This window comes from Balaenoptera ricei, chromosome 1, assembly GCF_028023285.1.
Source record: "Balaenoptera ricei isolate mBalRic1 chromosome 1, mBalRic1.hap2, whole genome shotgun sequence".
NCBI lineage: Eukaryota > Metazoa > Chordata > Mammalia > Artiodactyla > Balaenopteridae > Balaenoptera > Balaenoptera ricei.
The window spans coordinates 111,679,140-111,919,510 of NC_082639.1; the positions used below are offsets into that span (position 1 = coordinate 111,679,140).

Consider the following 240,371-nt stretch of genomic DNA (forward strand, 5'->3'; position numbering starts at 1 on the left):
AGAGCTAATCAATGAATTTGGTAAAGTAGCAGGATACAAAATTAATGCACAGAAATCTCTTGCATTCCTATACACTAATGATGAAAAATCTGAAAGTGAAATTAAGAAAACACTCCCATTTACCATTGCAACAAAAAGAATAAAATATCTAGGAATAAACCTACCTAAGGAGACAAAAGACCTGTATGCAGAAAATTATAACACACTGAAGAAAGAAATTAAAGATGATCCAAATAGATGGAGAGATATACCATGTTCTTGGATTGGAAGAATCAACATTGTGAAAATGACTCTACTACCCAAAGCAATCTACAGATTCAATGCAATCCCTATCAAACTACCACTGGCATTTTTCACAGAACTAGAACAAGAAATTTCACAATTTGTATGGAAACACAAAAGACCCCAAATAGCCAAAGCAATCTTGAGAAAGAAAGAAGGAGCTGGAGGAATCGGATGCCCTGACTTCAGACAATATTACAAAGCTACAGTAATCAAGACAGTATGGTACTGGCACAAGAACAGAAATATAGATCAATGTAACAAGATAGAAAGCCCAGAGATATACCCACACGCATAGGGTCACCTTATCTTTGATAAAGGAAGCAAGAATATACAGTGGAGAAAAGACAGCCTCTTCAATAAGTGGTGCTGGGAAAACTGGACAGCTACATGTAAAAGAATGAAATTAGAACACTCCCTAACACCATACACAAAAATAAACTCAAAATGGATTAAAGACCTAAATATAAGGCCAGAGACCATCAAACTCTCAGAGGAAAACATAGGCAGAACACTCTATGACATAAATCACAGCAAGATCCTTTTTGACCCACCTCCTAGGGAAATGGAAATAAAAACAAAAATAAACAAATGGGACCTAATGAAACTTAAAAGCTTTTGCACAGCAAAGGAAACCATAAACAAGACCAAAAGACAACCCTCAGAATGGGAGAAAATATTTGCAAATGAAGCAACTGACAAAGGATTAATCTCCAAAACATACAAGCAACTCATGCAGCTCAATATCAAAAAAACAAACAACCCAATCCAAAAATGGGCAGAAGACCTAAATAGACATTTCTCCAAAGAAGATATACCGATTGCCAACAAACACATGAAAAGGTGCTCAACATCATTAATCATTAGAGAAATGCAAATCAAAACTACAATGAGATATCATCTCACACCAGTCAGAATGGCCATCATCAAAAACTCTACAAACAATAAATGCTGGAGAGGGTGTGGAGAAAAGGGAACCCTCTTGCACTGTTGGTGGGAATGTAAATTGATACAGCCACTATGGAGAACAGTATTAAGGTTCCTTAAAAAACTAAAAATAGAACTACCATACGACCCAGCAATCCCACTATGGGACATATACCCTGAGAAAACCATAATTCAAAAAGAGTCATGTACCAAAATGTTCATTGCAGCTCTATTTGCAATAGTCAGGACATGGAAGCAACCTAAGTGTCCATCAACAGATGAATGGATAAAGAAGATGTGGCACACATATACAATGGAATATTACTCAGCCATAAAAAGGAACGAAACTGAGTTATTTGTAGTGAGGGGGATGCACCTAGAGACTGTCATACAGAGTGAAGTAAGTCAGAAAGAGAAAAACAAATACCGTATGCTAACACACATATATGGAATCTTAAAAAAAAAATAATAATTGGTCAGAAGAACCTAGGGGCAAGACAGGAATAAAGATGCAGACCTACTAGAGAATGGACTTGAGTATATGGGGAGGGGGAAGGGTAAGCTGGGACAAAATGCAAGACTGGCATGGACATATATACACTACCAAACGTAAAATAGATAGCTAGTGGGAAGCAGCCGCATAGCACAGGGAGATCAGCTCGGTGCTTTGTGACCACCTAGAGGGGTGGGATAGGGAGGGTGGGAGGGAAGGAGGTTCAAGAGGGAAGAGATATGGGGACATTTGTAGATGTATAACTGATTCACTTTGTTATAAAGCAGAAAGTAACACACCATTGTAAAGCAATTATACTCCAATAAAGATGTTTAAAATATATATATATATTCAAAAAATTTTTTTTAAAAAGATGTGGTACACATATATGATGGAATATCACTCAGCCATAAAAAAGAATGAAATAGTACCATTCGCATCAACATGGAGGGACCAAAAGATTATCATACTAGTGAAGTGAGCCAGACAAAGACAAATGTCATATGATATTGTTTATATGTGGAATCTAAAGAAAAAATGATACAAATGAATTTATTTATAAAACAGAAACAGACCCACAGACAGAAAACAAACTTTTGGTTTACCAAAGGGGAAATGGGGGAGAGGGATAAGTTGGAGGTTTAGGATTAACATATACACACTACTACATATGGAGTAGATGATTAACGAGGGCCTAGTGTATAGAACAGGGAACTATGCACAATATTTTGTAATAACCTATGGGGGAAAGGAATCTGAAAAAGAATCGATATATATATGTATGTATAACTGATCACTGTGCTGTACACCTGGAACTAACACAACATTGTAAATCAACTATACTTCAAAAAAAAAAGATAAATTTCTCCATTAAGTATGACATTTATGATTGGGTCTTAATAGATACACATTATCATGGAGGGTTCTAGGACCAAAGCAGGAAAGAAATCCAGAACATCCTATCTGGGTTAGATATTTTGCTCTAGAAAGCACAGGGGGGAAAAAATGTGCCGTAGCAAAACAAGATGCTGAGCAAGCTGAACTGGATGGAGCCCTTGCTGGGCTAGGTTGATGAAGAGCCTCCCTCTGGCTTTGGCTGCAAGATAGTCCCATGCTTTCTGCTGCTAATGAGGCCTATTCAGGAGGAAGAAGAGGAGGTTTCTGTCCAAAGAAAGAGGAATGGTTACAGATCATTTGAATGGGTACAGATCATAAATGTCTATGCCCTGATCTTAGCAGCCAGTTCAGACCGTGATTTTGCAACTGAGAATTATTCACATGGGAATTTCCACCACTCCTAAGACTGGAAGGAAGCTCCCCAACCCAGAAGGAGGCACAAACCCTAAGAGCTTACAGACCTCAAAATGTCAATCCTCTATTCTACAGTCATTGTCTGGAGGACTGCTCATACCAGGAAAAAAAAAAAAAAAAACCACAGTAATTCAGCCCCAAGGCAGGGTGAGGTCCTGGGCAGAAGAAAGAGGCCCAAGAGAGAAGTTCATTCTGGCACCTGCTGGCCCTGCTCTTCACCCCTGGAAGGCAGAGATCCTGCAGGGGGTCCTCACCCTTCTGGTCCTCACAGAGACCAGAAAGGCCAGCAGAGGAAGGGCGGGCCCTCTGCACTCACAGGATTGAAATCAGCTAAAAGAAAGCGCTTTCATGTCTGAACCAGGGTTTCTCACCTGGAGACAACCACAGATCTAATCCTAGCTCTGACATTTGCCAGATTAATAATTTGGTCAAGTTTCTTAACTTCTCGGAATCTCCTCATATGCAAAATGGAAATAGTAATTACGTGTCTTATAAGGTTGTTACAGGATAAGCTATCACAAAGTCTAGTGCTTAAAAGCAAAATTATCAACAAATATAGTGTGCCCATGTCAAAATTCTTGTTTGAATTCATTAATGAGAGAAACAGCAAAGAAGGTTTTTAAAGCTGGTTTGAAGAATATTTGAGAATACATAAAGACATTCAGGAAAGGAACGCTTAAGTAAGATTCTTAATTTAAATATGACTCTTTTAACTTTCAATAGGGTGATAAAAATTAAAACAGGGGTTTAACATCTCTACCAGGCTATAAAATCATATTACCCCATCAAGCAGATATATAAACTGCCTACTTCTTTATCCACTGTGACTTGTTAATCAAATATACTGTGCCGACCATGTTACATTCCCCAAGAGTGCCAGACGATAGAAGGTTAACAAGTAGCAAGGACTTGCTTCCATTCAGGCAGACTCTAGCATGAGATCAAAGATTTAAGCAATCACCAGTTTGTCTTTCTCTAGGTTTGAGATGATTTTTTTCCTTTCACACCAACAACTAGAAGGAGCCCAGTAAGTGTTAGCAGCTTTCCCTCCCCTCCTCAGCCCATATGAAATTAGGGTGAATTCCCTAGGTCAGGAGGCCAGAAGGTAGGCTGGTATCTGGACCCGACCAGAATCATTCTGGCTCCCAAGTGGAGGGATGTACGGGGAAGTCTTTTCCACTGGAATAAGCTCTGTGTTCAGCTGCTAGACACCAGTTGCCCAATTCCAGATACTCCCCATGCTCTTTAAGACTTTTGTCACAACTGTGAGACACTTGGCTGAAGTCAGGAGTCTTGGGTGGAGAAGTGGGATTTCAGACAGGTCATACTCTAAGGTCCCAGAAGTCTCAGTGGCCAGATCTGCCGCAATTGGTGAGCCAAGGTCTACTTTGTGGGCTCAAACATTGCATGAGGTTTCCTGCTAAACCACTTATTTCTCAACTTCCCACCGCCTTGTTCTTCTTTTGTAGCTGGGGAAACAGGAAACCAAAACATCTTGCTCTGTGCTACAAGCTCTGTCTGATTCTGCCCAGTAGGTCCTGTAATGGCACAGCCTTGCTTGTAAATTACCATCTGCAAGCCTGGCTACTCCACGGACCTTCCAAGGATGGCCTCCCTCACCTCCATCTCGTTCTCCAGGTGGCCAGTGCCAGCTGGGCCACGTCCCATGTCCAGCCATGAGCCCAGGTATCAACCATTTGATAGCTCCAGGTCAATGCAATTCTTCACAACCAGTGGCCCATCACTTATGGTGAAACTCCAAAGGGCACTCTGGGCTACCTTCTGCATGGTCCTCTGAGAGGACTCAGAGAAAGCAGACTCATTGGACTTTCAAATAAAGGCAAACAATTAATAATGGTAAATCTCCCCCAAAGGATCCATTAACAGCAAGTCTAACAACGCATTTTCAAGGAGAGAGAAAGGCACTGTGATATGTTGCCCCTCACACACACACACACACACACACACACATACATACACACCACCACCACCACCATCAATGTGGATAACTGAGGGGCAGAATCAGGTTGCTCCCTCCTTTTGAGCATTCACCCATTATATTCCCTAAATATTGAGTGAAGCCTGGGATGCTGCTTGGTGAACCCTGCCAACCCTTCCTGTCTTTTTTTGTCTGGGCCATATTTGCGCCAGCAGTTCAACTTTAAAGGTGCCTCTGAGAGCTGCATGAGAGTTTCCTCAATGCAGAGAGTGTGTTCACACTCCTGAATTAGGTGGAAGCACTTGCTTTGGGAAATAGATAAAGTGATCCTTCAGGAAAGCTGAAAAGGAAGTAATTTTGTCCCTAGCCTTCCCAGGCTTGCCCAGAGGAGCCCATCTCCATATCTGATAACTAGACCCCCCCTATCCCATTTTATGTCCCAATCTTAGTTCTCTGCTGGCTGCCAAACATTTTCACTGGTACGTTAACTGATAATAAAACTGGTTGGTAATTAAAGCCTTGGTCAGTGAATAAGGGTTTAAGCTGTTACCTTTCCCTGTTCATTTGCATTTCTATATAAGTAAAGTCTACTACAAAGGAAAAACCCTGTGATCTGGGGTGAGTAATCTTCAGCATTGTGATCCAGTTCATCTGAGTGGCATTTTGTTGGGTGGGGGAGGGACTTGCTCCTCCTGGGTACAAAGCACTTCTGTCTTCTCCAAAGATGCCCTCCTTCCCCCACCCCCACCCCTCAGGGTTGGGTTCCTCTTCAGCCCAGGCTCCTGGGGTCAGAGGCACACAATCATCCCAGAGAGGGTTGAAGGGCCCCTACTGTTTATGCAGAGGCTCAGTGCCTCATGCACACAGTGGGACCCCAAGCCAGCGTCCATCTCCCAGGACATAGTGCACCCCGAGCTTCACAGAGCAGGAGCGTTGTGAAGGGGTAGGGATGGCAGCAGAGAAACTGATTTAGGCCTTAGCAGCACACGTCCCCACCAAGTCCGGCCACACACAGAACAACAGTAGAAATACTCCACCTTTCATTACTAAAATCCAGCAGCCATGACAAGTGTTCTTAACCTTTTAGGGGCCTTTGGACCCTTTTTTAATAGTGAAAGAGGGGTTTCCCTGGTGGCGCAGTGGTTAAGAATCCGCCTACCAATGCAGGGGACACGGGTTCGAGCACTGGTCTGGGAAGATCCCACATGCAGCAGAGCAACTAAGCCCGTGCGCTACAACTGCTGAGCCTGTGCTCTAGAGCCCGCAAGCCACAACTACAGAGCCCACGTGCCACAACTACTGAAACCCACTCGCCTAGAGCCCGTGTTCTGCAACAAAAGAAGCCACGACAAAGAGAAACCTGCGCACCGCAACGAAGAGTAGTCCCCCTCACCACAACTAGAGAAAGCCTGCGCATAGCAACGAAGACCCAATGCAGCCATAAATAAATAAATAAATACATATTTTTAAAAAATAGTGAAAGACTCAGAGGAATGAGCTTCTACATATACACTCAAAATGATGCATTCAACTTTGATTCCATTCCAGAGATATACCGTAGACCAAGGTAAAACCCCTGGTGTAGAGATTCTGGTGACAGCTCCCAACCCCCTTCCCCAATACTAACACCACCGCCCCATCACCTAAGTGGGGACAATAGAAAATGTCCCAAGGCACAGCATGGAAACTCAACTTGGGAGTTGGGTTCTGGTGAGAGGTGCCCATTCATCTTCTGGCCCTCCCATTTCCCCAGACCCTTGGAAATCCAGAGTAATGATGGGGAGATTATTTTAGATAAATCACTGATTACCAAAGCATTCACCCCACAGGGAAGCATTTGAGTACCCTATTCTTTGAGTTGATCTTTATTAATGTATTAGCCTATCTGCCCATTCCTTTATTATTTAATCACGTTAGGAGGTTGGGAATGGAGAGAGAAGGAAAGCTTCCAAAATCTCTTAAGGAGAAATTACAAGTGTAGAGCCAGGGGGCTTATTAGTGTTACTTAGTGTAGAACTCTAAGCATCCACTTAAAGTCACACCACACATAGAATCAATCTCTCTCTTTCTCTCATACACACACAGACACACTTCTACATAGTTATCTCCCTAATTTCCTAAAAGTTACATCTAAGATAATTAGCTGGAAATTACAACTTAGAGAACACTATGAGCTTTCCTTGCGTCACCCTGTTCTCATATCACCCATTTGAGAACAAGTAGGAAAATCAACAGCTATAGTGTGTTGGACTTTGTAGAATCCTTAAGTCAATGGAACCCATGACTCAGGACCGTGGGGCTGGAAGAGCCTTGGGAATCATTTAGGGAGAACACGGGGAAGAAAGCAGACAGGACTCGTGAGAGATGGAGAGTGGGGGCAACAGAGGTTTGTTTTTCTTCCTTGGGTTTTCCAACCCTCCCTCCAACCCCCAGGACCCTCATTCCACAAGAGAAAAGCAAGAGACCAAGAGAGGCCTGAGGTATCAATTACTTTATTACTCTGAAGGGACAAGTCCAGGGGACCAGCCCCAGGGCTCTATAGCTCTGCTATTTGTGAATGTCTTCGTGGGCTGCCAGGCCCACCTTTATCACCAGTGAGAGGAACTCCCGGAAGTTAAGTGCGTCATCCTCATTGACGTCCAACTCTTTGAACCAGGTGTCTGCATCCTTTTTCTGTGAAGATTGGAGAGAAAGAAGCCAGAGTGTAAAGATCTCAGGGAAGCTGAGGCATGGCTGGCTGCACAGGGCAACGCCAGGGACCAGTGACCCAGGGTGTCATCAGAGCCGGGCAGAGACCCCCGACCACACCCAGCCCCTCGTCACCTCCAAAAACTTGGGACACTCCGTCTGTAACAATTTCTTCAAGTCATCCCTATAGATGGAGTGGTAATTCCCTTTCACCAGGGAGTACTTGTGGTAGACGTCAACGAGGCAGTTCATGGCACTCTCCAGGTCCGTCAGCATGGTGCCCAAGGATTTGTCCTACCTGGAAGACAGAGCACACGGGCAACCCTGGCATGGGGATGGTGCCTAAGGGGACACTCTGAAGGCTCATACTCCAAGGGATGGCTCTGTCCTGGATGGCACCATCCAGATAACTAAACCCAGCATAGGCTATGGCTATGATGGGAAGTGGGGGACGATGTGGATGAGGGTGTGGAAGGAAGCAGGGTACACACACACACACAGTTACTGCCAGCTCTCCCCATGCCCCCAGCCGCTGCCCAGGAAGGGCCCAGCTTGGGAATCAAACGTGCCCTCACCCAAAAAATACTAGAGCACTCGGCTCCTTCTTCAGCCCCGGCTCACGCTTCTCTTCCGGGAGCCCTGGACTCAGTCCAGACCTCCCCGAGCTTTCTCTCCCCTCCTCAGAGAAGGCTGCTGCACTCCTCAGCCCTCCCCAGGGGAAGCCCAAAGTGTGGGACAGACTGGGGCAGTTCCACTTACCAGGTCTCCCCAAAACAGAGTTGACAAAAGACATGCAGGGCTGAGTGTCGGCTCCCTTTTATAGCAATGAGGCTTGGCCGGCTGCCCAGGGCCTCAGGCCACTCAGAGGCAGCTGCTCCCTTCGAGGATTGCTACAGCCTCTGGTTTCCCAACAAGGTGAATGGGGCAATAACTGCACAGAATGAAAAGTTCTGATGCGGAGCTTGGAGCGGGGTGGGGGGAGCACAGGAAAGGTAGAAGGAGGAAAGCTTTTGCCGGGCAGTGATGCCCAGCAGGAGAAATCAGGAAGACGGCATGGTGAGGCCTCCTCTTGTAAGCTGCTAGCAACCCCTGGCTTGGTCAACCAGGATGCCCACTCCTGAGTCCTTCCCACGGTTGCTGTGGCTATTCCCGTGGCTAGTGGCCAGTCTGTGCATCTCTGAAATGGAACTGAAGTTGAGTGCATCATTTTGAGTGCATGAGTATAAGCTCATTCCTCCATAGCTTTCATCACATTCTCAAAAGGGTCCAAAGGCCCCTAAAAGGTTAAGAACACTTGTCATGGCTGCTGGATTTTAGTAATGAAAGGTGGAGTATTTCTACTGTTGTTCTGTGTGTGGCCGGACTTGGTGGGGACGTGTGCTGCTAAGGCCTAAATCAGTTTCTCTGCTGCCATCCCTACCCCTTCACAACGCTCCTGCTCTGTGAAGCTGGGGGTGCACTGTGCCCCAGGAGACGGATGCTGGCTTGGAGTCCCTCAGTATGCATGAGGCACTGAGCCTCTGCATAAACAGCAGGGACCCTTCAACCCTCTCTGGGATGATTGTGTGCCTCTGACCCCAGGAGCCTGGGCTGAAGAGGAACCCGACGATGAGCGGTGGGGGTGGGGGAAGGAGGGCATCTTTGGAGAAGACAGAAGTGCTTCGTGCCCAGGAGGAGAAGAGGAGGTGGCCAATTCCCCCCGGATTTCAGGAGGACCAAGTCCCTCTCCCACCCAACAAAATGCCACTCAGATGAACTGGTTTCCAACACTGAAGATTTGTGGTGCATTTCTCTTGCTACAAAGCCCTTCGGACTCACATAGCCTATTAAGATACTGAGAACATGCCTATCAGGAAGGCGGGGCAGAGCCCACTCAGTCTACACACACAGAAGTCAAGCCCCCAGGAAGGTGAAGTGATTCCTCCAGAGTTTCCCAGTGCAGATGTGTCAGAGCCCAGACCGGATCCCAGAGCATCAGGCTCCCAGAGTGTGATCTGACAAGAACATGACTCTGCTGAGAAAACTCCTCCCCTCTCTCCCTCCTTCATGCAGTCAACAAATATTTACTCTGTGCTCCTCCAAGGCCTAGGCCATCACGGCCTCCTAGGGGAAGTAGATAGGATTAGCCTCTCTCTCCTTCATGTTTCTACAGCCCTTTGGGCTCCACTTTGTCATTAACTTTATAGCTGTGTGACCTAGGGCTAATTACTTACCCTCTCTATGCTTTAGTTACATCAATTATTAAGTAGAGATTAAAAATAGAGTCTACCCTCAGCCTACAGAATAGGAGAGAATATTTGCAAATCATATATCTGAGAAGGGATTAATATCCAGAATATGGAAAGCCTACAACTCAACTCCAAAAAAAACAAACAACCCAACTGAAAACTGGGCAAATGTCTGAATAGACATTTCTCCAAAGAAGACATACAAATGACCCATAATCACAGGAAAAGATGCTCCACCACACTAATCATTAGGGAAGGCAAATCAAAACCACAATGAGATACCACCTCACACCCATTAGAATGTCTGCTGTCAACAAAGACAGAAAATAACAAGTGCTGAAAAGGATGTGGAGAAATTGGAACCCTTGTGTACTGCTGGTGGGAATGTAAAATAGTGCAGCCACTGTGGAAAATTATGGTGGTTCCTCAAAAAATTAAAAACAGAATTACCATATGATCCAGCAATTCTACTTCTGGGTATATACCCAAAATAATTGAAAGCAGTCTCAAAAAGATATTTGTACACCCATGTTCACAGAAGCATTATTCACAATAGCCAAAATGTGGAAGCAACCCAAGTGTCCATCCACAGATGAATGGATAAATAAGTGTGGTATATACATGCAATGGAATATTATTCAGCCTTTAAAAAGGAAGGAGATCCTGACACATGATACAACATGGGTGAACCTTGAGGACGTTAAGCTAAGTGAAATAAGACAGACACAAAAAGACAAATACTGTATAATTCCACTTATATGAGGTACCTGGATTAGTCAAACTCACAGAGACGGAAAGTAGAATGGTGATTGCCAGGGTCTAGGAGGAGGCGGAGGTGGGGAGTTATTGTTTATTGGGTGCAGAGTTTCAGTTGCGAGATGATGAGAGTTCTGGAGATTGGATGCACGACAACGTGAATACACTTAACAAAACTGAACCGGACGCTTAGAAATGGTTGCAGTGGTAAATTTTATGTTATTTGTATATTATCACAATTTAAAATATTTTAAAATTCGAAAGCCTTCCACATAAAAATAATAAAATCTACCTGATAGTGTTGTTGTGAGGATTAATAATAGATGAAAAATATTTATGATTTGTGGGCTTTATTAATTTGCATTATATTTTAATTAAAGTTTACACACACACACAAAAATGTGTGAAGTGCTTAAAGCAGCGCATAGTAAGCAAGCACTGTGTGAGTGTACAGCGTGATTACTGCTCTGTAAATGTGCCTGATTCCCCAGCTGGGCTGTGAACCTTCGAGGACCCTGACTGGCTCATCCATCTCTGCCTCCCTGGGACCCAGCACAGTGCCTGGCATATACTATAACAGCAACAACAATCAATAAGAACAAACAATAGCAAAATAATAGCTAGTATTTACTGGGTTCTTACCATACACCAGGAATCATTGCAAGTGCTTTACTTACATCAGTCCATTTAATCCTCACAGTAATCCTATGAGTTATGGTCTATCATAATTCCCACTTTACAGAAGAGGAAGCTGAGGCCCACAGAGATACAACATTTGGTACATCAAAGGACTTAGGCGACTTATGACCCACTGTGACAGCATCTACTTTCTGCACCTGCCTGGAATGTCTCTTTGCCAGTAAAGGCCTCCTCATCCTTCCTGCCCCAGCCCAGGCACCATCTGCTCTCGTCCACCCCTGACTCTCCTTCCCCCACCCTTATCAACACTGAGTTCATTCTTCTCTCCTCCATGCTACCAAACCCTTCTGCATCACAGCATTTGCCCTACTATATTAGAGTTCATCTGTTTATTGCCTGTCTTTTCTTTGGGTCTGGGAGCCCCTTTAGAGCAGAAATCACATCACATCCCGGGGCCTGGTGCATACTAGGGGCTCAGTTAATACTTACTGAGGGGATAAGTGAATGCCAAATTGAACGCTTGATCTAGCCCTTACCCAATGTGAAAATTCCCTTTATCATACCCAGCCACTTTAAGTGGTTTTTGGAACAAGACAGGATATAGATCCATCAACCAAATGCAGTCTACCTTCCTTGGCTAGTCAACCTCTTGACAGGAAAATAGGGCTGTTTCTGACATCTAATATGACAAGTTTTCAGCCAATGATCAAGCACTTGGTGCACACCTATTATTTGCCAGGCCCCTTCTATATGACCTGGCACAATACCATCTTACCCCAAATAGCGCATCATATTATCAAAGTGTTTTTACATCCACTAACTCTTTTGATAACCCTGTGAAATGGACATCACAGGTACAATTATTCCTACGTGACAGATGAGAAAACTGAGGCACGGGGAGTCACCTAAGGTCCTCTGGGCATACATTCTGCTTTGTGTTGGTGCTTAGGTGCCAAAAAGCACACTTTAGAACAACAGGGTCGTTTTTTCTGAGATTCTATTTCGCGTTTGTTCACTAGCCCGGCATGGAGCTCACACTGACCTCTTTCAAGGGGGGTGATGGTGAGGTTGATGAAGATGATGTTTTTCCCAGACCCTGGACCCCTCGGGAGATGCCTGCCTTGAAGCCACTCCCCTGAGAATGTCCCTGTGGAGACAGCTTTCTTCATCCAGAAAGGAAGGAAAACAAAGCCCCAGGTCCAGCAAGGGAGACATGAGCCATGACCCCCTCCAGCCTCATGCGCTTGTCCATGGAGCCTGCCGACCAGCGAGGCCGTGAAATGCTGCCCCCAGAGATGCTCCCCCTGGACAGGCAGCCTTGGGGGCCTCCAGGAGGGCAGGACCAGGCTGAGCTGACCTGGCAGAAGAGGGTGTCAGGAATTGGGTAAGCACATGGGGGAAAAGGCAGCTCCTGTAATCAGACTGACAGATGTGGAGCAACCATGGGGAGCGGAACCTAGTCCTGTTTACAAGAAACAGCTCAGTCCCAGCACACACAGTCCCTGGTGAGTCCCAATACCAGGCTTTTGCCTGCAGCTAAGGAAATGCGGACAGAGCCCGCAGGGTCGGTGGAGAAACCCCCCAGGAAGGGGCAGGAGGACTGGGCTGAGCCGCCCCTTCATACTCCAAGCCTGTAGAACTCAACACATTTCAGGTGAGACAGGCAGGGAAGACCCACCTGGGCCTGGGGCAAGGTGTCCTGAGTCACCCGGCCAACTGTCTCCAAGTCTCTGGACGTGACTAAGCGACCTGCAGGAGGCAACACAGACCTGGGTCATGGGATTCCAATCAGCAGGCGCCATCCCTGCATCACCCCCTCCCTGAGCACGCTCTGTGTGACAATGCCGGGCCCTGCGCGGGACATGGAGATGACAGGACGTGGTGCCTGTCTTGGCGGAGGACACAGACAGCAACACAGCTCCATGCAGCAGGACAGGCACCTCCACAGGGGAAGTCCAGACGGAAGTGGGGGTGGGCGGCTGCTGACTTTTAAAAGGCGAGCACTGGGGACTGGCAGGCGTGGACGGGCATCTATGGCAGGCCTGCTTCCAAGCTCCACTGATCAGGAACAAAGGTCCCTGGCTCGGCCTGCAGGGCACTGCTCCCCATGTTTGGTTCACAGACCCAGCTGGCAAAGGGAACCAAACCAAGTCCCTTAAATGACACCCACAATCATCTGCACAGGGGAGCAACACAGATGATTACCCATTATTCTTTTGAAACTCATCGTTTCTATCACAATGCGCTCAGGACGTGGGTCCTCAGACCATCCTCAGAGAAGAAACCCTCCAGGAAGGACCCAGCAGGGCCTAAAGGCAGAGGCGACCACCCCAAGAGATTCTGCATCCGATTCGTGGGCTCCCAGGGAGAGACAAAAACAAACAACGCAGAAACAGGGCAGGGGCAGGTCTCACCAGGGAGGGATCAGGGCGTCACAAATAGCCCAGAGTCAGAAAAACGCCCGCATGCCTCATCATTTTTTTCTTAGTAAAAACCAGACCAAACCCTCCTCTTCTCCAGGAAGCCTTCCCTGATTGACAGTCACCCAGGTCCCACTCATCACTCTTCCCTTTGACAGGCTGCATTGCCGGCTTTGCCCTTGACTCCATCTCTGACTCATAGTGGGAAAAACCCACCTCACAATCTTCCCTCCCAGACTGGCCCGGACCTGCCACCCGATGTCAATTACCAGTGTCACCTTCCCCTCCCTGTCCTGGCCCCTTCCCAGGCCCAGGCTGCACCGCCTTTGTTGGGACTCTCTTTTGAAGTTGGAAGAACTTCTGCCCTCCTAACTCGTGTTCAGTCCTGTATGTGTAGTGAACGACTGATCAGAACATCTCTGGTGTCACCTTCCCCTCCCCGTCCTCGCCCCTTCCCAGGCCCAGGCTGCTCCACCTTTGTTGGGACTCTCTTTTGAAGTTGGAAGAACTTCTGCCCTCCTAACTCGTGTTCAGTCCTGTATGTGTAGTGAACGACTGATCAGAACATCTCTGGTGTCACCTTCCCCTCCCTGTCCTGGCCCCTTCCCAGGCCCAGGCTGCTCCACCTTTGTTGGGACTCTCTTTTGAAGTTGGAAGAACTTCTGCCCTCCTAACTCGTGTTCAGTCCTGTATGTGTAGTGAACGACTGATCAGAACATCTCTGGTGTCACCTTCCCCTCCCCGTCCTCGCCCCTTCCCAGGCCCAGGCTGCTCCACCTTTGTTGGGACTCTCTTTTGAAGCTGGAAGATCTTCTGCCCTCCTAACTCGTGTTCAGTCCTGTATGTGTAGTGAACGACTGATCAGAACATCTCTGGTGAGCCCCGGCTTCCTTGTCAAGGAGCCAGCTCCCCAGGAGAAGAGACTCCTCGCTCTCAGACTGAAAGCTGAGGGCAGGGGCTCTGTCTACCCCCCTCAGACAGGGGCTCCTGGGGGCAGGGGCTGTCTCTCACCCAAAATAGCTGATCCTCAAAGTAGGACCAAACCTCCTCTTTCTGGACCCGGAGCAGAGGCCCAGAACCAGGAACTGAACAACATCCAGAAATGTTTACGAGGTTGCTTTATTCTCTTCCTTCACAGCTGTCCTTACCGCAGACACACAAGGCAGAGCTGTACCTTCAGCTGCCCGTAGCCAGGTCGCACCTGCCCCCCAGCCGGCCCCTGTGGGGAGGCTGCCTGTGCTCCCCCTGATAGAGTCTGTGGTGGGCGCTGCGCTGGGCACACAGCTGCCGGTGCTACTGCGGGAGGCAGTCCTTCACCAGCTTGCCCAAGCGGTAGAGGGCCTCCTCAAAGCAGATCTGCTTGTCCTTGCTCTTGTCTGCCACCCGGAACAACTCCGTGATGGAGTATGGCTCCTTCTGGCCCTGAGGGGTGGGCAGAGGGTCAACCACGCCCCCAGGCATCGCCCCCACCCGCTGCCTGCCGGTGGGAGGGCGGGGCGGGGGACTGTGGCCTGGCCCTGCCTGGATGGGGCTTGCAGGACGCAGATCCTCACTCACACAGTCAGTGGCCAGGACAGCCTATGCGGCAGAATCCGGCCAAAGAGGCAGTGGCATGGTGGGCACCTCAGCTAACTGGACCTGGGGCTGCATGGGAGACAGAGTGCAGGCAGGGCTCCATTTGCTGGCTGACTGCACACCCCACAACACAATCCACATTCGTCCACCATCGGAGGCTGTTTAAGCCCGTCTCCCCTGCAGGGACAGCCCAGCCCAGGGGCTTCGGGGTGGAGAGCTGTGCCTAGCTCCTCCACACTGGGAGCTCCCAGGGCAGAGCCCACCGCCCCACGTTTCTGCGTCTCCAGCACTGCTGCAGGGCCAGCACCAGCTGGGGTCACATGTCTGCATGCCCTGGCACCGGCCCAGGAACTGTTTATGACACTGGGCCCATGTCACCTATGGGAGGGGCAGATCAAGGGAAAGGCCAGAGCCGTGGGCCCCGGAGCTGGCCAGGATGTCCCAGAGGAGGTGGCCCTCAGGGCTGAGAACTGGGGATGGTGTAGGGAGGAAAGGAGCATCTGAAGTGGAAGGGACAGCAGGGAGAAAGTCAGGGGTCAGAGGGCAGGTGAGGACAAGTTGGCGCACTGGGCAGTGTGGGTGAAGCAGGTTTCAGCAGGATTTGGCTGATGGGCATGGGGAAGCCGGCATGAAGTTCTCAGAAAGCTTCCAGGAAGGACGTTGCTGCAGCCATAAGCAGCTGTGGGCCTGGGGGCGACCCTCATCCTCATGGCAGGTCTCCCCCTCCAGCTCCCCCACTGCTCCACCATCTACTTCTTATAATCTTATCTCCTCTGCAAAGCTGGTTGAGCCGGGAAACTGGAGGCCTACGGCCTTGGGCAGGCTCACCCCGGCTTCCCTCATCTCAGCCCCCTGCGCACGCTGCTATGTCTGCCCTGTGACCCCCCGAGTGCAGGGTCTGAGGGTCCTTGCCCGGCCCCACGACATAAGCAACTGGCCCTGGAAAGAAAAAAGTCTCCCTAGAAACAAGGACTAAAAAGTCACCCTAGCCCCCGCCTTAGTGATCCTCGTGGCTACACTCCAATAAACTGAGGGCAAGTCTGTCTCCTCTGACGTGTCCCAAAGGCAGTCAGGGGACACAAGAAGTGACCAGAGGAGGTGCCCCTCCTGGAATGCAGGGCCTTGAGTCGGGCACGACCTGAAGTCCTCTAGACATAACAGTCCAGAGACCCCGCCGGGGCTGGGCACCAAGGGCCGAGGGCAGCGCCCCACAGACACTCCTGCCGGCCTTGCAGTCCCCAAGGAGCCCAGTAATCATGGGGCTGGGCCTGATGACAGAGGAGATGCACCGGCCTGCAGAGGGTGATTGAGCCCAGCCTGGGTTCCGGTGGGGGGGTGGGTAGTGGCTTGTGCAGACCCCAGGAGAAGGGGCTGGGGTTCAAAGGGCAGTCCTGGGGCCAGGCGCTGATTGAACTGGCCTGTGGGCAGAGGGAAGATTTAGGACCCGTTCTCGCCAGAAGCAGGTCAGGCAGAAGAATAAACAGGTTTGGGGTTAGGACTAAGTTTCAGGCAGGAAATTTCAGGACAGGGAAGGACAGAAAATAAGGCTGGGCTGGGCCATGTTCCCCCCACCGCAGATCCTGCCCTCCACCCTCCCTCAAGGCCCCTCCCCTAGGTGAAAATGCTCTTGGGAGACAGCTGTACCTGCACTCTCACCACTCACTTCCACCCCCACAACCAACCCCATACTTCATCCCCACCCGACCTCAGACCCCACACACCGTGGTCCCCACGAAGCGGGGCACGTTGTCCACGAGTAGGGCCTTCAACTCCTCCAGGGACAGGGTCTCCAAGTCCCCTTCCCGGGCCGCATACTGGTGGTAGCAGTGGATGATTTGGAAGAGGGATTCTTCCACTGGCATGTCTGTCATGGTGGCTGGGCCTGGGCCCAGGACAGGGGCAGCTCTGGAGATGCAGGGGGCGAGCAGCAGGGGACAGTGGAGAATCTGGGGGAGAGCACAGCACAGCAGGCCACACTGAGGCCAGGCCACAGCAGGTGGGCACTTCCTCCAAGAATCCTCTGCCCAACCTGTCTCAGGCCCCCTCCCTGCCCTCCATCTGACCCCTTGCAAACCTGGCTCAGAGTCCCCGCCCTGCAGGAAACTTTGCCGTGAACTCTTAGGACAGGGCTCTGTCCCTTCCCTGAGACAGGAGCCTTGCAGGAGACAGGAGCTGTGTTCTCCACGCCCCAACCCTGCCCTCGGCTTAGGAGTCCCCGAAATCAAGAATGAGAAAAAACTAGACTCTTCAAAGCAAGATGGTGTTTTCCAATGGAAATATTTTTAAACCCCTTGAGAAGGCCAGATCCCCACTACCATAGACTATTTTGTACCACAAACAGAATATTGAAATAATTACACCACCCCAAAGCCCAGGCCTGCTCAAATATCATTTTCCTTTCTTGGTTGAATACAGACTGCACAGGGATCCCCATCTTTCTCCCACCCCTGCCCTGACCCTCTCTGAAGGAGTCTGCATGCCATCTGCATGGCCCCGTGGCCTCCCATAGCTTCTGTGTGCTGAGGCTGTTCAGTGCCCAAGTGGTGGGGGCAGGCAGGGGCGCCGCAGCCTCTCCCATCCCCCTGCAGCCCCATCCCGGTGCTCTGCACAGGTGAGGGACAGATGCCCTCAACCCCCCGCTCCCCACTTCTTTCGGAGATGAGATCCCTGTTTTCGGGAGGCAGGGCTGTCCTGTCGGGTCAGCTGTCCTCCTTGGATTCTGGGCAGATAAGACTCAGGACAACTGGTCCCAACTCTTACAGAGCCAGCCAGGCACTGGGAGAAGCCCCTTATACACAGCATCCCATGTAATCCTCACAACGACCTTGTAAGGGAGACATCATTCCCTCATTTTCCTGAGGAGGAAATGAAATTCAGAGAGGTTAAGTAAATTTCCCAAAATCACACAAATGACCACCTGCAGCTAGATTCAATCAATGCCTTTGGGAACAACCCCAAAGACTTATAATTTTGGGCCCTTAGCCCCTTCGGGGCCACAGTTATGCTGTTGGGACATCCATCTACACGGCACACATCCTCCAGAATGGGTAAGCAGCCCCCCTCTGCTTTCCTGGACCTGTGCAGACCCAACACAGCCCAGCCCACCCCTACAGCTCTCTTGGACGGGGTGCTGACCTCAATCACTGCTGGGCTGAGGCTGCTGTGAATCCACCGTCCCGATCTGTGTTTTATCCTAGAGATTCCCCTGTGCTCAGGCAGGAGGCAGTTGTGGGAGCACAGGCTCCGCCGCCCAGTCCTGCATCCTGCCCATCCATGGTGCCTCCAATTATGGCAGCCAGTGCTGTGATTCTTCGCAGGTTCCTAGCAGCATGACTGAGTCTTAATTGCATCCCTGAGATGCCATCACGTGACACTTGCCTCCCACAATTAACTCAGCCAGTTTCAGGGACCCACCTGCCCTTAGCGCCTGGTCTGAAACATCTCAGAACCACAGAAGATCATGTTATCCATCTTCCTGCCTCAGAGTTCATCATCCCAGCTCCAGGGCTTGGGTGGGGTCAGACACACAACTTAAATACATCTTCCTGGGATGTCCTCCCCCAATTAACGAACCCCCAGACTCCACAGTCGTGAAGCACATTCACTCATCCAACAAATATTTCTCGAGCACCTGGCCCTTTCTAGGCAATAAGAGTAAGACATGGGGCCGGCTCACAGGATGGGGATGCGTGGAGGGGACAGAGTCACACACCGGCAAGAAGCACTGTGAACATCATTAATTTAGTGGCATGAACAGGGTACCCTGGGCACCCAAGGAGCACCTTCTGCCTGGAAAGGTGAGAAAGATTTCCTTAGGGTGATGCTATTTGTGATGGCACTTGAAAATTTGGTTGCAAGGAGGCGCATGGAGGACCAAGCACTCCAGACAGAGGAAACAGCATGGACAAAGGCTCAGGGGCATGAGAGAGAGTGGCCTGCTTAGGGAATGAAGCCCACAGGGTACATCATGACAAGCTGGAAGAAACAGGGCTGGAGAGGTGGGATGGAGACAAAATGTGAAGGGCCCTGTGTGCCAAACTAGAGCTGCAACTTTATCCTGCGCATAGAAAGTAGCTGATAGAGGATTTTTAAATGGGTTGAGTGATGGGTGAGAGGTGAGAGAGAAGTAGTAGGAATACCTTTACTATAAGGAAATAACCAACTGCAAAGTGGAAGTGATCTGCTCAAAGAGGGCCCAGATGTGTAGGCTTGGCCTCCATACAGGTGCCATCTGGGTGACAGGTCCTTGAGCGACAGAGGAACTGCCTTCCCCCATCTCAAGCCTTCTCTCAGCCACCCTCTTCTACCGCCATCTCACCCATGCATCTCCCCTGGGAGGAGCCACGCAGGCTGATGAGTGAACCTCCCAGAAGGGGGCGCCAAAGGACAGGTAATTGAACCAGAGATTAAGTCGCCGCATCCCTGAAGGTTTGAGAGAAAAATAGGTAAACACTGAAGGCAAAACATTTTCCAGGGTGATCCTTCATTCATCTACCCAACATAATGATTTCTTCAGCAAAAAAGTGGTTCATCAGTACACTTTTATGTTTTGAAAATAAAAACAGGGCTCAAATTGCTAAATGGTAAAACAATTTGGCAATGCCAAGCTGCAGTTGCAGAGAATGTTATTGAATACGTTTGATTCAGCCATCATTCCCCTGGGAATTTATTCCAGGAAAGTAATCAAACAGACATTTAAAAGCAATAAATAGGGATTTCCCTGGTGACACAGTGGTTAAGGATCCTCCTGCCAATGAAGGGCACACGGGTTCGATCCCTGGTCCAGGAAGATCCCACATGCCACGGAGCAACTAAGCCCGTGTGCCACAACTACTGAGCCTGCGCTCTAGAGCCCAGGAGCCACAACTACGGAAGCCCACTCGCCTAGAGCGTGTGCTCCGCAACAAGAGAAGCCACCGCGATGAGAATCCCAGGCACTGCAACAGAGTAGCCCCCGCTTGCCGCAACTAGAGAAAGCTCACGCACAGCAACGAAGACCCAACACCGCCAAAAAAATAAATAATTGTTTAAAAAGCAATAAATAGGAAAATGTTCACAACTACAATATCTATAGCCAAGGGACAAAATAGAAATAAAAACCTTGAAAACAACAAATTAACAAATTTCATATGGCAATACATCCTTGGACAATCTCTGCATGATAATTTGTCACTCAAAAGGAGCTCCATTTTTGGCCCATAGCTTGAAGGGGGGTGGGAGGTCATAGTGCACGCCTCTTCACCCTGCCTTTGTTCAATCTGGGAAAAAATTACTCTCCATACCATCCCAGTACATAATGATGACCTCCTTCCACAACTGTGATGTAACTACTGTTTTCAATTATTGTTATGCTGCGGACATGTTCTCACACTATTAATCAATGTGAGCCTGATTTTTAGTAACTGCATAGTGATCATTTGTTTGCATGTATCTAAATTTGTTTTATTAATCCATTATTGGTAGACATTTAAATTACTTTAAGTCTATACATTTTAATCAACTCTTCCTTAATGTTGATGTTTCTTCAGAATTTTGCCCTGTGTTCTAGGTGCTGGGAGAAGGGGAACAGAAATGAATTGATATCCCCTTCCCCTGCCAGAGCCACCACCCACCTCTCATTACCACAAGCAAGTGCCTGAACCAAGCCAACCCCCACACACCCACACCTGGACAAGGGCATCACCGCTGCAGTGAGAGCTCCCATATACCAAACCCAAGAGGGATCCCCCCAGCCATGACTTCCTTCTGCGGGAGAAAAGGAGTATCCCAGCAGCCTTCCCCATCCTAACATGAAAGTCCATAGACACCTTTACAGTGTTACATTAGACTGTATGTGTCCAGATATTTACCTTTACCTGGGAGATTTATGCTTTCACATTGCTGTTTAGTGAGTTTTCATTTCAATTTGAAGAACTCTTTTAAGCATTTCTTGTGAGACAGGTCTAGTGACGACAAAATCCCTCAGTTTTGTTTGTCTGGTAAAAGAAAAAAGAAAAGGCCAGGATCTAATCGTTTCATGGGAGAATTCTACCAAACATTCAAAAAAGAATACCACTGCTTCTTAAACTCTTTCAAAAAATAGAAGAAGGAGCAACATTTCCAAACTCAGTTCTTGAGTCCAGCATCACCCTGATACCAAAACCAGACAAAAATTATACAAGGAAATAAAACTACAGGCCAATACCCCTGATGAACATAGATGCAAAAATCCTAAATAAAATCCTAGCAAACTGAATTCAACAGTACATTAAAAGGATCATGCACCATAACTAAATGGGGTTTATCTCAGGGATGTGAGGATGGTTCATATGCAAATCAATCAAGGTGATATAACACGTTAACAAAATTAAAGGAAAAAAACACATGATTATCTCAATAAATGCAGAAAAGGCATTTGACAAAGTTCAACACCCATTTATGATTAAAACTCTCAACAAAATAGGTACAGAAGCACCTTATCTCAACACAATAATGGCCATATATGAGAAGCCCACAGTAACTTCATAGTTCATGGGAAAAAAACCTGAAAGCTTTCCCTCTAAGATGTTGGCATAAGGCAAGGATGCCTACTCTTGCCACTTCTTATCAACATAATAATGGAAGTTCTAGCTAGAGAAATTAGACAAGAAAAAGAAGTAAAAGGCATCCAAACAGGAAAAGAAGAAATAAAAGTATCTCTGTTTGCAGATGACATGATTATATACATAGAAAACCCTAAAGACTAAACGAAAACAACAAAAATCCTGTTATAAATACAAAACCAATTTAGTAAAGTTGCAGGATACAAAGTAAACCTATGAAATCAATTGTGTTTCTATACACAAACAACAAACTATCCAAAAGGGAAATTAAGAAAAAATTCTCATTCACAATAGCAACGAAAAGAATAAAATCCTTAGGAAATAACAAGACAGGTGAAAGACTTGTACTCTGAAAAATTATAAAAACATTTATGAAGGAAATTTTAAAAGACACAGACAAAGGGAAAGACATCCTATGTTCATGGATTGGAAGAATTAATATTGTTAAAATGTCCATACTACCCAAAATGATCTACAGATTCAATGCAATCCCTATCAAAATCCCAGTGGCATTATTTATAGAAATAGGAAAACGATTCTAAAATTTGTATGGAACTGCAAAAGACCCTGATAGCCAAAGCAATCTTGAGCAATATGAACAAAGTTAAAGACTTCACATTTTATGATTTCAAAATTCATTACAAAACTACAGTAATCAAAAAACTACAGTAATCAAAACAGTGTGGTACTGGCATAAGAACAGACATATAGACCAATGGAACAGAATAGAGAGCCCAGAAATAAATCCACACCTTAAGGTCAACTGATCTTCAACAAAGGTGCCAAGAACACAAAATGAGGAAAAGTCAGCCTCTTCAATAAATGGTGCTGGGAGGGCTTCCCTGGTGGTGCAGTGGTTAAGAATCTGCCTGCCAATGCAGGGGACACGGGTTCGAGCCCTGGTCCGGGAAGATCCCACATGCCACGGAGCAACTAAGCCCGTGCGCCACAACTACTGAAGCCCACACGCCTAGAGCCCATGCTCTTCAACAAGAGAAGCCACTGCAATGAAAAGCCCGCGCACCGCAATGAAGAGTAACCCCCGCTCACAACTAGAGAAAGCCCGTGCACAGCAACGAAGACCCAACACAGCCAAAAATAAATAAATTAAATAAATAAATTTTTTTTAATAAAATAAAATAAATGGTACTGGGAAAACTGAATATCCACATGCAGGAAAAGGAAATAGAACCCTGATCTCATGATATACAAAAATCAACTAAAAAAGGATTAAAGACTTAAATATAAGTCCTGAAACTGTGAAACTCCTAAAAGAAAACATAGGGGAAAAGCTTCTTGATATTGGTCTGGGCAATAATTTTTTTTAAATAGACAGGCATCACGGAAAATAATGGAGGTGTCCTCAAAAACTCAAAAACTTAAAAATAGAATTACCTTATGATCCAGCAATCCTACTTCTGGATATACATTCAAAGGAAATGAAACCAGGATCTCGAAGAGATATCTGCATTCCTGTGTTCATTTCAGCATTATTCATGTAACCAAGATATAGAAAAAACCTAAATGTCTATAGATGAATGAACGGTTAAAGAAAATGTGATATGTGTATATAGTGAAACATTATTCAGCCATCAAAAAAGAAAAAGATCCTGCCACTTTCAGCAACATGGATGAGCCTGGAGAACATTATGCTAAATGACATAAACCAGACACAGAAAGACAAATCCTGCATGATCACACTATATATGAATCTAAAAAGGTTGAACTCATAGAAACAGGGTAGAAAGGTGGTTACCAGGGGATGGGGGGAGAGGGAAATGGGAAGATGTTGGTCAAGGGATGCAAAGTTTCAGTAAAGCAAAACGAATAAATGCTAAAGAGCTAATGTACAGCAATGTGGCTATAGTTAACAATACTTTATTGTATACTTGAAATTTGCCAAGAAGGTAGATGATAAGTGTTCACACTGCTGGAAAAAATAAATATATATATGTGTGTGTATAAATAAATATACATATATATACATATATTTCAGGGTGATTAATATGTTAATTAGCTTGCTTGCAGTGATTATTTTACAATGTATTGTGTATATCAAATCATCAAATTGCACACCTTAAATATATATCATTTTGGTCAAATATTCCTCAATAAAAAATAAATTGTTTAACATTCTGCCTTCTAGAAGCTCATAGTCTGGAGGTAGAGACAGACCCCTAGACAAATCTTCAAGGTAGTGTACTTAGAATAGAACCACAGCTTGGTGCCAAACATGCATCCCTACCACCACTGCCAGGACACAATCCCAACCTTCACAAACATCCCAGCCTTCAACATCTTTCCAATTGTGAAGACCAGTCATTGAAAGCGACACCATGTGGCAACCAGCAGTCACTGCAGCAAAGGACTCTGGTTAACTTGAGAAAGAAGATTCACCCCCATTGGCCTCAAAGCCCCCAGGGTTTAGACAACTCAAAGATAGGTAAAGACCTCAAGAGAGTAATATTAGATTTCTGGTTGGGTGGAGAGGGGAATTCAAACAATTACTTTAAAAAGTAAAGAATGGGCCTTCCCTGGTGGCACAGTGGTTAAGACTCCACGCTCCCAAGGCAGGGGGCCAGAGTTCGATCCCTGGTCAGGGAACTAGATCCCACATGCATGCTGCACCTAAGAGTTCGCCTGCTGCAACTAAGCTGGGGCCTAAATAAATAAAAATTTTTTTTGTAAAAAAGTAAAGAATTATGGCCACTTTGGTACACAAGATGATGAATCAGATTATACTGGTTAAATATCGAGGCTCCATTTGGGATTTTTGCCAGTTCTCATTATACCTACTTTCTATTTTACAGGCCAATTTTGTCTTTATGATTAGAGCAAACTGATATCATAGTCAATGACTTCACCGGTATCTGAAACATGGGATGGCCTATGCTTGAAGGGGGATTACTAGATACTTTAGAATCCTTAGGGGGGAATGTTTAGGATGAAAGAGAACAGAAGTGTGATATTATTACATTTTCTCAGCAACTTAATTTCTTTACCATGTAGAAAATAAGAAGAGTATCAGAGTATGGGGAGTGCCTTCTGTAAGATCGAGAGATTTCTGGAGACTGAGAAAATAACTAAAAGTATAAAAATAACTTTAGAAGTGCTTCTTCTGTACTGAGTACTTCCCCATGGACTTTGCATATATCCATTCATCTCATCTTATAACAGTTGCTGATCAGGAACCCAAGGAACAACAAGGTAAAGGAACATGCTCAAGGTGACTCAGCTAGTAAATGCAGAGGCATAATTCAAACCTGGCTCCACGTCTGACTCCACGGAGCCTGTTCTTTTTTTAAAAAAAAACAGCTTTATTGATATATCATTGACATATAAAAATTGTATATATTTAAGTTATACAACTTGATGTTTTGATATACATATACATATACATTGTGAAGTGATCACCACAATCAAGCAACACCTCACATAGTTACCATTGTGTGTGTGTATGTGTTGAGCAGACTTAAGATTGGTCCTCTTAGTAGACTACAAGTATACAGTACAGTATTGTTTTGGGGTTTTTCAAAATTATTTATTTATTTATTTGGTTGCACCAAGTCTTCATTGCAGCAGGCAGGCTCCTTAGTTGCAGCTCGCAGGCTCCTTAGTTGCGGCATGCAAACTCTTACCTGCAGCATGCATGAGGGATCTAGTTCCCTGAACAGGGATTGAACACGGGTCCCCTGCATTGGGAGGCCCCCTGTGCCACCAGGAATGTCCCTACAGTACAGTATTGTTAACTATTATCACCATGTTGTACATTAACTACTATATTACCTTGCCTCTAAATAACAGTAGATCCAGCCAGGGGAAGAGTCCTGCCGTTAGAGAAGAGAGCACACTCAGATGGGAGCCAGCCTGATGTGTTCAAGGGACAAAAAGAAGAGCCAGAAGGATGTAAAAGAAAAGCAGAGAGAGAAATGGGAGGTAAGGTCTGAGAGGTGGGCAGAGGCCAGACCAAGAAGGACTTTGCAAATTGGGAGTTTACTCGAAATGGGATAGGAAGCCACAGAAGGATATGCCATGTTCATGGACTAGAAAACTCTGCTATTGTAAAGCTCTCAGTTCTCCCAAAAGTGATCTATAGATTCAGGGCAATCTCTATCAAAACTCTAGCCAGAATTTTTGTACAAATTGACAAGCTTATTTTAAGAAAAAAATGCATAGAATTGCAAAAGGCTAAGAATAGCCAAAGCAATTATGAAAATGAAGAGTTGGAGGATTTATAATACTAGACGTTAATTAAGGTTTATTATAGTAGCTAACATAACTAAGACACTGTGGAACTGGTTCAAGGATAGTCAAATAGACCAAGAGAACTGTAAAAAGTTAATAAACAGAAACCTCGAATAGAGTTGGGAGACCAGCAGGAGGCGCTCTCACACTGAGACAATAGCAGAATCCAGCAGGAAGACTCTTCTTTCCTGTCAAGGACTTGGTCAATGGAAAGACCTGGTGTCTTTGTTTGCTATAGCCCTCCCAACTTCTTTTTCTTCCCTATAAAAGTATTCTTCTTCCCTTGTTTTCAGGGACTCGCACGTGGCTCTCCATGGTTGCAGACTGAACTGCAATTCTCTACTGATCCCAAATAAACCCATCTTTGCTAGAGAAATATCTGGCGGTCTATTTGTTTCAAGTCAACAGAAATGAATGGAGAACTGAGATAAAGACATATTCATACAGTATACTTGTTCTATGACAGAAGCAACACTGCTGAGCAGTAGGAAAAGGAGAAGTTTTTCAACACATTGTACTGGATCAACTGGATATTCACGTGAAAAAAAATGAAACTTGACCTCACAAGTAGACAAAAATCAATTCCAAATGGAACGTAGGTCTAAATGTGAAAAGTAAAGGAATAAAGCTCCTGTAACATAAGAAAATATCAAGACCTCGGTCTAGGTAGGCAAAGATTTCTTAAACAAGACAAAAGGAACACTAATCCATTTTGCAACAGAAAGAGGATGGAAAGTGGGGCTCAGGAGCAGCTAGGCAGGTGTCCAACCCCAGGGTCCCTAAGTGAGCCCAGGTTCTCCAAGGGCCACACCCATGCCCCCAGGGTCTCCCCGCTCTGGGGGGGTCTCTCCCTGCTCCAGATCCAACCATACCACTGGTAAAGATAACCAGGTAGTCAAGAAAATGGTCTTTCTTCAGACTTTTCCTCTCGGACCGATTTGGGCTTCTCTTCGATGCATCTGTGAAATAGGGTGACCAGGTCCCTGGTGGCCTCCTCGGACACATTGCCACTCATTTTTGCTGTCAACAGGCTGTGACTGACAAAGCAACAACATAGGTGTATTTTCCAAACTGAGAGTCTGTAGGAAAGAAGAATGAGAGATGAGGGCTGTGGAGGGGATGAAAATGGAGCCAAAAAGAAAAACGATGGCCTTGCTTTTCCTTTGATCCAGATGACTTGGTAGGAAGCTCCCTAAGTAGGAGCAGGGGGTGGGGTGCGGGGTGAGGGCTTAGACTGTGAGCCCAGGAGAAGATGCCATGGAAGAGAAGGGGTCAGGGGTGGGGAGATGGGGCTGAGCTGTGGGGTTAGGAATCGCAGGTTCTGCTTATGGAGTGCAGGGGACACGGGGCTGAGGAGAGGTCATAGAGACAAGAACAACAACCCCGGGGGCCAGAACCTGCCAATCAGTACCCACCTTCCTCTACTGCCACCCCACCTTGGCATCCCTTCACCCACTAACCCAGGGCACTCAAGGCTGGGGTCCCCAAGGAATGATCCAAGTTCTGGTCAGAACAGAACCAGGATCCTGGGGGACCTCACCTGCCCACTCAGGGACTTATATCAAGGGAAGGGTCACGTCTATAATGAAAGGGACAGGCTTTCATATCAGGGACCTGACCTACCCAGACCTCCATATGACAAAGTCACTGAAGGGCACTGGTTTTAAGAGAAAGTGAGTGGAGGCAGAGACATCTTCTGTACACTCCTATCCCTGTACACAAAGCCTCAAGATGGAAGAGAGAGAAAGAATGATTCATTAGAGAGCAAAGTCTCCAGTTGCTGCAGAAGCATTTGCATCTGGATTCTGTCAGTAGATGAGCTAAAAGCAAAAGGATGTTGGCAGAGAATTTTATAATCAGCCTAAAGGACAAACACCTAAACGACAAGAGAGCTGGCCTTTGGTTTGGGGCTTAAATCAAAAGACAGAATCAATCAGTTTTTACTCTATCCCATGTCTCCCCATCCCTGTCCCCCAGAGTGAATGATTCAGAGGTCTATGCTCATTGGAGCTGAGAGATAATAGAAAGTCCATATTGGCCTCTTCCCCCAGTTTCTGGCACAGAGTTCCTGAAACCCTTGCACTAGAAGCATCTTTTGTTCTAATACTTGGTCTTTGACCCTGGTTCCTGACACAGGGCTCTTGAAACCCTTGTAATTTCCTGGGTGATAGGAGTGTCTTTTGCTTTAACGAGGCAACTCGGGGCGGGCTCCTGGTTGAGGGCTGGTCACCAGAAATACCAAGCCATAATTAGAAGCTTGGAATTTTCAGTCCTGCCCCTCATTCTCTTGAGAAGGGACAAGGGTTGAAAATGGAGTTAATGATCCATCATCCTAAATGATGAAGCCTCCATAAAATCCCAGAAGTATAAGGTTCAGAGGGCTTCCAGGAGGTACGGGAGAGTGGTACACCCAGAGGGGGCATGGAAGCTCCACTTCTCTTCCTACATACCTTGCCCTGTGCATCTCCTCCATCTGGATGTTCATCTGTATCCTTTATTGTATTCTTCAATGAACTGGTAACTGCAAATAAATGTTTCCCTGAGTTCTCTGAGCCACTATAGCAAATTAATCGAATCCAAAGTGTGGGAGAAGGCATGGGAACCTCCGATTTTTAGCCAAGTCGGACAGAAGTTGTGGGTAACCAGGAGACCTACTTGCGATTGGCATCTGAATGGGGGGGCAGTCTTGTGGGACTGAGCCCTTAACCTGTGGGATCTGACTCTATCTCCAGGTAGATAGTGTCAGAATTGAGTTAAATTATAGGACACCCGGCTGGTGTTGCAGAGAATTGCCTGTTGGCGGGCTGGGGGGTTGGGAGCAGGGAGGTGGGAAACCCACACACTTGGTGACCAGAAGCGTCGGAGGTGAAATTTTTTTGTCTGAGCGTAAAGGAGACACACAGGAAAGAAACTCACAGTAGGGAAGAAGTGGGTTTTTCCCTACTCAGGAGGGAGTAATGTGCGTTTTTTACCAATCTAGGCTCGCCTGAGGAGGATGAGATGAATGGTCAGAAAGATGGCTGTCCACAACTGATGATGCAATGGCGACATCTCACTCAGAGGCGTTCACCCCCTCCCGCGGAGCCACCCGACTCATCCCCGGGATTTGTTAATTACCCACATCTGTGGGCCCCAGGGCTAGGTTTACTCAACACCACAGTCAGCCCAGAAATACCTAAACCAGCTGAACAGAAGAGCCTTCTAAGTGACCACCTGCACTCGCTAGCCTGTGACTCAGCCCAGCGAGAGGGGACCCTTGAGCTGTGATGGAAACCAGCACTAGTGAGGGGCAGAGGATAGAGGTCCCTTTATTTAAAAGATACAACAGCTTTATTTAATTCACATACCACATAATTTACCCATTTAAAGGGTACAATCATTTTTAGAATATTCACAGAGTCGTGCAACTATCACCACAATTAATTTCAAACATTTCCGTCACTCACAAAGAACCCCTTACCAATTAGCAACCATCCTTATTTCCCCCAACCCTCCCCCTTTAACCTTAGGCAACAACTAATCTACTTTCTGTCTTCATAGGTTTACCTACTCTGAACATTCCATATAGATGGAATCCTACAGTATGTGGTCTTTTGTGGCTGCCTTCTTTCACTTGGCATGATATTGGTGATAATTAGACATTAACGATGCTTTTCTCTATTAATTGTCACTTTCCCATTCTTTGAAAATCATACAATGCCTCTTCTTGTTTTGATTTTTGGTTGGACTTGGATTGAAATGCTTCTTTGATATTGTAGCAGAGATAAATATTTTTATTCTCCAATTTATATTATCGTTTTCCTTAAACATCAAGAATAATGAATAAAACACATTTTGACTTTAAAATAAAAATAAATAAAATTTAAATGTGATAAAAATAAATAAAATTTTCCTGCTTCTATTTTCATTAACAACTGCATCCCCAAAACATGATTTTATGCAAAGCTCTGTGGTAGGCATTGGGGAAAGAATAGAATACAAATAAATAAGAAAATCCCTCAGTCCTTCAGAAGCTTTCATTGAAGACCAGAAGGCACGCACCTGCAAAAAAAAAAAAAAAAAAAAAAGGTGCAAGATTGATGCCCCATGTGGCAACAAGCAAAGACAGCCCAGCAGCCCTGGAGAAACCTCATGTGACAACTATGTGTGACAAGTGCTCAGTGGCACCACCAAGTGGAAGCTAGAGAAACAGAAAATCAGATCTCCAGGCTTAGGGCAGGAGTCTCCCACTGGGCCTATGATTGGGACCGCCAGGAGAGGAACACTGCTGCCTGGAACCAGACTCCCAGGGAGCCTTCCTGGCATGCCCCCACCACTTCCTCCCACTTACCAGCTTCAGCCTAGATGCACCAGACTTAGCTTGATGAGATTGGGTGAGAGATCAGGAGTAATCTTTGCAAATTTGAGTGGATTCTCCACAATGTCCCAAATTTGAGCAGAGGAGTGCCTAGGGAACTCCTGGGTCACCTCTCAAAACTGCCACTGTATGTGGCCTCAGAGAAATCAATTCCTTTGGTTATAAAGGTCACAGAATTAATACCAGTAAATCCTCCCTACAAACCCATTGCAGACAGGATCTGGAAAGCTTTCCAGGAAGGGACAACAGGCTCTGGGCTGCATTTGAGTCTTCCCACCCTCCAGGGTGATAGCTGAGAGGCAGAATTGTGTCCTAATACCCTCCACTGAGTGCCCACCCACCACTCCCTCACCTCCTGGCACTCCCCTAGCTGCTGCTGGAAGCCTGGGGTGCCTGGCCAGCACAGCCCTGCGTGACCACAGACACAGCAATCCCTAGCTCTGATCATCGACTCACTGCCGCCTGCCCACTGTGTGTCAGCTGCTGGCAATGCTCCAAGGCCTACTCAAAGGATGCCCCCCAACCACTCTTTCCCTGATTCCCCCACCTGAAAAGTCATTTCACCCTCCTCAGAATTCCCACACGCTTCCCCCAAACCTCTCTGACGATACCTCATTTGCTAGTTCAGCCAGTGTCCATGGAGTTCTCACCCAGCACTGGGCACTGGGGCCAGTGTGAGTGAGACGTGGTCCAGATCTCAGTGAGCACAGCCAGGGGACAGCACGGGAAACGAACCAACATGCACAAGGACATGGGGACTGTGGCCCTGCCTGGAGGTGTCACACAGGAAGTGACCTCTGAACTGCAGGAGGGCTGGGGTCTGTGTGCCACGGCCTTCCACCCTCTCCACTGCTACCGCCACCTGGCCTGGGTGCCCCCGCACCCCGGGTCGACTGGGTTACTGGCATGCCCCCCAGAGTTGGAGCGATGCTCAAGAACCGTCCACACCTGCAACATCTCTCTCTCCTCCCCACGTGCACATCCAGATCAGAGTCGGCTCTCAAAACGTAAATTATATATAAATATAAACAATCTAATAAACAAACTACAAAAAGAACAAGTTGTTCCCTGTTTTCTTCCGCCACCAAATTGGGATCTCCTAGAAAGCCGGGACTGTGGCGCCTCTTTGGAGAAGCCCTCAAGAGGTCCCAGGATGGGGAAGACATCGACCACCAGTCTGGGTCTCCACCCCGCTTCTGTGAGCTATCCTATTGTCAGCCAGGCCCCCAGTTGGTGGATAGCTACTTGGGTGAATAAGGTGGTTCCAGAAAATAGGCCCTGTCCAAGGGAGACGTCAGACCAGCTCAGAAGAGCCCAGGGAGCCTGAGGACGGCACACCAGGTGAACCAGGGATGCTCTCGTATCAGACAGGGAAATTCAGGGCGGAGGTGCAGGAAAATGTTCAGTATCAGCGATTCATCAGCCCCTTTCCTCACCAAGCCTCGGCAGGCTCCCCTGACTCCCCCATCTTGTTTCCCAAGCCTGGACCAGCCTTTCCACTGCAGGTTGGAACACAGCAGAGCCCAGGGTCTGGCTGCCAAGCCCCAAGCAGACTGTTTTGCATGGAGGAAGGAGGAAGTTCATGAAGACTTATGGGAAGTCTGCGTCAAGGGGCCGGGAGGGAACTTGGCCCAAGCCCCTGACTGCAGGCTCATTCCATGGCCGACGTCACCACCACTAGACCTAGACAGTGGGGTCCCAGTGGCTTTGGCACCCTTGGGGCTGTGAAGGAAATTCAAGAGTGAGGAGGTGAGGTCAAGACTCAGGGTTCTGACCCCCAGTGTCCCCTCAGCAACAAGTGACAGGGCTGAGCCCACTGCCCTCTCTGGCTTCCCTCGTCTGTCACTGTGGGTCGTGAAACCCGTCTCCCTCCCAGGATCCACTGAGGGCCTGGTGTGAAGATGGCAGTGAAGTGACCTGCTTCACTCCTCTGGACTTTGAGTCCCAGAAGGCTGGTCCTGATATGACCCAAGAAGTTTCATTGAGAGATTAAGGGTAAGGATGTGAACCAGGCTTTCCTGGGATCGATCCTGACTGCTGTTTCCTAGCTGTGTAGTCTTAGTTCACTTCAAATCCTGATGCACGTATTTTCCACTCCTACGTGGAGACAACAGATCTCCCTCGTAGGTGGGGAGGGCTAAAGAGACAGCAGCAGCAGCAGGTATCTTGGTGCCTGGCACATCCTAAGCTCTCAGTAAGTGGCGGTGGTGGTGATTATTGCTCTAAGGCCATGTCCGTAGAAGGACTGAGTGAACGAAAGTGGAGACCATGCTGCCTTCAGCATCCAAAATTCCATCCTCTTCAGGTCCAGAAACCCAGTTTTCTCAACCCGGTTCCCTGTCCTGTTGCGACACACCGCGCGGGCCGCCCAGCCCCAGATCAAGCTGGGGACAGCAGAAGGCTCTAGGGAAGGTTCCTTGGAAGGTGCAAGACCCAGTGTCCTGGGATTTGGCCGGGAACGGCTGAGCACACCCTCCTGGGTGGGGCCCACCCGGGTGGGGCCCACCCAGCTGCATGGGGCAATGTTCCAGGAGACAAACAGCAAACATGGTCTCAGGGCTCCCAGCCCCTGGGAAGAGCCCGGCTGAGCCTTCTAAAGGGACCGGTCCCTGCCCAGGTGCACATCTCACTCATCCTTCTCGGTGACATCTCCTCAGCTCAGGTGAGTCTGCACCTGCCTCTCTGCCTTTTCTAGGAGGAGTGCACAGGGCCCAGCGTGGAGGAGGGGAGAAGCAGCTCTGGGAGGGGATGCAGGAGCCTGTGGTCCAGTCCCAGCTCTGCCACCAGCAAGGCTGTCTGCTTTCACCCCTGCTGAGGGCCTCATCTGTGTGGCAAGATGACTGACCAGATACTCCCTGTTCCTCCCGTGGGCTCCTCTGTGACAACTCTTGTGGAAACCGCCCCACTGGGGCCCGAGGACCACCCTCAACCTCCTTGTCTTCTTTCTTCTCTGGATCCACCTGCCTGTCGGGCCCCAGGCTGGTGAAACTCACCCCACCCCACCCTTGGGGAGAGTGGGCGCCCCTGACAAAGCCTTGACGGCTCCCTAAGCCCAGGCCTGGGACCCCCACTCACCATTAGTCCGCTGAGACATCCTGCCCCCACGCAGGTAAGAGACTGATCCACCAAAGCTCCCCATCTGCTCCCCAGCAGGGAAATGCTCAGGGACCGTCTGGACACGGGGCTCAGCTCTGGTCTTGGCCAAGTTGACAGAAGGCCTTGCGTGGCTCCTCTTACTGACAGAACAGCGGGGATCTTTCTCCTACATCAGAAGGCCACGGGGTTTATCTGAGATGCCCACACGTGTGAAACGGGGTCATTTCCTGGGTGCTTTGGAAAGTCTGGGAAGCGAGGGCTGCTCTGTCCAATTTCTCTGGTTGGGGTCCAGGGCAGCCCAGACCTCTGACTGTTGGGGGAAGAACCTGCTTAGGGAAGTCAGACCTTCTCTTTATTTAAATGAGGTCAAGCCTCGGAGATGCAGAGAGCAGAGAAGTACAAAGGGTTGATACGGCCCAATAGTCAGCAATTCTAATGAGCCCCATCTCCCACATTCCACCCAATAGCCTAGAACTGGGGCAGGTATTTCTGTTCACTTCAATCCCGGGCTGACTCTGGTCCCCAGTGCCTCCTTCTCACTCTCAGGCATGGTCCAGGAAGAGCCCCACCAGGGCTCAGGACAGGGCTGCGTTTCTCTGCTCACACTCATGCCCGGGACCCTCCGCAGTCCATTTCATGCAGAGCTTGCCTTATGGTCATGCTGGGCCTCCAGGGGGGTCTTCCTGAAGCAGCCCAGGAGGGTCAGAGCAGATCAGAGATGACCCTGCTCGGCCCCCGTGACTCTAACCCTGATGCTGAAGTTGAACCGGGAGGAGATGGATTTGCTGCTGTTTGAAGTGTGGGGTCATTCAAATGCTCTGGTTGCTGGGTCCCATCTCAGGCTCAGTCCTTCTCACTGCTGCTGACCCCTACATCTCTGCTTCCACATTCTGTGGCTCTACCCACAGTGGACATCTGCTGACCTCCTTCATCTTCTTAGACCCTGCCCTGTGGGGACCCAGGCCCCACGCTTGGTCCCACCCTCCTCCTTTTCAGCAACTCCTCCCACCACATAGAGAAGCACACTTGCTTCTGTTCCATCTGAGCCTCCCTTCACTGGCTGCTCAGTCCCCATCCCGTTATCCTAACTTGGAGACCCTCCCCTGGGGAAGGATACAAAAGCTCACTGTCTCTCTTTCTGGCAGCTGTGCTCAAAGTCAAGATGAGCAGCACTGAGGCTGAGAAGACCACGATAGGCACGAGTGACCTGTCTCACAAATACTCGGGACCCGAAGACACCATCGAGAAGGGGGACCCACCGAAGCTGTTGAAGGAGAATTCCCCCAACTTTCTCAGTGCCCGTGTGAGTCGGGATCTGGCTTCCCAATGTTGCTCGGGCCCTGGCACGGCTGAAGACGCTTTGCTCTGGGACCTTGGACAAGTCACTCTCTTTCTCTGATCCTCAACTTTCTCAACTGCAAAATGACATAGTAGGACTTCCTATCCTGGCTTATTATCAGGGTAAAAAGAGGTGATGGATGTGGCAAAGTAGGAAAATGTGTGGATATAAATGGTTGATATTAGGTTGTCAAAAAGGGCTACAACTGGAGGGCAGTGAATGTGTCCCCTCGCCTCTGCCACCCCCCCTGCATGAGACTCAAGCTCTTCTGCTCAGGCGCTGAGAGGCTCGAGAGGCTCCCACAGGATCCTTGAGATAAGAGGGAGGGTGATAGAAATTCCATCACCGACAGAATTGTCTTTTAGAATAGGAACAAAATTTTAATTTATTTATTTTGAAGTATAGTTGATTTACAATGTTATATTAATTCCAAGTGTATAACCTAGTGGTTTGATATTTCTATAGATTATACCCCATCAAAGTTATTATCAAATAGTAGTCATGTTTCCTGTGCTGTACATTACATCCTTGTATCTTATTTATTTTATACCTAGTAGTGTGTACCTCTTAATCCCCTTCCCCTCTCTTGCCTCTCCCCTCTGGTAACCACTCAGTTGTTCTCTGTATGTATGCATTACCGACAGAATTTAACACCCCTTATTACAATGAAGAACTCATTTGCAGACCTGTTTTAACCTGACAGTTAGAATGTTCTGAACTGATTACAAAAAGAAGGCGTTACCAGGTAACAAGGAAACTGGGTAAGCAAGAAGAGGGACCTCAGAGCAGGTAAGATCCTGGAGGCCAAAAAGCAAACAGGAGAGCAGGGTTAGGTTGGAGAGGACAAGGATGGGGCTTATTTCTTTATTTACTGGTTTACTTGAAGTATAGTTGATTTATAATATTGTGTTAGACTTAGGTGTACAGCAAAATGATTTAGTCACGTATATATGAATAGGACTGATTGTGAGCCCCTGAGGAGAACTTAGGTAGGTGGTAGCCTTGAAGCGGGGTCGGGGAGCGGGTCTGGGGCTGGAGACCACCCACCAGCACACTGGGCAGCGCAGCTCTGGGCAGAGCCTGCTCACCATGTGGGGTCTCTTGTCCAAGTTCACATTTGGGACAAGGACTCTCCCTCAATGAACTGCAGGGCAATGGCAATGTCCCCACCCCATCCCACACTTGCCCTCAGTCAATGCCACACCAGCCACATCTGTGCTGCTCTGGGTCTCGTTTCTCTGTCTCTGCCTCTCCCTCTTCTCCCAGCTCATAACTCCTGTGGGACTGAATTTGCCTTGTTTTGTGTCTTTTCCCGCAGACCAAAATGGGCACAGATTACTTGTCCACTGTCTTTGAGAAAAAGGACAAGAATAAGGACAAGAGATCATGACTCTGAAGGGAGCAGGTTATCTTTTTCGGGGGACTTGACAGCCGTCAGTCTAGAGAAAGATAAGTTTAACACGTATAATTGAAATTCACATATAATCCTAACTCCTCATTGTTGGTGGTGGTAACTACAGCCTCTCTCCTCTAGCAAGCAGGCAGTAAATCAGATTATCATCATCCTCAGGAAGGAGAGCAATCTGGAATGTTAATTTTCCAGCTGAGATTACTGGAAGTTTCCTTTCGGTTTTTTTTTTTTAAGGGAGAGAATAAAAAAGGAAGAAAGCCAAAGCCGTGTGACTGACCGGGTCTTGGTGCTCTGGCCAGGTGTCAGGCCTGAGCCTCTGAGGCGGGAGAGCCGAGTTCAGGACATTGGACCACCAGAGACCTTCCAGCCCCACACAGTATCAATTGGCGAGAGCTCTCCCAGAGATCTCTGTCTCAATGCTAAGACCCAGCTCCACCCAGCGACCAGCAAGCTCCAGCGCTGGACACCCCATGTCAAATAACTAGCAAGACAGGAACACAACCCCACCCATTAGCAGAGAGGCTGTGTAAAATCACAATAAGTTCAAAGAATAAGGACGAGAAGGTTGACTCGTCTGAGCTCCTCTCCTTGCTGGGGGATATAGCCACAGATTACCACAATCAGGGCCACGGAGCGCCACCCTGTTCTGGGGGAAATTAGTGAGCCCAGCGGCCTCCAGACAACCCAAGAAACAAAGTGTCATCCCCCCCAGATTCTGGTCTATTTCCTTGTTTTTGTTTTTTTTTTGGCTGCCTACTCTTTCAAAACTACCATTTTTTGGTGAATATTATGTGGAATCTCCTCCTGGTGGATGGATCGAGAATGTGTCCGCAGTGCGCCCTCCAGTGGCCTCCAGTATAAATGACCGTTTCTCTCAGCAGGGCCTTGCGTCCACCTCTGTCTCTGCTCCCTAAATGCAGCTAATATTTGGGGTCCCAGAGGCGGAGGCCAGGACAAAGCATTCCACCAGGCCCCAGCCATGCTTTTCCTCCTGATGGCATGGATCAGCTTCTGGTGATCCAGAAACTACAGTGGGCAGGAGCCAGTGTCTCCACACTGTGCCTCATGTCCCAGCATTTCCCTGAGGGCATAGGGGAGACTGGCAGCACTTAAAAACGGCTTGCTTGGGAGGTACTGGGCACACAGGGCCACATGTTGCTGTGAACAGGAGGCTCAGCAGTACCCAGAGGGTTGGCTCTCTTGTCCTGTGACCTGGGCTCCCTGGGCTGTGTCCTGGTCCCTGTGCACTGTGTGATTGTTCCTGTGGAAGTGAGAGAGAGTCACCCTGTCTGCTGAGCTGATCCTCAATAATGGTTTGATACATGCCGGGAGCTGGGCATCTAGGGAAACTACGTGGTAATGGATGCTCCAGGTATGAGAAGCTCAAGCTAGTCCAGGGGTCCAGGCAACCTACAGGAGCCAAGTGAGGAGACAGGACTGCAGAGGGAACAGAGGAGAGTCCGCTCAGGGATGAGAAGGAGCGCTCGTGCCGAATGTGTATGTTACCACTCCTTTTATCTGCCACGGGCAGGGGCATGTCGTTACCCATTGGCCCTTCAAGGCCAGGCAAGGTGCTAGGGACTGAGGATTTAGAAACAAGCACTCCCCAGAGATACAGGTGTTTCCAGGGGGCCATGATGCAGAGTCAGCCCTCACCTCCCTCCCCAGTGCCACTTCTAGACCGTGTACCCTGCAGATTCAGCCAGCACTCTCTCCTTGAGGTCACACCCTCTGGTCCTATCACTCCCTACCCTCCTACTCACAGCCTCCCACTAACCTCTTAATCAGGCAAACATTCTTCTTGGATGAATTAGGCAACTGTCTCCACATTCTCCTTCTACCCCTCCAGCAGGTGACATGTAGGGTGAGTTATTTGTCCATGTGGGTGACTGTTCTTCTCCCTACTACACCTTTCCTTGGGCACCTCCATTCCCAGACCATCATCTACTGTCCACTTCAGGAACATCCTTTCCAGACTATTTTGCCAACATTCATGATCAACGAGAAAGAAGAAAAATAACACCAACAACCAGAGCAAAGGAGGCGACAGTTTACTGACTCCCAGGAGGTCTCTGTGGAGACTTCCGGGCTGGGCTGGGCCTGCTAATCTCTGACCCTCAGAACAGGGCTTCTGGCCATGGGACTGAGTGTGTAAAGCTATGGCAACTGCAGCCACACTGGAGAGAAACTCAGGAAAACTGATCTTCTCATCCCGATTCATGTCTTCCTTCTTAAAGAACTCTTCTAAGAAATCTGGCTCTTTCTTTCCTGTGGGGAGAAGATATCAAACAAAGGAAAACTAGATTACAACCCTGGCCTGGACTAGGAGGGAGAGGAGAGGATGGCAGAGGCTGAGGGAAAATAAGCATGGGTGAGTGTGGGGCTAAAGGAGGGTGGGCACGGGCGGCCGTAATGGACGGGGCGGGAGCCCTGGTCCTGGGCTTTCCAGCTGATGGCTCTTTAGCTGTAATGAGAGCATACACTGGACACCAGGAAGTTCTGAGGTAGAGCCTGCCTCTGCCCCTTGGATGCTCAGTATTCATTCTCCCTAGTCTGACATCCTTTTGACTGCAGTCTCAAAACTACCCATACTCGGGCTTCCCTGGTGGCGCAGTGGTTGAGAATCTGCCTGCCAATGCAGGGGACACGGGTTCGAGCCCTGGTCTGGGAAGATCCCACATGCCGCGGAGCAACTAGGCCCCTTGAGCCACAGTTACTGAGCCTGCGCGTCTGGAGCCTGCGCTCCGCAACAAGAGAGGCCGCGATAGTGAGAGGCCCGCGCACCGCAATGAAGAGTGGCCCCCACTTGCCACAACTAGAGAAAGCCCTCGCACAGAAACGAAGACCCAACACAGCCATAAATAAATAAATTTTTTTAAAAAAAGAAATACAACCAAATTAATTAAAAAAAAAAAAATACCCACACTCATCATTATTCCCATAAAAATGCATTAATTCCGAATCCCCTGCTCTTTGAATCCCACTCTCAGTGATTTAATTTATTGAATTATTTGTGCTAGTGAGTTCAGTGTGTGCTAATGGTTTAATGGTGAAGTTAGATAATAGAGTCAGTGAGAATCAAAAACTTCTAGAGTTTTAGGGCTGCAATGCTTCACTTGACATTATGACTTCTATTGTGTGACTTCTACTTCTAGGGGTATATGAAGGGAAGCTACCAGAAGCGACAGCTGACCCTAAAGACATCAGTCTAAAACAGAAGATTTTTGTTGCAGACAGAAGAGACATTTTAGGCCAAGAGACCGTTCCTTGAGCCACAAATCACCATGGATTGTTGATTATCTAATAACAATAATTAGCATCTCTATCCCTCTTTGCATTTTACAAAGCATTTTCACATACATCACCCCATTTAAATGTTCATGATGACCCTGGGACATAGGTGCTATTGTCCGCATTTTACACCTGAGGTAACTAAGGCTCAATGAGTAGGTGATTTAGCATATTTGTAACACCATTATATGTAAAAGTAAAGTAAAGTCATTGTAGATCAACTATACTCCAATAAAAAATAAATTTTAAAAAAACAAAGTAAAAAAATAGATTAAAATGACGATCCATTTTTCTGATCCAGCAATAAAAGTTACGTATGTAGCTGAAAAAAAAATAAGTAAATGTCATGGCTGTGCAGGAACCTGGGTCATCTAACCCCCATCCTGATGCTGTGCACCCCTTGGAGGCAGGACGTGGGCCCTGCAGAAGTCTGGGGAGAAGTGAGAGATGCTTGCCCCTCCCCCAACCATATGGGAGCCTCCCAGTGAGCTGGAATCCTCAGGCAAACAGGACCGTGGGTCCCGCCCCCCCCCCCCACCGCTCCACTCCCCACTCAGCCCCCGTTAGGTCCCTACTCACACATGCCAACAGGAAGGTGGAGAAATTCTTTTTTTTTTTTTTTAAACATCTTTATTGAAGTATAATTGCCTTACAATGGTGTGTTAGCTTCTGCTTTATAACAAAGTGAATCAGTTATACATATACAATATGTTCCCATTTCTCTTCCCTCTTGCATCTCCCTCCCTCCCACCCTCCCCATCCCACCCCTCTAGGTGGTCACAAAGCACCGAGCTGATCTCCCTGTGCTATGCGGCTGCTTCCCACTAGCTATCTATTTTACATTTGGTAGTGTATATATGTCCATGACACTCTCTTACCCTTTCACATCTCACCCCACCCCCTCCCCATATCCTCAAGTCCATTCTCTAGTAGGTCTGTGTCTTTATTCCCGTCTTGCCACTAGGTTCTTCATGGCCTTTTTTTTTTTTTTTTTTTTTTCTTAGATTCCGTATATATGTGTTAGCATACTGTGTTTGTTTTTCTCTTTCTGACTTACTTCACTCTGTATGATAGACTCTAACTCCATCCACCTCATTACAAATACCTCCATTTCATTTCTTTTTATGGCTGAGTAATATTCCATTGTATATATGTGCCACATCTTCTTTATCCATTCATCTGTCGATGGACATTTAGGTTGCTTCCATGTCCTGGCTATTGTAAATAGAGCTGCAATGAACATTTTGGTACATGACTCTTTTTGACCTATGGTTTTCTCAGGGTATATGCCCAGTAGTGGGATTGCTGGGTCATATTGTAGTTCTATTTGTAGTTTTTTAAGGAACCTCCATACTGTTCTCCATAGTGGCTGCAGAAATACAAAAGATCATGAGAGATTACTACAAGCAACTCTATGCCAATAAAATGGACAACCTGGAAGAAATGGACAGATTCTTAGAAATGCACAAACTGCCGAGACTGAACCAGGAAGAAATAGAAAATATGAACAGACCAATCACAAGCACTGAAATTGAAACTGTGATTAAAAACCTTCCAACAAACAAAAGCCCAGGACCAGATGGCTTCACAGGCGAATTCTATCAAACATTTAGAGAAGAGCTAACACCTATCCTTCTCAAACTCTTCCAAAATATTGCAGAGGGAGGAACATTCCCAAACTCATTCTACAAGGCCACCATCACCCTGATACCAAAACCAGACAAAGATGTCACAAAGAAAGAAAACTACAGGCCAATATCACTGATGAACATAGATGCAAAAATCCTCAACAAAATACTAGCAAACAGAATCCAACAGCACATTAAAAGGATCATACACCATGATCAAGTGGGGTTTATCCCAGGAATGCAAGGATTCTTCAACATACGCAAATCAATCAATGTGATACACCATATTAACAAATTGAAGGAGAAAAACCATACGATCATCTCAATAGATGCAGAGAAAGCTTTCGACAAAATTCAACACCCATTTATGATAAAAGCCCTGCAGAAAGTAGGCATAGAGGGAACTTTCCTCAACATAATAAACGCCATATATGACAAACCCACAGCCAACATTGTCCTCAATGGTGAAAAACTGAAACCATTTCCACTAAGATCAGGAAAAAGACAAGGTTGCCCACTCTCACCACTATTATTCAACATAGTTTTGGAAGTGTTAGCCACAGCAATCAGAGAAGACAAAGAAATAAAAGGAATCCAAATCGGAAAAGAAGAAGTAAAGCTGTCACTATTTGCAGATGATATGATACTATACATAGAGAATCCTAAAGATGCTACCAGAAAACTCCTAGAGCTAATCAATGAATTTGGTAAAGTAGCAGGATACAAAATTAATGCACAGAAATCTCTTGCATTTCTATACACTAATGACGAGAAATTCTTTTTCATCTTCTTCTCCAAGCCAGATTTGTCTGTGGTCTCTGAATCTCGGGTGTATTTGTGATACAGCTTGAGCGAGCCCATCGGCATCTTCTCAGCTTCACTGTTAATCACCTTTGTTTTCCAATAAGCTGCAGGAAAGAAAGTCACCTGGCTTTGCCTTCTAATGTGTAAGACTATGGGGAATGGGGATGCGGGAATGGGCTAGGCTGGGAATAGTGGAGGGACAGGGGCCGTGGACAGAGTGAGAGAGCAGGGCTGAGATGCAGCAGGATGAATTGGGTATTTCTTTGCCAGGTGAAGTTCCGAGGAGGGAATAAAGGTTTGAAGAGAGGGTGGGGAAAGGTCTGGGGATTGTGAGGCCTAGGAGAGGATGTGTGGGCAGAGGGTAGAGGAAGTGGGCTGTGAAGAGTAGAAGTATGAAGCGGTAGAGTCTGATAGACCCTGGATTCTAGATTCTGGGAAAGATGAGAGTCAGCCTTTAGATCTGTCAGCCCTGAAATCAGGGATGAGACTCCCTGGCAAAACATTACCAAGGAGAAAGGCATGAAAACCCCCTCATTTCCCAGAGCTTTGTGTTCTCAAATATAATATTAAGGAATCCCAGTATTGCCCTGTCAGTGTGGAGCTGCCACAAACCAACAATCACCTCCTAAGGGGAAAAGACTTCACCGACCTTATTCCCTGGATCTCCCAGATCTGTGGGCTTAGGTCTGCTCGCAGGACTCCCAGGAAGGCGCTGAAGAGCTCAGTCAATCCTGCATGTTTATAATATCCCCTTGCTCCTGGTCCTAGGACCCCCCTTATTCTGGATGCGTTCTATGGCCCAATGAGAGGAGCCCCCCAGAGCCCTGTTGGAGTTGAGGTTGGTTGTCACCAAGGTCATGGGATGCAAGTGCAGCCCAGAGGGTAATGGGGCATTTGCTCTCAGAACTTGTGGGCTGGACCATCCTTTTCCCAGATCTCAACAGGCTGAGGCCAGAATAATGGTGAATATGGGTCCCGGGAATGGAAGAAGGGGGATATTACAAACATGCAGGCATGGGCTGTGAGTCCCCCTGGTGCCTCTCTGAGCACCTTGAGGAGACCCGAGCCCAAAAAGCCAGGTGATGCCACAAACCAAGGAGTAAGCAGAACTAAGGGCGGCAGCGGGTAGAGATGGCTCTGGAAATCCTAGACTTGGGTCTGTTCTCAGTTACCTACAAAGACATTCTCCCCAGGAGTTCTTCTGTGAATCTCTCTGGATGTCACAGAGCCACCCAAAGTCCAGGCAAAAAGGACATGGGAGGTTATCTAGTCCAGCTCCTTGGTGCCCAGAAGATGCGGAGGCCTGGAGGGAGAAGAGGAATGACTCTCCCTGATTCCTCCATGACTCCGGGCCCAGGGGTGCTCCCCTGGGGTGAGCAGGAAGCAAAGCTGGTGCATCGTGCCTTCAACCTGGAAGAAGCAAAGAGGCACAGAGGAGGAGACAAGTGAGTGCTGAGGTGAAGGGTGGTCCCTTTTACAGTCCTCAGATCTAGACTTGTTCCATCAGCTGCCCACGTGACACTGCTCTGGGTGGGGACTCACACCCAGGACTCTGCCCAACCCAGGCCCCACTTGGAGCCCCGCGGGGCTGGCCTGGCAGGTGGTGACAGAGGGAAGATGAGAGGGCTACTGAGCCTCAGGAAATAGGGCATTTAGGGATTTGCAGGTAGAACCAGAGTGTCTGATTATGTATCCAGTGGGTCATTGGACTAACTTTCATTAACTATCAATCATGTTAGAGCTGCCAGCATCAGTGACAGGTTACTGCGTGCCAGGTGGCGCGGTAAGAGCTTTGAAAGCATAGTCTCATTTAATCCTCAGAAAAACCCTGTGCCATGGGTATCAGTATCCCAGTTTGCAGACATGGGACTGAGGGCTTAGGTAAATCTCCCAAGAGTGCTTCCTGGTAAATGGCAAAGCCAGGATTCAAACCTGAGACCTGCTGACTCCGAAGGCCAGCTTCTAGCACTGCAGAAATCCAGTCTCTGTTCATCTCTGGGCTGAGCGAGCAGGGTCTCCACTCGGGGTCTGCCCCACCGGAGCCCACCATCCAGGGCAGGTGCTGGGCGCACAGACATGTGATCCGGAAAGTGACAGCAAAACAGCCAGGGCGCTGACATGGACAAGGCCTCGGGAACCTCCATCCTAGGTGCTCTGCAGACTCCAGGGCCCAGGCAGTGGGGAGGGGCCTCTGTGGTCTCCAGAGCCCTGGTTCTCACACTCCTGTTGATCACAGGCCACGCCACAAGGGTCTGGTACAAAGGGAACACTTGTGCTTTCTGAGGAAAACCACTTTTACTGGAAACATCTTGCCTAGCCAGAGGCCCAGAAAGGCAACTGGGATATATCTCATTTTACAGCTGAAGGAACAAAAGTGCAGAAGGCAGGTTGGCTTGGCCAAAGTCACAGAGCTGGGGAGGGGCAGACTCAGGATCAGGCCCAGGGGTCCCACCTCCCGATGAGCATCCCAGTTGCTCGGGATCATAGCCCTGAGGTTCTGGATCCTGCCAGTAGGATGTTGTCATCTCCAGCCACCAACGGGAACTGCAGGGGCCAGGACAGCGGCCTGCTGACTCACTGGGTTTACTCTGCCTGCTCTGTGCTACAAATCATCACCCATGGAGTGAGGGGAGCTTGGGATATTCCATGAGCACCCACCCAGGCACCCTCATGCTCCTCGGGGCTGCTTCTCATTCCTCTCTGGAGCCCTTCCTATTCCCCTGAAACTGCTCCCCCCAGCTCTCAAGGTCTCTCAGGAGCACCAGGGGTCTCCCTAATGTCAGGCTTTCTGGCTCTGCTCTTTCCCCAACACACACACACACACACACACACACACACACACACACACCATGCACTCACGTGCACACATATACATGCATCCACTGAATAAATCTGCGCTCTCTTCCTTCGAAATATCTCTGCGTCCTCAGCATGGCCTCCCATCAAGCCTCCTCCAGGCAGGCCCTCCTCCACAAGATTTTCAGATGATCTTATTCCAAGATCTCTTCTGCAATCAAAATTGTATGCCGTAGCCAGAGATATCAAACTGTAAAAAGCAGAAGTGTTTTGGGAAGGGGTGGAAATGGGACCAGCAGCAGCCATCCCCGAAGCACCTCCAAAGCATCCTAGTTCAAATCATAGATTCCACCCGCAGGCTGCCATGAGACCTACCATCTCTGCACCTCAGTGTCCTCATCAGTAAAAGGGGGTGACAGTAATAGTATGTGCCTCGGGCTTCCCTGGTGGTGCAGTGGTTAAGAATCCGCCTACCAGAAAGAAACCAGTGTTCCATCTCTGAAGAAAATGCCTGTGTAGTAGAATTACCACCGTAGGGTGATGTCAGCCAGCTTAAAGATAGCAGATGCTGATGAAGGATATTGAGGTTTATACATCTTATGAGTCAGAAAGAGTGAATGCCTTATACTAAAATTGGTTATAACAGGTTTATTAATTTAACTCTGGTGAATTATTATCAATTGATAAAAAACGGATAAACTTTTTGATATTTGTTTTCATTTGATTCTGGACTGAAGGGAAATAGCAGCAAGCCACTTCATATTAAAAATAGTAAAAGTTACTTATAAAAAAAAAAAAAAAGGATCCGCCTGCCAAATCAGGGGACACGGGTTCAAGCCCTGGTCTGGGAAGATCCCACATGCCGTGGTGCAACTAAGCCCATGCGCCACAACTACTGAGCCTGTGATCTAAAGCCCGCGAGCCACCACTACTGAGCCTGTGTGCCTAGAGCCTGTGCTCCACAACAAGAGAAGCCACTGCAATGAGAAGCCCACACACCACAACAAAGAGTAGCCCCCGCTCACCACAACTAGAGAAAGCCCATGCGCAGCAACAAAGACCCAACGCAGCCAAAAATAAATAAATAAAATAAATAAATTTACTTTAAATAATAATAATAATAGTATGTGCCTCCTAGATTGTTATGAAGATTAAATGAGTTAACTTAGATAAAGCACTTTGGAGAGTTATGGGCAGGTGGTATCCGCTATATGAGTTTGCTATTATTATTCTGTTTGTATTCAAGAAAGTAGACTGAACGATGTTACTTGTACTACCTTTCCCCAGTACAGGGCGGGTAGGGGGTACCTGAAGCATGGTTTCATCCCTAAGAGACAAGGTGTAACCCCTTGCCTGTCTCAGGAATGCAGGGTCTCCTGACATCACCTGGGAGTCCCAGAATGAAGCCAAGTGGTAGCTGGCTGCCAGATGAAGCTCCCACCCTGAAGAGGGACTTGAGGATTATCTTCTCTCATGTCCCGTACTTTCACCAGAACCTTCTTTGTCATAAACATTTTTGGTGCAAATATTTTTGCTGCATACCTAACTGGCCGTAAGATTGAAAGATAAATAACCAGTTGAAAGCTTTGGGTTTGACAGTTTGATTTCAACTAGTCGAAATGCATTAGCATTTCTCCCAGTTATTGACGTCATTAGTGGTTTTATCCAAAAAACCAATGACAATGATTTGCCCCAAGAGCTGGTTTCTGATTTTGAAACACACACTGGAGGAGAAAGAGGCCAAGGGCCTCGAAGGCGTAGAGTTGAATCCACCTTTCCCATAGAACTTTGGAACGTCTATCAACAGATATGTGATAAAATGCTAAGAACAAGCAACAGTGTAGAGGTTTTCACAGCACAATACATGGCTCAGGTACAAATACGAATCCTAGTATTTGGCAACTGATACCTCGTTTAATAAAGGAAGACATTTTAGCAAAAAAGAAAAAAGTGTGGGACTTCCCTGGTGGTGCAGTGGTTAAGAATCCACCTGCCAATGCAGGGGACATGGGTTCGAGCCCTGGTCCGGGAAGATCCCACATGCCGTGGTGCAACTCAGCCTGTGCACCACAACTACTGAGCCTGTGCTCTAGAGCCCACGAGCCACAACTACTGAGCCCGCGTGCCACAACTACTGAAGCCCACACGCCTAGAGCCCGTGCTCCTCAACAAGAGAAGCCACTGCAATGAGAAGCCTGCGCACTGCAACAAAGAGTAGCCCCCGCTCGCCGCAACTAGAGAAAGCCTGCACACAGCAACAAAGACCCAATGCAGTCAAAAAAAATAAAATAAATTTTAAAAATTAAAAAAAAAGAAAAAAGTGTGATGCTGAACAAGGGGATGAATCAACAAGCAAAAAAAAAAAATTGTAAAATAGTATGAACAAAAGACTTGGAGGACAAGTGCTTAGGTGCAACCCACAAAATAAAATCAGTTATTTGGGCAGGATTGTTGCGCATCTACACATTTTCTTTTTTTTTTTTCTTTTTTTGGCCGCTCCACGCACATACGCAGCATGCAGGGATCCTAGTTCCCCAACGAGGGATGGAACCCATGCCCCCTGCCATGGAAGTGCAGAGCCTTAACCACTGGAAGGGAAGGCCAGGGAAGTCCCCACACATTTTAAATGTATTCAAATATTTTCTATTTTGCAATAAAGACCTTTTAATTTTATTTATTTTTTTATAAATTAATGTTTTATTGGAATATAGTTGATTTGCAGTGTTGTGTTAGTTTCTGCTGTACAGGAAAGTGAATCAGCCATACATATACATATATCCACTCTCTTCTAGACTCCATTCCCATATAGGTCATTACAGAGCACCGAATAGAGTTCCTGTGCTATAAATTAGGATCTTATTAGTTTTCTTTTATATATAGTAGTGTGTATATGTCAATTCCAATCTCCCAATTTACACCCCCCCTTCCCCTTGGTAACCATAAGTTTGTTTTCTACATCCGTGACTCAGTTTCTGTTTTGTAAAGAGGTTCATTTGTACCAATTTTTTTAGATTCCAAATATAAGCAATATCATATTTGTCTTTCTCGGTCTCATTATGTCCTTTTTATAGTCCCTGTTTTATTTTTCATTATTATGTCTTTTATGGTAAAAATTGCCTTAAAGCCACTTAGTTATGCAGTGAAATGTTTGCAGCAAAGATGCTTACAGTGAAAGTACCTAGAACCATCTTCTCTACTGTGCCACCCAGGCTGTGGCTCCCTTTAACTACTCAGAAGAGCTGAGGCCACTTGGGAAGAATCAGCTGGCCCCAACCAAGACCTAATCATTGAAAGTCTTTAAGCGTGAGGCCCGGGAACCTACATTTTAACAACATCCATAGGAGAATGTATGCAGGGGAGAAAAAACAGTCTGAGAACCAGTGGTTTGGGTGGTGAGCTCCCTGAAGGAAGGACCAGCCTCATGAGGGCCCTACACCAGATGCTGTAGAGACTGCAACAGGAAGAGAAGTGTCGGTTTTCTCTTCAAGGAGAAAGCCCCACACTGCACACTCTCCTGATCACACGTGTGCACATTCGAGCCAGTTCTCAGACCCACAAGCCACCAACTGAAACAGAGACTTGGTCCCATAAAGAAAACCATGCAACAACACAGCAAGTGTATATAGTAGTGCTTTCCCCAGATTTTTCCCAAAGGAACCTATGAGCATTTGCTTCTTCCTGGCCACCAAGGACTCCCTGTGCCTGGACTCCAGCGGGCAAAAAGGGAATAACTCTGGTGCCATGAGGCCTCGGGCTTACCTGCTGCGAACCGTGAGCTAGCTGTCGGCGCGCGGGCGGCCTGGCCGGGGCTCCGACTGCAGCTGTGCCAGCGTGTTATGACGCCGTCTCATACCAACCTGGCTACTGGAATCCCCAGTAGTAAAGTGAAATGCTCAAGGCTCTCCAGTACAGACGATGGCTACATTGACCTTCAGTTTAAGAAAAGCTCTCCTGGGGGCTTCGCTTCCCTGGTGGTGCAGTGGTTGAGAATCTGCCTGCCAATGCAGGGGACACGGGTTGGAGCCCTGGTCTGGGAAGATCCCACATGCCGCGGAGCAACTAAGCCCGTGCGCCACAACTACTGAGCCTGCGCGTCTGGAGCCTGTGCTCCGCAACAAGAGAGGCCGCAATAGTGAGAGGCCCGCGCACCGCGATGAAGAGCAGCCCCCGCTCGCCACAGCCAGAGAAAGCCCTCGCACAGAAACAAAGACCCAACACAGCCAAAAATAAATAAATAAATAAATAAATAATAAAATTCCTAACAGTGAAACAATAATTACCCCCAAAGGAAAGAACATTTAAAAAAAAAAAAAGAAAAGAAAAGAAAAGAAAAGCCCTCCTAAGATTTCATATAAGGCCATTGCGCTTCCTACGGTGCTGTTTTTGATTGGCACTTTTCTCATTATCATAGGCTCCCTCCTGCTGGCAGGCTATATCAGCAAAGGGGAGGCAGACCGGGCCGTTCCCGTCCTGATCATTGGCAACCTGGTGTTCCTGCCAGGATTTGACCACCTGTGCATCGCCTACTATGCATCCAAAGGCTACCGGGGATACTCCTACGATGACATTCCAGACTTTGATGACTAGCACACACCTCAGCCCTGAAGAAAAGAGTCACAGATGGGACTGAGCCCAGCTTTAAGACATTGAGCAGATACTATGGCTGAGGGCTAAGGAGTTCTGTGATTTGCAGATGTTTATCAAAACAGTGGCCAGATTTTATGAGTCCATCCTAAAGATGTTAACTGAGCTTACAACTATCCATGTCATTAGCACAGTCTCTATTTTTCATCTCCTGGCCCTGGCAAGAGCTCCTGACAAGTTTTTCCGCATGAATATGTATCATGAAAAGTAGCAATGTTAACTGGGAAAGTGGGAGTTTATTCTGTAGTGGAATGTGTTGCTGCCACCACCCTTTTTAGAGCTGAGCATTGTTTTAAATAGTCCTCATTGTCAATATGTTCTTGTGGCAAATGGAAGAATGCAGTACGTCAGATTTCTTATTACTAAGTAATTTATTTTGAAAATATCTGTGTCTTATCCCCATACTCTAAATGTGTGTTCTAGTGGAAAACCTTGGCAAAATCAAATATCAGTGTGGTGCATCTATAATATTTTTTACTTGCTTTCTTAATAACAGCAACTAGGAATTTTTTAAACCTCAGAGCAAATTTTCAAACTGTAAACACATTCTCTATTCACCAGTCCTTGGCCAGCTCTGATCTGGTTCACTGACAGGTTGGCCAGCGTATAATTTGGATCATTCTGTCCTCTGTAGATCTAGGTGTTCTGTATATCATGCCTTTAAGCACTGGACTTTTGGCTGTTTCCTAAGGAAAAAATGTAGATAAGTGGTTATTATTTATAGTTTTTAACCCTGTTATTAGCACCTCATATTACGATGTCATTCTGCTGAAGATTGTAAGAACTGGCCTGGATCTCTAGAGGACAAGACTGCCTTAGTTTGATTTTGTTTCCTAGCTTGCAAAAAGTGACTTGTATTCAAAAGAAATTAAAATGTCAAAATCTAAAAACAAAAAAAAGGGAATAACTTTTTTAAGGTTTGGAAGGAGAATTGATCCTGATCACCACAGGGGAGTACAGCTACATAACGGGGGCAGGAAGGAATATTTCGAGCACTCAGGTGACCTACTGGGCATCCACTTGTACGTCCAGCTTTAACTGTAAATGGGTAAATACAGCACCCAAAGCTTGATAAGGGCATGGGAACCAGGAGCCCACCCCCTTCAGGAGTGATGGTGTGGGTCACCCCACCAGGCAAGCTACCTAGTCCAGCAGAAGGAGAGAAATCTCGAAAGGGCGGTAGAGGAGGAAGATGAAGAGTGTGGGTTGTGACTTTAATAACATGTGCAGCTGTGAGGACTCTAGTAGTCCCCGAACCCTCCTCTCATAAGTTGCCCAGAAATCATAGCTGACCCGACCTGGAGAAGCTGTTCCTGGAGGGAAGGAACTTGACATGAGAACCAAGGGGTTCTGAGTGGGTCCAAGAGGTGGACTGTAGTAGGTACTGTGATGTGCCACCCAGATCCCTGTTACCTGGTAAGAGTGCCCATCACCCAGCTCCTCTCAGTGTCGGCCGCTAATAGGTCGCAACGGTACCCTTCTCCTAAGAATCGCTCTTGCCCCAAAGGAACCTGCAGGCCCAGGAAAGCCAGGCTCTGCCTCCACCTGGGGATGGCTGGCAGTCAGGGACTACTTGACAAAGGGGAACAAAAGGTGGGCCTCTTTGCCTCAAAGTGGGACAACCCTCTGATTGCATTCATGCTCCGGAGCCCCACGTGGAATCAGGCTGAAGCTAAACTGAAGCTAACATCTTGGTCTAGCTTCTTCCCCTGTCCTGTGCTGTTCCCCTCACTTCCTGTCAAGCTTCACTTGAGAGCACTCCCCCAATAACCCACTTACACAAGGATCCACATCTTATCTCTCCTTCTAGGAAATCTGGCCTAAGACGGTGGACTTACTCCAGGTATTCTGTCCTGGTGAGACAGAAAGGGTGAATGTAAGTTCAGTGTCTAACCCCTCTATGCACCAGAAGTGTGCGCGACTCAAACAAGAAAGGAAGATAACTCTTATGGCAGCATGACGTGAGCCTCAAGGATGGGGGAAGGTTGTAGAAGCGTGAGGAATAGTGGGGAAATGGTCTGAGAATGGTGCTGGCAATGGAGACAAATGCTGACTGTGTCCCTTGGCCTGAAGGGTTTGAAGGGCTTCAAACTGGGGAGAATGAGCAACCCCCAGCAGAAAGGACACAGAAAATGGGCATTTTGGGGGCCAGGGGCAGCCATCACATCATTTTTATTCCTGCATCTTCATTTCCTAGCAGAATACCTGGCTCAGCAATGAAGATCACACACTGTCTGCTCCCAGCCAGCCCCTGCATCAGGTGCATGAATGTTAGCATTGATCCAAAATGACCACCCAGAACTATTGACCGGAACCAACTCAACTTGTTACCGGTTTCATGTGTGTTGAAAGGACTCCTCCCACTCGACCAGGGACTGACTCATTTGCCTTTGTCTCCCTAGTGCCCAGTGGCATGCGTAGCCTTAGCAAACCGTATTTGAGAGAAAGATGACAGAGTCTGCTCGTTGCCCTCATGACAGTTGTCTAGAGAGCAAGTGCCCATCTGGCCCCTACAAGGCCCTGAGTGAGAGTTCTGGTTTATACCCTGCCCAAGGCCCACCTAGTTGCTGGGTATAATACTGGGTTCCAGATGCAAGGAGCACAGGTGAATCTCCAGGTCCAACAGGCAAGAGGGACCCAACCAGGGCTCAGGGCCGTGGATGGAGCACTCTGGGAGTGGACATTTGCTAGGAAGGAATTGCTGTTCATCTAGTGGAGAATCTACAAAGCAGGTAGCCAACACTTGTGTATTCTGTCTGAGACACACACATCAAAGAAATGGAGGAAGTAACGCAAGCTGCTGGTAAGAAAAGACACTTTATTGTTTCTTGAGTTGTCTGGAGGCCTCTGGGCTCACTAATATCTCCCATAATAGAGTGGCACTCCGTGGCCTTGATTGTGGTAGTCTGTGACTATATCCCCCAGCAAGGAGAGGAACTAGGAAAAGTCAGTCTTCTCGTCCTTATTCTTGTCCTTTTTCTCAAAGTCAGTGGACAAGTAAACTGTGCCCATTTTGGTCTGCAGGAAAAGACACAAAACAAGGCAAATTCAGTCCCACAGGAGTTATGAGCTGGGAGAAGAGGGAGAGGCAGAGACAGAGAAACGAGACCCAGAGCAGCACAGATGTGGCTGGTGTGGCATTGACTGAGGGCAAGTGTGGGATGGGGTGGGGACATTGCCATTGCCCTGCAGTTCATTGAGGGAGAGTCCTTGCCCCAGATGTGAACTTGGACAAGAGACCCCACATGGTGAGCAGGCTCTGCCCAGAGCTGCGCTGCCCAGTGTGCTGGTGGGTGGTCTCCAGCCCCAGACCCGCTGCCCCACCCCCTTCAAGGCTACCACCTACCTAAGTTCTCCTCAGGGGCTCACAATCAGTCCTATTCATATATACGTGACTAAATCATTTTGCTGTACACCTGAGTCTAACACAATATTATAAATCAACTATACTTCAAGTAAATCAGTAAGTAAGTAAATAAGTAAAGAAATAAGCCCCATCCTTGTCCTCTCCAACCTAACCCTCCTCTCCTGTTTGCTTTTCGGCCTCCAGGATCTTACCTGCTCTGAGGTCCCTCTTCTTGCTCACCCAATCTCCTTGTTACCTGGTAACCCCCTCATTTTGTAATCAGTTCAGAACATTCTGTCAGGTTAAAACAGGTCTGCAAATGAGTTCTTCATTGTAGTAAGGGGTGTTAAATTCTGACAGTAATGAATACATACAGAGAACAACTGAGTGGTTACCAGAGGGGAGAGGCAAGAGAGGGGAAGGGGATAAAGAGGTACACACTACTAGGTATAAAATAAATAAGATACAAGGAGGTAATGTATGGCACAGGAGACATGACCAATATTTTATAATAACTTTGATGGGGAATAATCTATAGAAATATCAAATCAGTAGGTTATACACTTGGAACTAATATAACATTGTAGATCAACTATACTTCAAAATAAATAAATTAAAATTTTGTTCCTATTCTAAAAGACAATTCTGTCAGTGATGGAATTTCTATCACCCTCCCTCTTATCTCAAGGACCCTGTGGGAGCCTCTCGAGCCTCTCAGCGCCTGAGCAGAAGAGCTTGAGTCTCATGCAGGGTGGGTGACAGAGGCGAGGGGACACATCACTGCCCTCCAGTTGTAGCCCTTTTTGACAACCTAATATCAACCATTTATATCCACATATTTTCCTACTTTGCCACAAACATCACCTCTTTTTACCCTGATAATAAGCCAGGATAGGAAGTCCTACTATGTCATTTTGCAGTTGAGAAAGTTGAGGATCAGAGAAAGAGAGTGACTTGTCCAAGGTCCCAGAGCAAAGCGTCTTCAGCCGTGCCAGGGCCCGAGCAACATTGGGAAGCCAGATCCCGACTCACACGGGCACTGAGGAAGTTGGGGGAATTCTCCTTCAACAGCTTCGGTGGGTCCCCCTTCTCGATGGTGTCTTCGGGTCCCGAGTATTTGTGAGACAGGTCACTCGTGCCTATCGTGGTCTTCTCAGCCTCAGTGCTGCTCATCTTGACTTTGAGCACAGCTGCCAGAAAGAGAGACAGTGAACCTTTGTATCCTTTCCCCAGGGGAGGGTCTCCAAGTTAGGATAACGGGATGGGGACTGAGCAGCCAGTGAAGGGAGGCTCAGATGGAACAGAAGCAAGTGTGCTTCTCTATGTGGTGGGAGGAGTTGCTGAAAAGGAGGAGGGTGGGACCAAGCATGGGGCCTGGGTCCCCACAGGGCAGGGTCTAAGAAGATGAAGGAGGTCAGCAGACGTCCACTGTGGGTAGAGCCACAGAATGTGGAAGCAGAGATGTAGGGGTCAGCAGCAGTGAGAAGGACTGAGCCTGAGATGGGACCCAGCAACCAGAGCATTTTGAATGACCCCACACTTCAAACAGCAGCAAATCCATCTCCTCCCGGTTCAACTTCAGCATCAGGGTTAGAGTCACGGGGGCCGAGCAGGGTCATCTCTGATCTGCTCTGACCCTCCTGGGCTGCTTCAGGAAGACCCCCCTGGAGGCCCAGCATGACCATAAGGCAAGCTCTGCATGAAATGGACTGCGGAGGGTCCCGGGCATGAGTGTGAGCAGAGAAACGCAGCCCTGTCCTGAGCCCTGGTGGGGCTCTTCCTGGACCATGCCTGAGAGTGAGAAGGAGGCACTGGGGACCAGAGTCAGCCCGGGATTGAAGTGAACAGAAATACCTGCCCCAGTTCTAGGCTATTGGGTGGAATGTGGGAGATGGGGCTCATTAGAATTGCTGACTATTGGGCCGTATCAACCCTTTGTACTTCTCTGCTCTCTGCATCTCCAAGGCTTGACCTCATTTAAATAAAGAGAAGGTCTGACTTCCCTAAGCAGGTTCTTCCCCCAACAGTCAGAGGTCTGGGCTGCCCTGGACCCCAACCAGAGAAATTGGACAGAGCAGCCCTCGCTTCCCAGACTTTCCAAAGCACCCAGGAAATGACCCCGTTTCACACGTGTGGGCATCTCAGATAAACCCCGTGGCCTTCTGATGTAGGAGAAAGATCCCCGCTGTTTTGTCAGTAAGAGGAGCCACGCAAGGCCTTCTGTCAACTTGGCCAAGACCAGAGCTGAGCCCCGTGTCCAGACGGTCCCTGAGCATTTCCCTGCTGGGGAGCAGATGGGGAGCTTTGGTGGATCAGTCTCTTACCTGCGTGGGGGCAGGATGTCTCAGCGGACTAATGGTGAGTGGGGGTCCCAGGCCTGGGCTTAGGGAGCCGTCAAGGCTTTGTCAGGGGCGCCCACTCTCCCCAAGGGTGGGGTGGGGTGGGTTTCACCAGCCTGGGCCCTGACAGGCAGGTGGATCCAGAGAAGAAAGAAGACAAGGAGGTTGAGGATGGTCCTCGGGCCCCAGTGGGGCGGTTTCCACAAGAGTTGTCACAGAGGAGCCCACGGGAGGAACAGGGAGTATCTGGTCAGTCATCTTGCCACACAGATGAGGCCCTCAGGAGGGGTGAAAGCAGACAGCCTTGCTGGTGGCAGAGCTGGGACTGGACCACAGGCTCCTGCATCCCCTCCCAGAGCTGCTTCTCCCCTCCTCCACGCTGGGCCCTGTGCACTCCTCCTAGAAAAGGCAGAGAGGCAGGTGCAGACTCACCTGAGCTGAGGAGACGTCACCGAGGAGAAGGATGAGTGAGATGTGCACCTGGGCAGGGACCGGTCCCTTTAGAAGGCTCAGCCGGGCTCTTCCCAGGGGCTGGGAGCCCTGAGACCATGTTTGCTGTTTGTCTCCTGGAACATTGTCCCATGCAGCTGGGTGGACCCCACCCAGGAGGGTGTGCTCAGCCGTTCCCGGCCGAATCCCAGGACACTGGGTCTTGCACCTTTCAAGGAACCTCCCCTAGAGCCTTCTGCTGTCCCCAGCTTGATCTGGGGCCGGGCAGCCAGTGCGGTGTGTCGCAACAGGACAGGGAACCGGGTTGAGAAAACTGGGTTTCTGGACCTGAAGAGGATGGAATTTTGGACCCTGAAGGCAGCATGGTCTCCACTTTCATTCACTCAATCCTTCTACGGAGGTGGCCTGAGAGCAATAATCACCACCAGCACCGCTTACTGAGAGCTTAGGATGTGCCAGGCGCCAAGATACCTGCTGCTGCTGCTGCCTCTTTAGCCTTCCCCACCTACGAGGGGGATCTGTTGTCTCCACGTAGGAGTGGAAAATCAGGTTTATAAAGATTTTAAGTAAAGTAAGATTATACAGCTAGTAGACAGCAGTCAGTATACACTCCCAGAAACATCTAATTCAAAACCTTCTGTTAGGGACTTCCCTGGTTGTCCAGTGGCTAAGACTCCACCCTCCCAATGCAGGGGGCCCGGGTTCGATCCCAGTTCAGGGAACTAAGAGCCTGCATACCGCTACTAAAGATCCCAAGTACCGCAACTAAGACCTGTCGCAGCCAAATAAAAAAATAAATGATTTTTTTTTAAAAAAAAAAACCTGTTAATGCTTCAACTAAACCTCAGGGCCTGCCCTCTGGGAACTCACAGTCCAGAGGAAAGAAACAGGGTCCTTCACTGCCATCTTCACACCAGGTCCTCAGTGGATCCTGGGAGGGAGACGAGTTTCACGACCCACAGTGACAGACGAGGGAAGCCAGAGAGGGCAGTGGGCTCAGCCCTGTCACTTGTTGCTGAGGGGACACTGGGGGTCGGAACCCTGAGTCCTGACCTCACTTCCTCACTCTTGAATTCCCTTTACAGCCCCCCAGGTGCCTGACTGTCTAGGTCCAGTGGTGGTGACGTCGGCCATGGAATGAGCCTGCAGGCAGGGGCTTGGGCCAAGTTCCCTCCCGGCCCCTTGACGCTGACTTCCCATAAGTCTTCATGACCTTCCTCCTTCCTCCGTGCAACACAATCTGCTCGGGGCTTGGCTGCCAGACCCTGGGTTCTGCTGTGTCCCAACCTGCAGCGGAAAGGCTGGTCCAAGTGCAGGAAACAAGAGCCTGGATTCAGGCTGAGGCCTGTGGGCTTCTGGGCAACTGCTCTGCTGACTCACTGGGGACTCTCATCTCAGCTCCTGCTCCCCTTAAGACTTCCTCCCTTAGAGTGTGGGAGCTCAATTCAGGCATTGGCGTCCCTGGCCCGGCCCCACCATGAACCCTGGTCGGGCCCTCTCAGCACACTGACGTCCCTGTCCCCATTATGTCCACCTTCCCAGCACCACTCCTCCCTGGTTCACTCGTTTAACCCATTCTCATCCCTGCTGAAAAGACTCCCAGGCAGAATACACAGGACACTTTGAGCAGGGAACTGAGACTTCGTTCCCACTTAAGCCCAATTGTAGCTTAAAATTTTGAACTATGTCGAAATACTTAAAATTAGTTTTTAATGTTTATAATTAATGCTCCTTTTGTTCAATTCTCAGCCTTGGTTTCAGAGGCTGGGCTATTTATAATCTTCAGCTCCTGGAATATAAACACCTCTGATCCTTTGCAAGGTCCTGCTCTTCTTTTATTTATTTTCCTCTAATCTCCATTCCCATTCCATTCCCCCCAAAAGCATCCATTTTTCCTGTATATGTATACATTCTCACAAACATGAATAGTTATTTTGGTCCATGTGCTATTAAAGTTTTTTTATTTTATATAGATCAAACTTACAGAAATGTACGGCAAACCAAAATATACCATGCAGCCCAATGACTTCTCGCTAACACCCATAACCATTGCTTAGATCAAAAAAGAGAACATTGGGGCTTCCCTGGTGGTGCAGTGGTTGAGAATCTGCCTGCCAATGCAGGAGACGTGGGTTCGAGCCCTGGTCCGGGAAGATCCCACATGCCGCGGAGCAACTAAGCCCGTGTGCCACAACTACTGAGCCTGCGCTCTAGAGCCCGCAAGCCACAACTACTGAAGCCCACGTGCCTAGAGCCCGTGCTCCCAACGAGAAGCCACCACAATGAGAAACATGTGCACCACAATGAAGAGTAGCCCCCACTCGTCACAACCAGAGAAAAGCCCGCACACAGCAACAAAGACCCAAAGCAGCCAAAAATAAAATAAATAAAATAAAATAAATAAATTTATTAAAAAAAAAAGAGAGAGAGAGAACATTGGTGGCACTCGCCTGCAGTCACTGTCCCCTCTTCTCTCTTCCCAAGAAAACCACCATCTGGACTTTTATGATAAAGCTCTGTCTTTATTTTCTTTATATTTTACCACTTAAGCATATATCCACATACACTGTAGTGTCTGGCTAATTTCTGAATTTTACATGAATGGAAAAACATTCTTCTGTGCCTGCCTTCTTTAACTCAGTAGTAAATTTATAAGTTTTATCATGTTAGGGTGCATACTGTGGTTTTTCATTGTTGTGTCATATTCCTTTGTGTGAATGGGACCATGATTGCCAATAATTCTGTGTCAGATACCACATGCTGTTCACTTTCTTATCTTCCTTTCAGAGTGGTATCCTGCCCAGGTGACCAGAGATTTTGACCTGTGACCTCATGTTCCCCTGATGCAGCAGCCTCCCTGTCTAGTGACCTGTATGGCAAAGGGCCCAGGGCAGGCCATGGTTGTGCCTGTGCTGGGTGTTTAAGGAATAAGGAATGGATGAGTCTCAGGACACAGAGCCCAGGTCTTGGGGAACAACTTTGGATCAGTCCTGTTTGCTGTCAAAGAGATCAGTGTTTCAGACCTACTAGAGAACGGACTTGAGGATATGGGGGGGGGGGGGAGGGGTGAGATGTGACAGGGTGAGAGAGTGTCATGGACATATATACACTACCAAATGTAAAATAGATAGCTAGTGGGAAGCAGCCGCATAGCACAGGGAGATCAGCTCGGTGCTTTGTGACCACCTAGAGGGGTGGGATAGGGAGGGTGGGAGGGAGGGAGATGCAAGAGGGAAGAGATATGGGAACATATGTATATGTATAACTGATTCACTTTGTTATAAAGCAGAAACTAACACACCATTGTAAAGCAATTATACTTCAATAAAGATGTTTTTAAAAAAAAAAGTGTAGGCAGCAAATGTAAAAAAAAAAAGAAAGAGATCAGTGTTTGCAATCATTCTCAGCAGCCCAGTCACACCCCCAGCCTCTCCAATTATCACTCACCACAACCAGAAGGGCTATAGGGAATCCTCCAACACCTTAGCCAAAAAGGCCTTTGGTACCCATGAGCTGCTCATCCAGGTCAAATCTGGCTTGAATCATCTGTAAGGCTTTGGGTCCCTGGAAAGGAAGATTGTTCTGTTCACCCATCCAGGCATCGAGGAATAATAGCTACTTATAAAAGAACCACCATTTATGACCAAACACTGTGCTAGTGATTTAGTCTCCTAAGGTGGAAGCTTAGATTATTGTTCCCCTGTGTGAGTGGGCAGCAGAGAAGGCTGGAGCATTGAACATTGGAAGCCAAGGGGCAGACCTAAGTCACTAGCCTGACACAGAGCCACAGAGGAAGAAGACCCATGGAAAGTATGGATCTAGGCAACAGAACAGGATCTTCTGTGAGGATCAGAGCTTGCCTGGTGCCTCCAGCCAGGAACACTGGCTGTGTTCTACCAACCTCCCAGAGCATGGCAGCTCTGCCCAGAATTTCCCATCAGAACCCTAAGACCTACCAGTGCACACTCCACCCAGGCTGACTCCTGAACCTTTGCCCCATCGCAAGTCCCGTGGGGCTAGGGTAAAAGTGATGGGAGACTGTGGGTTAGAACAGAGATGAAGGGCTTGCTGAGCTCTAGGAACTGTGGCTTTGGGTGTCTGGAAAGGAAGATTGTTTTTGTGCACCCATCGGGGCATTAGCAGAAATAATAGCTAATAGTAAAAGAACTCCCATTTATGAACAATCTGTACTAAGTATTATGCTAGTGATTAAATTTCCTAAAATGGAAACATTATTAATTTTAGACCCTCCTTCTTTTCTGATACATGTATTCAACACTAAAAATTACCCTCAAAGCACTGCTTTTGCTGCATTCCAAAATGAAAGGTTTTGATAAGCTGCATTTTCATTTTTATTTAGTTCAAAATATTTTTTACTTTCTCTTGATATATCTTTTTTGACCCACATGTTATTTAGAAGTGTTTTATTTGATCTGTGAAAATGTTGGGATTTTCCAGCTATCTTTCTATTACTGGTTTCTATTTTTTTTCCATTGTGGTCTGAGAGCATACATTGTATGATTTCTATTCTTTTAAATTGGTTAAGATGTGTTTTATGACCCAGAATATAGTCTATCTTGATGAATGCACCGTATGAGCTTAAGAAGAATGTGTTTTCTACTGTCGTTGGATAAAGTAGCCTGTAAAAGTCAACTAGATCCAATTGCTTGATGATGCTGTTCAATTCAACTATGCCCTGATTGATTTTCTGCCCACGGTATCTGTCCATTTCTGATAGAGAGGTATTGAAGTCTCCAACTTTAATAGTGGACTCATCTATTTCTCCTTGCAGTTCTATCAGTTTTTGCCTCATGTATTGTGATGCTCTATTATTGGGTGCACACACATTAAGGGTTGTTACGTCTTCTTGAAGAACTGGCCCCTTTCCATTACATAATGCCCCTCCTTGTCTCTGATCATTTTTCTTGCTCCGAAGTCTGTTTTATCTGAAATTAATAATTAATTAGTTAATTAATGAAAACCTCTAGCTTTCTTTTCATTTGTGTTAGCATGGTATACCGTTCTCCATCTCTTTACTTTTTATCTACCTGTGTCTTTGTATTTAAAAGGTGGTTTCTTCAAACAGGTATTTGCGGGGTTGGGGGATGAAAGGGAAAAAAATCGTAATTATTTGAGGTAATGAATGCTAATCAGCTTGACTGAGGTGATCATTTCATAATGTATATTTATATGAGACCATCACATTGTACATCTTAAATATACACTATTTTTGTCAATTATACCTCAGTAAAGCTGAAAAAAAGATTTTTTTAAATAAAAATGGAATAAAAGCAAGTTTTTGTAAACAGCTTACAGATGCGTCTCGTTTTTTAATTCACTCAGACAATCTCTGTCTTTTAATTGGTATATTTAGACCATTCACGTTAAAAGTGATTATTAATAGAGTTGGATTAATATCAACCATATTCATAGCTGTTTTCTATTCATTGGCCTTTTTGTGGGTTTTTTTCATCTTTCACTCTTCTTTCTGCCTTCTCTTGTTTTAATAGAAAATTTTGCATAGCTCAATTTTCTCTCTTATCTTAACATATCAATTATACTTATTTTGTTAAATTTCTTCAGTGGTTGCCCTAGAGCTTATAATATACATTTACTAATCTAAGTCCACTTTCACATAGAACTATACCACTTCACAGGTCTTGCAGGTACCTTATAACGGAGTACTCCCAATTCCCTCTTCTCTCTAATTACATTGTTATTATTTATTTCTCTTATCCATAATCACCTAATACATTATAGCAATAATTATTTTGAACAAACTGTAATCTGTTAGATCAATTCAAAATAAGAAAAATATGTTGTCAATTACACCTTGATCAAAAAAAATAAATTTCTAAAAAACGAATAAAAGAATAAGAAAAATAAGAGATTTATTTTATCTTCATTTATTCCTTCTCTAACACTGCTTTGTTCTTTATGTAGGTCTAAGTTTCCGACCTACATCATTTTCCTTCTCTCTGAAGAACTTCTTGTGACATTTCTTCCAAAACAGGTCTAACCAGCAACAAATTCCCTCAGCTTTTGTTTGTCCTTATTTCTCCTTCACTTTTGCAGAATAATTTCACTGAATACAGAATTCTAGTTTTGGTGGGTTTTTTCTTTAAACATTTTAAACACTCCACTCTATTCTTGCTTGCATGGTCTCTGAAGAGAAATCCAGTATAATCCTTATCCTTGTTCCTTTACAGGTAAGGTGAGGAGGTTTTCTCTACCTCTGGCTTCTTTCAAGATTTTCTCTTTGTGTTTGAATTTCTGAAATCTGAATATGATATGCCTAGGTGTGGGGGTTTTTTTGACATTTGTCCTGCTTGGTGTTCTCTGGTATTTCTGGATCTGTGGTTTATTGTCTGTCGTTAATTTTGGAAAATTCTCGGCAATTATTTCTTCAAGTATTTCTTCTGTTTCTTTCTCTCTTTCTTCTCCTTCTGATATTCCCATTATATGTATGTTATACCTTTTGTAATTGTTTTGTATATTCTGTTCTTTTTTTTTCTCTTTGCTTTTCTGTTCAGAAAGTTTCTGTTGACATATCTTCAAGATCACTGATTCTTTTTCCTCAATTGTATCCAATCTACTAAAGAGCCCATCAAAGACATTCATTTCTATTACAATGTTTTTTATTTCTACTATTTTCTTAGAGTTTCCATCTTTCCAGTTACATTACCCATCTAATCTTACATGTTACCCACTTTTCCACTATAGCCCTTAGCATATTAATCATAGTTATTTTAAATTCCCAGTTCGATCACTCCAAAAGAAGTATGCCAATGTGCACCCACTGTGTCCAGGTCTGCCCCATAGCAGTTGTGTCCTTGGACAAACTGCTTCTCTTCTCTGAGTCTTGGATTCTTCCACTGAAAATGGAGTTAAATTACACTTAGGTTGGTTTTTCTTTCACTGGACTGTCACAAAATTTTGCTTCCTTGCTCCTGAAAATATTTGAGTTTGACCCTTGGTCTTGACTATAACTTCCCCAACAACAGGGCCCAGACTCCATCAAATATTCAGTGTCCTGGAAACGGAGCACCATCTGTATGCCACAGAAAACAGGTCTCTAAGAAGGCCACCTCTCCTGCCCAGCACTGGCCTCTCCCCTCCTTTCTCGTTGAACCCCTTTGGGTTTCCTGAATTCTTCATGCCTTTGTTCTCACCAAGCCCTTTACCTAGCATCCCCTTCCACCCTCTGTTTTCCTAGAAAACACATCCATTCTTCAGATGTAGGTTAGCAATTACCTCTGTTGTGGAGCTTTCCCTGACTTCCTCAAATAGAGGTTTTGCCAGGACCCCAGGTTCCAGTGGCACTTCCTCATCTCTTGGTTTGTCCTCCTTGGACGGGTCAGGAACAAGGAGTGCTAGTCCTACCCGACAAGTCGTCCTTCATGTGGCCGGCCGGGGGTGGCACTTCCATCTCTGCACCATAGTCTACTTATCTATCAATGGGAACACTAATAGCTACTTCACAGATTTCTGAGGATCACAAGAGGCAATCGCTGAAAAAGCACTTGGTGAGGTCGAGAAATAGGAAGAGGTGACGTTACTGTCGAAAAAGATACTGACGTGTTGAGTGACATCCGTGACTCAGAGTTTGAAAGCTGTCCTCTCCAGGGTGCAGCTAGTGTACAGAAGTGAAGGTGGTGCTGTGCTTACAGCTTCCCCGCGTATAACAGTGGCTTGGTTGAAAGACATCAATTAGTTATGGGGAAGGAGGAGCAGTTATTCCTAAGGGCAGAGCTTCCTTCAGGGAAACGACACCCGCTCCCTCACCCACCCCACGGAGCTGCTCCCAGAGCCTGGCCCTCACGTAAACCTCAAGTAAAACCTCCTAAATCGCCCTCAGCCAAGGCAACATCCAGCACAGACTCCTTCTCCCCACACCTGAGTGCCTGCTTTGGAGCCCCATCCACACGTAACCAGTAAAGGCAGGACGGCTGTGATAAAGGAGAGAAAAGGAGCCGGCAGTTGTAGGAGGCCTGGACACTGGGCAGGAGTCCCTGAGCCATCTCAGAGAACAGAGGTGAAAAGGGAATAGGAGAGTCCCTCCCACCCTGCAGTCCCACACATCTCTGGTCCTTCACAGTGGTAATTAATCATTTATATACAAGAAACCTTGCCTGAGGTTCCAGGGCTTTTAATTTTTATTTATTTATTTTTGGCTACATTGGGTCTTCGTTGCTGCGCGCGGGCTTTCTCTAGTTGCAGTGAGCGTGGGCTACTCTTCCTTGTAGTGCGCGGGCTTCTCATTGCGGTGGCTTCTCTTGTTGCAGAGCACGGGCTCTAGGCGCACGGGTTTCAGTAGTTGTGGCACGCGGGCTTCAGTAGTTGTGGCACACGGGCTTAGCTGCTCCGCGGCATATGGGATCCTCCCAGACCAGGGCTCAAACCCATGTCCCCTTCATTGGCAGGCGGACTCTTAATCACTACGCCACCAGGGAAGTCCCTCCAGGGCTTTTAATAACTTCAAAAGGACAAGTGGAGAGCCCAGGTCCTGGCTTCCCCCAGAGGCTGTGCCCAGGGAAGTGTCTGGAGAGGCAATGGAGGCTGCAAGAAGGACAGGAAAGGTGAGCATCCCTGCTTTTGCCTACAGCTCCTGTCACCCAAGCCTCACAGGATGAGGCAGTGACCCAAGCAGCAGCCAGAGGAAATAAAGAATATTTTCTGCTCCAAAGATAGTTAAGGAAACTCTGGAAGATTGCTCTGCCTTTATGTTACTCCTTCCCTGATCAAGAGCAGCTGCATTACCTGAGCTGCTGACTTAACACAAATGCTTGTCTCATTGTCAAGATCTGGCTCAGCTCGGTAACATCACCACCTCTGCCTAGATCGGCAATCCGCAGTGTGTGCTCTGGGGACCACCTGGGTCAGAATCTCCCAGCTACTGTGAAATTGCAGATCCTGTGTCCCATTCTTGGCTTTCTGACTCCAATTATCTGAGGCGAAATCCAAGAATCTACATTTAAACGTGTCCCAGGTTCTTCTGGTTTGCTTTGGCTTCATTTGCGGTTTTTTGGGTTTGAATCCTGGAGAGAGTCTGAGAACCACTGATTAGAGTATAAGCTCCCCAGGGGCAGGGATCAGGCTCTTTGTGGCATAGTCAGCACAGGCACGTCCACAACTCACCCACTTCAGGGACGTGCAAAGGAACCAGAGACAAAGGCTGTCTCTTCAAGGGAGCTACTCTCCACAGGGAACAGAACCCTCAGGAGGAGCCCGGGTCAGGCTGCAGGCTCACCTCCCTCCACCCCCAACTACACTGAGCCCCTGGGGTCCCTGTACACACCAGCCCATCTAAGACTCCTTGCCTCTGTCCACACTTTCAGCACTGCCCGCGGTTCCCTTCCCCCAGTTCTCCAACTGCTCTGTGAACCTTCCGGCTTCACCCGACAGAGTCTTCATTCCTGCCAGACTCCCCAGCACCTGCATCCCTATTTCTCAAACCCCCTATTGCACTGAATGTCAGGGTTTACATTTCTCTCACCAACACAGCATTGCAGTGAGCTCCCTGAAGGCCAGTCAGGTATCATTCCTCTTTGAACAACTAGACACAGTTCCCAACACAGAGAAGGCACGCCCCCCCCCCGAAAAAAAAATAATGAATCACAGGGTGAAATAATCTTAGTGAAAGAACTGACCCAAGAGTCAAGAGTACTAGGTCCTCTGGTCCCAGCTCCACTGGCAAATATCTGTGAGATCCAGGACAGCCAAGTCTCAGGTCCATGAACAGCAAGAACTGAACACATTGTATTCAATACACGTAGGAGGACTTCCCTGGTGGTGCCATGGTTAAGAATCCGCCTGCCAATGCAGGGGACATGGGTTTGATCCCTGGTCCGGGAAGATCCCACATGCCACGGAGCAACTAAGCCCGTGCGCCACAACTACTGAGCCTGCGCTCTAGAGCCCGCGAGCCACAACTACTGAGCCCACGTGCCACAACTACTAAGCCCACATGCCTAGAGCCCGTGCTCCACAACAAGAGAAGCCACCACAATGAGAAGCCCGTGCACCGCAACGAAGAGTAGCCCCCACTCACCGCAACTAGAGAAAGCCCGTGCTCAGCAACAAAGACCCAACACAGCCAAAAAAAAAAATGAATATATTTATTTAAAAAAAAAAATCAGATGAACCAAGTGCCAGGCTCGTGATGCAAGGTCTTTCTTTGTGTGGTAGAAAAACATGAGAGACGCTGTCCTTGAGCTAAAGAAATTGAGGAGGTTGATGTGTGCAATCTCGTGGTGAACAGTACTAGTCTTGGGGTCAAAAAAACAGGTTTGAACCCTGGTTCCTTTACTTTCTAGCTGTGTGAGTCTGCCAAGTTATTTCTCTGAACTTCAGTTTCCTCGCCTGTAAAATGGGGATAATAATATGCACTTCACAGGGTTGTTAAGGGTTAAATAATACAGTACTTACAAAGTGGTCAGCATGGTGCCTGTCATCGAGGGAGCCTTCCATAGATGGTTTGAAGGTTGGTAGAAGTAGTATTAGCAACAAGAGCAGCAGAATGGTGTGATGCCATCAGACTGGCAGTCAATTCCACCCACATTTAATCAGCAGAGGAGAGACAATTACAATGGTCCTAGAGAGTCTGTCCAGGTGTGAAATGGGAAAGAAGAAACCACAGCTCCTTGGGCTGTCTTGGTTCCCATGCGGGATCATCTCAATGAACTGAGGATGACATTAGTGATAAAGAAACACCTTCATCATACAACATGGCACCTCAACCCAAGCCAAGTGCCTTATCTGGGGCTTATCTGAGGAAACAGCCACCCTCCCCAACAACTGAACTGTGTTAAACTTGTTGAGAAACACTAAGCCAGTCTCCAGTGGAAGAGTATCCTGGAGGATTTTCAAACATAAAAATAGTTAATACTTATATCAGGTTTACCTTGTGCCAGGCACTGTTCTAAAGCCTTTACATATCTGAATTCATTTAATCCTCGCAACAAATTTAAGAGATAGGAACCATTACTGTCAACCCCACTTAACAGATATGGAAACAGAGTCACAGTAAGGTTAAGTAATTTGCCCAAGATCTTGCAGGTAGTAAATGGCAGAGGCTGGATTTGAACTTGGGCAGCCTAGCTCTAGAGTCCATGTTCTTAAATGCTGGACTCTGCTATCCATTTTTAATGTGCTTATTTTTATGGGTAGTCTTATGCTACCCATTTTATGAGCTGTGGCAGTGGGTGGCAGTGGTTGTAGCAGTAGGGTTGGGGAGGGGGGCGGCAATAGCGTAAATCATAATCAGAGAGTTCAAGAGTATGAATGGGAACATTCAACCACTGGAGTGAAATGGAAAAACTTGATGGCTCTACAACTGACCATTGGAATTCATTAAAGTTCTGCCTTAATCCTAAAAGTAGAGCTGTGCTTTTCCTTCTGGGCCCAGAGGTGCGGAGGTACAGAAAGAAACCTGTGGCACAAGTGCAGTTGGGTTGAGAGCACAGCTATAAGAGGGGCCAACAGGTGCCACTCCTGGGCATATATCTGGACAAAACTCTAATTCAAAAAGATGCCTGCACTCCAATGTTCATAGCAGCACGATTTACAATAGCCAAGACATGGAAGCAACCTAAATGCCCATCGACAGATCAATGAATAAAGAAGATGTGGTACATATATACAATGGAATATTACTCAGCCATAAAAAGAATGAAATAATGCCATTTACAGCAACGTGGATGGACCTAAAGATTATCATACTAAGTGAAGTGAGCCAGACAAAGACAAATATCATATGATGTCACTTATATGTGGAATCTAAAATATGACACAAATGAACTTATTTACAAAACAGAAACGGGCTCACAGACATAGAAAACAAACTTCTGGTTACCAAAGGGGAAGAGCAGGGAGGGATAAATTAGGAGTCTGGGATTAACAGATACACACTACTATCTATAAAATAAACAATGAGGTCCTACTGTATAGCACAGGGAACTATATTCAATACCCTGTAATAAACCATAATGAAAAAGAATATGAAAAATAATATATATATGTATATAACTGAATCACTTTGCTGTATGGCAGAAACTAACACAACATTGTAAATCAACTATACTTCAATAAAAACAAATAAATAAATGAAAGAGGGGCTGAAAGCTGCTCCCCCCTTTTCCTCACCCATTGACATTCCTCCTGCACCTCAACCAGGAAGGGGAGCTAATCAAACACTGAGCCTTCCCCTGCCTTTTTGGGAACCCCAGAGAAATGCTGATTCCTTCTCCTGGAAGAAATGCCCTCCTAGGTCTACCTGGTCCTGGACCTGGACAGGGCCCGGCCAGGGCCTCCACCCGGAGGTCTGGGGACCATGTGGGAGGCCCCTCACCCACCTGTCGCCATGTCTGAAAACCCACCACTCAGTCCTGGGGACTAATTCCTTATATCTGTCCTGGTCGCCCTTCACAGGGTACAAAACTGACTTCATCCCATTTAGTTCTCGCCATAGTCAGGATGGCGACTTGACTCTGGGTCCCAGCCAGCCCCACAGTCTAGCTTTAATCCCTCTTAATGACTAATAAGCTGTGACCCATTTTGCTTTGGTGCTTCACTGTTGCTGCCGCTGTTCTTTACCCTGTCCTGGCAGGAGTTAGCACACGATGCATAATAGGGCCTCCCTGCATCCGGAGGTGAAAGGCTGAAAACTTGGAACAAAAAGAAAAACTCAGGAACCAAAGAGGGGAAGTTAACATTCACTGAGTGCCAATGAGGTGCCAGGCACAGCTTTAACTCTCTAAACAATCCATTGTCCATCTCTGAGTGAGGAAACCAGGGATTGAAAGAGGTTAGCCTGTGTGAAGTCACACAGCGCACAGAAGCTGAGCTGTGGATCCCACTGGAACCCGTCTAGCCCAGCCCCCTGGACAGTGCCGCTGGTTTACAGACAACAAGACCCAGGCTGGGAGAGGTCAAGTGGCTCGCCCAAGGCCACACTGCTGGTGAGGCCTTAACTCAGAGCTCCTGAACCTTAACCCAGGCACTCATGCCTTCTTTGGGGGTTTTGGGAGCGGGGGGGATTCTATTTACTCCCAAGGGGAGCAACACCTACGCAATTTGCCGACCACTTAGTTGGCAAGCCAAGGAGTTTGCTGACGCACAAGTTGGGAGGGGGAAGCCTCCTCAGTTCTCTTGGGGTGGGAGGTCCTGGTATATGGGGGTTGGGTGCTGGGGGAAAGCCCACCATCACCCCTCAGCATGTTTAGAGAGCCCCAACTTAAACCTAGGGTGAGTCAGCTCACCTACATCCACTCTGTGCCCAACCCAGGCCTTGGGGCACAACCCCGCCCAGAACAGTGTTCTGGGTACTGAATAAGGACAAGGCCAACACTCACACCTGCTGGCCCTACAAGGGCTCTGGAAACTCCTGAGGAGGCAAGATGGGCTGACTTCCGGAGGCTTCTATTTTGCTGCCTAAACTCTCACTCTAGCCCTTTGGGTCAATTCCTTCCATCCCCCTCCCTGGTCTTTCACCTGCTGAGCACTCCTGATCCCACCCCTCCTTCTAGCACCCCCATCCAGATCTACATCCCCCCAAAGGCTCTCCACAGTGAGGCCTCCCAACTTCCACTCCAGGTCTTATCAGAGCCCTGGGTCTTATCAGAGCCCTGGGCCCCATCGGCCCTTACAGAGCTGGGAATTGCCCAAGGGCCGGGCTGTTTCTTCCCCATCAGACAGGCATCTGCTATTTGGTCTATCTGCACCGCTGTCCTCCTACTGCTAAGGGCAAGCTGTTTGGACCAGGAAATTCAAGAGAAAGAGATGTGTTCTGGCCCCAGTTCTTCATTTCCACTCATGTCCAAGAGTTTCTGGCTGCCAGGAAGTTTTTCCCAATAGAGGAAGAAGGAATTCTATTGCCAGCGATGCAACGCCAGCCTCCACCCTGTGGGCTCAAGGCAAGTAAGTCATCGTGGTTGAAACTGGCAGGAGGGAAAACAGAGACTGAGGCAACTCTGATGTGAGATTTAAGTACACCCCAGCCCTGGTGTGGGTGAAGTACCCCTCATATCAGATGCACAACCCACAGTTATGCATTGGACCCCAACACGCAGGCCATCTTTAACCCCAAGAACTCTCCTCCTCTTCCTCCTGCAAGCCCGCAGGGCTTGGTCTTCTTGCATCTCCTCTGCAGCAATTCCACACCCACCTTCATCCTCTGGGTTTGCGGCAGTCACTGTTGATCACCACCCATCTACCAGTCCCCTCCCTGTCCTTCCTTCTTGTTGGCGGACCCCACATTCCATGACGAAAGCTGAAAATGCCAAAGACATTTCAAAGCTTCCTTTGCACCTAGAAGTGGCCAGTGGGACCTGGCTCTGACCAGTGCTATGAAGGAGAAGTCTTGGAGAGCTTAGGAGAAAGATTTTCTGCCTTGGTAAGAAAAAGATTTGGAAAAAAGTGTCCCCTGCTCTCTCTTCTTACTTTAATTGCTGTTATTGAGGGAGCTATACTTATTGCTGCTGGAGCATCTTTCTTGAGGGGAGCAAAAAGAATTGCAGAGAAATTGGCATGGTCGAGCTGCAGAATTAACCAAACCAGGAACCCCTGACATCCAGGTTTCTTGTTATGAGATAAGCAGCTTCTATTTATAATCCACTTTAAATCAATTACTCTGTTTTTTTGCAACCTAAAGGATCCCAACTGGTACAAAGTTCCTCTTCCTAAGACTAATTACACAGGGACACTCAATCTCCAGCTCCCCTCCTTGTAGCCACCCAGAAATCAGACTTCAGAAATCAGAAGTCCCAACTAGACACTGTCCAGCCACGGGGCCCACTTGGGCTGAACTCCTGCCTCCTGTTTATATCACTAAGGGAAGAAGAGGTTGAGCAAATACATGGAAACCTGAGCCTGGCACCAGATCATTCTACTCTCATCTAAATGTGACCTTCCTCCTTCTTACTAGATCACTGTTTCTCGCCGTATCAGTTCCAACCCCTCCTACCCGTGCACTCGAGGCCTTCCACAGCCCACGGCTCTGCTCTGGAGGGACGGGTCTCACAGTCCCCCCCCACACCATCCTTCAGGCTGTACCCCCCGCCGAAAATGCCCTCCTTCTCTCACCCACCCGTGGGCCTCCACCTGCGAAGCTCAGATCAAGTCCCACTTGCTCCATGAAGCCTCCCCAACTACAGCAACCCCGCTGACCTCTTCCTTCAAAGGCTTGAGATTTTACTTCCTCCAGCACATCATTCAGCCTGTAATTTCACAGGCATCATCATTTAACTGCCATGAACATTACTGCCTGTGGCAAGAACCAAGACCCTACTCCCTAAGTCCTGGCCCCAGAGGACAGGGAACATAAAGGCCACCCTGGCTTGTAAATTCTCCAGCCCGGTGGGAGCAGGCTCTACCTCCCTCAGTTCTGACTCCAAGAAGGACAGGTTCACAGTGGTTTTGTGAACAACATATTCTCCAGAACCATCCCAACACAGGCCCAACCTGCCATCGTCCAAAGAGTATCAACAAAGAGGGGCAGCTTCTGGTGTTTGCAGTTCACAGGTCTTACAATGTCATCCAAAACACCACAAATACCAACTCTGACCATTTCAAATTTTTCCAGCACCTACCTCCAAAATATTTTAGGCCTTTATATATTCATCTCAACCAGAATCTGTAAATTAAAATATCTGGGACTTCCCTGGCGGTCCAGTGGTTAAGACTCCACTCTTCCACTGCAGGGGGCGCGGGTTCAATCCCTGGTCGGGGAATTAAGGTCCCATATGCCATGCAGCATGGCCAAAAAATAAAATTGAATTTAAAAAAAAAAAAAAAAGGAAAGATGTGCATTTAAAATAAATAAATAAATAAAATAAAACATCTAAGTTGCATTTGTTGCCTGAATGTCAACAGGGGTCTCCCTGTCCATTGCTACCACCACCCCTGCCGTGACTCCATACCCCCCATGTATGTCCAAAGCCCTCCCCAAGATGCCTACAAATTACAGGAGACTTTCCATTCTCGTGCTCTTCTCTGCCCTGGAGCCTGTTTTCTGAAATATCTGTCCTATGTCATGAGTTACATGTGAAATTCAACCTTTTCCTCAGTTTCCACCCAAAACAAAACACAACAAATGAAAGACATACAAAGTGCTCGTGAAAGTAAATGACTTTGCAAACTATTTGGAAGGGAGAGTCTCAGAGAAGGGTCTTATTAAGAAAGAAAAGCCAACAGACTTTCCTGAGATTAGAGAAAACTCAGAATATGCTAGAAGAGGGTATTTTTTCGTCAAAACTAGGTGTTACTAGAAGTGGGTGGAGGCGGAGAAAAAGTCAACCTCCCTCACCCAGAATCAGATAAAACAGACGCTGCGAACTTCTCGTGATCAGAGCCCTTCCATGGGCAGCCCAGAAGGACATGCAAACCTCCCCTCCCAAGGCCAAGATGTGAAGTAGGATGGGCCCCTTCCTAGCTCCCCGAACCTCTGCGCCCACCAGCTCCCAGCAAACCACTCCCCACCCTCTTTCTGAGAGCCCCCTAAATAGGAACCAGCTTCCCTTTTTCCCTCGCCGCCCCCCCCCCGGTTCCCTCCCTCCCTCCCTCTTACTAAAGTAACACTGCTGCCCCCTCCTGGCCTATCTTGGTAATGGCCCTGGGCGGTTCTGCAGCCTGCTCCTGTTGTCCTGCCTGCTTCTCTGAATTGAGAGGACTGATGTCCCAGCCCTCACATATACCCCACCCCACAGCTACTCCTCCCAGGACACAAGGACACATCCTGACCTTCTGGGCATCAGACTGGAGGGGCGAGGGAGGGATTGATGGGCCTGCTCTGACCCACACAGAGAGAAGCCTTATCCTTACCATTAGACCAGCAACTCCAGTGGGAAGGGGCTGTCTCCCCCTCAGAACAGGACTTGGGCCTCACCCCCTTAAACTGGGAGCTTCCTGGGGGTCACTCTATGGTTAGGGCATAGCCCCTCCTTCTCCTGGCTTCCTCAGGCAGCTGAGGACAAGATAAAGGAACAGAGTGGCAGCAGGCCAGGCCTCCAGCTACAAGCCAGGGTAAACATGGCAGGTGAACTCCCAGCTGGTGAGGACAGGCCGGGGTCACCCCTGCTCTGAGCTTTGCTGAGACAAAGAAGATCCACTCCCAAGGTGTGTGGATTTTTTTTCTCAGACATTAATGCCATTATTATAGTGCAGAACACGTAAGCTCCTCCCTGACCGCTGGTGTGGCTCTCCCACCCGCCTCCCATGAGAGCAAGCAATGAGCTCACCTTTCCTCAGGGCCCAGGGCCTTTATTGCCCCCATGGCCGGTGCTTCACCCCTATCTGCCTTCCATCACCTCCTCCTGTATCCTTCTGGGCTCCCCAGACAACATCATGGACCAGCCACACAGGCCATGGCAGACACAGATACTGGGGATCTTAGAGGGGAAGAGCCAACATTCCAAATCCAGCTCGGAGGATGCAGAGACCTCAGAGTGGTGTGGGATGAATAGGTTCTGAGAGGCCAGTAGGGAAAGGCCTAAGTCTCCAGAAAACGCAGATCAGAGTTGAGACGCATCACTGCCTCCCTTCTCTCCCAAATGCCTCCTCTCCCAGGTCTGTCTTCCTGCATTCAATTCACTTAGCACGTGCTGGGGGCCAGGCTGCCCTGGGCTCTGGAGAAACAATCAAGACAGGCAGGATCCTTGCCCTCCCAGAGTTCAAAGTCTGAGATTCAAGCAGTCATTCTTTATTTTTCCTGTCTTTTCTCTTTTATTAATTATAAAAAGTAATCCATCCTCATTACAGAAAACTTGGACTATACAAAAGCACATAAAACAGAAAATAAGAACCATTCATGTTACAAGTTAGTTTTACTTTTTTATTTTCTAGTGCTTCCTCCTTTTTTATATATTCATCCAATTAATGCATGCGCCTAGCTTTTTAAAAGTTAAATAGTTCAGAAAAGCTTATAATAATTTTTTTAAAAATGAACATTCCCTGCCCCTCCTGCAGCTCCTCTCCTCAAATGCAATCATTTTAACCATTTCTCTTTCACTTATTCTGTGCTCATTCTGTTTACCACCATCATTTTAATAGTGTGGCTTATGCTTCTATTACTCCAGGCACTGACTTTAGACATTATCTACTGAATGCCTACAATGAACAATAAAGATTAACTTGCCTGGTTTTTTTGTTGTTTTTTTTTTTTTTTTTGGTTTTTTTCGCAGCAACGCACGGCATGTGGGATCTTAGTTCCCCAACCAGGGACCTAACCCGTGCCCCCTGCAGTGGAAGCACGGAGTCTTAACCACTGCACCGCCAGGGAAGTCCCTAACTTGCCTTTTTTCTACTTCCCAACTCCTCTCCCTATCTTCCTCCCCAGTTTTGATAGTTATATTATTATTCCAGCTCTTCTCCTGACTACCTGTGTGACTTCTAATAAGAAACTGAAGGCTCCCTTTGTTTCCTTTCAGCCGGTGCCTCGGACCGCCCCCTCCCTTTTCCTCCCACCTTCTGTCTTTTACATTGTTGTGCAAAACATTCACATTCCATTCTGGGATCATAATTAAATCTTCAGGCTTTGTTTATAGGTTTAGTATAAATAACTGAAACCAAACCCAGGGCTTACATTGTTATGGCAACATAATTATTGTTTACTCCATAGCCAGAAGTTGCTAAGATGACTCTGCTTTATCTAATGGTCCAGAGTCACACTCCTGGTTTCTTACAGGACAGACCTAGCATCAAAGTCAAAGTCTTTTCTTTCACCCTGTCCATTGCTCAAAATCATGCGACATTTTAGGATGCTTTGTTTCTGGACCATGACTTTCTTACTGTTTTCTATTTTATCTCAAGTCTCTAATTGCTTTGGATTTGTTTTTTGTGGGGTTTTTTTTTTTCCACTTGTTAAGAGAAGGAACCTATGCTTATTACATTATATCACTACTGTTGTCTAGCTTCTATTACATGAAATTTTTCCACTAAAGTCATTTTTCTGGAAATCCACTTTGTGAATCTTTCTGAGGATGCAGTTTTCTTCTGGCTTTTGTATTTTTTCAGCATCTTCTTCTAGGGCCATGGGTTATTCTGCTTGATATTTTATCCTTTCTCCTTCGTGCTGCCAGTATTCTTCACAATTTGGCGATTTTATATTCTTAGGAATGAAAGAGTAAATTAGTTATTCCAAGTAGCTTATAGCTGATGCAGGCTTTCCTCACAATTAGGAACATTTATCTATTTCCCCAACTGGTTTGTCTCCTGCATAGGAAGGTCACTTAGCAGTACTGTTTATGTAGCACAGCAGGCTGCACTTGAGTGAACTGACAGGCAACCCACCACATATGCCAGAAGCAGGAAGGCTTTATTCTGGGATGCCAGGAAAGAAGTTCCAGAGAGTTTGTTCATTTTCTTTAGGGGAGAGCTGGGTCCAGGCAGCTATTACTCTGCAAGCAGATATGGGAAGAGGGGAGAGGGGTGGGGCTGCCCTAGCTGGTCCACAGGCAGACTTTCAGCCAACCCTAACAATGCTATCCCCTCTTCTCATTCCCATCCTCCACAGCCAACTCATCCTGAAGTCTCTCTGGGACTCCAAAATGTACATCAGTTCCCGCCTTCACTCCATTCCTTTCCGGACATCATATTCTGTCTGAGTCTTCCTTCACTCTGTTTCATCTACTGAGACACCTCCTTCAATTTTCCATCTTCTATAAATGTTTGAATCTCTTACTCACTGTCTGATCCATCTCATATCACCTTTGCTGCTATGAGCTTCTATCCCCTTTTTAATGGGATCTCTGAAGGGAGACACAAGCACAAATCCTCAACCCATTATTCGGAGCCAAATATCCATTATGAGTCATTTGCTATGTTTTCTTCCAGATTTTTTTTCTGGCCGTAAGTTTCCAGTTTATGTTCCACAGCATATTAATTTCACAGGAGATTAAGTTTTCTGAAAAGAAGCTTTGGAAAAATTTTCCCTCTTAGAAATTTATAGTCACACATTAACATAATGTATCAGTCAGTATTCAGAAATGCAAGCAACAGGAACTGCCTCAAACTGATTTGAATAGGAAAACATCTTAGTTGAATGATATTAGATATTTGACAGATTCACCAAGAAGACTAGAGAATGAGGGCTTAGAAAATGGGCGAGAAGAAACAAAAGATACACAAACAGAAGCACAGCAGTCTGGCAGGGACCCTATGTGGTCACCCTGGGCACTGGCCAGCATGGGCACTGGCAAAGCTGCTGCCCACTGTCAGGAAACATTCTCCACCACCTCTGCTTCTTGGGGAAACCAGCCCAGATCCAAACTTCCAGGCAGGTGCCTCTCTCTGGTTGGTGCAGCTGCCAAGGAAGAGAGGAATAAAGTACATAACTAGAATTTTCAGCTTCTGCAATGGGCGATGGAGTCTGCTTCACGAGATGAGATAGTCCCCACATATAGGATGGGAATCCAGGAACTGGGCAGCCAAAATGAAAAAATATCCACTTCCCATATCCAACAAGACTCTGAGAAGACTCGCAAAAATAGATCCTGTCTGGTAAGATTTCACTTAGGCTTTCCCCGTCTTATTTTACCACAGCCCTTTTTCTAGAACAATTATTAACATCTCACAAAAAGTAGTGCTCTACAGAAAGCAATATGTGAGATGCTGTTACATATACTAGAGTAATATCATTGTTACGCAAAACTGGAATCATACTGTACATATAATTTTGTATTGCTTAATGTGCAACAGTATATAACAGTATATAAGTTAACAGGGCATAATTAATATGCTTTCCTTGTTTCTGCTTTCTTAATGCTTTCCTTTTTTATACCTCCTTGCTCTTTCCTTTGTTTTCTACTTTTGTTATAAGGATTATGTTTATTTCAACATATCTTCTCCAGTTACTTGCAAAACATGTACTTCACTCTTCATTTTTCCTGTGGGTACTTTAAAGATTTTCAAAAAACTTTTTACAAATATTATTCTAATCTTGAAAGTCAAGAATAAAGTTATATCCTTTCATTTTCCTCATATGAAATAAAGAAATGAATACACTTTTACTCTTTCCAAACCCACTTCCTACTTACTGTCAATGATTTGCAATTTAAATTCCCATTGTTGCCAATAAATTATTGTGTTTACATTGCATTTTTTCTTGAAACAGTTTTGGGGGTTTTTTTTAATTTTCTTTATTTTTTTGGCTGCGTTGGGTCTTAGTTGAGGCATGCGGGATCTTTCATTGTGGCATGGGCTTCTCTCTAGTTGTGGCGTATAGGTTTTCTCTCTCTAGTTGTGGTGCACGGGCTCCAGAGTGAGTGGACTCTGTAGTTTGTGGCACACAGGCTCTCTCATTGAGGTGCTCGGGCTCAGTAGTAGTGGCATGTGGGATCTTAGTTCCCGACCAGGAATCGAACCTGGGTCCCCTGCACTGGAAGGCGGATTCTTTACCACTGGACCACCAGGGAAGTCCCTGAAAGAGGTATTTTTAAAACTTACTTTTAAAGTTTAGTATAATAGTAAATTAATAATATATTTTATTATTATGTTTTGGTAATTTGAACTGACTATAATTTAAGTGGTTTTATTGGTTTATTATCAAGAATTCTAAGTCACCATGCTCGAGTTCTTAATTTTGATTCATCTTTCTTTTTTTTTTTTTTTAAATGTTTTTATTTTTTTATCTATTTATTTATTTTTTAGAAATTCACGTTCTTATTGATTGATTGATTGATTGATTGCTGTGTTGGGTCTTCGTTTCTGTGCGAGGGCTTTCTCTAGTTGTGGCAAGTGGGGACCACTCTTCATCGCGGTGCGCGGGCCTCCCACCATCGCGGCCTCTCTTGTTGCGGAGCACAGGCTCCAGACGCGCAGGCTCAGTAATTTGTGGCTCACGGGCCCAGTTGCTCCGCGGCATGTGGGATCTTCCCAGACCAGGGCTCGAACCCGTGTCCCCTGCATCAGCAGGCAGACTCTCAACCACTGCGCCACCAGGGAAGCCCTTGATTCATCTTTCGATCAGGGGTAGTACTTCCAGTAATTTACTGCAAGAAGAAAATATAATCAGTATATTTACTTCCAGAAGAGAATATAATTAGAACATTTTATGGACCTTGGCATATCTGAGAATATTTTTCTGGTGTCTTTACAGATAGCCAACAACTTAGTTATAAAATTCTGAGTCACAAACTTTTTTTTCCCCACAAAACTGAAGATTTTGTTCACTTGTGATCCTTACGAGTAAATTCTAAGAAATATCAGATACTTGAGTTGTTCCTTTCTAGATAACCGTTTTCCCCCTTATAATCCAATACTTTTTCCAGAGCGTGTCTAGGCATCTCTGTCTTTATAAATTTTACATGGCTTGCAGTAAGCCCTCCTCCTACACATTCTTGTATCTTTTTTCATCTCAGGAAGGTTTTCTTTCTTTGTATTGTAAATAATTACTTCTGCTCTATTTATTCTGCCCTCTTTCTCAGGAACAACCATAACCACACAGGACGGTGCTGAGATTAAATGTCCAGGTGCGGAAACAGGCCCACCTGGGGTCACACTCCAGTTCCCATCCAACAAGCTCTGTGATCTTGGGCATGTTTATTAATCTTCCTAAAGCTGTTTCCTCATGTGTGAAAACAGGGTAATAATACTTTGCAAGGAGTAAGTATGATGCTTATAAATGGATTAGCATAGTGACTTGTACCTGAGAACATCAGGTTGCAAGGTACCTGAAGTTTTATCTTCTTGTTGAAAATCAAGTAGAAAGAAAGGAAGAACAAGGAAAAAAACTTCTTTATGATTACAATTTCAGATTTGCTTCATCTTAATTTGTGCTTGACACTTAATCCACAATGCTTGGAATAACTGTGTTTTTAATTTTTCCCTCTGTTAAGAGTGTTAAGATGTTGTAACCCTTTTTTTTTTAATTTTTTTTTTATTGGGGTATAGTTGTTTTACAATGTTGTATTCATTTCTACCGTACAGCAAAGTGAAGTAGAATTGTTGTAACCCTTTTATATAACCCAATAATTTTTTTGTAATGTGAATGATTTCACCCTTTAATTTATCTGTGTGCAATGAAGATAGTCAAGCATTAATATGAATTATTACATTTAATAATATAAAAAGCTAATCCATGTGGGGAATGCTACAGCTCTAGAGAAAGTTTGGGATTTGTTGTTGCTGTTGATTTGCTATACTGACCTCACCTGTGTTGATGGCCCAGGCCTTCCATGAGTGACAACCTGCACTTCTATTGGACACTCTTAGCAGCTACCATTATTGTTATAATGTCACAGACCACTTTCGGTCTCCTCTTTCTTCTCTCTTACACCTTCTTCCTGCCCTATGGTTCTTATGAGGTATTGAAAGATTGGGAAGATCAAGAAGGATTTCAGGGCTCTGGCTGCCTCCGATGGGTAGAGAGAAAGATAGGATTGCAAACACACGCATAAAGTAAAGTAAACCCTGCAAGAGACTCGTCTGTTGATGATAACCCTGTGTAACCAGGAACTTCCCTCCTTGCCGATGTGGTGGGGGGGGGGGGGGGGGGGATCCCCTACCCTTTCTAAGCACCACCATTCTTCTAGGTATCCAGGCCCCCACCATCCATGTGGGTCATTGGAGGGTGAGATGGGAGGTTCAGCCAAAGTCTCCAGGCCCAGGGTCACCTTCCTGCTGACCCAGGAGGTGCTGGCCCTGATCAGCTCCAAGAGGCACCATCTCAGGGCCAGAGCTTGTTCTGTAAGTTCAGTGATCTCTCTCTGCTCCTCCACCCCACTTCGTCATTGCCCTGGCTCCTTGGGGGGGAGCGGGGAAGGGGTCTTAGGGAAGGATTACATACACATCCAAATCTTTATTATCTTGCAACTCTCCCCCAGCTTTTTAAAATGCAAGCACCAAAAATGTGACGCCTATGTTTTGTCAGGTTCTGCGCTAACCACATCCTTAAAGCCACAGTGACTCTGGTCCAGCAGCCTAAGTAGTGGGAGGGCTCAGGGGTATCACTCAGTGAAGCCAGAGGAGGGAAGAACACAAAGGGCCCCCAACCCCATCTCTGAGCCCTTGCAGAGCAGACCCTTGAGGACAGTGGTTCTCAAAGTGCAGTCCACGGAAGAGCAGCACCAGCAGCACTTGGGAACTTGCTAGAAATGCAAATTCTCAGCCCCAGCCGACCTGCTGTGTTAGAAACTCAGAAGGTCCTGCGATCTGTGTATTAACAAGCACCTCGGGTGACTCTGATGCATGCTGGAGTTTGGGAACCATGGCTCAGATACCAAATGTCTTCCCACGTTTTCACAGGCGGAAGAAACTCTCCCGAGAGAAGACAGAAGAGAGAGTGCTGCCAGATTTTCTCAGTCCTCGTACTTCCATGGATTTGGTGTCTGTGGGGCTGGCTAATGTAGAGATTTTTGTCTCTCTCGCGACCTTCGTGAATCATTCCATGAGAACATGGCGGTGTCAGGGACTGCAGCCTAGACCCCTTTTCAACCGGAAGCTCTCTTTGCAATCTCATGGCAGCTTTGTGGGATGGGTCATGTTATCCCCACTTTCCAGCTGAAGAAACTAAGTTTCAAAGAAGTTAGCTGCCTTTTTCTAAGTCTGAGCTCAACGCCCTCCCTTCTGCAATGCCGTCCGGCACCAGAATACCTGAGTGTGTGTCTCAGCCCTGCCACCAGCCCTGAGCCACGGGCACAGAACTTCACTTGTCTGAGCCTCGGTCTCCTCACCTATAAGGTAGGGGTACACCTGACCTGCCCGGCCCACCTGCCTCACAGAGTCATTTAGAGAGCCAGGTGGGAGAAGAGGACATCAATACAGTTGTAATCTCTTAATTATCCCCCGTTGTATGTGTATGTGGGGGAGGGGAGGCGGGCAAAGGACAATGTCCCAAGGAGTGTGCGGGGAGGGTAGAGGAGTCACCAAGGATGTAAGCTGCTGTGACAGAGTGTGAATGCGGGGGCTCCTGAAGGAACATCTTAGGCAGGCCTCTTTTGGCTGAAAAGAACAAAACTAAAAGTAGCATCAGGAAAAAAGAAAAAATCACATCACTGGAGAACACGGGTAAATGGCAAGACTCAAATGATATCACCTGGTTTCTAGATGGATGGATCCACTGATGCCCTGTCTCTCTCTTAAGAGATCGCGTTCTCCCCTGCCTTAGGGGGCCTTCATCCATGAGGAGACAGACAGCTCCCGGCTTTCATCATCCACATATGGCAATCACAAGGCAAAGGGAGCTTTCTTCCTCTAGCATCCTTCCCCCAGGAAAGGACCCCGATTGGCCCAGTTTAGGTCACACGACCACCCCTTCAACAATCCCTGTGGCCAGACTGACATCATCCACAAGAGCTGGATTTGAGGCTTGGAGAAAAGAGCGTTCTGACACTTCATTTATGTAGTTTGTGTTTATTGCCAAAGACCCAGGAAATTCCATCCCACAGGACATTCCACAGGATGTCAGGCTGCAAGGTGTTCTCTGAACAGTTTTCTAATTCCCCCTCATGCTCTCAAACTTGTCATACTGAAACTCCAGCCTGACATGGTTTCAAAACTGGCCTTCAGGAAACCACAGCACCTAGATCCAACCTCCAGCCTCCAGGCACAATTTCTTCTTGGCTACGAGCCCCATCTTGCTGTATCGCCCATGTATGCAGAGCCACATTGCAGCCAGGTCGGGATGGCTGGTTGACCACCATCCACCAGGTGCCTCCGCTCTTCCAGGTCCCGGAGGGACTGAGCACAGCAGGCTGGCCAGGACCCACAACGTCAGCGGACGGGGCTGTGAGACCAGCCTGCCTGCAGCCACACGCCCACACTGGGACACGCAGGAGTAAGGCGGTGTAATTGGGAACACCACCAGAATGAAATGAAAGTGAGGAAGGAAAGTTCCTCAAAAGGGGAAGAGATAGTGGTCAGACCTGTGTGCATGAAAACGAAAGCAGCAAGGACACCAAAGGCTGACTGGCCTCCACGGGCCTTCGCAGGGCATCTGACCTTACTGAGCCCTTTCTCACCAGTCATCTGGTCCAGTTTGACTCGCCAGCTCTGTGCAGCTGGTTTCCTTCACTGGCTCCATGAAGAAGAGTTTCCATTTCCAAGACCAGGGAGGAGAGGCTGTGGAATTTTTTGCCAGAGAACTGGGAGAACTTATGAGTCAGCTGTCCGGGCCAAGGCCCAGGTCCTGGGGCAGGTCAGCCAGGGAGGAGGGGCTGACCCTGCAGAGAGGAGCAGGGAGGGGAGAACCTGGACTGGAGCTCAGAGGGCACAGGACCCTCTCTCCTGCCCACCAGGGCTACTCTCCAGGGACCAGGCTCAGGACTGAGCTGGTCCTCCCCGCAGAGCGAGCGAGAAGGCTGACAGGGCAGGTTGCCAGCAACTCAGCTGTGGGGCTGGGGGACGGCAGGGGACGGGGGTGGGGGGTGCCTGGGGAGGGGGATCGTCTCTGGCTTTCTCCTCCAACAGCTGCCCAACCCAGGAGTCAGAAACTGGCTTCCACTCTGCACTGAATTCCTCACTCCCTGTCTCCCACCTCCCTCCCATTCTCCTCCTGCTGCTTCCAGCCAAGCCTGAGGTCAGACCCTACCCCACCCTGCTGGTACAGCTGCCCCTTGTCTCTGAGGAACGATAACCCCCAAAGCGATATTACTACCAGAGTGAAGGCTCTCCTGCAGCCAAACGCGAGTCTACATCATCTCATTCATCCTAACCCTGTATATGGTGGATTCTATAATGATCCCTATTTTAGGGACGAGCCAATTGTGGAGAGAATACGTAGCTTTCCCAACAACACACAACCAAGAAATGAGAGAGCCAGCGTTCAAGTCCAAGTCTGTTCTGGGGATCCCGAGCTGGGCCCCCCTGGCTGCTCTCCTACCGCTTCATGTCTTACCCAGCAAGCCTCCTGGCCACCCTTTATTCACCCCACAAACCCTGGAGTCGGTGTTGCTAAGAGAGCTCCCTAAAATGGAGCCGGGAGGCCATTGAGGAAGTGAGACATATTCGTGTCTCAGCCCACATAGAAGCTGACCTTTTGACCACTCACTGTCTTCACAAAGACATCTAGAACATCTGCCCAATGTTCCAGAACCTCAAGATACTTATCAGACCCTTACCCTAAAATAACTCATGCCAGCCTATCCCTTAATGACAAATATTTCCTTCCTTGTGTCAGAGGACAGCCTTGTGGCTTTCGTCCTTGTGAGCCCCTGACCGTCTCTTCCTCAGAACACTGTTTCTGGTTGACCTAAATCTGTGTCTCCCAAACTGCAATTCTTAAGAGCCCAAATAATGTTCTTTGTTCTTTCAGGCCTTGATACTGATTGTCGTCTGACAGCCCCAACGTAACAGGATGTTCAAAAAAGAATGTTTTCAACTGAATCCTTTTTTACTGTGGCCCCAATGCTGAGGACAAAGGGTTAAGTTTCTACGCATTCTAAAGAGAGGCTGTTGACCAGCTATGGAGGACTTTCTAGGAAGGAGGTGAAGCAGAAACACAATGTCTTTACCTATCCCTCCCCTCAGGGGAAGGAGAGGCCAGGGTTGGTCAGAGGCAGGAGGGAAGCAGGGTGTTGGCGGGGCTGCTATCGGTTCCCCACCACATCCCCCAAAGAGGTAGAGAGCAAGGCGCTTCCCCTTCACCTTAACCCGAGTGAGAACCACTCAGGGCATGGGCCATGTCCTGTGGACACTTAAACTCTCAAGGGAAGAGGCTGGCTGCCCCAAAGCAGGTGTGAAAAGACGCCTGTGAAGGGGTGAGGTTACCCTTCCCCCAATGGCGGGGCAATTGGCAGGGTCCTGTGGCTAGACGTGGACCCCACCAAAGGGGGCCGGCCTCCAGGACAGAGGGACCCCAGTGGAGAGTCTGCGTGGAGACTTCTGCTGGGAGTCAGGGCAGAGTGGAGGTGGGATGATGTAGAGGATCAGCTGAAGGGGGGCGCTCTGACGAACCCACAAAATTACCCCCCCCCGAGAGAGTCAACATTTGAACCCCCGCCTGTGAGGACTCCAAGACCAGATGATGACCCTATGTCTCTCCTGTCTCTGCCCCTGAGAAGGGCCAGGGGAGACATGGTGAGCAGGGAAGGAGGGTGAAAGGGCCGGTGGGACCAGTAAAGAGGCAGCCCCCACTTCCAGGCCCCCAAGGGGCAGGCCGGGCACTTTCACTGGGATAAGAGACTTCAGACTGAACTTTTCATTTCCTGGAAATCAAGAGCTGAGTGACTAGAAAGGCTGTAGCACCTGCAAGATTTCATCCAAGGATAGAGAAGAGTAATGGTAGAAAGCAGGTCTATTGGAGAGCATTTGGGGAGAATAGAGATCTGTTTCCGTCTGCACTTCACTGAGTGCAGTGCATTCTCTAAGCTGGTTGTGTTTCGTAAAGCACCTGCTCTATGCCCCGCAAGGTGCTGGGAATGAGAGACACAGCAATGAACACATCCAGGGTTCCTCGTGCCCTGCCGGAGTTCACGTGAGAGTGGAATTCTGGGTCTGTGTCCACCCACAGCTGTGTCTCCCCACCACCCCCTGTTTTGCAGAGAGACTTACTCTCGGGTTTAAGTTCAAAGGATTCATCAGCAAAATAACCACTCTACACTTAATTAAGTAAGAGATAAGAAAGTTTATTAGGTTAATTATAAATTGTAGCACAAAGATAAGCAAAATGGTAAGAAATAAATGTATATACAATCACCAAATTGGGGAAACAGCTACATCCAGATTCGAGCAGCGCTGGGAAGTCCCTGGAACAGCAATCTGGAGTCCCAGTTGGAAGTAGTAAGTTACAGCATACGGACAAGCAACACAGCAAGAAATAAATGTACATACATCACCAAATTGGGGAAGCACCTACATCCAGATCCAAGCAGCGCTGGCAAGTCCCTGAATCAGCAGTCTGGAGTCCCAGTTGGAAGGTCCCAAGCGGTGTGTCCACCCCACAGGTGAGACTTCAGAGTACTGCTCAAAGGAGTCCTGCTTTTAACACCAAGCCGCACGCTGATAATCACCAGCTTACGCGCAAATATGCAGCTCTGGCTATTATCAGAAATGCTTTGCTCTCTAGTTGTATGTCTCCGAATGTTCGCTGATCCTGGGAAGCGGCCAGATTCCCAAGGCCCAGGAAACTTCGTGACTTACTCCCTTCCTTATCTGTTGGTTCTCAGGCTTGCTAGCACCGTTTCTACTGACCTACACATAGTCCAGCAGTTTAGCACCTTCAGGGTCTTTGTTTGATCAAAGGTCTATTATTGCCTCTGAAGCCTGAACAAGACTACTAACTTCCCCAACACCCCCGAGTAGCAGGACTGAGCCCTTGCTGTATTCCTGAGCAGGTGACTCACGGATACCTTCTGCTTGGCATGTACAGACTCGGGACCCACACGTTGGGCTTGATCTCAAATAATCAATTCATCCCTCCCCCTGCCTCAGAGCTGAACTTGTCCTCCAGCTCCAGGATTTGTGTGGATCCTAGTCCTACATAAAAATTCTTCTGCAGGTCCCCACCCCTAGCCCTTTATCCCACAACCTTCCACAGTGTGGAAGTGTGTTCATCCATTCAACAAAGATTTATGGGACACCTATTATGTGGCAGGCCCTGTGCTAAATAAAGATGAGGGGACTTCCCTGGTGGCGCAGTGGTGAATCTGCCTGCCAATGAAGAGGACATGGGTTCGAGCCCTGGTCTGGGAAGATCCCACATGCCGCAGAGCAACTAACCCGGGAGCCACAACTACTGAGCCCGCGAGCCACAACTACTGAGCCCGCATACCACAACTACTGAAGCCTGCATGTCTAGAGCCCATGCTCCACAACAAGAGAAGCCACCACAATGAGAAGCCCACGCACAACAATGAAGAGTAGCCTCTGCTCACCACAACTAGAGAGAGCCCGTGCGCAGCAATGAAGACCCAATGCAGCCAAAAATAAATAAGTAAATAAATAAACAAATTTTTAAAAATAAAAAATAAAATAAAGATGAGGATGACACGGTCCCTCACTCTGAGTAGCCCCCAGTGTGAGTATCAGGAGAGGGGATAGAAGGAAGGAGAAGCAGAGAGGGACAGGCTTGTAAACAGATGTTCATATCAATACTACTATGTAATAGAGGGGTGTAGGGGCTTCTGTGGGAGATAACAGTAGGCACCTGAGATATCACAAAGGAGGTGACATTTGAACCTCGAGTGGGTTTCCCAGGAGACAGAAGAAATAGCATGAACAAATCATAGAATGGACGTGGCAAGATCAGACCAAGGCAAGTGTCCAGCATGTGTGCAGTGCTCCTTTCTACCAGCAGAGGGTGTCCTTACAAGGGCACCAATCCCATCCTGAGGGCTCAGCTCCCATGACTTCATCCAAACCCAGTTATTACCCAAAGGTCCCAACCTCCAAATATCAATACCATCACATTGGGGACTAACATATGAATTTGGGGGAAACAAACCTTCAGTCCATAGCAGAGGTCAATATAGGATTTTAAGCTACTGAACCAGCTTTATTGGCCAGAAAGACAAATTTGACAGCAATGTGGAAGACAAACTGGGTCTAACTCAATTTTTCCTTGCATGTGGGGCTGCGCATTAGCAGGGCTGTGTGACTCAAACCTAAAGAGGAGCAGAAGGGTCTGGCTTCTGGTCCAAACATCTGGCCATCAGATTTTCCCAGGCAATCCCTTGGCAAAATCTCACCAGCCCAGGCTCTCAGGCATCTCTCCTAGGCAGGACCACACTGAGTGGGAACTGAATGGTCAGCAGGGGGCACCAAAGGACTGGTGATTGGACAGTCACACGGCTGGTCGGAGCCTTCCTGCCACGTGGTGAAAAGGGAAGCCTTCCAGGTTCCAGACCCTGGCACAGCCTGATCCCCTGGGCTCCATCATTCCCAGCCTCCTCCTCCCCTCACCCCCCGCCCCCCCGTCCATACTCTGACCTCAAATAGGAAGTCAGAAAAGGAAGGAGGTGGATTTTTTCCCCCAAATTCAGGGCAAACACACACACATACTTTTTTTTAAGGCTCTTCCCAGTTTCTTAGAGAAGTTTTTACTCACCAAACTCAGCAATTTCCTGATCAAGTTTTGGATCATACTTTTGTGTATTCCTAAACTAACACCGTGGCTCTGAGCTATGAACAAGGATGCTTCTCAGAACATAAAATCACAAGCCAGAGCTGGGCGAGAGCCCCAGAACTGATTCTGATTTGGTAATAATTCCGCACTCTGGAGAGTAACTCACAAGCTAAAAACTGTATTTAGTAATATATTTACCACAGGTGATCTGCAGCTGGGAAGAGGAAAGGACACCCAGAAACCATCTAAATGTCCAAAATTAAGGGACATTACCAAATGCTGAACATCAGCAGGAAGGAATAGTGTGTCATCATTAAAATGGAAATTATACACTTGTAGGAAAATTCGGTACGAAAGTAGAAATGGGGACTTCCCCAGTGGTCAGTGGCTAAGACTCCGCGCTCCCAATGCAGGGGGCCTGGGTTCAATCCTGGTCAGGGAACTAGATCCCACATCCCACATCCCACATCCCACATCCCGCATGCTGTAACTAAGACCCAGAGCAGCTGAAATAAATAAATAAAATTTTTTTTAAGAAAAGAAAGTAGAAATGCTTGTCTCTTTTTTTTGCGGGGGAAGGGGGATGCATTAAAAAGAGTTTTGACTCATTCCTGGAGGCAAACCTAGTCCTCCTTCCCCCTGAGAGAGTGAGGGCAGGCAGAGGAGCTTCCTGCTAGGTTGGGAATTTGATTGCTTGCTCACTTGTTTTAAAGAATAAGTGATTACAATGCCTGTTTTCTATATTTCCGTATTCTAGTATATTGTGCAATTTTTAGGTACCAAAATATTAGCATTTTTGTCCATATAGCAACATTAATTCAGTATTTTTAAAAACCTGAAAACTTAACCATTTATGTATTGAGATGTACCTAAGAATTTGAGATGTACATAATGTAACCTATAGGTTACATTAAAATTTCAAATCAAACAAATGTTATCGCTATTAGAAAGCATTCTTCTATACCTCCATAATCTGCAAAAGGTGACAGAAGATGGCAATCAACAAAGTAAAAAATAATTCTTATTATCCCTGAGCAAAGGAGGTTGGACGTTTCAGTACTGAAATTGATACCAATTCCTCTGCGTCGTCATCCCTGTTCATAAACGAAGTAATTAAGGAAGGCAAAGCAAATTGAACATACGTTCTTTAAAATAGAAACTGGCTTACAATGAACAACAAAGACCGCAGGCCCTGAAAAATATTCAAAAGCATCTCAAAGTTACTAAACAAGAAATGAGTTTGTTAGAAGATGGAAGCAGCTGCCCCTCACCCCTATCAATCTAGATGAAGATGACAGTGCTTTCAATAACTGGCAAACTGTCCACAAAATTACATTCACAGCTCAAGGACGGCACCACTGATGATGATTGCTTTTTAAAATTGTGCTATTTTTTAACTGAAGTATAATTGGCTTATTATATTAGTTTCAGGTGTACAACATAGTGACTCAATTTTTCTATACATTACAAAATGACCACCACAACTAGTCTAATTACCATCCGTCACCATACAAAGTTATTACAATATTATTGACTATATTCCCTATGCTGTACGTTACATCCCCATGACATTTATTTTATAACTGGAAGTTTGTGCCTCTTAATCTCCCTCACCTATTTCATTCATTCTCCCCCCATCTCCCTCCCCTAGCAATCACTAGTTTATTCTGTCAGAGAGGAAGAAATTTTCCTCTGCCCTTCTAGGTTCTTCTGGCTGATCTAAGAAATTAAACTGACATGAGACAGATTAACAGGAAAAAATCAAACAAAAGGTTAATAACATATATACATAGGAGAAACCCAAGAAAACTGAGGAACTCACCAAAATAGGTGAATCTTGCACCTTTAAATACCATCTTCAGCTAAAGACAAAAGAGGAATTGGGGGTAGTGATTTGGGACTTCAGGGAGGAGGAAGGCATTTCACAAGGAGATGGAAAAGCAGATGTTTGGTAAACAAATGTTTGCTGGGCCTTGCAGACAAAGCGACAGAGTAGACTCTGATATCCAGGCCCAGTGGAGCTTCCCCCACCACACCTAGCCCATATTCTTTGCACAAATCTCTGGTGATAGCTCTATTCTAGATTCTTTAGGCAGCTAAGGAGGAGGTAAAAAGAAAGACTTCCTGAGTCTTCTGTTTCTTAAAAATGATCATCCTAATCTAATCCTCATGCCAAAGAGATACTTTTTAGGGGGCAAATCTTGCTCCCCTCCAGTCCCACCTTTGACTCTCTTTTAAGAAGTTTCATAGACCAGAAGTTGAGTTGATCAGTGCCTTATATCTCATTGAACCGGTCTCTTAGTGCTGACAGTAGGTCAGTTCAGTTACTCATTTCAGGAGGCGGTAATGCAGGTTGGCTTTCAAGGTTAGGGCTTTAGAGTCCAAGCAATCAGGTATTTAATAAGAGGCATTTCTATGGAGAAAAAGAAAAACAAAGGTTAATGATTGGAGCAAATTTTCTGAGTCCTGAGAGTTGCCAGTCGAAGATTCCTAGATGTCAGGGCTGAAGCATCTTTTGCAGTTTAAAACGTCTCTGGTGATGTCATCAGGTATTCAGGTAAACTTTCTGAGTGGCTTACACAGCAGCAGGCACAAAGATTGTCTAAACATGGGCTATTGCGGGGGTCTCCCTTAAGTTTATATCAAGTTCTTCAGTTTCCATTTGCAGGACTTCAGGAAAAGGGCCACTTTAGTTCTCAATGATTCCAAGTCAAAGTGGGAGAAAAAGGGGAAACATTAGTTTGGAGAGCTGGAGCCAAATATTTGAGGAAGCTAGAAGAATTCAGAATCCAGTCTAGTTTACAGAAAAATAAAACCTCAAAGACGATTAACAGAACTAGAATCTAAAATCCACGGACTTCCCCAGTGGTCCAGTGGTTAGGATGTGGCGCTTTCACTGTAGAGGGGAACTAAGATCCTGCGAACCCCGTGGCGTGGCCAAAAAAATTAATTAATTAAATAAAATAAAATCCACAATTGTGTACTATAGTTTCTACTGAAACACTTTTTTTTTCTAAAATTACCTTCATTTCTAACCAAGATAGCCAAATTAAGACTAATGTATTTGCAAAATAAGTTTAGTTTCATTAAACTTGGTCTGATTAGGGACTTCCTTGGTGGTCCAGGGGTTAAGACTCTGTGCTTCCAATGCATAAGGCACAGGTTCAATCCCTGGTCAGCAAACTAAGATCCCACAGGCCAAGCAACGCAACCAAAAAATTTTTAATTTTTAAATTTAAAAATTTTTTTTAATTTTAAAAAAACAACTTGGTCTGATTATTTATATAAACCCAGCAAGAATAGCAATTGACCATATAGGCTCTTTTAAGTCAGCTTTTTGGGAACTTTTCATAAGGAATCTCCAGATTGAACTTTAAAATGCCTCCGAGGCCAGGAAACCATGCCAATAACTTGCCATCACACTTACCTGTAATGCCTATAGATTTGGGGTAATTCCTCTCTTCCTGAGGTCCCCAAAATATCCTGAGGTTCTTGTAACCTTCCTTACTCACCTGGTAAGGCTACTGGGAACCCTGTAAGCAAGGTACTAGACTATTTTTCCAAGGAGCTTTTTTTTTTAAAAATATTTATTTATTTATTTTATTTATTTTGGCTGCACTGGGTCTTAGTTGCAGCACGTGGGATCTTTAGTTGCGGCATGCAGACTTCTTAGTTGCTGCATGCGGGCTTCTTAATTGCGGCATGCGTGCAGGATCTAGTTCCCTGATCAGGGATCGAACCTGGGTCCCCTGGATTGGGAGCGCAGAGCCTTACCCACTGGACCACCAGGGAAGTCCCTCCAAGGGGCTTTAAGTCTCCGTAAAGTCAATCTTAATTCCTTAAAGCTGTCTGGTCACATCTGATTCTATGCATGTCTCTCTCAAACATGACATTTCAGTCAAAGCTTTCATAATATAACCAATGTTTCCAATTGTGAATGTTACAAGGAGAAGAGATTCTCAGTGAATATATGTAAATAACTATATTGCCATGAAAATAAGAACATTCACTAAGAGTTTCCAACTTCTGGAGGGACCAGGTAGGGAGAAAAAGATAAATGTCTCAATTCTGCTTACAAAGGTATGATTTACCAAATTGATGTAAGTCATAATTAGAGGAAAGGTTTCCTTATATCTGGAAAACAAAGATTAAAAAGTCAGTAATATTCCAGACAAAAAGTTAGGAAAACTATAATCTTACTCATCAGTTCATTTAGGCCCATGTAATTAGTTCTTGTTGATCTTGATCTTTTGTTAGTATTTTTATGAAGCCATCAGCTTCTTCATTAGAGTTCTGTAATTTCTTACCCAGTTCAGTGGTATTATCTAAAAGTTATCAGAAGGACTTCTCTGGTGGCACAGTGGTTAAGAATCTGCCTGCAAATGCAGGGGACTTTATTACCCACTTTGTTGGGGTTTTATCATAAATAGATGTTGAATTCTGTCAAAAGCTTTTTCTACATCTATTAAGATGATCATATAATTTTTATTCTTCCATTTATTAATATGGTGAATCATGTTGATTGATTTGTGGATATTGAACCACCCTTGCATCCCTGGGATAAATCTCACTTGATCATGGTGTATGATCTTTTAACATATTGTTGAATTCAGTTTGCTAATATTTTGTTGAGGATTTTTGCACCTATGTTGTTCATCAGTGATATTGGCCTATAATTTTCTTTTTCTTATGGTGCCTTTATCTGGTTTTTGTATCAGCAATGCTGGCCTTATAGAATGAGTTCAGAAGTGTTCCATATTCTTCAATTTTTTTGGAATAGCTTGAGAAGAATAAGTGTTGATTCTTCTTTAAATGTTTGGTAGAATTCACCTGTGAAGCCATCCAGTCCTACACTTTTGCTTGTTGGGAGTTTTTAAATTACTGATTGAATTTAATTACTGGAAATAAGTCTGTTCACATTTTCTATTTCTTCCTGATTCAGTCTTGGGAAATTGTACATTTCAAGAAATTTATCCACTTTTTCTCAGTTGTCCATTTTATTCACATATAATTGTTCATAGTAATAAGATTGTGTTTTTTTAAAGATATCATTTCATCTTCCTTTTTTCAAAGTTAAGTTTTCTTTATATTTATATAGCGTTTGGTTTACTTTTTGAATAATATTTTATTAATTTTACCTACTAATTTAGATTAGAAGAATAATGCATCTTTATGTTTATGTTTATATTTGAAGTTTTTGCTTTTATTTGACACTTTGTCATGTGTTTCTAATTTTTTGAAATATTTTAATACATAATTCCAGTGTTTTTAATGTTATAAATTCTGAAAACTTTTACATAGAATACAAGTATTCAACTCCATATTTTGTTTGTTTGTTTGTTTTTGGCTGCGTTGGGTTTTTCGTTGCTGCACGCGGGCTTTCTCTAGTTGCGGTGAGCAGGGGCTACTCTTCGTTGCGGTGCGCGGGCTCCTCATTGCGGTGGCTTCTCTTGTTGTGGAGCACGGGCTCTAGGCACGCGAGCATCAGTAGTTGCGGCATGCGGGCTCAGTAGTTGTGGCTCGCGGGCTCTAGAGAGCAGGCTCAGTAGTTGTGGCGCACGGGCTTAGTTGCTCCGTGGCATGTGGGATCTTCCCGGACCAGGGCTCGAACCCGTGTCCCCTGCATTGGCAGGCAGATTCTTAACCACTGAGCGACCAGGGAAGCCCTCAACTCCATATTTTAATAATGTGCACAATAAAAACCAAAATACAGGTATTGATATTTTGCTCTCATATAACAATCACTAAGAATGAGCTTTCCTGGCTCAACTGGTTTTTCTGTTGCTATGAATTTAAGGTACAGTTAGAACAGAGTTTCTGGTGTAAAGGAATGAAAATGGTGGGAGGGAGCTTGGCGGAGCCAGGAAAAAATGAGAGAAGGAAAGTGGAGTCTGCAGTGTGGGTACCTGGGGAGAGCAGAACTGAAAGAATTGTCAGGGAGTCAGCCATTCATTGTCCAGGGGGTGCTGGGTAACAGGGCTGAGGGAAGGAACCATGCAAAGGGCCTTCCATGAGATGGGGTGGAACCTAGCCCCTGCTGGCTAACCCTTCAGTATTCACACCATCAGCACCCAAGGTTCAAGTCTTCCTGTGAGTGAAAACTTCCTTCTCTGCACCAAGCACCCTACCAGCTGACCACCCAGTGAGGAATGCCTGGCCAGTGGCAGTCATCACTCTGCCACAGCTGTACACACACACACACACACACACTCAAACACACCCACACACTCAAACACACTCACACACTAGGAGAACAGATTTCCACAGCACCTCTAGGACAACTGTACAACCAAAGAGCACCCCAGGACACCTAGTGGGGTGGTGGAGAGGAGCTCCCTCTGCTGCACCTGGAAGAATAAAGAATTGAAAGCAGAGTCCCAAAGGGATATATGTACACCCATGTTCATAGCAGCATTATTCACAATTGCTAAAATGTAGTAGCAACCCAAGTGTCCAGCAACAAAGGAATAGATAAGCAAAATGTGGTATATTCAAATAATGGAATATTACTCAGCCTTAAAAAGGAAGGAAATTCTGACAAATGCTACCGCATGGATGAAATCTGAGGACATTATGCTAAGTGAAATAAAGCCAGTCCTAAAAATACAAATACTGCATGATTCCACTTGTACAAAACACTTAGTCAAATTCATAGAGACAGAAAGCAGAGCTGGGGAAAGAGGGGGGGATAGAGAATTACTCTTTAATAGATACAGAGTTTCGATTTTACAAGATGAAGAGAACTATGGAGACGGATGGTAGAGATGGCTGTGCAACAATGTGAATGTATTTAATACCACAGAATGTACACTTTTTAAAGGTTCATTTTATGTTCATTTTATGTTATGTGTACAGCATACCTCATTTTATTGGGCTTCACTTTATTGCACTTCACAGATATTGTGGTTATTACAAACTGAAGACTTGTGGCCACGCTGTGTCAAGCAAGTCTATAGGCCCAATTTTTCCAAGAGCATTTGCTCACATCATGTCTCTGTGTCACATTTTGGTATTTCTCACAATATTTCAAACTTTTTCATTATTATTATATTTGTTACGGTGGTCTGTGGTCAGTGATCTTTGATGTTAAGCTTGCAAAAAGATTATGACTCGCCAAAGACTCAGATGATGGTTAGCATTTTTTAGCAATAAAGTATTTTTAAATTAAGGTATGTACATTTTTTAGGCATAATACTATACTAATAGACTAATAGTGCAAATGTAACTTTTACATGCACTGGAAAACCAAAAAATTTGTGTGACTCACTTTATTGTGATATTCGCTTTTTTGCGATGGTCTGGAACCAAACCTGCCTTATCTCCAAGGTATGCCCGTATTTTGCTAAACTTTTTTTCAACTGGGAAAAAAAAGTGAGGTCAGGAGAGATTTGACACAGAGGAGGCAGTGTGACCACAGAGGCAAAGACTGCAGTGGTGCAGACACAAGTCAAGCAACGCCAGCAGCCACCAGATGCCCAAAGGGACAATGAACCAATTTTCCCCCAGAGCCTTTGGAGGGAGTGTGGCCCTACCGACAACCCCTTGATTTCAGACGTCTGGCCTACAGGACTGTGAAAGAATAAATTTCTGTCATTTTAACCCCCCTCCAAATCCCCACTGGATTGTACACTTTAAGAGTGTCAATTTGGGCTTCCCTGGTGGCGCAGTGGTTGAGAATCTGCCTGCCAATGCAGGGGACACGGGTTCGAGCCCTGGTCTGGGAAGATCCCACGTGCCGCGGAGCAACTAGGCCCGTGAGCCACAGCTACTGAGCCTGCACATCTGGAGCCTGTGCTCCGCAACAAGAGAGGCCTGCACACCACGATGAAGAGTGGCCCCCGCTTGCCACAACTAGAGAAAGCCCTCGCACAAAAACGAAGACCCAACACAGCCAAAATTAAATTAATTAATTAAAAATAAATAAATAAATAAAAGGGTCAATTTTATGGTACATGAATTATATCTCAATAAAGCTTTTGTCTGTGTGTGTGTTTTGGCTTTGCTTTGTTTGGTTTGGTTTTTTCCCCAGCTTTATAAGACATAATTGACTCATAACATTGTGTAAGTTCAAGGTGTACAAAGTGTTGATTTGATAAATGTATATATGGCAAAATGATGACCACCATAGCACAGCTACCACCTGCATGCCATCACATAGTCACCCTTTCTTTTTTGTGGTGAGAGCATTTAAGATCTACTTTCTTAGAACATTCAAGTACTTAATAATACAGTATTGTTAGCTATAATCATCATGCTAGACATTAGATCCCCAGAACTTAAGCTTACAACTCTAAGTTTAGACCCTTTTGACCCTTTGCCTAACATCTCCCCATTTCCCCCAACCCCCAACCCCTGGTAACCACCACTCTATTCTCTGTTTCTCTGAATTCGACTTTGCTAGATTCTACATATGAGTAAGAACATACTGGGTTTGTCTTTCTGTCTGACATCTCACTTAACATAATGCCCTCAAGGTCCATCCACGTTGTCACAAATGGCAGGGTTTCCTTTTCTCTCATGAAGGAATAATACTCCATTGAGCATATATCCATTGAACGTCCCTTAGATTGTTTCCAGATCTTGGCTATTGTGCGTAATGATGCAATGAACATGGGAGGCCAGATGTCTCTGTGAGATCCCAATTTCTCACAGGGAAACACCTCAATAAAGCTATTTAAGAGAGAGAGAGAGAGAGAGGAGAGAGAGAGAGACAAGTCTATTTTTTCTTGGGCTTTTTGTTTTTCTGGTTTTTTACCCATGTCTTTCGTCATGCGGGGATCTTAGTTCCCCAATCAGGGATTGAATCAGTGCCCCCTGCATTGGGAGAGCAGAGTTTTAACCACTGGACCACCAGGGAAGTCCCTAGGCTATTTTTTTCTTGTAATGAAAATACTCTCTGGGTGAGATGCTGGCTTCTGGGTGCGGGGCACCCATTATACACAGAAGGCACTGTGCCCAGGGCACCGAAAACATTTTCATTTTCATTTTGTTTAAAAGTACAAGAAACCTGGATATACTAATAATGAATATATAATAATGAATCCATCTTGGTTCACATTTATCTTTATACCAACACAGTCATAAAATACAGTTTTTAATATTTTCCTATGGAGGAAAAATTCCACAGAGGCAAAAGTACCTAGAGCCCATGGAAGTCAAAAGCAGCCTTGCTCCTAGGTAATTTGTGAGGAAATCGGTCACAGCTGTCACACGCTGCAGAGAAAGAACCGGAATTGGGACACCGATCAGCGTCCCCACTCCTAGGTCTAGAACTGCCCCCCCAACCCAGACCCCCCCAGAGCAGGCAGAGCCTGGCATAGGAAAGCTCCATTAGCTTCCAATGCGCCAAGGGCCTAAACGCTGGGACATCCTTATATAAGAAGAGCAGTGGGGTGTCCTGAGGGATGGGTGTGGCAACTTAGCGTTTGGAGGCTTGAAAAACTGTGGGTGGGGGAGACCTCTGCGGAGGGAGCACCCTGCAGGTCTCCCCACCTGAAAGCCCTACGCTGACCTGGAAGCAGGAGAACCTTCTGATGCTATGAGTGTAGCCTTCTTGAAGAGAGGTGTAAGGGGGTGCCTCAGGACCCTCCCCACCTTTCCCCTTCCCTCTGGACAGAGGGCTGGGTTGCTCTCCCCTAGATTCTGGGAGGACACAGGCAGGGCACTCAGAGGACAGGGAAAAGGGTCTGCTTGGGCATCCCACTGAGCAATGGCCAGTGGCTGACCCTACACACACCCCACTTCCCTTTACCCGTCTCCCTTTTCAGGCTTCTCTGGGTCTGTCCCTGCTCACCACCTGGACTAGGTCTGCAGGTTAAGTCCCAAAGTGCCAGGAAGACTGGGGTGCTCGCTCCAGGAGTGCCATCACAGGCCTCCTGGCCACCCACCCAGGTGCCAACCTGGGGCCTCCTAGCCTCTCTACCACTCCACCCCCGCCACACATCCAGCAGACGCTATGTGTTCATCTTTGGGCACCTGCCTGCCCTCTTCCTGCCACCCCACTGCACTCCAGGTCAGATCCTCGTTGTCCCACCTGCAGTGGCCACCAGCTTCCTGGCCTCTTCCCCAGGGTCCAGATCTCTTTGAAGTCCAGGCCTTTAACAAATCACCACTCTATTCAAAACCTTCAATACCCACCGCACACCCATAGCTTACAGGCAGGGCTTTTAAACATTCCCTGGAACCCTTTCTTAAAAGAAAACATAATGGAGGAGGCTGGTCTATGAAAAATACAGAGCTCTGGCTAAAATAGGGTAAGTGGCCAGAAGCTGCCCTATCTGAGCCATCACCCCACCATGGGCAACCCCTAAGCTACCTCTGAGAACCCACTAGAGCTCTTGTAGTTCAAAATCCACTAGATCCTATCAGACTGGCTAAAACGTTTTAAAATGATACTGCCTAAGGCTGTCCAGGATGCTGGATCATTTACCACTAATGGGAAGTGTGAATTGTTGCTGCTGTTTTGGAAAGTAATATAGCAATTGCTATTTAAATTAAGTATGTATATGCCCTTCAAGCCAGCAGTTTCACTCCTGGGATTCTGTACTAAATGAATAAAACCATCAGTCCTTAAGAATGTGTATACAGAGATGTTTATTCAGCAATATTATTATTGCTTGTAGTGAAAAAATTGGGGGTAGGAGATGCCCACCACTAGGGAAATAGGAAATGATCAGATAAATTATGGTGCTTCTGTACTGTGGAATAACCTACAGCCATTAAAAAGAAGGATTTAGACCTCTACCAGTTGACTTGAAGGGATTTTCGTGATATATTGTTAAATGGAGAAAACATAAAATGAGAGAAATATATATATATATATAATGATTCCATTTTTATAACACAATTACATCATACAAAACATGTCTTATATGTGGAACTATATTTATACAGTTTTTTAGAAAGCTATGGAATAAGGCATCCTAGTTTATTAACACTGGTTATTTGAGTGCAAGAAAATAAAACTTGTCAGTGAATTTCTCAGTGCCCCAGTACAAACCCTAGCCTCCTGGGACTCTTCACATACCATGAGGATTAGACTCATAGCCATTTGTGTCATTAATTGCTTGATCCAAAAGGATAATAAAACTTCTCTTGTTGCCCAAAGAGAGAGAGTCAAATGCTTACCACCTGCAGTAGGTCCCAAGGTTAAGCCCCAAGGAGCTCAGGAGACCGGAAAGCTCCTCTCTAGGTATTTATACTTCAAAAGAGATGAAGACTCAGAATTTAGAGATCCCTAGGACCTAAAAACTGGAGGCTCCTGGAGCTATCTGGTTCCTAGAGAAATTTTCTTTACATTCCAGAGAGTGGTGTTAGGATTTAGGCCCGCAACATTCCCAAGGAGACCCTTTCAGAAGGAGAGGAGAACCGGTTCCCTTTCCCTCTTTATAAGTAGTGAAAAACCATCTTTCCTTGTCACTTGCCTTTGAATGTCTGGTCCTTGAATGGGACCTAGCCCAAGATAGGACCCAGGCCAAGGCAGCCCTGACTCACTGATTATTTCTATAAGTCATTTTGTACACTCTCAATATGTGATTAAAACATTTAAGAGAAAAACATGAAGAAGAAATGGCCAAAATACGTCAGGATGTGATAAGCCCTAATGAACTGGCAAAGGGAATGGAGAGGGCCCAGTTCTGAATTTACAGTTTGCCCTGGGTGGAAGCACTTAGTCCTCTATTGGTCTTTTCACTTGTTCAACAGGGTTAATAATACGTACTACACATAACTCTTCTGAGCATCACAAAAGAATGGATATGAAAGTGCCTTGTAAAAATAAAAGTGCTATACAAACGTACAGTGGCTTTATTCCCGACAGTATCAGATATGCTTGGCAGAGAACAAAGAGCTACATACTGTGACTCAGTCCAAAACCCCTCCCACTGGGGCCCGCCCCAGCTTACAGACATGGGCTGCGGTGCTGCTGTTTCAGCTTCCTGGGTGTCAGGCTGACTACGATGTAGGATTAATGCCCATTTATGCACAGCGAGGGAAAAGGAGCCTCAGCGAGGGGCATGGGGGCACGCAGAGCCACTTCCACCAGTGGCCTGGATCAGCCTCAGCAAAGGGACAGGGTGTGAAGCCCCCAGCTCACATCTGAACGTCTCCCTCTGCCCTAAGCCCAGGCCCCTGTTCCACAGAGTGAACTAAAGGCTTCATTTCCATTACATCCGTTGGAGGCAAATGCAATAAAAAGTGACCAGTCTGTGCCCCCTCCACACACAGTCCCACCCTTTGAGTACCCACCAGGTTCCATTGTAAATGCTGCTTCCTCCCACCATCCCTCAAAAAAGCCTTAAAGACCACACCCTCAAAGCAAACAAAAGATTTGCTATATGTGTGGGGTTTTATTTTTTAAATCCTGTTCCTGTTCCCCTCCACTACTATGGAAAGGCAGCCGCTAAAGGACACGCCTGTTTATTTAGCAGGTGAACTGTGCATGTTCACCGAGTCTCCTAAACCTCTCGGCCTGCCCACCCACCAGAGCTCCCTGCAGATGCATGACCGAAGGCCTTGTCTGAGCAGCCCCTCCCTGGGCAGGGCAGTAGGTCTTCACCCACTGAAATGACCCCTCCTCCCTCTTTGTACGAAGGTCTTCTCGGCCCTGAAAGCGGGAGGGGCGGGGGACAGGTTTCAGATTCTGTTTGTCCTTGCAAACCGCCTTCCTTTCATGGACTTGCTCGTGGTACATGTGTCTTAGGTAAAGCCTGAGTTGCGAGTTGCTTTATTGGGGGGTTAATTGCTGGGAGCCAAAAGAGCCAAAAGTGGTGTTTCCCTCTTCACTGGAAGGGCTCCACCGTCGTTGTTCCCTCCGCCACTGGCTCCTCCCCAGGGCTTCGAGAAAACCAACCACAACGGCCCCGCGGCGTCCTGCTCTCTGCCCACACGAGGGCGCTCGCTCCACGCCCCACTATGCTGGCCGCCGCGGCGCCGGGCCGGGAATGTATCTTTGCGGGGCGGAGGGTCGGATAGAGCCATGGTTTGGACGCGGCTGTGCAGACCGGGAGCTCAACCTGGGTCCCTTCCTGGTTCCCAACTGTGCCAGTCCCTACTCCCTGCGGGGAAAGAGAGGCCACTAGAGAAGGAGGGACGCCAAGAGGTGAGGCTTCCAGCCCTCTTGGGACTGTTGGCTCATCCCCACCCCCTGGAGGAAGAAGACTCAATTCCGCAGAGTTGGGCCCCCCGGGAAGTGGGGAGGTGAGTAAGAGGGGAAGGAGGATATGTTCTCCCTCTGGGGTCCCCAGAGCCTATAGAGGAACTTGCCTGGCATACGCTAGGCCTGGAGGGGACAGAACTGCCCCATGGCCCTGAAACACAATTTACCCCCTTCCCCTACCCCACTGCCTGAAAACGCTAATGCAGTGAACTCAGAAAATAATTCAGACAATTAGTCATCTTTCCTGATGGGGGCTGAGAGCCAGGCTTGGCTCCGGTGGAATAACTGGGGTGATTCATTCTGCTGAGACTGTAGGGATGGGCTGGCTCAATATTGACAGAAAGGCTTGAAGGCACAGTTGCCCAGCCCCGGAGACCCCCCACTCCACCCCGAGGACCCTCAGCCCACCCCCCCACCCCACCCCTTTCATGAACACCCCTTGATTCATGTATTCGCACAGCTGCCAGCTTCTCAGACCACCACCCCTGGCACAAAGGACCCTGTCCCTGAATGCAGGGACAGACTCCTAAAGCGTGCCTCCCACCATTGACCAACCAGGGCATAGACAGCAGAATCGAACTCAACCATACAGCGTCTGTCCGCAATGGTCTCCGACAGAATAGCAGAACACTCCCTGGCCAGGCTTTGGGCATGCCAGATATGCCTTCTCTGCCCCCATTTCACTGTGGTGAGAAAGTGGACCGGCCCCGCCCCAAGGCCCTTCTGGCCCCTCCCCTCTCAACACGCCCAGAGGAAAAACACGTCTTCGTCTTCAGAGACCCTGCTAGGACTATCTCTGCCACACTCTGGACTCATCACAAACTGGCTCAAGCACCATTTCCTTCTCCAAGCCCATCCCAGAACCCCTTCCACGGGGGACCACTTGAGCCTTTCCTTAAGATGGCTTCACCCAGAGAGGGCATCTTTTTCTAATTCACATAAAGGCAACTTAATGAGCTCACAACCGCTTTGTTAGGGTGCATCCACCATTTTGTGGACCCTCCCACCAGCTCCCCTGGCCTGGTGAGTCACTGAGTCACTCCCAGAGGTAACGGTGAGAAAACCCTCTGGAGGCTGATGCAGCACCAAGCAGAGGAGGAAACGGAAATCATTGGGAAGCCAGGACACAGGGATAGATTTAACCAAAAAAAAAAATTTATTGTACAATTACCCACCACTAGACAGGCCAGCTAGAGGGTGTCTCCACCTTCCCAATTTATTTTCAGCCCCGGAGGATGTCATTGTAGATCATGGCCAAGGCCCCCAGGAAGGTGACATATTCTTGGAAGTTCACCACCTGGTCCTTGTTCCGGTCCAGGTCGTCCATCAGTTTTGCAATTTCAGCATCCTGCAGCTTCTAACGTGTTAGAATGGGAAATCCAGACTCAATGGTTGTGAGACCTTGGGTTCTCTGCCTTTCCCCCTCCCAGGCAGCCCTCTCTCATACAAATGGCTCTGTGCTCACTTGTCACCAAAGATCCAAGCCCACTTTGGGTTCACTTGGCTTTACTTCTCCTCTGTTCCTCACTCAGGAGGAGTGAATACCAGGCTACGAGTTTCCCCAGCTCCTCGGGGGTGTGGACCAATGGTCCAGTAAGGCACATGGTCTAGGGCCCCAGAATGTGGGTAAGCCTGAGTCATGCACCTGGCACCTCACCCTCTCCGGATCCTGCTTCTAAAGGGCAAGAGGTGGGGAGAGGGGGCCTGGGGAGGTTCACTCACCGCCCCAATGGTGAGCTCCTTCTGGATCAGCTCCTTCAGTTCACTCTTGCTCAGGGTGTTCTTGTCGCCCTCCTGACAGGAGTACTTGTGGAAGATGGTCACCAGGAGGCCAATAGCCTGATCCAGAGGGCACGCCATGGCTGAAGGCTGGGCTCAGAGCTGAGGGCAGAAAGGCTGGTCAACGCCCTGGGCAGCAGGGCCTTCTCACTCACCCATACCCCCCCAACTCCCTTTGACTACCCGTGCCAAACCACTAAGTGTCAGATGACATCAGGAGACAGCCCAGGGCTTGTAGGGGAGGGAGAGGGCAGAGTCTAGGGCCAAGAGGTGAGTGCCCTACAGAGGACCAGAGCAGAGGTGGTTCAAGAATTCTAAGGGACAAATAGGACCACAGCTGAGAACTCTCTTCCAGGGGTTCCAAGAAAAGTTGGGGAGTATGCTGTGAGTGAGGGTGGAGGCTGCACACCCAGCCCTACACACACACAGCCTCACAGGGACACACTCTGTGGCACGGACACACCCCGCGACACACTCTCCCAGCCCCAGAAGGGCCACTGCGGGGAGCCGCCCCACCGGATGCCTTAGCCCGGGGCCAGCCCGGCCGCTCCCGCCTCTCCCTGCCGGCCCCAGTCTGGATGCAGGCGGACTAACCCGGGGCGGGCCGGCCCCGAAGGACGGGGGCTGCCCTGCCTAGCGAGCACTCACCGCGGCTGCAGCGACGCGAGAAGGAGCGGCCGAGGGGGATGGCTGTGTGGCCAGCCCGCCAGCCTTATAGCGGCGCTTCCGGGAGGCCGGCCGCCCGCTGCCCGCCAGCGCCCCACCCTGCCCGCCCTTTACACAACGTCCCAGCCCCAAAACTTTCCACGCCTCCTGCCCCGGGGCTGTTCGGGGCTCCGCGGGGCGGGGGCGCCGAGGGGAGACGGCGGCCAGCCCGGTGACCTCGAGCTCCCTCCGAATCTCCAAAACTCAGTTTGCCCCCCATCGCGATGTGACAAGGCAAGGGTAGGAGGCGGAGAGCCGGGCAGTGTCAGAGTGTGTGTGTCTGTGTGTGTAGGGGGAAGGGGGTGGAGAAGGGTGCCCCTCCCCGGCGCCGGGGGGAACGGGGGCGAGCCCTAGATGAAGGACGGGGAGCAGCCAGTGGTCTACAGGATACGATTTAAAGGACGTCTAGGACACACATCCCCCCAGGGAAAATAAATTCCTACCACCACCCTCGATCCCTTCCCCCATCCCCCCACCTGAATTCCACCCGCAGCCTCTTGCCCATTAAAGTGCACACACACACCAGAGTCGAGCCCTGTAAGCGTCATTAGTTATTTACCCTCCAATGCAAAGTCTGTCAGATCCTCTCCTAAGAAAGGATTTTGATACCGGGAGGGAGGTGGGGAGAGCAGAAAGCCCTGGATCCCAGAGATGACGGTAGGGCTTGTTGCTGAGGGGGAAACAGAGGAGAGGGAAAGGGGGCCGGCATGGAGATCAAGGCCAGACTCCCCCTTCTTACCAGTGTCGTCAGGGGGGCCTCCTGTGAGCTGGTGACAAGTCAGAGTGGCCTGTCCACCACTGCCCTCGGGGACCGCATCCCAGCCACCCCCAGTGTCCTCACTCTCAAAGCACTTTCCCCCTTAGCTTTCTCTGCGCATTTGCAGCATTCGCTGGAGGCAAGCAAAAGCCTGGCCCCACTTCCTCATTTTACTGGAGGGCAAAACTAAGCCTGGATAAGATTAGTCACGTCCGCACTGAAGAACAGGAAGTGGGGTGGAAACCCAGAACCCGAACACCCAGAGGCTGCCCACCCACTTAAGGAGAAGCTCTGCCTGGTCCCACCCCACCCCCAGCCAAGGTGGACAAGAATGTTCCAAACCAGCCCTGGACACCTGGAATCAAAAATCTTTATTTCCTCTGCTGGAAGGGAAGGCTGAAGCAGGGTCCATCTGGGAGGGAGGGGAAGGCAAGGGGCCACGGAGGGTCTGTGAGAGGAGCTGCAGGGGCCAGGAGCCAGGGCCCAGTCATTGGTTGTCCGCCAGGAAGAAGTCGTTGTAGGCCACGCACAGCGTGGTCAGGAACACCGAGTACTCCTTTTTTTGTTGTTTTTTTGGGTTTTTTTTTTTTATAAATTTATTTATTCATTTATTTTTGGCTGCGTTGGGTCTTCATTGCTGTGCGCGGGCGTTCTCTAGTTGCGGTGAGCGGGGGCTACTCTTCGTTGTGGTGCGCGGGCTTCTTATTGCAGTGGCTCCTCTTGTTGCGGAGCACGGGCTCTAGGCGCGCAGGCTTCAGTAGTTGTGGCACATGGGCTCAGTAGTTGTGGCTCGCGGGCTCTAGAGTGCAGGCTCAATAGTTGTGGCGCCCAGGCTTAGTTGCTCCGTGGCATGTGGGATCTTCCCGGACCAGGATTCAAACCCGTGTCCCCTGCATTGGCAGGAGGATTCTTAACCACTGCGCCACCAGGGAAGTCTCCGAATACTGCTTGAAGTCCATCTCCTGGTCGCTGTGCTTGTCCAAGCTCTTCATCAGGTCATCGATGCTGCTCTCCTTCATCTTCTTCGAGGGCCCAGGTAGAGAGACAGGTCAGCCACCCCTCCCAGCCCTGCCCTGACCCCTGGGAAGGCAGCCTCAGGCTGATCCCCATCTGAGTCAGCAATGGAGCATCTCAACCCCCAGAGTCTCCCCCCAGGCCACACCCAGCACAGGGCGCCACCAAGCAGAGCTCAGTGACCTGACTCCTGAATCGGAATAAATTACAAGAGGAAGGCTAATGCAGCCCCCCTTCCCCTCGACACTTTCTACCACCCAAAGAAATAATAAGCTAGATTTCATACAACACCTAACAGAAACGGCTTGGTGACTATGTGGCACTAAGCGAGATCCAAGCCTTATTCCGTCCCTGCAGGACAGCTGTATGGAGCAAGTGCCTGGCACCCAGTCCTCTTCCTTGTCTGGTCCCCTGCCCAACCAGCCCAGCTCCACCAAGAGGATGGAGACAGCGCCCTCAGAGGGAACAGGAAGAAAATACAGACACATCCTGCCCTCTCCCCTTCACTGCCCTCACCTCCAGCTTTGCCACAGGAGACAGGACTTCGGGACATACAGAGATGGAAACAGACTCTCTGTGACGCCACCCTTGTCCCCAGTCTGGGCTCCTGTTATAGCCAGGCCCTCCCCAGGGCCTCTGTCCCCATGTAGTTAACCCTGCTGGACCCATGGCCCCTCCCTCTGCCCTCATTAACTCCAGAATGCAGAGAGCTTGGCAGGAAGGCCAGAGGGGAGGCCTGGTGACACCCACGGCTGCTTTGGTCCCCTGTCCACAGGGACGCACTAGGTAGAGCTTCTCTCTGGGGAGCCCCACTAGGGTTCAAGATGCGACAGGAGAGGTCCCCAGGCTGATTTTAAAGGAACGAAGGAGGTTGATACATGGGCCTGGGCTGGAATTCCAGCCTCTCACTAGCTGGGTGTCCACAGACAAGTCATATAACATATCTGAGCCTCAATTTTTTTTAACTGTAATAATAACATAATGACTACCTCAAAGGCCTTTCCCTTTGTCAGTTGCCTCCCTCCCACCATCTCCATCTGGTAAGAATCAGTTCTTCCCCCTTCCAAACTGTGTTCACAAACTAGTAGAATGATCCTTTTGGTTCCTGTGTCAGCACCAGCTGAGAGCCCCAGACGTGCCAGGCACGTGGAGGAGAACCAGGCGGGGGCCCTGCCCTTGAGCTGTGCACAGCTGACCTGGACCCCTGAATCACCTCACCCACCCCCACTCCATCCCTCGCACAGTCTCCACAGCTGTGAGAGCCCTGCCTCAACATGGAAGTTTCCTTGATCTCCTTCTCTAAACCTTCGTGCAGGCTGAGGTCCACCCTCCAGACACTGCCCTTCTCCGTTCCCAGTGAGACCTGACTCATCCCCAGGCGTGGCCCAAGATGGTCACCCTCTTCCTTGGGTCTCTGTCTGTACCCTTTGGCCATCCTGTCCTTGCTGAGACTAGTTGTACCCTGCGGGTAGGTGTGTATCGCCTCACGCTGGGCCTCCCACCTCATGCTGGGAAGCCCCCGGGGGTGGCATCAGTGCTTCCTCTTTTTTTCCCTCCCCTCCCCCACGGTGCCCACGGAGCCCTGGGACTCTGGGGTGCAGGGGAGGGACCGACTCCTACCTCACCAAGACACAGGTCTTTCTTGATCAGCTCCTTCAGCTGCTTCCTACTCAGAGTCAGTTTGCTGCCCTCTCTCCCTGAATATTTATGGAAAGTGGTGACCATAGTGGTCAGAGCCTTCTCCAAAGAAGTCTCCAACATGTGTGTGCAGTTCTGGAGGCCGAAGGGAGAGGAAAAGATCCCATTGCTCAGGAAGCTGGACCTTCTGCTTCCCCCCATCACTAGCCCACCTCCAAGCCTCTCCCTCAAGGACCAGCTACTGGAACCCACGATGAGATCAAAATCTACCAAGTGGACCCCAGTGTCTCAGGACAGGTTGTAGTGAGAACCAAGGCAAACTTGGAACAGCCGGAGCAGTGAGACTGACCAGGCTGGAAGGAGGCTGCACGCTTTTCTGCTTAGGAGATGTTGAAAAAGGGGTCTAGGGACAGAGGGGTGACAAGATGGCCTCCCCAAAAGAAGAACTGGTGACGGATGGTGGAGCCAATGAAGGGTCAGGATTTTCTCCCTGCCCGATCCATCTTGGGCACTCATTTTCCAGAGGCTGCCCACACCCAAGTCACCCTCCTTGGCCCGGGTCCCTGAATCACCTAATATAAGGGAGTGTCCCATTATAGAAGTGGGGCACAGGGCAAAGAGAGAGTCCAGGGGTTGGAGGAGGCTGGGGCTAGAACTGGAAGATAAGATCTCAACAGGAAGTCGGGGAGGGGTGCCAGGACTTGTCCAGCTGGTCACCAGCCTCTGGCCCAGAGAACTGTACATACAGACCAGCCACGAGGCAGTGAAGGGGGTGGGCCTATTGAAACCTCCAGAGTCATTCTGAGAGCTGGATCCAGAGGTTGGGTCTGAATGCGGCCCTCCAGTCCATCAGCACAGCCACACCCACCCAAGAGAAGAAGCAGCTGGAGCTCCTGTGACTCAGACTTGGAAACCACTTCCCCCTTAGGCAGGAAGGAGCCAACACCCAAGAACCTGGGGGCTACAGGTAAATCTGTGTTGAGTCCTGAGCAAGGAAAGGAGGAAGAAGCTGCTGCCTCTTACCTACAGACCAAAGCCCACCTGACGATTCTTGAACTGGACCTGAAATTCATCTCTTACCACCCCAAACCCTCAGCCTCTCCCCACTGTCAGGAGACTCAACCAGGACCACAGTGGAAGGCGAGGCCTCTGGGCATCTGCAGCAGCATCCTGGCTGGTTCTGATCCCCACCTCCACCCCCAGGGCCACTTCTCAGGAAATCCCCATAGCCACGATTCCAAATACTCTGCTCTCTTCTCCCCAAACACATGCCCACTCATCGGGCCCGGCCTTCCTTGGCGGAGGTCACCAGAGCTAGTCACCCTCTGGCCTCATCGCCCAGCTTGCCCCACCATATAAATGAGCGGGGAGATGAGAAGGAAAGACTCACCAAGGAAGGAGAGAGCCAGAGAACTCACACAGCAGAAGCAGGCTCCCTCCCGCTGCTCTCTGACTTTAATTCCCTTGCTCCAGTCCCCAGGAAACCAGGGGAGAGAGAAGGCCAATAAGAAGGGGCCGGAGACAAGGAGGCCCAGGTCAGAGCCTCCTGGGACACAGATGGGGAGAAACCCCCTCTGCCAATCTCACCTTCCTTTTTTCCAAACAGATGGGACGGGGGGCACACTGAGTTTACCATGGCACACACATCTTCAGTCCTGGAAGCTTTGTCTTCCCAACCAAAAATCAGAACTCACAATCTGGTGGGTCAGCAGCCAGGGTCCCTGGAAAGAAGATTCAGGAGGTACGGGACAAATGCAGAGTGTCCACCCATACCCTAGGCCACTCTCCACATTGGGGCCCTCCCACCCACTCCAAAAGCAGGACAGACATCTCAAGATGGGAATCAGTAGGGGAAGATGTTTCCTGCCAAAGGCATAGTCAAGGTCGTTAGGAAGTATGGAGCCTAAGATTTTTTAAAGGCTTTTCAATGAATGATTTCTTCTAAGCCTCACTCATCACCACGGGAAAGAATTGTCAGAGGCTCTTGGAATGGAGAACTGAGAATCGGGGACTGAGGCGGAGATCAGGGAAGGCTAGGGCTGGATGATGGGGTAGAGGCTGTGGACTGTGGGGAACAGGTTCAGGGTGCAGAAATGACCAGGGTGGGGATCAGGGAGAGTTGCCTGTATCCCAGGAGAGACTCAGACGTTGTTCTACCACCAACCAGTCCAAGTATGAGAACAGAATGGAGTTAGGGGCTTAGCACCTATTGCTGCTGCAGCCCCACCCTAGCCTGCCTGGATGCTCCCCGCTGGCCCCCACTCCACTCCCACCCCCAGCTGCCAAGGTAGAGAGGCAGCAGGGACTGGTCGCTAAGCAACAGGAGTTTCCGAAGTTGGGAGTGATGCAGGAGGAGGCCCAGGGGAGGGCACTCCATGGAAGATGGGCAGACTGGGGCTGGGGGGAGGGAGAAGGGGGAAGTGGCAAACTCTTTCCTGGATCAAAATTCTACCCAAGTCTCTGTAGTCACACTCTGAGGGAACATCTGAGTCACCTACCCCACTCCTCTGAAACTTGAGACAAAAACACAACGTGATGAGAAGGAAACGGGAAAGCTAGAAAAGTCAAGGGAACAAGACCTTCCCTGCCTCTGGACCTGCCCTCTACTCACCTCTTCCTTGAAGGTCCCTGTACCACCCAGGCATGACCTGGAAACTAACCACAGTCCCACCCATTGCAGGCTAGAACTGCTGGCCTTCAACCTAAGGAGAACTAATACCATGCCTGATATTTTCTGGGGGGGAAAAAAAATCTCAACTTCATTTATCAGATCCCTATGCCTGGAATTTTGTCTCCAAAACTATGGTCACCTCCCACCACCTCCCTCCCTCCCACCCCAGCCACTATCCTCCCCTCATCCCTCCCAAGATCCTTTGTCCTCCTCTGTTGGAGCATGACTGCTAACTGGTAATGAATCCCATCCTAGGGCCCCTGGGACAGAGATGGGAGTTAGGGAAGGAGGATTTTCTCATGCTGCGGCCAACAGCCTGCTCTTCCTCCACATCACCTCCCTGATCTGACTGTGGAATGGTAGGATTCATCCATCCCTGGGCTTTGAAGCCAGGGCACTGGAAGGGGTGGCAGGCAGGACCTGGGCCGTAAATGTCAGGACTGAGCCTTCCTCCCCATCCCACTCTGGCCTCACTACTTCCTCCCCATGACTCAGCCCTTTCCCCACCACCCCCAGGGCACCCACACTCCATTCCAGACCCCAACCAGGAGCAGATGTGATCTTCAATCCCATCCCAGCCTCAGTCAGAGGTCCTGCCAAGAGGCAAGGTTGGGGAGGTGGGATGGGTGAGTGCACTGGCTAAGATCCTACCGTTCCAAGCCTCTGGGGGTCCCTTTCCCTGCCTTCAGCTCCATCCAGAGTCAACTCTGTCCCCCACACATGTGCACAGTCACCCACATCCGTCTCCCACCTTCTCTGGTCTGCTCTCCACTTGCCACAAAACCGCAGCTCAACTCCCAGTGCCCCCAGAGTCTCAGACCATCAGCCTCATAGCTTTCAAGAATCTTTATTGAACTTGTTTAGTATCGTGCTCACATCTGGAGGAGCCAGTGCGAGGCGCTGTGCCCACCGCCAACAGGGAAGACCCCAGCTGGCAGGCCCCGGCCCCACATCTGAGGAGACTTCATTTCTTCCGGGGTTGCTTATCGGGGAAGCCTTCGAAGAACTCGTTGCACATCATGGCGATGCAGGACAAGAAGACGCAGTACTCCTGGAAGTCCACCTCGTTGTCCTTGTTGCTGTCCAGGTTGCTCATCAGCTTCTGGAATGCAGCTTCATCTGTCCTTTTCTGCGGGAAGAAGAGGCTGCGGGTAGAAACCAGAAGTCGGGGGGGCAGGGCGGGCGTGCGGGTGGCCAGAGCTAGGACTAGACCAGGTTTGCACCTCCAGATGGGAGCCCAGGAAGGCTTAGCCACTCCTTGGGGGGCCCAGCTTTGGACCTCTAGCCCTGGGGGCTAGGCTAGGGCTGGAGGAAGGCCACCCCTCAGACAAAGAAGTCTTGAGTACCTGGGTACAACTGGATAAAGGGGACCACAGCATCTTCTGCCAAGGTCATTTTAAGAATCCAGTTAGACAATGGTCATGAAAGCACTGTATAAACTGCATAAAGGTTGATACAGATGGCATCTGTGATTGCTCGGGGGAAGTCTGTAGGTGTATGAGGGTCTCCATAACTGTGTCTTCACATCCACAAGCCAAATGGAAAGTCAAAAATGGTTTGGGGTTGGGGGGATAAATTAGTAATATGGGATTAACAGATACACACTACTATATATAAAATAGATAAGCAACAAGGATTTACTGTATAACATAGGGAACTATATTCAAAATATTGTAATAACCTGTAATGGAAAAGAATCTGAAAAAATATATATGTGTATATATAACTGAATCACTTTGCTGTACACCTGAAACTAACACAACATTGTAAATTAACTACACTTCAATTTAAAAAAAAAAAAAAGAAGACACAATTTTCATACAATCGTAAAAAAAAAAATGGTTCATTGCTGTAGTGATGGCAAGTGTCGGAACGTCCTGGCTCACGGATCTCGGCTTTATACACTGACTACCTTGAGAAGTTACTTAGCCTCTCTGAGCTTCAGTTTACCTCCAGTTAAGTTGTGCAAAGCACCTGGCAGAGTCTGAGCCGTAGCCTACCGGCTCGTTCTCAGCCATCTTTCTGCAGAGAGCCAGGACGTGAGCAGCGGGTGCTCGCTGTGCTTGCACCCCACGCAGACAGAGCCAGCTCTCTGCCCCCACTTCCCCGTCTCAGCAAGATGGCTGATCGACTGCTATAGATGCCAGCTGTAGCCAATGCTTCGCAGAAAACAGGTGCTTCCCAAGCAGTATCACTCACCCCCAAGAAGCTGGGCAGCTCCCGGGTCAACAGCTCCTTTAGCTCAGACTTGTTGAGCTTGAACTTGTCACCCTCCTTGCCTGAGTACTTGTGGAAGGTGGACACCATCACATCGAGGGCCTTCTCCAGGGGGCACGCCATGGCGGCAGTCAGGATCTGGAGGCAGGGTCACAGAGACACCCAAATTTTCCCCATCCCACCCCCGGCTATGTATTCAGAATGCCCACCCTAATCCCATCCCTCGGGGAGCACTTGGTGAGACTCTGCTCCCACCATAGAGGCAGCCCAAAAAGTGGGGTTCGGCTCCTGGCAGGTGGGTGTGCACAATGGGAAATCCATGCTTGAGGCAGCGAACCCCTGCAGGGCCCGGGGCACAGGCTCTGGGTTTCAGGCAGCCAATTCCACAAGAGTGCTTTCTTCACCCCTCATTCGGTCCATTCACTCCCACGCTCAGTCCACAGCAGCCCCACCCCAGCCCATTCTTCTCCCTCCCAGCGTTGGGCTGGGCGAGGCTGCTGGAAGCCTGCCCAGGGCCCTGTAGCGGAAAAAAACAGTGGCCTAGCGCCTAGCTTGGGGAGGGGCAGGGTGAGGTGGCAGAGGCACAGATGCAGGAGGGATGGGGAGGCCACCCTCCCTTGGGCCAGGCTGCTGCGTGCAGGGCAGAGCCTCCTAGGACACAACCAGACAAAAGCCCGCAGTCGCCTTCTGCCTTCACTGTGCTTCCTACACCCTGTGAGTGTGCACGCACAGGCTAGGGCAACCCAGCAAACACAAGCCAACATGCATACCCACCAGTCACACGCACCCCAAAACATACTACAGCAACAACGCGTGCTAGCCCCAGCATCACAGGACGGCTCAGATAGCTCCCACCCAGCCACCTGCACACTTTTTGTTTTTTCTCTCTCTTGCATGCACACACACGTGCACGTGCACACACACACATCCCGCCCCAGAGCCTCCACATAGGAATCTCACATCTGGACCCCCTTAGCACATCTGGCCCCCACCAGCCTCCCCTTCTCCTGCCCCAGCCTCGGCCTGACACCCCTTGCACACCCCTTGCGTGCCAGTCAGGCGACCACAACTCACCAGGCCAAGAGAGGAGAAGTGCTGAGGAGAGAGGGTTGGAGAGAGAGGAAGAGTGGGGGAAGCCCAGCAGTCTGACCTATTTATACCCCTGGCCAGGCCCTGCCCATGGCAGGGGATGGGGGAGAGCGGGAGACAGCCCTCCTATCATGGGCCAATGTGGTAAACACTACGGGCCCCCTCCACCAGCCCAGCCTGGAAACCCAGCTTGACCTGCTGTGGGCAGGCACAGATGGACAATGGGAGAGCCCCAGTGGGCACAGGCAGGGGCCTCAGTGGGTGGGTGTGCGCAGCTCAGCTTGAGTTTTAAGGAGCTGGGGGAAGGGCAGGCTGTGCCCAGGGCATGAGGGACAGGGAGGGAGTGGTCCCACTGGGCAGCCGGCATAGAGGAAAGGGGATTCAGGGGTGGTGGGTGACAGGTGGGAGGTTGTCCTGGAAAGGGGTTGCCCAGGGACACAGGGAGGGGACCCCAGGTTCAGTGCTGGGGACAGCTCACACTACCCTTCTCCCCTCCTAAGGGGGCTTTCTACCATGCTGAGTGAGGCCCAGGACAGGAGCTGGGGGGTCTGGGGGGGAGGAACAGGCTAACACCCAAAGGAGGCGTTGGGACCCCCACAGACACATCCGTGGAGAAGGGACCACTCCTGAGGGAGTGATGGAATGGGGAGGGGGTGTCAGGCCTCGGGTCTCAGAGATGGACTGAAGGGACGAAGAGCACATGGGAAAGAGGAGGGTGTCAGGAGAGGGATTTAGGGGGCGTCAGGAATGAAGAGGGCAGGTTGCGGTGGAAAGTTAGCCGTGATACGGCACAGAATGGGGGAGGCAGGGGTCAGGAGAACCTCTCAGGGTAGGGTATGGACTCAGGGATTGAGGGAGGGTCAGGAGAGGGGGTGTGAAGCCCCTCGGGTGGCTGTGGCTTCAGGGAGGGGGTCGGCCTGCAGGTCTCCCCTTCCCCCTCCAATGTAGGGCATTCCCTACATCAGGGAGAAACACCCTAGTCGGACCTCAGAAACCCTAATCCTATTAGCACTGCACTCTGGGCTCCCACAGCCCCAGGCAGGGAACAGACCCACCCCCTCCACTACGGCCCTCCCCTCCCCTCAGAACATCCTGTCCAGTGGACTGAGTTCTGTCCCTTCTCACCCTCCTTGACAGCCCAAGGGAGCTTCTTTTTTTAAAAAACAATATTTATTTACTTATTTATTTATTTAGGCTGCGCCGGGTCTTAGTTGCGGCACGCAGGATCTAGTTTCCCGACCAGGGATCAAACCTAGGGCCCCTGCATTGGGGGTGCAGAGTCTTAACCATTGGACCACCAAGGAAGTCCCCAAGGGAGCTTCTCCTTCAGAGACCCCCCAGAGAGAGAGAGAGACCCCCACACACACCAGCCTCCCATGGACATTGTCCCCGTGTTGATCCCCCCGCCTCCTGCAGGACGTTAAGACCATTTCATTTCCGCGAGGTCTGAAACTGCCCTCAGCCTCCTGTCCTCCAGTGGAAAAGGCCAGAGGGGAGTGAAGCCTCAGTGGGACTCTGTTCCCAGGCCCCAGCTGTCCTCTCAGAAGAACCAAACCGAGCCAAGTGATGCCAGTTCTTTATTAGGAGCAAAATAGGCCCTTTCCCACTGTGGTCTCCTTCCCGCACACGCTCTGCTGGGCCTTGACGGCCTTCGTCCATCATGGGCCACAGTGGGGAGGCAGCGGCTGGCTGTCCTACAGGTCACTAGCTGTGATCCCGGGGAAGGTCCCCTCACGTCTCCTGGACTCATGGGTAAAAGGGGTTAACATACCAGGGGCAAACCTGGGAGATTCTAGATGGAGGGGACAAGGGAGGGGGGAGGGGGGAGAGCTGACATGCCCAGGATGACCTCAGGGCAGAGATGGAGCAGGTCCGGAGCAGACCCAGACCCCTACCCTCCGATGGCAGCCCTGCCCATCACTGGGAGCAGTGGGGGTCCAGGGCGCCGTCCTTGAAGTACCCATGGCAGTAGGTGCAGAGGCAGGCAAGCAGGCACCTGTACTCCACAAAGTCCACCTCGCAATCCTTGATGGCGTCCAGGACACCCATGAACTTATTGTGGTCACGCTCCCGAAGCTCTGTCTGTGCAGGGCGGGGATGGCAGGGTGAGGAGGGCAGAACAGCCTGGTGCTCACAGCCCGCTTCCCTCCCTCCCCTCCTGGGGGTGTCCCAGCCATCCCAACCCACACCCCTCTGGGGGCCAGCCTCAGCCTCCCTGTTCTGATCATTCACCGGTGTCAATCCCCCTCCCAAATCCTCTTTCCCAGATCATTTATGGAGCACCTACTACTTGCTACTGAGTGCCAACCCTGTGTCAGGGGTTCTTCACAGAGCTCTCACTCAGTCCTCCCGACAGCTGGGCCAGGCAGCCCTTGAGATGATCATCCTCCCACTTTACAGATGAGGAAACTGAGATTCCTGCTGTGCCCGTCCCCCTCCCAGCATCCCCTCCCCGCAGTCTAGCTTCCACCCCCTTGCTGTCCGACGCTCAGAGCTCGTCTCCAGGTGTCTCTTTGCAGAATCCGAGCAGTGCTTCCCATGTGGGCTCACCCCAGGTGCTCACGGGGGTCCAGGTGGGCAGCTCCTTCTCTAGTAGTTCCTTGAGCTCTGCCTGGCAGAGCTTTACTTGTCTCCACAGGGCCCTGGAAATTCCCGGAAGGTGCACACAATAGCAACCACCGCCTGCTCCAGAGGCGCCATCCTCACTGTCACAGAAGAGCAAGGGTGTGACTCACGGCAGAGGCCGAGTCAGACCCCCTGCTCAACTCTGCCCTCCGTGCGTCCCAGGGAATGCACCCAGACCTGACTTAATCCCCTGCAGCCTTCCCACCCCACAATCTCCCCCTCCTCTGAGCAGCCCTCCCTGACTACACCAGCCCCTCCTCATTTATTTCCCGACTGCCTCCCTATTTCTGGACAGAGACCTCATTTGCCCAACATCACTGCAAACTCCTCAGGGAGAGGTGCCCACCCTTTACCTGCACCCTGTACACTGGGGGTCCCTGAGGACTCCCTGATTCTCTCCACCTTTTCTCATCTGACGCCCAGTCCAGCTCTGTAGCACCCTCTGAGACACAGCCCCCCTGGCCCTAGAAGCCTCCTCCCCCTCAGGACCCCAGAGCTCCTGCACAAGGGAGCACCCTTGCGCCATGCTCCCGGCCTCAGGCCCTTGGCGGAGCTGGACCTTCTCAGGGAGAGTCAGGTCTCAGAAGAACCTGCACCGCCTCACCACCACCCCATCACCACCCCTCCTGCGCTGAACTCAGGGAAGCTGCAACCAAAGGAAAATCTTCCGCGATGCTCTATGCCTCTGACTAGCTGTGCAGTGGAAGATGAGCCATTTACCCTGTCTGGTCTCAGGTGCCTTATCTGTAAAATAGGGTTAATCCCACCTCACAGGCCTAGTCAGGGACCTGAACCAGTTGGTCTCTGGAGACAGCGAGCTCAGGTATGTACCAAACTGTAATCTGCTCTCCCTGAGGCCATCCCCCTGACCTCTGGGGCTCTTGAGACAGAAGGCTCTGCAGAGGGGTACCCCATTCTGTTAGAGGGGAAGCCCTTCCCAGAATTGCTCACCCACTCCCATTCCACGGGCCCCTCCCACCGCCCTTCTGAGAGATGCCTCCAGCCTGGAAAAATCCTAAGGCAGCCAGGAAGGCATGTGTTGTTTCCATGTGAGCCCAGTGACTCAATTCTGGTTCCCCCAGGGGACAGGAGTCCTGCAGCACGAGGCAGCCTGGGCCAAGGCTCTCTCCCTAATGATTTGCTCTCTGCCAGGCCCTGTAGATGGTCAGGGTTGTGGGGGAAGAAGAATGGGGTTAAGTGCTGCCTGGGGTCTAACACTTTGTGACAGCCCAGGATTGGAGTAGGGTTCCGGGTTCCCAGGAGAGGAAAGGGCCATGATCGCAGGGAATAGGGAACCTCAGAGGGGCCGAGCTGCCCTTCTGGGTTCCTGCCAGCCCGCCTGGCGCCACCACTGTTGCTTTGTCAGAAGCTCGGTGCCTGGAGACTGGAGGGAATCCTCTCTTCCCCACAGCCCTGGCCCATCTCAACCCGTTGGCAGGAATGAAGGCTGTGGGAGAAGGGGGAGCTAACTGAGGGCCACAGCAGCACTTTAACCCCATCGCCCCGACCCCTCCGCCAGACCTCAGCTCTGCACACGCCCTAAACCCAGGTTCCCCAACAGCCCCTCACTGCACAAGGGACCCCCTGAACCCATCATATCTGACTTCCTTCACCTCATCAGTCCCTGCTGTGGTCATCCCTCTGCCCCCAAGCCCAGACCCTGGGCCAGGAGACAGACCTGGAGCTGCCGGACACCCAACCCAGGGCAGGACCTAAGCAGCCGGCACTCACCACAGGTGTTGGCGTTTCTGCTGGAGGAGCCTAGAGACAGGGCATCCCTATTTGTAGCCTCCCAAGGAAGGAAGGGAGCAATTATGGGGGGCCCAAGTAGGTCAAGCTGACGATACCCCCAGGGGCTCCCTTGCCTCCTTCCCTGGCAACCCCTATTACAGGCCCCACCGGCCCACCTTGCCATGCACCCATCAAAGGCCCCGTCGGGGCTGCAGACACCACCACCTCGTCATTTTCCCTCTGCCCTCCCCCAGAGCTGGGATCCGGGCACAGCCTCCTACCCATCTCCTTCCAGGTGGTTAGAGAAGACAGGTCATTCATCACAGCCATCCCCTATCTCTTCACTCTGAAAAGGCACCCCGGAAGAAGACAAAGTGGGGACACGCTTTCGCCTCACCCCCAGAGAATCCCTCTGCCAGAGGGGATCTTGGCGTGCCCCTGGTTAAGCCCCCTCATTTACAGTGAGAGCACTGAGCCTGTGAGACACCCTCGCTGCCTGATCTCCAGATCGATGGTCCTTGGATGCTTTGGGCTGAGAACGGCTTGCTTCCCTGGGTAGATCACCAGTAGGATGTCTTTGAGACCTGGGAGGAAGGTGTGCTGCTCCTAGGGGCGCTTCCAGAAGTCTAGGCTGTGTTCTCCTGGTGCCCCCTCCTCCTCCCCTAGTTCAGACTCACACCAGGGTGGCCTGGAGCTTGAGCTCCTAAGGCCTGTTTCCTGTCCTCCCTGGCTCCATTCAGCACCAAGGCCAAGTTCCTTGCACTCCCGTGGGGTGGGGGTAGATTTCCTCTGGTTTCTGGCTTAAGCGTGTAGCCCTTTGGGGTCCCAGCGTTATGTGGGGTGTCCCCCTTGCCTCCCCTCCTCAAGCGAGCCCTTCCTCGCTCCACACTCTGTCAAAGCCAAAGGTCACTTTGGCTCAGTTTGGCCGATGCCCTCAGGGCGTGAGGGGCCCCAGTGCCCCACTCACTTCCTGGAGTCTGCTTTCGCTAAAATTCTGATCCCATTCCTTAAAGCCTTGTGAACTCTTCAACGCTTTGAAAAAGATGTTTTTATTCTATCCAGCACTTTTTGTTTTTTTTTTTAGCCGGAGCTGGCACAGGCCACCATGTTGCCAGAAATGGAAATCTCTTCATATCACTCCTCCCTCCCTCATCCCTGGGCCTGAGAGACCCCTCCCCATTTCACAGAAAGAGATCCCAAGACCCAGAAGAGTGTGGGAAGGGGAAGAGGAGTCAACCCCCAGGCCTCTGAAGAAGCCCTAGTACTTGTGGGGCAGCCAGAGAGCTCATGACACCTTGGCCTCATCCCAGGCCCCCTGCACCCGAACCTCAACTGTGCCATCAGTTCCGCGAAGACTCAGCCCCTGTGGGGGAGGGGAGCGAGCAGTGAGGAGGGCAGGGAAGGGAGGGCTGTGATTAACCCTGTTTTACAGGCAAGGAATTTTGGGGAGTAGGGGACAGAAGCAGGGGCCAGAGTGGACCAGCAATTAATTCAGTTCTAGGTCAAGCTCTTGTTCCCACCTGTGACATCCCATCTCTGCCAACAGCCACCTCCCTTAAGCAGGTCGCCTCACCTCTCTGGGCCTCATTTTCCTCATCTGCCAATGACCAAGGAGAATAATGGTCATCACTTCATAGGACTGCTGTGAGGCTTAAAGGACTTTCTATGTACCAAGCTCATAGATAAATAGTGCCGGCACATGGTAAGGGCATAAATGTTAACTGAGAGGTAGGTAACTTGCCCAAGTCACACAACTAATTTGTGGCAGGGTGAGAGCCATTCATTTTTCATGTGAATATTTAGAGGCACCTGTCCTAAGCATTGGAGGTACAGCCATAAACAAAACAGACAAAAGCCCAGCTCTGGGGAGAGGACCATCTAATGCACAAAACAGACAGTAACAAATAAATAAATGTATGATAGACCAGCGACATAAATGCTAGGAAGAACAAGAAAGCAGGGCTAAGGGGAAAAACTGGTGGTGGGGCCTGGGGTAGTTTACATGGATGGTCAGGGAAGAGCTGGGCAGCCTGCTTCCAGCCTGAGTCCTTATCCCCCAGCCTTTCATGTTTCCAAGCCTGGCCACGCCTCTCTGGGATGCCTCACCTTTGTTTGCCCACTGGGAGAGGCTCCGACTGAGGTGGGGGGCAGGGAAGGCAGGAGCTCACCCAGGGAGGCAACAGCTGAGGGGCGGGTGGGTGGACGGAGAGGTCTGGGTGCAGGCGCTTTGGGGCTGGAGGACCATCGTGGGAAGAACCCTTACTGGACCCTCACTCCAAGATCCACCACCCTCTTGCCCCCACCTCGAGCATGTCCTTTACCTTGTTTGGGCCTTAATTTTTTGCCTCCAAAATGGATTTGGAAGATTCCTACCCTGAGACTCCAATGTGAAAGTGCTTTGTATCACCTGCTGGTCCGGTGGACGGTGTCAGGGCAGAGGTCTCGGAGTCTAACTCAACAACCACACGCTAAGTTCCCTCGATGGGGGCAGCAGGGAGAGAACCAAGCCTTCCCCCCGCCCGCCCCGCCCCCAGGTCATTTTGTCCAGCCTTCTGCATCCCCACAGGCTAGGGGCAGAGCTGCAGCCTTTCTTATCTTGCTTTCCCAAGTTGTTCTTACAGGGATTGGAATCTTCCTGCCCTGCTGGGGGTTCTTCCCCAGCATCTACCCTGAATCCCCCAAATGCACGTGACACTAGCCGCCCCTCCGAGGCCCAGACAGGAAGCGTCCTCCTCCTTTCCCACCCTCTGCTGTCCACACTGTCCACTTGATTCTCTACCTGGGAGTGGAGCCCAACACCCTTGGCCTCTCACCCGAGCTGCCCCGCTGCAGATGTGGAGCTGACCACAGAGAAGTGTGCCCCAAGTGGAAGGTAAGGGTCTCTCCCCCACGGGAGCAGCTTGAGGGAGGGAGGGTGGGAGCAGATGCTCTCTGACCCGGCAGGACTGTCCCTCTCTCTCTCGTCCTCTCTCCCTGCCTCTGTCCCCCACTATCACCACCATCACCTTACAAAAGCCTCTGGGAAACCACCTTGCACCATGAAAGTCAGTGTCTGGTTCTGCACCTCAGGGAGAAATAAGATGAAGTGTCCTAGAGCGCCTGGACATTCATGTGCTTGTGCCAAAAGGACCTGGGCTCGAGGGACAGGGTGACACCACCCCAATCTCATAGCCCCATGGGGGTCAATGAACCTCGTCACACTGATTCATCTCCTTTCTCATCATCCGAGCCCAAGGTAGGGAGAGTGTGGGAGCGGGTATTTGATTACTGAGGCTGGAGCCAGGGAGGCCTTTGCTACAGAATTAGGGGATGGGGGTGGGGAGAGGATCTGAATTGGGATCAAGGAGAGCCTGTGGGGCTTAGACCTACAGGCTCTCCTTGGTCTTTTGAGGACCAAGTCAATGCCTGACTGCCCATTTCCATGATGGGAGCACTGAGTTAGACGGGAGCCCCAGTGACCTAAAGATGGCAGCATGGGGAGCCCTATTTCAGTCATTCCCCTGCCCCAGATCCACCTTTGCCTTCAGTCTCTCTTTTCTTGGAGGGTCAATAGATTGCAGGGATAGACCCAAAAGAACAGAGAGCAAAGTGACAGTAGGACACTATGGGAGGTGACATATGGGTCCCTGAGGCTCTCCTCCCTGCCGCAATTCCAGGAGGAAGTGAGAGAGAATCTGGCCAGCGGGCCTTTGAACAGCACCATTTTCTGGACCCTCCTCGTCTCTGCCCCAGCAGGGAGATTTGCAGGAAGGGGCAGGATGAGGGAAGATTATTGAGACCAGCTAAGAAAGTCACGTGTTTGTTAGTCTGTCAAATATACAGAACAAAATTAGTCCCATCCGGTGCCTAGCCAGCCGGGGAAAGCTCCAGAGGCAGCCAGCTGAGGCCAGTATCCACCAGCCAGAACAGCCCCAGAACCTGGAACTGAGCCCCAGCAGAAGCCGGGTTCCACTGTGAGCAAACAGACTCCAGTCGTGCAATCACCAGCAAGTGGACCCACTTCCCCGTGGATTCAGGATTGAGACACCAAGAGCGTCTAGACTCTGCCCAGCCAGGTCCCCTTCATCTCCAAGGCTTTGGAGGAAGGGGAGGAAGGCCCAGGCTGCCACCCTGTGTCCCATAGGGGTGAGGTCCTTTCTTACAACCTGGGTCAAGTCCCAACACTACTCATTTAACCTCTCCCAGCCCCTATTTCCTCCTCTGTGAAATGCAGAAACTAATAACACATCCCTCATCCAAGTGCTATGAGGATTCAATGAGATGATGCTAGAACAGGCCTAGCAGAGAGCCTGGCCGGAGGGCATGCTCCGTGAATGGCAGATGCTGCTTCCTCTCGGTTTCCTTATCTGTAAAAAGGACCTAATGATAGCTCTTTTGAGGGTTACCATGAGGCTGAAGTGACAGTGAGCATGAAAGAAGCTTTGGGAACTGCTGTGGAAATGTTAATTACCATTATGATGAGTCCCTGACCTATATTCACCGGCTCCTTTTCCTATAGGATATTAGGAAAGTGGGCTTCTCTCTTTTCATTGCTAGGGCCTGCCCAGCCTTGCCTCATCAGCCCCAGACGTGCAGTTAGAACAGTGAGAATAAGCAGTGTGTCCCAGAACCTTCTCACTCCTTTCTGTCTTTGGGGAGCTCTTTTCTGAGCTACTCTGTAAGCAGTTCCCAAGTATCAGAGCTTCCCAGGGAAGTAAGAAAAGTAAGAAAACAATTCAGAAAAATATTGTCTATTGCTTGTCTGCTATCCATCCCCCGCTTCCTTATTATTAAAACCCTTCTTCTTTTCTTTCAAAGTGTCAACATGCCCAGCTAAAAATACTTGGTCACAGCTAGGACTAGCCATATTACATAGTTAAGGCCAAAGAGATGTAAGTAGAAATCTTTGGAAACAGTATTTCTTGCATAATAAGAAGGCAAAGTCTCTTGAGGGAAAGCTTTCTGCACCCTACACTTCCTCTGTCTCTTAACCTGGAACATGGACAGTGAGACCTGGAGGTAGAGCAGCCATCTTGTGATCATGAAGCAACATGCATAAGGGAAAAAGCATACATGCTGTAGATTACAGAGCAAAAAAAATCGGTGTCATATGACATCTCTGAGCCCCTGAACCAACCTTGAACTAACCCTGAACTGCCTGTCTCAGATGTCTTGTTATGTAAGACAATTAAAGCCACTGTTAGGTGATCTGCAACTCAAAACTTAATAAATTCATAAAGCGGAGTCTTCAAACAAAAGAATCTAAAATGTGGAATTGACCAAGTGGAGGAGGGAAGACAGTGAGATATGAGGACCCAATATGTGCAGGCTGAAAGTCAAGGACATTTGTTATGAAATGACAAAATATTTAGTCAAATTGTCCCCTGATGTATCTTGGGATGCAGACCAAATGGAAACCTAGGTGTAGTGATAGAGGAAGTGGTAGGAAAAGCTTAGAAAATCAGCATGAGTTGGCTCCATGAATCTTTCATCAAAGACCTGAAAGACAAAGAGGCTTCTATTACAAAAACCTAAAGCAGGTGTTACTGGCTTTGGGACAAAGCCATGGGTGAAAGCTAGAAGGATCTCAAGAAGATTGCTAGTAATAATTTGAAGGGCAGTGAGGAAATTGTTACTGGAGACTGAAGAAAAGGCAACCCCTATTATGTAGTGGTGGAATGTCTGGAAACACTATTATCCATGGTAACGTGGAAAATAGAAAGATTACATAATGAACTCATGGATTGGCTAAGGAGATTTTTGGACAGAATACTGAAAATGCCAATTGGCTTCTTCTGGCTGCCTATGGTAAAATATTAGAAGAAAGAGATGAACTAAAGAAGGACCTCTTCAATTCTGAGTAGAATTTAGAGGAAATATAGAGGGCCCAGGACACTCTTTCCAGGCAGCAAATGGCTCTCAAAGTAATAAATGGCCTCAGGGCAAAGACCAAATCCATGGCCCTGCCAACAAAAAGGGCCTCAGGGGTAAGATAAAGTCAAAGATGAGATCTTTCATGGAAACTTCAAAAAAATTAAAGGGCAATTCTCAGATCTCAGATAAACAACACGGCTTCTAGGGACTTCCCTGGTGGCGCAGTGGTTAAGAATCTGCTTGCCAGTGCAGGGGCACACAGGTTCAATCCCTGGTCTGGATTGCTCCACATGCCGCGGAGCAACTAAGCCTGTGCACTACAACTACTGAGCCCGCACGCCCTACAGCTCATGCGTCGGAACTACTGAGCCCGTGTGCTGCAATTACTGAAGCCCGCATGCCTAGAGCCCGTGCTCCACAACAAGGGAAGCCACTGCAAAGAGAAGCCCGTGCACCGCAACGAAGAGTAGCCCGCACTAGCCACAACTAGAGAAAGCCCATGCACAGCAACGAAGACCCAACGCAGCCAAAAACAAAAACAAACAAAAAACACCAATAAGGCTTCTAATAATTTTAGCAGTGTGTCTCTTTCAGGCAAGAGGGCCTTTAAGAATCATAAGGGAATTTTCTAACAGTTCTCTAACTCTAAGGTACAGAGGGCCAGTCTCAAAGAAATTTGTAAATATGTTTTTTTGTCTAATTAAGTGAATTATAAGTTGGTACACAGGAAGCCCACAACATTTTTAAAGGCATTATATCATCTTGGACTGAAAGGGATAGAGACAGTTCAAAACAAAAGAAGCTTTGAGTCTTTAACTGAGCCAAGCCAGGTGACAGGGCATCACTGAGCAATTAAAATATTGCTTTTAAATTAAAAGCAATTAAAATTTTTTGTCAACAAGCAAAAAATGTTTACTGAGTATAAAACTAAAAAAGGCAGAGAGTCCTCCTGGGCCCAAGAGACCCACGGTGGGAAACCACGAGCTGTACATCAGGACCGGGCTGGGGAGCCCTGGAAGAAGTCGTTGCACATGATAGTGACGAGGGCCAGGGAGAGAGCGTACTCCTGGAAGTCCACCTCCTGGTTCCTGTTCTTATCCAGATCACCGGTCATCCTCTTCAGGCCCTCCTCATCCACCTTCTTCTGAAAGTGAGAGACAGTAGGGTTATCACCAGGCTGCTCTCCCGGGTCAGAGCCCAGCTCTCCCTCCACACCGGGCAGCCAGCTATGTGGTGGGCAGGGAGGCCCTGGGAGCCACTAGGAGGCCGGGTGAGTGAGGACAGAGAGAAGTGCATCAGTGGGCATCTCCGGCGCCCCCTGCTGGGAGTGGGGAGCACGTCAGGCATTCCCTAAGCACAGGATCTGCTGTACTCCCCACAGGAGCCCAGCAAGGTGGGCACTACCCCCAGCTTGCTGAGGAGGAAACTAAAGCTTTCTGAAGCCACCACCACTCCCTATGACCAGAAAAGTGAATTCAAAAAAGGCGAACTCTTTTTCATACCAGACAAAATGAAACCAAATTAGAAAAGTGTGACCAAAACAATTTTTTTAAAGAGAGAAGGACATGCCTCATATGTTCAAAGCCTGAGACCTGACTTTGGGATTATCCAGGAGTCGGCAAGGGAAGGGTGAGGGGCAAGTTGAGAGTTGACGGCATTCCTCTGCAAAATATCTCAGGGTGCGTGTCTTAGCTGGGCTTTTCTCTCCCTACACACCTTCTTAGTTTGGCATATAAATATGGAAAACAAAAGAGAGAGAGAGAGAGATCACACATGAGAGCTGTGTAATCTTGAGCCGGTCTCTTCCCCTCTCTGGGCTCTGACAGCACACCCATTCTCTGGGAAGCTGCGGGGAAAGCCAGCAATAGAGCATTCACACACACATTCACACACGGGCCTCACTCTCACTCCAGTGAGGCCATGGAGGGCTCAATCCCACCCTGGTGTCTGCGTCAGCAGGCACCCTCAAGGAAGGGAGAAGAGATTCAGCCTGTGCCCCTGCATGCACACACCAGGACCCTCCCCGTCCCAGGCCGGCCCCACTCACCCCCACAAAGCTGGGCAGCTCCTTGTGCACAAGTTTCTTCATCTCCCCCTTACTCAGCTTGAACTTGTCACCCTCTTGGCCAGAGTATTTGTGGAAGGTGGTGACCATCACAGCCAGCGCCTACTCCAGAGGACTGGACATCTTAGATCTGGGGCTGCAGGGCTGGCAAGTAATGGAGACGCCTCAGCCCAGCCTGCAGGACCCACTTCTGCCCCAAACTGCCTCTCCAAGCCCCTCTCTGAATGGGCAAGCAGGGCTGCATCTCCCGCTCGGCCTAAGGCTCCCTGGGCAGGGGCCATACCTTCACCTCACGCTGCGGGCAGATGCTAGACCTTCGTCTGTATTTGGAAGGGCCTCATGTCTCCTCCCATCACACTTGGGGCCCACCCCTGAGTGCAGGGCTCCCCTCTTTGCGCATCTGTGGAAAGGAAATGACAGGGTGGCCAGAGTCCCATTTGGGATCCTCTGTGTACAGCTCCTTCCACAGGCCAGTGGGCTCTGCGCCAGCGCTGCAGAGATGGGTATCTCCATGGGCTAGTCACTGGGGCTCGCTGGGCTCTGGCAGTGGCCATGGCTACGGCCCAAGGGTACGAGGTTCCCCGAGGAGTCAATTCCTTCCTCTGCCAGAGGGTGTCGCTCTCCCATCTAACTGGAAGCTCCCTTGGGCGGGCTCATATCCTCCCTCAGACGAGGGGCTCTCACCGGGTAGGGAATGTGTGTCCCCTCATACTGGAGGCCCCTGAGCAGGGGTGCTGGCTCTATGCAGACAGGGCATGGGTAGGGTGGAGGCAACCGAACACCGCCCCCCCACCAGGAAGCGTCCTATTGGGACTGGAATTAAAGAAACTAAAAGCCCAGTGCCCTGGGATCAGGGCAGAATCTAAGACCGAGGACAGACCTCGGAGGTCATCTTTTCCAAGGCTCTGCCTCTGAGAATGGTCACACCACCCCTGGAGGGTTAAGCAGGTCCCTGGGTGAGGCCAGAGGAGCTGGCACCAGAAGCGAGAAGAGCCCCCGGCCCATCCTGCCAGCCCTGCCTTCGGGAGGTAGGAGAAGACAGGAAGAAGCAGTGGGCAGGAACCCAGGCGGGCCCGCGTGCTCGAGATCCCTGGCTCTTGTTCCTCAGTCCTGCTGGAATCCAGGACTTTGCAAAACAACAAAAACAAAATCCAAACAAACCCAGGATCCTCCTTAAAGCACCCACCCTACCCCCACCCACCCCATGCATGCTTCATACTCCTGGGCTTAAAGCCCCAAGAAGTGCCTCTAGACTGACAGCCGGACTGCAAGACCCAAGAGAGAGCCTCAGAGTAACCCCTAAACACCACAGAGGAACCTGGAAAAGGCCTCAGTCTGACACTTCACAGGAGGTCCCCCCAGATGCAGAGACCCACAGAGGCCCCAGGCCTCTTCCACCAAGGGAGCCAGAAGGAGACAGAGATCAAGACAAAGGGACAGACGGCACAAAGTAGCACAACACTGTAAATCAACTATGCTCCAATAAAAATTAAAAAAAAAAAAAGACAAAGGGACAAAGGTAGAGACCCATGGGGGTCGGCCCCACCCAGCCCTCAGCAGGACAGAGGTACTCACCAGACCTGATAGCAGAGAGACACCCTGGAAGGAAAACCAAGGGCCAGGTGCCCAGAGTGGGGACTTATATGCCAGCCCCACTGGCCCCCAACATTGTATTTTAAGGAAACCAAACCTGCCCTAACCTGATCCTGCCAAAGCCTGGTCTCCTGCCACTCCCAGCCCCATCCGTCCCAGAGACTGCCAGCTGCACTGCCAGCTGCCTAGCTCAACTCGGGGAGAGCTCTAGGCCAGCCAAGGGCAGCCCCCTCCCCCAGGCCCACCCAGGCCACAGAGGGGAGTGGGAGGTGTCATGGGGAAGGGGTAGCCTGGGCCCAGGGCAGGGGAGACAGCCCCTGTTTGCAGGGCCTGGTGACTCAGGCCAGGCTTTGTTCTCATGACACACGCCTGCGAGCCACAGCTCACTGGTGCGTCAGTGGCTGCAGGTGCCCGCTGGGACTGCACAGGCCTGTGTATGTGTGCTGGAGAAGCCAGAAGGCAACTGGGGGGGCATCAGGAAGAAGAGGGCAGGGGTCACCTCAGGGAACGAGGGAGACAAAGTCACTTTTTTGGTTTAATATTTATTTATTTATTTGGCTGCACTGGGTCTTAGTTGTGGCATGCGGGATCTAGTTCCCTGACCAGGGATCGGTCGTGGGCCCCCTGCATTAGGAGCGCGGAGTCTTAGCCACTGGACCACCAGGGAAGTCCCCAAAGTTACTTTTAATAGCCGGAACCAGAATACCTTTCAATAATGTAACAAGGAAAGTGGGTATGTTTAAACATACCCAGAAAGGCCCCTTTGGGTAGGAGGGGGTCTGGCAGGAAGCAGGAAGGCAGTGAGAGGTGGAGATGGCTCTGTTATAGTCAGCTGGGGTGAGCAGCGGTCTGTGGTGTGTAAGGAAGCCCCGGGAGGGCTGAAGGGAGAGAAGAAAACTCGGGCCTCCTTCAGGTTGGGAGGTGGACAGGTGACGAGGGGCCAGACAGCTCCCCAAGCCCGGTGGCCAGGCCTGGGTGAGGCCACAGCCTCCCTCACCCCACTCCTCCAGGCCCCTCCCCAGAGAAAGGCAAACATTGAGGCCTTTCAGGACCCAGCCCAGGGAAGGGGCTTTCAGAGAAGAGCAGGCTTCACGCTGCCCCTTCCCAGGCCCCCCTCCCCTACTGCCCCAATCCCGTCCGGCACCGCACTTCCTGTGGGCCCAGCTCCCCTCCCCCCTCCAGATGTCCACCAGCTTCTTTCCCCTCCCCCAACACCCCTAGTCCTAGGTGACTCACCCGTGGTTCCAGGCCCAGATGCCCAGGCAGTGACTCAGCGGCACCGCCCTCCTCTCCCAGGGCCAGGGCAGCCGCAGTCCCAGGGCAGTAGGCGGAAATCCCAACCCAGCTTGGGAGGAGAGAGCACTGGCACAGACACCCATCATCAGGCCCACCCGGGGAGCTTTGGCTCATGATACCACAGAGAAGCTCAGACTGAGTACCCACAGAGGATCAGACATCAAGCCAGGCTGCTGTCCTCCTGCGGGCCACCGTGGGACGTGGAGGCAACCTGAGCGGCGTAGATGAAGTCAGGCCTTAGGGTCCCCAGCATCCTCTCCTACGCCTTTGCAAACCACCCAGTGTCCCTCCTCCCCAAGGCACTTGGACCCCTCGTGCTACTGCTCTTCCCCCATCAAAACCTACTTCAGGCCGAGCCTGGAATAAAAGTCGTTCACCCTGAGGTTAAAGACCACTGGGGTGCAATGCATTGCTTTTTACAGCACTTCTTCCATTTTAACTGAGGACTTCAGCAGACGCCACTTCTGCTCAGAAACTGCAGTGGTGTCCCCATGGCTCTTGCTGGCAGTGAAGTGCTTCAGGCTTTGGCCCCCCACCTGCATTCCAACCTCCCCTGCCTATCCCCTAACTGCCTGCTCACTGTGCCTGAGCACATGGGGCTACGTGCACCTGGCGGGGGGGGGGGGCCAAGACTCTGTTCAAGTTCATCCTTCTGTTCAGAATGTGCCCACTCACCACATCCCTTCCTGCTGAAATCCCACCTATCCTTCCAAGGCCGGTTTAATGCCCCCGACCTCACGGAGCCCGCCGCAGGGCCAACCAGATTCTGTCGTTACCTGCTCTGTCCCATACCAAGCACTCCCTTTGTCCTGTGTGCTCAGAGCATTCTGCTCTCCACTGAATCACTCGTGTACTCGTCTTCTCTCGCCCTCACTCCCACATGGTGAGCTCACAGGGCAGGGACTGCAGGAGCAAAGGGTCTTGCCCACACCAGGTGCTAACCGGGAGTTTACGGTTACCGAATGGGGGGTGGCGTGCTGGGGGCAGTATTTAGGAGCCAGGGGGCCTTCCCACCTCCCCAAATCACATCACTGATTATGCTACCAAATCATAACTTCTCTGGATCCCAGGAGTGGAACTGAGACACTGGGTTGGAAAACGGAGCTTCGGAGAGCGATGAGTCCCTGAGAAGTGACTGCAGGAAACATCACTCTCCCTCCCGGGACCCAGTGAGGGAAGGAGCAGAGCAAACTCCCCAGCGGACAGGGATGGAGATGGGAGGCAGACAGACGGAAACTGGGAGAAAAGGTCTGAGAAAAATAAAGTCACAGAAACAAAGGGACTGTGAGGGAAAAGAGAAGAAGACCAGAAAGATGAGAGAGAGAGAGGGCAAGAGTGCCACTGATTGCTAGGGGCACTACCTGGACACCTGTCCTTAAATAGGAACTGAGGCCAGGTCAGTGCCCATCAAGGGGCCATATTCCTGAGACTGATGAAAATCACATAATTTGCCACTAACTTGCTGTGTGATCTAGAGCAATTCCCTCCCCCTCCTGGCAGAACAGGAGGGTTGGATAGACCGACCCCTAGAGTCCAATCCCGCTCTACATTCTCCACTTCTCCACGAAGGCAGAGAAGCCAGGACACAGGCAGGCAGTGGGCACATCCTGGCAGTGACTGTGCCCATGCCCAGACTGGGAAGCTGGGTGTCTGCTTTCCGTCCATCCCTTCGCCCCAGCTCCAGGTGCCAGAGGTTTCCCACCAGTGGCTCCTGGGCTTTGCCTGTCTTGTTTATGCCTCCTGGTGGTTGCGACATGTCATTGCAGGCTGGTCTCTGGGCTCTCCTTTCCCTCCCTCCTGTCGGGGTCTGCCAGTTCTTGCCCTGCCCTGCTCCTGACTCAGGCAGGAGAAGGCAGTGCTGATTCTTCTCCAGCGAGCCTTCCCACACCCACACCTCTCACACCTGCCTGATGTATGAAGTTTTTCCAGGCCAGGTGGACTTCTGTAAACTGTTTAAAAGCCACAGGGAGTGGGCAGGAGGGAACTAGGTGGCAGAAGTGAGGTGCTGAACACTGTCAAGCTCTGCCAACCCGCCCACTGTCCCGGGGGCAGCTTGGCAGGAAGGGAAATAGTCTTGCTGTTGGGGCCCCAGGTTTAAGCCCTGGCTTTCTCCTGACTTACTGTGCGACTTTGGGGGAGTTGCACCGACCTCTGAGCTTAAACTTTTTCACTACAAGGATCCCTTTTATTCTACTTCTCCCCCCCACACCCCCGCAAATCTACTTTGAGATATTTTCTCTTAACAAACTGAATGAAATAATTTATCTACTATCCCCTGACAGCCTGCTCAGCATGAGAGAACCTGCGTTATCACACTGGGTGTGGGTCATTCTGGATCTGCTGTGTGTAATGCATTTGTCATTCCCTTTGCTGGAGGGGTGCGGACTGACATTATGGGGCACCTACTGTGTGCAGGGTAACTGTCCGTATATCATCCCATTTAATTTACACAACAATCCCAGGAAATTGGTACAGTCTTACCCCACATTACAAAGGAGAAAATTGAGGCTCAGGGAAGTTTTCCCAAGCTCACACAATGAATGAGGCATGACTTAAACACAGGTGGTCACAATGGTAAACCTCCCCTATAACGTCCAATCATCAAGAATCCTCAAGAGGGGCTTCCCTGTTGGCACAGTGGTTAAGAATCCGCCTGTCAATGCAGGGGACACGGGTTCGAACCCAGGTCTAGGAAGATCCCACATGCCGCGGAGCAACTAAGCCCGTGCACCACAGCTACTGAGCCTGCGCTCTAGAGCCCGCGAGCCACAACTTCTGAAGCCCAGGTGCCTAGAGCCTGTGCTCCGCCGCAACAAGAGAAGCCACTGCAATGAGAAGCCCGCGCACCGCAACAAAGAATAGCCCCCACTCGCCGCAACTAGAGAAAGCCCGCGCAGCAATGAAGACCCAATGCAGCCAAAAATTAATTAATTGATTGATTTTTTTAAAAAATAAAGAGAGACGTTCTAAGAGATCAATGTATAATACTAGGAAATCGTTGTAGCAGAGAAGTTAAGACGTTAGATTCTGAGTTTGAATCTTGACTCCACCATATTCTAGCTCTATTGATCAAGATCTTTCAGCTGTAAGAGACAGGAGTTCAAGGCAAGCTCACTGAAGATAAAAGGGGATGTATTCTGTCACATAACTGGTAAGAATCACTGTGATAATTCACAGGATCAATGAACCACAGCCTTGGGGGCTAGAACAGGGAACTCAACACCACCCATCCATCCATCCAGCCTTCTCTCATCACTGTTTGTCTCTCTTTGCATGTTGGCTTCACTCTTACTATAGCAGGGTCTTTCTGTATAACAAGGAACGTGGCCACAGACTATTCCAGCTTTGTAGACCCAGTGTCCGTATATCTCAGGAAGAGCCCTGATTGGCCCTGCCTGGTTCATGTACTCAGCTGTGGACCAATCCCTGTTTCCAGGGAGTCAGGGTTTTATAAATGGCCAGCGTGGTCAGGTACCCAGCCTACAGTCAAGGATCTCTTTCCAAAAGAAGGAAGCAAACTACCGCAGTCACTAGACTAGCCATGTGACCTTACAAACATGACTTAACCTCCCTCTAGGAATCAGTTTCCTCTCCTGTAACATGAGGATACTATCACCCACCTCACAGATCAAACGAGATAACGCATGTAAAGTACCTAGTGAGCACTCAGTGAATGTTATTAGATACAACAGAAGAAGAAACCACGACATACAGTTAGAATCAACGTCATTGCTGAGATGGGGTCATCTGACATGTCAGCAACATAAAACCATGATCAAAACTCTCACATCCACTGAAACACAAGGATGATACTCTACTCCCAGTTTCCCTGTCAACATTTATAAGTTTTTTGAGCCCTCATTTTGTCATCTGCTAGTATCAGATGTTAACAGTTTAATACAAACTAATAAAGAAAATCTTAAAATTGAGGAAAATCTGCTCATTTGCTTCATTCATTCTCCTAGCTTGGAAATGATCTTGTTTTCCCCAGTATAATTGGCAAAACATCTAGGACCCACTTCAAATATAGCAGAGTTTGGTGACAACCTCGGCTGACCTAGTTCAATGCCTCCCCATACCCCATCTCATGGATAAGGAAATTGACTCCCTACATGGGGGTAGATACACACATCATCCATCCCAACTTACTCAGGATGTTAAGATCATCCACCTCCAGTTATCCTGGCTCTTTATTCACCAACCAGCCTCTGGTTTGTATTTGGATTCTCACAGAAACTTTCCTTCTGGGAAGAAATTGAGCTCATTTCTAGAATGTTTGTGTTTAACCACACAGTCGTAAGAATGCACAAGAATTAGTCTCTCAGAACAAGATCATCCCTAAGTGAAGTAATAAAGAAAGACTTTCTGAACCTGCCCAGCTTCTGGCTAGATAAACATCTGATTCTAAGATGGAAAGAGGGCAGCAGTCAGGTAGAGGGGAAGAAACTCAAGTGTACTGAGTATTTACTCTGTGTAGACATTGTTTCAAGTACTACACATACATTACCTAATTTAATCCTCCCAACCACCCTATGATGTGGGGCATGTCTGTGATTAAGACATCAGGAAACAGAAGGTAAGGGGATTAAGTGTAGAGCCAGGACTGGAACTCAGGTTGGCCTGGGTGCAGAGCACTACTCCTCAGTCACCCAGACTGCCTGCCTCTCCTCCGTCCAAAGTTGCTTTTCTGGTCACTTCCCTGGTCCCTCTTCTCCCTACCCCTGCTGGTAGGGCTGACATTAGTCTCATACCCTTTTCTCTCTTGCTTGCTTCCCTCTGTCTCTTTTCTCTCTCTCCCTCTTTCTCACAACATCATCACCCTCCCAGTTTAGACAACTCCTAAAATGAAAGGGTGTGAATCTGCATTCAGGCAGCTCCACCCTCCCAGTCCCAGGCTCTCACTGCTCCCCTGGTCATCCAAGCCCCAACATGGGCATCATCCTGCCTTATTCTGTAGAACCCCAGATCCAGCCAAGCAGCCTCTCCAGCTCAGGTCCTCACTGAACACACACCAAGGGCTGCTGGGTTTTCCTCGGAACCTCACCTGGCCGACCCTTCCTCTCTGTGCCTGTAGCTAGAGGCTCACCGCAGCTGTCCTGGCAGAGCAACTTCCTGACCGATCTCTTCTGGGACCCCGCTCTCTCCCTTCATCCATTCTGATCGTAGCTATCTAGCTATCCATTCTATCCCCTACTTGCTCAAAAAACTTCTGGGTCTCTCCATTGACCATCACATCATTTAAACTCTTCAGTGTGTATGCGTAATCTAGAAAGAAATGATACAAATGAACTTATTTACAAAACAGAAACAGACTCACAGACTTAGAGAACGGAATTTATGGTTACCAGGGGGGAAGGGTGGAGGGAAGGGACAGTTGGGGAGTTTGGGACTGACATGTACACACTGCTATATTTAAAATGGATAACCAACAAGGACCTACTGTGTAGCACACGGAACTCTGCTTAAAGTTATGTGGCAGCCTGGACGGGAGGGGAGTTTGGGGAAGATGGATACATGCACATGTATGGGTGAGTCACTTTGCTGTGCACCTGAAACTATCACAACCTTGTTAATTGGCTATACTCCTATATAAAATTAAAAGTTTTAAAAATAAATAAATAAACAAACTCCAGTGTGGCTCTCAAGGGTACAACTCTCTGATTCATTATTTATTCATGCACACAACAAAGGTTAATTATGTAGTGACACTGCACTAGGCCCTGGGGGTACATTGGTGGAAAAAAACTGACACATCCCTTGCCCTGGTGGGGCATGTAATCAAGTGAGGAAGACAGGAAATAAATGTAAATTATAAGTTGTAGTAAGAGCTATGAATGAAAACCAGTGTGTGCAATGATAGAGGATCATCACCTGGGTAGGGTGGTCAGGAAACGGCCTGCTAAGGAGGAAACCTTTCATCTGAGACCTGAGGGATGAGGAGTTCCCCACACAGGGCAGAGAGGATGAGCATTCCAGGCACTGGACCAGAGATGGGAGGGAGTTTGGGGTGTGAAAGAAGCAAAAGAAGACCAGTGTGGGTGGGGCATGAATGGCGAGGGAGAGAATGGCATAAGATGGAATTGCAGAGGTCAGGAGGGGTCAAGTCATGCAGAGCCTTGTAGGCCAATGTAAGGAGTTTGGGTTTTATTTTAAGTACAATAGGAAACCATGGAAGGATTTTAAGTAATAGAATGGCATAACCTAATTTAGGTTTTAAACATGACTCTGGGGTACTTTCAATGAAAAATGGCAGAGTAGGGACTTCCTTGGTGGTCCGGTGGTTAAGACTCCACATTTCTACTGCAGGGGGCACAGGTTCAATCCCTGGTTGGGGAAATAAGATCCCGCATGTAGTGCAGCACAGCCAAATAATAATAATAATAATATAAAATAAAATATATGATTAAAAAAAAAGAAAAATGGCAGAGTAGAGATATTTTTTTGTTTCTCCACTTTGGAAGTTCCCTAAGTATAATCAAACAAAACAAAATGTAGAGGAGGGAAAGACCATGCTTAATGAAACTGGTATAACTCCAAACCACAAATCATGAAGGGCACCTGCCAAATACAGTTATGTGTGGATCTGAGCAAGGGCCCTACATGAAAGCAGAAACATGCTGCTCAAACCCCTGGGTTTGAGAACACCCCCTTAAAAGGATAACCAATGTCCCTTTGATTGAAGCAATGGTATTTGAGGCTGAGAACAAGCTGAAAAGAGGTCTCGCTGAGGAGAGATCTTCCTGCGCAGACCTAGTTTGACACCTCAGGACAACAGGGAAGGGATAGCTTAAGAAGATACCATGCTGGCATGACATTCCTATTGCCTTGTGACATGGCCTCCTAGTCTAGAATGCCACCAGAATGAACTGGGGTAAAGCAGGAAAGGAGGCAGAGAATGTCAGACCGTACACCACCAAGTTTGACTGTGATGCAACCCTACCTCACAAATGCCAAAAATTGAAAGGAGATATGTGCCTCCACACACCACCAGGTACCATCCCAGCCCACTACACTCCCACCCCACTCTACAGCACACCATCCTTCAGGCAATAGCTAGCTCCATTCAAAGTAAACAATAATCAGAGAAGACAATGTTTAAGAAAATTTCATGCAACATGACCTCTTTTTTAAAAACAACTTTTTTTAAAAGATACAAAGATTCTAAGAAAAGATTATACAGCAAAAGAAAGAAAAGGGAAAATTAGAAGACTTCAGAAAAGAAATAAAAGGAAAAAATTAAATCATTACATAGATGAAGACCATATTTTTAAATAGAATAAACACAGTGGAAAACAAAATCAGGAACATAATAATAGGTTTAAGAAAATCATAAAAAAGAAATGGAAAAGCACAACAATGAAAATATCATTATGGTAAGAAGGAGAAATGTGGAAAACAGAAAAATCCAACCAATATATAATTGGTATTCCTGAAGAAGAGAACAAAACAAATAGAATAAATTAATCTAAAATAAATACTTGACTGTTCAAATCTAATGCACACAGCATATTCCAAGGAAAAAAATGATCCAGAACTACCAAAACCAAGACATATTCTGATGAAGTCATTGTGTTAAAAAAGAAAGAATTATGGCATATATATATATATATATATATATATATATATATATATATATATAATGGACTATTACTCAGCCATAAAAAAGAATGAAATAATGTTATTTGCAGCAACGTGGATGGACCTAGAGATTATCAAACTAAGTGAAGTCAGACAAATATATGATATCACTTATATGTGGAATCTAAAAAAATGGTATAAATGAACTTATTTACAAAACAGAAATAGACTCACAGACATAGAAAACAAACTTATGGCTACCAAAGGGGATGGGGGGGGATAAACTAAGACTTTGGGATTAACATACACACACTGCTTATAGGACATTCCATCCGAAAGCAGCAGAATACACTTTCTTCTCAAGTGCACATGGAACATTCTCTAAGCTAGATCACATCTTGGGCCACAAATCAAGCCTCAGTAAATTTATGAAAATTGAAATGATATCAAGCATCTTTTCCAAGCACAAAGCTATGAGATTAGAAATCAATTACAGGGGGAAAAAAACTGTAAAAAACACAAATACATGGAGGCTAAACAATATGTTACCAAACAACCAATGGATCACTGAAGAAATCAAAGAGGAAATCAAAAAATGCCTAAAGGCAAATGAAAACACAACGATCCAAAACCTATGGGACGCAGCAAAACCAGTTCTAAGAGGGAAGTTTATAGCAATATAATCTTACATCAGGAAACAAGAATAATCTCAAATAAACATACACACACTACTATATATAAAATAGGTAAACAAGGACCTATACTCAATATCTTATAATAACCTATAATGGAAAAGAATCTGAAAAAGAATATATGTGTGTGTGTATGTATAACTGAATCACTTTGCTGTACACTTGAAACTAACACAACGTTGTAAATTAACTATACTTCAATTTTTTAAAAAATAGAAAGAAAAAAGAATTAGACTTCCATTTCCATCTGATTAAAATGTAATAGTCATACTTTTTCTAATTCACAGCTAAGCTCAAAAGAAAGTAAAGGAAATCCCCGGAGACCCAAAGCAAAGGAAGAACTAAAAACCAAGTAGTAAGCATGAGTTAATGCTGCAGCTGTCCTTGGGAAGGGGTGGTTTCTAGTCTCAGGAAACAAAGGGTTTCAGTTTTTAGGGACCAATGGAAAAGAAATGAGTCTAAATCTGCAAGTAGCTGGGAAATGAGAAGCCCCCTACATGAAGCAAAGACCCTCAAAGGACTGCTCCCTTAATGAAAGAATGGCCTGAAAGAAAAATCTCTCACCAGCAGAATGAGATTACAAGGGAGCTTGTATAGTGGCATGGTTCAGAAAATCTCAAAATAAGAAATTAGCATAAAAAGTGGTGCTAAACTGGTAATGGCCTGAGGTACTTGATAAAAACAAAATGACTTTGAAGGCCCAAACTCTTAAAACAGATTAACCAGGATTCCCCCAGATAAAACTGAGAGTGAGGACTTCCCTGGTGGTACAGTGGTTAAGAACCCGCCTGCCAATGCAGGGCACATGGGTTCCAGCCCTAGTCCGGGAAGATCCCACATGCCGAGGAGCAACTAAACCCGTGCACCACAACTACTGAGCCTGCGCTCTAGAGCCTGCTACTGAGCCCAGGTGCCACGACTACTGAAGCCTGCGCGCCTAGAGCCCATGCTCTGCAACAAGAGAAGCCACGACAATAAGCCAGGGCACCGCAACGAAGAGTAGCCCCCACTCACCACAACTAGAGAAAGCCCATGAGCAGCAACAAAGACCCAGCACAGCCAAAAATAATAAATAAATTTATTTTTTTAAAAAAACAACACTCTTAGAGAAGGTACTCAAATAAGAAGAGAGACAAATGAGGATGATGCCTGAGATATGGAGAGTAAAATTGGTTAAATAATATAATAAAACTGATTATTTTAAAAAGCCAAAGGGCAAGGGAGAGAGAGAGAGAATGAAATGGCTGGTTGGAGAGCAAAGTCTCCAGTTGCTGCAGGTTATATTTGCAAAAAAAATACTTGGCACAAAATTTTATTATCGGCTTGAGGAAAAGTACTTGAGGGACAAGACAGCTAGCCTTTGGTTGGGGAATTACACAAAGGAAGAATCAACCTGAATTTTAAGCACTGTCAAGATGATGAGAGGAGAGAGAGGAAAGGGCAAGACTAAAAGGATATGAGGGTGTGAAAAAGTACTTTTGCTATTAAGGGAAATATAAAATGAATGATACATTTAGAAATTATTCTAAGGAGGAACATGGAGTTAAATTAAAGCAATCACAACATTGTAAAAATATAGAATGTATAACTTTTAAAATATAAGAAGAAAGTTGGCTCCATCTGTTGGAAAGCAAGAAAGAAAAAAACAACAAAAAAGGCACAGTATATGGAAAATTAAAATGTCAGAATAAGTCCTAATATTATAAAGGAATCTGTAATAAAGAACAAAATAAACATACTTGTTAAAAGACAAAGATTCCCAAGTTGGGTTTAAAAATTTTTTCAGCAGTATGTTGCATACAAGAGAAACATTTAAAAGAAAAATGTATTAAATGTTTAAATTTTAAATATTTTAAATAAAAGAACAGGAGAAAATACACCAGGCAAATATAAAGCATAAGAAATATCAGCGGGGCTTCCCTGGTGGCGCAGTGGTTGAGAATCTGCCTGCCAATGCAGGGGACACGGGTTCGAGCCTTGATCTGGGAAGATCCCACATGCCGCGGAGCAACTAGGCCCGTGAGCCACAATTTACTGAGCCTGCACGTCTGGAGCCTGCGCTCCGCAACAAGAGAGGCCGCGATAGTGAGAGGCCCGCACACCACGATGAAGAGTGGCCCCACTTGCCGCAACTAGAGAAAGCCCTCGCACGAAACGAAGACCCAACACAGCCAAAAATAAATAAATAAATAAATAAATAAATAAATAAATAATCCTTCCCTCTACTTAAAAAAAAAAAAAAGTCAAGTTTAGAAATATCAGGGAAGTAATTTTGATATTTGATAAAAGAGAACTCAAGATGAAAAAATATGAGACAAGAGGAACATAATACAAGAAAATACAAACATCATGAACATTAAAACACCAATAATATAGCCTCACAATATATAAAGCAACAGCTAACAAAACTACTGGAAGAAATAAATAAATTATGGTTAGAAATTGTAATGTACTCTTCTCAGAAACTGATCAAGGAGACAAAACAAAAGCAGAAACATAAAATAGCTGAATAATGTTATTGGTAAATTCAAACTATTTGGTATATATATATAGAATCCTATACCCAACAAAGAGAACATAATCATTTTTTTCTAGCACATGTGGATCATGCAATATTGAATAAGCTCTAGGACACAAAAGAAGTCTCAATAAATTTCAAAGAATCATTATTACACAGATTCTGTTTTCTTACTATAATACAATAAGAATTTTAATTAATAGATAATAAAATAGTTTTAAAAGAAACAGAAAAAAAATGAAAACAGCCCTAATGTTCATCAACAGTATAGAGAAATAAATTAGAGCATATTTAAACAATGAAATATGACACAGTAAGGTAAATGAATGAACTTCATCAATATGGATAAAACAAGAGAGGAAGTTGCAGAAGAATCCATGCATTATGGTACTATTTATGTAAAGTGCAAAAACATGCAATACTAAATAACATATTGCTTAGGAATATGTACACATGTGATCAAAATTATTTTTTTAATCAAGGGAATCATAAACTCACAATTCAGGATGGTGGTAAAAAACTATAAACTCATAATTCAGGAGCAAAATGTGCCACCCCAAAATGTGTCTCTTTGGCTTGAAGATTAATTTAATTTTAAGAAACATAAGACTCAGGAAGTCTTTCTTTTTACCTCCCCCTTAGCTGCCTAAAGAATTTGGATAAAAGCCAGAACAAAGCTATCACCAGAGCTATCTGCAAAGAATATAGGCTAGGTGTGGTAGGGAGAGATCAGAGCCCACTAGTGTCCGATTGTCTCTGCATGGCCCAGCAAACATATATTTACAAAATATTTGCTTCTCTATCTCCAACTGAATTGCCTTCCTCTCCTTTGAAGTTCCAAACAACTACCCCCAAATTCCTCTTTTGTCTTTAGCTGAAGATGGTATTTAAGGTGAGGGTTTTGACCATTTTGGTGAGTTACTTAGTTTTCCTAGGTCTTGCCCATGTATACATCTTATTAACCTTTTGTTTGATTTTCTCCTGTTAATCTGTCTCATGTCAATTTAATTCTTAGACTAGCCAGAAGAACCTAGAAGGGCAGAGGAAAATTTCCTCCTCCCAATAGTGGCTACAGCTGTGGAGAGGGCCAGTGCAATATAGGATTGCACATGGAGGCCTTCACCTAGATCTGTAAGTTTTGTTTGTTTTAAGGGATCTAAAGCAAATATTTTTTAAATGTTCAAATTCAACAAAGCTTATGACTGGATAATGTGCTATTTTCTATACTCTTCTGTATGCTTGAAATATTTCATCATTAAAATAGTAGGAAAAGAAAAAGAAAGAAAAGAAGAGAGAGCATCCATGGAAGGAAAGCCAGCTACAGGCAAGGTAGGAAAATCCAGTTAGCCCGAGATTTTCCCATGGAACTCACAATGGCAGCAAACAGGAGCCATGTCTACAGGGCACAGAGAGAAAGAATGTATGACCCGAGAATTTTATGCCCTGCCAAGCAGCAACAGTCTCAAGCTGAAAGAACTCAGGGCATACAGAAGCCAAGAGCCCTTTGAAATCCAACCAACCAAATAATGACTCAAATAAAGGATGCCGGAATGAAGAAGCCAGGCTAAAAGGTCTGTTTGTGAGAGCTGAATTCATAGAACTAAGACTAAACTTGCATTGGAAATCATGGTTACAAAACAGAATGTGAATACTGTATACGTCGACATTTTTAAATTAACTAATGTAACTATCAGAAATGGGTAGATTGGGGCAGGGGAAATGGGAATAAGTGTAAATATACTGTTTTCCTCATCTTTCTGGTAGGTGGTGAGGAGTTGTTTTTTATCTCTGACTCTTTTACAAGCTAATATTTCTCATGATGAAAAATAATTTATTTTTCCCACGAGATTTATTTTATTTCATAAAATTTAGTAATTTGTTCATTTTCCATTTGCCATTTTTCCCTTTTGTTATCTACAAGTAAAACTTAAATAGTACTTTTATAAATAACATGTATTGTGGTCCCATTTTTGTAACTTTTTTTTCTGTAAGTCTATCTATCAGTCTCTCTAGCTGTCTATACTGATAGAGAGCCAAATGGTATTCAACAAATGTTAATGCTTATTTCTGGGTGGTGGGATAGTGATTAATTTTTTTCTTTCTTCTCTGTATTTTGCTGCTTAATTTGTTGTTGTTGCTGCTGCTGCTAATGGATACGGGTCATGGGCATTCTTTTAGAAGAAACAGAAAAGATGACCTTGGCAGTAATTTCAAGAATGGATCGAGGCAGGACTTGTGGGAAGCAGAGAAGATTGGCCCTTGCAGTGGGGGGAGATGGTGATGGTTTTGAAATGATGGGAAGGGCATTAGAGAGGGAAAGAAGTGAACAGATTTGAGATTTATTTTTGAGGTAGAACCAATAGAACTTGCTGATCAATTAGGTATGGGAAGTGAGAAGTAAGGAAGACCCCAAGAAAACTTCTGGATTTGACTTATACGGCTGAGGAGATGGTAGCACCGTTAATATGGGAAGGTGGGATTGGGGATGTGGATTTAGAGGGAAAACCAGGAGTTTGTTTTTGGACTTGGTCAGTTTCATATACTGTGAGACATCCATGTGGAAGTTCATTTATTCAACAAATATTGAGTACTTACTGTTAGGTGAGCCAACACGGGCTGTGAAAGAATTCACAGAAGTGTGAACAAGGGAAAAAAGAAAGTTTTTATTCACTTTCTGAGGGAGGAAAGAGGCCAGACGCATAGAGTGGCATTAGCCCCAAAGGCTGGGGGTTTGAGTCTTTCACTGGGCTTCAAAGGGCAAGGTGCAGGAAAGAGGGGGTGGGTTCATATCTATTTTGGTCCAGAGTTGTATCAAAGCTGGATGTGCTTCTACAGGATGTGTTTTTTCCGAGAATCTGTAACTTTTTGTCTTCAGAAATTTTCCAGTCCTTGGGTGTCTGAAAGAGACTTGATAGTGGCCCTTGACAGGGGTTACTCTATTTTGAACATTGTTAGATGGGTTTACACTTACTATGTGCTAGGCACTGGGGGAAGCTCAGTGAACAAGAGAGACAATGAAATCTTCCCTCGTGGTGCTTGCAATAAACAATAAGTAGGGACTTACCTGGTGGCGCAGTGGTTAAGAATCCGCCTGCCAATGCAGGGGACATGGGTTCGAGCCCTGGTCTGGGAAGATCCCACATGCTGCAGAACGACTAAGCCTGTGTGCCACAACTACTGAGCCTGCCTTCTAGAGCCCACGAGCCACAACTACTGAGCCTGCATGCCACAACTACTGAAGCCCACACGCCTAGAGCCTGTGCTCCACAACAAAAGAAGCCACCACGATGAGAAGCCCGCGCACCGCAACGAAGAGTAGCCCCCGCTCGCCGCAACTAAAGAAATCCCACGCGCAGCAACGAAGACCAAGCGCAGCCAAAAATAAATAAAATAAAATACATTTTTTTAATAATAAAATTTTTTTTAAAATAAAAATTAAAAAAAATAAACAATAAGTAAAACACAGTATTTTAGAGGTCACAAGTGCCATGAGGAAAAATAAAGCAGGAAGTGGGAATAGGGTATACCAGCCTGTGGAGAGGTTCAATTTTTTTTTTTAATATTTATTTTATTTATTTATTTATTTGGCTGCACCAGGTCTTAGCTTTGGCACGCAAGCTCTTAGTTGCAGCATGCGGCATCTAGTTCCCTGACCAGGGATGGAACCCGGGTCCCCTGCATTGGGAGCGTGTGGTCTTAACCACTGGACCACCAGGGAAGTCCCAAGAGGTTCAATTTTAAATAAAGTGGTCAAGGAAGTTTCCACTGAGAGAGAGACATTTGATCAAAGACTTGAAGTAGATGAGGGAGAGGCCATGTGACTATCTGGGGAAGAGAGTTCTTCTCTAGCACCCAAAGAGGGGATAGTGGGAACCTCTGATTTATAGGCAGAAGTTCAATTGGTATCTGAAGTGGGGTGGGGGGGGAATTTGGGGGGACGTTTTGTAGGACTGAGCCCTTAACCTGTAGATCTGATGCTATCTCCAGGTAGATAGTTTCAGAATTGAGCTGAATTATAAGAGACCCAGCTGGTGTCAGAGAATTGCTTGGTGGCATGGGGAAAAATCTCACACATTGAATTGGAATTGGTGTCAGAATTGCAGATGCTTTTTATTTTATTTTTTTATTTTTTTATTTTTTTATTTTTATTTATGGCTGTGTTGGGTCTTCGTTTCTCTGCGAGGGCTTTCTCTAGTTGCGGCAAGCAGGGGCCACTCTTCATCGCGGTGCGCGGGCCTCTCACTATCACGGCCTCTCTTATTGCGGAGCACAGGATCCAGACGCGCAGGCTCAGTAGCTGTGGCTCACGGGCCCAGTTGCTCCGCGGCATGTGGGATCTTCCCAGACCAGGGCTTGAACCCGTGTCCCCTGCATTGGCAGGCAGATTCTCAACCACTGCGCCACCAGGGAAGCCCGCAGATGCTTTTTAGACACAACCTCTTCTCTTCTCACTCCATGCTCTATCCCTTGGCATGCTCATCCATGCCCAATGCTTAGGTTTCCATCTATGTTTCTGCCTCCCAAACTGCCAATCCAGCCCTCCTCTCTGGACTTTGGATGTGTATATCCAACTACTTCTTTGACATTACCATGTGACTATCACAAGAAGATGTCTAAAACTAAAATTGCAATATCCACACACCTACTGCCCCAAATCTGGGCCTCCTCCAGTTTTCCCTGGGGCAATAAATGGCACCACCATTTATCTGGTTTCACAAGCCAGAAATATGGGAGTCACATGCACACCTGCCTCTCCCTGGTCCATCATGTCCAGCCCATCAAGACCTGACTATTTTACCCCCTAAATCTCTCACGAATGCATCCACTTCTCACATTTCCCCACCACACCACTCCCCAGAACTCACTGTTCTTCATCTCCGCTTTATTTTTCTTTACACATCATATGATTTCTTTGTTTGTTTGCTGCTCACATATCTCCACCTGACTAGACTCCAAGCTCCATAGAGAGAGAATAGTGCCTGGCATGTAGTGAGCACTAAATAAGCACGTGTTGACTGGATGAATGAGCCTGCAACTCTCTCCACCGGAGTTCAGGAGATAATTGTAGTTAAGAACAGCAGCTCCCGGGCTTCCCTGGTGGCGCAGTGGTTGAGAGTCTGCCTGCTAATGCAGGGGACGCGGGTTCGAACCCTGGTCTGGGAATATCCCACATGCCGCGGAGCAACTAGGCCCGTGAGCCACAACTACTGAGCCTGCGCGTCTGGAACCTGTGCTCCGCAACAAGAGAGGCCGCGACAGTGAGAGGCCCGCGCACCGCGATGAAGAATGGCCCCCGCTTGCCGCAACTAGAGAAAGCCCTCGCACAGAAACAAAGACCCAACACAGCCAAAAATAAATAAATAAATTTAAAAAAAAAAAAAAGTATTCATTAAGAACAGCAGCTCCCAAATCAGACTGCCTGGGTTCCACCACTTGTCAGTTCTATGATCTCTAGCAAGTTATGTAACTTCTCTGTGCCTCAGTTTCCTCTCCTGTAAAATAGAGATGACAAAAGTACTTACTTCATTGGTTTGTGGGGATTAGGGTGTTAATATATGTGAAATAGAACAATGCCTGGTATAGAGTAAGTACTCAGTAACAATTGGCAATTATTTGCTATTATTTATTAAATTACCTCTTCACTGGTCTCCCTGCCCCGACTCTACTCCCTCTCTTAATCTTTTCCATATTGCAAAATGGAATTTTAAGTGAAATTTTTCAAGGTGCAAATCTGATCATGTCGCACACTCAAGCGCACACAAACACACACACACTCACATTGCTGAAAAAACCATTCAGTGGCTACCAATCCTTAACATGTCCCCCAGGGTCCTGCCCACCCCTCCAGCCTCACCTTGTATCTCTCTCCACCTTGTTCTTGGGCTTTAGCCACACTTAACTTTCCCTCGGTAACTCATCATGCCCCCTTTCTGCCACGGAGCCTTTGCATATAATGGTCCTTCTATCTAGGTAGCACTTCCTCCGCTCAACTTCACTCTCACCCTCCCTCCTCCCTTTGCCTGGATAACTTCTGCTCATCTTTCAGATCTCAACTCAAGAGTCACTTCCATAATGACATTCCCCACTCCCAGACTAAAATTCAGGTTTCTTTTTTTTAAATTACCATAGGGAATTCCCTGGTGGTCCAGTGGTTAGGACTGAGCACTTTCAGTGCCGTGGCCTGGGTTCAATCCGTGGTCAAGGAACTAAGATTCCGCAAGCCATGTGGTGTGGCCAAAAAGAAAAAAAATTACTGTAAATTTGATCCCTTAGCAGTTGACCTCAGTTTGTAATTATCCACTTGTTTGTGTTATCACGTGGTTATTTGTTGTCTTCTCTAAACTGAAAGCCCCATAAAATCAGGAAACATATATTTCCTCCTCTTTTTATTGCAGTATCTACTGTACCTGGCACATACAAAGTACTACCGTCTGAATGAGTGAATGAATAAATGAATGAATGGGTCCTCAGCAGAAGCAACCACAACCACCATACAGGGCCTGTAAGGGGCTTAACCCTTCAGAGTTATCGGGACCAAGACACAGACAACAGCCTCTGCCCTTTGGGCAGTTCACAGAGTTAGTAAAAGAGGGGGTCTGAGTGGCAGGTCTGCTGGTCATCAGCAGTGTGTCTTTGACTAAGTCACGTCACCTCTCTGAGCTTCCATATCTTCATCTGTAAAATGTGGATCATGATTCTTATCTCACAGGGTTAAGGAGGACCAAATGAGCCTTGGATGAGAAAGTGTTTTTTAAAACTTTTAACATTGAACAAACAGAAAGGATTGTTTTATTTTCCAAAAGGGAACCTTACTAGGAATTGAAATGGAAAGAAAAGCCAAATATACAGGAAGTACAAAAGCTGACCCAGGTGGCTTTAGTTTCCTTACCCTAATGTGGCAAGATAAGCCAGGTTCTCACCCCATAGAATGACAAGCCTAGCTACAGATGGGTTTGTGGGTGCAATTTATTGGGCACCCACCACCTCAGTCCCAATAGTTTAGACACTAGGCCAGGCCAGTGTGAGACGCCAGACAGAGGGACCCTTCTCAGCTCCACTGTGGGACCCCCACAGGAGCCTGTTCTGGCCCCCTATTGCCTGCTCTGCTCAGGCCCTGCTCAGGCCATCTGGTCTCCTGGATGAGGGAGGAAGGCCCACCCTTCTCTGGGCCCAACACTCCCCAGAGAGGCCTCCAGCTGAGCTGCCTGACCTCAAAGTGGCTGCTTTTGCTCCTCTGGGGCCTCTCTGGCTCCAGGCCCTGGAGCCCAATCCTTGATTGTTGTTAAGTTTCTCTGACCTCCACTGAAGCTCAGCATCGTCCCCAGTGCTCTAGGCTTACACTTAGACCCCTCTAGAAACAGGCCTCTAACTGGGGTCGCACACCAGCTCATTTCCTGCCAGCTATTCTAAAGTCTTGACCGGTGAAGTGTTTGTTTCCAGACACAAACCAGGGGCAGTGAAGGGAGCTCTATTCTGAGCTGCCTCCGGGATCTCTCATGTCATCCCCACACCTTAGGCTTCACATCAAGTCCTTGGCAAAAGACTTGTACACTGAAAACGACAAACCATTGCTGAAAGAAATTGAAGAAGGCACAAATAGAGGGAAAGACATCCCATGTTCTTGGATTGGAAGACTTAATATCATTAAATGTCCATACTATCCGAAGTGACCTACAGATTAAATACAATCCCTATCAAAATCCCAGTGGCATTTTTTTAGAAATAGAAAAAACTATCCTAAAAGTCATATGGAATCTCAAAGGACCCCAAATAGCCAAAACAATGTTGAGAAAGAAGAGTAAAGCTGGAGGCCTCACAGTTCCTGATTTCAAAACATATTATAAAGCTACAGAAATCAAAACAGTATGGAACTGGCAAAAAAGACAGACAGACATACAGGGACTTCACTGGTGGTCGAGTGGGTAAGACACTGTGCTCTCAATGCAGGGGGACCAGGTTCGATCCCTGGTCAGGGAACTAGATCCCACATGCATGCCACAACTAAGAGTTCGCATGCTGCAACTAAGAAGCCCGCATGCCGCAACTAAAAGATCTCTCATGCCACAACTAAAGATCCCGCATGCCGCAATGAAAATCCTGCATGCCACAACTAAGACCCAGTGCAACCAAAATTAATTAATTAATTAACTAATTTAAAAGATAGACATACAGACCAATGGACCAGAATGGAGAGCCCAAAAATACACCCTCACATATTTGATTGAATGATTTTCAACAAGGATATCAAGACCACACAATGGGGAAAGGATAGTCTCTTCAACAAATGGTGTTAGGAAAACTGGATATTCATATACAAAAGAATGAATTTGGACCCTTACCTTATACCATATACAAAAATTAACTCAAAATGGAAACCTAAAAGTAAGACCTGAAGCTATAAAACTCATAGAAGAAAACATCAGGGAAAATCCTCATGACATTGTAACAAGCAAAGATTCCTTGGATATGACACCAAAAAAAGATAACAAAAGCAAAAATAGACAAATAGAACTACATGAAACTTAAAAACTTCTGGGGAACAAAGGAAATAATCAACAAAGTAAAAAGATAACTTACAGAATGGGGGAAAATATTTGCAAGCCGTATGTCAGATAACAGGTTAATTAATATCCAGGATATATAAAGAACTACAACTCAACAAAATAAAATAAAAAATAACCCATTAAAAATGAGCAAAGGATTTGAATAGACATTTCTCCAAAGTAGATTACACAAATGGTCAAGAAGCATATTAAAAGATGCTCAACATCACTAATTATCAGTGAAATGCAAATTAAAAAGAAAAAGACACAAGATACCATCTCACTTTCATTAGGTTGGTCACTATCAAAAAAAAAAAAAACAGAAAATAGCAAGTATTGAGGAGAATGTGGAGAAATTGGAACCCTTGTGCACTGTTGGTGGGTATGTAAAATGGTGCATCCACTATGGAAGAGTATGGAGGTTCTTCAAAATTTTTTAAATAGAACTGCCATATAACCCAACAATCCCACTTCTGGGTATACATTGAAAATAATTGAGGGGACTTCCCTGGCTGTCCAGTGGTTAAGAGTCCGTGCTTCCACTGCAGGGGACATGAGTTCGATCCCTGGTTGGGGAATTAAGATCCCACATGCCATGCTGTGTGGCCAAAAATTTTTTTTTTAAAAAGACAAGAAAAAGGGCTTCCCTGGTGGCGCAGTGGTTGAGAATCTGCCTGCTAATGCAGGGGACACGGGTTCGAGCCCTGGTCTGGGAAGATCCCACATGCCGCGGAGCAACTGGGCCCGTGAGCCACAGCTACTGAGCCTGCACGTCTGGAGCCCGTGCTCCGCAACAAGAGAGGCCGCGATAGTGAGAGACCCGCGCACCGCGATGAAGAGTGGCCCCCGCTTGCCACAACTAGAGAAAGCCCTCGCACAGAAACGAAGACCCGACACAGCCATAAATAAATAAAAATAAATAAATAAAAATTAAAAAAAAAAAAAGACAAGAAAAAAATTTAAAACAGGATCTTGAAGAGATATTATCACTCCCATGTTCATTACAGCTTTATTCACATTAGCCAAGATCTAGAAGCAACCTAAATGCCCATTGGCAGATGAAAGGATAAAGAAAATGTGGTATATACATAAAATGGAATATTATTCAGCCTTCCAAAAGAAGGAAATTCTGTCATATGCTACAACATGGATGAACCTTGAGGATATTATGTTAAGTGAAATAAGCCAGTCAGGAAAGGGCAAGTACTGCATGATTCCACTTATATGAGGTATCTAAAGTAATCAAACTCATAGAATCAGAAAGTAGAACGGTGGTTGCCAGGGCCTGAGAGGTGGCGAATGGGGAGTTGCTGTTCAGTGAGTATAGAGGTTCAGTCCTGTAAGATGAAAAAGCTCTAGAGATCTGCTGTACAACAATGTGCATATAGCTAACAATACTGTAATGTGCACTTAAAATTTGTGAACAGGGTAAACTGATGTGTGTATTTTATCACAATTATATATATATAATGTGAGTGAGTTCTTCACCATTCAGTCAAGGTAGCATTGTGACCCCCAGGACAGGCAAAGGGTGTTCTTTACTTTTTGGGGGGGGCTATATTGGGTCTTCTTTGTGGTGTACAGGCTTCTCATTGCAGTGGCTTCTCCCGCTGCAGAGCACGGGCTCTAGGCACGCAGGCTTCAGTAGTTGTGGCATGCGGGCTCAGTAGTTGTAGCTCACAGGCTCTAGAGTGCAGGCTCAGTAGTTGTGGCGCACGGGCTTAGTTGCTCCGCGGCATGCGGGATCTTCCCAGACCAGGGCTCGAACCCGTGTCCCCTGCATTGGCAGGCGGATTCTTAACCACTGCGCCACCAGGGAAGTCCCTGTTCTTTACATTTTTAACTGGAGAAGGGTTGCTGTGAAGGAGAGATGGGAAAGAAGACCAGTGTGCTACCTTGACTGCAAGCCCATTCTGAGGCAGGTCACTTTTAGAAGGTTGAGGATCTGTAATGGATTCCAATAAAACTGTCTATGCCTGTGCATCTTTAGAAAAACCTTAAACCTTAGGGGTAAGCTGCCCTGGGTTGAAAACCATTGATCAAGAGCACACAGGCTTGATTTCCTGCCCTGTTTCTTTTGGGGTCATGTGCTGTCTTTCCATGGCAGGGGAGAAACATAGAAGCTGTCATTGTCCCCTACATCAGGCACAAGTCCCAACTCTGGCCTTCCACACCCCTTCCTTTGCACCCCACTTTCTCATCCCATAAACTTCTCTGTGTATTAGAATAATCTGTACATGAGAATTCAGTATCTCTGTGCTATTCATGACTCAAGACTGAGGGTTGCAGCGCCTCTCTCATGGAATTTCAGTGAGGACAAGATGGGATACACTGTGTGCCCAGAAGTTGAATGTGAGTTGAGTTTGGTCTATGAGGGACCAGAGGTGATGACACGTGTGGCCTTTGGCCCTTCATGGAGGAGGGAAGTAGCTGCTGACCCAGGGCTGACAGCACCAGCTGGGATCCCAGAGTTCTACTTCTTTCTTGCTCTGCCCTCTTGGTGAGATTTCCCCTTGCCACCCCCTTGCATCGGGGCCCATGGCAAAGATCACCAAGGCATGAGGAAGTTCCAAGGAGTGGAAAGGTTTTAATGAACATTACAAAGGGACTGGGTGAGGGGGACACAAACTCCAAATCCAGCCTTTGTTGCCCATTTCAGTGGCTCAGGAGGGAGGGGGCTCAACCCTGTTCCCAGACCCAGAGGCAGCTGGAGGGCAATCCCTGGAAGTCTCCTCTACCCAGCAGAGGGGCTGAGGGAAAGGGGAGAGAGGAGTCTCTGCTAGTGTTGCCAGGAGCGGGGAGACCTGAAGCAGCAAGCTGACCTCTAAGGTCAGGAGAGACCCGGAATCAGGCAGGAACATCAGAGGTCAGAAGGGTAGATGGACTGAACAGGTGGGGAAACTCTTGGGTCCCCATACAGCACTGTCACAGAGGGGCCCCAGGATCTGCTGGCTCCAGGGACTGAGACCCTCAGGGAGACACCCCCAGACTGAGACACTCACAAAGGGGCCCTGACGTCCCCCCTTGCCCTGTTCAGCAACGGTCAGGAGAAGGTCTAGAGGGAGAAGAGAGGACAGGGGTCTGGGTGGGCAGAGGAGGCTGAGGAGGGAGCCTAGGAAGAGCATCGGGGGAGGGGACGGTGGGAGGGTCCTCTAGCTGCTGCTCTGCTGCTCCTGCTGGCGGATAAGTTTGGCGATGGGGCCAGTGATGCCGCCTATCAAGTTCCAGTACTCGTCGAAGCTGATGCACCCGTCATGGTTGGCATCCAGGTTCTGGATGAGCTTGTCAGCAGCACTTCGGTTCCCCGTGTCCTGGCGAGAAATTGAAGGTCAGCAATACTGAGGTGGCAGCTCCACAGAGGCCCCAGGAAGGACCCTAGGCAGAGTCCAGGGTCTGGCCTGGGCTGCTGCTGCCCTTGAAAGATGGGAACAGAGCTGTCACTGGCTCAGGCCTGGGCACCCTGAGGACAGAGGGCTGGGTGGGGTGGAGACCCCTGGTTTTGGGGGGATAACTCTGAAAGGACAGAAGCGGCAGTGGGGAAGGAAACCCAGAGAGGACAAGAGCTTCAGGAGCTGGGTGGGGTAGGGGCGTGGAGAGGCCAGGCCCTTGGGTGGGGGGACCTCACCGTCAGCATATGGTTGAGCTCCTTCTGAAGCATCTTCCGGAAGCTGCTCTTGCTGATCTTGTTCTTGGCCAGGCTGTTCTTGGACACGTATTTGTAGAAGTTTTCCACCAGGACGACCACCGCCTTCTCCAGCTCCGTGTAGGAGTCCGCCATCTCACCACCTCACACCTCGCAGGGCCTGGCTGCCAGGATGAGGGGAGGTGAGGAGACCCCACAGGCCACACCTGCTCCTTCGTCTCTCTGCCCCTGTCCTCCCGCTGGCCCCACCCCCTGGGCCTCTGGCCCCCCCAGGCTGGCTGGTCCTCAGGAGGAAGTAAGCAGGGAAAGGGGAACCCAGGGTGGGCCTGGAATGACAACTATGTGTCTCCTCTCCTCCAGGTGCTCCCCAGCTCAACCGCCTCAACAGGTTTTCCAGGCACTTCCCCAGCCCCAGGCACTGAGCTTGTCAGAGCCCCAGAGAGAACAAGAGGCTCCGTGGGAAGAGGATGAGAGCCAGTGCCCATCCTTCCGCCTTCTCCATACCTGGCCCACCCAGAGTCCCTGGCCCGGGGACAAGCACATATAGAAACTGCTAGGATGGGCCACGTCCCCCACCCCCAGGGTTGGCCGAGACCCCTGCCCCAGGCAACAAAGCAGGAGGCGGGAACCTAGGCTCTCCCCAGTCCTTCCCGCCAGGCTCCAGGACAGTGCGTCCAGGGTCTCAGGCCATGGCTGCCCTTCTCTGATAAAGGACAATGTCCTGATCCATCAAGTGAGGCTTTGTGCAGGCCCCCAGCCAGCCCCGGCTAGGCTAACCTCCCTCATACCCACCCCAAAATATACAGCAGGATACAAGGGCCCCTCCCCACCCCATTACCTAAGGAGGAGCCCGACAGTTCAGCCCCAGCTGGAGACAGCTGAAGATGGAGCCTCCACAGCCAGCCAGAGGCTACACACATCAGCCCCTCGCCCCAGGACAAAAGGCACTCACATTGCAAGCGGATACAGCCTACTGAATAACAGGATATGAGGGGAACAGGCGGATCTACTCTGTGAGTCGCCGCCCATGCCCAGAGCCCCCCCAAGTGAACCCTGGCAAATGAGCCTCCCTTCCCGCCCCCAAGCCCAGGAATGAGTTGCAGCTGCCTTGCCCATTGGGTCTTGGCAAGGGAAGGTGGACACCGCCACCAGGGCATCCCATGTTTTGATATGGAAGGGAAGTCTGCTTCTCCGAGCCCCACCGCAGCCCCTGCCCCTGCCACCTGCTTTCTAATCCCCCTCTTGGCCATCCATCCCTCCTCCTGTGCCCATTGCCCTGCCCTCTCCACCTAGCTGAAGCCTGCCCAAACCGCACCTCCAGGGAAGACTGCCCTGACCCTTGCCCTCTGGTCCTCCTCCCCTGGCTCCCACAGACTCTCAGCCAGCCTTGGCTGGGCCCACTAGCTGCTGTGACTGCAGTCTCTTCCTGGATCATCTCTCCCCAGACACCAGACCTTCCTGGAAACAAGGATAGTGTTTCTTATACACAGCCATTGTGTTAGGACTAGGAGACTTTGGGACCACTTTTTAAAATCCTAGATATACAACCTCCCTGCTTTTAATCTCTGCGTCTCCTCTCGCCCACGTGGCCTGGCCCAGTGCTTTGCTCAAGGTAGATGCTCTATAAATATTCCACCTCCTGCCAGCCCTGATACCAGGTATCCAAGGCCCCTGACCACCCTTCGAAGATTTTTCTTTTACTAAACTTCTTCTGGAGGAAGGGTGAGACCCAGAAGGACTAAGCCAGGATGCAGGAAGGAAGGAGAGTTGAGAGGGAGAGGGGTCAGGCTAGGGCAACTCTGACCAGGAATCCTACCCTTCTCTCCCCTGCCTCGTCCACCTGACCGCTCTGGTCTGTGGCCGAAAGAATGAAGTATGGAACCAGGACTGTAGGAAACCTTCTTTTTTTTTTCCAGTACTCTTTATTTATTGTGTGTAATTGTGTGGTTCAATGTTTATACCTTTGTAAGACTTTCATACAAATGCTCTAACATTCACAAGTGAGGACAAAAATGTTTCAATCCATGAACTGTCTGCCCTGCTGCCCTTGGGTGGGCAGTTGCCCAGGCCTACGACCAGCATTCCTGGGGATTCCGAAAGCTGCACCCATGTCAGCAAGGATTGTGTCATGCCCTACTCCCAACCAGCCTTGGGAGTGGGGAGAAAGTTCAGAGAATCCCCCACTTTCACCATTCCAGACCTTGTTCCCCAAGTGAGGAATCCTGTGGGAAATAGTCAGGGAGAGGAAAGGATAAGAAGTGGGTTTGGGGGGCAGTGTGTCTCTGTCCCTCTCCCCATGGCCGAGCACTCCCTTCCCACCACCTGCCATCTTGGAGCCCAGTCCTGCCCTTCCTTGATACCATGCCTCAGCCTCTACCTGGCAAGACACAGGTGAGCTCCCAGGAGACATCTCAGCACCTGCTGTCAGGTACACAGTCGCCCCAGAGAGCTGCGCTTCAGCTCCCAGCCCTCCCAGTAGTCCCCACCCCACCTTCTTCTAGCCAAATGGACAATGCTGGAGTTAACAATTTGGACAAATGCTTTTCTGAAGCTTTTTCCGAAGGAAAGGTGTTCGAGGGGAAGAGCCAGGTGTCATCACCTTCTTTCTCCTTCCCTTCCCTGGGGGTCAGGAGACAGGCTCTGCCACCACACACATGCCAAGGTCACCTGCCCCTCCTGCCTGCCCAGTCCTCCCACCAAACCAGGCCAGAGGGTCCCCAGGCATGTGGTTGGGGGGAGGGGAGGTAGTGGGCCATCCCATCAGCCCCTCCCTGGGAAGGGTGGGGCAAGAGGTAACTCCTGCATTGACTTTGCCACAGGTTGATCCTGGCCTGAGGGTGGGGGGTGGGGGGGGGTGGACAGTACGCTGGAGCTTTCCAAAAAAATGAGAATGGAGGGACTCGTCCTCCAAAGGACCCTCTCACCTGGGGCCCCCATCCCTCCTGCAGTGTTCTCATTGTCTTCACCTTGGCTGATTCATCACTGAGCAACCAAGAGGCCCCCACCCCGCCCACCTCAGCCCAGCTTGCTGACTTCTCCAAAAGCCCAAATTGCCCTGACACCATGCTCCTGGGTCTCAGCCACTCCAGCCCCACCCTCCCATCCCCAGGTGCTGGGCCCCACCCCTCCAAGTGCCTCCTCTTCACCCTCCATCTCTTCAACTCCCCAGTCCCTTTCCGTGTGGAGCCCTGAACATCCACCACACCCTCTAAAACTCACCTCCTCTTCCCACCTCCACACACACTTCTTGAGTCTTAAATTGTTCCCAAGTGTTGGGATATGTCCCTGGACTCCTATCCCTCCTAGTCACCTCTCCTCTAGAGCCTAGGCCACTCTCAAGCCTCAATTTGGCATTCTCTGCATTCCTTTCATCTACCTTGAATTTGTTCACTCATTTATCCACCATTCACTTGCTTACTCTCTCATTCATTTCCTACTTAATTCACTCATTTGCCCCAGCTGCCTGCAATACACAGGGAAGGCACAATCTACACTGGGCTGGTAATGCTTTACTCAGTTTGCAAGGTTGTTTCAAATTAACCTCTCCAGCCTCTCCAGCTCCGTTCTGTGTTCCCTCTTCTCCTGCTCTTTTCCCAGTTCCAGAGGCTAGTATCTCACACAAGTGTCCCTGCCTACCGCCCAGCCCCACCCTCACAGGACTCACTGCATCTAATCCACACAAATGTACACAATCACAATGAGCAAGGAATTCTGCCATTTCTGATCCCCTCTGCTTGGGTGACCCACCTACCTTCCAAACTCTTCTGCTTTCGGAATACGTAGCTGGAGGAAGAAGACTGTTCCTCAGAAATTTTTTTCCAGACAAGTGAAGTTGGAGGAGTTTGGTGTGGACACGGACACAGACACACACACATGCACACGCACACACACACACACACACACACACACACAGACTGCTGCCCCTGGCCTCACCAACACCCAGAGAGCTCTTTTCTAGTCGATGGGGAAAGTCTGAGCTCGTGCTCACCAGCACTCCAGGACTCCGTCAGGGGTCTCCAAGCACACCAGCCCTCACCCCCTCCGACCCGGACAGGGAGCAGGGCCAGGCAGGGGAAATGCTCTACAGGGCAGGGGGCTCCACTAAGCAAAGCAAGTCAAGCCAGAACCTGCCTGGGTCTTGAGGTAGAGGAGAAGCTGCCCAGTTTCCAGGCCCCTCTCCTGGAGTTCAGGCTCCAGGGGGCCTCACCCAGGTTCCTCCCGGGCCCCATCGCCCCTCCCAAGGAACAGCTCCCAGAGCACTTGGGGCCGGCGTCCGGCACCTGCCTGAGTTGAGAGGTGGAGAGAAGCAATCCAGGCTCCTGCCTCCCCTCCTCGGGCTGCTCTCAGGCTCTCTGGGCCCTCCCTGGCTTCTCCTGGACCCCATTACCTCTCCCGGACACAGCCCCCAGCGCCCAGCGAGGCCTGTGTCCAGGGTCTGGCTACTCCCCAACCTCCACCAAACACATCTGCCGTTTTTCTGTTGGGGAAAATCGGAGCAGCTGAGGGCAAAGCTTCTGAACACTCTGCCCGGTGGCCCAGCCCTGGGAGAGGAACCCGGTCAGCTGCTGGGCTGGGGAGGGGGTCTTGCCACCCCATCCACTCCTCTGAAGGCCTCTCCAACCCCCAAGCCCACCAGAACGCTCCATTCCCAAACTGGCCTTTTGGGAAAGTTAACAATTGACAAAACCTTCCCGCTCAGTCTCTGCAGGCCCCCCTCCCCAGGCCCCCTTCACTGCCCTTTGTCCGGGCCTCCCAAGCCTGCAGGGCCCCTCCGGCAGCCCCAGACCTCCCAGGACGGGCCTGGGGTGCTCACCTACCTTCTTGGTCCACCTCCTCTCCTGCGGGGCTCTGGAACCTGGGCTCTGGCACTGCCAAGTAGCTACGCCCTCAGCCAGCCAGGACTCCTCCCCGCTGCACTCCCAGAATCTGTCCCACTCCCTCCCGGCCCTGCCTGGAGGAGCTGGCTCAGTGGGGAGGTAGGGTCTGAGCTCCCTCTTGACTTACTTGGCCCTGGGGTTGGGCCCATGTTAAAGGGATACACACCTTTTTTAAACACCCTTCCGCCCCCCACCCCAGAGGGAGTGGTGCAAGCTGGCGCTCCCCCAACCCCACCCTCCTAACCCCGCAGGGCCTGAACAGAATTTACAACTTTGAGAAAGGAAGGGAAAGACTGTCACCTGCCCTTCTCACCTGGGTCACTGGGAGCCCCGTTTCAGGGACCCCCTAACAGACAAATTCAGTTAGTATTCCAGGCCAGCGTGGCTGGCCACTTAAATTTCCTTGCTGTTGGGATTTCAGGAGTAATGCCGGATTTCCATGGGCTACAGTCAAAAGGGCCCAGAGCGAGGCTCCTTGTCTTCCACCTCCAGTGCACCCATCCCTAGAACCTCTTGTGTGCAGCAGAGGATTCCTCTGGAAACACCCCTCTACCCCTTCTCCAAGATACCCAAGGAAATTGGCCAGTTTGATGTCCCAGAGGCAACAGCTGATGCCAGAAGTGACCCATCCCCCCACTCCAGTGACTTCCGCTCACTGGCTCTCACTCTGTGTCAGGCTCTCTGCTAAGTACTTTACATCATGTGTCCGATCCCCATTTTACAGATGAGGAAACTGATACTCTGAGAATATGCCCCAAGTTCCAAAGATAGTACGTGGCAGAGCTGGGATTCAAACCCAGGTTGGTCAGCCTGTTTCTCGGCCTCACATTTCCCCTGCTACCAGTCAGCCAGGCACACCTGGGTTCATATTCTTCTCCCCACATGTGCACACACGCCCTCCTGTCCTGTCAGAGGGCCGGGTCCCTGGCAAAGTACAGCCTGTCTCTCAGAGAGAACCAGGTCTCCCACATTTTAGGCCTCGTGCCATCCTCAACCCAAATCCGCGGGGGAGCATGAGGCCCCTATTCACCTCCACTACCGACCACTGCAGCCCCACAGGTACCGTGCCACCTAATGACTCTGCCATTCACCCCAACTCCTCCTCACCCACGGACCCTTGGGGTGGGGGTGGGGTTCAGTCAAGACAACGTCTTCCATTTTTTTCCATCTTCTTTATTAATCAAATGATACAAAACAACCATCATTCTGTAAATGCCCAAGCACCCAGCTGGTCCTCTTACTCCCAAAAGTCACCCTCCTCAGCCTCTCCCCCACCCTGCTCTCTCTCTTCCCCTGCCCTAAGCCAGGGAGACAGAGTCCTGAGAGGAGGCTGGGGCAGAGCTGGGGGCAGGGAGGGACAGCACTGGACAGACAGTTTGGGTTGGGGAAGAGATTAGGAGGAGTAGGTTCGTAGAGACCCTTTTTAGTACCGAATATCCATTCCTACTTCCACCCCCTTCAAATCAGTTCCCATAGCTCAGCTCCTCTCTGCCCTTCCCCACTACTAAATGACTTGGCCCTTACAGCATCCTCAACCCTCCAGCAGCCCTCCAATACATCCCTGGCCCCAACCACCCCCTGAGCCTCCCCCAGGTGGGGACCCCTGGACCCATTAGCTCCATGGAGCTCCCAGGAATGAAGTACACAGAGGCCCCAGGAAGGGCCATTATGAACCTGAACCTTGCAGAGGTGAGATGGGGGCGGGGGGGGGGGGGCTGGGGAATAGTGCGGGGGTGGTGGAGAGAGGAGTTTTATTTCCAGGCCCCCCAGGCTCTGGAGGCCCCCTTTCCCCAATATCCCCCCACCGCAGAATTCCAGGGGAAGGTTTTCAACTCCCCGGGACAGGGCTCTCCAGCTTCACACTCTTGGCTGCTTCTCCAATCAGCTCCCAGAAAGTCCCAAACTCCAGTTTAGAGTCGTTACAGCTGCCCAAGTTGGCAATTTTCTCTTCCAGCCCACAGTTGTTCTGAAAGGAGGGAAGACACCACAGCTCAGCCAGGCAGCACCTTCCAATCTTCCCACTCCACCCTGCCCAGGGGCAGAAAGCAGGTCCTGAGCCTACCTGGCACTGACAAGGGGAAGGGCTGGGGTTTGCCAGTACCAGGGGCCTTGGCAGTGTGGGTGGGGTCTTGGAGTACTTGCTTGGGAAGTCAGGGCACTGCCTGGGGCGGGGTCCACTCCCTCAGTACCGGCATGAGGTGGGGTAGCTGCTGGGTGACCAGGTGCCGAAGCTCGGAGGGGGTCAGCGTCTCCTTCCCACCCTCCACCGAATACTGGTGGAAGTTCTTGATCAGGGTCTCGATGGCCCTCTCCACGTCACTGAGTTCCTGGGCTTCCTGAGGGCAACAGACATCACCCATGTTGCAGAGGCCCCACCCATCCTATGACACCCTGCTTCCCCAGGAGCCGGGCAGAGCCAACAGGGCAGAAGACAGCTGGCAGGCAGAAGACAGCTGGCAGGCACGTGGGCCCTCGCCCACTCCAAAGTCCAGCATCCAGCCCCTTTGCCCCCACTGTCCTCTGCCCTGAGCCATGTGTTGGGCAAAGCTTCCTCCCCACCTCCCCCCAGCCTCCAGGCAGGGCAGGTCCCAGCATGAGACCCAGGCATCCTCTTCCAGGGAGGGCCCATCTGCATCACCCTGTGTGGGCACCAGAGAGGGTTCAGGTCTCACAGGCAGGGTCTGGAGTGCAGAGCAAGGCCAAGGTGAGGGGGCAGAAGTCAGTGAGGGACATAGACCCTCAGGGTGAAGGAGAGGAGAGTGGGAACAGAAAGGCCAGGAATGAATGGGCCCACCTCCACGTTGGCTGACCCACACTGTCCCATGGTGCTCAATGCACTTGGTCCTTTGTTGAGAGTTTTGTCGTCCTACAGCCGGCCCCAGAGGATCTGATGTCTCATGATCTGCTCAGAGGAGGGGGGAGGCTGAGCTAAGGAGAGAACTCAGCATTTCTTTCTCAACTATCCCCTTTGGCTCACCCCAGATATTCTGTGCCTCATCCAGGGGGTCAGAGCCAAATCCACACAAGCCCCATCCCTGCCCAGGCTCCCGAATCTAAGGTCACAGCCCCCAGGCCAACCTATTTAGAGGGAATCCCTTGAGCCTCACCTTAACCTCTTTCCTCCCACCCCTTCCAACTCCCCACCCCTGTTCCACACACACACACACACACACACACACACACACACACACACACACACATACACACCAGCCTCCAGGGCCTGGTCCCCCAGACCCTCCCCTGGCAGACTAGGGTAGGATAGGTTAAGCATGCCCTCTGGACCGGGAACAGCCCATTTTGGGTGAAAAGCCCTGGGACTCCTTACCTGCTGGCAGCCGCTGAGACAGGACTGGAAGAGCCAGTGCACCTGAGCTCAGCTCTTATACCTGGGGGAAGGGAGGGGAGGCAGGGGGCTGGGCCTCCTCCTGAAGCCAGCCCTGCTCCTGCAGCCGCCTGGGCTGTGAGCCAGCCCCGCGGGGGCCCCACCTCCATTGGCCGCAGCTCCGAGAGCCCGCCCGCACCCCGGCCACGAGGAGGGAACCATGGAGAGCTGGGTCTGGGATGCCCCTGGCCCCAGACCAGCAGGCAGAGTCCAGGGAAGATAGGGAGGGGAGGCTGGTGGGGGGAGAGAGGGAGGACTTGGAAACACTGTGGCATGGAGCCTGGGAGGAAAGGCCTGGAGGAAATGTAGGACAGGAAAGGGTTCTGAGGGGGCTCTGAGTCAGTCACCAGGAAAGAAGGAGAAGCAGAGGCTGGTCAAGGCGGGTTTTGTGGCCTTGAAGGAATGAGGGACACGTGGGTTGAAGTACTTTAATGTGTCACACACACACATTCCTCCCCGCAAGGCCGATTTAGATAGTGACACTCAAGCCTGCCCAGCCTTGCCGAGTCCTAATGGCAGAAATTTGGGTCAGGAGGAAGGAGCCAGAGAAGGGCAGCCCGGTGAAGGGGGCAGACTGACTGTTGTCCTGATGTCCTTTCAGCTCCCCGAAGCCAGCATGCATGTGTGGGAGGCCCAGATGGGTTATCTGTCAGCGAACAACCTCTCCAAACTGGTTGGGCTACCTGCTTCTCCCTCCCTCAGAATCCCATGCCTTCCCTAACCCAGAGACTCCACAGCAAACCGCCCTCCCCACCGCCCCCCCAATCCAGCACCCGGGATAACATCCCAGGGATCCTGGACTGTAGGTCTGGGGGGAACTCAGCCCAACCCCAGCGGCCTTCTCCACCTGATGAGGAGGAGGAAGGGAGAAGGCAGGGGAGTCTGTGTGGGTCAGGAAAGGATGGGGCAGTACTGAGAGCCAGAGTTCCTGGACTCCTTTCCTAAACTCTGAGATCAAAGCATACCTCCCAGTGCCCCTCTGCGGGTCTCCTTCTAGGGCTCCTATGTACTTTTGGCCTCCACTGGGGTGTCTGTAAGTGTCTCAATGAGGGGGCCCTTCCAAAGTAGCTTATTCTGAGAGTTCTTCTGAGGGGTCTCAATCTGGGGACCCTTCTGAGGCTATCTCGATTTCAGGGTTTCTCCAAGACTGTCTCAGCCTGAGGTCTCTAATGTCTCAGTCTGGGGGTCCCTCTTAGAGTCTCTCACTGTGAGTGAGCCCCTCTGGAATGTCTCAAATGGACCCTCAGAGTCCCAGCCTGGCGGTCCCTCTGAGGTCTCTCAGTCCAGGGGCACTTAGATGGAAGGTCTCAATCTAGGACCTTTTCATGGTGTGTGATGGGGAGCTTGTCTCAGCCTAAATGTTCCTCTGGACTCATAGCTGCCTCAAATGATGGACACCTGACAGGAAGGCAGTGACGGTCCTTGGAAGGCAGTGCCTGCTGGGCTGCCCCACCCCTGCTCCCTCGGGTGGCAGACAGTTCAAACCACATGCCCCTCCAACCAAGAAGGATGGGGAGAGCAGCGCTTGGGTGCCCTAAAGTTCTGCTTCCTGCAGCGCGACCGCCACCCTCACCCCAGTCCTCGAACCAGAACCCTGTGTTCATCCCTCTGCTTCACCCCTGCTATGGTAGGAGGGAGGAGAGGAGGGTCCAGGGTTCCCAAGCACCCGTCCAGAGAGGATCCCGGTTCATTACAGAGGCTCTGGAATTTCAACCCAGTTCTACCTATTCTTGTCTTTGTGACTTAACCTCTCTAAAATCTGTTTCCTTATCTTTAATACAAGACTTAAAAATAGTACCTACCTCAACGGGCTGTGAGCATTAACTAAAATAATACAAGAAAATGTTCAGCCCTGTTCCTGGCACAGAGCAAGCCCTCAACACATGTTCACTGCTGTCATTACCATCCAATGACACAAACCCCAGGAATAAGAAAGTGGGAACCGGGCTTCCCTGGTGGCGCACTGGGTAAGAATCTCCTGCCAATGCAAGGGACACGGGTTCGAGCCCTGCTCTGGGAAGATCCCACATGCCGCGGAGCAACTAAGCCCGTGCGCCACAACTACTGAGCCCACGTGCCACAATTACTGAAGCCTGCGTGCCTAGAGCCCGTGCTCCGCAACAAGAGAAGCCACCGCAGTGAGAAGCCCACGCACTGCAACAAAGAGTAGCCCCCGCTCACCGCAACTAGAGAAAGCCCGTGCAGCAACGAAGACCCAACGCAGCCAAAAGTAAAAACAAACAAATAAATAAATAAATTTATTTAAAAAAAAAAAAAGAAAGTGGGAACCAAGATTCATCAACCATGTATTTATTGAGCACCTATCCTGTACAAGATCTGATGCTGCAGAGTATCTGAAGATGAATAACATTCCTGGTCCTCAAGGAGCTCATAATTTTTGGACCCAACCTCAGGTGGGGACAGAGCTTTCCCACCCCCTAGTCCCAAGAAAAGAAATCATCAGGGTGGGTGTGAGTAAGAAACATCTGTGTTTCAAGGAGAAAGTTTTATTTGTGGGGAGTGGGGTACTGCCCAGCCCTGCCATGCCCACCCCCATCCCGGCCAGCCGGCTTTACTTCTTTCGGATCTCCAGGGCCTTCTCCTTCCTGATCTCCTTGGCCAGCTCCCCAATCAGTCTCCAGTACTCGTTGAACTTGAGCTCTGAGTCCTGATTCACATCCAAGCTCTTCATCTTCTCATCTAAGGAGCCCACATCCTGAGGAGACACCACAGGGAAGAGTGGGGTTAGAAACGAGGATTTTGACACAGGGAGGGAAGAATTGCCAATCGCCACTCCCTTTCCTCAGAGAGCACTAGGATCTGCCCCAAACCTTCAGGACGAAGCTGCAGCCCCAACACAGGACTGCCCGGGTGCCCAACTCCAAGGGGAAGCAGAGGAGGGAAGTGGGGAGCCTGTTTATAGTGTTTGCTGTGGTCTAAATATACCCACCATGGTGGATTAGGAACCATAAACATGATGTCACTGAACGCAGAGAGAGGAAGAGATGCACACAATGGGCCTTCAACTGCAGGTATGGGTGGGCTCCAGCACGCCGCTGTGCCAGCCCTGGGATAAGCCCAAAGACACTCGGGGAGCCCTTGTAGGCATTGACTCACTCTGACCACCCACAGAGCCTTCTCAGGCCACACTCCTCCATTACAGAAAGCTGGAGAAGTTCACAGCACTTGGCTGCCCATTTGCATAATCCTAATGCCTTCTCATTCTTCCAGTTGGGTCACTAGCCTGGTAGATCAGAGGAATGGCAAGGACACAAGGTATGTGGTTTCCTAGGGGGCCCTTGGCAAAGTCTCTCCCAGCAGAACTGTGAAATCTAAGGATATTCTAAGTTGGACCATCATGATCAAAGGATTTGTTGCCAGATAAGTAACCACAACCAGAAAGTTGACTGTTGAACAATGGATCCATGTCAAACCAGACAAGGGTGCCTCAGGCAGAGCTCATGCTAAACATTTGAATCAACATTTGGATGAAGGCAGAGAAGGCTTGCCAAATCTATAGATGGCACAAAGCTAATTTATAGAAGAGCTAAACAAGACTTTTTTTAAAGCTACAATCATGCTTATTTATAAAATACTATAAGTATTGCCAGTGGAAGGCAAAGATGCCCAGTGTAACACACGGAGGGGGAAAACATACAATTAGTCAAGAGAAAGAAATAAAAGGTAAAATTGTTGGGAAAGAAGACGCAAATTCACCTCTTATATTAGCAATTATGTAATTGTATACCTAGAAAAAAACAAAAGAGTGATAAAGGTTAACATTTCAACAAGTGTAAGCACTTAATAGTGCTGACTGTTCTGGGCATATGCTGAACACCCTACATGCTTTACATCATTTAATCTTCATAATCTGCTAGAATGAAAGGCTCCTGAGCACAGGGACCTTGTCCGTCTTGTTCACCACCATAATGCCAGTGCCTGGGAGAATGTCTGGCACATAGCAGAGGCTTGTTCACCACTATAACCCAAAGCCTAGGACAGTGTCAGAATAGAACGTAGTAGGCACTCAATAAATACTGACTGAATAAATGCAAGAACAATCCAACAAGGACAGTATTATCATGAGTCCATTTCACAGATGAGAAATGAAGGCTCAGAAAGATTAAACAACTAACCAGGGATGACAAGCTAGACCCTGCATTTGAACCTAGACTGTCGGACTCTGAGCTTATGCTCTTACCCACTAATCTGTATTTCTTCCCCCAAAAAACTATTAGAAATGATAAAGTATCAGGTAACAATATTAATACACAAAAACTAATACCAGTTCGAAAATATAATATGAAAGATCCCACTTAAAATAGTAAAAAATAAAATAAAGCACTCAGGAAAAAATGTAGGACTCTATTAAGCTTTTGTGAAGAAAACTGAACTGAAGGATATGAAAGAAAACAAGAATAAATAGAAAAACATACTTTTTTTACAGAGAAGGATTCAATAGTGTAAAGATGTCAATTTTCCCTAAAATAACATTTTTATATAATCCCAATTAAAATATTTACAGGATTCTTTTTAATATGATTAAATGTTACTAAAATTCTTCTTGAAAAATCAACATGTGGGATCTACTGGTAAAATTCTGAAAAAAAAACAATAATGAGGGAGAACCAACCCTACAGGCTATCAAAGCATATTTTAAAACCACAGTAATTAAATGAGAATGTTTCTAAATAAGTAATAAACAGATCAATGAAACGGAATAAAGAGCCCCAAAATATACATGTGAATTGAAAAAATAATAAGTGGGGTACTTAACATCAGTAAGAAAATTTTAATAATAAAATAAAGTCTGGGAGTTTTTTAATAAGTTAAACTGGGGAAGACCTTTCTAAACATGGCATAAAACACAGAAGCCATTCAGGAAAAGTTTGACAGATTTGACTACATAAAAATTTTTTATATTCTGTATGGCAAAAACGACCAAAAACAAACTCGAAGGACAAAGGGCAAATTAGGGGGAAATGTTTGCAATGCACATAATAGACAAAGGCTATTTTCTTTATTTATAAAGAGCTATAATAAATCAATATGGAAAGAAAAACTCTTTGATAAAAGAAACAAGCAGTTCACAGAAAAGGCAATATATATGCCTATCAAAAATATTTTTTGAAGTTCTATTTCACTCAGAATTAAAGAAGTGTAAATCAGAACAAGACACCATTTCCACATATTAGATTGGCAAAATTTAAAAGCTCAGTAAGGGCTTCCCTGGTGGTGCAGTGGTTAAGAATCCGCCTGCCAATGCAGGGGGCGTGGGTTCGAGCCCTGGTCAGGGAAGATCCCACATGCCACGTGCGCCACAACTACTGAGCCTGCGCTCTACAGCCCACGAGCCACAACTACTGACCCCATGTGCCACAACTACTGAAGCCCGCGTGCCTAGAGCCCGTGCTCCAACAAGAGAAGCCACCACAATGAGAAGCCCGCGCACCACAATGAAGAGTAGCCCCTGCTCGCCACAACTAGAGAAAGCCTGCACCCAGCAAGAAGACCCAATGCAGCCAAAAATAAAATAAATAAAATAAATAAATAAATTTATAAAAATAAAAGCTCAGTAAGACCCATTTTGGGCAAGGATGTGGGAAACAGGCAGTCGCATGCACTGCTGGTGGCCATGAAAACAAGTACAAACTTGTTGAGAGGCAAATTAATAATCTCCATAAAGATTAAGAACAAACCTTTTGACCTAATATTTATACTGCCAGACATTAACTCTATAAATATTTTCCCTTGAGTATGTAAAGATATATCGATATAAACAACATTTGCAAAAGGGAAAAGTGAACACAAGAGAAATGTTCATCAGTAGAGGACTGGCTACACAAATTTGTGTTAAGCTACATATTAGAATACAGTACACCATTTTTTAAACTGGGAAAACAGCCTATATGCATTGTTACATTTTTTAAAAGCCATTTGTAGAACCATAAGTAAGATGCATTTATTCATTCACTCACTCAACAATTTTTACTTCTTTTTTTTTTTTAATTTATTTATTATTTATTTTTGGCTGTGTTGGGTCTTCGTTTCTGTGCGAGGGCTTTCTCTAGTTGCGGCAAGCGGGGGCCACTCTTCATCGCGGTGCGCGGGCCTCTCACTATCGCGGCCTCTCTTGTTGCGGAGCACAGGCTCCAGACGCGCAGGCTCAGTAGTTGTGGCTCACGGGCCTAGTTGCTCTGCGGCATGCGGGATCTTCCCAGACCAGGGCTCGAACCCGTGTCCCCTGCATTGGCAGGCAGATTCTCAACCACTGTGCCACCAGGGAAGCCCATTTACTTCTTTTAAACTTTTTTACTATCTCACTTATTCCCTCAGTATTTTATTGAGCACCTAACTAGGAGTCAGACACTAAGTGCTGGAGATAAAACAGTGAGCAGATTCCTTTCCTTCATGGAATAAGAATGTTTCCTACATGGAAAGGAAGGAAATTATATGTTACTTCTTGGTAACGTAAAATTGTATAATGGAGGCTAAGTTGTGAAGGAAGTGTTCTGAAAGAAAATAGCCCAGGGTAAAGGAACAGAGCACAAGGAGGTGATCTCTGTACTCAGTGGTGAAGGAAGGTCATGCTGAGGATTTGCCATCTGAGCAGAAATCTGTCAAACGAGGAATAAGCCTAGCAGATACCTGGGGGATGAGCATTCTGAACCAGGAGAGGAAAAGTAGAGACAGCATAAAGTGGAGAGTATAAGTAACTCTCACTGCTTTTGAGGAGTTTTACTACAAAGGGGAACAGAGATGTAAGGCACAGCTGGAGGGAATTATAGGGTCAAGGGAGGTTTTCTTTTATTTTAAGACGGGAGACAGTACAGCATATTTGTAAACTGATCAGAACAATCCAGTAGAGAGGGAAATTTTGATGATGCAAGAGATTAGAGGAAGAATTGAGGGCTTTCCTGGTGGCTCAGTGGTTAAGAATCCGCCTGACAATGCAGGGGACATGGGTTTGAGCCCTGGGCTGGGAAGATCCCACATGCCGTGGAGCAACTAAGCCCGTGCGCCACAACTACTGAGCCTGCGCTCTAGAGCCGCGAGCCACAACTACTGAGTCTGCATGCCACAGCTACCGAAGCCCACGTGCCACAACTACTGAAGCCCACGTGCCTAGAGCCCGTGCTCCACAACAAGAGAAGTCACCGCAATGAGATGCCTGCACACCGCAACGAGGAGTAGCCCCTGCTCTGCACAACTAGAGAAAGCCCATGCGCAGCAACGAGGACCCAATGCAGCCAAAATAAATTTAATTAATTAATTAATTTTTTTTTTAAAGGAGGGGCTTCCCTGGTAGCGCACTGGTTGAGAATCTGCCTGCCAATGCAGGGGACACGGGTTCGAGCCCTGGTCTGGGAAGATCCCACATGCCGTGGAGCAACTAAGCCCGTGCACCACAACTACTGAGCCTGTGCGTCTGGAGCCTGTGCTCCGCAAAAAGAGAGGCCGCGATAGTGAGAGGCCCACGCACCGCGATGAAGAGTGGCCCCCACTTCCCGCAACTAGAGAAAGCCCTCGCACAGAAACAAAAACCCAACACAGCCAAAAATTAATTAATTAATTAATTTTTTTTAAAAGATTAAAAAATAAAAATTAAAAAAAGGAGGAAGAATTGAAAGAGTAACGTCTTTAAGTAGGTGAGAAGGGATGGGATTTAGTGCACCAGTGGAGCGGCTGGCCTTAGCAGAGACAGATCATTCATATTAACAGGAAGGAAGGCAGGAAATGTGCTGATCGGTTGGTAGTTTTAGGGGAGGAAGCATATAGAAGTTTCCTGATGGCTTTTATTTTTCTCAGTGAGAAAACTTCTCAGTGAGAGGGAGACTATGAAAAGAGGTACTGGAGTTTAAGGAGAAAGGAAAAGTTGTGAAATAATCATCTGAAAGAGCTGGTAAATGAATTAACTAGGGAAATGTCGAAGAACTGCCAGGCATTGCTAAGGGTCCTACTGGGGGCTGTGGTTATAGATTTAAAGTGAGACAAGTCAACAACATGGCAGTGCATTTTTCTCTAGCCAGATTCAGCTGTACAAGCGCAGACACAGAACGGTGGGTTTCACCAACAAGCTAATGAAGCTGAAATGTTGGATTTAACCTGGGTTGGGATTTTGCCAAATAACTAGGACAGAGAGAAAGAGAATCAAGGGAGTTGAGCGAGTGATTACAGTGGTGACCCTTAGAACCCAGCTGAGTAAGAAGGGAAATGAGGGCTCGAGGGATGGTGATGGAAGATGAAAAAGTGATAGGGTCAAGAGACTGAAGTTCCCAGCGGAGTCAGGAAGTCGTGGAGTGGAGGAACTAGATAGAGGAATAGAACTGGAATGACAGGAGGTGGTAGACAGAGAAAGAGAGGCTTGAAATTGAGATTTTGGAGATGGTGCATTGGTAATGACAAGATCTAAAGAATGGACAGGGCAGCAGAGCGGAGGGGCAGGGATGCTGAGATGCAGGAAGACAGAACCTTTGAAAGTAAGGAGTTGAAGAAATTGAAAGGCCCAGGGACTTCCATGGTGGTCCAGTGGTTACGATGCCGGGCTCCCAATGCAGTGGGCGTGGGTTCGATCCCGTGTCTGGGAACTAAGATCCCACATGCCGTGCAGCGCGGCCAAAAAAAAAAGAAACTGAAAGGCCCAGGTGTTGAATAAGTTGTCTGTGTGGATACTGAAGATAATGACAGTGGCAGTGATGAGAAGAAAAACAGTAAGCCAGAAGCTGAAGAGCTATAAGGTGTGCAATTAGAAGGGTGGCACGTGGTACATATGAGCTTCCAAGGAGCTGGGTGTCTTAGGAAGGAGAAGAGGGAATTCCCTGGCCGTCCAGTGGTTAGGACTGTGTGCTCTCACTGCTGAGGGCCCGGGTTTTAACCCCTGGTCGGGGAACTAAAATCTCACAAGCTGCGCGGGTGCAGCCAAAAAAAAAAGAAGAAGAAGAAGAAACTAAGATCTGGAAGTTGCCATGAAAAGCAAACAGGTCACTATCTGCATGTCAAGGCCCAGAGGGAGTTGGATTTGGAAGAAAAACCAGTCATTATTTGACAAGGCTACAGGGAATGCTGTACTTTCAGGGCAGAGCCTGAAGTTTCCTGTGAGAAGAGGAAGGGAAAAGTCTAAGGATGTAGGAGATATTGCAAATGGTAGACTATGAATTTCAGAGACTAGTTTGTGGTTTTTTTTTTTTCTAATCCATGTTCACACACTTTTATGTGCCTTTGAATTTTCAGAAAGGATGTAAAAGAAACTGTTTACAGCCTGGGATGATGTGCCAACCCAGAGCGGATGAAATGTAAATCCCTATTCCACCCTGTGAATAAGAGAGAAAGAATGATCCTGTCAGTTGCATTATTGAGGGGATTCCCAGAGGGGGTGGGGAATAATCACAGACCACTTACAGGGACCTCCTATACTGAGATTCTATGACTCCATTAATTTGGCTGTGTTTTTATTTTTGACAAACCCTTTCCCATAGCTGGGCCTCGGTTTCTGTATACGTGAAGTGAGGAATTTGGACCGTGTTTTCTCTTGGCCTCCTTCTAGCTCTGATGGTCTATGAATCTCCTGGAAGCCAGCTCTGGGTCCAGTCCTGCGTTGGGGAAATGAGACCAGAGAGGCACAGAGAGACACCACGAGAACACGACAGCATGATCTGATGGGAGCACAAAGCCCAGTACAACACTCGCACTCACACAGACATAATATTACCTAACTATACACACAAACACACCAGGCAAGAACACCCAGAACCATTTACACGTGCAGTCACCACACCCCCCTCCACAGTACACCTGTGGTCACCTTATCATGCTCAGTAATAGCTCCTCGTATACACAGTGTCCCACAGCCACTGGCTCCCAAAACCTCACACCCAGAGACCCCCACCTACCTTGAGCAGGTGAGGCAACTGCTGAGTGACCAGTTCCTTAAACTCATTGATGCTGAGGCTGCCCTTCCGGCCCTCCTGCCCTGCAAAGATGAAGAAGGTGGTGACCACAGTCTCAATGGCCGCCTCCAGCTCAGTCAGTGGTTCGGCTGCCATTAGGACCCTGGGGCTGGAGCTGATGTCCTCACGGGGCTGACCTGCAGGAGGGGGAAGAGAAAGAGAGAGTCAGGACAGGCCAGAGCGCCCCTGCCCTGGCGCTGCCACCTCAAGCCTCTGCCTGGAGGAGGCCTCAAGGGGAAGTAGGGAAGGGACAGGGATGCAGGGATGGAGATTGGGGCAGGGGACCAGGCAATGGTACCTCAGTGTAGGTGGGGGAAGAAATGTTCACTTCCAGAAACCCCTTCCTCTCTAGGTCTCACAGTCTGGGGGTCCTTTTGAAGTGGCCGTGTCTCAGGGACCCCTGTGTGGTGGTCCCTCAGTCTGGAGACCCCTCTGTCTGGGAGCAGGCTTTCAGTCTGGGGGGTCCTTCTTTGGAGTCCTCTCAGTCTGGTGGCCCCTCTGTGGGGTTCAGTCCCAAGGGTCCTTTCTTGGAGCTTAACTGGCCTCAAAGGGTCATGGGGTTGTTTGTCTCCAAAGCTTGTTTGTGCAAGGACCTGGGTCTCCACCCGCCTGCATTGCACCCGCCCACACACACACACACACACACACACACACACTGGCCGCTCTTCCCAGCAGAGAGGCCGGGGTCTGGCAATGCCCAGCTGTGGTCAGGGTTGGCTCGGTCTGGGCAGACCCCGCCTCTCTGTCGTCCCGCTCGCCCCTCCCCTCGGGGGCAGCTGGGCACACTGCGGAGCCCAGGACCCCATAGCCCTCCCCGCCCCCGTCTCCCAGCGACAGGGTCCTGGATGGGGCTCCGCTGACTGCCCGCGCCCAGGAGGGGCTTGGTACTGGCACTCACAGTGCCCGGAGTGGAGGGGCGCCGGGGGAGGGGGGGAGGTACGGCTGGGGCAAGGGGGCATGCCCAATCATCCTCCCTTTTCCCACCCACCCCCTGCCCTCTGCAAGGACTGCTGCTGGATTTCCCAAAGCCATTTCCTGAAACCCAGTCTGAGCCGGCTCCAGGGTAGGGACCTGGGAGCCCAGGGCGGAAAAAGGCTCCCCAGGCACCCTCCAGAGGTAAGGGTTGCGACTCACCGGGGCAAGGAGATGGGATGCAGCGAGCAGGAGCCCTAGGGCTGAGGTTTATAAGCGTCCCTGGAGGGAGGAAAGCGCCCCTCCCGAGCCCGGAGGTGTCAAGTTTCCGTCGTGCATTCTGAAGAGAGCGGAGCGCCCAGTCACGCCTCCCGCCCGGCCCTCCCCACCCCAAGCAATCAGGCCTGGAACGCTGGCCCCCCCACCCCAACGCAGGCCCACTGCAGCCTCCACTTGGTGAGGGGGAGGGCCCGCCTGGAGCTGCCTGGCCAGATCCCATTCAGCAGGCATCCTGGGGTCCCATCCCTCCCAACACGGGGAGCCTGCTGCCCCACGACACCCGCCCCCTCTGATCTGGAGTATGTTTGTTGCGGGGTGGGGAGGCCACTGTAAATTCAAAGAATCAACTGAGGGAGCTCGGCACTGAGAGGTCCCATCTAAGAAACACCACAAGAGGGCCCCTCAGAATGGGATCCCACCGAGGACCCTGCAGCTCTAGACCCCTACAGAGGATCCAGACTGAGACCCCACAAACAGAGGGGGACCCAGGCCAAGCCCCCCACAGAGGAGACCCTGGATTGAAATCCCGCGGTGGGGTCTCAGGCTGAAACCCCTCGGGGAGACTCCCAAGACTAAATTAATCACTGAGAAGTTCCCTCGCTGAGCCCCTCAGCCAGGTGCGTGTACCTCTTCCTGGCCTAGCAGCATACCCAGTACTGTGGGAGGCAGGGGGAGCCGAGAAGGCCTCTGAGTGTTCCTTCTTCCCAGGACCTTTCCCACCTCCCTTCCTCCTGGGCCCTGCCTTTTGGGACCCAGCGTGGGGGGAGGCAGGGGAGGCTGGAGAAGAGGACACAGGACAGCCTGTTCCAGCCCGGGAGACAGAGGGCGCCTCTGTCCACTCCTGGCCCCTTGCCCCACTGGGTGTCTGTCTGTGAAGGGGTGGAGCCAGTGGGGGGTGTCGGCGGGGGAAGGACGGCTGAAGACAGGTCTCCCCACACAGCTCCGGTAGCCACATTTGCAGCCTCGTCTGTCTGTCCAGAACCTGCTCCCAGGCTGACAGTGAGTATCCTGCCCCATCTGCCCTGGGTCCCTGCCCTGGCCAGCCTTGCGGAAAGGGGACTTCAGCAGGGCTCCAAAAGTCTGGGGAGGATGGCACTGTGGTGCCCTGAGGGTCTGGGAGGAGCTCGGGATTTGGGGGAGACAGTGGTTGGAAGGTGGTGAGGGGAGGCAAGTGAAGGACGGAGGGAGATCCGGGAGCTCAGTGAATAAGGAAGCCAGTGGGGAACGCAGCCACTGAGTTTCCAGGAGACCAGGCCCTCCTACCGCAGAGCTCTCATGTGCCCCCGCAAGGCTCCCTCCATCTCCCAGGTGCTGGGGAGGAGACCCAGCTCTCGCCTTGCTTCCAGCGGTGTAAGAATAAGAAAGCAGATGGACCAGCTCCTTCTGCCCACCCACCCCCCCGCCAGCCTTGGTCTCTCTGCCACCCCACCCAGCCTTGCCAAGAGCTCTGGTCCCAGGGAAGTTGGGGGGCAGGGGTGGCAGAGCATGAATCATGTGATACCAGGAAGGGGGCACGAGGGTACAGCGTACTATACCCACTCCCACTCTCCCTTCATGTGACCTCCCCTTTCTCCTCCTCCTCTTTCTTGGCCCAGTTTCTCCACTCCTCTTTCCTCTCATTCTTTCCCTTTGTTTTTCTGTCTGCCCCCTCCCTGCCAAGGTCCTCTCAGAATGGCCCCTACGCAAAATCACAGGCTGCTTGAGGTCTCCAGGCAACCTCTATGTGCCTCTCCTGGATGGCGCTGATAACTGAGCCACCAGCACCCGTCCCTCCGCCCCCCCCCAGCCGCCCCCCAGCTTATCCCCTCCATCAGCCCCAGCTTGGGTTCCATCTCCCCCGTGTCTCTGTGACAACCGCTTCTCACGTCCGGAGTTCAGGTGACATTCACAAGGGCCCCATTGAAGAGCTAGGATGTCATCCGATCAGGGCCCATTGTCCAGCCCCTCAGGTCTGGGGAAGGATGGGGACACCTGATCTGAGACACCTGAGCTGCCCCCTGAGGCTGTGGAGGGGCCGACGTCCCAAGGCCAAGGGAAAGAGACCCCCTAGCTTGGCAGTCCCCTCTCCTCAACAGACCCCTCCATTTTTCCCCTCCTCTCTCCCAGCCCCTTGGATTCAGAGGACCTCATGCACTCAGCCTTTATCTCCCCTAACACATACCAGCCCCATTCTCCCTGCTGCCACTGTCCCCACATCACCCAAGTTGGGCCTGGGGGTGGGAGTGGCAGGGACAAGATCCCACAAGTGTCCTCTCCCCCTCCCTGGGAGCCCTGGCTCCAAGGAAAAGGCTCAGACATTCCTCTTTCCCTTTCCACCACCACACAGTAGAAGGGCTGAATCTGCAGAGAAGCAAGACGAACCAAACTAGAGGTAACGGAGGGAAGCCAAAGTGACATGTTCAGGAGAGAACAGTGTAGAAGGACCAAGAGAGGCCCCCAGTCTGCTGACAAGAAACTCAGAGGCAGTGAGACATCCCGTCCCCATGAACCTTGGGCCACCCACTCGGACTGCCACCCTATCCACCAGGCCGACCGAGGGCACCAGACTGACTCCTTGCTCGGGGTGGGCAGCAGAGTCAAGGCTATAGAGGGGAGCCCAGCCCACCATCCCCAACAGCAGATCTTGGCTGTGCTGGGCAGGCAAGTCCAGGGTAAAAATAGAGCCAGAGGAAGCCAGGCCGGGTCCTGTGACCACCCCTACCTGCCTGCCCCACCCTCCTCAGTATCCAGGCAGCCAGGAGCACTGCAAAGTCCACTGCAGGCCTCTAGAGCCAGCCCAGCTCCAGCTGTTCTACCTCCATGCCCAAAGCCCTGACTCCCTCTGGCTGGGGTGTGGATTGAAGGGCACAGAGAATGAGGCTAGACTTAGGTCTGAACAGTTGTGGTGGGGCTCCAATCTCATGGCTCTTTGAGCTGTGGGCCCCTACCCCAACCCCAGCTACCCCAGGCATGGTCCCCAGCTCACTTCCATGGTGGGACGTGGGTAGGTGAGCTGCGAGATGGGCTCTGAGCTGGAGACGGCAATGGAGACTCTCATCAATGTGTTCCACGCCCACTCGGGCAAGGAGGGGGACAAGTACAAGCTGAGCAAGAAGGAGCTGAAAGAGCTGCTGCAGACGGAGCTCTCCGGCTTCCTGGACGTGAGCACAGGGTGGGGGTACAGGGTGGAGTGGGCGAGGGGTGGGGGAACAGAGTGGGCACCTCCCTGCCATCTCCCCACCCCACCCCAGCTCAGCCCAACCATCTCCTTCCTCTCCCAGGCTCCCCTACTCCTCTGGGTTCAAGTCAAAATGCCCTGATTTACTGATCACCTGTTAAGGGCTAGGCCCTGTGTAGATGCATCAATAACAAAACACACAGTCTAGCAGGGAAGGACTGACACTTGAAAGTAAACCTCGAACACCAGGAAGCACCCGGGGCCTTAACAGAGGTGCCAGAAAGGATTATGGGAGAATATTAACCTGACTGAAGTGGACGGCTTCTCCAAAGAGGTGGCACTCAGGCCCCTGGAAGATTATTAGGGTAAATGAAGACATTTTAGGAGGAGGTACAGTATCTGAACAAGAGCATGTGAGAAAGAAGATGGAGCGTGCTCGGTAGTTTTGACTGGACTGAAGGATGCAGAAGAGAAGCCAGTAGAAAGTGTACCAGCTTTGAGATTTTATGAGACCTGGGTTCAAATTCTGGCGCTGCCACTTAATAGCTGTGTGACTTTGGGCATGTTCCTTAACCACCGACTGTCAATTTGTTTCTTCTCTAGAATGGGACTAATGAAAGCTACTTCATACTATTTGTGCTAGAATTAAATGAGACAGTGCTTGTAAAGCTCCTAGTGTAGTGCTTCTCACATTGTAGGCACTCGACATATGGTAATTGTTTTTATTATTCTGCCTTGTTAAGGAGCTGATTCTGTAGGCAACAGGAAGCCACAAGTATTTTGTTAGTTTTGAGGAGGGCAGCAAGAGTCCCATAATTAGAAGTAGTTCTCCCTCTTGCTCATCTCTGCCTCCTTCTCCCCAATCAACCAGCCCCCATGCCCCTGACTCGGTGCTGTTCATTTCCCTGTACACCTACCTCTCCGTCTCCTCCCTCCACAGGCCCAAAAGGATGCGGATGCTGTGGACAAGGTGATGAAGGAGTTAGATGAGAATGGAGATGGAGAGGTGGACTTCCAGGAGTATGTGGTGCTGGTAGCTGCCCTCACAGTGGCCTGTAACAACTTCTTCTGGGAGAACAGTTGAGCAGACGGCCCCAGTGGGCAGCGCCCTTCGCCTCCACCCTACCATACCTGCCCCTTCACCCTGCTTCCCCCTCACCCCACTTTTTCCTCCCCACCAACAAGGGCGCAAGAGTAGTGGGCCAGGCCTGCAACTCATCTTTCATTAAAGGCTCCTCTCTCACCAGCTGCCAGCTGCTGTCTGTCTCCTTTGGGGTATGGAAGTGGGTGGGGAAGTGAAGGCTGCTCACTCCCAACTTGCCTTATTTGGGGAGGGATCTTATTTTTTTTTTTTTTTTTTAACATCTTTATTGAAGTAGGGATCTTATTTTGAGAGAGGTCAAGGGGCCATTACATCTTCCTACTTAAGGAATGCTCAAGGCCCAGGAAGGTTGGGGTTCAATGTCCCAGCTGGAAGTGGAGGAGACATCAGCTTCTCAGATATAAAGCCAGAAGAATTTCCCTTCAACCTTCAAAGAATATGTACTGAAGACCTACCGTGTGCAAGACAACCTATGGGAACTGGGGACACAGCAGTGAGCAAAACAAACACGACCCTCAACATCACATAGGTAAAGTCCAGTAAGGATGCCAAAACATACACACATACATGCTAGGAAGGAAAATGAAAGGATCTGATGCGCGTGATTGGGGTGGGGGGTGTTGAAGACGTGTTCATACACTCATTCTTCAAACATGCGAGCCTTTTATGGTGTGTCCAGCCATAATGAAAATCCCGCATAGGTCTACATCAAAATCCACATGGATGGCAGATGGCGAGAGAGGACACGGAAGGGGGAGCAGGGACGCAAAGGTCCCCCCCAAATAACTATTTAACAATGTTCAGGCCAAGTTGGGGAGGGAAGTGAAGAGGAAAATATGGACGGGTGGTGGTGAGTGGTGCAGGATCTAGTAGAGGTGTGCACCCAGCACTGGCCCCCAGGCCTTGGCTGGGGCGTTTGTAGCAATCTGCAACCCTCTGACCAGGGCCAAGGCAAATGATGAGGAGAGAGCCAGTGCCAATTACCTGGGCCCAGTGGTCCACAAGAGAGACCAAGGAGGGACTTCCCTGGTGGCGCAGTAGTTAAGAACCCGCCTGCCAATGCAGGGGACGCGGGTTCCATCCCTGGTCCAGGAAGAACCCACATGCTGCGGAGCAACTAAGCCTGTGTGCCACAACTACTGAGCCTGCGTGCCACAACTACTGAGCCTGCGTGCCACAACTACTGAAGCCCACATGCCTAGAGCCCGTGCTCTGCAACAAGAGAAGCCACTGCAGTGAGAAGCCCGTGCACCACAAGGAAGAGTAGCCTCCGTTCGACACAGCTAGAGAAAGCCCACGTGCAGCAACAAAGTCCCAACGCAGCCAAAAATAAATAATAAAATTAATTAATTTTTAAAAAAAAAAGAGAGAGAGAGACGGAGGAACATCCGCATAAAGAATTGTAGTCCGTCTGCCTTAGCTTGAGGGGTGGAGGGATGCGCCAGGAAATACGAACATCTTTTTCAGGGGGACCGAATCAGCCCCAGCGACCCAAATTACTAACCCGCAGCCCCCTTAAAACCCGGGAGCAGGGACTTCCCTGGTGGTCCAGTGGCTAAGACTCTGCACTCTCAATGCAGGGGGCCCAGGTTCAATCCCTGGTCAGGGAACTAGATCCCACATGCTGCAACTAAGAGTTCATATGCCACAACTAAAGATCCCGCATGCTGCAACTAAGACCCAATGCTGCCAAATAAATACATATTTTTTAAAAGCTTTAAAAAATAATCCATTTTCCAAAAATAAACAGAGCTATGCCACTTGGCCACGCCCCTTCCTAGGCGGGGCGGGGGGAGGGGCTGCGTTTAATACAGACCAGGCCTTTGCTAAAGCCCCGCCTTCTCCCTAGGGCTCCGCCCTAATCCCGCGCAGGCGTGGCACAAATTTTTCGGCCCCTTAGTGGTGCGGCGGATCTGACGCATAACGTAACTGCGTCGACGCCATTTTAGCCGGTCCCTCTCCGTACTGGGTGTGGCGGCCATTTTGTTTTCGACACTGAGCGGGAGTTGACGGCAGCCGCTGTGGTGAAAGGCAGGAAAGGGCAGGCCGGTTAGCAGGCGAACGGGCCAACCGGACAGCCAGCCAACAGCAACGAACTAACCTAGCAATCTACCGCTTAACACATCTAACTAACCGCCCACCAAGTTAACCCGAGCCCCTCCACCATCAACTTAGATTCGGCCGGCCCCCGGCCCGCCTGCCGCAGCCGTGGTGGCAGCCCCGGGAGGAGCACTGGCGTCCGTTTCCTTCGGTACGTGTCTGTGGTGAGGAGGGCAAGAGTCCTGGGGAACGGAGGGGTCCGGCGGACGCGGAACGGGAGCTGGCGGGATGTGGAGGCAGACAGGGTGTCCGAGATGGAAGCCCCGGAGGGGGCGGAGCCCCTGAGAGGGAGGCGGGGGAGACCCCGGACGGGAAACTCGCCGCGGGATTGATGGAAAAGGTGGGGATTTGATAGGGTTAAAAAAGAATGTTGTTTGGTGGGTTGAGCAACGTTGGCGGTTCTCACAGGGCTTTGAGAGGGAAGGGAGATCAAAGGAGGACTACACGACTTCAGGGAACGTTGGAAAGTAATGGCGGCTTCAGGGTTAAATTTTGTGGAGCGCTCTCCGGGAGCGAACTCCCAGGTGAATGCCCATTTAGGGAAACCTTGCCTACTCCCTCCCTCCCCCAGCTGCGCAGGCCCTTGCTAAGGCTCCTACTTGATTCTGAAACTGGTATGCTTGTGTCATCTCTCTAGATCAGTGGTTCTCAGTTGTGGCTGCACAAGAGAAGCACCGAGGTAGACTTTTTTTTTTTTTCCCCCTTCGAGGTAGACTTTTTGGGTTTTTTTCCCCTTCTAGTTGCTGATCCCCAGACCTCACCATCAGAGATTGTGCTTTAAATAGTTTGGGCCCAGGCTTCTGTGTTTTGTTGTTTTTTTTAAAAAAATCTTCTTGCAGCCAAGGTTGAGAAGGACCGCTCTAGATGAAAAGCCAGACTCTTAACACTTTCTTTGGCTAGGTCTAAGTCTGCTATTTTGGAGGCTTGGGCAGATATTTTCTGTCCTGTGGCCTTGGAGTTTATTAGTTTGAGGTAGCTAGCTTTTTAAGTTTAAGCACCTGAAATGAGTTTTGGTGTGATCGTCAATAGTCATTGATACAGGCCTTTTCATTCATTTTTGGTTGGGGCCTTTGGCACTTGTTGAAATGAGGTGGTCGTCATTCTCATTTGCTCATTCTGTCCATTGTCCTTTGTAGATTCTCGGGATTTGAAGATGGCTGCACAGTCAGCGCCGAAAGTTGTGCTAAAAAGCACCACCAAGATGTCTCTAAATGAGCGGTGAGGCAGCCAACAGCAACTTCAGCTCGTTCATAAGAAAACATTACTTAAATTGGCCCTGGGGTCCAATGCACAAAAACCGGTTTTAAACTAAATACCAACAGAAGGCTACAGACCTCTGTTCTTAGTTGCATCGTATGTGGTACACAAAACAAATTGGGCGGTTGTTTCAAAACCCCTTATCAGTAGATTTTTATGTTATGCTGTCTGAAATATTTATCTGGTGGGATGTATTTTAAAAAGACTCCTCACACCCTCCCTTTTCTTCACTTTTTTTTTTTTTTTTAAACATTGATACAGGGGTGGTGCAGCTCGGTAGCATGGTACCCTAGCTGCAGTAGGCTTGCTGCCCAGTCCAAGGCCAGCAGTGTTGTGTCTGGCCTGTAAGAGGCGGGTAGCAAGCTATGAATATGTCCAAAGGCCCTTGAATATCATTCTTGGGCCTTGTAAGAGGCACTCGCTTTGCTCCATTTCACTTTCTTTCCATTCTGCTTTTAGTTTGTTTTTGCTTTCAATTCTTTTACAATTGAATGTTCTTCTCTTTCATTCCATTAAACTTACCTTGACAGGAATAATAGAAGAGTGTCTTCACAAGCTCTTAAATGATTAAACTAATCTTAACTTTTTCAGAAATAATCACTTAGAGTCAGAAAAAGTAATCATTTGACACTAAGAAAAGTTAAGGCATTTAAAGGCACTTTCTGTCTCTGAGAGCTTTGTTCATTGAGTGTCTTCGACCAGTGACTTTATTAAGCTGATGTTACACCACTAAAAGATTTACTTATGTTTGTTTGCCTTTTCTGAAGCATATGTACTTATCTTTATCCCTTAGTGATACACTAATTCTCAATATTCATGTTACTACGTGAACAAATATATGAGAGAATGTGATATGCTCCTATAATTTATGTGGGTGTATCATTTCCATGGGCTTTGAAGGTGCTCTAGTCCTTCCTTATATTTGCCCTTAAAATGCACCCTCAGGTCCCCAAAGGTTTTGGCTTGCTTTGTGTGTCTTTGAAACTACATCTTCTGTCTCTTGTCATCATATCTGCTTATTGCGTGCTTTTCATACTTTCTACCTCTCTAAAAGCCGTTACCTGAGCCCTTGTTATCACTTTTGATTGAATGTGCTACACTTAGCTGCATTTCTAAGTTTCTGATTCTTGCAAGTTTGTGGAAGCAGAGGAGTCTTTAACCCACATCAGCCTTGATCTAAGTGTACCACTTTACTTAAAGTTCGTGGGATCTGGAGCTCCTGGTCTAGCAAGCCATGAAAATGCCAATAAATGTTTTGTAATAAAGCGTTTATTTAAACATCCATTTTGTTCGACCTTGAAGCTTTACTAATATGCTGAAGAACAAACAGCCGATGCCAGTGAATATTCGGGCTTCGATGCAGCAACAACAGCAGCTAGCCAGTGCCAGAAACAGAAGACTGGCCCAGCAGATGGAGAATAGACCCTCTGTCCAGGCAGCATTAAAACTTAAGCAGGTGAGAGAATGGGTCTTAATGCTCCAGAAGCAGCTGGTGATCCCTGTCAGGTAGTCCACTGAGGCTGTCAGGACGCCATGGATAATTACGAGGTGGCTCAGGGCAAAAGCTGAACTTCTCTGGAGGAAAGAGAAGTTCAGAGAATTCTCATTTTGGCAGGTACCAATAAGTAACTTTTTGTTGTCTTTCTCTTTTAGGGAGTTTGCCATCAAGGTGGCCTGTTTCTGTGTTATCAATGAGTATTAATCTCTTTTGTTCTCTGATCCTTTGCCCTTAAAATAGATGCACTGGCTTTTTCCACAAAGAAATTTTGGTTTCTGTTTTAGATGATCTTCAAAAAATCCTTTATTTCTCATTAAATGCTTTACAAATTAGGGAAATGATTTTATTCTTTCTTCCCTAATACACGGAGTCTGAAAGCCCTCTTAGTCAAAGGTTTTCAATGCTAAACAGTAGAAAGAGTGGGGTGACCCTCATCTCCACAACACCTAAAGTTTTGTCAGTAAAGTAGAGCGAGAACACTGAGTAATTAATTTAAGAGTTAGCGGGTTCTCTTTCAAATTTCCAGTAAGAGATAATCCTATTCAGATCTGAAATAAAACCTGCTCTTTATTATTCATAGACTTTATATGCAAGTCCGGACAGTGGCTGTGGAAGGATATGTCCAAGCTGTGGCTGGGCGTCTGGAGGGCGGTGCCATGCAACTGTAAGGACTTTAACTGGTAGCACTGCATGGCTGTGCATAAAATCAGCAGTTAAATATAACACCCTTCCACCCCCACCCTGAACCACTGGGCTCACTGACCAAAAATAAACAAGGCCTTCTGCTTCAGCTGCCTTAAGCCTTGGAGTGGCTGCATTCATTCCAGACTCAGGAAAGCAGTAAAAGGCGCCACTGTTTTCTAAGAGTAAATATTAAAAATTGTTGAAGACAGGTCTCTGACATATTATTCCAAAGGACCTTTTAATAAGAAGCTTGGAACAGAGGCTGTGCAGAAGAAAGTAGCCTCTAGAGCACTGCTGTCCAATAGAACTTTCCACGGTGTTGGAAATGTTCTGTATCTGTGCTCTCCAATACAGTAGCCATTACCCACATTGACTGTTGCGCGCTCAAAATGTGGCTAGTGCCATTGAGGATCTTAAATTTTTATTTTTATTTATTTATTTTTTTACTTGTAATTTAAATTAGCCACATGCGGCTAGTGGTTACCTTAGCATATAGCACAGCTCTAGAGTGGAAACTGAATGATAAAGTTGACATCCTTCAGCTTCTTTTCAATGTTAGAGACTAGTATTGGTGGCAGGTAAGGGATGGGAAGGGAGAAGAACTTCTAAGTACTATGCATTCTCCCCTTCAAGCACAGATCTTGGGAGAATGTACCAAGGATGACTAAACACAAGAGACTTGTAGAAAGAAGTCCTGACCTCATGTTGTTCAGAGCCTGCCCCTCTGATTAGAAGCAGTTTATGATCTCATGCTAGAAAGCTAATAATAATAACTCGCAGCATATGGTTGCAGAGAAAATCATTTGTAGTCATTTGTGGGTGAAGCCTGAGGACGCATAATTTATTTTCGTTCATACTGACTTACGGCGTTATAGGAGAACAGGTTTGCTAGGGCTTTGGTGGTGTTCAAGGCTACACGGTCACCCTTTCCTCTGAAGGAATTTTAATTGTCTGAGATGTGGTCTTTGTAGTTTCTCTTTGAGGGACAGATTATTGAAAAATTTCTATCTATGGTATGTCCTTGTTCTCAAATGTGGCCCTGAGTTTTATGACTATAGCTAAACTGTCTTAATTCTAATGCAGGTTTGGCTAGCTTTCTATGGAGATACATTTGAGTTATGTGTTTATTGTGAATTAAAAGTCATTATACTGAATTAATGGAGCTGTTTGCAAAGGTAGACATGGAATTACGGCTATTTAAGATATGTAAGGAAAGGAGATTTGACTTTTTTGTGTTTATTTACATCTTAAGGTAAAAAGTGGACCGTCTGGAGATAGATACTCAGAGGAAAAATGGAACACACTGGCCTCTTTGACTGAGAAATCAAACTTGTTCTTAAGTCACAAGAATTCAAATGAAATTGTAATTTAAACTTTGCCCAGAGTGTGATGAACTTCCTATGGTGTTTGAGTAAGCCTTTGAAGACAGTGGTAGTCCTTGGGCAGGTATGAATCCAGTCCTGTCATTGTCAACTGGTGGTTCAAAAACAGCAGAATCCAGGATTTGAAATACAGTGTTCTTATTAAAACTTATGTTCCAAGTAGTGGTATATGACTTCTGTAGCCAAACTAGTGAGGTAATTTGTGGTGATGCCAATTTCATGGGACCATACTTAAGCTTCTTCGAAGCTCTGGATCAGAATTCTGCTTGTTTTCTACCATGTTCTGAGGCAAAGGCTTGCTTCTGGTTTGGGATCCTTATGACACCCCGTGCAGGTTTATCTCCCGCCACACAGACATCTCACTTGCTTCTTTTTCTCTGCACTTTGAGTTGCTAAATCCCATTGGATTGCTTTTTTGATCTCAATTCCCTAACACCTTTTCTTCCAGAAGAGCTTAAAGCAGCGCCTGGGTAAGAGTAACATCCAGGCACGGTTAGGCCGACCAATAGGGGCCCTGGCCAGGGGAGCAGTCGGAGGACGAGGCCTGCCCATTATCCAGAGAGGCTTGCCCAGAGGAGGACTTCGTGGGGGACGTGCCACAAGAACCCTACTTAGGGGCGGGATGTCGCTCCGAGGTCAGTGCTCTGTACCTGATAATTGTCGGGCCACACCCCCTTCCCTTTTCTCTTGGGCTGCTTATGGACACATTTGTTTAACATCTTTAAGCCTGAATTTGTATTAATATAATTAATAACTTCTGAAATCACATATTTTTAATAGTGCTGCATGTTTTTTATCGATACCATTCCTTTTCTGATAATGTGCAATGGTGAGAGGCTAGAACCTGCGTTACAACAGGTAATTCATGTCATCTCCATTCCATTTTAAAACACCCTGCTGCTGCTTGAATCGAAGCACATTCAAGTTCTAGAAATAAGTCAAATCTAAGAAACTTCTTGGCCTGTTGGCCTATATCTTAACTAATCATCTCTGTTCCTGGTTCTAGTGAAATACTCTATTACATCTGGAAAAAAGAGGACAAGTTGACCAATAGCACTTAGCTATATGTTACATTTTAGGCACTGTTATACTGTTCTCTATATAGTTCTTGTCCCCTACAAAACTGTATTGAGAGCAGGAACCGTATCATTTATTTTTAAATCTGCCATAATGCTAGGCACCTACCTGTGATTATTCAATAGATACTCATTAGATGTATTTACTTAACTAATTGACTGAACTCCCAGCTTCTTCCAAAAGTGGATTTGTGGTCAGACTTGTTGAATTGATTGAATAAAGAGCAGCTTAATCTTTTCACACTCAGTGTGCAGCTTGCCCCACCCAACCTGAAAATTAACTGAATTAACTCTCATTTAACCCTCACCGCCTTCCTTTGGTTAGAATCTACTTTGTCTCTCTTGGATTTACCTGCATATACATTGTATGCCTCCTCTCCAAGGTCAAAACCTGCTCCGAGGTGGACGAGCCGTAGCTCCCCGAATGGGCTTAAGAAGAGGTGGTGTTCGAGGTCGTGGAGGTCCTGGGAGAGGGGGCCTAGGGCGTGGAGCTATGGGTCGTGGCGGAATCGGTGGTAGAGGTTAGTCAGCTACCAACTTCAGAGACTAGCTTCCCCTTATTTCTCTCCCTTCAAAACTCAGAGCCACCTTTCTGCACAGCTTTAAGTCATAGGCAGGCTTATTTGTTTGTCTTGTTTGTTTTATGAAACTGGCTTATTTTCTAAATTCACATGCTGGTAATGTGGAGGTATGTCCTGGGTTTTCCAAGAACAGTCAGGTATGTGTTACAGAGCCAGATTATATTCAGACTTCTTTCAGGCTCTTGAAAATTTAAATTGTATTGTTAAAAATGACAGAATGGTCAGTTTGGCGTTTTATCTTTTTCTGTCCCTGACCCACCACCACACACCCCACCCCATAGCTCAAAACCCACTTTGAGTCTAAGAAGAGAAAGGAGGGAGATGTACAGAAATGAAGCAGAGTTTAAGAGGATGGTGAGGCTTGGAGCTAGGTATTGACTCTGAAACCAAGTAAATTCAAGATAAAGTTTGTGTCCATGCGAAACCAGAGATGACTTTTTTTGATCAAAGTAGAAAAAGCAAGATGGTATTGTGTCAGTTAACTAACTGACTCTTGTTGATAATCTTACCTTGAGACTTAGTGATATTTGTCCTGTGACCTCATGGCCCAGACTGGAAGAGAGTTTTTAATGGTGTTGCTGTTAATGCCAAATCTCATGGGAGTTTTCTGGCTTAGAGTTTAGTGGAAAACTCCCAGCAACACCTGTCCAGGAAAAATAAATATATATTCTTGTAGCCCCTGGGTATATTTGCTTTGGTCTTTTTAAAGTGTGTGGTGGGTCTTCCATAATTTATGACCTTGAAGTTGCCAGGGGATAATAACTATTGGGAAAAGAAATTTGATAACCAAGGGCTTGTTTTCTTCTCTCGCATTATATGTTGCTTGGCTTATTGAGTGAAGTACAAGCTAGTTTGGGTTTCAGGATGAAATAGCATGTTTCCAAATTATCTTGACTTGGTTTCTGAGAGAGACATCACAGGGACTGGGCGGGGAGGAGTCTGAAGTAGCTTTTCAGAAAGATGGGTATGTTTTGTTAAGTGAATTGAAACCACCTCTCAGATAACCATAATTGTTAAAATGTGAATAGAATCGGGAGATAGAAATGGCTGGGACTACTCAAAATGTTTTTCCCCAATTCCCTTCATTGTTCCTATGTCAGAATAACTCCCCAGTCTCCTGACATAGGATCAGTTCATTAGGTTTGATAAATTTGAGGAGACGAGCTAATTTTTCAGAAGGATCTCCAGTAAAGTTTAATTTGAAAACTGTCTAGCTTCACACTCCGGTTTCTCTGTGCCCTTGTTACTTCCTCCCTATCTTACTAAATGGGATTATCTTTAATGTACTTGTATTTTAATTGTAAACTTATGTAGCGAGTCTCAAATTTTAGTTTCTCTGTCTTAGGAGAGATAAAGAAATTTTTAATTATCAGTTAACTATATTCCCTTACTTTGTTGATAGAATAAAAAAATTTTAAATAGCATTTAGAGATGAGCATGTAATAAGGGATTCATTATGTGTGCTTTCCATGTGTTGCTTTCTACCCAGTATGTTTCCTGTTTTTCCAGATTTCTCCTCTTTTGCCCTGCCCTTCAGCCTTTCTCAGCTAGGCCCCACTGCTCTAAGGGGCATTTACTTACCATAGCACCAATTAAACTTACTTGTAACTGTTTTTCTTTTTTTTCCCTTGGGCCAGGTCGGGGTATGATAGGTCGGGGAAGAGGGGGCTTTGGAGGCAGAGGACGAGGCCGTGGACGAGGGAGAGGTGCCCTTGCTCGCCCTGTACTGACCAAGGAGCAGCTGGACAACCAACTGGATGCATACATGTCAAAAACGAAAGGACACCTGGATGCAGAGTTGGATGCCTACATGGCTCAGACAGATCCCGAAACCAATGATTGAAGCCTGCCCACCCTCCTGTGAGATTCTTGTTAAAGTCACACATCTGTAAATAACCTTGAGATAACAGATGAGAAGAAACTTGATTGATGCTGGAAGGACCTATCATAATAGGCTATGGACTGACTTGCCACCAGTTTGTGCATTTAGTGTGTTCCTTTTACTTTTTGATACTGTGTTGTATGAAACTCTTTTTTCCTCTGACTTGGGTTTTGTTTTGTTGTTGTTTGGGGTTTTTTTCCTTTGCCCAGACTTCTCTTTGAACATGACTTTGTTGGCCTTGTGGCTAGTACACCCTCTTCCCTGCTCTGCCTTCCCTCACTTGTCATATGCTTTGACATTCTGACATTTCCTCTGTTCATCTCCCATGAAAAAGTACCAGAAAGAGCCCATCAATGTCCCTCCTTAATGTCTAGGTTTCTGAGTTACAGTTCTGTTCTGCATCATCTTTAAAGAGCCTCTTAAAAGTGTTTAGAACATCTGGAGCTCAAAAATGCATTCTGCCACGCTGATGTTTTAGTAAAGTAAATTAGGAACTTTGACATAGCTACAGGGCCACCTAACAAGTTACACACGGTAGCAGCTCTGATTTGATTAAAGTTACTACCATGTACATTTACACCACATAACCAGTGTACTAGGTCAGGTATGTGCACTTTCTACCCTGGAATGAGAATTATAAACTTTTCCTCTTGGCTTTGCATCATGCCCAAAGAGGGTATTTTTGGATTGGCTTACACCTACAAAAGAGTGGGGAAAGCCGTTTGGTTTGGCAGATGCTTCAGAAGGGAAAGGGCTGGAAATTGATGGCAGATATCTGGTGGGAGGGGTCAGAAGATATCCATGCTGAAATGCTATTATCCTTATGTTTATACCAGGCCAATCTTGGGCTTCATTCATTGACTTTGTTTGACCCTTATTCCCGTTGAAGTTTTAATTAAGTTCAGCCCTATTCTGTCAACTGTTCCAGTTTCAGTAGAGTCTATTGTTTCTGGTTCATTATAACAAGAAATGGTTCTCTGAAATCCAGTCAGGACTTTCTCTTTATTTGTTGGGCTCTTTGAAATATTATGGCCACTATAACAATATTTTGATACACCCCTTGTAGAGTTGAGAGTCCTTCATAGTTGTATTAAAATTTGGGGTGGGAGGGGGATGTGACTTTGGGGCAGAAAGTGAACAATTTGCCCTCTTTTGAATAATCCCCGAGGTAAGATTAACCACACAGAGTAATGTACCAACACATTTGGTCCATAGGAAGCTCAAACATAATGGTCTCGGGGGCAGTCGAGGACCCTGGCCCTGGTTTCCCTTTTCCCCTGTGCTGTTTAAGGGAAAAGAAGAAGCTAACCACCTCTAATCAAACCAGTTGCCATTGAGCTACCTGGTACCCTAAACTGTTGGGAGGTTGTGTGTGATTGTAGACTGGGAAGGAAATTTTGGCCAGGACAACCTGAACTTGAATCCCATTTGTATGACCTGGGCTACTTAACCTCTGGATTGTGAAGCAAGTTTAGTTGTAGAAGGGAGAGCTTGAAAAGACCATGCGGGGTTAGGACAGAGCCACGCTCACATAACCAATCAGACCTACTTTTGAAGTGTCTGAACTCTACTTATTCTTAATAGAAGTGGACTGTGAGACTGGAGGTCTTTAGCCCAGACAAGTATTTATAACCTTTAATCGGAAAGAGTGAAAAAGGTATTTTTGTGTGGGCAAGGCCAATTGAAAGGATAGTTCCTTAGATCCCAAACTCCAGTCAGCCACCAACGTTCTTCCGTGGGAGAGGTACTGATTGGCAGTGGGCAGGCTACCCCATGCGAACTTCGCATCCACTGGTAGCCTTTTGTCAGTCATCTTGCAGGGCCTCCAGAATACCTTTGGGAGAAAGGGAGGGAGCTGCAGGGTGAGTGAGTCCTTCTACCCCGCAACCACACAACTTGGGATGACCCATCCCTGGGATTTTTTCCCCAGCCCTGTCCTTCCCAAATACTTTGACCTTCCTTCAAGGTAGCTAACAGATATGTGCCCTCAGGATATTTTTAATCTGGTGGCTTTTGGCACCACCCTCCATAATCCACTGAGATCCTCTGTGTAAGAATAAGGAGTGAAAAAGGCACCGGGTTTTTTTTGTTGTTGTTGTTTTAAATTTATTTATTATTTATTTATTATTTATGTTTGGCTGTGTTGGGTCTTCGTTTCTGTGCGAGGGCTTTCTCTAGTTGCGGCAAGCGGGGGCCACTCTTCATCGCGATGCGCGGGCCTCTCACTGTCGCGGCCTCTCTTGTTGCAGAGCACAGGTTCCAGACGCGCAGGCTCAGTAGCTGTGGCTCACGGGCCTAGTTGCTCCGCGGCATGTGGGATCTTCCCAGACCAGGGCTCGAACCCGCGTCCCCTGCATTGGCAGGCAGATTCTCAACCACTGCGCCACCAGGGAAGCCCGAGGCACCGGTTTTGAAGCTTATTCAAGGGATGGGGTAACTAGCTGAGGGAGAGATGGGGAGGGGCCAGCAGTATGAGTCTGGGTCTCACAGTGCCCAATTCCAGTTCCATGGAGCCCACACCAGAGATCACCCCGTATACTTTTGGCAAGGTTCCAGGCTAAAAGCAAAGTGTTGAGGGAGTCAGGAAATGAGAGGTGAGGGGTGTACTGGGTGGCAGCAAGTGTCTGAGGCCTCCCACCACCGCCAGTCCATCCGCTGATGTAATTCCCTTGTGAGGGAGAGGTCCATTTCAGAACAGAGCTCCTGGATGCCTCGGCCCCTAGACTAAGGAAGAGAAGCTGGGGCCAGGATACTGGGTCCTTCAGGAAACGGGAACTTCCCGAGGTGCCAGGTGTGCCTTAGCTGCTCACTCTCCTGGGTCAACCTCTTCCAGCTCAGGATTGCCCTGCCCGGGGTGCTTCCAGTCCCACCTCGTCCTGCTGACTCAGTGCTCCTAGTGCCCACAGGTGTCTGTCCAAAAAGACCTGCCCCGTGTCCTCTACGCCCATCTCTTGCACTGGCCCAACTTGCAGGGTAGTGAACTAAGACCAGGTTGGGGCTGCTGTTTCTAGCACCTGTGTGATCTTTACTAACTACGAAAATGTCAAACAGATCTAGTGGTCAGGGGACCCTGAGGCATCCTGGGGAGGAGCGGGGTGGGGGGGGTTACTTTGTGGGTCCCAGTGAAGATGGGCAGTGAGGCAACCACTGGAGCTTAAGGCCCCTTCCCTTTCTGCCTCCTCTATATCCCTCCTACCAGTTGAAGAATTCCTCCCCAACAGTGGGCAAAGGAACTTCCCTACCAGTCATGGACCCTCCAGCTCCACTCACTGCTCACCGCAGTTCCCAGAGTCTCCTTGAGGCCTGCGCCCACTTCTGCCATCCTCGATCCTTCGTGAGTGTCCCGGGAAGAGCAGAGTGGGACAAAGAGAGTCAGCCTGGCTCCTGGGTCAGCCTTTCACTCATTCAGCCACCATCTGCCAAGGGCTTGCCAAACAGACACAAACAAGGCATTGTTTGTTAGAAAGGCATTGGGAGTACAGAGAAGAGATTGATGAGCCAGAATATGAAAGTCAAGGGAAAGTTTAACAGAGAAGGGGGGAAGAATATTCGAAGGAGAGGGAACAAATACAAAGGTGCAGGGAAAGTGTGTTCAGTGGTCCTTCAAAGTAGGGTGGGAGACACAACTGATCAGATTGGGTAGCCTGGAACCTAACTGTCTGCTAAAGACCTTGGCCTTTATGCTCTGGGTAGTGGGGAGTCATTGAGGACTTTAAGTAGGAGAGTGCCATGGGATGATTTATACAGAATGGTGGTAGGAAGTGAAAACAGGCTAGAGGGAGGACCATGGAGACTGGGAAACTATTAGGTTAGGCTAAAACAAAACAGAGCTGGCCTGAACCTGGGCAGGCCACACCCTCAGCAGTTTCCTAGCTAGCTGACGTCTGGGATGCCCGTCAGCACAAGAGACAGGAGTCAGGGGTGGCCTGAGCAACCACAGTGGAGAAAGCACATGGCATATGCCTCTCCCTGGCCTGCTCTTGTCTGTCTCCTTAGTCTCCCCGTGTGGTGACCCCATGATGCCTGATCTGCCACCCAACCCAGCCTCCACCACAGCTACCCACTCACTATGGCCTCATACCCTGGAAAGAGCTAAGCTTCCAGGCAAGAGGGGCTGGCAGAGGACAGGCCTCCAGCCCCCATAAGTCCAAGTGGCAGCACTTTCCTCCCCTCCTCCAGGCCCCTTGCGGCCTTGTCAGGTAGTTTCAGCTAATACCCACCCACCAGCAGTGAACAGCACCCAGACCAGCACTGTAAATGGGACAGGCCTAGGGGGTGGCTCCTAGAAGGGAGGCAAGGGGCCCAGAGAGGCTGGGACCTGGGAGGAGACCTGGCCTGGCCTGGCCTCTGTGTCCCCTCTCCTCTTCCCGTGGGCTGTCCTGTCCATCCCACTGCAACCCCAGCCCTCCCACTACCTCTCACGCTGATTCTCCAGGCAATGTTGTTACCAAAAGCTCAGCCTCTCTGTACACCGGTGCCAAATCCAATCTCGGAGACAGAGTTTTGGGTGAAATAAAAAAGACAGCTTTACTACTTTGCCAGGCAAAGGGGACACACTGGACTTCTGCCTCACAAAACTATGTGTCCCAACCCGGGAGGATTTGATGAGGGTCTTATATGGTTCAGAGGGGGGGGGGGGTCTCTGCCAAGATTAGGGTGTGAGCAGGACTGGCACTCCCTTAATCTCCTCTCAGGTGGTCGGTCGCCTAATCTTGATGAGCTTCTCTGGTCCCTTTAATCTTGCCTCAGGTGGTTTCTTGGCGGCCCCTCCCTTGATTAGCAACTGTTCGAATCTGGAACTCAGGGAAGGTCATGGAGGCTGAAGTCTTGCCTACAAGAAATGGGGGACGAAAGGGCCTCCATGGCTGGGAGCCCCACAGGGCCCCACTTGGTTTCAATGTGAGAAGGGCAAGGGTGCCCAAGCCTCCAGTTCCCTGGGTTCCGGGCACCTTTAAGGACTCACCTCCTGCTCTCTCCCTCCCCACAAACACACATATAGACACAGTTGTCAACAGTGGAGGCATGAGGAATGGAATATTTCCTGCCATATCAGTAAACAAAGGATGTCACAGTCATCAGCTTGCAGCCCTCCAGTGTGAGCTGGTGAGCCTTGAGGGAACTCAGGAAGGAAAGAATACCTGCCGTCTAGCAGCCATCAACCTGCAGCCACTCCCTATGGTGAGCACAGAGGAAACTCAGGATGTGAAAATACAGAATACTGGCCCCAGGTAGCTGAGGTGCATATCAAAGGAATGATTTCAGTGAGCCCAGAACTCTTGCATCTTCCCATACATAGAAAAGCACTAAACTCCTTAACTTGGGATATCTGGTTTTCTTTTTTTTTTTTAATTTTTTTAATTAATTAATTAATTTATTTATTTATTTATTATTATTATTTTTTGGCTGTGTTGGGTCTTCGTTTCTGTGCGAGGGCTTTCTCTAGTTGCGGCTAGCGGGGGCCACTCTTCATCGCGGTGCGCGGGCCTCTCACTGTTGCGGCCTCTCGTTGCGGAGCACAGGCTCCAGATGCGCAGGCTCAGTAGTTGTGGCTCACGGGCCCAGTTGCTCCACGGCATGTGTGATCTTCCCAGACCAGGGCTCGATCCCGTGTTCCCTGCATTGGCAGGCAGACTCTCAGCCACTGCGCCACCAGGGAAGCCCTATCTGGTTTTCTTTAACCATAATCTTTTGATGTTCCCGGCTACCTGCCCTTTGTTGCAAAATATCTGTAGAACTTGGCTCCCCCCTTCGCCTCCTCTGAGCAGTTCTCTCAGGGTTACTTGAGATGCTGCCTCCCGGGCTTGAAGTCCTAAAAATTCCCGCTGAATAAAACATAACTCTCAACTTTTAGGTTGTGAATAATTTTTTAAGTCCACAGGCATATCATCTCGTTTCTGACCCTGAACCTTCCCCAGGCACCACCTCCAGCCTCTTATCAGGAAATCACATCTCCAGACTGCTTATGTTCTGTCTCCAACTTTTAGCTGGTAGTGTTAGGGTTAGAGTAGGATAATCAAACAGTTAGCTCAGAAACCCCATTAGGGGATTGTAGATAGAGAGAAAACTTCAGGGGGGCTTTGGGAGACCACAGTAAGATTAATGATCACTCAAGAAATTAATGGGAAAATCCTGCAACAATGTGGGCTTGCTTGACTCATAAAGCAGAGCAAGTCGTTTAGCATCAAAGCCAGATTGGCTCGCTTAACAACAAAACCAAGCTAACTTGATTAGCAACAAAAGCATACAACAGAAGAATGAGACATGCCCCAAAACAATTAAACAATGGTGACATGAGACCACATCCTTCCCAGTGAGCTCGGTAAGTTAATGACCCACAAGACATGTTCTTTGGCCCCTAGGACATGCTCTTTGCACACAAAAAAAACAATCATTATGGAAAGGTGAAAGACACTCATTGTACTGAGACCTGAAATAATTTTTCCAGAGTGCCATGACAGTCCTGGCCTGGCCATGTAGGGACAAAACTCCCCTGCCCAAACTGGAGGAGGAGCTGATGATGGAAGCGTGACACCTACTCAAGAAAGACAAAGAAGGTCTTCTCCCCCTCCCCTCTCTTCCTTTGATTAGAAAAATGTAACCCACTAAGTACTTGGGGCAGCACAACGCTCGCCTGCCTGCTTGTTAGCCTCACAAGCATCCTATTCTAATAAATCACTTCTTATCACTTTGCCTCTCACTGAATTCTTTCTGCATTGAGACATAAAGGACCAGAGCTCTTCAGAGCCCCCGGAAACACCACCGATCTGTTTCAGTAGTGCAAGTGGGAGAGGTGTTGCAGGTGACCTCTGGCTGCCCTATTCTCCTGCCTGGGTGCGCTCTCTGACCTTACCACACCCATTCTAGTGACTTGGCCAGGCAGGATGACCCCCGAGGGTGGAGACTGAGGTGAAGGTGACTGCAGTCTACCACCACTAATCCCCAGACAAGGGCCTCTTACTGTGTAGGGCAGGCAGGCCAGTAGACCTGGGGCAGCTATGGCTCCATGAGCCCTCTTTAAAGGATTCTCTTAATTCTCCATTTAGGCTTGACTTATTTAATTTCTTTACCCTTTAGTGTAAGGTGATTATCAATTTAAGATTTAAACACATCTTTGGTGTGATATTATGAGGTATAAGAAATATATATTTGGGGCTTCCCTGGTGGCGCAGTGGATAAGAATCAGCCTGCCATTGCAGGGGACACAGGTTCGATCCCTGCTCTGGGAAGACCCCACATGCCGCAGAGCAACTAAGCCCGTGCGCCACAACTACTGAGCCTGCGCTCTAGAGCCCGCAAGCCACAACTACTGAAGTCCACGTGCCTAGAGCCCGTGCTCCACAACAAGAGAAGCCACCACCCGCACACCACAACAAAGAGTAGCCCCCGCTCGCTGCAACTAGAGAAAGCCCACGTGCAGCAACAAAGACCCAGCATAGCCAAAAATAAATAAATAAAAATTAAAAAAAAAAAAAAGAAATATATATTTGGTCGTCAGCCCCAGTTCCTGGCACAGAATTCCTAAAACCCTTAGAATTTCCTGTGATAAGAGCAATAAAGGTGTCTTTTGTTATGTTAATAAGGTGACTTTTGAAAAGCTCCACGTAACCTAAGTGGGGAGGGGGATAGTTGCCAAGGGAATCAATCAAGTGATTAGAGGGTTGGAAATTCCAGTCCCACCCCCAGACCTCTGGGGAGGGCAGAGGGGCTGGAGATAGAGTTATGTTAATGAGGTGGTTTGGACCTCACCAAAGGATGGGGGCTGATTGCCAGAACCAACCTTGTGGTTAGAGGGATGGAATTTTCAATCCCACCCAATCTCCATGGAGGGGAGAGGGGCTGGAGGTTGAGTTCAATCGATGGCCAATGATTCATGCCTATGTAATGAAGACCTCACAAAAACCCAAAAGTGTTGCAGGAAGGGGGACCCCTTTCAGGGCCCGAGAGTGGGCTCTTGTCTTACACTGAGAAATGAATTGTCCAAGGAGACACAGGTGCTGACAAAGCAAGTGACTTTATTGGGAAAGGGTGCCTGGGCAGAGAGCAGCAGGGTAAGGGAAACCAGGAGAACTGCTCTGCCACGTGGCTCGCAGTCTCAGGTTTTATGGTAATGGGGTTAGTTTCCGGGTTGTCTCCGGCCAATCATTCTGACTCAGGGTCCTTCCTGGTGAGGGCGCGTATCTCTCAGCCAAGATGGATTCCAGCGAGGAGGATTCTGAGAGGTTGGTAGGACATATGAACTGGAGTCTCCTCTCTCCTTTTGACCTTTCCTGAATTCTTCCGGTTGGTGGGTAGCTTGTTAGTTCCGCATTCCTTACCAGGACCTCCTGTTTAAGATAATTCATGCAAGTGGTTACTACGGTGCCTGGCCAGGGCGGGTGGTTTCAGTCAGTCGTTCCCCTAACAAAAGGACTGAGAGCTTACAGAGCCTCCTTGACCTTCCCTGAGTTCCAAAATGTAGATTCAAACAGTTGCTTATCAAGGAAGGGCGGGAATGCAGAAATGAAGAAGAAGCAGTCAAAAAACAATAGTGCAGCCATAGGGCAGGGTTCTGGTTCCTCCTCAAGGGATATACATAACAAAATACCTTTGAGTTCTTCTGCTGGAACAAGGCCCCCACCCAGGTGGAGGATGGTGACTTGAGGCTGAGCACAAGACTCCTGGAGCACCACGCTATCACCTCACCACCAACCAATCAGAAGAGAGTCTGCACACAGCAGAAGACAACAAAGACTCTGGACCCCTCCCCAGATGATTCTCCCTTTAAAAGCTTCATGGTCAAAGCAGAATCCTCTGAGTTAATCTTTGGACATGAGTCCACCATCTCCCCAGGTTGCCGGCCTCCTGAATAAAGCAAGCTTTCCATTCCTACCAGCACCTGTCTCTCCGGTATTGGCTTTGGAGCGGCAAGCGGCCGAACCTGAGTTCAGTAACACTAGGAGGGGGTCGTGGGAACCTCTGACTTATATCCAGTCTGTCAAAAGTACATGTAACAACCTGGGCTAGTGATAGAGACTGGTGTCTGAAGTGGAAAGAGTTGGGGGGGTGGAGGGGCACTGGTGGCAGTCATAGGACGATCTTTAACCTGCTGTGGACAAAGAATGTCCTGCCTTTTCAGTAAACAAAGGATGTTGAGGCCATCAAGCCCTCAGCCACTGCAGCTGTGCGAGGGTGCACCCTGAGGGGATTCAGGATGGAGAAAAACAGGATACTGGCCCTATCCTTTGATAGTTAAGGGGTATATCAAAGGAATAATTTCAATAAGCCCAGACTCCTTCATCTTCCCATACATAGAAAAGCGCTAAATTCATTAACGTGAGATGTCTGTTTCTTTAATTAACATCTTTTGATGTTCCACTAAGTAGGGGTTTTTTGTTTGTTTGTTTGTTTGTTTTTGCAGAAACTCCTATATAGCCTGGTTCCTCCCTTACCTCTTCAGAACAGTCCCTCAGAGCTATCTGAGGAAGCTGTACCTCGGGCTTAAGTCCTCAGTAATGCCCCAAATAAAACATAATTCTCAACTTTTAGGTTGTGCTTTTTTTTTTTTCAGTCGACACTGGAATCTGACGCAATCTCGGGTAGTGTCAGAATTGAGTTAAATTCTCGGACACCCTGCTGGTGTCTGAGAATTGCTTGTTGAAAGTGTGGGGAAACCCACACACACGTTGGCATTGGGTCAAAGAAACCGAAAGACATGGGGATAAGAGACACACACAGTGAAAAAGCTTATCTGGAAATGTTGGGTGAAATGAGTTCCCCCAAAATGTTCTGAAGATTTACCCTTTGGATTTTGTGTGTGAAAGCACATCCTCTAAGGGAATTTCATTTCAGAGGGGACACCAGGTCAGCAAATGGAGAAGAGAGAGGAGATGACGGAAAGCTAGACAAGAAAGATAAAAGAGGGGAACAGTCCTCCTCAGCCTCCACCCTCCGACCCCTTTGGGATAAGCAGGAGTCCTGGGGTCTGACCTGATCCTGGTCTAAGGATGGAGGATGTGGAGGTGGTGGATCCCAAGCACCAGTTAATAAAACAGCAGGGGGCCTCCCTGGTGGTGCAGTGGTTAAGACTCTGCACTCCCAATGCAGGGGACACGGGTTCAATCCCTGGTTAGGGAACTAGATCCCACATGCATGCCGCAACTAAGAGTTTGCATGCCACAACTAAGGAGCCCGTGAGCCACAACGAAGGAGCACACCTGCCGAAACTAAGACCCAGTGCAACCAAATAAATTAAATAAATATTAACCAAAAAATACAGCGGGAATCTCGGGCCTCCTGGCTGCCTACCCCTTCCCCACTCCCACCCCTACTGCCGCCCCTTCAGCTCTGCCGTTGAAGCATTGTAGGGCTCCCCAGACAAAGTTCTCACCTCCCAGAAATCAGGGTAGACCAGGCAATACCCATCCCTTACCTGGACCTGACAGAGGCCCGAAGAAGTCTGACTCTCGGGTCCCCCCATAGTTAAAGCTGTCACCAGACACCATTCTGTGCCCCACTCCAAACAGGAAGGACCCTCTGACAACCCTGAGCACCCTCCTGCCACACTCGGGATCCACGTGGGATGTCGGGGTGCTGCTAGCCTGCCAGGGAGAGGGCACAGTGTGGCTGTGCAACGGATGTGCGCCTTCCCGCAACAGACCCCTCCCCCACGTCCTCTGCCTGCCTCTTCTCCTTTTTTTTTTTTTTTTAAGTCTTTTTTTTTTTAATCTATTTTATTTTTGGCTGGGTTGGGTCTTCATGCTGTATGCCGGCTTCCTCTAGTTGCGGCGAGCGGGGGCTACTCTTCGTTGCGGTGCGCGGGCTTCTCATTGTGGTGGCTTCTCTTGTTGCAGAACGCGTGCACTAGACACGTGGACTTCAGTGGTTGTGGCACGCAGGCTCAGTAGTTGTGGCTTGTGGGCTCTAGAGCACAGGCTCAGTAGTTGTGGTGCACAGGCTCATGTGGGATCTTCCCGGACCAGGGTTCGAACCCGCGTCCCCTGCCTTCGCAGGCAGATTCTTTTTTTTTTTTTTTTTTTAATTTTATTTGTTTATTTATTTATTTATGACTGTGTTGGGTCTTCGTTTCTGTGCGAGGGCTTTCTCTAGTTGCGGCAAGCGGGGGCCTCTCTTCATCGCGGTGCGCGGGCCTCTCACTATCGCGGCCTCTCTTGTTGCGGAGAACAGGCTCCAGACACGCAGGCTCAGTAATTGTGGCTCACAGGCCCAGCTGCTCCGCGGCATGTGGGATCTTCCCAGATCAGGGCTCGAACCCGTGTCCCCTGCATTAGCAGGCAGACTCTCAACCACTGCGCTACCAGGGAAGCCCCTGCCTCTTCTTTATGAAAGTTGTAGTCTCCCAGGCCTCCCCTGGGTCACAAAATCCTAGCTCAAGAATTAATGAGTGAGGGAATTCCCTGGCTGTCCAGTGGTTAGGACTCTGCTCTCACTGCCGAAGGCACGGGTTCAATTCCTGGTAGGGGAATTAAGATCCCACAAGCCGCGTGGCAAGGCCAAGATAAATAAATAAATAAACAGTACAAATTTAAACATTAAAAAAAAAAAAAGAATTAATGAGTGAAAGGATGTGAACATGTAGGGACAAAAATAGCAGTTGGGCCAGGAGAACTGGTAAGAATTTATACAGTAAATCAGCCATATGTTGGTCACAGAATCTTTAGTTCCCCCCTGAAGTACCTAGATAAAAGTATCTGATGCACATTTCCTGAGCTGTTTTACAGATGCTAAAACCCCCACCAAATAGAAGAAGTTAAATACTTGATGACCATGAGCGTGCAGTCCCCAGACCAGCTGGAGCCTGAGGATTGATAATGTTAACCCCTGTGACACCACCCTATTACCTCACCACCAACCAATCAGAGAGTTGTGCACATTCTGATCACATACCCTGTGACTCCCCTCCCTCACCTTTCCCTTAAAAACTTTTCCCTGAGACCCTTCGGGGAGTTCGGGTCTTTTGAGCATGAGCCACCCTGTTCTCCTTGCATGGCCCTTGCAATAAACCTCTCGCCGCTCCAAACAATGATGTTTCAGTTTGCTTGGCCTCACTGTGCATCAGGCACACAAACTTGGGTTTGACAACAGCTGTGTTGCCTGAGCCAGTGCAGCGCTCAGCACAGCACAATGCAGAGGTTTCTCGTGGACATACTCCCAGACCCACCTTCAGGTAGCCAGCAAGGAGGGGGCAAGTCAACCTAAGCACTTAGAGTCGGTTGAATCAGCAGATGTGGAACCCGTGGATACGGAGGGCCTACTGTAAAAGCGATTCCTTAAAAGTTTGGACGGTAATTGCAGTGGAGCAAGAAAATCTTCTTGTTTGGTTTTTCTCCCAAGATAAAAACCTGCGCAGATTTGAAGGCACTTTTGCCAGTGTTACACAGATGGTTCAAAGTTTTTAAGACTCTCAGAGTCAAGGTTTCTTTTCATTGCAAGTATGTGAATATATCTCTGTAGCTACAGTCTGTATTCAAACTACTGGAATAAAATATCTGCCAGTCAAAAAAAAAGGGGGGGGGGTAGACTTCCCTGGTGGTCCAGTGGTTAAGAATCCGCCTTCCGATGCAGGGGATACGGGTTTGATTCCTGGTCAGGGAACTAAAAGATCCCACATGCAGCGGGGCAACTAAGCCCGCGCACTGCAACTAGAGAGAAGCCTGTGCGCCACAACTACTGAGCCCGTGTGCCACAACTAGAGAAACCCTTGCACTGAAACTAGAGAGAAGCCCGCAATGAAGACCCAGGGCAGCCAAAAAAAAACAGGGGTTGGGGAGCTCAGAGACAGAAGAGAGGGGGAGTTTTTATGACTTACAGCTCCTTCAGCCTCTGTGGAAAAGCTAAGGACCAGAGGACTACTGCTATGTGATACTGGCACAAGCAGGGAGGAGGGGGAGTTTGCACTGACTACCTTGTGCCATGATGCCTGGAATTTGATAAGTGTTCAGAGAATGAATAATTGAACCAGCACTGGCTTTCAACCTGTTATCCAACTTCAGGGTTTCTGGAAGAGCCTTGCCCAGTCTCCCTCACCGAGGTGTCCAAGGAATCAAGAAAAGATGGATTCTAGAGTCCCTTTCAGCACTTATTTTCTCTGAGCAGGGTTATTATGTAATCTGACTGATACGTTAGCATGCAAGCTGACCTGGAGGGTACAGAGACTAGAGGCAAGAAGATCAGTCAGGAGGCTGATACAATGCCCTCTTGAGATATAAGAGCTAACTCAAAAAAAAAGCTAAGTCAATGTGATAAGGAATGAAAAGGAAAGCATAAAAACAAAACACAGAGTGATTTTCTTCAGAGAATCAGCCTTTGAAGTAGGATTACCAGATAATATACTTATACTAAAAAATTATTTGTTGTTTATCTGAAATTCAAATTTACCTAGTGTCCCAGATTTTTTTGTTTGCTCTGTTTTCTAAATCTGGCAACCCTACTTCGAACAGTTACCTGAAAGGGCTGTGGCCTAACTTGGGGGCTTCCTGTCTAGACACAGATCATAAACCTCTTTTCCAGCCAAGGCCAGCCCCTGTTCTCTGTCCCTGGCACAGGCCTCAAGGACTTGGCCCTTTTTCCTTTCCTCTTCAACATTCACACCGCTTTGTCCCGGGCTTCCTCTTCTGAAAGCCTGATTATGAAGCAGGCTGCCGTTGCCCTAGCTACCCCGCTTCCTTGCCACTTACTCCCCAAATAAGCCCCCAGCCTCTCCTGAGAGTTTTACCTCTAATCACTAGAGGGAAAGATAGAGGGAAACAAACACAGTAAACAACAAAAACTGTACAAGGCTTTAAAAGTTGCCACAGTTGGGGTCTCAGGTTTGCAGCTGCTGACCACCACTCTCCCACAGTGATTTAAACACCTTTATTCCTGAGGACGAAACTGTCAATGAAAAAAATTAATCAATAGTCAATCTAAGAAATGGAAATGGAAAAAGAAATAAAATGGAAAATTTTATTCAAACCAACCTGAGGATATGTATATATATATATTTTTTTAACATTTACTTATTTGGCTGCACTGGGTCTTCGCTGCAGCACGCAGGCTTTTAGTTGCAGTATGTGGCATCTAGTTACCTGACCAGGGATTGAACCCAGGCCCCCTGCATTGGGACCGTGGAGTCTTAACCACTGGACCACCAGGGAAGTCTCCAACCTGAGCATTATAAGCTGAAGACAGTCTTTCAGAAACTTTGAGGGCTGTTCCAAAGAGCTAAGGTGGGAGGCTAGGACTTAACGTGATTTTGACGAAGGGGTATGTGCAATCAAGCTCACATCTTGGTAGACGGTGACTGCTATTCTCCAGAAATAGAGAGCTTAGTTAATGGTTTAGTGCTTTTCTAAGAATAGGAAGATGCAAGAAACAGAGATCATAAAATTTTCTCCTGAAAACACATAACTGAGGGCCAGTTCTGCCAGTTTTCCCAGAGCATGAAGTGCCTCATCCTGATCCTAAATTCCTTTCAGGGTGTACTGTAGGTCATTGACCACAGTGGCTAATGACTTGATTCTTATAGAACTGGCTAGTGGGCAACATTCTTTATTTTACAATCCTCTACCTTTCAGTCTTTATTTCAACCAAGGTTTGGGAGGCATTTCATGGCCAGCTTGTTTCCTGGTGCTAGGAATGCTCATTCCCAGGTAAGGCAAGGATTTCATTGATAGGCCAATGTGTTATTACTGGACTAGGCCCTGTTAACAGTAACCAAAAGCCTCTGGACTGTCTGTCTTACTTGTCTGTTACGGTCTGGATAATGATTCGCTCTTGTTGTTTCTTCCTATATCTAGAGTTACGCTATTACAATCATTGATCTTATAGAACTATATATTTGGTCAATAGTTTCAAGTTGTCTAGTCATCATTATTTTTATTGGAGGCTCAGTCACACATTTGGTAATGCAAGAAACAATAATCTTGTAAAATAGGCAGAATACAAGTAACATAGTTAGTAACATTAATGAGGTAATAAGTAAACATTTAAGCTAAGAAATTCCATTAGGTATCTCCCCAGGTCATCTGACCTAGTCTGTTCTGCAAGCAATCGCTGTCATTAAGGGCAATGATATATTGGTATTGTACATAAAGTTTACCAAAGATATCTGCAAGTACAAGGTGAGTGGTGGGTCATCCTGACGCCTTACAGGATTAAGAAAGGAATGTTATCCTCTAAGGAGTTACATGGTTGGCGTCAGAAGAAGAAAAATTTATCTTTATGGTTGAGCTGGTATTTCTGACATTGGAGAGATCTGGTTAATGCATAATGCAGACGCACACTGCACACTAGAGGGAAGAAAAGAGGCCCAAACAGGGAGAACTTTTTTTTTTTTTTTTTTTACTAAACCAGCAGGGAATTCCCAAGCAGAGAACATTTTCATGTTTAAATTTTTCTTGTTTGCCTTAAAATAAGAACTTCATTTCATCAAAGCTCAAGGCTGAACATTCTGGTGCCCATTTATTGTGAATCACTGGAACACATTAGGGCTTAAAGGACAGAGGGCTGTGCCTCTTGTTGAGAATTCAACAAGAGATGTAAACTCTCTGGAAAGCCATGAAAAACAAAATAAAAGTAGGGAAACTTTTTGAGGGTAGATAAAATTAAAATATGGAAACATGCAGGTTAAAAACAATTTTTTTTACTGTTGGAAAATCTATATAACATAAAATTTACCATTTTAACCATTTTAACCATTTTTAAGTGTACGGTTCAGTGGCATTAAGTAAACTCACATTATGTAACTATCACCACTACTAGTCTCTAGAACTTTTAAATCATCCCATACTGAAACTCTGTATCCATTAAGCAACAAGTCCCCATTCCCCCTTTTCCCCAGCCGCTGGCAACACTGTTCTGATCAGGAGATAAAACTACATTTTATGTCCATGAATTTGACTGCTCTACGCACCTCATACAAGCAGAATCATTAAATATTTGTCCTTCTGTGTCTGGCTTATTTCACTTAGCATAACGTCGTCACGTTTAACGCATAGCATGTACCAGAATTTCATTCCTTCTTAAGGCTGAACAGTATTCAGATGCAGTTTTGCACATATTTTAGCGCCATTAAAAAATACACTTAAATTTAGAAATATACTATATTATGACTATCATCTGGCTTTCCCACAAAATTAACATGGGAAAGCTATGGACAACTGGGGACATAAGCATTTATTTTTCACCTTTGGAGAAAACAAAACGTACGCATCCCCAAAATGGTTCCTTCTAGCTCTTAAAGTCTGGAGACTTTCAAAACCCGCCACTTCATGGCCTACAAAGAACTACAACTCCCGGTAGCTCCAGGGCCCGGCCCTTCGCCCCGCCCTGCTGGCTCCAGAGACTGCGTTTCCCAGAAATCCCAGGCCGGGGTCAGAGCTGGCACTCCCCGGGCGCCCCCTGGCGGCGCACTTCGGCGGGGTTTCAGTTCCCGGCGGCCCTCGCGGCAGGTTCCGGCCGTAAGGGCAGTTCGTGATGGCGGGAGCTGGTTCCGCCGCTGTGTCCGGGGCAGGAACCCCCGTGGCGGGGCCCGCAGGCCGTGACCTCTTCGCCGAGGGGCTCCTCGAGTTCCTGCGACCGGCTGTGCAGCAGCTTGACTCTCACGTCCACGCCGTCAGGTGCCCTAGAGGGAAGGTTGGGGCGGGGACTCTTCTCGATTTGGTTTTTGTAGGGGCGGGGCCAAGAAAGGGCGGAGACAAGACGAGTTCGGCTTTCGGATGGGACTAAGAATTTGGGGAAACTGATTGGAGGCGGGGCAGACCAGCGGAGGGCCTGCCGGTGGGGGCAGAGGCTGGCTTTTCTGAGCACTTAGGAAACACATAGGGGAGTAGGTTTTTGAGTTCCATTAACTGTCTGACCGTGTAGGCCTTGTACCTCTTTGCAGAGAGAGCCAAGTAGAGCTCCGGGAACAAATTGACAACCTAGCTACCGGTGAGTAAGCATCCCCGTATACCCGGGATCCTACAAGTCACTACAGGACCTTATGTTTTGCCAACCTCTGGGGCTGGGCTTCTGTCATTTGCTTCCAGGGCTGCCGATGGACTCCTCTTTTCTTAAGTTTCTAGTGACTGTGCCCATGTGGAACAAGAGTGCTTCCCATAGCATTTACTAACTTACTTGTTCCAAGAATGAGAAGGCCATTAGGTGTTTAGTTGCATCTTCCTTCCATTTCCCAGAACTGTGCCGTATCAATGAGGATCAGAAAGTGGCCCTGGATCTCGACCCCTATGTGAAGAAGCTCCTTAATGCCCGGCGACGAGTCGTCTTGGTTAATAACATCCTACAGAATGCCCAGGTAAAGGAATTTCCTACCAACAGTAACTCTTTGTTCTTCTAAGTCCTTAAGGTATTCTCCGATTTTCAAGGGGTGTCATGAAGTCCCCAATACAACGAAAGTCACCGTAATTTTTAGTCTTTTTAGGGAAAGGGAGTTGTCAACTAATGCCAGCCAGAATAGGACTTACTGTTCCTATTCTTAACCCCCAGTTGCTCTCATTTATGTTCTTACATACCTTAGAAGACTTAACGTTGAGATGAAGCAAGCCTAAGACATTTTCCAGCCTAGTTGACAGCAAGCTCTAAATCCTTTCACAGGGCAGTTAATTTGATTCCAAATCTTGTTTTGTAGGAACGGCTGAGGCGGCTAAACCACAGTGTTGCCAAGGAAACAGCCCGAAGGAGGGCAATGCTGGATTCAGGAGTTTACCCCCCTGGTTCCCCAAGCAAGTAACAGGCCAGAAGATGGGCCCATGGCCACAGAATAGCACAAATACCATTCCCCGACTGCCTGTTTCCTCCAGGACTCCCTGTAGGTGTTGGGACGTCAAAAGGGCAGCCCTGTGGTTTGTTTGAAGCACTTCAGGCTTACCCATTTATGTGGGGCCCAAAGAAACCTGTGTAGAGCAGGACTCAGGATCCCAAAGGATTTATTATGGCTCTTGCTTCCAAGAGAGAGCTGAGGCCTCTACATTTTTTTTTTTTAAGCTCCATACTCAAGGCCCACCTCCTCTACCATCTCCGAGCCGCATTAACAAGGGAGGGGCTTCCTCTTTTACATGCGAGGTTGTTGGACCTGGGCAGAATGTCCTCTACCTGTGACTTCCAATATTCCTTTGTTTACACTAGAAAGGGCAGGCAAAGTCAAGGTAAATGACCCACCTACCCTCTTTTGTTGACTGCACTGGCTTGACTACTGTAGCAGTGTTACTAGAACCATTTGATTCAATAAATGCTTAAATGGTATTCCAGTTTACTCTGGTATATGGAAAGGTTCCAAGAGTCTTCTGCATTAATTCAAATATAGCTTCAAATTGAGATCTAGTGTTCACAATGAAAAGACTCAAGTATCATTTTCAATGAAGAGTACAGAAAGCAAAAGGAAGCAAAACAGCTTGCCAGATGCCAAGGAAAAACAAGACCAAGAGCCCTACTAGGAAGTACTTTAATCTTTTTTCTTAGTAAAAAAAAAACATTGCAAACACTAACAGTTCACAACATTTCAACAACGAAGTACTGGTTGAGAGAGGTTTCCAGGAGCTCGGGATTCTAGAGTATTAGGAATAAAAGTTGGTATCCTGCTTCACTATAGATGGATGGCATAGGTCATAAATGGGAGACTTCTGGCTACTAAGCCAGTTTCAGAACGCAGTGGAATGACAATTCCTTCTATAGTGTCTTTTTAATCTTCCTTCCTGTCTCCCCTAGCCCTCAGAAATGCCACCACATAAAGCCCAGCAGCAGTTAGCTTAGGCTCCAGTCTTCTCCTTGGGTAAGAAAGGGGGTGAAGAGACAGGGAGGTCATTCCTGAGTCTCCATGCTTTCCTCTTCCTCTCCTTGAGGTGGCTCTTCTGTATTCTCCTCCTCTTCCTCTCCTTCCTTCTTCTCTGGTGGCTTCTCATAAGCCTTTTCTGAAGGTGTCACTATCACTCCATCCCAGGTAGATATTTCAGAAGCAAGATCTAGAAGAGAAAAAAGGTGACTTCAGACAAGTAGCCCAACATACAAGTCATGACCCACACAGTGGAAACAGTAAGACATGAGTAGTGTAGAGTTTCTTTGTAGATCACAGAGTACCGTAAAGAACCCCTGTCCCACAGTGGTCACTCACAGCTGGCATCACCCTCCTGGCCAAGGATCTTCCTAAAGCCACCATGTGAGAGGATTCGGACCAGAGTCTGAGCTGTGTAGCAGACCATATCCTGAGGGAGAGCAAAGTAAGGGTAAATTAGCAATGAAAATCAAAATACCTTATTTGACTAACATTCTCATGAAAAGTGAGATAAAAATTTTTAATTTCAAGACCAAAGTCTGTGAGAACCCCCAAATCCCTGACCACTAAAAACCACATTCCCTTTGCCTTCTGACCAGATATTCAAGAGTGGGGCACAGCAGACCATTTCAGAGCTGTCCAAATACCTGCTGTTCCAGAGTCATGACTGTGTGTACTCTGAAGTTGCCACTCTCACAGGGGTCAGTGATACCCACCGACCCTGGCAGGAAGAGTCCTGCAGCCAGAATCTGCAAGCATCGTCTGAAACATGGAGAGGTATTAGAAGAACACACAAGACAGCTTACATCCAGCCCCAAACCCAAAGCAGCATGCTATACCTGTATGCCACATTTAGGGCCAAAGGCTGTCTGGTGGGGTTGTTCATCACAGCATAGTGCCCCTAGAAGAAAATGAATGTGGTAGGTGCGCCATAAAGTGGCAATTCTATCTTCAAACAAATTAAAACTTTAAACCTTCATGAAGAAAACTGGTTAATGTCTAGCTAAAATTTTAACGTTGAGAAGCAGTTCTGAAATGACTGCTCATTCAGTAATTTCTCTCCATTACCACATTAATGAAATGAGAGCAGTAATGAGAAAAACAAAGGTGCAGTAATAACTACTCATTTAACTGAATACTCCAAAAGCCCAAATAAATAATAAACATTGAATCTTTATTGGATTACTTGTCCACTAATGAGATTTCTTTTTTTTCCTTTCCCTTCTCCGCCCCTCCCCCCCCATTTCTTTTTAATCTGTACCAAATTTCATATTCTGGTAGGTTTCAGAGTAACTACTGTAACATAGGGAGGATCAGGAATTCCAATTGCCCTTCATTACTTACAAGTAGGTCAAGTATCCAGGGAGTGAGGGGCTCAAAGCCAGGAAAACGAATCCTCAGGTCCTTCAGCAGTCTGATGAGAACTTTAACTCTGAAGGTAAGAGGGACCAAGGATTGAAAGTAATAACAGATCATGAAACAAACTAGTGAATATAACAAAAAGGAAAGAGACTCACAGATATAGAGAACAAACTAGTGGTTACCAGTGGGGAGAGGGAAGGGGGGAGGGGCAAAATAGGAATAAGGGATTAAGAGGTACAAACTATTATGCATAAAATAAGCTACAAGGATATACTGTACAACATGGGGGATATAGCCAATATTTTATAATAACTATAGATGAAGTATAACCTTTAAAAATTGTGAATTACTATGTCGTATACCTGTAACATAATACTGTACATCAACTATAGCTAAAAAAAAATATAAAGTAATAAGATTATTTACTTCCACATCTAAGGTACAGAGATGAAGCTATTTCCAGAACTATACATTCCCTTCTTTCCCTCAACCTAAGTTTGCTTACTTAAGGTAAAAATCAAAATCCAGACAGAAGATCACAGCCAAAAATGTTCTGTGAGAGGAAGTATTGGTGGGGGTGGGGTGGGGGTGGGGGTGGTATCCTGCTGTTCAATGTAGTTAGAAGGATTAGGATATATCTTCACTCAAACAGGGAGGGACTCACGTGGACTGAGAAGCATTTTCCTCAAACCAGCGGGCATGTCGGATGGCTGCTAAGGCACTCTGCAACACCTTGATATCCACTAGAAGACAAGCATGACATCCACCAAGATGAAACATTCCCATTATTGAGCAAGCAATTCAATCCCACTGCCATAGTCCAAGAACGTGGAAGGAGGACAGGATAACATAGTAATTCCTTAAACCACCCCCGTGTTCCCCAGATCAGCAAGTCATCTGTCCAAAAGTCACTATTCCTCCCCCAAACCAAATCTGGAAGCATGCAAGAGCCCCAATTTTCTCTGAAAGCCTACCCGCCTCCATAAATATTTCCTCAGTCCTTTTTCTTAAATCCTCAAACTGCTTTCTTGGCCATGCTGGCTCTGACAATTTCACTAGGAAGCTGGTAAAACTGTTTCCAAATTACAGAGAAAGACAGCAAAGTTTGGGGGTAAACTTAGTTTGTTGCTATTCCACATGTGACCTTTTGGGACCTAAGTAAACTCAATAGCACTTTATACCCTATTTTGAATTTCTCCAAATTTAACAGCAACGGAATAAAAGAACTAACAGTGGAGTTCTGGGTCCAGTTTTCGGAGATTGGGTGGCACTGTTGTAATGAGAATCTTCACTGTAGCATCAGAAGAACTGATTTCAAAGCCAGTTTCATTGGTCAGCATGGTCAAAACTGCAAACAGAAAAATCAAAAGCTGTAACTCATATCTCCATTAGATGACCAAAGGTAATTCCAGGATGAGGGTGGGGGAACAGATAGGGTTTTTTTAATTTATTTACTTATTTATCTTTTTGGCCACACCGTGCGGCATGTGGGATCTTAGTTCCCCAACCAAGGATGGAACCCATTCCCCTTGCATTGGGAGCTCGGTGTCCTAACCACTAGACCACCAGGGAAGTCCCCTAGATAGATTTTTAAAAACAGCAACAGTCCAGAATCAGAACTGAGAATACAGAGTTTAAAAGTAAGGGACATCAACTGGATTTTGAACGCTGGCGAACTCTGCCCAAAACTTCCCCGACCTAAAACTCTGCATTCGCTCTTCCTTCTAGTCTGACCTGACTTTGTTGAAGTGAACTTATAATCATAGACCTGGCTCCTGTGACCACTAAATTACATGTTCAGCAACAAACTCAAACCTTCAGAAGGATCCTGTGCCCTTAGGCTCTCCACGACCTTGTTCCCTAGTGCAGCAACGGCTTCCACTAGATTGAGACAACAGGAGATAATGAAGATTACAATTATTTATGTAGATTTTCTATACATCTCTGTACTCTGATTTCTGCTGGAGCAAGGACAAGCAGCTGAATGAACACTTTTACAAGGGGAAGCTAACACCTGGACAGAGAAATCGGAAGGCTCAGGGAACAGGACACCTCCTCCTATATACACACACCTTTTTCCACCGCAGGGTTTCTTGTCAGTGGGACTAATGCCATATTGGCCTGGATAATTCTTTGTTTGGGGTTGGGAGGTAGGGTCTGTCTTGTGTACTGTAGAATGCTTAGCAGCAACCCTGGCTTCTACCCAAAAACGTTAGCCCCAGGACATCTCCAGACACTGCCAAATATCCCCTAGGGAGCAAAATCACCCCCAGCTGAGAAACACTGCCCTATAGTAACTGGCCATATTCTTTCAGATACAACACACATTAAAATACTAAATTTCCCATTTGTCTTCCAAACAGCCTTTCTCTCAAGAAATTTGGGCTTTAAAGATCCCTATGCCTCAAATCCAACTGCTATGTTCTGCTCCTAAGGCCAGAGAGAGGCACACTCACATGTTGGCAAAATCTTTAGGATCACCACCAGGTCAGCCACATTGTGTCCTGTAGTCATCGTTCCCTTTTTATACGATCCGACTTGTCGGACTTCTTCAATTTGCTGTTGGAAAAGGGATTTCAAAAAGAAAAGTCAGAAGTGAGAACACTGCCTAGTTCCCCTCAGAACTCAGTTACAACACAGCTTATTACCCGGATTTGGAAGTAGCACAGTTCAAATCATATCCCAAAATAAGCACGTGAAAAGCCTGGTTCATCATGGTTAGCTGACAGTAACGATATAAGTCTGGTCCCCAAGATCAGCACTACAAAGGAATTCCACTGTACTTTCCTATTTGAAGAGTGGCTTTGAATAGGCACCTGAAGAATTAAGAGACAGGAGCCAAGGAAAGTTCCACAAGGCTCCCCTTTCCTAGGACTAAGTCATCAAAAACTCACCACTTCAAATGTCCCTGGAGCCACAATCAAATTGTCAATCACATTGTTAATTTTTGTCACCAGAGAAAGGATAGAGGCCTGAAAGACAGCAGGAAACAAAAATACCCTCAGGTGAAACACTGTAAGCGACTTCTCATCAAGCTTGACTATTTCCCCCTAATCCCTTCAATAGGAGATGAAGCAATACCTGCACGGGCTCTGAGAACATCCTGACCCTTCCAGCCTTGAATACTTTTTGATCCCAAAGATAGATTCCCCAGTAAAAATATGAACGCACATGTAATTTGTTTATATATTCACCTGGCGCTCTCCCTCTACCCACAAAGAGAAATAAGGAGAACGATTAAACTTTCTGTGGAGTTTAGGCTCTGATAACTGTAACCTCATCAGTAGTTATTTACTTCTTTAGCTTCCTTTGAGGAATCTCAGGAGGGAAGCCGAAATATACCTGTTCAGCAGAGTTAGGAGCAAGGTCCTGATTCCTCTTCAGCAAGGCCTCACTGAAGGAAGTTTCATCAGGCGCTGGCTTGACCCGGGGAAAGGCCATTTCACACTAAACCAGAAATAAACAACTACATACTACTTACCAAAAATAATATACAATAGAGATTTTCTTTCTGTTGCCACAACACAAAAAAATTGAAAACAGAAAATTCTACGGCACTTATTTTTACTCCTTAAGATGTTCAAACAAGGATAGAAGCTGGAGGGAATATCCATAATTTAAGCTCTTACTGCCATTACACTAACAGGTAAGCCAAAGATACCACTGACTGTTCAGAACAAAGATTATAACCATGTTACTGCCCACTGTGGCCGAGGAACTGTCTTCCCCATCCAGCTTACACTGTTTATGCATGTAAAGCAACACACGGCTGACTCAAACCCACCCCCAACTCCACTCACTGATCCCTTTTTCTGCTCCAACTACCACCTGACTTCATTAATAGGGAGATGCTGGGCTCAACTACAAGTGAACAGTGGCCAAGGTACTCACCAAATAGAAATCAAATGGGATATGTGGCACAAAGGGCCTGAACCTAAAATACGGAAAACAATTCAAATTACTCACCACAGAAATCAAACTGACTTCGCATAATGGGGCCAAACTCATTTACCAGGAGAGCATGCAAAGAATGCTTCTAACCCACAGCTGGATCTCACAAAGGCAGGTAAGATTAGTCCACTCCAAACTCCTATTTAGATGACTGAAATGGAAACTAACGGCTGCAGAGATGCTAAAAACTGGCACTCACCCTCCTCCTGGGCCTCCTCTGGAACCAAAGCGCCCGCCACGACCGCGGCCTCTGTCACCCCTAGAAATGCATGAATAGATTTTAACTTTGTTTTGACCTCGTTGAAGCAATCTCCACCATACCGGCCACAGGATTTCGAGTTAGCCTACCTCCATGGCTCTGCACTTCCCTTTGGAAGCCAAGCGACCCCATTCCCACTTACATTTCTCCCCCGCCCCAATTCCAAGTGCCCAGCCTCACCCCCCATGACCTCCGCCTTCTGGATAAATTAATCACATCAAACCTCACATTAAATACTGACGGGGCTCAGTGAACCCTACAAGAAATGCCCCATAATTGCTGAGACACTCCAACCCTAAGACTTCAGAGACTAACGCGACTGCTCATTTATTCGCTCATGTGGTAAAAGCATCAGGCATATCCGATATGTCAAGCACTTGGCACTGAGGATGCATGAGGCACGTTCCAGCCTTCTCAGTCTAGATGGCGGGGTGGGGGGGAGTGCTCCTCCTGAGACCTGAGGACACCCCCTCATCTGAACACCCCAGAGACCGAAGTGTCGAGCCTGCCTACCCACTCCTGGGCCCCACCCCCATCCCCGGCCCGAGTTTCCCCGCCTCCTCGGCCCCCGACCTCCGCCACTCTCCCAGCCCAGGAGCTCTCAGGTTTCCGTGCAGCCCCTAGAAACACGGCCCTTTCAAGTCCTCCGACTCCTTTCAGCCCAACTTCCCACAGTTTTCGGTCGAATACCCGAAACCTCTCTAGAGCACCCCACAGCCCTTACCTCATGGCGTCCTAGAGCCCGAACAATGGAAGCCACACCAACCGCCCCTTTCCTCCAAGGGGCAGACAACTGGAGAGGCAGCCCGCCGGCGTGTCCCAACAAACTCCGGCGCGATTGGCTCCCGCCGTACTCCGCCGCTTGTGCCTATTGGTTTACTTTGGTAAACCGGTTTATGAACCAATGAAAAGCGCCTACTGTGTCAGGAACTAGCCAATAAGAACGGACTTGACAGTAACGGCTTTTGCAGACGCTAGGGGGCGCTGTGTAAAGAAATCAGGATGGGTAGCATTCCGAGAACTTTCTGTACACTTCACGGAAGGCTACGTTTCGAGGCAGCAGAGTGGCGCAGCGGAAGCGTGCTGGGCCCATAACCCAGAGGTCGATGGATCGAAACCATCCTCTGCTATCTTTTTCTCCCTAGGAGTTTAAATTTCTTCAATAAATGTAACCGCCATACTCCTACTTTTTCCTCTCTCAAAAATGCAGTCTTTAGAAGCTGTTTTTGCCATCAGCAAGCGAAATGGAACAGGAAGGGACTTTAGGTGACTGTGAACACTACACGTCTGGGTGTGGTTCACAGAGGCTAGAAACTTGAGACAGGAGAAGCGGATTTGAGTATGTATATTGATTGAATCAGAGGGGGAAAATACTGATGGTGAGGGACTAGCAGGGAAACTGAGACAGCCTTTGGAAAGAGAGCTCAGAAAAAGAGCGCAAGGGAAGTGACAGGAGAGAAGGACCAGACCCCCTGCCATTTGCCCAGTTTCCCCTCATTTCTCTTTTCCTCACTCTACAACCTCCCTGGCGGATTTCACCCTTATACGAAGTTTCACAGCCACAAATATGGATATACTATGGTTGCATTTACATCAAGCATATTACTATGTGCTTTTCGTCCTTCTATAATCCTGTTTCTCCCCCTTCTTGCCTTGTTTTGCATTGATTACTATTTATTATTCCTTCCCTGCCTCTGTCAATTGGAAGTTACACACTCTTTTTCTACTCTTTTAGTGGTTACCCTAAAAATTACGACGTGCCTCCTTGAACTGGCAAGCTCTAATTTTATGTAATACTTTTACCCTCCTCGTGAAAAATGAAGGAATAATTTAATTCCATTTACCACCGTCACTCCCTCCAGAACTATATATATTGTTGTGTAACTTTTTTAAGTACTATATTGATACTAATATACTAATTGTAGTATTATTTACTACAGCAAAATGCACAGATCTTAAGTCTACAGATCGATTAATTTTGAGTAATGTATTCTGCCCATCACACAGATTAACATAAAGAACATTTTTATAACCTCAAAAAATTCACTCATACCCCTTTGCCCTTCCCTTAGAGACAATCACTATTCCAATTTCTATTATCATAGATTAGTTTCGTCTGTTCTTCCCGTAAATGGACTCACATCCTATGTACTCTTTTTTGCCTAGCTTCTTTTGCTTGACACATTTCAAGATTCTTCCATGTTTTTGCATTTATCAGCAATTTGTTCCTTTTTATTTATGAGTAGCATGCCATTGCATAAATATTCCACAGTTTGTTTACCCACTCTCCTGTTGATGAATTCAGGGCCTCCAACTGGCTGAGACACAGGTGAGCACATCTGGGCTGTTTCCAGTTTGGAGCCATTATGTATAAAGCAGCTATGACCATTTTTGTACAAGGTTCTTGGGGTGAGATGCAATTGTTCCTCTTGGGTAAGTGTAGGTGTATACGTTTACAGAATTTAAATTCCATATATATGTTCAATCCCACAAGACATTAATGCTTATTAATTAAAGCAGTGGTCATTGAGATTTGCCATTTTTAATGCTCTTTATTCCTTCCTGTATCCCCAACACTCATCTGGAATAATATTCCTTCTGCTTGAGAATTAGTGCCCTTCTGCTGGTGGCTAACTTTCTTGGTTTTGGTTTTTCTGAATACATCTTTATTTCACCTTTGTTTTTGAAGGACATTTTCTCTAGATATGTAATTCTAAATTGGAAGTCATTTTCTTTCAGCACGTTTACGATATTATTTTACTATTTTATGGCTTCCATTTTTGCTGGGAAAAAAAAGTTGTTAATCAAATGGTTGCTCCTCTGAAGGTAACCAATCCTCTTTTTTCTGCCTATTTTTAAGATTTTATATTTGGTTTAATTTCCTGCAGCTTCACTCTGATGGCTCCAGGTATGGATTTTTTTTTTTTTAATCTTGAGATTTGTTGAACTTCTTGAATCTGTGGCTTGATGTATTTCATTTATTTTTTAAGTTTCTCAGCCACTATCTCTTTAAATATTGCTTCTACCCTATTATTTCCCCCCCTCCTGGGCTCCAAATAAAGGTGTGTCAGACTTTCTCATGGTATCCTTTATATCTCCAACCCCCTCTTTTATATTTTTCATTCCTTTGTATCCATGCTTCATTCTGAGTGGTTTCTTCTGTCCTTTCTTCCAATTCATTACTTACTCCTCAGATGAGTCTAACTTGCTCTTAAACCCATGAATTGGTTCTTAATTTTGGCTTTTGACTATTGCAGGTCTGGATTTTCTGTTTACTTCTGGTTTATCCTACTCCTAGGTTTCCCCTAGGAGTGCAGCCTTTCAGGATCCTAACCCTAAATAGGAAGGTGGTTTACCTAAGCAATCACCTTTGGGGACATTTGGACTCCAAATTTTGTCTCACTTGCCCCACACAGCCTATTTTCTGCCACCAGTTTTGGATCAGCAAATGACTCTAGGGTAAAAGCTCTCCTACTGCTGGTCTCCTGCTTTCCTCTCCTTCCATGCTCTCACTGTCTTCTTAGTTAGTTAATTTTAAAAAGCATTTCATCTAACATTTTTAGTTGTCTGCAGCTCAGCTTGAGGATTGGACAAATTATTTAAGCCACCATTGTTGAAAGAGAAGCTCAATTACTAAGTTGGATTTCTAGTCTAGTTCTCCTGAGCTCCAGTTCCACTAATCCAATGGCCTATTGGACACCTCCACTTGGGTATCTACAGGCACTTCAAAAGCAATAAACTAAAATTATCTTCCCCCTGAAACCTTTCAGCTTCTCTTAGCTTCTCAACTAATGAGTCAATGTCACCTAGACTTCAGTTATTTGTATGCTTTTCCTGAATTCCAGTTGATTCTACTTAAAAAGCATCTCCCTATAGTGAACAAGACCGTATTATACATTTAAAAATTTGTTAAGAGGATAGATCTCATGTTAGGTGTTCTTAACACACATACACACACACACACACACACACACACACAAAAGGACACAAGGAAATGTTTGGAGGTGATGGAAATGTTTATTACCTTGGTGTTGTGGTGATGTGTTTCACGGGCATATGCATATGTCCAAACTCATCAAATTGTATACGTTAAATATGTACAGCTTATGGTATATCAATCATACCTCAAAAAAACTTTAAAAAAAATTTTCCAATCTCCTATCTACCTCTATAGCCTCTGGAGCCCTCGTTATAGAACAAAGACATTATGCCTGTCCCACAAAAGCTTGCATGATCTGCCCTCTGCTACCTTTTCTTGCCTCTCCTCCTCAGTCATTCTTACACCCATAAACCTTACATCCTAGATCAGGGTTGAAAACATGCACTGCTAATGCAGCCAGTAATGCAAATGAGTGAACAGGGTGAATAGGGACCATGATGAGCTAGACTCATCTCAAAGAAGTAATGGATACTTGGTTCCAGATTATTGTTCATGGAGAGATGCAGGACCTAGATTACCAGCTCTCCAATATTTCAAGACAAGTCAGAATTCCAAATATTCATGTGCCATCTGCTGATTTTAAAATATGGGCAATAAATTTATGGGCAAATTTTATATATCTATATATAATATACATATATAATATATAACATATATATATTTGAGAGAGAGAATACATGCCAGACAAAACATGCCTGCCGTCTGAAGTTGGTCCATGGGCTACTTTTGCTCCAGACCATAAGAATATTCAAAATTCTCCTAAATATGTAGGAAACAGACTTCAGTATTCTGCCGTCTCTGCACAGAATACCTTTCTCATCCTCCTACCCTTGTTGAATTATTTCTCGTTGGAGATTTTCCTGGCCCTAATGCAAGCAAAATAGCCCTTATCTGGGCCTCTTAGCAATTTACCTATCTCTCTGTTGTAGTATTTAACTATATTACATTATGGCTATTTGTCCCAAATAGAGCTCCTCAAAGGTATGGACTATATATATATGATATATATGAGATACATACACACACACACACACACACACACACATATATATATAGTCTTCATCTTTATACCTTCAGCCGGTGCTTAACACGTACTAGGTCCTCTGGAAATCTGCAGTACGGAAGAAGTTTCCTGATCTTTAGTCTTGCCTAGGTACAGGCTTGCAGAGGTTGGCAGCGCAATACGGTCAACGACTTCTGCTGGCCATTAGAGGGCAGACTGATTCCACAGCTCTCCGGCCCCCAGCCCAGCCGTCAAGGGCCCCAAAATACTCTCCCCAATTTACCCCTCCGCTTGTCATTTCCAACACTGTCTCCCACCGCCCCGACAAATCCCATTTTAATCATCCTCCTCAAGACACACACTCACACGCTGGCAGGGACCCTGAGAACACACCTCTTCGCTCCTCCAGCCACCCGCAAGCTCTCCCTCCCCGTTCCTACAGCCTTTGGGGAACTAAAGAGTTAACTCCGCCCTTCTACCTGGTCCTTTTTCTCCGCTAATCCGCTCAATCTGGAAAACGGGCCGGGGGGGGCGGGGGGGAGATCCTAGATGGACTGGTTACGGGGACCCTGGATTCACCTACTTTAACGCCTTTTCCAGAAACCGTCACCCTCCCGCACCACCCCGACACACATCCAAACACTCACACTTTTTCCTGCCAAGATCCCAAACCAGCACCTCTTTCTCTCTTCCCCAGACGGAACCAGGTAGGAGGGGAGGGAAAGGTGGGGCGCAAGAGGCCCCCTGTTGCTCCCACACACTTCTCTATTCAGTTCTCCTTCCCGACCCCGCAACGGAGCCCCTTCTACCGGTGCCGCTTCTCGGAGGAGGAAGAAGTTTGGCCGCCGAGAAGCGCGAAGAGGGTCTAAAGGAAAGTGTGCGGGCTGAGGGTCTCGGAAGAGCCCGCGACTTCGGGGCGGGGAGGAAGGAGTTAAAGATCCAGGATTGGTTCTACGGTCACGGAGTCTGGGAGGGGAAGCGGCCGGGAGGGAGGGTTCGGAGCTTGGCTTGGGTCCTCCCCAGTCCCCCCCGGACTGCCGGAGACTTGGGCCGGCCGGACGCCCCTTCTGGCACACTCCCTGGGCCAGGCGCTCACGCACACATACAAACCCTCACACTCCCCTTTCCCTCCCTGGCGCCCTCTCCCATCCTTCTCCACGGAGCGCTCACTCACGCTCTCGTTTTCTCTCTCCTAACACACTCACACACACACACACACGCTCTCGCTCACACTCGCGTCTTCTCGGCCCCCTCGCTCTCCTCGCACCCACCTGCTCTGCAGCGCCCTGGGCGCACCCCTCGGTCGCGCGCCCCTGGCGCTCCTGGCGCAGACTGTCACAGTTAGAGGGGGCAGCGTGCCCCGGGGTGAGCGCCCCCGCCCCGCTCGTCCTCCCTCCCACAGGGGCGCTCCTGGTGCCCAGGACGGGCCGCTGAACCGGAGGGGACGCAGGAGGCCATGGTGGGAGCGCTTGTCCGCCTCGGTGCCCGCTGAGGCCATGCCGCGCCCCGGCTGCCCCTCCGGCGCTCGCCTGCGCCTGCTTCTCCTCCTGCCGCCGCTGCTGCTGCTCCCGGGCGGCTACGCGGGCGACCTGACGGTGGCCGTGGTGCTGCCTCTGGCCAACACCTCGTACCCGTGGTCGTGGGCGCGCGTGGGACCGGCGGTGGAGCTGGCCCTGGCCCGGGTGAAGGCGCGGCCGGACCTGCTGCCGGGCTGGACAGTCCGCACGGTGCTGGGCAGCAGCGAGAGCGCGCTGGGCGTCTGCTCCGACACCGCCGCGCCCCTGGCCGCCGTGGACCTCAAGTGGGAGCACAACCCCGCGGTGTTCCTGGGCCCCGGCTGCGTGTACGCCGCAGCCCCCGTGGGCCGCTTCACTGCGCACTGGCGGGTGCCGCTGCTGACCGCCGGCGCCCCGGCGGTGGGGTTCGGGGCCAAGGACGAGTACGCGCTGACCACCCGCGCCGGGCCCAGCCATGCCAAGCTGGGCGACTTCGTGGCGGCTCTGCACCGACGGCTGGGCTGGGAGCGCCAGGCGCTAGTGCTCTACGCCTACCAGCCCCGCGACGACCAGCCCTGCTTCTTCGTGGTGGAGGGGCTGTACATGCAGGTCCGCGACCGCCTCAACATCACGGTGGACCACCTGGAGTTCGCCGAGGGCGACCGCGACCACTACACCATGCTGCTGCGCACCGTGCGACGCAAAGGCCGAGGTGAGACGGGCACACCCGTCCGGCTGCTTTGCCTCCGGGCCTTCCCCGGGACATCCTCTCTCTTCTCCGGGCCAGACGACTTCTCCTCCCCGCGACTCCTCGTTCCTGTCTCAGCCTCCTCCGCCCTTTCCACCTCTGAGTTTCTATTTCCCTCTTTTTCTCCATTACCCACCCCACCCCTTCCAGTTCCTAGGCTCTCCTCTCTTCTCACCTCCCCACTCCCTCACCTCCTTGCCACCGGTTCCTCCGGAGTTAACCGGAGGGAGAAAATGCCTCCGGCCACCATGACACTTAGTAGGGCCCCAGCTTAGTTCCTATCCCTCATCTCTCCCCCATTTTCCTTCTCTTCCCAACAGGCTTCTCCCCTCCTCCAGCTTCTCCTCCCGGTGCTCCCACACGCCCTCTCCTCTTCCTGTCTCCTCTCCAGCTGGCCCTTCTCTGCTCTCACCCCCTCCTGACCTCACCTTGCCCACCTTTGGCTCCACTATTCCCTCTCTCCCTATCTGGGCTCCTTCCTCCTCCCCCTCCCACTGCCTCCTCCCTCCCTTCATCTTCCTCAGGCCACAGCCCAGACTGAGCCAGGAGTTCCACTTAACTACCTCGGGGTCTCTGAATTTCCTCCCCTGGGTGCCCCAGCTTCAGTTCCCCCTCCACTCCCTGACACTTAGGCTTTTCTCTCTCTCTCTGACCCCCCTTCTTCCCCAGTTGTCTACATCTGCAGCTCCCCAGATACCTTCAGAACCCTGATGCTTCTGGCCCTGGAAGCTGGCCTGAGCGGGGAGGACTATGTTTTCTTCCATCTGGACCTCTTTGGGCAAAGCCTGCAGGGAGCACATGGCCTTGCTCCCCACAGGCCCTGGGAGAGAGGGGATGGGCAGGATGTCAGCGCCCACCAGGCCTTTCAGGTGAGTGTTCAGCTTGGAAGCCCAGGCTGTGGGGCTCTGGGCTGGTGGCACATTGTTTCTGGGTCTTGGGTCCCTCAGGGTCTGAAAGGATTCCAGAAAAGGGGTTCTTGATGCTCAGAGGGAGTTAGGTGACAAAGGGCAGGGGGCTGGGGCAAGGGGTATATAGAGGGCCAGGGGACTTCAGAACCACGAGGCTAAAAAGATGAGAGAATGCCCTTGAGGTGGGATAATGTTCACATCTCACAGACCATCTGGACTTGGAAAAGCCATCCCAGTTCATCCCCTGCTTTGAAGCAGGCAGCACCTCACGCAGGACATAGGGTCCAATTTGACCTTGAGCAAGCAGAGATGCAGCTCTGGGAGGTGGGCACCCAGGGTACTGGGAGGACTGGAGTCAGCACCCAGCTCTCCCCTCTCCACTGACCCCTTCCTCAGGCTGCCAAAATCATTACATATAAAGAGCCGGATAATCCTGAGTACTTGGAATTCCTACAGAAGCTAAAACACTTGGCCCATGAGCAGTTCAACTTCACCATGGAGGATGGCCTGGTAGGAGGGGTTCCTGGGACCCTGCAGCGTGGACCTCCAGCCCCCAGTTCACGGCCCTCTGCCAGTCGCCGCCCTGCTCTCTCAGCCATCCCCGTATTCCCAGGTCTCCCCTTCTTTCCCTTCCCACTGTTCCCGTATCTCTCCTGATGATGGAGGGGGGCATTGACAAGTTGTTCAACCTCTGAAACTCAAATCCTTATCAGTAAAATGAGGACGCTACGTCCTGACCTATCTGCCTAGCAGGATTCAGAAGCAGTGATATACGCGGAGGCGTCCTACAAGTAGTAAAATCTCTCTGTGCTGTGAGCGTGTTTTCTCCCATCCTCTTCCAAGCTCCCAGTGCCTCCCATTCCCCACCCCACAGCGCCCCACTCTGTGCCCTTCACACGTCCCACCCCAGCCCAGCTCTGCCTGCCCCTGCAGGTGAACACCATCCCAGCGTCCTTCCACGACGGGCTCCTGCTCTATGTCCAGGCAGTGTCGGAGACTCTAGCACATGGGGGAACTGTCACCGATGGGGAGGGCATCACTCAGCGGATGTGGAACCGAAGCTTCCAAGGTCAGGCACTGGAGGTGGCAGGAATGGGCTACCTTGGGGTGCCCCAGGCAGGAAGCAGTGAGAAGCCCCTAGTCCTGCAGTGCAGATACTCACTTGCCCGCACCAGTCTCTTCCTCTCTTCTGCCTCTCTTCTTCTTTAGGCTCTTTTCCCTGTGTCCCTAGAGCCATCAAGAAGTCTTCCTAAGTGCCCAACCCCAACAATTCCTGCTGCTGAAATGTCTGTCTGTCTCTTTTATTCCATATATATATATATATATATATATATATATATATATATACACACACACACACATATTTGGAAGGCAAGACAGAGAAGATCAAAAGATCAACAGATAGAGATGAGGTGTGGGAACCAATGAATTTCCACCCTGTCAAAACACAGCCATATCTTCCTCCATACCCCCAGGTGTGACAGGATACCTGAAAATGGACAGCAATGGAGATCGGGAGACCGACTTCTCCCTCTGGGATATGGATCCTGACACTGGCACCTTCAGGGTAAGGCTGTGCCCCCAGAAGACAGTGCCAACTGGGAATGACATTTCACCCTCCCACCGCCCTGGATAAAAGAGATCCAGCCAATCTGGAGGAGCAACCAGAATGATAGGGACTCACAGGTGTTATCCTTGGGGAACCCCATGTCTGAGGAGGGAGCACAGTCCTGCCCACAGGAAACTCCATGTCTCCAAAGGTAGGCAGGATCCCCTCCCAGCAGAGACAGACTGACTCAGGGCCAAGATGAATGCACATCATACTGCTCTATAAGTGCAACAGGAGCAGGAAGGGATTGAGACCACAGGCACCAAGGAGCAGATCATCCAGGGAAGGCTTCCTGGAGGAGGGGGTACCTGGATTAGGCCTGGGAATGTGGACTGAGAACACTGCATTTTCCTATTTCCTGTGTGCTTCAATCCAAGATTATAAACTCCCTGAGTGTAGGGCTGTGATTCCATACAGTTTTCTTTATAAAGCCCTTAAGTCATTTTCAAATTTGTCCACTCTGATAACATGGAGCATAGGTATGAGGCTCTCTGTATCCAGTCACGGCAGGGACTCGTTGAATAGTTGACAGTGCAGACACAGTCCCTGGCAGCAGAGATGGGGTAGGTGGGGGGCAGGATTTCTCCCTTGGACAGGAGGCCTCACCAAGGGCCCTTGCCCACCCACCACTCCTGCCCTCCCATAGGTTGTTCTGAACTTCAATGGAACCTCCCAAGAGCTGGTGACCGTGTCAGGGTGCAAACTGAACTGGCCTCTGGGGTATCCACCTCCTGATGTCCCCAAATGTGGTTTTGACAATGAGGACCCAGCCTGCAACCAAGGTGACTGCCCCTTGCCTTCCAAGCCTCCATTATGGAGATGCTGCATCCTTCCTGCTCAGGGAGTCAAATACGTGCTCCTCTCCCACACTGAGGGGCTCCTGGAGAGACTCCTCCTGCCTTTTTCTTCCCTTCATCCATCATCCCAGTTCACTGATTGAATATTTTTTTAAACTTTTTACTTTATTTCATTATTATATTAATTTTATTTATTTATTTATTGGCTGTGTTGGGTCTTCGTTGCTGTGCACGGGTTTTGTCTAGTTGTGGCGAGCGGGGGCTACTCTTTGTTGCGGTGCGCGGACTTCTCATTGCGGTGGCTTCTCTTGTTGCGGAGCACGGGCTCTAGAGCGCAGGCTCAGTAGTTGTGGCCCACGGGCTTAATTGCTCCACTGCATGTGCGATCTTCCTGGACCAGGGATCAAACCCGTGTCCCCCGTATTGGCAGGCGGATTCTTAACCATTGCGCCACCAGGGAAGTCCCTGATTGAATATTAAAATGTTCTTCAGGGAATTCCCTGGTGGTCCAGTGGTTCGGACTCCACGCTTCCACTTCAGGGGGCCTGGGTTCAATCCCTGGTCGGGGAACTAAGATCCCACATGCCTGTGCGGTACAGCCAAAAAAATTTAAAAATAAAAAAAATAAAGGTTCTTCCTCCTGGTGTCCAATGTCTAACCCAAATCTCTCTTGCTGCAACTTGGACTCTCCCCTACAGACCACTTTTCCACCCTGGAGGTGCTGGCTTTGGTGGGCAGCCTCTCCCTCCTCAGCATTCTGATCGTCTCCTTCTTCATATACAGGTAAGCCTTGGAATGAGGGTGGTGATTGAGGCTGGGAGACCTAAAGAACCAATAGCAGAGGAGGTGGCAGGGACCCAGAGGGAAGAGGGAGGGGTAAAGGGACAGCACAGCAAGGCCCAGGGAGATGGGGGAGAAGAGAGACTAAAAAGCCTCAGGACACCTGGAAGAGAGGAGGAGGGGACAGAGGTGGAGTGGCCAGCGAGGATCTGGGAGATCCAAGAAGGAGCAGATCTGTTGGGGGCATCATAGGGTGTGGATTCCGGCCTGAGGCTCGTTTATCCTCCCTTCCTGCTTGTACAGACCAGATGGGAAGCAGTGGTCCAACACCTGTGTGGTTGGGCCTATATTAGTTGAGCAGGGATGAAGGCTCTGCTGTGAACCAAGTGCTGAACCCAGAGTGGAGGAGAGAGAGAAGGAAGCCCCACTCCTGCCTTCCAGTGGGAGGCTGACAGGAAAATGCAGGAAAAGTTAAAGACAGAGGGAAGCAAGGAGGGAGAGAAGGAAATCAATGCTGGTCAAGCATATACTGTGTGCCAGGCACTTCCACACACAGTTTTTCTTTTCATTCTTATAACAATGCTTTGAAATAAATGTCGAGGTCCCCAATTCCAAATGAGGACATTTAGACATGAACCTGAGACTCAGAGAAGTGGAGTGACTACCCCAAGGTCCCCAGTGAGGCAGAATTTCACCCAAGCCTCCTGACTCTCAGCCAAGAGGATGTAATTGCCCCACCCATCTCTTAGCAACTGCAGTGGTCCCAGGGCTCTGAGGAGAGGCTGCTGAAGCACCCCCCAACCCTAGGTCAGGGGCTCAGACATGGACTTAGGTGCACATTTCATGCCTCAGGAAGATGCAGCTGGAGAAGGAACTGGCCTCAGAGCTGTGGCGGGTGCGTTGGGAGGACCTGCAGCCCAGTAGCCTAGAGAGGCACCTCCGGAGTGCAGGCAGCCGGCTGACCCTGAGTGGGGTAAGAACTCTGGTACTGGGGGAAGGGGGCAGAGTTGGGAATGGGCGTGTGGGTAGTGCCTGATCGGTGGGGTAGAGAGCAAGCTTCTAGTCCCAGCCCTGCCTTCACTTGCTGTATGACCTTGGGCAAGTCACATTCCCTCTCTGAGACTACTGCAGGTAATGATTACATCTACAGAGCTCCCTCACAGGGCTCTTTCAAAAGTTAGAGATAGCATATGTGAAAATACATTTTACTTTATTTTTTTATTTGTTTGTTTTTTTGTATAATCATCTGAAAGTTTCTGCATATTTTTTTTAATTGGGGTATAGTTGTTTTACAACGTTGTGTTAATTTCTACTGTACAGTGAAGTAGTAGAGTTCCCTGTGCTATACAGCAGGTTCTTATTAGTTACCTATTTTATACACATTAGTGTATATATGTCAATCCCAATCTCCCAGTTCATCTCACCCCCCACGCCCCACCCCCCTGAAAATACATTTTAAAAAAGTAAATAAATGAGCAAAGGATTTTATGATGTGGAATGAGAGGCAGGGCGACACAAAGATAAGGCAGGGTAGTGAAGATCAGAGCTCAAGCAACCAGGATGGAGAGCCAGGTCCATGGGCTGACCACCCCTCCTGCATTCCGTCCCTTCAGAGAGGCTCCAATTACGGCTCCCTGCTGACCACAGAGGGCCAGTTCCAAATCTTTGCCAAGACAGCGTATTATAAGGTGGGTCTGGGGAAAGACCACTGGTCCTCAGGACTGGGGCAGAGCTTTCCCGTGATGGAGGACTGGAGACGGTCTTAGCACAGGGGTGGGCTGTCAGGGCTGGGCCATCTCCTTACAGTGACAATCTCCATTCCTCACTCAGGGTAACCTCGTGGCTGTGAAACGTGTGAACCGTAAACGCATTGAGCTGACGCGGGAAGTCCTGTTTGAGCTGAAGCATGTAATGTGGGGAGGGAGGCAATGGCCTGGGGAAGAATCTAGGGACACAGTGGAGGTTGGCCAACAGAATGGGTATGGAGGGACTGCAGGGTATCCTAGGAAGGGATGGGCACTGTAGCCCTGGGATGGGCCCCTGCGTGATGTGGGTAGGAGTAGGGGAATCATAGATGGGAGAAGGGCTGGAGATTTTGTAGGGGCTCCGTTGGATGGGCTTAAGAAGCAGAGGGAGTAGGGAGCAGGTTCTGGGGAAGGGTTCTTTAGAACAGGAGTGGGAATCACCGAGGAAGGTCCTAGAATGTCTGCAGAGAATGCATAGGGACTTAAGGAGAGTGAGGGGTCCCCAAGGGTGGGGGCAACTTGGCAAGGAGTGAGGTCTCTGTCAGGCTCTGATGCTGGCTCTCACCTGCAGATGCGGGATGTGCAGAACGAACACCTGACCAGGTTTGTGGGGGCCTGCACTGACCCCCCCAACATCTGTATCCTCACAGAGTACTGTCCCCGTGGGAGCTTGCAGGTGAGGCGACAAGGGAGTGTCAGGACAACTAGGTCTAGCCCTGGGTCTGCCCCTGACTCAACATAAGGCCCTGGGCAAGCCTCTCCTTCTTTCTGACCTTTATTTTCCCCATCTGTAAAATGGGAGTGGGGGGAGGGTGGTGGTACTAGAGTAGATCCAAAGCTTTGTCCCGTTCTGCCAGTTTATGTCAGTGGAACCCCTGCACTCCTCCTCCTGGGGGCATGTGCAGGGTACAGGGCTGACTCTCACTGCCCAGCAGGACATCCTGGAGAATGAGAGCATCACCCTGGACTGGATGTTCCGGTACTCGCTCACCCATGACATCGTCAAGGTAGGCCCAAAAGGGCCCACTGGGTGTGGGGGGAGGGGCCAGGCAGTCTTCTCCCCTGGCTGTGGTTGGTTGGAGGTCTCACTCATGCCCAAGACCCCTGCCTCCTCAAATGTCCCAGGGTATGCTGTTCCTGCACAATGGGGCCATTTGCTCCCATGGGAACCTCAAGTCATCCAACTGCGTGGTAGACGGGCGCTTCGTGCTCAAGATCACTGACTACGGGCTGGAGAGCTTCAGGGACCCGGAGCCCGAGCAAGGATACACCCTCTATGCCAGTGAGCCCCGACCTGACTCTGACCCCTAACACCACCCCCAGCACAGCCCAGTGGGGAGGCTGATGCCTGGCCTGTGATGGGCTCGGGCCCACCTTTCCTGACTCCCTGCTCAATTCATCATCAGTAGAAAGCGGAGTCAGGGCTTCCCTGGTGGCGCAGTGGTTAAGAATCTGCCTGCCAATGCAGGGGACACGGGTTCGAGCCCTGGTCTGGGAAGATCCCACATGCCACGGAGCAACTAGGCCCGTGAGCCACAACTACTGAGCCTGCGCGTCTGGAGCCTGTGCGCCACAACAGGAGAGACCACGACAGTGAGAGGCCTGCGCACCACGATGAAGAGTGGCCCCCGCTCTCTGCAACTGGAGAAAGCCCTCACACAGAAACGAAGACCCAGCACAGCCAAAAATAAATAAATAAATAAATAAATTAAAAAAAAAAAAAAAGAAAGAAAGCAGAGTCAGACAAAATGGTCTCAAGGCCCCTTCTAGCCCTAGCACCCCCTGTGATGTCTCCAGATCAGTCCCAGTCACATCCTCTGGGACCTTGTTTCCCCTCATCCCTTAGCTTTGGGGCCCTTCACCCTGTGACTCCTGACCTCTGACCTGCAGAAAAGTTGTGGACAGCCCCTGAGCTCCTGCGAATGGCCTCAGCCCCTGCCCGGGGCTCCCAGGCTGGTGACGTGTACAGCTTTGGAATCATCCTTCAGGAGATTGCCCTGAGGAGTGGTGTCTTCCATGTGGAAGGTTTGGACCTCAGTCCCAAAGGTGAGAGGACCATGCTTTCCCCTAATGCTGCCACACTCAACTAACCCCAGCTCCAGAGAGAGGGAACCCTGGAAATGCCACCGCCCTTTGCTCCACTGCTGCCAGTGACCCTGAGCATGACTAGCCCAGTTCCCTGCAGGGCTCCCCTGCCCCGTGCCTTGGTCCTGGACCTCCCCACCCCGTTTCTCAACAGGCCCTGGGCTGAACCTACCCCTCGGCCTCTCTTCCCCCACCACACAGAGATCATTGAACGTGTGACTCGGGGTGAGCAGCCCCCCTTCCGGCCCTCCCTGGCCCTGCAGAGTCACCTGGAGGAACTGGGGCAGCTGATGCAGCGCTGCTGGGCCGAGGACCCGCAGGAGCGGCCACCCTTCCAACAGATCCGCCTGATGCTGCGCAAATTTAACAGGTCGCTGGCATTAGTCCTGGATCCTCCCAGCCTCCTCTACCCTCCACGGCGACCGCGTGGCTCACACTTAAGTCTTATCCCTGTGGTGGCAGAGGCCACGCACAGCCCCCCATACACAGGCTGCTCCAGCCCGCCACAGCCTCGCAGCCTGCTCTGTGAATACTGTAGGACCCAGCTGGTCCCACAGTCCCCTACCTCTCATACCCTGCTCCTCCACTGGCCCCTACTCCATCAGCCTTCAGTGGCCGCAGAGTAAATGGCCTCCCACCTCCTCTCTGCCACACCTCTCTGCCCTCCGTGGGAGCTCCCACCCGGCCCTTTGATCCCCTTTCCCAGTGTGCCCCTGGGGGCCGGTTCCTCCAGGCACACCCCTGTGCCAGCCTGTGTGCCCTCACTCTGTTCTCAACTGGTCCCTGTCCCTTTCTGCCTCTTCTACCTCCTTCTAAGCCCCTTGTGTTCAACAAAGATGTTCAAAATAGCCAATACGTCTGAAGCTTGATACTTGACCCTGGGGTCTCAGGGATGAATTGTACTTTCCTCCGACCCTTTTCCCCTGCCACCCCCATCCTGCCGTGCCCCCCAACCCTGACTCTCGCCAGGGACCCCACTGCAGTGGGCTGACATTAAGCCTGGGTAGGGTGAGAGCCTGGGGGAGGCGCTTCAGGGTAGGGCATGCTGCTCCTCTCTCACCGCCACCCCTGTCCCCAGAGAGAACAGCAGCAACATCCTGGATAACCTGCTGTCACGCATGGAACAGTACGCCAACAACCTGGAAGAGCTGGTGGAGGAGCGGACCCAGGCCTACCTGGAGGAGAAGCGCAAGGCGGAGGCCCTGCTCTACCAGATTCTGCCTCAGTGAGTGCCCGTGCTTGGTGCTCCCACCACCCCTGTCCCAGCCCCACCACCCCTTCTGATCCTGCACCTGTCCCTGACCCCCCAGCTCAGTGGCTGAGCAGCTGAAGCGTGGGGAGACGGTCCAGGCCGAAGCCTTTGACAGCGTCACTATCTACTTCAGCGACATTGTGGGTTTCACGGCCCTGTCGGCGGAGAGCACGCCCATGCAGGTAAGTCAGGCACAGCCCCAGGTGGCAGAGCAGCCGGTGTGCTTGGCTTGGCACCTCCATCCCATAGGCCTGCCTTCTGGTTCCGCTTTTCCCACCCGAGCCCAGGTGCGGTCCCTTACTCCCCACCCCTTTTGGCTTCTCTTTTCTTCCAGGTGGTGACCCTGCTCAACGACCTGTACACTTGCTTTGATGCTGTCATAGACAACTTTGATGTCTACAAGGTGAGAAAAGATGGGAGGGGACAGACAGACGGATGTGGAGGGCAGAATGACATAGTCTTAAGCGAGAAGACCAAGAGACATGGACAAAGACAGTGTCACAGGGAGACCCAGGAACAGGCAGAAAAACCGCGCGGGGGACGGGGGATGAGCGAACACAGTGGCTGGTAGATGGGGAGTGGGGACAGGAAGGCGGTGCCCACAGTGTGGGGGCCGCACCGGGAGGAGAGAGTTCCAGTCCTCAGGTCCGGCACCCTCTCGCGGCCCTCACAGGTGGAGACCATTGGGGACGCCTACATGGTGGTGTCCGGGCTCCCAGTGCGGAACGGGAGGCTGCACGCCCGCGAGGTGGCCCGCATGGCCCTGGCGCTGCTGGACGCGGTGCGCTCCTTCCGCATCCGCCATCGGCCCCAGGAGCAGCTGCGCTTGCGCATCGGCATCCACACAGGTGAGGCCGCCGGAGGGGCGGGGAGGGGGCTCCCAAAAGCTGGAGCTGCAGGTGAGAGACGAGCCGGCCACGTCGCCACCGCTCCCCATGCGCGCGTACACCCACACCTCTGGGCTCCCACCGACCGCAGATCCCACCTGCTGCCTCTCCTGGAGCGCCCTAGCCCTGTCCTATGGCCACCCTCCGTTCCCCCCACCTACTTCCCTAAACTGATGGGCTTCCCTCACTGATGGGCTTCCGCTCCCTCCAGGACCCGTGTGTGCAGGTGTGGTAGGGCTGAAGATGCCCCGTTACTGTCTTTTTGGGGACACAGTCAACACGGCCTCAAGAATGGAGTCTAACGGGGAAGGTATGCTGGGTCCCCGAGGCGGGACAGGGAGGGCAGGGTGGCTGTGGCTGAGGAAGGCTCTCCTGGCAGCCGGTGCCTATCCAATCCATGTTCTCCCTCCTCCCAGGCTCCCTTTTCATAAGGGTTCAACCTGGCCAGATCACCTTGAATCTAATCAGAGACTCAGGTCCCAGCTGCGCCCTCTTGGCAAATGACTGAAAAGTCTTTCCAGACCAATGTCCAGCAGTTCCCAGCTGGGAACTACCTTTAGGGCCCTCTTGGGTGTGGTAAAGAGGGCTCCAGAGCAGCCCACTTGGGTGTGAATCTCAGCTCTATAACCGACTCAGCTGTGTCAGTTTGCTACACCTCCCTGAGCCTCTGTTTTCCTCACCTGGAAAATGAGAATTAAATATCTACCTCAGAAGAGTTACATGAGAAAGTCATATAACACGACTAGCAGATAATTGTCATTCAACTTTTCTGAGCCTTAGCTGTTGCTCTTTATTTTTTTAATTAATTAATTAATTAATTTATGGCTGCGTTGGGTCTTCATTGCTGTGTGCGGGCTTTGTCTAGTTGTGGTGAGTGGAGGCTAGTCTTCGTTGCGGTGCGCAGGCTTCTCCTTCTGGTGGCTTCTCTTGTTGCAGAGCAGGGACTCTAGGTGTGTGGGCTTCAGTAGTTGTGGCACACGGGCTCAGTAGTTGTGGTTCGCGGCCTCTAGAGGGCAGGCTCAGTAGTTGTGGCGCACACGCTTCGTTGCTCCGCGGCATGTGGGATCTTCCCAGACCAGGGCTCGAACCCGTGTCCCCTGCATTGGCGGGCAGATTCTTAATCACTGCACCACCAGGGAAGTCCCTGTTTATCTTTAAAATGATGCCTGTCTCAGTGTTCTAAAAAACATAGCCCAACCCCTAGAACACAGTAGGTACCTGATAAATGCTTGCTCCCACCTCTTCCCTGGGGCTTGCTTCCTGTTGATCTTCTGCCTCCTGCTGTAGTCAACACAATTAAATTCAGTAAATATTTATTGAGCAACTACTGAGTACCAGGCCCTGGAATACTAAGATGACCCAGACCAAAGTTTGCTAGGGAGTCCACGCGGACCCCAGCTAAGCCTCGTGGTGGGCAAAGGGCTACTTGGGAGCCCAGAGGGGGTCTGGTTCAACAGATATTCCCTGGGCACTGTGTTGAGGCCGTCGAAGTGGGAGAAAGCTTCTCACTGTGGTTCAGTCCTCAAGGAGCACATTCTCAGAAATCGTTTAACAGCAGAAAAGGGCCTCTGCGATGCAGACCCCAGGAGTGGTAGGGGCGAGTTCAGAGGGAGGTCAAAGAAGGGCTGTGGGGAACAGCATTCAGGAGTCAGGAGTCTGGGCAGACCTCAGCAGATTTGGGCAGGTCTCCTCCCCGAGGCCTGGGCTCCCTCAGCCCTGAAATAAGGGTGTTGAGTTAAGAAACGATGATAGCAAACACTTGTATAGTGCCTCCTAAGTGCCAGACTCTTTTAAAATATGTAATGAATAATGTTAAATTTAATCCTCACTAGAAGGCTTTGAGATGGGTCCTGTTGCTATCAGCATTTTGTAGACTAGGAAACTGAGGCACAGATAGTTTATACTACTTCCCCAAGCAAGTGTCCAAGCTGGGATTCATACTAGGCAGGGCAGGCTCCAGTGTCTGAGCTCCTGACCACCACACTCTACTGTCTGTCTAGAGCCTGGTGATGCTCTGGCGTGCTGTCCGATAGAACTTTCTGCAGTAATGGAAATGTTCTATAAGCTGTGCTGTCCAATATGGTAGCCTCCGAGGCATTGCATTTTTCACTATATTTCAATTACAGTTTAAATAGCCACATGTGACTAGTGGCTTTCATGGTGGACAACACAGTTCTAGAGTTCTTAGGGAGAGGCCCGTGTGGTCAGACACTACATGGAGGGGGTGGGACTTTGAATTAGGAGGCTTTCTGGGCCAAAGGAAGGAGGGAGAGCATCTTTCTAGCCCCACAGTCCCTGATCTCCTGCTCCCATCTCTTGCATCTCTCATCTCCCTTCTCCTACCCAGCCCTGAAGATCCACTTGTCTTCTGAGACCAAGGCTGTCCTGGAGGAGTTTGGTGGTTTCGAGCTGGAGCTTCGAGGGGATGTAGAAATGAAGGTAGAAAAGGAAGTCCCTACCCTTACCACCCCTTAGGGTCCCCGAAGGGCTTACCCTCCCCCAGGCCCCTTCTCAAGCAGCCAACCCCACTCCCAACATTTGGGAAAGTGGATGAGTCACTCCCCACCCCAAACTCCTCTTTTTCCCTCCAGGGCAAAGGCAAAGTTCGGACCTACTGGCTACTGGGGGAGCGGGGGAGTAGCACCCGAGGCTGACCTGGCTCTCCTCCTGGCCTTCCACACCTCCCTTCCCTATGCCAGAGGTGAGAGAGAGGTGCCAGGCCTCAGCCTCGCCTGCAGTATCCCCACCATTGCCAAAGAAGTAGTTTGAACAGCTCAGATGTGCAGACCCCAGTGGAGACACCAGACATTACCTCTGAAAGTGGACTGGTATTGAGGGAGAACTTGGAGCTCACAGGACCAGACCAGAACTCACAGCCATGCCCAGGGACACAAACACACACACACACACACACACACACACACACACACGTAGGCACACGCACCTGCTCTCCACCCTTACTCAGGCCAGGCCAGGCTGGGATATGGATTCCTGGATCCTCCTGCCCCTCCCTGTGCCCTCTTCCCTCAACCTTGCTACACTGTGACTTTTATGGGGAGGAGGAAAAGGAAAAGGGATTATAGGTGAATCTAGGGGCTGGGGGGAGTCCACATCTGGGCCTAGCCCAGATGGGCCACAAACACCCCCCCCCCCGTCCCCCACCACCCAACCTAGGATGCAATGCACAGGGGAGAAAGGGAAGGACAGAGGGCTGTGGGCTTGTATGCCTTGCTTCTCCTGTGAGTGGAGACCATTAAAATCTTTATTCCAGTGACAGTGTCTTTTCTTGAGGGGGAGCGGGTTGCCAGAAAACACAGCCATATTCTCCATCCTGTGCTTCAAATAAGGTGTTTCTCAAGTCGGAATGCAGTATCTGAAAAAGGCTGCAGTGCCCCTTCCGTTTTGAGGAGCCAGTGTTACAGCCTACGAATTACCCCAGCAGTGCTGATGCTGTTGGTCTCAGGACCCATTTACTCCCTTAAAAGCTACTGAGGGCCCCAAAGAGCTTTTGTTTATGTGGGTCATATCTATCAGTATATTCTGTATTAGCAATTAAAACAAGTCTTTGTTAACTCATTTAAAATAACTATAATAAACCCATCACATGTTCATTTTTTGCAGCTTTATCAAAGACAGTCTTAAGAGAAACTGGCTTTTTTTGAAGACTACAGTGAGTAGTTTGGTGCTACTGCCTTGATTTATGCTAAGACACCAGCAGTTTTAACCCCACTGTTTTTGCACCATCAGTGCAAATATCAACACAGTCAATAAGGCAAATAATATAATTAGTAGGAGTGTGAAAATCTTGTGTGTGTGTGCGTGTGTGTGTGTGTGCGTGTGTGTGTGTGGCTTGAGGGATCTTAGTTCCCCGACCAGGGATTGAACCCGGGGCCCCTGGCAGTGAAAGCACCGAGTCCTAACCACTGGGATCTCCCATGAACGTCATTTTGACCTCATCCATCCCCTGAAAGGATCTTGGAGACCCACAGAGTCTGTGGACTACACTTTGAGAACTGCTCTATTACCCAATGCCCAGCATACAGTAGGAATATAAGGAGTGTGGACTGAATGGAGAGTCCTGGCATCTGCCCCAGGAGGCCTGGGAGCCAAGAAGGAGGGGTGAGGTGGGAACATATGGATCCCTTTTTACCTCAGTTGAAATGTGGGAATTGTCCACCTGCCCATCCATCCCCATACCAGTGTAGACAAATGTGAGTGATAGTTTACAACGTGACTCTCAGCTGGGCTGAGGGCCCTCCTTTCCCTGCTCTAGCCACCCACCCCACCCCCTTCCTGATCAGGCAGGCAGGAATGTGAATGCGGGGGAGAGGTGGCTGCAGCTTCACCTCCCCCATGGGGAAAGAAAGTGCCAGACATTTCTTCAGTACCATCCATCAAGTGCAGACAGGCCCCTCCTCCGACCTCCCCAAGCCTCTTACTGGAGTCCACGCCCAGCGCCCAGTGGGACTGGAGGTCTGTGTGGGCTATGGAGAGCTTGGACGTCTGCCTTCAGGACAGTGCGCCCTGATACACAAATGGTGGTCTGGAGGTGAAGAAAGGATAAGTTGTTCTCCCTTTGTCTGATGACCCTTCTTGATGTCCTGTGCTCCCTGCCCACCCTTTTTGGCCTCAGTCAGATTTGATTTATTGGGAGAAGGAGCTAACACAGTCAAGTCCGCACCCTCCTCCGCTGGGGATGAATAGCTCTGGGAAGGCCTAACAGAAGGGTGGTTGCCTTGGTAACCACAGCACATCCACCTTCCTGGTGGGCCCTGGTGGCCATGTTGACTCCCAAGCCCCCATTCCTCCTCGCAGGTAGTGGCAGTCCCAGAAGAGAGTAGAAATACTAGAGAACTGTGGGACCTAAGAAGTCAGATCAGGGACTTCCCTGGTGGCGCAATGGTTAAGAATCCGCCTGCCAATGCAGGGGACACGGGTTCGAGCCCTGGTCCGGGAAGATCCCACATGCCGCAGAGCAACTAAGCCCGTGCGCCACAACTACTGAGCCTGCGCTCTAGAGCCCACAAGCCACAACTACTGAGCCCGCGTGCCACAACTACTGAAGCCTGCGCACCTAAAGTCCGCGCTCCACAACAAGAGAAGCCACCGCAATGAGAAGCCCGCGCACCGCAACAAAGAGTAGCCCCCCCTCGCCTCAAGTAGAGAAAGCCCGCGCACAGCAATGAAGACCCAATGCAGCCAAAAAAAAATTTTTTAATAATAATTAAAAAAAAAAAAAAAGAAGTCAGATCAGGCTGGAGGCTGGGATATCTAGAGAGACTGGGGTTTGGGGAGGGGAGACTGTAAGAGATGAGGTGGGGAAGGAGGGGCGGGGAGCTGATTGACTGAGGAGCCCCGGTAAGACAATTGTAGGAAATTGCCGGTCAGATCCTTCCGGGGCAGCCTGGCTCCACTACGGGCACTTGGAGGGGAGGGGCTGGGGGAGTGGGCGTGAGGAGAGGCCCGAGGAGTCGATGACTTCAGCAGCTCAAGAACTTTCACTGGAACTGAGGAGATTTCCTTCCGGAGGAAGGCCCCCGAAGCCAGGAAGGACTGGGAAAGCCATTACTGAGGGGAGGTGCGAGGGGCCGGAGTGGGGGGCGGCGTTCTGAGGGTAGCAGTAGCGCCCCTCCTGCTAGCCAGGGAGACGGATTTGCGCCAGAACCTCCGCCCACGTGGGAGGGGCTGTCTAGCCTCACTGAGTGTCCCAGGCTGTCCTGCTGCGTAGGTCTGGGAGGGTGGGGGGCAACAGGGTTTCCCTGGAGCATGATAAGAATAATAACAACAGTAATCATTGGCATTCGATTGTGCCTTGCAGTTGACAAAGGCTTTCACATATATTATCTCATCAGCCCACATGACACCCTTGGAAGGGAAGGGCAGGGAGTGCAGCTGAGGTAGGAGGGCCCAGCTGTGGTCCAGCTGTGGGTAGGAGGGCCCACTGCAGAGAGTGTGCAGAGGGAACCAGCCCTGTGCAAGGCTGGGACCCAGAAAAAAAAAAAAAAAGCTGATAGAAGAAGACAAATATCCTCCCCCTACCCCCTCTTTTCTCTATATCAAAGAGCTTGGGTAATTTATTTATCATAACAGTACATCTAGTGATAATTTTTTTTTTTAATGATTTATACCTTTCAGGACAGATCCATGGAATCTAATTAGCAGTGGAGGCCAGTTTTGCAGCCTGAAAGTCATTTTTTCATTAAATTGCAAGAGCTATAAAAATACAAAAATAAGTAAATTAACCATAAAAAAAAAAACCCTAATGCTGTCCAGGGAGATTTAATCTCATTGAGCTGGAACGCAAGAAAAATTCCAGGTGAGGTGTTTACCATCAAGATGCTGATGAATTTGGATACTGGTGAGGAGGATGAGGCCATAGGAAGAGAGGAGATGCGGGGGCAGGAACCCTGGTAGTGCTAACCCCAGGTTTAGTGAGAGGGACCAGATAGGGAAAAAACTCACCCACCCAGTTCCCTATCACACATATTGTACCAGTGAGTGGGTGGGTGGGTTGGTTGCCCTTTAAGAACCTTTCCATAGCGAAGACTCCATAACCAAATACATCTGTTAATCACTGTGGTACCCCTTCTGGACTTGATGCAGCCGTCCCACTGTTACTCTCTGCCTTTGGCTTTCAAATGTGGACTGCATATGGCATACCTTGGCTGTTGATAATGTCCTATGATCAGGTTGGCTTATGTTGTCTCAGCCCACCAAACTCCCAGCAGGCCAGAACCAGGCCAAAATACCACACAGATTTCAGTATTCAGAACTGGAGTAATTTCAAACGTCTATCAAGTGAGAGGCAGTGTGATGCTGGGTAAGAGGCTAACTCTGGATTCAAACCCAGCTCTGCCACCTATAATCCGTGTAGCTTTGGGCAAATTTCTCAACTTCTCTAAGCCTCAGTTTTCTGCTCTAACACGGGAATGGTCATAATAAGACCTACCCCACAGGGTTGCCTGGAGGATTATAAGAGGTTTTTCTCATTACATCCTTAGAACACTGAAGGGCAGGTAGTAAGAACTAGTTGTTTACAAGTGTTATTAAGAGTCTACATTATGCAAACCATAATGCTAGATGTAAGGAGTTCCTGATGTCCAGGGAACAGTTGGAAGCAAAATGCAGCCCATGATTAGACCCCTCAATGAGAGGTAAGATCTAAAAATCTTAGAAGAAAAACTAGAGGTTATGCACTCCAACCGCTTATCCAGGGCTGAAATCCTTTTAAAAACATCTGTGTAACTTCCATGTTCTATTGGAAAACTTTCAGGGACTTGGAACTAAGACCATTCTATTTTTGAACAGCTGTAATTAGAATGTTCTTCCTGATATAAGAAGATGGAGATATTTCTATCATCAGAATTGCTTTTGAGGAAATCATCTTTGTTTATGGACAAGGAAGCATGCTCATGCTCCTTCAACTGCCACCTAAGGAAGGCACATCTTGTTGGATGAAGGGTCCTTTGTTTTGCTGAGCCTGAAGCTGAGTTTTTATATAAATTGTGAAGCTCAGGACAAGCTTGTCTGATAAATCCACTTGTGTGACAGTTGAAAGAAGAAGCAAGGGTAGAGGTATTCCAGTAGCTGAATTGAGACTTTGCAGACCACCTATAGCTAACAGAGACTTTAAAAAAAAAAGAAGAAGACTAGTGTGATGGGAATTCCCTCGCGGTCCAGTGGTTAGGACTTGGCTTCCCTGGTCGGTCGGAGAACTAAGATCCCACAAGTGCCGCCAAAAAAACCCAAAAAACAAAAAACTTGTGGCTTTATTGTTTTCTGGAAATGACACACACTTCTATAAAGAGGTACAGAGAAGAAATTTAAATTCTGCCATTGAAATAGTTACTGTTAACATTTGATGAACATCATTCCAATGTGAATTAAAAATTGTTTGATATTGGGTATTTAATACAAATTCCATTTATGTTTATGGAAAGGCCAATCTGCCTCTTATTATCTCTTCCACTGGCCCTACCACTGCCATTCCTAGCTCTGTAAAAGTCTCCTCTCTCTTCCAACAACAGCCAACCCCTCCACCGCTTCCCCCCATTTCCCCGACGCCCACCCCCGCCCCATATTGGAGCCTTAGCCATATAACATCACTATTTCCTTTAGAGATTCCTCTAAGATCTGACTGCAAACTCTGTACCATTCTGGGTGAGCTCCTGTGGGTTCACCCTGGTCCGTCAACCTCCCTTTGACAGCCTGCCTCCCTGTCAGGAGCAGAATCATCCAGGTGAGTCTGAGGAGTGCAGAGATCAGGCAGCTCTCACCTCCTTGCCTCTGTCACACAATGGGCTATTATGGAACTTGTGGTCACACATACCTCTCCCTTCCCCCATCTCCACAGTTTTTCTCACATTGCTGCTGTTAATCCAAGTCTCTCCCACCTTGTACTCTGTTAAATTTTAAAGTGAAAAATACCTATTTTACTAAAGATTTCATATAAGAGATGAAGAAGAGGAGGGTTATGTCACTGATAGCACAGTGTTTCTACCTAGATACTCATTAGACAGGCTTACTGTCTCCTCAGAGTCCCTCTCCAGCTGGCCCCCAGCCAGGATGGATCCAGGTTTTGTGGGGCTTGAAGTTTATGCAATCTGGTGGGTCCTCTTTAAGAAAGAGAATACAGGGCTTCCCTGGTGGTGCAGTGGTTAAGAATCTGCCTGCCAATACAGGGGACACGGGTTCGAGCCCTGGTCTGGGAAGATCCCACGTGCCGCGGAGCAACTAAACCCGTGCACCCCAACTACTGAACCTGCTCTCTAGAGCCCGCGAGCCACAACTACCAAGCCTGTGTGCTGCAACTACTGAAGCCCGCGTGCCTAGAGCCCTGCAACAAGAGAAGCCACCGCAATGAGAAGCCCGTGCACCGCAACGAAGAGTAGCCCCGACTCACCGCAACTAGAGAAAGCCTGCGCGCAGCAACGAAGACCCAACGCAGCCAAAAAAATAAATCAATAAAATAAATAAACTAAAAATAAAAAAAAGAGAATACAAAATTAGGTATGAAATATTTAATTAGAATGTGAAGATAAATTACAACAAATTACAAATTTAAAATTTCGAAAAGCTAACAAACATCCAAACATACCAAAACCTAGAAAAATAACAATATCTTTTTTTTCCATGATGCTTTATTACAAGATATTGAATATAGTTCCCTGTGCTATACAGTAGAACCTTGTTGTTTATCTATTTTATATATAGTAGTTTGTATCTGCTAATCCCAAACTCCTAATTTATCCCTCCCCCACTCCCTTTTCCCTTTGGTAACCATAAGTTTGTTTTCTATGTCTGTGAGTCTGTTTCTGTTTCATAAATATGTTCATTTGTGTCATATTTTATTTATTTACTTGTAATAAATTTATTTATTTTTTGGCTGTGGTGGGTCTTCGTTGCTGCGCGCGGGCTTCTCATTGAAGTGGCTTCTCTTTGTTGCGGAGCACGGGGTCTAGGCACGCGGACTTCAGAATTTGTGGTTCACGGGCTCTAGAGCACAGGCTCATAGTTGTGGCGCATGGGCTTATTTGCCCTGCAGCATGTGGGATCTTCCCAGACCAGGGCTCGAACCCATGTCCCCTGCATTGGCAGGTGGATTCTTAACAACTGCACCACCAGGGAAGTCCATGTGTCATATTTTAGATCCACATATAAGAGATATCATATGGATTTGTCTTTTTCTGACTTTCTTCACTTAGTATGATAATCTCTAGGTCCATCATGTTGCTACAAATGGCATTATTTCATTCTTTTTTATGGCTGAGTAGTATTCCATTGCATATATGTACCACATCTTCTTTATCCATTCATCTGTCAATGGACATTTAGGTTGCTGCCATGTCTTGGCTATTGTAAATAGTGCTGCTATGAACATTGGGGTGCATGTATCTTTTTGAATTATAGTTTCTTCTGGATATATGCCCAGAAGTGGGATTGCTGGATCATATGGCAACCCTGTTTTTATTTTTTTAAGGAAACTCCATACTGTTTTTCATAGTGGCTTGCCCCTATTTACATTCCTACCCACAGTGTAGGAGGGTTCCCTTTTCTCCACACCCTCTCTAGCATTTGTTATTTGTAGACTTTTTAATGATGGCCATTCTGATCAGTATGAGGTGGTACCTCACTGTAGTTTTGATTTGCATTTCTCTAATAATTAGTGATGTCGAGCATCTTTTCATGTGCCTATTGGCTATCTGTATGTCTTCTTTGGAGAAATGTCTATTTAGGTCTTCTACCCATTTTTTGATTGGGTTGTTTGTTTTTCTTGGAAAAATAACAATATCTTTATTAACTGCCTGACACGTCTATAATATTATTTCCTTCTTTTCTTGTTGCATATTCTTTGATTGGCTTTTCATATGACAATGATTTTTTTTTTTTTTTTTTTGGCTGTGTTGGGTCTTCGTTTCTGTGCGTGGGCTTCCTCTAGTTGCGCCAAGCGGGGGCCACTCTTCATCGTGGTGCGCGGGCCTCTCACTGTCGCGGCCTCTCTTGTTGTGGAGCACAGGCTCCAGATGCGCAGGCTCAGTAGTTGTGGCTCACGGGCCCAGTTGCTCCACGGCATGTGGGATCTTCCCAGACCAGGGCTCAAACCCGTGTCCCCTGCATTGGCAGGCGGATTCTCAACCACTGCACCACCAGGGAAGCCCGACAATGATTTTTGTGATATCATTCTCTATGGAGGGAATAGAAAGATAATTCAGTCCTTCCTCTCTCAAAGTTAAGTGAAATTTTTTTTTATTATCAATAAGTGGGATACAGAAAGCATGTAACTTCATATACAAACTTGCTGTTTATAATACTGCTGCAGGTTTATGCCCTACATCAGAAGTTCTGATGAAAAATTATATTTTGCACAATTTTCATCAAAAAGTGAAAAAACTATGTTTATAATTATATACTAGATAACTGAGTATATTCCTGATGGGAGAGAACTTCTGTTTTGACTAGGTATCAAGGAAAGTTGAATTCTCCCTTTACAATTTTACACATCTGGTGACTAGAAGAATTTTCCATAGACTAGTTTCTGGCTCTCTGTGTATTTCAAATCTTGTTTCTTCTCTACTAACCATGTGCTTCCAGAGCTCAGCATAAAGGATATGTTCACATCCTATGTTCATATAGTCTTTGGCCCTGTACCTGTCATAATGCTGGATGAGCCTGCTTAGTCCATGGTAGAGTACTCCCGAAAGCTATTCCTACGTGGAAATGGTTAGCAATAACTGTGTATGAAAGTGACTGCAAACTATGGAAATATATCCCACTGAACTCGAACGAAATGTATTTCCAACTAAACCTCACCTTAGCCAGATCACCAAAACACCTCTCATACTACACAACAGAAGGCGAAGCTTGCAGAGGTGCCAGAGTGGAAAAAGAGTGGTGTTAGCAAATTATGGCTAAAATATCTCCCTTTTGCAAATTTTACAAACGCACGTGAGCCCATTGCTAGACACTCTCCCAGGGTCTTGGAAGCAGTCAGTGCAAGTGAGTAGCTCAGAAGCCTAAGCTTCATTAGTTCATATTAAATCTGCCTCTTCTATCTCCAGCCCTTCTCTATACCACCTCTAAAATTCCCCAGGATCCAGTCCCCAGGGAATCACAGCCAAACCCCCCCCTCCCTAAATGAGATATAATCAACATATTATATTAGTTTCAGGTGTACAACATAATGATTCAGTATGTGTATAGATTGCAAAATAATCACCACAGTAAGTCTAGTTAACATCCAACACCACACAGAGTTATAATTTTTTTTCTTGTGATGAGAACTTTTAAGAAATGCTCTCTTAGCAACTTTCAGATATACAATACAGTATCATTTACTGTAGTCACCCTGCTGTGCATTACATCCCCATGAGTTATTTATTTTGTAACTGGAAGTTTGTACTTTGTGGCCATTTCGCTGCCCCACCCCGACCACCAATCTGTTCTCTGTATCTGTGAGTTCAATTTTTGTTATTGTTGTTGTTTGTTTGTTTTAGAGCCCACATGTAAGTGAGGCTGTACAGTATTTGTCTTTCTCTGATTTATTTCACTTAGCATAATGCCCTCGAGGTCCATCCATGTTGTCCTAAATGGCAAGATTTCCTTCTTTTATGGCTGAATAATATTCCATTGAATATACATACCACATTTTCTTTATCCATTCATCTAATGGAAACTTGGGTTGCTTCCATCTTGGCTATTGTAAATAATGCTGCAATGCACATGGGGGTGCATATGTCCTTTCAAGTTGTTTTCCTTTCCTTCAGATCAATATCCAGAAGTAGAATTGCTGGCACACATGGTAGTTTCTTTCTTTTTTTTTTATTTTTGGCTGCGTTGGGTCTTCATTGCTGCAGGCGGGCTTTCTCTAGTTGTGACGAGTGGGGGCTACTCTTAGTTGCTGTGCACAGACTTCTTATTGTGGTGGCTTCTCTTGTTGTGGAACAGTTGCCGTGCGTGGGCTCAGTAGCTGCAGCGTGCAGGCTTCAGTAGTTGTGGCACGCAGGCTCAGTAGTTGTGGCTCGCGGGCTCTAGAGCGCAGGCTCAGTAGTAGAGCACATGGGCTTAGTTGCTCCGCAGCATGTAGGATCTTCCCAGACCAGGGATCGAACCCGTGTCCCCCTGCACTGGCAGGCGGATGCTTAACCACTGCACCACCAGGGAAGTCCTATGGTAGTTTCTTTTAAATTAAACTAGTTGAATTTTAAAATCAGCAATTACACAGTTGAAAAATAAAATATGTATATAAAGATACACAATGAAAAGTTTCTCTTGCATCTGCCCCATTGTCATCTATATCCACATAAATATAAGTAAACACTTTTATTAATTTCTTTTTGTCCTTACCAAGTTTCTTTACATGAGTGTGAGCACACATAAGTATATATTATGTTTTCCCCTTTCTTACACAAATGGTAGCATCTTGCTTAGCTCACTTAATGACATATCTTTGAACTTTTTCTATATCAGCTTGGAAAGAGCTTCCTTATTCTTTTTGAGCTGCATAGTATTAATTTTGTGGATATGTCATAATCTATTAACCTAGTTGATGGACATTGACATGTTTTCAATCTTTTGCCATTACATACAATGTTGTAATGTTTAATCAGATACCTATACCTAATGTGTAATCTTATATCTTTGTCGTGTTCCATGCAGTATATCTGCAAGAGAAACTCCTGGAAGTGGGATTGCTGAGTCAAAGAGTATATGTGTTTGTAGTTCTTATATCTGTTTCAAATTGTCCCCATATAGGGTTTACCAATATGTACACCCACCAACAAAACATGAGTATGACTAATTCCCTAAAACTTTGACAACTGTTTTCAAACTTTGGGATTTTTGCCAACCTGACAGATGAAAATTAGTGTCTCAATTTCATTTCATTTGCTCCGTTTTTAAAAATTGAGGTAAAACATATATATAGTAAAATGTACAGCTCAATAAAATTTTACATGTGTATGCCATCACCCAAATAAACCACATAACCGTCACCCAAATGAAGATCTGATTGTTCCTAGTACCTCAGAAGTCGCCTTCATTACCCTTCCCGATCAGTACCTCCTCCAACCCTCACCTCCTCAGAGTCAGTCATTATTCTTATTAATATTGGCATAGATAACTTTAAGTATTCTTGAACTTCATATGCGTGAAATGACACAGTATATAGTGTACCTAGTGTGTCTGGGTTCTTTTTTTTTTCTTTAAGACTTTTTTATTTTAGTTAATTAATTAATTGATTGATTGATTGATTTTGGGCTACATTGGGTCGTCATTGCTGCACGGGCTTTCTCTAGTTGTGGTGAGCGGGGGCTATTCTTCGCTGCGGTGCGCGGGCTTCTCATTGCGGTGGCTTCTCTTGTTGCGGAGCACGGGCTCTAGGTGCACGGGCTTCAGTAGTTGTGGTGCACGGGCTCAGACTTTTTAAAGAGCAGTTTAATGTCCCAGCAAAACTGAGGGGAAGGTACAGAGATTTCTCATATACCCCCTGCCCCACACATCTATAGCCTCCCCCATTATCAACATCCCACACCAGACTGGTACATTTCTTACAATTGATGAACCTACATTGACATATTATTACCATCCAAAGTCTATAGTTTACCTCAGGGTTCACTCTTGGTGTTGTACATTCTATGGGTTTGAACAAATGTATAATGACATGTATCCATCATTATATCATACAGAGTATTTTCACTGCCCTAAAAATTCTCGGTGCTCTCCTTATTCATCCCTCCACCCACCACCCACCCCCTGGCAACCAGATCTTTTTATCATCTGCACAGTTTTGCCTTTTCCAGAATGTCATAAAGTTGAAATCATACAGTATGCAGCCTTTTCAGATTGACTTCTTTCACTTAGTAATGTGCATTTAAGGCTCCTCCATGTCTTTTCATGGCTTGATACATGACTTCTTTTTGGTGCTGTGTCTGGATTCTTTCAGTCAACATTATGTCTGTGAGATGAATCCAGTGTTGTGAGAGTAATGGAGTTTGTTCTTTTTTACCACTATATATTATTCCATTGTATTAATATATCTATAATTATTTATCCTTTTTATTGTTTTTCTTTTTTTAAAATTTTTTTTAAAATTTCTGTTTTTTTGGCTGCATTGGGTCTTAGTTGTGGCATGCGGGATCTTCATTGAGGCATGTGGGATCTTTCATTGTGGCGTGTGGGCTCTGTAGTTTGTGGCACGCCGGCTTAGCTGCCCCACGGCATGTGGGATCTTAGTTCCCTGACCAGCGATCGAACCTGCTCCCCCTGCGTTGGAAGGCAGATTCTTTACCACTGGACCACCAGTGAAGTCCCTATTTTTTCTTTTTTTTTTTTTAGATTGAAGCATAGTTGATTTACAATGTTGTGTTAGTTAAGGTGTGATTTCAGCAAACTGATTTATATATATATATGAATATATATAATATATATATTATTCCTTTCTGTATCCTT

The 240,371-nt window shown here is 48.3% G+C and overlaps 16 protein-coding genes, 2 non-coding genes and 1 pseudogene across 37 annotated transcripts; 8 read left to right on the forward strand and 11 right to left on the reverse strand.

The window, feature by feature from the left end:
- Positions 1-7,436: 7,436 nt before the first annotated feature.
- Positions 7,437-155,587, reverse strand: S100A8 (S100 calcium binding protein A8). 2 transcript variants are annotated; one of them, XM_059901914.1, is made up of 3 exons: positions 155,577-155,587; positions 7,776-7,938; positions 7,437-7,625 (listed from the first exon to the last, which is right to left on the reverse strand). In XM_059901914.1, the coding sequence occupies exons 2-3, from the start codon at positions 7,914-7,916 to the stop codon at positions 7,500-7,502; spliced, it is 267 nt and encodes an 88-aa protein (XP_059757897.1). In that variant the 5' UTR covers positions 7,917-7,938; positions 155,577-155,587; the 3' UTR covers positions 7,437-7,499. The 2 variants fall into 2 exon arrangements, with proteins under 2 accessions (XP_059757897.1, XP_059757887.1); XM_059901904.1 differs by lacking the exon at positions 155,577-155,587 and adding an exon at positions 8,400-8,420.
- Positions 34,700-36,947, forward strand: LOC132364943 (protein S100-A7-like). The gene is made up of 3 exons (XM_059921486.1): positions 34,700-34,840; positions 36,195-36,259; positions 36,830-36,947. Exons 1-3 carry the CDS (start codon positions 34,700-34,702, stop codon positions 36,945-36,947), a joined length of 324 nt encoding a protein of 107 aa, XP_059777469.1.
- On the forward strand, positions 48,643-49,464 carry LOC132351794 (transmembrane protein 230-like). The gene is made up of 2 exons (XM_059901801.1): positions 48,643-48,751; positions 49,131-49,464. Exons 1-2 carry the CDS (start codon positions 48,643-48,645, stop codon positions 49,391-49,393), a joined length of 372 nt encoding a protein of 123 aa, XP_059757784.1. The 3' UTR covers positions 49,394-49,464.
- LOC132364986 (protein S100-A7-like) lies at positions 52,307-53,969 on the reverse strand (annotated as a pseudogene).
- S100A6 (S100 calcium binding protein A6) lies at positions 100,869-103,077 on the reverse strand. Of its 2 annotated transcripts, none has more exons than XM_059931973.1 (3): positions 102,959-103,077; positions 101,458-101,616; positions 100,869-101,092 (listed from the first exon to the last, which is right to left on the reverse strand). In XM_059931973.1, the coding sequence occupies exons 2-3, from the start codon at positions 101,593-101,595 to the stop codon at positions 100,958-100,960; spliced, it is 273 nt and encodes a 90-aa protein (XP_059787956.1). In that variant the 5' UTR covers positions 101,596-101,616; positions 102,959-103,077; the 3' UTR covers positions 100,869-100,957. The 2 variants fall into 2 exon arrangements, with proteins under 2 accessions (XP_059787956.1, XP_059787949.1); XM_059931966.1 differs by lacking the exon at positions 102,959-103,077 and adding an exon at positions 102,163-102,272.
- On the reverse strand, positions 103,337-107,458 carry S100A5 (S100 calcium binding protein A5). The gene is given in 6 exon segments (XM_059921736.1): positions 103,337-103,532; positions 103,903-103,995; positions 105,611-105,751; positions 105,753-105,866; positions 107,323-107,349; positions 107,435-107,458. Coding segments are annotated over 6 exon segments (468 nt in total). The 3' UTR covers positions 103,337-103,463.
- On the reverse strand, positions 109,131-111,691 carry S100A4 (S100 calcium binding protein A4). Of its 2 annotated transcripts, none has more exons than XM_059931954.1 (3): positions 111,591-111,691; positions 110,499-110,654; positions 109,131-109,428 (listed from the first exon to the last, which is right to left on the reverse strand). In XM_059931954.1, exons 2-3 carry the CDS (start codon positions 110,637-110,639, stop codon positions 109,264-109,266), a joined length of 306 nt encoding a protein of 101 aa, XP_059787937.1. In that variant the 5' UTR covers positions 110,640-110,654; positions 111,591-111,691; the 3' UTR covers positions 109,131-109,263. The 2 variants fall into 2 exon arrangements, with proteins under 2 accessions (XP_059787937.1, XP_059787928.1); XM_059931945.1 differs by lacking the exon at positions 111,591-111,691 and adding an exon at positions 110,772-110,948.
- On the reverse strand, positions 113,166-115,087 carry S100A3 (S100 calcium binding protein A3). The gene is given in 4 exon segments (XM_059901815.1): positions 113,166-113,687; positions 114,169-114,230; positions 114,233-114,310; positions 114,998-115,087. Coding segments are annotated over 3 exon segments (300 nt in total). The 5' UTR covers positions 114,306-114,310; positions 114,998-115,087; the 3' UTR covers positions 113,166-113,522.
- On the reverse strand, positions 122,540-138,949 carry S100A2 (S100 calcium binding protein A2). Of its 4 annotated transcripts, none has more exons than XM_059901847.1 (3): positions 138,929-138,949; positions 123,862-124,023; positions 122,540-122,958 (listed from the first exon to the last, which is right to left on the reverse strand). In XM_059901847.1, exons 2-3 carry the CDS (start codon positions 123,967-123,969, stop codon positions 122,806-122,808), a joined length of 261 nt encoding a protein of 86 aa, XP_059757830.1. In that variant the 5' UTR covers positions 123,970-124,023; positions 138,929-138,949; the 3' UTR covers positions 122,540-122,805. The 4 variants fall into 4 exon arrangements, with proteins under 4 accessions (XP_059757830.1, XP_059757821.1, XP_059757811.1 ...); XM_059901838.1 differs by lacking the exon at positions 138,929-138,949 and adding an exon at positions 126,709-126,851; XM_059901828.1 differs by lacking the exon at positions 138,929-138,949 and adding an exon at positions 125,455-125,698.
- Positions 148,663-154,718, reverse strand: S100A16 (S100 calcium binding protein A16). 5 transcript variants are annotated; one of them, XM_059901890.1, is made up of 3 exons: positions 154,560-154,718; positions 149,725-149,902; positions 148,663-149,410 (listed from the first exon to the last, which is right to left on the reverse strand). In XM_059901890.1, exons 2-3 carry the CDS (start codon positions 149,875-149,877, stop codon positions 149,252-149,254), a joined length of 312 nt encoding a protein of 103 aa, XP_059757873.1. In that variant the 5' UTR covers positions 149,878-149,902; positions 154,560-154,718; the 3' UTR covers positions 148,663-149,251. The 5 variants fall into 5 exon arrangements, with proteins under 5 accessions (XP_059757873.1, XP_059757849.1, XP_059757857.1 ...); XM_059901866.1 differs by having other exon boundaries at positions 149,725-149,906; positions 154,560-154,715; XM_059901874.1 differs by lacking the exon at positions 154,560-154,718 and adding an exon at positions 153,494-153,517 and having other exon boundaries at positions 149,725-149,906.
- Positions 155,588-155,771: 184 nt separating the features above from the next.
- On the reverse strand, positions 155,772-158,021 carry S100A14 (S100 calcium binding protein A14). Its single transcript, XM_059901925.1, has 4 exons — positions 157,945-158,021; positions 157,414-157,521; positions 156,809-156,955; positions 155,772-156,585 (listed from the first exon to the last, which is right to left on the reverse strand). The coding sequence occupies exons 2-4, from the start codon at positions 157,441-157,443 to the stop codon at positions 156,448-156,450; spliced, it is 315 nt and encodes a 104-aa protein (XP_059757908.1). The 5' UTR covers positions 157,444-157,521; positions 157,945-158,021; the 3' UTR covers positions 155,772-156,447.
- A 2,471-nt stretch (positions 158,022-160,492) lies between these two features.
- S100A13 (S100 calcium binding protein A13) lies at positions 160,493-169,221 on the reverse strand. Of its 2 annotated transcripts, none has more exons than XM_059931994.1 (3): positions 169,083-169,221; positions 167,892-168,085; positions 160,493-160,717 (listed from the first exon to the last, which is right to left on the reverse strand). In XM_059931994.1, the coding sequence occupies exons 2-3, from the start codon at positions 168,042-168,044 to the stop codon at positions 160,574-160,576; spliced, it is 297 nt and encodes a 98-aa protein (XP_059787977.1). In that variant the 5' UTR covers positions 168,045-168,085; positions 169,083-169,221; the 3' UTR covers positions 160,493-160,573. The 2 variants fall into 2 exon arrangements, with proteins under 2 accessions (XP_059787977.1, XP_059787968.1); XM_059931985.1 differs by lacking the exon at positions 169,083-169,221 and adding an exon at positions 168,247-168,588.
- On the forward strand, positions 168,948-173,542 carry S100A1 (S100 calcium binding protein A1). 2 transcript variants are annotated; one of them, XM_059932018.1, is made up of 4 exons: positions 168,948-169,064; positions 170,080-170,138; positions 172,127-172,279; positions 173,237-173,542. In XM_059932018.1, exons 3-4 carry the CDS (start codon positions 172,139-172,141, stop codon positions 173,378-173,380), a joined length of 285 nt encoding a protein of 94 aa, XP_059788001.1. In that variant the 5' UTR covers positions 168,948-169,064; positions 170,080-170,138; positions 172,127-172,138; the 3' UTR covers positions 173,381-173,542. The 2 variants fall into 2 exon arrangements, with proteins under 2 accessions (XP_059788001.1, XP_059787991.1); XM_059932008.1 differs by lacking the exon at positions 168,948-169,064 and having other exon boundaries at positions 170,017-170,138.
- A 1,393-nt stretch (positions 173,543-174,935) lies between these two features.
- Positions 174,936-175,008, forward strand: TRNAE-CUC (transfer RNA glutamic acid (anticodon CUC)). Its single transcript has one exon. It is a non-coding gene; the product is annotated as a tRNA-Glu (tRNA).
- Positions 175,009-175,356: 348 nt separating this feature from the next.
- On the forward strand, positions 175,357-184,845 carry CHTOP (chromatin target of PRMT1). Of its 5 annotated transcripts, XM_059932032.1 has the most exons (7): positions 175,359-175,649; positions 176,635-176,716; positions 178,058-178,211; positions 178,834-178,917; positions 180,768-180,954; positions 181,779-181,916; positions 183,614-184,845. In XM_059932032.1, the coding sequence occupies exons 2-7, from the start codon at positions 176,652-176,654 to the stop codon at positions 183,817-183,819; spliced, it is 834 nt and encodes a 277-aa protein (XP_059788015.1). In that variant the 5' UTR covers positions 175,359-175,649; positions 176,635-176,651; the 3' UTR covers positions 183,820-184,845. The 5 variants fall into 5 exon arrangements, with proteins under 5 accessions (XP_059788039.1, XP_059788015.1, XP_059788025.1 ...); XM_059932056.1 differs by lacking the exon at positions 181,779-181,916 and having other exon boundaries at positions 175,357-175,649; XM_059932042.1 differs by lacking the exon at positions 178,834-178,917 and having other exon boundaries at positions 175,360-175,649.
- A 15,432-nt stretch (positions 184,846-200,277) lies between these two features.
- On the forward strand, positions 200,278-202,077 carry SNAPIN (SNAP associated protein). The gene is made up of 4 exons (XM_059932091.1): positions 200,278-200,453; positions 200,720-200,766; positions 201,012-201,130; positions 201,464-202,077. Exons 1-4 carry the CDS (start codon positions 200,311-200,313, stop codon positions 201,563-201,565), a joined length of 411 nt encoding a protein of 136 aa, XP_059788074.1. The 5' UTR covers positions 200,278-200,310; the 3' UTR covers positions 201,566-202,077.
- A 183-nt stretch (positions 202,078-202,260) lies between these two features.
- ILF2 (interleukin enhancer binding factor 2) lies at positions 202,261-208,998 on the reverse strand. Its single transcript, XM_059932079.1, has 14 exons — positions 208,900-208,998; positions 208,116-208,175; positions 207,857-207,899; positions 207,308-207,412; positions 206,860-206,937; positions 206,422-206,524; positions 205,781-205,846; positions 205,197-205,313; positions 204,630-204,708; positions 203,948-204,035; positions 203,443-203,504; positions 203,251-203,365; positions 202,943-203,033; positions 202,261-202,793 (listed from the first exon to the last, which is right to left on the reverse strand). The coding sequence occupies exons 1-14, from the start codon at positions 208,902-208,904 to the stop codon at positions 202,633-202,635; spliced, it is 1,173 nt and encodes a 390-aa protein (XP_059788062.1). The 5' UTR covers positions 208,905-208,998; the 3' UTR covers positions 202,261-202,632.
- A 235-nt stretch (positions 208,999-209,233) lies between these two features.
- On the forward strand, positions 209,234-209,305 carry TRNAM-CAU (transfer RNA methionine (anticodon CAU)). Its single transcript has one exon. It is a non-coding gene; the product is annotated as a tRNA-Met (tRNA).
- A 5,017-nt stretch (positions 209,306-214,322) lies between these two features.
- Positions 214,323-228,699, forward strand: NPR1 (natriuretic peptide receptor 1). 4 transcript variants are annotated; one of them, XM_059932124.1, is made up of 22 exons: positions 214,323-215,326; positions 216,032-216,231; positions 216,667-216,780; positions 217,204-217,339; positions 217,746-217,837; positions 218,526-218,661; positions 219,375-219,459; positions 220,309-220,429; positions 221,070-221,144; positions 221,287-221,364; positions 221,773-221,877; positions 222,134-222,208; positions 222,327-222,483; positions 223,092-223,247; positions 223,488-223,656; positions 224,365-224,511; positions 224,597-224,720; positions 224,873-224,941; positions 225,212-225,437; positions 225,637-225,735; positions 227,773-227,864; positions 228,017-228,699. In XM_059932124.1, the coding sequence occupies exons 1-22, from the start codon at positions 214,615-214,617 to the stop codon at positions 228,077-228,079; spliced, it is 3,231 nt and encodes a 1,076-aa protein (XP_059788107.1). In that variant the 5' UTR covers positions 214,323-214,614; the 3' UTR covers positions 228,080-228,699. The 4 variants fall into 4 exon arrangements, with proteins under 4 accessions (XP_059788107.1, XP_059788116.1, XP_059788097.1 ...); XM_059932133.1 differs by having other exon boundaries at positions 222,137-222,208; positions 225,212-225,386; XM_059932114.1 differs by having other exon boundaries at positions 214,531-215,326; positions 225,212-225,386.
- The last annotated feature ends 11,672 nt before the right edge of the window (positions 228,700-240,371 follow it).

Excerpts from the sequence above, each read along its gene's own strand:
- S100A8 (XM_059901914.1), bottom strand. The coding sequence starts at position 7,916 with ATGCTGACGGACCTGGAGAGTGCCATGAACTGCCTCGTTGACGTCTAC. Across the intron at positions 7,626-7,775 it reads AGTGTCCCAAGTTTTTGGAG|AAAAAGGATGCAGACACCTG; the intron begins GTGACGAGGGGC and ends CAATCTTCACAG.
- LOC132364943 (XM_059921486.1), top strand. The coding sequence starts at position 34,700 with ATGAGCAGCACTGAGGCTGAGAAGACCACGATAGGCACGAGTGACCTG. Across the intron at positions 34,841-36,194 it reads CCAACTTTCTCAGTGCCCGT|ACCAAAATGGGCACAGATTA; the intron begins GTGAGTCGGGAT and ends CTTTTCCCGCAG. Across the intron at positions 36,260-36,829 it reads GACAAGAATAAGGACAAGAG|TTCAAAGAATAAGGACGAGA; the intron begins ATCATGACTCTG and ends AATCACAATAAG.
- LOC132351794 (XM_059901801.1), top strand. The coding sequence starts at position 48,643 with ATGACGCCGTCTCATACCAACCTGGCTACTGGAATCCCCAGTAGTAAA. Across the intron at positions 48,752-49,130 it reads TGACCTTCAGTTTAAGAAAA|AAAAGAAAAGCCCTCCTAAG; the intron begins GCTCTCCTGGGG and ends AGAAAAGAAAAG.
- S100A6 (XM_059931973.1), bottom strand. The coding sequence starts at position 101,595 with ATGGCGTGCCCTCTGGATCAGGCTATTGGCCTCCTGGTGACCATCTTC. Across the intron at positions 101,093-101,457 it reads AGGAGCTCACCATTGGGGCG|AAGCTGCAGGATGCTGAAAT; the intron begins GTGAGTGAACCT and ends CTAACACGTTAG.
- S100A4 (XM_059931945.1), bottom strand. The coding sequence starts at position 110,837 with ATGGATTTCCCATTGTGCACACCCACCTGCCAGGAGCCGAACCCCACT. Across the intron at positions 110,655-110,771 it reads CTTTTTGGGCTGCCTCTATG|ATCCTGACTGCCGCCATGGC; the intron begins GTGGGAGCAGAG and ends CCCTGCCTCCAG. Across the intron at positions 109,429-110,498 it reads AGCTGCCCAGCTTCTTGGGG|AAAAGGACAGATGAAGCTGC; the intron begins GTGAGTGATACT and ends TTCTTCCCGCAG.
- S100A2 (XM_059901847.1), bottom strand. The coding sequence starts at position 123,969 with ATGGTCACCACCTTCCACAAATACTCTGGCCAAGAGGGTGACAAGTTC. Across the intron at positions 122,959-123,861 it reads AGCTGCCCAGCTTTGTGGGG|AAGAAGGTGGATGAGGAGGG; the intron begins GTGAGTGGGGCC and ends TCTCACTTTCAG.
- S100A16 (XM_059901890.1), bottom strand. The coding sequence starts at position 149,877 with ATGGCGGACTCCTACACGGAGCTGGAGAAGGCGGTGGTCGTCCTGGTG. Across the intron at positions 149,411-149,724 it reads AGCTCAACCATATGCTGACG|GACACGGGGAACCGAAGTGC; the intron begins GTGAGGTCCCCC and ends ATTTCTCGCCAG.
- S100A14 (XM_059901925.1), bottom strand. The coding sequence starts at position 157,443 with ATGGGACAGTGTGGGTCAGCCAACGTGGAG. Across the intron at positions 156,956-157,413 it reads GTGGGTCAGCCAACGTGGAG|GAAGCCCAGGAACTCAGTGA; the intron begins GTGGGCCCATTC and ends TGTTGCCCTCAG. Across the intron at positions 156,586-156,808 it reads AGCTACCCCACCTCATGCCG|AACAACTGTGGGCTGGAAGA; the intron begins GTACTGAGGGAG and ends CCCTCCTTTCAG.
- S100A13 (XM_059931994.1), bottom strand. The coding sequence starts at position 168,044 with ATGGCAGCCGAACCACTGACTGAGCTGGAGGCGGCCATTGAGACTGTG. Across the intron at positions 160,718-167,891 it reads AGTTGCCTCACCTGCTCAAG|GATGTGGGCTCCTTAGATGA; the intron begins GTAGGTGGGGGT and ends GTGTCTCCTCAG.
- S100A1 (XM_059932018.1), top strand. The coding sequence starts at position 172,139 with ATGGGCTCTGAGCTGGAGACGGCAATGGAGACTCTCATCAATGTGTTC. Across the intron at positions 172,280-173,236 it reads AGCTCTCCGGCTTCCTGGAC|GCCCAAAAGGATGCGGATGC; the intron begins GTGAGCACAGGG and ends CTCCCTCCACAG.
- CHTOP (XM_059932032.1), top strand. The coding sequence starts at position 176,652 with ATGGCTGCACAGTCAGCGCCGAAAGTTGTGCTAAAAAGCACCACCAAG. Across the intron at positions 176,717-178,057 it reads AAGATGTCTCTAAATGAGCG|CTTTACTAATATGCTGAAGA; the intron begins GTGAGGCAGCCA and ends TCGACCTTGAAG. Across the intron at positions 178,918-180,767 it reads GAGGGCGGTGCCATGCAACT|AAGAGCTTAAAGCAGCGCCT; the intron begins GTAAGGACTTTA and ends CTTTTCTTCCAG.
- SNAPIN (XM_059932091.1), top strand. The coding sequence starts at position 200,311 with ATGGCGGGAGCTGGTTCCGCCGCTGTGTCCGGGGCAGGAACCCCCGTG. Across the intron at positions 200,767-201,011 it reads AATTGACAACCTAGCTACCG|AACTGTGCCGTATCAATGAG; the intron begins GTGAGTAAGCAT and ends TCCATTTCCCAG. Across the intron at positions 201,131-201,463 it reads ACATCCTACAGAATGCCCAG|GAACGGCTGAGGCGGCTAAA; the intron begins GTAAAGGAATTT and ends CTTGTTTTGTAG.
- ILF2 (XM_059932079.1), bottom strand. Across the intron at positions 207,413-207,856 it reads TCCCATTTGATTTCTATTTG|TGTGAAATGGCCTTTCCCCG; the intron begins GTGAGTACCTTG and ends TTTCTGGTTTAG. Across the intron at positions 204,709-205,196 it reads ACTGGACCCAGAACTCCACT|TGGATATCAAGGTGTTGCAG; the intron begins GTTAGTTCTTTT and ends CTTGTCTTCTAG.
- NPR1 (XM_059932124.1), top strand. The coding sequence starts at position 214,615 with ATGCCGCGCCCCGGCTGCCCCTCCGGCGCTCGCCTGCGCCTGCTTCTC. Across the intron at positions 218,662-219,374 it reads GGACCCAGCCTGCAACCAAG|ACCACTTTTCCACCCTGGAG; the intron begins GTGACTGCCCCT and ends TCTCCCCTACAG. Across the intron at positions 224,721-224,872 it reads CGGAGAGCACGCCCATGCAG|GTGGTGACCCTGCTCAACGA; the intron begins GTAAGTCAGGCA and ends CTTTTCTTCCAG.